This window comes from Galleria mellonella, unplaced genomic scaffold (assembly GCF_026898425.1).
Source record: "Galleria mellonella isolate WM207_F2 unplaced genomic scaffold, CSIRO_AGI_GalMel_v1 utg223, whole genome shotgun sequence".
Taxonomy (NCBI): Eukaryota; Metazoa; Arthropoda; class Insecta; order Lepidoptera; family Pyralidae; genus Galleria; species Galleria mellonella.
This window is the reverse complement of record NW_026442042.1, coordinates 354990-617381: the sequence shown is the minus strand read 5'-3', so window position 1 is coordinate 617381 and position 262392 is coordinate 354990. Positions and strand designations below refer to the sequence as shown.

The 262392-nt window shown below is 32.4% G+C and overlaps 14 protein-coding genes and 2 long non-coding RNA genes across 20 annotated transcripts; 5 read left to right on the top strand and 11 right to left on the bottom strand.

Annotated features, from left to right (window-relative positions):
* Positions 1-42334: 42334 nt before the first annotated feature.
* Positions 42335-66734, bottom strand: LOC113517401 (integrin beta-PS). Of its 3 annotated transcripts, none has more exons than XM_052894687.1 (17): positions 66575-66734; positions 56858-57173; positions 56355-56525; positions 55298-55526; positions 55118-55202; positions 53518-53688; positions 53068-53175; positions 52811-52963; positions 51896-52015; positions 50723-50890; positions 49912-50148; positions 49087-49255; positions 48374-48480; positions 47138-47285; positions 46226-46359; positions 44903-45055; positions 42335-44537 (listed from the first exon to the last, which is right to left on the bottom strand). In XM_052894687.1, the coding sequence occupies exons 2-17, from the start codon at positions 57144-57146 to the stop codon at positions 44472-44474; spliced, it is 2508 nt and encodes an 835-aa protein (XP_052750647.1). In that variant the 5' UTR covers positions 57147-57173; positions 66575-66734; the 3' UTR covers positions 42335-44471. The 3 variants fall into 3 exon arrangements, with proteins under 3 accessions (XP_052750647.1, XP_052750648.1, XP_052750649.1); XM_052894688.1 differs by lacking the exon at positions 66575-66734 and adding an exon at positions 60173-60631; XM_052894689.1 differs by lacking the exon at positions 66575-66734 and adding an exon at positions 60468-60630.
* Positions 66735-67664: 930 nt separating this feature from the next.
* LOC113517607 (kinesin heavy chain) lies at positions 67665-84799 on the top strand. The gene is made up of 19 exons (XM_026902330.3): positions 67665-67996; positions 71667-71838; positions 72445-72588; positions 72665-72808; positions 73139-73263; positions 73435-73688; positions 73770-73878; positions 74181-74315; positions 74393-74565; positions 74764-74953; positions 75048-75338; positions 75682-75843; positions 77086-77252; positions 77818-77919; positions 80269-80386; positions 81068-81295; positions 81600-81714; positions 81936-82049; positions 82487-84799. Exons 1-19 carry the CDS (start codon positions 67850-67852, stop codon positions 82495-82497), a joined length of 2901 nt encoding a protein of 966 aa, XP_026758131.2. The 5' UTR covers positions 67665-67849; the 3' UTR covers positions 82498-84799.
* Positions 84800-86544: 1745 nt separating this feature from the next.
* Positions 86545-99214, bottom strand: LOC113517234 (sorting nexin-29). Its single transcript, XM_026901838.3, has 11 exons — positions 98921-99214; positions 97978-98144; positions 97399-97526; positions 96793-96934; positions 96313-96419; positions 94916-95648; positions 94709-94832; positions 93281-93454; positions 92210-92350; positions 91166-91293; positions 86545-90801 (listed from the first exon to the last, which is right to left on the bottom strand). The coding sequence occupies exons 1-11, from the start codon at positions 98951-98953 to the stop codon at positions 90711-90713; spliced, it is 1968 nt and encodes a 655-aa protein (XP_026757639.1). The 5' UTR covers positions 98954-99214; the 3' UTR covers positions 86545-90710.
* Positions 99215-102074: 2860 nt separating this feature from the next.
* On the top strand, positions 102075-127176 carry LOC113517578 (cyclin-dependent kinase 11B). The gene is made up of 12 exons (XM_026902292.3): positions 102075-102316; positions 106735-106884; positions 108080-108852; positions 109017-109241; positions 109447-109654; positions 109792-109963; positions 110427-110609; positions 123487-123631; positions 124067-124188; positions 124486-124710; positions 125105-125323; positions 126034-127176. Exons 1-12 carry the CDS (start codon positions 102240-102242, stop codon positions 126232-126234), a joined length of 2700 nt encoding a protein of 899 aa, XP_026758093.2. The 5' UTR covers positions 102075-102239; the 3' UTR covers positions 126235-127176.
* LOC113517609 (uncharacterized) lies at positions 127163-132073 on the bottom strand. Of its 2 annotated transcripts, XM_026902331.3 has the most exons (3): positions 131927-132073; positions 129666-129786; positions 127163-127456 (listed from the first exon to the last, which is right to left on the bottom strand). In XM_026902331.3, the coding sequence occupies exons 2-3, from the start codon at positions 129780-129782 to the stop codon at positions 127283-127285; spliced, it is 291 nt and encodes a 96-aa protein (XP_026758132.3). In that variant the 5' UTR covers positions 129783-129786; positions 131927-132073; the 3' UTR covers positions 127163-127282. The 2 variants fall into 2 exon arrangements, with proteins under 2 accessions (XP_026758132.3, XP_052750654.1); XM_052894694.1 differs by lacking the exon at positions 131927-132073 and having other exon boundaries at positions 127170-127456; positions 129666-129898.
* A 2295-nt stretch (positions 132074-134368) lies between these two features.
* LOC113517282 (argininosuccinate lyase) lies at positions 134369-139180 on the bottom strand. The gene is made up of 8 exons (XM_026901917.3): positions 138890-139180; positions 138037-138234; positions 137443-137667; positions 136930-137030; positions 136436-136629; positions 135764-136107; positions 135283-135470; positions 134369-134556 (listed from the first exon to the last, which is right to left on the bottom strand). The coding sequence occupies exons 1-8, from the start codon at positions 138896-138898 to the stop codon at positions 134394-134396; spliced, it is 1422 nt and encodes a 473-aa protein (XP_026757718.2). The 5' UTR covers positions 138899-139180; the 3' UTR covers positions 134369-134393.
* Positions 139181-140470: 1290 nt separating this feature from the next.
* LOC128200630 (uncharacterized) lies at positions 140471-142648 on the bottom strand. Its single transcript, XR_008252818.1, has 2 exons — positions 141135-142648; positions 140471-140698 (listed from the first exon to the last, which is right to left on the bottom strand). It is a non-coding gene; the product is annotated as an uncharacterized LOC128200630 (long non-coding RNA).
* A 3434-nt stretch (positions 142649-146082) lies between these two features.
* LOC113517494 (tRNA methyltransferase 10 homolog A) lies at positions 146083-148430 on the top strand. Its single transcript, XM_026902174.3, has 4 exons — positions 146083-146592; positions 147207-147353; positions 147829-147934; positions 148186-148430. The coding sequence occupies exons 1-4, from the start codon at positions 146083-146085 to the stop codon at positions 148314-148316; spliced, it is 894 nt and encodes a 297-aa protein (XP_026757975.1). The 3' UTR covers positions 148317-148430.
* Positions 147153-152374, bottom strand: LOC113517403 (probable serine hydrolase). The gene is made up of 3 exons (XM_052894693.1): positions 151882-152374; positions 150973-151183; positions 147153-149852 (listed from the first exon to the last, which is right to left on the bottom strand). The coding sequence occupies exons 1-3, from the start codon at positions 151969-151971 to the stop codon at positions 149164-149166; spliced, it is 990 nt and encodes a 329-aa protein (XP_052750653.1). The 5' UTR covers positions 151972-152374; the 3' UTR covers positions 147153-149163.
* An 836-nt stretch (positions 152375-153210) lies between these two features.
* Positions 153211-191196, bottom strand: LOC113517400 (probable chitinase 10). Its single transcript, XM_052894685.1, has 51 exons — positions 191063-191196; positions 190889-190944; positions 184746-184900; positions 184194-184293; positions 183853-183929; positions 183337-183383; positions 183055-183261; positions 182775-182975; positions 182411-182697; positions 182126-182311; positions 181930-182049; positions 181722-181845; positions 181330-181507; positions 181134-181233; positions 180985-181057; positions 180515-180703; positions 179895-180157; positions 179449-179670; positions 178832-179033; positions 178395-178501; positions 177735-177954; positions 176345-176578; positions 175199-175360; positions 174389-174547; positions 173396-173572; positions 172703-172774; positions 171986-172174; positions 171117-171235; positions 170099-170330; positions 169778-169893; positions 169116-169296; positions 168827-169003; positions 168385-168596; positions 168022-168300; positions 167302-167520; positions 166822-167021; positions 166401-166712; positions 166150-166283; positions 165067-165278; positions 164343-164478; positions 163892-164034; positions 163186-163371; positions 161705-161996; positions 160837-160946; positions 159585-159731; positions 159238-159359; positions 158824-158957; positions 158160-158371; positions 157466-157738; positions 156656-156835; positions 153211-155059 (listed from the first exon to the last, which is right to left on the bottom strand). The coding sequence occupies exons 2-51, from the start codon at positions 190907-190909 to the stop codon at positions 154784-154786; spliced, it is 8676 nt and encodes a 2891-aa protein (XP_052750645.1). The 5' UTR covers positions 190910-190944; positions 191063-191196; the 3' UTR covers positions 153211-154783.
* Positions 191197-199885: 8689 nt separating this feature from the next.
* LOC113517473 (allantoinase) lies at positions 199886-205276 on the top strand. Its single transcript, XM_026902142.3, has 10 exons — positions 199886-200111; positions 201025-201176; positions 201518-201632; positions 201873-202019; positions 202454-202511; positions 202781-202874; positions 203385-203598; positions 204067-204196; positions 204438-204643; positions 205026-205276. Exons 1-10 carry the CDS (start codon positions 199953-199955, stop codon positions 205152-205154), a joined length of 1404 nt encoding a protein of 467 aa, XP_026757943.2. The 5' UTR covers positions 199886-199952; the 3' UTR covers positions 205155-205276.
* A 1121-nt stretch (positions 205277-206397) lies between these two features.
* LOC113517398 (nuclear pore complex protein Nup154) lies at positions 206398-223851 on the top strand. Its single transcript, XM_052894667.1, has 25 exons — positions 206398-206559; positions 206693-206830; positions 206917-207073; positions 207700-207933; positions 208656-208837; positions 209300-209571; positions 210416-210547; positions 210881-211008; positions 211580-211777; positions 212506-212648; positions 213333-213555; positions 213868-214229; positions 214598-214736; positions 215071-215185; positions 215715-215871; positions 215948-216034; positions 216491-216678; positions 217137-217290; positions 217686-217779; positions 218200-218380; positions 218855-219101; positions 220001-220235; positions 221649-221769; positions 222147-222327; positions 223326-223851. The coding sequence occupies exons 2-25, from the start codon at positions 206693-206695 to the stop codon at positions 223395-223397; spliced, it is 4140 nt and encodes a 1379-aa protein (XP_052750627.1). The 5' UTR covers positions 206398-206559; the 3' UTR covers positions 223398-223851.
* On the bottom strand, positions 211412-212158 carry LOC128200627 (uncharacterized). Its single transcript, XR_008252815.1, has 2 exons — positions 211840-212158; positions 211412-211761 (listed from the first exon to the last, which is right to left on the bottom strand). It is a non-coding gene; the product is annotated as an uncharacterized LOC128200627 (long non-coding RNA).
* Positions 223808-238264, bottom strand: LOC113514655 (neural cell adhesion molecule 2-like). Its single transcript, XM_052894668.1, has 16 exons — positions 237958-238264; positions 236499-236616; positions 235025-235221; positions 233879-234016; positions 232712-232915; positions 232011-232186; positions 231388-231538; positions 230521-230657; positions 229309-229462; positions 228297-228524; positions 227466-227644; positions 226953-227142; positions 226131-226304; positions 224989-225311; positions 224019-224354; positions 223808-223939 (listed from the first exon to the last, which is right to left on the bottom strand). Exons 1-16 carry the CDS (start codon positions 238037-238039, stop codon positions 223868-223870), a joined length of 2859 nt encoding a protein of 952 aa, XP_052750628.1. The 5' UTR covers positions 238040-238264; the 3' UTR covers positions 223808-223867.
* Positions 238265-240333: 2069 nt separating this feature from the next.
* LOC113514654 (uncharacterized) lies at positions 240334-242256 on the bottom strand. The gene is made up of 4 exons (XM_026898750.3): positions 242001-242256; positions 241651-241791; positions 240800-241043; positions 240334-240646 (listed from the first exon to the last, which is right to left on the bottom strand). The coding sequence occupies exons 1-4, from the start codon at positions 242126-242128 to the stop codon at positions 240527-240529; spliced, it is 633 nt and encodes a 210-aa protein (XP_026754551.2). The 5' UTR covers positions 242129-242256; the 3' UTR covers positions 240334-240526.
* A 1776-nt stretch (positions 242257-244032) lies between these two features.
* On the bottom strand, positions 244033-256818 carry LOC113522208 (carboxypeptidase A2-like). Of its 2 annotated transcripts, none has more exons than XM_052894619.1 (9): positions 255980-256818; positions 252415-252609; positions 251876-252135; positions 251583-251792; positions 250551-250737; positions 249823-249973; positions 248308-248497; positions 244727-244873; positions 244033-244245 (listed from the first exon to the last, which is right to left on the bottom strand). In XM_052894619.1, the coding sequence occupies exons 1-9, from the start codon at positions 256653-256655 to the stop codon at positions 244033-244035; spliced, it is 2229 nt and encodes a 742-aa protein (XP_052750579.1). In that variant the 5' UTR covers positions 256656-256818. The 2 variants fall into 2 exon arrangements, with proteins under 2 accessions (XP_052750579.1, XP_052750578.1); XM_052894618.1 differs by having other exon boundaries at positions 255968-256817.
* Positions 256819-262392: the final 5574 nt, after the last annotated feature.

Genomic DNA, 262392 nt, shown 5'->3' with positions numbered 1-262392 from the left:
TGACAGATTATAGAAGGCCGTGTCTTGTACCATATCGGGTTCTTTCAATATATTACCTAGATCTACACAAGGCTCAAATATAGAAAATACTCGACATTTTCAGCGTTTATTTAAGTAAATTTCGAGCGTGCACACCATCATAAAAAGTGAATAAAACTTAGCCTTGTTATAGTCTATATTTTCGACTAGGCTTTAAATATCACAAAAACGAGAATGATTATAAAGGTTACCACTGTAAATAAACGTTTGCAACAATTACATATTAAGCTTAATATACGTAGTCATATTTGATATAGAAATACCCTCTATATCCTCGTAAAGTACCTTCCTTATCTATGCTTACTAGTTTAGATAGAGAAAGAAGAATGCAGCATTACTCACCACTGCATTTCATACCCAGAATGTTTTGCTAGGCAACAAAAACACAATTAAAAAATGGAAGAAACTTCCAAATAAAATTTTGTACTAAATCGCTAGATCAACGTGCTAATAAGTAGTAGACTAAATTTATATTCGTGCTCGACGTAGATTACATGTCCTAAATATCAAACAGAGGCTGGATTAAGCTAAGCGGAGTTTTCGCGATATAGGGACGTAAAATTAGAAAAAATCTTGACAGTTTTATTTAAGGTAGATAATTAATTAATACCTACAGTATAAAGAAATGAGCACTTAATTGCGACCGAATATGGTCCATAAATAATTTTATAAAAAAGATTAATCCAGATAATGATACTTAATAAAAAAAAAATCTGTTTCAATAGCCAAGCAATTGTTGCTTTTGTAATTTATTAGGCCCAACACGCTTTCCGCGACACGCGAAATAGGGAAGTTATCAAAAGGCCTTTACAACTTTTCGACATTATTTTCGAATACAAGGGAAAGTTCATGTAGAGGTAGGTACTTATAGATACTATAAACGTCGTTGGCACGGTGTTTTGTGAGTGTCGAGCGAGTAGCGAGCGGCGGGCGCGGCGGCGATGGCGGTACGCGACACCCCGCTCGCTTTGTTCACTTTGCTTCGCCATCGCTCAATTGAACTCTGGTCACGTCATTAATCAGCCCTACATCAATATTCTTCGTTTCTTTGCTTCGTTACTATTAAACACGATCACTCCTATTCATTGAACTTCATTTGATGAATCTATACAAGTAAATAATTGTTTTATGAAGCGGATTCATTTCGTGAAATTGTTAAATATATAAAATACAAACTGATTATATAAGTAATTTATTTAAAAGATTAAAATATACGTATACAATCATACATAAAACCACAATGAAATATAATAAATTTCATGATGCGCTGCACCAAACCAAATTGTATCAAAATAGATCTACTATTATTTATAATAAACAAACACAGTCTATGTTACAATTTTATGTTATGAGTTATTTTCAGCAAGTATGTCCAATTTCAATAGACCTTTCAACTTTTAGTCCCCAGAAAAACCAATGCCCCCGAAATACAGAAAGAAACATTTTGTAAAATACTTTCTGAAAACATCATTTTTACCCATGACTGGAAACCAAAAAAGTTCACCAAAATTAGACAGAAATCACACCTTTGTCCCATTCGTGTTTCTGCCGTGAAGCAGTTGTGTTTGCATGGCTGTTTCGGTTTGAAGGGTGTATATGGTAGTGAATTTACAGTTTACAGAGGAATAACACCTGAGTCCTCAGGAATGGCAACGCATGGGGGATATCATGGGCGAAACAGTATACTCTGTTATGTCCATGGTACTGTTCATGTCTATAGGCGACGGTTACCACTTTTCATCAGGTAGGCCGTCAGCTTGTTTGCCATTCTAAGTTGTATAAAAAAAAAGACACAAAAGTATAAGCAAAATTGCGTGGATTTGTTGTGAATATACACATAAGTAATATTATATAGATATGCCTAACGATCTGACCGGGCACGCTCGACCTAATATCAAAAGCATTTCAAACTTTCTCTCATTTAAAAGTTGTACCAAATCCTTTTTATCTCATAATACTTATATGAAACGTAGGTAATTGATTTTGTTTGGTAATCCAATCATATTATATATTAATAATAAGACCCACGTGATCACACCAGTCTGATACTGAAATTAGTATGCACAATTTGAACAGCCAAAATAGAGCCTATTCAAAAAGTTTCAATTCTAAATGGATCCGATCGAGAATCGAATTATAAGAAATTTTTACAATAAGAATCCTTTTTATTAGAAGTGTTATAAATCACCTTTGTTTTTATTGAATATGATATTTAATTAATAAATTCTCATCCATTATTCTGATTACTTAATAAAGAATTTAAATGAAACTATTATATACTTTACTAGATAATATTTAATAATGTAAATATTAATATTATACTTTAAATATAAATGGTTTTGAAGCCTACAATTAATTATAATTGAGCTCAAATATTTAACAAATAAATATAGTATAACGTATTCAGGTTACCTTTATAAATATCATTTAATTACAACATATATTTGTACGTAATAATTACTTCCAATATTAAAACAAAGTATAAGAAGTAATAATTATATAATAATGAAAACCATGTGCGTTATTATATAAGTATACTTTATTACTTCTATTTCGCGTATAACGTTTATCGACCCGATAAATAAATAGGCCTATATATTTCTATTGTCTCGTTTGCAAGCCGGCGTGTATATAAACGATTTGTTGCCCGTAAATAAGATGCTATAAAATAAGTCATGAGAAATAACATTGCAAGTATTCATTAAATGGGTGTTTAAGTGCACTATCAGGTCAAGGGTGGTATTTAGCCGATATTATAGAATGATTAGCGAAAGTCGTAGCAGGAGTAATAGTGCAAGGCACGCGAACTGTTAGCGGACGAAACGCTACAGCGGAAACGCATGTAGCGTGTAGAAGAACTACAATTTATTGCTGGTACAGTACAACTACGGCTCCGGTCACAGTGTAGCAAATGTAGCTGTCATCCTGATGACTCTATCACAGAATACCTAACATACTGTAAAGAATACGTAACTGAATAGTACTTTACGAAAACGCGTATAGTGTGTATAAGAAAATTTATATATTAAAATGTAATACAAGATATAGAAGAAGGCACTTACTCCTGAAATAGGTATTTTCATATCTACTTCGGGAGTTAGGGATTTCATACTATATTGTAATAAAGATTTATTTGTTTATTTATTTAGAATATTATTCCCGATATGCTACAAATACAGCTTAGGGTACGGCATAGTAGATGCTACTAGATGTAGATTTCCTTTTTAAAAGACTGGCAGTACACCTGCAATTCCTCCGGTGTTGCGGGTGCTTATAGGCAGTAGCAGTCAGTTACCATCAGGTGAGCCACATGCTTTTTTCCCCTGTGCTTAAAAACTGTCACAATGATAGCTTTGTCGTTGAATATCTAATAGTATATTGCAAAGGATTTCAATGGAAATACATTTGGTGCGTAAAATAGAAGAACTCGTTTACTGCCAGTACACTAGAACTACGGCTCCGGCTACGATGTAGCAATTAAAACTGTCATAATAGGGTCCTATCACTGATAAATAATAATTACTCTGGAAAAGATTTAATGAATAATAAACATCGTGTTTCACAGAAAACAAACTTACTTCATACATATATACATACATATCTGTCACGCCTGTCTCCCATTAGAGTAGGCAGAAACAAACTTACTTCAATTTTGACAAAACCAGTTATTTTGATCTAAAAACTAAACGATGTGTTATAAGGTAATAATCTTCTCTTCCTTCTTTCCCTCTTTGAAGGCCATTGGAAGTAAATAGAATAATAACTATATTCTCGGTATAGTAAAAGTACCACTTAGGCCACAATGTTACAAATGCAATTGTCACTCTGATGGCTCTGTCAGAAAGTACTTAATAGTCCTCTGTGAGGAATTTCAATGGAATCGTATGTGACATATATTTTTCCCCACTACATACGCTATAACGTATCAAATACGACATTTTCTCTGCGAAAAGTCTATTATTGGCGCAGGACTTTATTGACATATAAAAAATATTACATAATAGTTAAAAATCAATATATTGTTTTCCTAAATAACTAAAATCTAACGTCTATAGGAATATAGAAAGATTTAAGTTTTCGTTTCGTGTCGTCGTGATTTTACATAAATGCTCAAACAACTGAGCTTTTACAACAAGCTAAAATGCAAAGGTACTTAAATATATGTATGTAAATACACATGTAGGTATAGAAGGCAACACGTCGGAAGCAATTTTCTTTTTGCAAGCAATTTAGGCCAATATGCAATACACGGGCCTTTTGATTTACCTAGAATTATATTATTATTATGTCAATGTGTCTATATATGTATAATGAGAAATTTAAAAAATAATGTTATGTTAACGTTAAGATTTATCCATATATATTACTATAAAAAAGATACCTTTTTAATAAATTTTATGCTGATACGAGTGTCATTATCATCATCTCAGCCATTTTGGTCCACTGCTGGACATAGGTCTTCCCTATAGACAGCCATAAGGTAACGTTCCTGAGGCTCCTGCATCCACGATACGATAATACCAGTATGGTAATTACAAAATATTAAAAAAAAAATGAAACACGATAAACAAGTTGCCGGTAGATATAACTGAAAAAGTGGTAATAATCGCATCGCTTACAGACAATCAGCATCAAGAACATTACAGAATATACTCTGATGTGTATGGAAACCCTGAGAACTAAGGTGTAGAGCCTCCGTACACTTTAAGAGGTTAACATTTCGATTATAAACTGAAATCAATCATTGGCAAAGTCGAAATAACTCTTGAACTCAATAGTAAACTAATGACCGTAATAAAACCACAACAATACCGACTATCAGTTAGTTTTTGATATTTTATACCCGCCATATTTATTTTATGATGATGTTGGTTTAGGCCAAAAATATTGTGATAAGTACTAAGATCCTCAAAACCATTACCTCGATAGTCTGGTTAAAAATTATACATACGTTATTTGCTGTTCACTCTTATTATCATCAAGTTAGTGGTCATATCTACTTCTGTATTGCCAAACAAGATACATTCGTCTAGAAAATAACATAAAAAAGTAACAAGAAAAACTCCGAAGGTACATAAATGTTGTTATCGCGTTTCTGTGCCCCGAAATCGTATGAACTAATAAAATTCTATTGAGTTTTATATAATACACAATCAAGCAAAATCGTGTTCCGTTCCCGTGAAATATTCTTCTTTAAGTCGGACAAGTATCAAAAGATATTGCAATTTCTTTGAATTCCTTATTGGTGGTTTAAAAAGGAAAAATATTCCTGAATCCGCACGATTGTGGAGCTTATAATTTTATCGTGGTGCAAAGTAACTTATTTAAAGAGAAGCTAGATTTTAGAACCTAGTAAATGAAGTATAAATTACTATGATTATGTACCTGATGGATACCTATTTACTCTTATAATATTATCGTTTGACTGTCATTGAAAATTATTATTTTTACATTACAATGACAACACTAGTTGAAAGACAGTAAACGATTTGGAAGCCCTCTAGAGGGCACGTAGAGCTGTCAGTCGTTAAGCTACGAACAATAGATACCTCCATGTGTGATAATGTCTAGAAAATTCTTTATATCATTGGGTATAATCCATTTCTATGGTATAAAATAAAAATGTCGTTAAGACAAATAGACTTTTATGTTTAATATTTAAGTTTACGTTATCTAAAATTTATAAGAACTTTTAAGTAAACACATAGTTAAAATTTAAAAATGAACAGAACTTTTACATATTAATACAATATAATACGCTAAATAAATAAGTGTAGTTTAAAATCATGCCTACTAGGCAAACTGAAAAACAACAAATCCAATAAATAGATGACATTGTATTTCACAAAAAAAAAAAAAAACGTCAAACCCAGTTATTTTGATTTAGAACTAAACTACTAAACCGACTTTGATAAAATCTGTATGGGACCAATCTGTAAGTATATTCCTATAGAAAAAAAAAAATTAAATCGGTTTAAAACTGACAGAATTACGAGGTGACAAACATTAAAAAAATACAACCGACTTGAGAACCTCCTTCTTTTGAATTTTGCATTTCTTTCTGTACATAGTATGTACAGGTTAATACTCGTAGCAGGTACGGAGATCTATAACTAATTACTGTATAGATCTGTTACTGTTAACCTTAATAGGATTGTGAACACCTACATTCGTAAGATTGTCCAAAGATAGTTATTTATTATAATCGTATTGAGGTAATTCTGAGGTACCATTCTTTTAACTTTTCTCTAAAATTAATATATTAATTTCATAACTTACGAAAATACTATCTTTAGGATCGTAATATTTTAATTTCGCCATAACTTCAAAACAAAACGTCCAATTTTAATCATTCAAAGACCAAAAATTATCTACATAAACTGTATTTAGTGATGAAATAATTTATTTTGATAAGGATTAATAGCATGAGTAAAATAAATGCGTTTAAATGTAGTCCAAAAAAATTCAAGATTTTTAAATAAAAAAATGGTTGTTGTACCTCACTCGACATAGATAGGTATAGTGTGTCGCGGACTTTTTTGTAGATATTTATAAGATTTATAATTTGTTAGAACATTTTATGGTTCTATCTTTTATAGTTTAGGCAGCGTACGCAAAATAAGTAACTTTTCTGGTTGATTTTTTACACCTTGTGTCGGAGAAACCCAAATATTTTACGAAACCCTATTTTTTTCCAAAATAAAATTTAGCCTATATTCCTCGTGGATAATGTAGCTTTCGAATGGTGAAAGAATTTTTAAAAACGGTTCAGTAGTTTTTAAGCCTATTCATTACAACTAAGCAAACAAAGTTTTCCTCTTTATAAAATATTAACACTAATAAGTGTAGATGAAAGGTTTCCAAATAATAGAATTCTAAAGTTTATATTACAAATATATACGTATGATAATGTAAAATAAACTAGAATACATTGTTTATATATTAAACTAAGTTTGTAATAGTAAGTAAACTCCACAGTTAGGCATAAGTTAATGCTTGGCAGCGAGATAAGGCTGGGCTGTTTAAATACGAGCCAAGCTGTCATGCAACTCTATTTCCTTAGTCTATCTGGCTGCGAGTGCAGTGAACGAGTGTAACTGCTTGTTAACAACTTTTAAAATATGGTAGTTTCGATTGCACAAGTCCGTAAAATCGTAGGTAATTATAAAGTTTTCATTCATACTTTTTACAACTTTTCTGTGTCGAACGGAACTCGCGTGACCTATAAGGTATGCAACTGTAAACAGAAATCTTAATAATCACCGAGACCTGCTATTGTATTATTATACAATATTATTCTTACATATTTGCTTCAACTGCCATATTAACATGCTACCTTTTTTTAGTTTGTATGTAGCATTAATAAGAGGTTAAATCAAAGTTAACAGCCCTACTTAATACTATCTACATATCTACATCTATACTAGTATTGTAAAGAGGAAAGATTTGCTTGTTTGTTTCTTTTAGTGGGTAAACTCAAAAGCTATTGAAATTAAAACGAAGCGAAAGCGACATTATTAGCAAGTAACATAGCTTATATATTAATTTTGAAAAATTTATTGACTTGTCCGAAATCGGGCCTGATCTCCAGTAATAATATAAGGACAGAAATTTCGTAAATCAATATATTATATAATTCAAAAACAACAAAATATTTTGAACCTTAACAGCTGGATGCAACGTAAGAGTAAATGTTTAGTGAAATCACTGTAAGATAAGAATAAGTGACAAGATTTTGGGGAAATCACTCAGTTTCACTAGTAGACTAGTAGACTTCATTAAAAGGGTGTTAATTTTATATATTAATAATAACATTTTCTGTTTGATCATAATCTTTGAAACTTTAATTCATTAATACTCTTAATAATAAGAAAACAGACATAATACCACTTAGATTTCTGACGGTAATTTATATGTATCTAATCGGTATGCTAAGAAATAAATTTTTAATTACGTAAACATTTCAAAGTAACAATAAACAATATTATCTTCACGTTCACCCTCCTCGTGTTACTATAATAATATTAACAGTGAGTTGAGAGAAGCCTGGTTCTGAATTCTCGACAAAAAATAATATTGAAGTCGAGCGGAGACAGATGGCTCGTCGTGGCTAAAGGAAATATGCGAGCACTTATTTGATATGACAAATAAATTGCTAACATTGCATTTTTTCGCCTACTTAGTGCGTGTCTTGTCTGTACGTAGAAAAAGGTAACTTCTACATGAAACAGATAATGCGAAGTAAGATTTGTTTCACAAACAAAATCGACTTTAATCGTGATCAAATCAGTTATTTTAATTTAAAATCCAAATTCTGAACAGATTTTAATAAAATTTCTGTAGAACTAAAATAAAAATCTATACTTTCAAATAAAAAAAGAATTTTCCAAATTGGTTTATAAATGATGGAGTCCTGAACTAACAAATATAAATATATACCCGAATTAAGAACATCCTCTTTTTTGAAAGCCAGTTAAAAATCGTTTCAAGCCACATATATTGATATAAACTAGATTAAACAAAGTATTATGGTTATGATTTACAATTTCATAATCGTATATCTCACGGTACAGTACACAGTTCAAACAGAACAGTTGTACTCTGCAAAAACAAAATAAAAGTCGGATTGATTGGTTTTTTATCTCGTTAATCCCCAATAAAGAATCCAATCCATCTGTTTTTGTATCATCACAAATATAAATAAATGGAAATCTGAAAGAATTGCATTAAAATTGAAAATAGTTACGTTTCTACAATGTTTGACGAAGGTAGATACAGTTGACAACTTTTTATGTGTACTGTCTTTAACAAATCCTAAAACATTTTGTCCACGTTGCACTCTTTATAAATATGTAACAGGACACTTATGAAATCTGAGCGTCCAGTGGAGTTGTGATATGATTGATGAAAGTTATATTCATACTAGTTTTTATTCGCAATTTCGTCCACATGTCGGGGATACATTGTTTGACCGGGGTAAAAAGTAGTAGAATAAAATATATATATATATATTTTTTATGATTCTACTGCTGGGTTTGCAGTGTTATTATTTGCTGAGAAGAACTCGCAATAAACTCAACAGTTATTCTTTTCAATTTACTTAAGTAAATACAAGATAATTTTACATTTGTATAGATACTGTAATTATAACTAGCATTGAGTTTTATTTATATGTATTCATCATCATTATCATGTCAGCCTTTAATTGTTCACTGCTGAACATAAGTCTCCCCCTTAGGAGGTTTTGCCCGTTAGCTACCACGCTTGACAGGCGGATTGGCAACGGCAGTCATGCTTTAGAGATGTTTTAAGAGAAACGCGGCTGCCCAACCTTCGCCCTCTCTTACTCGACTTTTACGACACCAGCGGAAAAGGAAGAGGAAGGAAAGGGAGGCCTATTCTATGCCGGGACCGCACGACAATTATATGTATTATCAATCTGAAATTTTAAAATAAATTATAAATAGTAAACATGAGCAGACCAGTTACCTCGGGCAGCACCCACCCACTAGTGTGACCATGACAATGATAAGCCAGATATCAATGCGCTCAACTATATTTTAGGAAGCTCAACGACTTGGCCTACCACGCCACCACTAACATAGTGAGCATTACATGCTTCAATATTTAACTACATTACGAGTATAATTTACATCAATTCACTATCTATATGATAATCAAAACATTCATTCATTATAAGGCCTGAATTGTCATTTACAGTTAGATTAAAATAATTAATATAATAATATATATAAAGTTCATAATCAAAATGTCAATATTAATTCAAAAGTATATCCTTTCTGAAAAAAAAAAGAATTTTCCAATTTGGTTTATAATTGACCGAGTCACAGATAATATAATACTATGACGTGATAAACAAAAAAATACAACTTAATTGAAAACCTCCTTTTTGAAGTATATTGAAAAGAACGTTATTTATATAAATTGAATAGTGCTTGAAATTAACATTGAAGCAATATAATATATCGATACCTCCTACATACACTTACTAATGAATCAAGAGAATCTTTGAAAGTCTAGAAACTTGAAATTTGATAAGTATGTTGCTAAACTACAATTACGTAGGCGTCTACCGAGAGGCATACTGCACTATGAAATATACAGGAACATATTACATTTATATCGAAAATACGTATCATAATATACATTATTGATACGTAAAAGAATTTTTCTAGACCATTTTTAAGATATATATTTTTAATATTACGTTTACGCCAATTAGTAGATACATTGTAAAAGTTAAAAAATTATATTATGATTTTATACTTTAATATATTTCGAGAAATGTTTTTAAAAATACCAACAGGTTTCACAGGCGAGGAAATCCTTTATCATCATCAACATTATACTGGTCTTTAACTGTTCACTAATGAACATAAGACTCCCCCTTGGGGGAATTTGACAGTAATTGTCACGCTTGCCAAGTAGATTGGCAACCGGAGTCAGGCTTTAGAAATGCTTCAACAGGGACGCTGCTGCCCATCCCTCTCCCTACCTTAGTCGTACTCTTACGACACCCACGGCAAAAGAATATATTACAGCCTATTCTATGCCGAGACCACACGGCCATCCCTTTTTATTTATACTTATTGTAACTGCCTTATATTTCCTGAAATTAATATTTAAATTTTGATACGTGGGTACGAAAATAGCTTTTTAGAAAATCTCTCCATAAACCCATAAACATACATTAATATCCGAAACGTATTACTTTGAAAAGTGAATTCCCGGCAATCATATTTGAAAGATTAATAAAAATTTGTAAAATAAAATGTTATCTTCAACAGCAAACGCAAAAGTCGACTAATACGGTTCTGAAATTTACATAATTGAGATTAACCGCAAAATCATTATTGAATCTGTTTTATTTTTACAGATTAAAAAAATTGTTTCATAATAATAAGTACCTACCTAGTTACAGGAAATTTTAACTCTATTTATTGATGTAGTTACATTAGTTTTCCGCAAAATGTATTCCAATTTATTACTGAAAAACTTTCAAAGAATCGATGAATACAAATAGAGTAAAAGTTAGTCCATTATGAGAGAAGTTTACATTCTGGTCTCGCTAGTCCTATCAACTTGCACTAAAAATTTCATCCCAGTAGACGGTCCCTGTTATAACATAATTGTCTGAAAAGATACTAAACAAAACAAAGCTATATAGTCTTTACTAATAGGTTTTTACTTGAGTACTAATGACTTCGGTATGTAACCTATACTTGAATGCGATCCTATCTCTTTTTTTTTTCTTAGATAACTTTTTATTTTTACAAAGTGTGTATCTGCCCCGTGTAGACGACAGTCAATGTACGATGTCGTAATTGAAAGCTAATAATTTAGATATAAAAAAATGATTAAAAAAATTTTAGGTAGCAACTATTATTCTATATGTTAATATTTATATAAATTGTGTTCAGATAAATTTAAACGTAAAAACTTTCAGTATTGTAGAAGGGAACAAATAAATATTTACAAATGTTGCTATTTCCAGAAACGTTAAAATTAGCGTCACGAAATATACGTAGACACAATTAATATACGAGGTTTGTCCGGAAAGTACGTATATATATTTTACAATTATTCAGGTAAATCAATTTTATCCCCTTCAAAGTACTCCCCCTGTGACATAATGCACTTGTGCCAACGCCGTTTCCACTGTGAGAAGGCTCCTTGAAAGTCCTCTGGTTGTAGGTTTCTCAGCTACCCCGTCGTAGCTTTTTTTATCTCATTTATGTCAAATGCCGCCCCCGAAGTACCAATTTGGTTTTTGGGAACAAGAAAAATCCGGCGAATAGGGGGGTGTTCGGTCACCGTAAAATTTTTAACGGACAACAAGAGAGGTATTTCGTGGTGAAGAATCCAACGCCCCTCTCGCGCCAATTCTGGACGATCTTTTGAGGCGTCTGAGCACATCGACGTAGAATTTTCCATCAACTGTCTGGCCTGGAGGGACGAATTCTTGATGGACAATCCCCCGAACATCGAAAAAAACAATCAACTTGAACGCTTTCTCGGCCCTCTCTGAATCTTTTTAGCCACTTGTGGACGGTTGGTTCCTTCACAGCATCATCCCCATAAACTGTTCTGAGATCGGCAAAAATTTCACGGCCATTCTTGCCGAGTTTCGAGAGAAACTTGATTACGACGCGCTGCTCTTCAACGGAAGCGGGCTCCATGCCGACGGGGTTTCGTTAAGAGGTAACTTCACAGATGGCGTGACAAGCCAGTTCGCACCGCACGGCGGTCAGACAAGAACTGAAGCATTGTTAGGGACATAAGGAAGGGGTCCTGCGCTTACCTGTCCCCACTTGCATTCCAGAACACTTTTATACGAACTTTCCGGACAGACCTCGTATAAAGCTTCCTATTACAAAAGTATGACGGAGAGAATGTCAATTATTTTCAATTAAATTCCAAGTAAAATGTACGTAAAAAATATTTTAGCAATACACATTTTTTTAGAATATTAAAAATGTCTCCTCTACATACTTCTTCCTTAAAATGAAAAGAATAAGGATTCTGTTTGAAGAGGCGAGATAAATTTATTTATTTTAATTAAAACTGTATTAATGTTATGTAATAAAAGACTACACATAAATTAGCTCAGCCATTCTCAGTATTCTACGCAAAGTTCCAAAGCCCCAGGGCTCCGAGGTACTGTTTATATACCCAATTTACATACAAGGTAATGTGAACAATATGTAAATTTCTATGGGATGATGAAGCAACGTGTCATACGACACAGTGTGTTACCGCTTATCATCATCATCACCTTGGCTAATATATATATATATATATATATATATATATATATATATATATATATATATATATATATAATAGTAGATATGAAGAATATGCGGATATAGGACTATTACTATCAGCTGTTACTGACATTCTCGGTTTCCATATTGACGTACGAAATTGAGAAAATAAGCTGTCTTAAACAAACCATATATTCGTAGCACAGAATAACAATATTTTTATCTTTCAAAAACTAAACACCTAGTATTAATGTCACCGCTGTAGACGAGGTGATATTTGCCCTATTTTTCGTTTTTAGAGTTTTAACCGAACATCTTGTTAATAGCTGAAAGATGCTTGATAAAATCAAAGTCAGCCTTCACACCATGAATGTTTCGAATGTATCGCAGGTGATTAGGGACAAATAGCATAAAACCAAAATTTGCGAGAATTCTCAGAAAGAGACTTTGTATATATATTAAAGTTTTTCAAAGTTGGCACGTAACACACCTATTGTTACAGGCATCCATAGGCTACAGTAACCGTTTATTATCAGACGGACTAAAGCATATAGCAAACATTGTTTGCCACCTTCGTGGCATAACCATGCGTTTTTCAAGGCACTTTCTTCCACGCACAACCATTCTTTGAAATCAACTCCAGCAGCAGTATTTCCGAACCGATACGACAACATAACCAAGAAAAGAGTATATCCCTTTTTAAAAGGACGGCAGCACACCATCTATGCCGCTGGTGTTGTGGTTGATCATGGGTGGCGGTAGTCACTTACCATCAGGTGAGCCGCATGCTCGGCTGCCCCCTGCGTTGTATAAAAAAAAATTTCGTCTATATGAGTGCCTCTGTCCTACCCGTGTTTCTGTCGATGAAGTAGCTGTTCTTTCATAATCTTATTTCAATTTAAAGAGTATCAGTGAAATTACAGGGTATGACGACATAACGCATCGTGTGAAAGACATCGTGTGAGAGGTGTCATAGACCTTATTGTATAAGCCAATCACGATGATGACGATGATAGCGAATGTTGTGTATTAGACAACATATTTACTGTTCACGATATAGTACCTAATATATGTACGAGTATGTATATAGGCGACGTTTACCACCTTCGATACGGTGATTCCCACTAACAAAAAATAAACCTCCGTCCACTAAGACCCCCAATCGGAATCTACCCTCATCAACTGTCGTCCGGTCCGGAAATACCGGAAAACTGAGTAAACTACCTAATGTATCGTTTTGTTTATACAATAAGATATAGTTATCACAAATAAGGACAGCAATTACCGTAAGTTCCTACCTACAATAAATTCATAAGTATTATTTTTTAAAAATTCTTTAAGTATATGTATGGCCTGAACAAAAGTCTTTATTTTTTTTTTGTTTATTCAAATTTTTAAAAGTTTTCTTGTATATAACACGATGAAATTAATTCATACCATATTCTAAGTTTAAAGTAATAAACTTTGACCTGTCTATATGTCTGCAATACAATATCAAAATATAAGCGTGTAACATTGCAGTTCAAGTTTAATCATTGTCAGTATTGCTGTTTAATAGAATTGCAGTCTGAATCCTGTTAAAAAAGTATTTTAAATAACATCATAAATAAAATATTAATGTTAAAAGTTTCGTAAGTATAGGTATATGTTATATTTTAATGTTGGATGGTCTCGAAACTAGTCCAGCTTTCTCGACCGAATTCCACGTAAGTACTCGTAAGGCGTAACAAATCAGATTTTTTTATGCAATTTAGAATGGCAAACGACGGACCATTTGATGGAAAGTGGTAACCGTCGCCTATAGACATTTGCAGTGTACCATGGATATAACGGAGTATACTGTTTCGTCCATGATACCCCCATGCGTTGCCGTTTTTGAGGACTCAGGTGTTATTCCTCTGTACCCTGTAAATTAACTGCCATATCCCACCCTTTAAACCGAAACACAGCCTTGCAAACACAACTGCTTCACGGTAGAAACACGAATGGGACAGAGGTGCCCAAGCAAACGACTTTTATACAAAGTCTTCCTGTAGTAATCTGAATTAAATCAAGACAATAGAAATGTAGAAGGTTTAAAACAAAATTCTCTGGTCATTTTATTTATATTATAATTTATATAGATATGAACAACCAATTAAAACTTCAGGACATAGTAACCTGTTAACGCTTGGCTGATATAACTTTGACGGGGTACCATTAAAACCGTATGTTCTTACACAGTTTGCAGTTAGTTGCATGAATTAAGTCGACAAATTGTATTATCCTGCACTAAATAATGAGAGCAATATACACCAATCCAGGCCACGGTGTCAGTCTACGTTCTAGTCGTCAATGAATGCTAACGACTTACTGCAGCGGCTATGATTAGATGCACGAGACTTTATGGCCTCGCTGCATTTCGGACACGTTGTTCTATGTCCGAATTATGTATACTTACAAACTGTTGTTTTTATTATGAAATCTAATCGAATTAAACCTTACATCAAGGACATAAGGTTTGCTTTGGTATCACTTTCCCGTCTTTGAACAAAAGCTACTTTTAGTTTTCTATTCTGGGACACACCGTAATTTGGGTTTGAATCACAGCTAATGACCAAGAGGTCACCTTACGAGTATAATGATCAACACGACCCACAAGGCCCACATTCAAAATAATCCTACCCCAATTTGATATTTTCAAAATAATTTCATATTTTCTGAAACAGTAATAAATTCTAGACACAGTCATATATGAAAATTCAACGAACAGACAGAAAGGGATTGTTAACAATGAAGACAAATAGCCATATTACTAGCAATATGCCCGATCTGATCGACCACTTCCCTCTCTCCTGAAGACCATCGTGGCCAATTCCTTATAAATTCGTCACAATGGGGCATCTTATCTACTTTCATTCTCATCTATAATCACTCACTGGTACCCCGCCAGCGTTAACCAATAGCAGAGGTGGGGTTACTATTCCATTTTCATCCCATTAAAAATCTAACTGAAAACGAGAAAATTATGTAATAATAATAATTTTTTTTAGAAGTCAGTTGTGTCAGTTAAGGCTGACATGATTGCAAGCTAAGCTGACCCCGAAAACGAGCGAGACTGGCGTGCGGACGCCTGACTGCACTAGTTTTTGTAAGTAGATTTATATCTTCCGTTATATGCGAGTTAGAATTCTTTTTCACCAAAATTCCTTCACTGCTACGTATTCCTAATTGCAGTTTCAACTTTGCTGTAAGAGTACGAAGTAAGTATGTACGAAAAAGTAAGAAACTAAGAATATACCTATAGGATAAATTTGATATTTAGTTTATCAGTTACAAACTGAGTTAATTATCCTCTAAGATAATTAAAAGTCTTAACTCTCAATACTAATATCAAAAAGACGAAAGTTTTTTTAATTGATTGTATATTTGTTTGTTAGTAGCGGACAAATTCAAAATCTACTAAACCCATTTTAAAAATTATTTCAATTATAGAAAGCTACATTATCATTGACATAGGCTGTAACGTAGCCTATAATAAATGTTATATTATTGCCGGATTGCTAAATAGATATATAGAGATAATATACTTAGAAATGATCACGCATCTTCAAAATATTAATATAAATACTTAATAAGTAGTATTATAAATATGAAAGTAAGTTTATTTGTTTGTTTGTTACCTCTTATAGTCTTAACAGCTTAACCGATGACTATGAAATTTGCTATAGGTACAGTATAAACTGTATGGAGAAGGACATAAGCTTTTTTTATCCCGTTCAATGAACATATCTCGGTCACGCTGACAAAGACGCAGGTAAAAGCTGGAAAGTAATAACTATAATAAATGACGATGAGCCGTAAGGACACGAAGAGGTATCAAACTCGCTTTCACATTCTACTTTTATCCTACATAATATTATATATATATGAAAATTTGTAAAGATATCTGGATGTTTATTTTATTAAAAAATTCACACTTAGATGGCTGTACGTATTTGAATGTAATTTGCTATTCGGGTAGGTTCTATCACAATTTAACACATATGATATTTCATATTAGTAAGGTTTACCTAAAATATGTCCGTTTTTATCCTAATACAAAAGGGATATGTAATATAGAAATAATTTTTACCAGTGATCAGCGTAGGCGTATCATAACATGTCTGCTCCTGTAATGCTGAGTGACTGCAAAGGGCACGGTGCGTAGGCAAAAGGTGGGTTGATACTAGTATGGAAGGGGGCCCTACATTAGGGAACATTTGAAGGTATTTAACCTTTAACATGATTATTATATTTTAATTAATTTTAGTTCCACGAATATAAGATACAGTAGAAGGTAACATCGCTACCTGTTCAAAATATTTCATATAGCCGCAATTTTTCGTCTTTTATTAACATTCACTCACATTATTTTGCATATTTAGGTAATAGACCACTTATTATAGGTATAATGACATAAAACACTTTTTTTACGACTTAATTTACCAAAAAATGCAATATGTGCCATAGACAGAGGTTAATCAGGATACAAATATTTTTTTTAAGAGCCCTCATTTCTCCGATCATATTAAAATCCAAATTAACGGGAGGCAAGCGCTTTTGTTTCGATTAATTAAGTTTGTAAGCGGCAAAAAAATGAATACTATCTGTTGAACATTTTTAATTTAATTTTAAGAAGATTTATTTATTCCTTATGTTACTATAAAACATGTACAATTGGCGAAATATTTAATTGGAATTAAATGATTTGTTAGTATTTTTTTTTATTTTTTATTTATAAATATTTATGCATTTAAAGAATAACCAGTTTCTCGTATTAATGAAAGATTTTTATACGATTTCCAATGACACTTTTGTACGGAGTTTTTCATAAATACCTACAACGGAAATATCGTGTTAAATTACAAAATCTACATAAATATAAAAAGTTCATATGTTTTTCCTTTTTAATGAAACTTTTTGCTAAATTACTAAATTATAATCTTGGTAAAACCAGAATAATAGTGTATGTAATGTATATTATAAACACATACAATATGTTTGTCTTTCATACATTCTTAAACCATTGATCAGATTGTGATGAAACTTTGCTAATAAAGTGGAATGCGCCGGATTTCTGACCCAAAAAATTTACATAAATATAAACAGTTCATAATTTTTTCCTTTTTAAATGAAACTTTTTACTTTAGCGAGTAAACAATACCTTTGGATTATCATCTTTAATTATAAATGTGAAAGTAAGTTTGTTTCTTTTTTGTTATTACTTAGAGCCTTAACAGTTTAACCAATAACTACGAAAATCGTTATACTCGTACACTTACTATATGGTATGGAGGAGGAGATAGGTCAGTGAATATACCCCGGACGAAGTCGCGGATTAAAGCTAGTTTACTATATGAACCAAAGGTTGGCCCAAAAATAACTGAAAAAGATGTTTTAGCTACACTAAATAAAAAACACTGAAGGACTTCGCAGCCGTCTCTAGAGATAAAATAACTCGTAAATATTAGCGGCTGTCCCATTCAGAGAGTTTCGTACAATATTTAACCATAGGCACTCTAAACATTTATTTTATTGCAAAATATAAAGGGACCTGCCAAAGTTGATATTTTAATAATACTTATGTTTGAATTTATATCACAGTATTTTTTAGTAATATTTCAAAATCAAATAAGCAAAAAATCTCGATTAGTGGTATAAGTTTATGAGGTATTTAATAATAAAATAGTAATTCCGTTTGTACTATAGGTATATGCTAGCGGGGCACCAGGTGAGGATGAAATCAGATCTGATGACCCATTGGGACGAATTCATTAGAAATTAATCACGATGGTTTCCAGGAGGAACCGTGCAGAGGTCAACCTGATAAAGTAGGTAATACTAATAATAAAGCTGCTAAATAAATAATCCCTATAATAACCCCTCTCCCCCGAATGGCTTCATGTCTAATTCCTTCACTGTCTAAACTTCACGACTTTGCAATGCAACTATGCTAAAAAAAATCCATGTTCATGTTATGAATTCATTACAACCTTATATATATATATATATATATATATATATATATATATATATATATATATATATATATATATATATATATATTTCTCTATATTTATTTATGTTTATTACAATCATATACATTAAGTGTTATCATCTTTACCTAATGATGAAGTATCGCATTCGTAATTCACTATTCATCGCATAGATTGGCCGGTAGAGAATGCTACTAGCGTTAAGTCCGCCTTTTTTACCGTATTTTCTTTCGGTCAATAAAGTTATTAAAAAAATTCAAAAAAATTGCATTACACCTATCTAGCACAAAAGCTTCGATCTTGGTCATAATGTTGATATTGCGGGCTTCAACCTATAGGAAAAATATGAAAACACTTCAAAAAGAAAGCGAACGCTATTCTTCATTGCCCGTGCATCCTCTAAAGACTTTTCTATCCTGAGAGGATTTACATGTATGCCCCAATGGTTATGGTCATGGAAGCCCGCTATATATTGGCTACTAATGCTATAAAATGTTATTTATCATACATAATACAAAAAATAAAGACTGTAAAGATCCTTCTCCTTATATCATCATCATCATCATAACAGTCATTAACTGTCCACTGCTAAACATAGTTATCTCCTGTAAAAGGGGTTTTGCCAGTAGTTGCCACGCTTAGACCATTAAGTATACCGATTCTCTACTACTCAATCAGTAAGTATCTCCTTAGATATTGATAGAAAAAAATGGGACATTAAAACACTAACTAGGGGAAAGTGATTGTTAGTATTGGGGTCTAACAGTTCAATTACCAGCAATATACCCTATCAGGTCGACCTCCACGTGATCTCCCTGGAAAACATTGTGATTAATTATTAAATTCTTCACGAAGAGCTAACTAACCTACTTTCATCCTCACTAATCATCTCTCACTGATGCCCCGCCAATGTATACCGATAGCGCAGGAGGGGCTACCACTCCATTTTCGTCTATTAAAAATAATACTAACTAGACGTACGTAGATAGGCACTTCTTATTTGTTTGCTCAGCATAAATACATACTTATTACAACAACGATGCCCGTCTGAAGGTTACAGATAACCTATTGTTTGAAACAGATGCAAACAGAATAAATATTTCACCAAAGGTATTTTTATATTAGATTTCGGGAAGATGCTATTTCTGAAGTAATAACATAAATATTTATTTTAAATTTGAATAACGCTTGTAAGTGTTCAAAACGTCAAATATATCGTAACAGAATAAACAAAGCTCAAATTAAATTGATCAACTTGGTTATCTATCGTTGTTTTGCTGTTCTATTCATAGAAGATACGATCCTATTTGAGTAAAATGAATACAACAGATCATTAATTACTTTGAAACCTGAACAATTAACAGAGAGGTTTCCTGTATTTTATAAATGGTGGACGAGGCGGCGGAGGGTGGGGGGGGGGGGGGGTGGTTACGATATCGGCCCAGTCGAGTGGGATCGCAAAAGCGCACTGTGCTACAATGCACCCGCCGAGGACCGTGGGCCCGTAATAGGGTTGTCAAACATTCAGGAAATCTGGACAAGTCTTGAAATACATGAGGTCGTCGTTATCTTCAGCTTGATACACATACTCCCCTCGACTTTCACAACATATTGACGACCTGGACGTTCGTTATTTATTAAATAACAAAAATATAGTGACTCGTACGACACGCTGTATTATACTTGTTCAGAAACCTTTATTGCCGGTAGATCTCTGTAGAAACGTATTTTACGAAGACTTAAAATTAGAAAAGCCTTAGTTTCAGTGATAATCATACAAAATAACGCTGTATTGATCACGCCCTAATTTAAAATTCTGTTCAGGCAGTTCCCGCTATAATATATCATTTGACATTATGTGACAAATAAAATTTTATGTGTTATATATTTTACGATGTACATTATTGCTGTAGATTTGTTGTAAAAACTATGTAGAGCTTAGTGTTCCGTGAAGTAGCATTTGAGTATGGTATTCATGGCTGTATTTAAGGGGGAGGCGGGTGTTTCGTGTATACCCCAAAATAGTCTGGTGCTCAACCGAGGAATCAAGAAAAGCTTCAATTATTTGCAAAGACATGTCTGTAAGTGTCTTTTTTATGGGATTACGTCCTGGAAAATAATTTTAAATACACCAATAATGGTACCGAAAAATAAATAAGATGCAACACATGATGCTCAAAATGCATAGTTTTAATTCTGCGCAATTGCATATTACAGTTTGCATTTCGTTTTAACTCGGTTAAGGAATGAATTTTAGGATTATTTTTAGGAAAAAAGTACTACTTCACTGGATTTCTTTACTTATTGACTCATCATCATCATCATATCAGCCTTCACCTGTTTCTGAACTGTCCACTGCTAAACGTAAGCCCCTTTCTAGGGCGATTTGCCAGCAGTCACCAGGCTTGACAGATAGATTGGGAACCGCAGTTAGGCTTTGGAGATGTTTTAAGAGGAAAGCTACTGTCCATCCCTCGCCTCCCTTAGTCACCTCTTACGACACCCACGGAAAAGGTGGCCTATTCTATGCCGGGACCACACGGAAATTATTATTGAATTCCAGTCTAAAAAGAACCGGAATATGGCAACCCTAGCCTGTAATGCCCGCTTTTCGCCATTCACTACGCAGATATATGACGCTGGTATTCACTACGGAAACGTTAAAGTAAGAAAGAGGCTCCTAATAGCTACTAAAAACTGACAGACAATAAAAACATTATTTGAGACAAACAAAGATTTTGTTTGAACTTTAACCATCTGTTATCATATAAAATCTATTTGACCGATTTTTAGATCAATCCCCAATAGTGAGTTATAGATAGTAAAAAGAGAGATAATTCGTATATTTTTAGAACTCGTATATTCTTGGAAGGTACCTACTAATTATCAAAGCAAATACTAAGGCCAGATTTTGAACCACAGGCCAAGACCGACCCTAAAGAATTTTTGTTTGGAAGACTGTTGAAAATCATGTAGATACCGAACTGGGGATAAAGGAAACCAAGTTCTAAAGGCTCTATTCTTACAATTATCTCTTGCATCAACTACTTTCATAATTATCATAAAATAAACTTTATTAAAATTTTATTATACAATAAGTATATATCCTTGTAGTAGGATTAAGAAATCATGTCATTCCTTATCCTTGGGACATCTGATATATCGACTGTGAGTAGACAATGTATTGCTGTAAAGGAAAACGTAAAATGAAATCCACTAAGTTGTACAGCTAACTTAGTAATAGCAGGCTCAAAGTCTTTTCATACTGAAAACAAACCTATATCCAGCAATGGGATATAATTAAGTAAATATATCGATGTGGGAAATTAATTTTAGCGTCACTATATTTACAGTGCCTGTATAATATAGATATCTACATAATTAATATAGAACCGTTGACTAGTGGAGTGTGCGGTGGTGCGGACGCTGTGTTGATCTGTCTACCGCGCACTCTTTACCTACACGTCTATAGTAAATGTTGATCACTGAAACTAAATACTCGAGTACTAGATTCTCACTCGCTATTTCATATGCGTGGATTTTAGAACCGAAAAACCAATAAAATAAACTATTTCTAGATAGTATATTTAGGTGAAATATACACTAGATTTTATGTAAGACTTTCAAAAATACAACTGTGAAAATCGCATCCAATTTGAAGTAGTAATTTTTGTGTAATGTCGGAACAAATATACATACAGACAGAAGGACAAATGTTTTAATAATTATTGTTGTTTGCATTTATTGGTCTTATTACCACTAATATTAACTTTTTTTTAAATATCTCCCATGTACAGACATCGTCTAGTTACAATTTTATTATATAAGTAAGATTTTTTATTGATATAAAAGTATCGTGTCCAGTGTCCACAGCTGGAGAAAGTCCGAGCATTGCACAGTGGAAAATCCAGATCGTTTTCTAATATAAAATTAATAATTTTTTCGCTTCTAAAGATAGATTGGTAAAATTTTTTAAAATATAAAGCGGTATCATCATCACCATTAAACCATTGTCCGTCCACTGCTGGACATAAGCCTACTCCATAGACTGCCATAAAGAACGGTCCTGAACCACCTGCATCCACTGACTTCCTGCAATGCATTTCAGGTCGTCACTCCATCTAGTGGGGGTCGTCCTATACTGCGTTTGCCCGAACGCGGTCGCCACTCAAGAAACTTTTTTCCTCATCGGTTGTCGGTTCTTCGAGCTATGTGACCAGCCTATTGCCACTTCAACTTATCCTACGGGCTATGTCGGTTATTTTGTGAAGAATTAAATTAAGAATAAAAACTTTAAAGCATAAATAATTTATTCCGATTATTATTATTTACAATATCAAAAGTAATTTTTATACTAATTAAAATATAAAAATTTGTATAAGTAATAGCAAATTATAAAATATTTCACTTAAAAAAATTATTAGCAATCAGCAACATGAAATTCTGTTGTATTTTCCTTCAGAACGAAAAAAAAAATAGAAGTGAAAACAAGATTTAAAACTGCATTTTTATGATTAAACGGATTATATCATATTCATATATCTCAGCTTTTCCAATGAGCAAAATTGAGATTCAAATAGGTTCTAAAAATCACTTTTTCGCAATTTATAAAAGAGTACACTTTATTATACTTGATAAACTTCAGAATGTGAGATAAGTTCGTTTATTTTCAAGGATCCAGGGTATATTCTCTAAGTTCTTTGACGTTATTACTATATTGTTTTCTAATGCTGGTAATGTATGATCGAAAGTTCTAAAAACATCTTTATTAGTAAGTAGCTGTTCTTGAGCATTTCCTAAGATGACGGAGGAGAATTTTATTTATAATTCTTATTATGGGACTCCTGCGCATCTTCCCAAAGTTGACCAGTAAAAAACACTGCCAAATGTAATACGACACTTTTTTCATGAATCAAGATTTTATGAAATAAAGATGGTACATATATATATATATATATATATATATATATATATATATATATATATGAACCTATATATACATATATATATATATATATATATATATATATATATATATATATATATATATATATATATATATATATATATATATATATATATATATATATATATATATATATATATATATATATATATATATATATATATATATATATATATATATATATATATATATATATATATATATATATATATATATATATATATATATATATATATATATATATATATATATATATATATATATATATATATATATATATATATATATATATATATATATATATATATATATATATATATATATATATATATATATATATATATATATATATATATATATATATATATATTCTATAGAACCATTCATGACTACTCACATATATTTTGGCAGTTTCTATAGCATGATTACCCAGTTTATCAAAATTTATCATTACTCAAATAAATGTATCGTCTCGTTATATACTATTTCAGAAATGAGAATGATGGAATAGTATTAGCATGAGAATATATTTCGTACATTACATTTTTACCACAAAATATGTATATAAAAGATAAAGCGACCCATATCTATGATGAATTGGCATTAAAAATTTTATTGAAAAATATTTATTGATATTATTTACATTTAAATTCGTAATAGTGCTAGCGGTCTACTGCATTCCATATGCGATTTATATCACAATGACTTGGGAAACCGCAGATATCCCCAACATTTTTTTATAAAGGTTTTTTTGTAAATACCAGACATCAAATTAACATTTAATATAAAGCGTGGGGAAGCGTGGGTAACTGTACTAACACTCCATGAATATAAATAATTATTATTTTTCTCATTTTTCTCTTATTAAAGTGTTTCATTATTTACACAAAAACAGAATAACATGAATTAAAAACATGACACGAGCTTCTCAGAAATATTTTTATATAAAATTACATACTTAAAATTTTTCTACAAAATAATATATAAGACATGAACTTCAAAATGAAATCTATATTTCAGAAATTACGTCCGAAGAATAATCAATTTTGTGTCATTAAAAATATATTTAGTAACTAATTATATAAAATATCCATATTAAGGAAAAATATAATTAATAAAATATTAAATAAAAAAATTATCAGAACCTGCTTTAGTAAAACCACTTTTTGGTCGATATATTGCTATTATTTTCCATAGTGCGCTGTGCCCTGTGCCTTAGTAACCACGTAAAAAACACAGTTAGTATGGTGTTTTATTTTACTCTCGATTATTCAAACTATTATTGTTTCCATTCTATGTGCCACATATTGCAAGACCTTGAGTTGTCATTATAAATGCTACGTCACTATTTTAAACATTCATATATATTATTTAAAACTGGACACAAGATGATACAACACTAATATGTATGAAGCGCTGGTGTGTTGAATAATACATCCAATATTGATACTTACTTAATGTATTTGCAAAAACTTCTATTTTCTAAATTATACAAAAAACAGCTATGAGAACAGTCAACGATCAACGATCCCAAACTCATTGGTGGTATCAAGTCCTGAAGTCTAAGGCGAGCCTTTGCCTCCCAATGTGTGTTCTAGGGCTTGTATAATGGACTGTGTTCTGATGATTTGTTTGAAATAATGCTCATAGCTACCTTTTATCATCGCGCCGCTCGCCATCGACAGGAAATTTATCTTCACACGTTTGAACTTAAATGGTCACGTACAAGTGCGGATTCAAAAGATTTTCTTCCCATAAACGCTCAGGCTGTGGAATGAGCTCCCTGCTGAGGTATTCCTTAGAGACTACAGTATGGGGTTTTTCACAAAGGGTATATTAAGGTTTTTTCAGGGTGAGCAACGCGCACGTGACATCTCTAATGTTGTATGCGTCCATAGGTTACAGTAACTGTTTACCATCAGACGAACTGTATGCTTCTTTGCTACCTTCATAGTATAAAAAAAATGTTAGTCATTACATATATTTTTTCCCAAACTTCTTTAATTGAAAAACATAAAGAACGATTTATAAAATTACTTCATCCTGTAACCTCTGACAGATGATTAATGGATTAATATATCCCTTACCCACCCTCTGATTCTTTATAATTCACCACTTTAATAGTGTTTTTATTATAGTAATTACAACGGGCCCCTTGTCGATGACAGAAAAATCAATGTTTTCCACAACATTTACTACAGAGTAGCATTCAAATTACAACTCTTTCTTCGTAAAGTTAAAGACCAAGTGCCTGTGGACGTAGATAGGCATGATTAGGTAGAGGTATTGCTTATGTTTAAAGTAACCATATAACACCAATTATTTAGATATAGCTGTTCTGGAAAAAAGTCTCACTGGAAAGGAAATAAGAAAAACATACTTTTTTTTATAACATAGGAGGGAAACGAGCATGCAACTCACCTGATGGTAAGTGACTACCGTCGCTCATTATCACCCGCAACATCAGTGGCATTGCAGGTGTGCTGCCCGCCTTTTAAAAAAGAATATGATTTTTTCTTGAAAGTTTTTTTACTTATTAAAAAATTTGAGAACTAATTTTTGAAATATTACGAGAAAGACAGTTGTAACTATCTACAAGTACCGATAAGACAGATTTTGAATTACAGGCTGGATCTTATTATATAAATGAATGTATAAGTGGTATGAACCCGGGGAGTTTTGATGAATCTGACAAAACATTATAGTGATCAGAGCAACGAATATTTGATTAGTACGTAAATTTGATTACCAGAGAAAAGTTTGTATAAAACACATCCGTTTGTATATATCTCTCCCATTCATGATTCGACTGCCAAGCAATTGTGTTCGAATGACTGTATTTTGATTTTAAAGATAGGATGATTATAAAGTTACTGCGCACGAAAACATAATATCATCGTCTTACAACGACTATCACCACTGTTAATCAGTTAGGCCATCAGCTTACTTAACACCCTAAGTTATATAAAAAAGTGCGTACTTTTTCCTCGTAATGACTTACAATAACGTAGCTGACAATAACAAAAGCCGGAAAATCATCGAATCTAAAACAGACTAGTAGGCAGGTGGCTGGAGGCAAGTATATGTCAGTCATCACACAGAATTTCAGCGTTGAAATAAACGTGAGGAAAACACTGAAATATCGTCTGTAAACGAGAAATTGTATAGAGACTTAACAACATTGCCTTAAATAGTTGCATAAAATATAAACATATTGTAGAATATTAAATTGGATTGTAAAATAAATGCAATTAGAACTTAACAGTCATTTAAGCATAAGTTTATTCGTATTTAACTATAAATAATGAAAAACTATGGCTTCATAACAGGTGATCTAGTGTACTTTTTATATAAATACCATTTAATAAGGAATGATATGTGTAAATCTACTACTACTAATAGTATTCTATTCTGTTTTATATAAGATATTTAAGATATAGATAACGTTATCTATGTTATAGTTTTAAATAATAAATATAAGTAAATCATTTTTAATATATTTGTTTAAATTCAAATTACTTTGTAATATATAAAAATAATAAAAAATCATATCATAACAACCAGTACTTCTTCAAGGCCAGTTTTCAAATCTTTGAAATCTGCAAAATCGGCTTGAGTCTTCGACTTTTGGTACCAATAATAACAAACAAGCTGATTAGACCATAATAAAAACTCTTCTCTAGTTACGAAAAAATACGATAAGTAGATATTGTGTGTTGCGCTCTCCCCTTCTCTTTGCAACGTTCGCCGGCTGGTTTTTCATTATACTAATTAGAAGATTGGCAAGCTTCGAGATTAACATTGCTTTCCTTAATGTAAAATCCAATCTTTTACATCACACCTTTACAGGTTTATTTTCTTGAGTGATTTAAATATTCTTATGTGTATATTTTATAACTATAACAATAGTTATTTGTATGATATAAGAATGTAACTATTCAATTTTGGAATAGTTACGTTATTTTCCTATAAATGTATGAAAGTACTTTCATATATGTACGTTCGTTCAATTAAAACTTAATTATTATTTGCCTATACAATAACTGTTGATTCGCCATTATTGTAATCAACGATAATGGAACGAAATAGATTTTGTATAATCATACAAAAAGTTATACATATATCGCGTAATATATGTCTTATACATATATAGATATATATAGATGGAAGTATGGTTGTATCCATTGATCCAGCAATTCGAAGAATCGTGTAATAATATGTAATGTTGGGAGATCGATTTGACGTGTAATATTAAAAAAAAAATGTTGTCATATTTCCAGCCATGTTTTTCGGAGGAAGTTTTTCGGTTTTAATAATTAGATATTTATAAAAGTACACAACAATTTTTCGATTTAAAGTTATTCTATACTATAGAGAAAACAAAGTTGGAAGTAATTATTTTTTATTTTAATAGGTCATTTATAACTATACTAACAAAATATCGAGAAAACAAAGTTGGAAGAGATCGCTATTGTTTTCTCATTATTTTTTTGTATTTTTATATTTAAATAGGTCATTACATTTATCTGAAAAAAATAATAATGGATAAGACGTCTCTCGACTCGGCTTTTAATAATAAATGTCGCAAATATCATAAATATAGATACTAAAAATTCCATTAAAAAGAGGAAAAAGCTAACGCAGGACTGTTTCAAGGGCTTCTAATCTATCTTCCTTACTGAAAACAACCTTCTAAAACCACATGTGTTATTTTTTATTCAGACACATATCCAAAAAACATCACTGCGATTAAATAAATCCGCTGAAAACATCAAGGGTCTTTTATTACAAGCTTAATACATACTCACGTGCTTATTCTAAGTATTACACGTATCCATAACAAATAAACATCCTAGTGTAGTTCTATACGTTTTAAAAATATATGGTTTGTATATAATGGTTTGATTCTTATAATATAATATTATTACTTATATACTAAATTAAATCATAACGGTCTCACTACAAAACTAATTTATAAACAGTTTATAGAATATTTATTTGCAATTTTAGGTACCAAATCAATGGATTTATAGTTACATATATAATTATTTGATATAATAATATATCATGTATTCATTTACGTGTATATATTATTTATATTTCGTATTTTGTGTACATTTATATTAGTCTAATTATGTGTTTATAATGTATGAATATGTCAAGTATTATATTTTTCTCAATTCATGAATGCACCGCTTACCTATTTCTCTGTTTGCCTAATGATTCTCGTTTGCCAAATTCGATAATGTTTGCCGAATGATGATGCCTACTCGTAGTAGAGAACACCGTTCAGTATTAAAGCCACCAAATGTTATATACTCCTACAACACTGTGCATTAAAGTATAAATAAATAAATTATATTAAAATTTATAACTTTCAACATTTTTTATTTTTAATACAATAGTTTTTCTTTTGTTTGGTTTTAAATAGACGTCAGACATTCTTTATCAGTAAGTTTTCAAAATATAAATTTACCACCTCAGATTATATAAAGCATCAAGGCTCAAAACCCGGTCAACTTTTTGTCAAATTAACTAACTCATTTTTTATCAGTATTCTATACACTTACGCACATAATCTGCACGCACGTATCTTAACGTATCTATATTTAATTATTTAATAAATAAAATGAGTTTTTACGCATTAATAAGATGTAAAAATTATAAAACAAAACTAATATAGAACTTATAAAGGAAACTCTTATAATCTTAGTCTAAATATTGTATAGATGGGAAATAAGATAAGGTTTAAATTTATTTGTCGTAAGTCCTTGTAAATTTATTATAAAATTCACAGGAATGACAAATCTATCAGATATTTATTCTTATGTTAATAGTAGGCTATCGTCCTTTTAAGAGGGAGACTTGGGCGCTGTAATGGAACGTTAATGGGTTGTTACGACAGCAACTGATCTGTCACAGCTTATAAATAATAACCTTCGTAGTTCCATAACTTAAGGCCAAAAACAATCCTTACTAATATTATAAATGTGAAAATGTATTTTTTGTTTGTGTGTTACCTTATAGCACTTTAACGGCTTAACTAGTCACTAAATTTGGTATACACAAATTGTAAGAGCTGGAGAAGTATATAGGTTACTTTTTATCACGGTTAGTAAATAAGTACGAGTATATCTCAGTCACGCGAGCGAAGTTACGGGTAAAAGTATAAAGGTATATAAATTTTGTTTTTAAAAACAACACTTAAAATATTCTCGTAGTCATTTAAAATTTATGGCTTTCCTTCCCCATATATTGGATCCCATACGCAAAAAGTAAACACTAAATACAACAGAAATGACACGTTGGATGGACCTTTAATGAGATAAAAATATCAAATGTTTTTCTTTCTTGCGGAACATAATAATAATACCTACCCTGAAGTGTCAAAAGTTTGTCCCTCCTTAACTTTTAATGCGTAGATGCTTTTTGTTGATTTATTAATGGCATATAATGGAAAGGGTACGAAATCAACACTGTTAAATTCATATAACTAAACAAATAGCACAATCTGGATACAACAAAATTTTGGAAGAAATTGAAATTATTTTTATGTTACGAATGCTCCTTGAAGAAGGTTGTTTACTTTCGTGAATAGGTGTTTTCGGGTTATTAGTTCGTTTTCGCTATATCTAACTTAGGGGAGCACGGGGGAATCAGAGCCACAGGGTAATGGGAGTTACTCTAGTTTACATGCTTCTTGACAATTTAGACCCTGTTTTGTTTTAACGTATTACAAAAGGACGCGGGAGGGGTGCATATGCCTCGTTGTGTCACCGTTTAGTTGACTTTTAGTACACAAATAAATAGCACGTCAGTTTTTTAAGCTATTCATTTAATTTTTGACAACATTCAAGGACAAATTGTGAGTTTTAAATTTATTTTATTATTAGTATTGCTTCTTTTATCTTATAGATTTATCATTAGAGTATTGTATAAAAAGGTTAATTTATGTAAATAAGCAATTGTATTTTGACAATTATATGAAAACCTAAAAATGAGTATTTGGGGAAATGGGAGTCGAATGGTTCTCATTACCCACTTCATTTCTTGTAGTTTTTTTTTCAGATGCCTTGAAAACGAGATAGGATTACGGATAAATGTCAGTGGAATCTGGATGTTACTACACCGTGCTATCAAGAGAGTCTATGAAGATGGAATATCTCTGCATAAGGCCGCCCAAGAGTTTAATATTCCATATAGTACTTTGCAAAAAAGGTATCGCAGAGCAGTACAAACCAATCCTCGTCTCGGATGGAAACCAATATTTTCTCCAGCTCAAGAACAAATTTTGGCTGATCATCTCATTCACATGTCGAATCTTTTTTACGGTTTAAACTCCATGAAATTTAGAAAATTAACATACGAGTGTGCTGAACAGTTGAAGATATCTTATAATTTTAATAAGGAACTTAAATATGTGCCTCCAATGTTTATATATACGAGACAACGTCATTCTCCTCTTTTAGAGAAAGATGGTCCTCCTAGTACAATTTACGATTGTTCAAAAAATGGATGGACAAATGAAAATCTATTTTTAAATGGTTGCAACATTTCAAAATGTTTGTAAAACCGAGTGAGGAAAACAAAATATTGCTTATTCTAGATAATCATAACAGCCACTCCACTTTAGAAGCATATGAATTTTGCAAAGCTAACTACATCAACATGTTGTCTATACCACCACACTCCTCGCATCGTTTGCAGCCCCTAGATATAACATTTTCTGGTCCTCTAAAAAAGCATACAATCGCGAATGTGACCTACATCTCAAATCAAAAAATATGATTAAAATCACAATGTATGATATGCACATGCCCAATATTCAGGTAGTGATTCTGCCAAAAATTGTTTGTTATTTTTGTATGAGGCGATAATTGTTTTTAATTACATATAATTAACTGTGATTTTGCATGTTCCTAGAGATAATATAATTATATTTTGAATGAGAATAAGTTTAGTTTATAAACACATGAGGAAAATGTATAATTATACAATATTTTGTTACATATTGTTATTGTGGTTACCATTACCCCGGTGGATCTTATTGCCCCTATTTCTGGTTCTAATTACCCCGTACTCTTGGCAATGGGAACCAATGTTACTTTTTTTTTAAGTAAGAATAATTTTCATTATAAGTATGTATTTTTTAATTTCTATATTAACAGGATAAGCCTGATTAGTTACATTATAATTAAAAGAAAGAATTAAAATAAAAAGTGATTTATACAAAAAGTTATTTAAGTTTTAGCTTAAGTGGCGCCAATTCCCCCGTGCTCCCCTATAATATATTATATAACTAATACTTGTACAAAAATATATATATATAGTTTTTATTTGTCAAGCTAAAAAAATATACTAATCTATTACAGTGCATCAATGAGAATTTATTTTCTTTTTAATTTTAAACGATCTTTTTTTTAATTTAAAATAAATATTTTTTGACATTTTGAAAAAATATAGTGACGATTGTGTAAAATAAGAAATTATTGAAACATAAAATCTGAAGAATATTATTTTTACTTAATATTCCGAAGTACGGAGTATAATTCAGAAGCCATATTTCTGGTCGCTGTGCAAATATTTATCTATATTTTAAAATATAAGTACCAACCAAGATAAGTGCCTACTTAGTTATATCTTATAATAAATCCTTAAATATATATAACACTACTAACAGTACGTCTTACTACGTCTAAGCTACTAACGATATACCTTAACAGAGATGTAAATGACAGAATTCAATATGAAAATATTATAGTAGTAGACATTCCCGAGGATGCCAATAAATAAAGTCCTTGATAGAAAAATATTCTTCATATAAATTGTACGTCAAGTACATACGGTTTTAAACTAGAACTCGTCTGGTAGGAAAGGCAATATTGTATTCGCAGGTGGCTTTATATGAATGTTTTTGTTTGTGTTTGATTGTCTGTGTTTTGGTTTGAAGGGTGGGATCTGGCAGTGAATTTACAAAATACACAATTTAGTCGTTAGGAATGGCAACACATGTGGGGTATCGTGGGCGAAAGAGTATACTTTGTTAAGTCAATGGTACTGCTTATGCCTATAGGCGACGGTCATCACTTTCCATCAGATGGGCCGTCAAAAGTTTTCTTTGAATAATAATAAATTGGTGGTGGTGTAATCTGTCTATTTAATACTTCATGGCATTAATATGGTGCCATAAAGTATTAAATAGACAGATCCACTTACACATGCATAATATTATCTTTCTTCCCGAACTAAGTAAAATCTTTGAAAAAATTATGTTAATATAGTTGCTTAATTTAAACTAATTAATTCATAATAATCAATTTGGAATTTCTATAGGTGATCCACTACGGATGCAACTGCGAATTTATTAAGGTTTACATTAATAAATTCGCAGAAAAAAAAACTGGCTTTTTATGGTGTCAAAGACAATGCTTTAAACTTAATAAAATCTTATTTATCAAACAGAATTCAAAAGGATGAAATGATGAATGATGAAGTGTTACATCTAACAGGTCACTTGTGCGAATGTGTGTGCCTAAAGAATAATATTTGAAGAATAAAGATACTGAAGAATATTTCGGATCTACCTTTTAATAAATTTTAACTTGTTATTAAAACAACACTTATTGAACAGAGCTATCACAATCTAAACGATTACTTGAATGGCAAACGTGCAAGGTGTTATTCAATCATGCAAAGCTTTTTTAATGACCACGTAATTTTAGATACTCGTATGTAGTTATCATTCTAATGAATATATTTGTAGTTATAATAGACATATATGTTAACAAAGATTTAAAAGAATAACTGTTGAGTTTCGTGCGGGCTCTTCTCAATAGATAACAACTTTCTGAATCCTGTAGTAGATTTAAAAAAAATGTTGAGATGAAAGAGTTTGTCTATATAGAGTCTATTTGAATTTTATTCAATTTTAATTTTAAATTATATTTTAATTTAAATTTGAATTACCTATAGTTATTAGGACATTTAGGTAAATCGAAGTATATTTTTTTATGAATGAAGATAAAATAAATGGTTTATAACGGCAGCGTATCAATGGAGTATGAAATCATGACGATGAAGTTTGGTCGATTGAGGGCCTATCGTGGCGAATGCACTATGGATTAACCACGGAGGTTAACAAGGGAGACCGCGTGAGATAGCAAATCGCAATTAAGATTAAGATCTTTTTACATGCAAGGTTCCAACCAATTATTATTAAATCCAATCCAATATTCAGTAATAGTATGTCTAAAACTGCTCAAGAAAACAATTAAAATATACTTTGGTTTTTATTTTCATACAAACTGAACTTTATTGAACCGATTTAGTATAAAAGTAAAAACAAAATATGACCATTCATAATCACCCCTTACTGGCCGTCAAATACAAAGGGTATTTGACAGCCACAAAGGACATCAACTGAAGTTATATATACCTAGGTATATAGACATATACATCACGCCCATCTGCCATTAGAGTAGACAGAAACAATGGCACGAAACCTCTCGATTTTCGATTTGATGACCGATTCAAAAAAGCCTCTCGCTTTATTTACATTCGCCAATTTATTCATTCAATCGAAAACTTTAATATTATTGTACGATGAATAATATGTTGTACAACGACTACGACAACAATAAATAAATACGTATATTCACACACAACACACATACACAATTTGCTGATTCATGGCAGTGATGGAGAAGGCGGATGGACTTATACTCATCTACCTCGGCGTGTCATTTGAAACTCAACCTACATTGTACTTAGCTAATTAAATTAGGTAAGGAAATTAAATATGATAATTATTTTATTATTTAATAGCTGTAAGCGTATCTTCGTTCACGTGACTATTTAGTATTATTGACTTACTGACCCGACAAACATCGATCTGTCAAAAAATTAATTAAATTGGCTAGAAACAATTTTTGTGAGAAAAAAGTAAAATGAGATTTTCCGGATATTTTTTTCATTTTTTCCATAACAATGTACTTCGCATTTCAAAAAATATTAAAAAAATAGGCGAATCATGCAACGTTCACGAGTTTTGCACTTAGCAATACATTTATCAATTCATTTATATTGTATGAAAAAATCTTCCATATTTTAACAGAGTTCCATCTGTCGTATTTGGTTATGTAGCAGCGTCCTGCATAATGTGTTCGAAAAAAAACATAAATAGTTAGGACTACATACTGATATATGTTATCTAAAACAAGATATCTACAGTAAAACCATAATTGAGCATATTGGTAATCGACTTTCATCCATCTTATATTAACTACTAATGAAACTTCACTTATAGAAAATATAATTAAATGTCTAAGTTTATACATATATAATAATATCCTGAAAAGTTCATATTTTGTTAAATTTCATGTCTGCAGTACTTTTTAAGCGTTGATAAACTTCTAAAATACTTAAGTAGGATATAAATTAATACCAGAGATTTTACGATATGACAACTGAAACTTATTTCATATAAGAAAGCGGTCGTTACAAAATGACAGTGCAACAGGTTGTCAGCTTTATAAAGTTAAAAAGTTATAATAATATTAATTATTTTGGAAACATTTGTCGGCAAAACTTTTAGTACTTGTTGTAACTTACCTTTCGCTGTAACAGTTTGAACAAATTCAAGTCGCGCCAAAGTGTTTTCCCATATGTGGTCGCGTGGCGCGTGCCGGGGCGCGTGGCGGTGCACGAGGGCGCGACGGCGCGGTGGCGGTGGAGGGGCGTGCGGCGCAGTGTGCCTCCGCGGCTGCACTACCGCGCCCTCACCGCCCCAGCGCGGAGACGTGCCGCCCAGCCGCCCGCCCCACGCCGCCACGAATTCCTTGCTGTGCTGTGATTAATCGCCGAGCCACCTGCGGAGCCTTTATACCGCTAATGTGTTCTGTTTATACAAACATTTTTAATAACAATAAGCACCGTTTAACAAACGGCCTCTCATACGGCAATCACTACGTACTCATTTGCAAAGTCCTATTTTGCCACCTGTGTATTGTGTGCTTTGCTTAGTAAGCGTTTTCAAAAGAGGACGTTATTTTGCCTATATATTCGGGTATATGATTCGCCAATTCTGATTGAATATTCTATCATAATATATGAAAACATTATTAAAAATAATTAAAATAATGTATTGTACATTATTTTATTTATAGTTTCAATTAAATTAAATAAAAACGTAACCAAGTTTTGTTGAAAACAATCAATTCATTGATTTTTACTATTGAACATCAACAGAATGAAATCTTATAGTCGGGTCAATTATCAATTGGTCTTCATTGTTTTAAAAATAAGAATTTCCATTACTACACAAATTATAGTAGAGAATGTGCTTCCATGGCTGTATTTCGGTTTTAATGGTGAGATATTGCAGTGAAATTACATGGCACGGAGGCATAATAACCGTAGTCCTCAGGAATGTCAACGCATGAGGGGAGAAATGGGCATCACAGTGTACTGTGATGTTCATGGTACTTACTGTTCTTATGTACCTATAGATGACGATTACCATTTTCTGTGGACCGTAAGCTTTAGGATTTAGCTTTAAGATTAGCTAAGAATAATATACAAATAAATTACAAAAAAATACGAAATGTAATTGAACTTATTAAGTAATATAATAAATAAAACGAATGTAAAGCTGCATTAAACAGGTAGTCAAAAATAAATACCAAACTTTCAAGCGATCTGGAATATTTGTATTATTAAAATAATATAGGTTATAGAGACATCCAGAATACTTTAAAGTTCAAAGACGAAGGCGTGTTACCCGTGATGACTTTTGGAACCAACACATGGTCCTACACGATTGCCCGTATGCAAAAACTTTAAATTACTCGGCGAGCTATGGATAAGGCTACTCGTATGCTCGGAGTTTCTTTGTATGACAGAATCTGAAATCAGGATATCCGCAAAAGAATCAAAGTTACCGACGAGGCCCGAAGGATAAGCAAGCTGAAGTGGCATTAAACTAGTCATAGAGCTTGAAGAACCGACAACCGATAGGAAAGAAAGGTTCTTGAGTGGTAACCGTGTACGGGAAAAGCAGTGTAAGACGATCACCCACTAGATGGAGTGACGACTTCAAATGCATTACAGGAAGTCAATGGATGCAGGTGGTTCAAGAACGTTCTTTATGGTAGTTTATGGGGAAGGCCTAGGTTCAGTAATAAAGGGATAATCCCTAAGATGATGATGATCGAAACATTTGATAAGTAAGGCATATTTTACACAAATTACGAAACCGCATTCCATCCAAATGCAACAGGTTTGGGTAGGTATCTATTAACAATTCCAATACTCTGGTATATTAATTTATAGTTGTTCTCACAATTTATCGGCAATACAGAGAAACTTTTGGCTTACAAACAACATTTTTATGTTGCGTGATATTAGGTCATATCGGTGTTCACAGCTCTAGCCTTATATTGATACCACAGAATATTTCAAAGGCGACATAGTTTCTTAGATAATACTAGTCAATAGGAGCTAAAAAAAGGTTCACTGTAGCTAAGCGCACCTACTAAGAATAACCAAAGAGAATATTGAATACCTAGATCTGATATTGATACAAGTATCAAGACCAGATATATTTTTTGACCTGCCACATTTGCACCTGGAAATGGACGATTTTTACTGAAGCACATCACGATATTTACGGACGAAGAGGGAAAGATTATTAATAATGGGAATTTATAGCCCTAGTACTAACAATATATTTTCTCAGGTCGAACGCGCTCCTCCTGGAATCGATCGTGGTTAATTTCTTGTGGATTTGTCACGAACTGACCTAAATTTTTTATCATCTATCACGACACACTGGTGCCCCACCAGAGAATACCGACTGGTCAGGTGGGGTTACCATTCCGTTTTAAACATATTCATTTAAATATATAAAAAAAATAAGTTGTTACAAAATTAATAGTGGTTTAATATTGACACTATCCAAGTCACACTTTCCTATTATTCCAATGGATACGTCTAGACTAGAACTGTTATGTAATTGGCACTTTTATAATTTACTATAGGCACAATTTTACCGTCGCATGAGGATGGTTCTTCTAAGATTTCGCAATAATCTCGTGGGCATGTTTTTTAATACCACATGTGTATGTCTATACCGTTAGCATGAACTAAAATTTAATATCGTTTATTGGCTTACTATTCATGGCGAACAAACTGACGGCTTACCTGATGGAAAAAGATATACTGTCTCTTATAGGCCTGAATTGTACTGATGTTTAATCAGTATTTTGCTTCTAAAAACATTATTTAAGTTACCATATTATAGTACTGACATAATTTTAAACGTTCTTTATTACCAGTTGTCTAATGAACACATCTGGATATAATAATGCGTCCTGAATCGTCATATAACTATTCAAGGCATGCATATGCCAATTGTTGTCGTGCAACGAACACATCTAGACAAAGTATGGATTGATTTTTTTTACATTATATTATTGATATTCTAAATATTAAAACGTAATTAAATTCACAGAGTATATATATTCATAAAATATAATTAAGTAAAAATTGAGTTTTTTTAGAACCTCTATTTTGTCATAATAGACATTCCTAATTTGGGGCATAGCTACAAAAATAAATATACCTCATAAAAATATCCTAAGATATTCGTTTGTTTTCTTCACAATATGTATGACCCGAATATAATAAAAACCCTAATTCATGGTGCCGCCTCGATGTGTATATAGACAGATACGCGTAAAATACGTTGACAAGGTAAACAATCCGCCTTATGAGCTGTCGAACTGATAACGTAGATACATCTTCTACTTTTACGAGTCACCGGAAAATTGAATTTCTAACGATATTTAGACGAATGATGGTAATTCTTACACACACATGACAAATCAGTGATACGATAATGTACCTACCTACGAAATATTATTAGTAAGTCGATTCTTTTCTAGGATATTATGTATCTACCAAATTCCATTCCAATGCGTACCTCCGTTCATCGTGATAAGTAACAAAACAAACTTTCAAATAGCTGATCATTAAAACTTTTTACACTTATAATAAATTTGTTTAGTGTCATCTCTCAAGACATTGTGAGAGACAAAGATGAATACAACACACATACATCGGCGAAAGAAAAACTCTATTTAATCCCTATACTTTGCCATCGATGTAGTAATAGTAGGTTAAGAGAAAGCATTATTTCCCCTTTAATGCAAATACTGTGCGCATAAGATAATAATGATTGTTGTAGTGATGATGATATTATTCAAAGTAGAAAAAAGACGGAATTAATCAATACGAAAAGGGATTGTTAGCAATGAGAACTAGTGGGTAAATTGCTAGCAAATTAGTATATATTTTTTGGCGTGAATTTACTGGGTACAGAGGAATAACACCTGAGTCCTCAGGAATGGCAACGCATGGGGGGTATGGCGAAACAGTATACTCTGTTATGTCCATGGTACTGCTCATGTCTATAGGTTACCACTTTCCATCAGGTGGGTCGTCAGCTTGTTTGCCATTCTAAGTTGTATATAAAAAAACATACGTACAAAAATAAGTTATATGTAGATGTTTGTTTTTAACAACCTTATCATTTTACAGAACAACAATGTGCTTATGTATATTTCAATAATCTTCTAAATTAACATGACGTAAAAATTACATAAACAGAAAAAAATAACAAGCTATGTCGAAAAAAATTTCTGTTGTTTCATAAAATTAAGAATATTTCTGAGTCCCCTCAAGGCGTAAGGGAACATCGTTGTTTACTGATATCAGACGTTTTAAAATATATATTGTATTATCATTTAAACATAAACGTTAAATAAATATAGTCTCTAATTAAAGTGTGTTTAGCTATTTTTTGTAAAGATGATATTAAATCTCATAATTAGTCGTTAAATATTTATTTAGGATTGTGACCATATTTCTCAAATACGTTTGGGTCGAAAAAATTTAAACAACAAAAAAATTAAATCTTGACAGTTAGAGGTGCTAGTGCCATGAAATACTAATTTTTTTTCAAGTTTAAAAAATTAAAAAAAAGAACAAAAAAAAATAAAACGTTCAAAAATGTTTTGAATCGTATTATTCTATGTTAATAATTTCATTTTCAGCATATAATATAAGAAAACGTCTAAAATAAGAACATCGATCTTAAAGGGTACACCAGGCCAGGTAAGTAAACCTAGTGCGCGGGAAAGCGGAAAAATCGGCCCTTATAAGTGCCAAAAGGGGCGCATCTTTAACATGATGTTCTATTTTCGTAACATAGTGCATTTTACATTATATTTTGGAATATGAAATAAATATATAAAAAAAAAAATCTGGCAAATCGTTTTAACAAATATTATAGTTACTGATTACAATTACGATCGCGCTTTTTCTTTAGGTTGATATGAATCTCCTTATTAAAATATTTTTAAATTAAAATACCGAAATGAACTAAGTGAATAAATATTGTTTACTCAGTGTAATAATGTTTGTTTATATTTTTACGTTATTTTTTTTTTTCGTATTTATTAAGTTATATATCTTTTACTATTAATAATTTTTTTTAAATAGAAATAGATACCAGGCATACTGTTGCAGTAAGACATGTAAGTACTGAACTATCGCAAGGCTAACTTTTTTGTAGTAAAACTTATTATCAATAATTCGACTAGATTAAGCATAAACATTCACCGTGTCAGTCTCGGTATAGAATGGGCTACTCCCTCTGTCGTAAGAAGCAACTAAAGAGCTTATGGTAAAGGGATATGCAGCAACGTCCCTCTTGAAACATTTGTAAAAGCTTAACTGTGGTTTCCGACCCACCTACCAAACGTGGCAACTACTGGCAAACTCTTATGGGGAAGGCTTATGTTCAGCAGTAGACAGTTAACTGCTGAAATAATAATAATAAAGGTATAAACATGAAGTTACAGAATTGTTTCATTATATTATCTATCATTAAGAGCACATATCGTGATGGAAAGAGAATTATTGAAATATCCATTAGGAAGTCCAATGTAATTTTTTTTTATACAATTTAGAATGGCAAACAAGCTTGAAGGAAAGTGGTAACTGTCGCCTATAAACATGAGCACCGTCTATATGAGTACCGTGGACATAACAGAGTATACTGTTTCGCCCATGATACCCCCCATGCGTTGCCATTCCTGAGGACTCAGGTGTTATTCCTCTGTACCCTGTAAATTCACGCCATATCCCACCCTTCAAAACGAAACATAGCGATGCAAACACAACTGCTTTACGGTTGAAACACGAATGAACCTTTCAATCGGCATATAACTTACCAGAAAGTTTATTTGTATTATTTTCATGAAAATTATATACAGATGCAATAAATAAACAATGAAACTAAGTGAACCATTTTCATGGCACTCGATACAAAATATGGAATCAACACGGATGTAAACCCTGTTACTACATATTATAAAACACAGTCCTCAGCGTCTGTTCGCGATAAACTCAAAAACTACTGCACCGACTTTCATACTGTTTTTCACCAATGTATATTGTGGAGTGATTCTCGAGGAAGGTTTTTTATATAATTTGTTAAGTTTTTGTATACATTGGATAAAATATAACGATATTTGTTGGAGGTGTCGGAAAAAAGCTGTCTGGGAGCTTTCAACGAAAACTTTGACTAACCCTTTGAGATATAACAAAATAATGTACAGTAGAACTGTGTATCTTATATAGGTTTACAGAAAAGTCCGCGATGGCATATGTTTATCTCTTAAAGAAAACATACTGTATCCATTTTAATAGTTAAAAAAATGGGCAATTATAAAGCGGCAATTCGAAGGGTATTTACACAAATACGACATTAATCCTTATCTTTTTAAATACGTTAGTTGGCTTGAGCATTTCATAAAGATTGCGTTTCCCCTTTACACCATGAAAATAAATTAATACCTTAGGAGATATAGCAAAATCTAAATAATGCGTAACGGAATTAATTCCGTGTCGCCATGAATTGATCGGACCGCGCGGGCGTCCCGTGACTTTACGCCTCGCGTCCGAGCCAGGGAGGTGCCCGTGCGAAGCCAGAGCGGGTTGATATTAAATTATAAAAATAATTGTAACAATCACTTCTACATTGGCAACGTTATCGAAATAAACAAAATTCAATCGAATTAAGCACCTCGTTCATAAACAGAGCTAATTATATAACTACGCACTTTTGGGAAACAGGATTGAACTAGCACTACTATAGATATCGATATTAGGTCAACCCCCACGCGTTCCTTTTGCAAATCATTGTGATTATCCTTAGTGAATTCGTCACGATACAGTTACCGTGGTTAATACCCCGCTTTCTTCACCACCTCACATGCTCTCAGGTATCACGCCAGCGTATCCCAGTAACACCTTCGGGATTTTTGTTAGTTGGCGTCTACGTGATGGTCTAGTTTACCTGATAGTCATTCATAAGAATCTTTGCATGTATTGTTTTATATACTTACATTTTTTAAGGTTACTGATAAATGAATAATGGAAATTATGTAAATGACAGACAATTAGAGTTAATTTTTTATTAGCTACATTAGAGACCATTGCTAAAATATTTATGTACATTTAGATGTTTTTCACATCACTTAGTCAATAATACGTCTGGTCTAAAAAGAAAATTATATAAAATTAATTTAATAGCTTAAAACATTATATAAAAAAATTTCGATATTTGTTAATATTTGAAATGACTTAGAATGAGATAAAAAAAAATACTAACAAAACTTCCATTATGGATAATCCTAGAATGTTCCATGTAAACAATCGTAGAGGCAGAGCTATATTTATAGTCAAATAAAATTTAATCATTATTTTCTGGAATTGAAAGCATCCAGAAACATATTAATATCAAAATTAATATAATTATTCATAAAAGCTGATAATCACGCTCACTACTGTCATACACGTTTACAATAAAGTTAAACTTATAAGAATATGTATATATAATATTATCAATAAAATATTGTCAAAACAACATAGTATAAAAAATGCAATGTTTTGCATAATAAAATGTGACAACTATGTATTCGGTTAGAAATAAAAATTACGTACAAAATTATTAATCGTTACAATAAATACAGTAAAACATTTACATACTTAAAATATTATCATTGATGGCACTATACTTTTTTCGTATTATATAAGGCACCGGATACACGAGGAAGCCATTTTTAAACCTTACATTTCTACACTAGTTCGCATTATACCACAAAACACTAACTAGTTGTTGGCAGTGAACACTCAATACACATAAAAATTTACGATTTTCAATCTAACATGTTATACATAAGATTAATATAAACGAAATCAAAATCATGACAATTTAATACTTAAAAAACCGACTTCAGTTTTGAGAAGTTTTAAAGAGGATCATAATGAAATAATCATCATATTCATAATCATGGAAATTGGTGAACAATTGGCTAAGATTCTCCTGAGGTCCTCCTGAGTGTTGAAGTCGGTTGAAAATTGAGTATCCATTGCATTATTGCGAGAAAAACAAATCCGTCTTGGATTGGTAATCGATTTTACCCAAACATGAGTACAAGGTTATTTATCAGTCAAATACATTTTGTTACAAACGATTAGATTAGATTCAGTTCTTATGTTATTAAGCCTTTATTCAAAATTAGACACTTCGCAATTAATTAATTGCAAGTTATTATATAGAGATATTATTGAAATACTAAAATCATTGCGAAGTAATCAAATCTTAGAAGATTCAAGATTTTTTTCAATCATACCATAATTATTAATATCTGATTTACATATTTCAATATTATATCTATTTGATTTCATTATTATTTGAACATAAGATATTCGAGGGATCAAATATATGACCAAGCCACACAAACACATAAGTACATACAACATCCACACACATAAGTACAAAAAGCGTACAATATATTATTGTTGAGATTAACAGGCCTCATTTGCTTTTTAATTATTATATAAATCTTTAAAAATCGTATAGATGAAACACTTAGAAACAATTATATAATTAAACTTTTGACCGCTTGGACTTGTAGCAGTTGCACTGATCAAGTTCACTCAAATCTGCAACTTTATATTGTACTTGATTTATTTTATTATTTTTGTCTATGACAAATAGCTTCAGGATATTGTCAACTTTTGTTCTATATTCTGTCCCTATTTTATTACTGAATTAATGTAGTAAGCATTTGAACATAAGAAACATACAAGCAAAAGTCTCAGTCGGCTAAATAAAACAGAATGGGTACAAATATGAAAATAATTGTATTATAGATCCGACTGAGGCGGTTAAAGGATTACCAATTTTAAGTTATTTTCTAAAATATGATTAATCTGGATTAGTTCAAGATCTAAAAAAATATTTATTAAAATAAATTACGGGTTTGCGAAATATTAATTGGACGATTTTTTAGTTTCCACGGATTTTTAAATATAAAAACTTTAAAAGGCACATGTTAAGGCAACTTTACATATATATCATTCAATTAAAATCTTCACCTGAATTGCATAAACCTTTCTCAAATGTTACTTGAATTCACGTGCTATTCATACACGACTCACAATTTATTAATTGTAATAACATATATCTACGTACTAAGCTCATAACAATCTATATTTCCTACATTTCTGACGATCATATTTAGACGATACTTATTTCCCGGCGTATGTAGGATTTTTAAATGTGGACGTCGCTTGCTTGTAAATAGGATTTTCACCCTGTGAATAAAACAAATGAATATCAGTACGTAAAACATCTAAAACTAAATAGGTGGTGAATGAGTCATTGGCACTATATTCGATTCGAATGTGTCGAATGTCACGTTCACCACAGCAGTAATAGACAAGTAAAGCCTCTTGACAGATAATAACACGCATTCTTTTTTTTTAATTTTAATTGCTTTTAATTGTCATATTAGACAATTCAAACAATTTATGTGAAAATATTCATATAAAAACTCAAAGTAGAAAGTTATTAAACTATCATAGTATGATTAATTTGATATTATTTAAATAATACCAATAGAAAAGTTTGTCATTTAGAAAGCGACCTAAAATTGAATTGTTATATTACAATGACTTACCGTATCCCACTTAGCCATCATTCTCTCCTTCTCGAAGCGCGCAAACTCTCTTCGGTCGTGTATTGTGGTCACCATCTTCCACAGCATAAGCAATGCCAGCCCCACCAGAACAATGGCCGCGATCACGCCCAACACTATGCCTAAAATAAATACCTACGCAAACACACACGTTATTATTATTATTTTATAAAAATATACAAGTATAAATGTGAAAAAAAAAATCAGAAACACTGCAGAATGATTTTTTTTTTAAATTTACAGATTGCCACACTTCAGCAAGCTAAAGTCACGAACGCTCTTAATAAACAATTATATAACTGAAAATAATTTAATAACTATATGATTTACACTTCTAAAGGCGACAAAATGTATCATATATTTTTCGGGCACATTTTTTTTTTATTTATTGAACTTAGAATGGCAAACAAGCTGACGCCCACCTAATGGAAAGTGGTAACCGTCGCCTATAAACATTAGCAGCACCGTGGCCATAACAGAGTATAGTGTTTCGTGTACGTTACAAATGTGGTCATAGTAAATACAAAATAGTAAAGCATTGCGAGCTACGGTGGTATGGCCTACCGAATTTCTAGTCACTTATCATTAGATTTTGTCGCTTTATATTTGACATTACGTTTTTTCTATAATAAATAATAAAACTACTAATAACGACTTCTTCACATCGACAGTGACTAATGTTACTGCCACAGTAATTTCGTACACGCCACTTCCTAGAAATTACGCGGTGTACTTATACGACAATATGAAAGGGTAGCGGCAGAAGGAAAATTATGTTAATTAAATAATATTATCACACTGACATTGCGAATGGAATAGTTACTAATTATATTGAATATTTATTACTCAGTCACGTCCTAGAATGGATTTGAATGTTTTTTCTTTCATAGATAAACCATTAGGTGTATCTAATAAGGTGCTATATATGAATTAATATACAGGACACTTTTTATCGTAATATAATAGGAGCAAAGCAGTGGTATGTAGCTAGTTTAATATATTAACACTTTAGTAACACATTATTTTTATAACATTTTCTGTTGTTTTATATATATCATATCCGTCATTAACTATCCATTGCTAAACATAGGCTTCATTGAGAGATTTTGCCAGTAATTGCCATGCTTGGCAAGCAGGGTTGGAAACCGCTGTTAGGTTCTGACGTTTAAAGAGGGACACTGCTGCCCATCCCTTGACCGTTAAGTTCCCTTAATCGCCTCTTACGTCACCCAAGAGAAAGGAAGGTATGGCCCATTATATGCAGGGGCCACATATATTTATCTATATATAAAATACGAAAAATACCTTCTTGGGGCAATCTCGTTCCTTCTGCGCTCTGATATGCACTTGGTGTGACTCGGGGTATGAATACACATACAAGTAGAGACAGTCTTCGTCGTCGTAGAAACTACATAAATGTTCGCTTTGATTTTCGTTCGCTGCAAAAATATATTAATATATAAGTATATTACATATATATAATAAAAAATATAATAACATAGTATAGGTGAGCAGATCCTAAAGGACCAAAGAACTTGGACCTTCAGCATTTTCTATATGAATATAAAATGTATTTAAAGTATCTTCCACTTATATATGGTACCAATAGAATAAGCTCTACTTAGTTTGGGATTAGATGGAGATATATTTTCAAGACTATTTATTCATGTTAAAAAATCTGTTATAGATAGATTTAAAGAGGATTCAGTATAGGTAGCTATGTTAAAATTGAGTTAAACTTATCTGAAATGGTAACTATCGCCTATAAACATGAATGTACCATAAGGATCACAGAGTATACTGTGACGCCTATGATACTCTTCAAGTGTTGCCATTCCTGAGCACTAAAGTGTTATGTCTCTGTATCCTATATTTTACTGCCATATCCCACTCTTTAAACAGAAGCACAGCCATGCAAACAAAACTGCTTTACGGTAGAAACACGAATGGAATTATGGCACCCAATCAAACGTCTTTTTAACTTTACTACCAAACTGAAACATCAGCTGATATAAAGTGGTATGAATATACACCATGAATAATCACATGAGTCTGTTATTATTGAGGACTAAGATTTAATTCTTCTTTGTACAATATGAGTGGCATATTCAGCCCACTCCTCTAACCAAGACATAACCTATTAGCGTTGAGTGTTTGATGTACAGAAAGATGAGAACGCCTTGTACAACGTCTTCCTATGGTTGTATTGCCACTCACCTACTAATTTCCCCTCCTCTACAACGGGGAAGAGTGCGCAGTTTCCACATTGTTCGCCGACAGGCTTGTCGGGCTGGAACAGAGGCCCACGCTTGTGCACCTCGCAGAGGACACACTCCTTAAACTCGCCACAGCGGCCCGGACATGTCTGAATCGATACAAAACTGTATATATTATGTATGTATATAACTAAATAACCATATTGTTAATTAAGTGATAATTTCTAAAACATCATCTTCATTATGCAATAATGAGATTATGAAAGATGGACAAAAAAATTTAGTTCTTCCAAGCAATTTTACAATTAAAAAGTGGTCCACCTTACCAACTGTCTGGTCTTCAAACCTTGTATTATGAAGAACCAGACAATGAACATTAAGATCTGAGTCAATTCAGAAAAGTTGTTATCCTATATTGCCCCTATTGGGAATTGAACCGTGAACCTTATTTATGCAAAGCTATATGCCCGTCATTGCGCCACTGAAGTCGTTAAAATTAGAATATCAACAGAAAAACCACAATGACCAAACAGTCTGAAAGATTCACAAGCAGAATTAAAATCCGACGGTTACACAATAGCACGACTAATAAACTATGGGAAAGAAAAGTTCTAGAATGGTGGCACCGTACCTACAAAATGTAGTAGGACTGACCCTATTAAGTAAAGCTAAAATCTCAAATATAATAGAGAAATTAATGAATACTTTTGTTCCGACATCCTTTCCTTTATCCATTTGTACTAATATATTCCCATTAACTTATTAACAACTCCAATTCAAATTTTGGCGCCGACTGGCGACCTCTGTGTTTGAATGTTAAACGAAAAATATCATTATGGCCGTCGCTAGTACCTGAGCTTATGTCGCTCATACTCTAAGTGAAAAAAGACTAGAAAATCTGTGGAAATTCGCGTGCCTTTTACTTGCTAATTGTGAACCTAACCAGTGTTGGTGTGTGGAAAAGGAGTCAAAGCCATAAGGTGCACCCAAGGTCTTCAACTACTCAGCAAGTTGACCCGGTCGGTGAGTCCTACTTTCTCCTTTCTATATCCGTCAATGCATGCTCTTCTGCTGGATTCTAAGGATTCCAATTATGTTTTCTAGGCAGGTGAATAAAATCCCATAGCTTTACTCTGAAGTTTGTCATCATAATCCACCAACCTTATTACATTAACATTTAGCAATGAGCAATCAAGGGCTGAAATTATGAAGATATCGAATGACTATCTTTACTTACGGGGCATTTCTCACAATATTTTCCAGAATAGTGACGATTGTCGTTGACATTGCAGACACATTGTCCGCATACACACTTTCCATTTCCACTGCATATCTCGCCATTTTCTAAAATTAAAAAAAATATATCAAATAATATTTATGCTATAACATTGTTACAGTACAAAATATAACAATATTATCCCATTATTTTATACCAATTATATAATTCATCATTATCATCATATCAGGTTTTAACTTTTCACTCACTGGTGAACATAAGCATCCTCTTGAAGGGTTTTGCCAGTAGCCACATTTGACAGGCGGATTGACAACCGTAGATAGGCTTTAGAGATGTTTTAAGAGGGATACTGCCCATCCCTTGCCCTTACAACACCCACGGGAAAGGAAGAAATGTCCTATTCTGTGCCAGAACTAAACAACTATTAACCCATTATTTTATACCAATTATATAATTCACAATTACATCAAAAGGTAATAAAAAAAATATTAAGTTGCTCAGTATTAAAAAATTAAACATAAGCAAATTCCACTTTACGAAACTCGATACGAAATGATTGTCGCAATCACATGAATTTCAATGACATTTATATAATTTATATGGACTGCCTGTTTTTAAATAATTTACCAAGTTATATAAATATTAAATGTTTCGTTGTTATGCTGTCTTTAGTAATGACGTAACAGAATATTACGTGTGATATTGTGACATACCGGGCGAGATGCAAGGCTTCTGGTCGAGCAGGCACTGGCAGGCGGGCCCGGTGTACTCCGGCCGACAGTTGCAGCGGCCGCACACGCACTCGCCTTGGCCCGAACATAATTTTTCGTGATTCATGTCGCAAGTAAAGTTATCGCATTCGCAGAACGGGCCAGATATCACCTGCAACATGAAAATACAAATGTATTATTAATATACTACTCGTAGACTGACTTTAGTGACATTGAAATTGAAATTAAAGGGGTATTAGTTAGGCAGAATCATCATGACAACGAGGAGTCTAATGCTCAAATCGTCCTTAAATCACGTACCCTAATGTATTTATTGAACCGATACACCCCACCTGCGCGACATACGCTGACGGGGCACCAGCTAGAGATGATAGGCGAATGAATACCTTGTTAGGGTTTTTTTTTTCTTTTTGCTACGGAAATATTGGGAGCCAAATACACTTCGCTATTGGAATACCAAGTGAAATGGTGGTTTGACAGTTTATTTATTTGGTTTGATTTTAAGTTTTTCTATTTTCATATGTATGAATAATTTGGGAGGAAAGAGATTGTTAGTAATGGAAACTGAGAATCCCATTGCTAGCAATATACCCAGCCAGGTCGACCTCCTCGCAGTTCCCCCTGGAAACTATCATGGTTAATTCTTGATGAATTCATCATGATGGGCTGTTTTCATTCTCATCGATCACCCTTCACTGGTGCTCCGCCAGCGTATACCGTTAGCGCAGGCGGGGTCAGCATTCCATTTTCACCTATCAAAAAAAAATTATACTTTTATGATATGATATGTGGAGTAAATGATATTACCTTGTTAGGGTCGTCCATCTTCTCGCACTCGCAGACGCCGCAGATGCAGGTGCCGCGGCCGGAACAGAGCGGGCCGGTGGAGGCGTTGGTGGGGCGGCAGCCGCGCTCCTGCTCCAGCGACACGCCGCCGTGCGCCGAGCACTCGCAGCCCTTGCCGAAGCGGCCCGGCTCGCACACGCACACGCCGCATGCCGATATACCGTGCCCGCTGCACACGAGTGGGCTGTCGTTGTATGCCTGCCAACCGGCAACCGCGGGTTAACAACGTTCATACTTTTGTTTATCGAAGTGTGGCAACGTCGCAATTATTTGTCAATTTTCAAAAACAATTTAAGAATTTACAATGATTCCGATTGATCATTAAAAATTTTAGTGAGGCCATTGTATGCAAAATCCCTGACAGGTGTCTTAGAACTCCATCATTTATAAACCGATTCGAAAATTTATTTTGTTATACTTTCAAAGTGGTTTCATAGAAATTTCATCAAAATCAGATTAACAATTTGAATTTTAAATCAACATAAATCTTCAGATTTGACTTGATTGAAATCAGGTGTTTTTATTTGTTATGGACAATTATTTACTTTGTAAAATCCTTACAATGGTATAGGTAATAAAACTGTAAAAATACAATACTTTTATCATTTTTTACAGCATCTAATTTAGTAAAATAGTTTAATGTCATGTCTTAAAAAAAATAAAGTTATACAATGGCGGAGGACCAGTGGAGAATGAAATGATGAGGATAAAATCCAGGTTAGTCAATCTAGTTGTAGTTGGTAGATCTAGTTTATCACAGTCATAAACTTACAAAGTGATTTTTGTGTTCGCAGGGGCAGTCGCAAATCATTTCGACTTCAACTGCCAACATCTCCGATACGCCGACCGGGTAAATATTGAACATCTGTTTCCATTTGCTGGGATCCTTGGGACATTCTTTCAGTGTTATTTCTGCGGTGAACTTAACGACGTCTCCCACCTGTTGAAATAGTAATATGATTATAAAATGCGTGTCTTATTACATAGATAAAATATCTATTAAGTGTTAGTAATTACCCCAGCATGACCAAGCAACTGTCCGACATGAAAATTTAAAAATAATATTATTACTTATTAGTATTTATCTTAGTCTAGCTTATACTTATGCAAAGATAGTATTACAATTGGAATTTACAATTGTGTGGTTATAGACAAAATATTTTTTTTTAAATAAAAAAATAATAATCTGGCAAGGGTAAATCGAACTTTGCTAATGTAACATAAATTCTGTAACTTGTATTTTAAATGATAATAAAAAAAAAAGAAAACTTGCATAACAAGAGCACAGTTACCTAATACAAAATGGTTTTATACCGTATATTTAAGTATGTATAATTTTTAGGTATAAGTTTCCATTAAACAGTATTATTACAATTGAAATCTATTGATTTTCCTTAAATGCATATAAATGACCAAACTTTAAGAAGTAAATTAGTGAGCTCTTTGAAAAATAAAATATATAAATTATTAAATATTAATATATAATTATATATAATATAAATATTTTTATATAACTGTGTATACTATTTTCTGTAATTTCTACTCGTAAAGGGAAAGATTCGTAAATCACAAAAAATACTTAACCGATTTTTGAAAGCAACATTATCAACGAGTAACTAGGACTATTTTTTTAATAAAAACTACAGCTTTACCTATCTACCCGTGCGAAGTGCTATGAACGTGCCGTCAGTAGCGGATAAATTGTTATAATTACAAAACAACCACCAGTTTTGATATTAACACTATATATTAAATATATTTTACAATATATGTATTTAAATTATGGTAATTTTTACACTGTGTATAATTTATATTTAATTCATATTTAATTTTAGTACTTACGAATCTTTATTTATAAGTATGTTAGAATACTAAAATGATAAATTACGTATGTGTCTCGCAAATAATATTAAAAACTAGGCATTGTAGGTCAATACAATCATACCTTGAGGCCATCACACTTGTTTGTCTGCACGACTTCTTTTCCGCCCAGACACGATGAGTAATATGTTATTTGCAAGGCATCACTTGCAGTATCCTTCATCTCCACTGTTGACGTAATTTTCTAAACAATGCAAAATGTAGTTGTATTATAAAATAAAATAATAAATATTAGGCAACTTAATTCAACTGAGGAATAGCAAACTAACGGCCCATCTGATAGACAATGACAAATGTCGCTATAAACATGACACAACGGAAGCCACTCTGACACTTATGATACCTCCTAAATGTTGCCATTCCTAAGGTCTAACGCCTAAGGTTTTACGCCCTCACACCATGTAGTCTCTCTGCCACAATGCTCTTGAAATCGAAAAACAGTCATGCAAACATAGCTGCATAGTAACTCACATACAATATGGTTTCAAAGGAGTTAGTCCCCCTTCCCACAAGCACTCAGGTTATGGGATGAGTTTTAAAGGCATATTTAAGAGGTGGAGAAAATGAGTTGCTCATCATGTAATGATAACATATGTCATGTGATTACACACTGTATCCTACACGGTGTAATTCGGTCACTATGGTATTGTATTTCCTACACACAAATATGTTATATAAAATCTACTTGTCTTTTTACAATACTATATTGTGAAAACTATTAAACAAAACAAAGAAACCGTGTGCAAATTTAAGACACAATTCATTAGCGCTGTCCTAATTTTTATTTTTTTATTTTATTTAATTATCATGCAAATACATATAAAAAACTTAAGAATATTTAGAATCACTTAAACCTCTTAGACCTTGTGTGTGGCACTTTACATTTCATTCTCAAATAATAAGTACTGACATTAATATTCTGCTATATAGATGTTGGATAGATGGTTGAAGAGATGGTTAGGTCGAGACATGTACTAACATTATACTGTTCCCGCACTAAATCGACAACGTTCCCCGAGTCGTCGCTGAGCACGCCGCTACTGGAGCCCTCGATGTGTTTGCTTAACTCTTCATACACACTAATTTGCTCCGCCGTCACGGCAAATATGACGTTGATCGCATGCTCCTTCACCTGGGCAATTATTATAATATTTTGTTTTAGTGTTGTTATTAGTTTATTTAATTTAGTATTATTCTAGTCTTGATCTTATAATAATTATAAAACTATTTCAATACCTTGAGATTGATCTGTGAAATGCTGGGATAGTCTTGCAGAGTGGAATGTGTGTAGGAGTCGTTTTCCATATGGCATTCACCATCGTTTGGTTGCACTATACCGCCGAGCTAAACCAAATACAATGTTTTTTTTTATTATTGCGTATAATTTAATATAATATATATGTAAATAAAATATATCATATGTTTGATATAGCTTATTAATAAATTTGCAAGATATTCTTAAATGTATATATATGTATGCAGGTATATATTTCTCTAAAATTACTCTAACAGGTATATGTCATGATCATGTATATGTCCCCAAGTATACTTTCAGTTCAAATTTTAATTGAAATTATAAAGTATATAGATTTCATTAGAAAGTAGTGTTTATGTTACATATTATTATACTTCAAAATTTGTAATTTATTTTTATTGGTAACAATGGTGAAGAATACAATAACATACCTTTCCGTCACCAGCGTAATGGAAGCCAGCATCAGTGGAGAATACAAGCAGCCGACGAGCTTGGTCCCGCCAGCCGATTTCGCTTTTGCATACGACAGCCTGCATGATAGCATCGAAGCCGCCCTCCGGCGCGTCTAAGTTACCGGACACATCTGCTTTCGCAACTGCTTGCTACGATAAACGAAAAACCAAAATTTATATACATTTTCAACGACTTTAAAAAATGTACGAGTATGATATACGAAATGTATGTATATAAATATCCAGAAATTTATTTCCGACAATCCTATAACACATACAACATAGTTTTTTTTTTTTTACATTTGTTAGCATTTTTGACAATTAAGGAGTTATGGCCCTTGTTTCTCTGATTTAGGTTCACACACGATGGGATTACATGATTTAGTAATTATATTCAACAAAGTACTCGAATTTTAAATTAAATAAACACATACATACTAAAGACAAAATAACTGTCAAAGAAACTATTTTAATGACACATTTATCTATTAATTAATTACACTATACAGTTACTACAACTATATAATAATATAGCTATGTTCACGCTATCTTTTTAATGAGAACGTTTACGAGAAAAATCAGAGAAAGAACTTAACAATTTTATAATTTGTTTTCTTAATAATTCAACTAACTATTACATAGTACACATTATATACAATAGAATTAAACATAGAACATTGAAAATGTGCAATTACAAAAGACTGCCTTTTCAATAAAAGCAATCTTATACAGACGACCTAGTATAAACTATCAATTAATTAACTATTAATGTTATATAAATTATATATTAATAGTAAACATGCAATTACAAATTAATTTAATTAAACTATTTATTTTTAAGTAGACAGCATGATTGTATTTTATGGGAACGATAAATTTATTTGTGAACTGTAATAATTTATTTTCCTGTTTTATTACTCAATGTGTAGGTATATAAAATTTATAACGTTTATCCTTCCGATTTAATATATTTATTGATATCAATGACACATAACCAACAAAGTCAACACTTGAAATGCAAAATAAACATATTATTGTTATATTAATATACATAATTAGGTAGTAATAACCACTATATCATCCGTGACAAGGGTGATTTCAGCTAGAAATCTCAAATAAAAATACAGAAAAATGGAATGAAAAACATAAATTTTTGAGCCTCCCATACAAAACTGAAAACTTGATACACTGTATCAATATGGGAAGATCAAATTGTTTGTAGTTTTTAAACTCGTGTTTTTTTTTTTTTGAGTAAAACATTCCGTTTCACTGGTAAAACACTGCCTTAATAGAATTATTGTTATTCCGATTTCACGGTGTATAACTAGTTTTTACTATCAACTTTGTCCGTGTTATCACGTATATTGACTGATCGGATTAGGTCCTCCTCCATTTATTTTAAGACGATTAATTATGCCATTAAAATGCCAAATAGCAATAAACAAACTTGCTTTCATATTTATAATATTACTACGGTTATTTTACAATTTTTAGATACTTTTTACAATTAAAAATTACTAGTTTTTTTTTTTAAGTAGACCACAAAACATTTATATTATTAATTTTTAAATACACTTACATCAAAAAAGTCCGTGTCCTTGCTAAGTGACATTTGATTTTTGAAGCCGTACGGCGCTGCGCAACCGTCACATGGCGATATCAAACTGCAAAACAAAACAAATTATTCAACATTTTAAATTATAATTCACTACAAATGAATGTGATCTATATAAGAGCTATCTGGATAAGAGTACCTTACCTTTTTGGTACTGTGGACACGTAAGGCATAACAAGTTTGTCTACGAAAGAGCCGAAACCAATTCGGAAATTCGATGTAATATTTCTCATAGTACTAGATAGCAAACTGCCAAGTGTACTAAGCTTCTCTTTGTCGTTTTTCATCGATCTACTGAGGTCCATAAGGTAGTACAGATCTACTGGATAGTCTTGGGCTTGAGAGTACTCGAATGTCAGGACTTGTTTTTGGTCTGTAAAAATATATAAAATACAATAATATATAGTACTAAATGTGTAGCGATTAAAAATAAATTACGGTTATGAAATGCACCTGATATACATAGAAATAAATATATTTTACAATCGTTTATGTCACCAATTCTTTAATGTACAACTTTCTTTTGTTTTATCCTTGTATGATAATTACTTAATTAATAAAAAATCTAAAACTAGTTTTTAAATTGATAGGAAATCTTATCTATATGCAACCCCTATCGAGTTCGAAATTATTTGGGCATCCCTGAATTTAAACAGTGAGTAAATAATTACAATAAAGTATGACTGGGGGGAACAGGATTGTTAGTAATGCAGTCTAATTGGCCCATTGCTAGCAATACACCCTATCAGGTCGACCACCTCACGGTTCCCCCTGGAAACCGTCGTGGTTAATAATTCTCACGATGGGCTAACTGATCCTCACCTGTCATCGTCACGATCGCAGGCTAATCATCCATTAAAAAAATACAGTATGACTCACAATAATTATTATTCGACAATATTCATTTTTGTTTATAAATCGAGCAATTTATATAAATATGTGATGTATTTTTCATTATCCTCTCAGACGATATTAAACTAACATTCTTACATTTTGGTTAGACACATTCAGACAAACGATATGAAAAAAAAATAAGACCATTTCAAAGCGTTTCATCCTATAATCGTTAGCGCAAAATATGGCGGATCAGCGTATATTGCATCACACATTTGTTGGTATTTATTCTTATTGGGCATTTTCACCAACATCAAACTTAACTAACTAGTTAACTACTCTCAGTTTTACAAGTATGAAAACTTACTCATTCTTAACTTCAGTCCGACCTTCTGGGGTTTGATCTGTACCAAATTCTCGCCGTGGCCACCGGCGCCGGCCGCCCCACCAGCAGCGCCGCCTGCTGCTGCGAAACCACCTCCCTTCGCACTCGCCGACTCTTCGTAATACGACGAACCCATACCCATACGACCTTTTGCTTTAAAAAAATAAATACATTAAATTACAGCAAAAACAACCGAGCCGACTATATCGCAACTTTTTATCTATTTATACTTCTTCTAGTAAAAGGCATTTTAAAGCAGCAGCTTTCCCCGCTTAAATTAACATATAAAAGAGTCAATGATTTAATCTAGGACATAGTTTCTGAACCTTAATTTGTCCATCGCCCACTTTGCCAATTATTCTTTTTATAGAGTGCCCCCATCTTAATTTTACTTGTCATCTAATGCGAATTTAAACAACTATTATCTCTAATTTTCTTTGTTTTTTTTCTACTACCTGAAAAATAGCTAGTATTAGATAATTTACCTCTACTAAGCTCTCTGCTCGATGTAGTAGCGAGATCATTATCCGGGTTAAATATGTAAGCTTCATCACATCCTGCGGTGCCACCTTCAATGGCGGGGTTGAAGCAACGCGGCCCGTTGAACTCGGCAGCGAAGCACCAAGCACAAGACGCCGTTCTGATACAGTCGCTGCAAGTGGTCTTGCTGGAGCACGGGTTCTGTGCGAGCATCTGTTCGGCGTACTGCGCCCAGCTGGTGGCCAGTATATATGCCCATATACTTGCACGTAACATATTCGATCGTGTATACATTTTGTTTGTTTGTAATCAGATCAAAATCTGTAACAATTTAGAGAATCTTGTTAATAATAATAATATACAACTAGATAATTAGATGAAGTATTGAAGTGTGAAGTATTTCTACTAACTTAGGGGTTGTACAATATGTTTGTATGGTTTAGTACCACAATTATATTATATCTGAAACTTCTGTCGTGATTTAAGAAACAATTTATGTATGTATTGTTCCGTTACTTCAAAGTATAGATGATATAATTTAAATCAACTAATTACTTGATTAGATATAGAAAATTATAGGACACAATTATATATAACAGATTATATGTATAGTTCTATTGTCGTTATTCTATCAGTTGTTACTGTCCACTCTGCTGAACATAGTCTCTCCAATAAGGGAGATTTTGTCAGTAGTTGCCACGCTTGGCAGACGGGTTGACAACCGCAGTTTGGCTTTTGACGATGTTTTAAGAGGATCGTTACTACCCATCCCTCCACCACTAGCTCCCTTAGTCGCCTATTACGACACCCACGGGAAAGGAATGGGTGGCCTATTCTATGCCAGAACACACACGTAACTATTATGTACCCTGTAATTATACAGATATAATAAAACCTTATACAGACATATTAAAATAAAATCACTTTATACACATATCTACAAAATAAATGTATGTCATTTATGGGCTGATGATCGTATTTTTCAATGGAAAAGATACTTTTAGAGACATACGACAATAACTTACCTACATAAAATATCTAAATCCTAGAGATCAATACATAAATACATAACTAGCGGTAGCGCACAGTGACGTAATATAAGAATCAATGGATTCGAATAGTAAACTAGCGCACGTGGACTACGGATACGGGACAAATAGAGCTCGCACCTGTGGGCGGCCGGCGAGAAAGGGCGTCGCCCACGCGCTCGTATCGAGGCCGACAGCGCCGACTCCAAGCAAGCTTCGTCCGTGGGATATATCGTCTATATTGTGTGCGGATAACAGATTTCAAGTGGGCTCAAACGTTACTAGCATGCAGTAGGCAGGCCCAGACAAAAAACAAGCTACATACAGCCAGTTGGCGAAGTTATGATCATATTTTTTATCGGTAGTTAGAAATACATTGACAACCTGATACATCACACAATTGACTATACCTCACTAGATATCCTTAATTTTAATGACTAGTTACTACTCCGTTACTTTTAGTTACTACTAGCTGTTGCCAGCGACTTCGTCCGCGTTTTCGTCGTTTTTCGTAAAATAAGTAGCCTATGTCCTTCCTCACGGTTTAGGGGTTTTGATGTAACAGACAGATTTCCCTTCACTCTCTACTCCTATTGATCGTAGCGTGATAAAAAGTACACTATAACCTGCCCAGGAGTATGAAGGAAAATTTTACCGAGTTTCGTTAAAATCTGTCAAGTAGTTTTTGTTTCTTTAACGAACATACAGACTGACAGACAGAGAAAAAAATTACTGAATGCATTTTTGGCATCAGTATCGTTCACTAATCACCCGCTGATAGTTATTTTGGAAATATATTTCATGTACAGAATTGACCTCTCTACAGATTTATTATAAGTATAGATTCTTTGTCTTTTCTGTCTCAAATGTTAAGTTTTAGATTTTCACGCTGAATTATGATTTATAAAAAATGAAAATATAGACTTTAATCAATTAGGATCAGAGACGCGCGCGTGACATTTCTGATGTTTACACACGTTTATAGGTCGCGGGAACCCCATTTACAATAAGACGGGTCATATGCTTATTTGGCAAATAAGCATATGACCCGTCTTATGTCATGGTAGTATAAAAAATTACAAGAATTTATTAATAAATTATCTAAATGATCGTGTTAATTCCCGCCTGTTATAATATCCAAAAAAAATGCATTCATGCTGGTTGTAATGATATTGTTACGACTATTCAAAAGTAAAACATGTAGTGCAACTACTACATATTCTCTCTTTCTCTCTCTAACACCATGGTCCCATATATGCTCCAGATTGTTTTTTATCTTCATTGCCACTTTACTGTCAATTCTCAGTTGCATTCTCAGGTATCAGGTATTCTGAGGACGCGTCTGATCAATATAAGAACTTGTCTCGATAAGAATTAATTCTATACTACAAAACAATGTAATTTATAATTTAGATATAATAAAATTAAGCTAGTTTTCGTCCTTGGATATTCTAGAATAAACGGCAGTAAAATGCAAATGGGTTAGCAAAATAGGGATCAGAAAGAAAAATAACAGATACTGAACTAATTGTGGTGTTTGCAAGACTATATAAAACTCTAGAGATGTGTGCGATAACTAAATAAGCTATGAACATATCTTGACGCTACAACAATTAAAGACAAAAGATCAATGAATGGGGATATAATATACTAATACAGAGATAAACTGTTGTGCATTAGCAAAACATACTGTAGAATTATTGAGAGAACTTTTACCAATGAACCCTGTTATTTATAAGATGACGCTGGCTGAAATCTAATATATAGAAGATCAATGAAATCCGAATCTCAATCAATGGAAGAGTTGAGTTGCCTCTGCGATTAATTAGTCTCTTAGTATGACTTGTCCAAAACAAAAAAAGCAATAACTTTTTACAATACCCTAAACTTTAAATAGCACATATATCTTAAAGCTTATTACTAAAATCTATATAATCATAAATAATATATAATAGAATAATATACTTGGTAATATAAAATATCCCATTCGATCATAGTGCTTGAAAGACCATCAAAATTCCATTAGGCTAATAACCTTGTTACTATAACAATTTTGGAATTTGTTTAAATCAATCGGTCATAAATCTTATTATTACACTGATAAGTTCCAAAAGTGTTTATTTAAATAATGCACAAGACCGAACCATAACCCCAAAATTTACTGGACGTAGACCTTACCTTAAATAGAAAAACAGTTCATACTAATCCTGTCTTTTTAGAAATGCTAAAAGTAGCTATATAAGTATTACGTTTAGTGTTTCTTAAACTAATAAATATTCACATAGACCTTACCTCAAAAATTTATTACATATAGTTAACTTTTATACACTTATGAACAGCGACACTGTTGTTATCGCAAGTCAGTGTCATATGTTGACTCACACTTTGCAAACAAACTTTATAAACGAAACGATGCACTTCACATATACTTTAAAACATTTCTACTTTAGGCATATTATTCATATAAAATTTAATGCCACTACTTTTATTTATATTACAACACAATTTTTTAATATTAGATACTTATAATAATCTCGCACTCGCCCTAATTGTTAAACTTGATGGATATTCTTAAAAATTAACATACCTGTTTTTAGAAAACAAATATTGAAACAGTCACGTTTAAAATCTAGCATTCGACATCGAGATGTATGTTTATTTTTTAATTGACGTTACGTTAATTTTTGAACGGAGCGCAAGCAACCGCACGTCGTGCGCCCGCGCCGGATATACGCGTGACTAATTGAACAGAAAATAACTTCGTCAGCGGTGGGTGATACAGCAACCGCCGTCAGCGTTTCTTCTTGGAATAAACACTGAATACAATTATTACGAAGCTATGATTGGAAAATATACTTTTATCATACAAAATAAATTGACCCTAAATACTGAAAAGTAGGTCAAATAATTCCAATTTACACACTGTATGATGTTGGGTGCACATTGCACAGCACATACGTACAGTATAATTCCAAAATCCTTTCATAACCGGTTGTATAAACGTTACACCTTGCCCTCTTTTTATCTTACATTAACTTAATATTTTTGAAGACATATTACTTATTATTGTTATAAATGACCATAAATACAAAAGTGTACTTTGCCCATTTAATAAGGAAAATGTAATTAATTAGCAGTAACAGTGACGAATTAGTAAATATTACCGTTATATTAATTAAAATGTTATTAACAAAATTAATGAATATATAGAAGCAGACATATTGTTCCAGACTGATCCTTTAAACGATGCACAGACGTATATGTAGTATTTTATGAATTTGTACAATTTACATGGAATCATGTTTGTAGAATTTGAAATATTCTCCAAAACTATTAATGAATAATCAATCAATATGATTCAAAACAAACGTAGGTCGCGCGAATGACATCATTAGCAGCCAACCTTCATGATCAACTATTCTATCATGAGCATGACGTTACTTACACATTACGGATGACCAACCATATGCAATATATAATTGATGTTGTATATTTACTGCACGTTCATTGTACTCAATAGATACTCTATCTCTAGACAGACCTAAAATTTCGACTCGTAAATCCGAAGTCGTCTTTTGGGTTACATAGTCATTTCGTAGACTATGTAAAACTACTAATTCAAATATCTTTATTCATGTGAGTCTATTACAGACTTATGATATGCAAATCTATCGTCAGTTTGGAATGTTTTCGAGATGAGAAGAACTGACAAGAAACTCAGCTCGTAATATTACGAGTATTTAATAAAATCAAAATGCAATTTATTCATAACTTTATTACTAGCGTAAATATTGATATTTTCTCCATATAATTTTCGTAACCTGATAGTCTTCGACTCTTTAAACAATTTCTTTATGCCTTTAAATCAACTCGAAACGTCTTCTAAAATTGAACAGTTAATACAGCATTTTAACTTCAAGAAAATATTATAAGTCGGAAGGTGCTTTACTAGAGGGAGACTTTGTACAAAAGTCGATTGCTTGGGTACCTCTGTCCCAATTCGTGTTTCAATCGTGAAGCAGTTGTGTTTGCATGGCTGTGTTTCGGTTTGAAGGGTGGGATATGGCGTGAATTTACTGGGTACAGAGGAATGACACCTAAGTCCTCAAGAATGGCAACGCATGGGGGGTATCATGGGCGAAACAATATACTGTGGTATGTCCATGGTACTGCTCATGTCTATAGGCGACGATTACCACTTTCCATCAGGTGGGCCGTCAGCTTGTTTGCCATTCTAAGTTGTATAAAAAAAATACCTGTTAAATAGTTGATCAACGACATGATAGTCAATTTATTTACTAAAAACCTTTCGCACACAGGTGACGTTGTACAGTCCTTTATCGGGGTGTGAAATCCATGTATTGTTATTCTACAAAGCGAATCCTTTTCGGACATAATTCTCTCGTGAAAATCGCATAACGAAGAAAGGCAATGTACCTTTAGAGTTAGCTCTCTACAACGATTTTCGAGATCAACTTCTTGATGAAAATGACGTTTTTTACTTGATGAACGAGGCAATTCAGCTACCATATATGAACTCCTTTGAATCATATCATCATCATATCAGCCTTTAACTCTTTTTTTAACTTTAACTGCTGAACATAAACCTTTCCTTCGGAGGGTTTGCCAGTAGTTCCTGCGCTTGGCAGGCGGACTGGCAGAAGCAGTCAGGCTTTAAAAATATTTTAAGAGGAACGCTGCTACCCATCCCTCGCCTTTTTTAGTCGGCTCTTACGACATCCACGGGAAAGGAAGGTGGTGGGTAAAGGCTTTTTTGAACCTAGGAAATTCGACCATCAATGATCATTGTAATTACTGTCTTTAAAAAATTATTATCCGAGTGGCATAAAATTATTCAATATGAAAAACGATAAACCATCTTAACAGTGTAAGCCTATATAGGTGAACCTCGATCATTTATTTATATCATTACTAACAGAACTGTATCCTTCGTTCCCGGTATCCAGTTTCCATATATTGACAATAACGGTGATGGGGTGCAGTGGACGAGGTCAATGACATCCCCAGTTTGCAGTAGCGGGCACGGAAATTACTGTACTGTAATTACTGTACAAAGTATCCACTTATAAATGTAAGGATTATTTTATACATAAATATATGTACAATTAAGTAGCATTAGAAACTTAGTTTTCTTTGTGATCACGATAATTTCGACCCTCTTTAGTTGAGAAATTCTATAGTAGGTCACCATCTTTATATATGTATGAAGGCCTATGATGTAACTTACAAAACAACGGTCTTCTTGTGCCCTCCAAAGCCAAACCACAGAAGAAACGCATTTTATTTTTTTTATTATGATTATGAGAACAATAAAACCTTATCGCATAGCGTACCTATACCAAACCGTCCAACCGGGATTGTTAGTAATAGGGTCTAAATTACCCATTGCCAGCAATATACACCATCAAGTCGATCTCCACGTGGTTCCCACTGGAAACTATCGTGATTAATTCTTGTGAAATCCGTCACGATGAGCTGACTGACCTGCTTTCATCCTCACCTATCACCATTCACTGGTGCCCCGCCAGCGTATACCGATAACGCAGGCGAGGTTACCATTCGGTCGGTGATAGGGGGGGGGGGACGGAAAGAATATACCCTGTTAGTTCGACCTCCACGTGGTCCCCCCCTGGAAACTATCGTGCTGAATCCCACATGTATCCATGACGATGTGATAGCTGACCTGCCTTTTCAGGAGGGAAAAGGGATTGTTAGTAATGGGAATTAGCATTCCTATTACTAGCAATATATCCTATCAGGACCTCCTCGCGGTTCTCCCTGGAAACCAATCTAATTGATTCATTGTTGAATTTGTCACATTGGGCTAACTGACCTGCTTCATCTTAACTTATCATACCTCACTGGTGCCCCGCCAGTGTTTATTACAAAAAGTCGTCGGATATGTCGGAGCCATCGCCACCTTTCACCGAAAAATAGTGATTAATAGTAAAAAAAAAATAAGTTTATATTCATAAAAAATAATAGTCAGGACATCTTTTATATTCTTTATAGTTGCTTACTTATTTTAGGTTTTTAATGCCATAAAAATATGTATACACCAACAGTGCACTAGTGGAATGTTGGATGAGGATGAGGGCAAGGCCCATTGTAATTAATATACCAAAAATTATTCATGATGGTTTTCAGGAGGGACAGCATGGAAGTTGACCCCATAAGTTATTATTACCAATTGGGTTATTAATCCCTACTGCTCACAATCTCTCTCCCTTGAGGGTAATACCATTTTTGATGTCGAAATTAAATAGCCTCTGGAGGACTACACGTAACTGTTTCCACCCACTCTCACAAGCTTTTCTCTAATTCCGTCTTTCCCTGATACCTTGTCGTTTTTAAGCTGTTAGAGATCTTATTAATGATAATGAGTATAGCTATCCATAGAACTTCTCAATTGCACTTAAAATCTCAGATATGGTAGAAATTATATCACCAATGTCTATCTTCAACTTTGTCAATTGGCTTCACCCAATAGCAAAATCTCTGACATATACTTCGGAGCCTTGATTCGGTTCTATTACATGTGCTTGTTGTATTGAATTGGTGTATGTCATGGCATTATACACTTGGATTTCTACCTATTAAGCTGTCTATATTTTAACATAGACATTGACAACTGGAACTGTTCCCTCATAAGATCCAGAGTTTGGAGAACTAGGATTTTGCCAAAAAAATATGGCTAAAAATAAGAAAATGTAAATTGTAATAAATCACTCCATAATATAGTTTTTTTGCTACCTTATAGCACCTTAACAGCTTAACAACCAATTACTATATTATTTAGTATATACATACTAAAGTTTATAACTTTACATACTATTATTTTAACTACATAATTTTATTTCTTCAACTACAAACTGAAGAGTAATAACATAATATGTTTCTTGAATTATTAGGTATAAAATTATTTATCGCTTTTGGAATGGAGAAGAATATAGGCTAAATTCATTAATACAAATGTTGGAGTCAGATCAAAGTTATTTTAAACCAAGAACCAATACACATCCCAAGCTAGTACAATTATAATTGACTAGTTAATAGTATAAGCTTAAAGAAAAATTCAATTAGAGCAGAGACACAGGAAACAGCCATCTCTTATGAGTGTCCACAAAATATGGCTGTTTTTTAATGTTGTTAATTTTTATAAAGTGGTTTAAACTTTTAAATTACTAATTAACAAAATGTTTTGCTATTTGAGTTGATATGTTTCATTAGGGCAATTAATTCTGTTTTTTAATTTCATGAAAATTTTACATACATATTATATAATAAATTTTTTTACTGGAAATATTTTCAGAGAAAAGTAAAAATAAAATGTTCCAAATATCAGGTGTAATTCTTTTAGAATATTATAAGAAACAATCAAATTAAAACTAAAAATAATTAGAAAAAGACAAACACACTGAACAATATTTTATTGCACTCTAAACCCCTTTCTCATAAAAACTAAAATCTTCTACAAACCTATTTTAACTACTGTTTTAAATTAGGAATATAATACTAAAAAAAAAAGAGACAAAATAGTGAATAGCAAAAATGAGTTTATGAATGTAATATGTTTTATATGACATAACATTTGCTTGTTTTTTTTTTTTTTATAAGTATAGATTTTTTTTATGTAAATTATATTGGAAATATAATAGAAGGGTAGTAGTAGTAGTAGAGAGTATAATAGAAGAATAGAGTAATCACTGATTGGGGAATGGATGGTGGGAAGGAAGTTGGGCTAGATAGATGTTTAAAGATTGCATTCACACAAATAGAGTGGTCAACAAAGCACTCTGTTTATTTGTTTGTTGTTGGTTTGTTTATGAGATATACATGCACGGAAATGATATCAAGATTACTAAATTGAGTAAAATTTTTTCTGTTTGTGAAATTTTAGAGAAATTTAATTTTTGGAGAGAAGTGAAAAAGGCTTAAACATATTTGTGTACAAAATATCTACTGACCTATTTTTTAACAGTTTTGTGTATTAATATATTGTACATAATTTTATATAAATACAATGAAATATAACATAGATTTTACAAAAAGGGAAGGAGAGAGAAAAAAGAAGAAACATAGCAGCTTTCTTTTTCTTTATCATTATTCAATTTGTGATAAATGATAAAATATACTAAAAATTTATACAAGTTTGTGATTGGGTAAAAGTAAAGGAAATTGTATCTATTTGGAGAAAAAATATTTAGTATTTGGGCAAAGATAAAAAACGCATACAACAACCCTTGATAAGATACACAAATCAGTATTAATTTTAGTGACCTAATTTGAAAGTTACTTATTTAGATACTCTTTATTAAATTTTTATCTTTTCCTCTTGAATTAAAATTGACTTATACACTTAAGGAGAAATCAGAGATTTAATTATAATGAGAATTCCATTAATATCGTAAAAGGTAAATCCGACTGTCTCGATAGGTGCTGTCTATGAAAAACATCAGTCGTGGTTGTATTCTCAATTTCAAGTTCTACATCTTACTACAAATAGTCTTAAATTTTCATCTACTAATAATTATAATTTACATCAATCAATAAGAATTTAAATAAAAATGTATATATTTGAAGATTAAAATAAATCAGATCGCCTGTGGCAGTGGAATGGTAACTTGCACACTCCAAACTTCGGTAATCACAAAATAAAAATATATTACTTACCAGTCTTTAATTTTTCACAAAAATAAATATAGACAACGTTAAAACATGGTTAGTTCATCATTATTTCACAAAATTTTAAGATATTTAATATTCTAATGGTAAAGATATGAAAAGCAAACAGAAAAAACACACCTATAAAAACAGACTGACGGAAGGGACAGAAGTGAGTCACTTCAATAAAATGACAAATAATTGAAATTGACAACACTGCTTTTCTATTAAATTGACATTAATAAATAAAATTCAGCTTATTTAACGCAGATTAAAATAACTTTTTCTAATAAACAATTAGGTACTCAAACATTTCATGTGATTTCTTGTTCCAATCCAACTTAAATTATTTATTAATACGTTTTGCTGATGAACGAGAGGATACTGTATCTAATAGACATCTTATAGCTAACACTGACGAAATTGAGAACTCCGATCGATCTCGAACTGATATAGATACCGAGAGCTACAACACAACGACTAAAACCGATAATTTAAATGCTGATGTCTCTGGGCCTTCAATAATGGTCAATTCGTTTCAGTGGCTTATTCGTGAAAGAAAACCACCAGCTTATTTAGGGGATTATGAATTACAATAACTTAGATTTAAAAAAAAAGGATAGGTGAATGTAGTATACGAAACTCGTTACAAATACTGGTTTGTTTTTCTATTATTTACTTAAGATTGTGACATTCCCTTTCTAACTACTATTATCTATAATAAAACCAATTAATCGTTATTTTTAGTTGAATTAAACCAATATTTCCCTGTGGTCTATATTGTTTTGTATCATTTGGATCCCTAAATATCTGTATTTACTTTGTTAAAGTATTCTAAAATATTAAGGTTTTTATGAAGATGATGCTTTTTGGGTACTTTTAATTGTTTAGTGCTTACTAAAATGAACTCTAAAATAAAATAAATATATAAATTTATACTAAGCTCAACCACTTTACATACCCATTTACGGTTACCTTAACAGTATACGTTACCATTGTAAAATATATATACATTTTTTTTTTATTGATTTACTTTGTGATGTTGGCAACAAATCGATAATCTTTGCCATGTTGGTGACTTGACGATAGAAGAACCAATAGAAAGGCATTACGGCCTTTCTTCTCTGAAGAACATGGCCGACATTTTGATGTTGCTGTCATGAAGATTTTTCAGTGACATAAAATTTTAACTTTGTAGTTCTTCATGCACGGTTTTAAGTTCCCAGAACATTTTATTTTTTAATCGCTTATCGGTGTTTAGTGTAACCCTGTTTTGTTGTTACAATGGCAGCTGATCGGGAGATTGCTGCTGAAGACAGCATTAGAGTCGTATGTCGATTTCGGCCACTCAATGACTCTGAAGAAAAAGCTGGTTCAAAATTTATTGTGAAATTCCCTTCAGGACCTGATGATAATTGCATTTCTATAGGGGTGAGTTTTTATAGAGTTAACACGTAATACTATGTTCCTGTATCATCGCCCTAAATTAGATCATGATGACTAATACATTACGACTTGTTCACCTGCTACGAAATGGCCTTTCTTTTCTATTCCGCTCCGTTGACTTTGATTACAATAGCGTAAATCTAAGAATAATGTTGTATTTGCACTAATTTAATACTTATTTCTTTGTTTTGCTAAAAATCAATACAAATAGCTTCTCGACCTTGACCCAAGCATCCCTAAATATTTTTTTAAAATGCCCTTAATTTGTTTGTTTATATTATATGAATTTTTTACATTGATTTTATATTTATAGGCTGCATTTGTTTTTAAACTATGGACAAATTTATTCATATTAATATTTTATATTTTGGTGGTGCATATTTACATACAGCATGATCTTATTTCTCTCTAAAAAATGACATAAATAAATATTTTCAGCAATATTTAATTTGTGGTTTTGAATAATAGCATCATATTAGTACAACTATTACAAATCTCACTGTACCATTATTACTTAATCAAGTATATAAAAAATTAAAAAGGTCAAAATATTAACTGTTGTTCCTTGGTATGATTTGCAATTCAATGGTTATCTAGTAAGATTGTGTAGTTTTAGGTAAGACTCACATTTTTTTTTTCACTGAATAAAAGATAATTTTTATCACTAGATTAACACTTAATTATCAAGTTTGCAAATTATTTTAATGTTAAAAGTAATTGTATTTTATTCTGAGATAATAAATGTTGCAATAAAGCTGTACTAGTTGTAATGTTACATAGACATATTGACCAACTTACACTGTTGCAACATTTTTATTACCAAATGTATATTTTGGACCTTTTATTTCAATTATACCTATGAATTATTGTAATTACAATGCTCAGGCATTCATTCCTTTCTAATTCATGTAACCTTCTCTTAACAAACTTACAATAAATTTGTACATATATTGTATACCAATAATCTGTCTTGAGAAAATCCATAATAAGAAACATAAATACTTACTTTATATAAGCTATATGTACATCAGAATTTATTGTGACAGCTGTACTAATAATAATAAATCTGTAGGTAATCTATTAAATTTGATAAAATTTCAACATCATATAGAATCTATTTTTTAATACTAAAATCATCTTAGCATATTTTAATTAGATTCCAGTATTTAAACAAAAACATACAAATAATAACATGAACTAATTATATAATTAATTAACACATTTTTTTATTGTGTACTGTTATTTTAATAAAAAGATACACCAATAATACTGATAGTCTAAATTTCAATTATGGAAAAACAGATTGTATAGGTACCTATAAGTATTATTATTAGAGCTGTAAAATGTTTAAGACCACATTTGTTTAAAAATTTACAATTCATACCAAAAGTAAATCTACATATAAATTACTAACTTTTGGATAGGCACTATAGTATCAATTAATTAGTACTTCAGTTAGAATAATTAACAGTGTTTAGGCCTTGAATCTTAACATACATTTACTATTTGGAACTCTATATATTGTGGGCCTCATGTTTGGATTGATTAAATTCAAGTATAAGCAGTAAATAAATGTCTTTATAGACTAAAATTTATTAAAATTTTATTTTATTTATTTATTTAAAAACAAAATATTTGCATTAACAAAATATTATTTATTTTTAAGTTAGTAGCAAAAATGTATTTGTGTGTATTTAATAACAGAAAATTTAAGTATTTCACACAAAAAGTATATTATATTTATAGAATTATATTAACATTTATATTCTTTAACTCATTATGTTGTTATAACAAGTGTTATTACATTGAATTTCAGTATGTATTAACAATAATATAGGTTTTATAATTTGAATTTAAATTATATGCCACATTTTTAATTAAATTTATCATAAAATAAATATAATAAAATTAATTTTAAATGAACAATAAACAAAGAAGTAAACAATAAAGAGTATCTATCTATCTATAAATATTATAATATCCAATTTAGACACGTAGGTATTTAATATTCTACATGATTCTAATTTATGCTTCACTTCACTGCTACTGCATATAAACATATATCTTTTTACTTTACAACTACTCTAAAAATATTTATATATTTTATTTTTTATAATAAGTAAATTACATCAAATTATTAAATAAGTTGAGAATAAGAAATTTGTGACAATTTCCGCTCATATATTTGGTGAATGTGGTCTATTGGTCTCATGTAATAAACTGCACAAAGTTCATAGCTTTTAAATATAAGTTTGACAAACTAAAACAGTTTAGAAGGATTGATAAAACAAAGAGTAGTAGTCATCTAAAACCAGTGTTACAAGTGAATCACATTTTGTTAATATAACCTATGTAACAGGCATGACTGAATATTCTAAAAATATAATGTTAAATGATAGAGTTATTTTCTTAGCACTAAATATTAAAAGGACTGAATGTCAAATAATACATTTAATGTTTTATTTATTAATTGCAGCAGTATTAAGTACATGAATTGTTGATGGATTTTAAATTGGTGGATACAAGAGCTGGTCTTATTGCTAAGAAATTTCATCTAGACAACCTGTTTTTTACATTATTTACTGTAATTATTTTGAATTTAGAAAAATTAATTATAGCTACCATTTCAGTAATTTTATTGCCACAACAAATTAAATTAATAGTCATATATACTTTATACATTAATAGATTTTGCCTGCAACTATATGGATTTTGGAAGTAGGTAGTAACTACTTATAGATAGTATCAAGATATAGTACATCAAATTTTAAGCACACCCTTCAGAAATATGATTAAAAACAGCATCCAATATAGTGCAGTAGTTTTTGTGTACTTACAGACATAAAAATTCTAAATAATATTATTTTGGCTTTTATTTTTCATATTAAGGCACCTTTTATTTTATCTTATATCAATTTTACTTCTTTATATACAGAAATTGTTTAGTTATAATTTAATTATATTAGTACAATTATTACAATATTACTTTTATTGATTTGTAAATTACAACTCCCTTGTGATTTATCATACATATTTTATTATCTCCTGTTTCCATGGGGACTTTCATTAATCTTTAATGGATTCTTAATTGATACATAAGGAACTACTTGCAAAGTTTCAGGCTACTCTGCTAATTTTATTTGTATAGTCAGGGCAATTTTATTAAGATATTAAGATTTTAAGATATTTAGATATTAAGATTAAGATTCTTATTTCTTAAGATATTTAGATATTAAGATTAAGATGCAGCGAGCAAGGTATAGATTTATTTATTTATCTTAGGTAAATTTACAGAGAACAAATACAAACATTAAATTATAGAACAATATGTTAGGTAGGTTTGTTTATAAACTCTCGCTTATAGTAATTTTTTTTATCTATGCGCTTTGTCACACGTACGCATCGCATATACTGCCTAGATCAAAACAAACATAATTATGAATTGAGGTATATAATGACGAAATTTATAAATATAATGGCTATAGGTATAGATTGTTGACATTTTGGGTGTGTAAAAAAAAACAAGCTATCAAAGCTTATTTGAATAATTAATTCTGTCTATAATTTCATCATACGTCATATATATTAATACCTATATGTAAGATAATAACATTGATTTAATCAAGTCCGTTATTAATTTACTGTTTTATTTTAGGGTAAAGTGTACTTGTTTGACAAAGTATTCAAACCAAATGCAACCCAAGAAAAGGTCTACAATGAAGCTGCAAAAAGTATTGTATCAGATGTACTGGCTGGTTACAACGGCACCATATTTGCATATGGTCAGACCAGTTCTGGTAAAACACATACCATGGAAGGTGTCATAGGTCTGTAATATAGTTACATAATATAATAATAGTAAGAATAAAATAGAAATTACTATATACTCAGAAAAAAACAGGGCATTTATCAATAAGAAATGATAACATTATCATTTAGTTGTACAGATATTATAAGCATTATATAATAGCATCAACTGCCTGGTCAAGTTTGACCAATGGTTGATATGATTGTCGGATTAAAACAAGGGATTCATAATTACCTTGATACAAAAACATTAATACTCAATTATACTATTATTGTATTTTTTTTTAGGTTTTTTTTTTATATCATTGTAAACCTCTAAAGCAGGAGTTTGCTGTTATTTTGTGAGAAAACCAATATAAAAAAAAAATTATAATACACTTTTGTAACTAAGAATTTTTTTTTTTTTTTTTATTATGATGTAAATAACACAGTTACCAATGTAATGTTTTCTCCTTGGTGGCTAATGAACTTCTTTTTTCCATATACCTTAACTATTCATCATGTTGGTATGGATATGAATGCATAGAATGAAAATGTTACTTTACATACCAATCTATTCTTCTAATAATGTACTTAGATCTTATTGTTTATAAATTAATCAAAACTTTTTTGTTTTATAAATGCAGGAGATCCAGGAAAACAGGGTATTATTCCAAGGATAGTAAATGATATATTCAATCACATCTATGCAATGGAAGAAAACCTTGAATTTCATATAAAAGTGTCATATTTTGAAATATACATGGACAAAATAAGAGATTTGTTAGATGGTAAATATATCATTCAATGTATATATGTAGTTAATTCAATAAATTCAGAAATTAATACTAAAATTTTTGGTTTCAGTATCAAAAGTCAATCTTAGTGTTCATGAAGACAAAAACAGAGTTCCATTTGTAAAGGGTGCTACTGAACGATTTGTGTCAAGTCCTGAGGAAGTTTTTGAAGTTATAGAAGAAGGAAAATCAAATCGACACATTGCTGTGACAAGTATGTACTTGATTTATTATAAAGATCATCATTTAATAAAACAAATTAACTGTCAAGTAGGTCATCTCTTTCTTTTAAGCTTAATTAAAAAGAAAAAAATGACAGCATACAAACTGTAATAATAGATTACCGGAGGTTTTTAATTTTTTATGAATAGTCATGATGATAGTAATAATTTTTCATACTTATTCATTTTTCATATCAAATAATGACATAGGTACTCTGCTGATGTTAATATCGCAATGTTCTTTAATTAAACATGCATTTCAATCTTTCAACTCATTGTTATTTATAAATTGTTATCTAACACACATTTTTTCATAACCACAGACATGAACGAACATTCATCTAGATCTCATTCTGTCTTCCTCATAAATGTAAAGCAAGAAAACTTGGAAAATCAAAAGAAGCTTTCGGGAAAATTGTATCTTGTGGACTTGGCTGGTTCCGAAAAGGTAACTGTTTCTTATTTTACTTTCATCAGTTTTAAACAAAATAAACTCAACTTAATATAGGTTAAATAATGTGTTTTGATCATTTAATTTTTCTCTATTAACTAAGAAATTTGTAAAATTGTATAATTCCAAGTTGTATAAAAAAATTACAATGAGCACAATATTCGTCAGGTATCCAAAACTGGTGCTGAAGGTACTGTACTAGATGAGGCAAAGAACATCAACAAATCACTGTCGGCCCTTGGTAACGTAATTTCGGCGTTAGCGGACGGAAACAAATCGCACATCCCTTACAGTGATTCAAAATTAACACGAATTCTGCAAGAGTCATTGGGTGGTAACGCTAGAACGACAATTGTTACTTGCTGTTCGCCAGCATCTTTCAACGAGAGCGAAACAAAAAGCACCCTCGACTTTGGTAAAAGGTATATATTATACCCGTGTCTATTATGAAAATTTGAACTAGTAATATCTTTGAGATTCTGATATTTAAACTTCATTTTTAGGGCTAAAACTGTTAAGAATGTTGTATGTGTTAACGAAGAGCTCACGGCTGAAGAATGGAAACGACGCTACGAGAGAGAAAAGGAGAAGGTGGCTAGGCTTAAGGGCAAGGTAAATATTTATTATTATAAATAATTATTACTTTGCGTGTCCCTATTAACAAAGTCAGATACATATATCGGAATTATTTTAAAGAAGTGTTGTAATAGTGATACTGAATATTTTTCGCATAGGAATATAAATGAATAAATAACAATTCTATAACATGGGTATATTCTTAATTTTACATATGAACTACAATTTCATCTTATATATTGTAAAGCCAGTAAGCTTTATTGGTATGGTCTAAATTTATTTCTTTTATATAAATCAATATTTATTTTTATAATTACTAAATGTTTGTTTTTCATTAGGTTGAGAAGTTGGAGGCTGAGCTTAGCCGTTGGCGGTCTGGCGAGACGGTGCGACCAGAAGAACAGGTTAACTTACAAGAAATTGACGCTGTTACTCCAGTTACATCATTCATTGAAGAAAAACCACCAGTACCGGTTAGTAATAAAATTATTAAATAAATTTATATAATTATATCTTAAATATATAATCTTACATCTACATCTTATTGCAGCCTGTCCCAGTGGCAGTTTCAAGTGCAGTGGAAGATGCAGCCATGCAGGGTAAATTGGAAACCCTATACCAACAATTGGATGATAAAGATGAGGAGATCAATCAACAATCACAGCTGGTTGAAAAACTTAAGGAGCAAATGATGGAACAGGAAGAACTTATTGCTTGCACCAGGTAATTGTTTTACATGATGATTTGATACTTGAATATTGTCAAAAGAAATATTATAAGTTCAAGATTTGCCTTTATCTGATAGGATGTTTAAGTTTTTAAGATATAATAAATTATTATTATTAATATTATAATATTAATATTAAATATAATATTATATTATTGAATATAATTCATGCTATAATTTTGTACTCCATTTAGACGCGATTACGAAGCGCTGCAAGGTGACATGAACCGAATCCAACAAGAGAACGAAGCGGCCAAGGAAGAGGTCAAGGAGGTGCTTCAAGCTCTCGAAGAGCTTGCCGTCAACTACGACCAGAAATCACAAGAGGTTGATAGCAAGAGCCGCGAATGTGACCAACTGTCCGAAGAGTTACAGACGAAACAGGTATACTAACATCTTTACTTAATCAATTCCAACATGTTTAATTTCCTTGTGTTAACATTTCATGTCTACGACTGCTTTGAATTTTGTCTAACAGAGCGCATTGACAAGTGCCACCGCCGAGCTACAGCAACTCCGTGACTTGTCGGCTCACCAACGGAAACGTATCGCTGAACTTCTCACGAATCTACTGAGAGATCTCGCGGAAATAGGTGCTGCAGTAGGCGGCTCCGAACTGGACTTCAAACTCAACGTGGACACGGTTGGCAAGCTCGAGGAAGAGTTTACAGTGGCGCGTTTACATATTAGCAAAATGAAGAGTGAGGTCAAGAACATCGTACAACGTTGCCACTCGCTCGAATCGGCTAACATTGACGCTAATCAAAAGGTGAACTACTATTTAAAAAAAAATTATGTATAAAAGTGTATTTTTAATTACCTAGATAGTTTAACACCATTTTACCTATTTCTCGAATGCAGTACTAAAACATTACTTGTTGTTTCCGTGTCTACAATCTTAAACATAGAAGTATAACCCTTTAGTCTTCAGGTACTGCAATACATGGATGGAACAATATAATCTATCATGTCCTTGATATTACTATAGGCAAAAGTTTGCATTTCTCGTCAGATATTTCGTCAGCTTGATTATCGTTTCGTGTAGTATAAAACAGAAAATAATACTTTATAATTAAAAAAAATTGCGTTATTTATAAAATTATAAACTGTAGATCGAAGAATACGAGCGGTCGCTGGGTGAATGCCGCCTGCTGATCTCGCAGCACGAGGCGCGATGTGCCTCGCTCGCGGAGTCCATGCGCGAGGCCGAGAACAAGAAACGACAACTGGAAGAAGCGGCCGATGCGCTGCGCGAGGAATGCGCCCGGCTTCAGGTGAGTGAAGTTGTTTACTCTGTTCGGAATAGTAACTTTTTTTGCCAACATTTGGTAATTGCCGATCATATATATAAATAAATGGGCGTCTGACTAATTGGGTTATTATTGTTTTTCCTGCATATTGATTAAAAAAAAGACGGTATTATGTCATCAGTTGTTGCTTACTCATTCATTACAAAAGCAGGCTTTGTCATTAAAATATTTGATGTGATTTTGTAAATCTAAAATGATATATTTTGAATTTTATTTTAATTTGTTTATATGATGCACTTGTTTATATGAAGTTATAATTTATGTCTGTTCAACACTGATTTTGTGATATCATTTGAATCATTGAAATATTGGGAATGAACATGAATAAATTATTTAAAAAAAAATCGGTCGCTTATGTTTTAACATATTTGTGGGCCATTTATTGCTTTTTCATCCCCCTTCAAAAAGAAGGTTCACAATTTAGTTTTTCTTCTAAGTTTGTAACCTCATAATTCCTTCAGTTCTAAACTGATTTAGAAAATTATTTTATCTAAAAGGATATATTTACAGATTATTCCCATAGAAACTTTATCAAAATCTGTTTAGTAGTTTAATTTTAAAATCAAATTACTAGTTTTTTGACACAATAGAAGTCAGTTTTTTTTGTATAGATTACAATTTTTAATTGTAATCTATACAATTAATTACCGAATTATTGCATTTGGTGCAATCTGTTCTTTTGGAATTTTTTAAAAACAACCACCGTTGTTTTGGAACATGTGAATCCTGTACTATTTAGTATATATAAATTGAATTGTTATGACTGTTTGATCATCATCAAAAGTTAGCTGTTTTATTAGCATGATGGGAATGGTTGTGCTGGGAGGACGCTTTTCTTAAATTTATACCAATCTGCAGTCATAGTTTTCTGGATTTCGATCCGACATATTGTCGGCCATATTTCAAATAAAGAGAAAACTATTCTTTCATATCTATTCAATTTTTTCCCTGTCATGATATCGCCGCTGTCGTTTTCATCTCGTACCCATCGTTCAAGGCTTCTGGGTTCACGTGTAGGTGTACGAATTGTCGCTCCTGCTTGTCTATGGTGGAAAAGTAATTCGTTTCATCAGTGTTACCTTCGACAAATTACCGAGTCGCCGTAGGGTATCCTCCGGCGCAAATGTGTCGGATGGTGTTTCGAACCGCGTACGCGAGAGGGTATGTGATACATGGTGGTGATGGTGGACGCGTGGCACATGGCAGGCGGCGGAGCGCGTGCAGCTGGCGGCGGCCGAGCAGCGCGCCGACTCGCAGGTGCGCGGCGCGCTCGAGGCGCAGCTCGAGCAGCTGCGGGCCGCGCACGCCACGCAGCTGGCCGCGCTGCGGGACGAGCTCGCCGCGCTGCAGCGCCAGCACCAGGAGCTCAAGGAGTTAGTACATGCGCATTTGCAACTACAAATACTAAATAATCAAATAACTAAGCTGGGTTTCGCTGCTTCACCTGTGTGCATCAGGATATACGGTATCCTATGTTAAATTAGGATATAATATCTATATGCCAATTTAATTCAAATCTGTTCAGCTGTTTAAGTATGATTGATTAAAAAACATCATTACAAATTTTCATATGATATCAGTTTTATACTAAATTAAACATGTTATAATAATATTGAGTGTTACATTAAACATTTTGAAATAATAGTTGATAATATATTAATAAACAAAAATAGATTTTCTATACGCCGCCTATAAACATGAAATTGTAAGTAATTTAAATTTTTTCACCACTCGTTGCATAAGTAAAACAGTCTGAACTGAGTTATTTGATTTATTAGACGAAAATAAGGATCCTCATTTTTAATTAAAAATTTTGTATACAATTTTAGACTTTACATGCCTAAATATTAAAAAAAAGGTCAAAGAATATATAATGTTATTTTTTACTGCAAGTAAGTAATTAGAAAGTACACTAACAATGATTGTTTCTGTCAACAGTACGTACCAGGAGCTGACCCTCGCGCGGCAGCAGTTGCAGGATGACTACGAGAAACTGAAGCGAGAGGAGGCCGACAAGTCGGCGAAACTCAAGGAACTTATGTTAGTGTCACGATCGCCCCGCCGTAATCTAGACAAGGCCGAGAAAGAGGTCGTCAATCAACAGATGCTAATGAAAGACGAAGGCGATCATTTCAAAGATTATATAATATCACCTAAGAAAGCCAAGCTAGAATACGAATACAATGTGGAAATCGATAAGATTGCGGCCAAAGAGGAAAAGTCGCTCTCGGCAATTTCCAAGACCCCTCCCACCCGTCACTCCTGTAACATCCACCCCCTGCAGCTACATTTACTTATATCTGTCACTATGATCCTCCTAACCCATCGCTATCCACAGATAGTGGTTTTAGTTTGAGCTATACAAGTATTGTGATATAATATGGATCTCCCTTCACTTTTTTGGACAATAGTTGTTTCAGTGCCTTTTGTATTTAATGGTTTTAGTGCATATGTCGTTTGGAATCCAAATATATTTGTTCAGGTGTGTTAAGGAGATCCATGACTCACGAATGTTGTATCCATTAACGCTTTCGTGGTCAGATGCAGTGAGTTTATGTTGTTTATTGAAACCAGTAAATCTTCTTAATATAACGATAAAAAACATGAACTGACTGTGTGCGTACGTAGTCGTTGTTGTTAATTGTTTAACAATTCTTTAATATTTTTTATGCCTTTTTAACGCTACTACGCTTCAGTTGGTTGACGTTAGTCCACAATGCATTTATACTAGTGAAAATTTTGAATAGTTCAATTATTTTAATATAAATTTTCTATTGCTTATAAGGAAAAAATACCTTCTATGTATCTGTTTGAACGTAGCATGTATCAGTATTGTGGTATGCATTTATGTATAAGCATGTTCCTCCCAAATGTATATGTAATATGTATACATGTAGTTATAGTTGTAAATATAGTAACAAATACCAAAGAAAGAAAAGAGATTATCGCGTTGTTGTTTAATTAAATAACGGGAGAGACGTACTTTACAGGATTTATTTTAGTTATTTAAAAAATTATAAAAATGGTGCATTGCAAGTTGTGTTTAATATTATAACACTGCCATATTACTTTATAATATGTTGAATAAATTACGCGGGTTAATAGGAAAAGTAATTTGTTCATTGTTAATTTAGTATGCAAACCTTAGATATAACATTACAATGTAGTATGTTATGCATTAGTTACAAATATCACAAATGACAATGACATGTTAAGCGCATGTTGTTCAAGCACTATAATCATAATCAACTAATATGAGAGAATGTGTACACGACTTTGCCGAATGGATCAAAACATTTAAATTAAATAAATGAACATCGGTATGTAAATATTCTTGTAAATATACTTCTATGTTTGTATAGAGAGTATGTCGATATTTTTACTTACCTATTTTTCTAAACAATTTAACGACCATGAGTTATTTACTTCTTGGCGATATTATCAGATCTGTTACTAGGCTGAACTTAAATTTTAACCGAATTGAGATAATACTTGTCATAAACACCAACCACAATCTAGGTTAGTCGGACAACGTTATAAAAATGAAAAATAAAACTTAGGAATCGTATGATAAGCGAAAATTTATACTATATTATGCACTCAATTTAGTATTAAAAAAAAAAAAAATGTTGCATTTATATGATGGGAACATTAATATTTATTTTCATTCCATTTTCTGCATTTATTCAAGTAAATATTTTATAATTTCGTTTTATAAAACACGTTCACCGCATGTTTATCAATTATCACTACTGCATCATATATACAATATCATGTTCAGTATTTTATAGCATTTATATGTGTATCGTTTCCTAGTGTCCATCTTCACTTCCTCTAGTCTGTGTGCACTCGAAATGCCGAAGAGTGATTGTTGCCTCGATCTAATCGAAACGCGTGCAAATGGTCAATTACGCCTGTTGCACTCTATTTGCACGTTGTTGTTTACCACTGTGACAGTGTCTTAGTTACAATTAAATCTAGAAACATTATTTCTTTGTCATAACGCTATAAAACATTATTTCTAGATAGAATTGTTATTGACACAAAGTTACATATTGAACAATAAAATGAATTTAACTGTAAACACGTAGTCGATGTAAGTATTAAGTAGACGTAGTGCGAGGTCTTGTAACGCCTTCTGCTTTTTAATTTTGAGTTATCATTTTATTCCGCACGTATCCCATTCATATTCATTCTGCCGAGGGTTGGCATTCTCTTAAACGATCGGCCTAAGAGTACAGAGCGTTGATGTATATGGATGGGTGCGTGCTGACAGATATGATAGCTCTGACACTCCGTTGCCAGGTAAAATACACAAGCTAAATTTGTTGTTGTCATTGGTATACAATCATTAGTAGTTTTATTAAAGTGCATTGTATTTTTCCGCAGTCAAAGCGTGGAGCGGCGTGAGCAGGCCCGCGCCGATCTCAAGGGTTTGGAGGACACCGTCGCCAAGGAGTTGCAAACCCTGCACAACTTACGGAAACTATTCGTGCAGGACTTACAGGTCAGGATCTTAACGTACAAAATGAATCGTAAATTTAAATTTCGATAATGTATGTGTTATAACACATTTAATGTGTATTCAAGAAGTCGCGTGTTACGCTCTGGCCGCTATGAAGATTATGTATCAATTTAAATTACTGATTAAATACATGATAATGATAACAACATGAATAAAATTTAATGACAGAAGGCTTATCACGTATCTCGTTAGATTTAAGTATGGTCGATAGTAACTATTATAATCACCATCTTGGTATCAGTCAACAATGACTCTGACTACCCTCATGGTATTACAGTTATACTCAACTGATGAAGAAAAAGAGCGTTATGTTTTCCAGATATATAATAATAGTTAACGCTTTTTTTCCGGATATTTTATGTAATATGTAGTCTTGATGGGTATTTTAATATGAACTGTCTCTACATTTAATTGTATTAGTATGGGCTACTAAACAGTTGAAAATTTATATTAAAGCCTGGTTTTAAGATTCTTTTTTATTTATTTTAATGCTTGTTTATATATGTATATAACTGCATGTATTTTCTGTTATTGACATGCCTCAGTAATATGAATTAATAAATGTTGTACGCCTCAAGAAGGTAGAATATGATCGAACTTTGATATTTATAATATCTTTTTGTCAATAAAGAGATTTTAATTTGATTTGACATTAAAATCCAGGCGAGGATAAAGAAGTCCACGAATTCGGAAGAAGGTGCCGAAGAGGAGGGCGGCTCGCTCGCGCAGAAACAGAAAATCTCATTCTTGGAGAACAATCTGGAACAGCTGACAAAGGTCCACAAGCAGCTAGTACGCGACAACGCGGATCTGCGCTGCGAACTGCCCAAGCTTGAAAAGCGTCTGCGAGCGACTATGGAGCGTGTCAAGGCACTCGAGACGGCGCTCAAGGTTATATTTTAATTCAATACTAGCTGTAACCCACAGTTAGATTTATGGTGATAGTTATAACGTAATTCGTAAAAACATTATAAATGCATAGAATATTGAGAATGTACTAGGCTGTATCTTCTGTATCTCGTGATACGCTCAACCTATTTTAGTAAAACAAATACCATTTATTATAGTAAATACCTCAATTTTTAATAAAAATTTTATCACTAAAATATAGAAGTGTATACAAGTAAATTACAAAAAAATCCTTCTATATTATAAAAAAATAATATTAAACTCTTTTTTTTTTTTACTTTTTCAGGAAGCTAAAGAGGGCGCTATGCGCGATCGTAAGAGGTATCAATTCGAGGTTGACAGGATCAAGGAGGCGGTTCGTGCCAAGAATCTTGCCCGAAGAGGACCGCAAGCACAAATCGGTGAGAAAAAAATTGTAGAGTTATTTGCACATCATGATGTAATGATAAAATGAATGTAGACACAATTATATAATACAATAATTTTCTCATTATTACATACCACTAAAGCCATGTCATCAATAATAAAATTTTAAATAAGGCTATCATGGTGTAGATTTCATAGGCTGAGCAAGAGTAGTAAACTGAGTAAAGTAATAATAATATTAAAATTATTTTCGCAGCGAAACCGATCCGTGCGGGCGGTGGACACATGGTGGGCGGTGGCGCGGGAGGCGTTGTGCGACCGGCGCCTGCGCAGGATATCAAGCGGAAGTCGATCATAGTCGGCGCGCGAGGTACGTCCAATGGATTTGAAGTATTTATATAAAATAACTAATAAAATAAGGATAGGGTTTTCAGTGACTCTATCTATTACTTTGTCACTTGGAAAATATGAATCCTTACCAGAAGGAGACTTTGTACAAAAGTCATTTGCTTGGGCACCTCTATCCTTTATCCTTTTCGTGTTATGTTTGCATGACTGTTTCGATTTGAAGGGTGGAATATGGCAGTTAATTTACAGGGTACAGAGAAATAACACCTGAGTCCTCAGTAATGGCAACGCATGCCGGGGGGGGGGGGGGGGGGGGGGGGGGGGGGGGGGGGGGGGGGGGGGGGGGGGGGGGGGGGGGGGGGGGGGGTCATGGGCGAAACAGTATACTAGTTACATAAAAAAATTATTTAGTTTTGTCTTCATTACTGCATATACTCAGTTTCCTTTCTATTGTTTCAGATGAGAGTTGAACTGTTAGCCGTTACGTCGTAGAGAATTTAAATGAAACTTCATAGATGTACCTAATATGGGCGGCGGAAATTCTTGAAAATATACCCATTATACTACGTGTTTATGAAAAGCCTAATAATAAACTGCATCAAAAAAAAAAAGAAAAATATCGTAGAATTCTCTAGGCTTAATCTTTCGAGCTATCTAATCTTAATGTCAATAAGTGCACATGGATTTAGAATTATAATAGCTTTTTGCAAATTATAAATAGGTCAGGTTTCATATAAATTCGATATCGGTTATCATTAGGTACCGGTGCAAAAAGTATTACGATATGAGCAGACCCGAAGCTTCGATGGTCTTTGATGTTGCTATTTTTATTATTAAATGAAATAAAAAAATATTTTTATTATATGACAAAAGTATTACGTTTAATTTCACGTCGTAAGTGGCTAATTTGTGATCACTATACCACGGGAGGAAATGCGACGAAACGGTATGTAGAAGTCGTTAAGTACAAAATATACCGAGCCAGTTACCAATATGTTGTCTGGAAACATGGAAATGTAGGCGGTCACATTTCTTTCTTGTTTGGTATAGAATGATAATAACTTCAAAGATGCAATATTTCATTATCTATAAGAATATGCTGTGAGTTATTTGCAGACTAGCATATGCTGCCGCACAAATAAATAAAAAATAAAAAAAAAATACCAAGGCCGTATTGTCCTATTCCGCGTGTGGTGGCAAATGCATACCAGTGTGCATCTTCAGTGTGTAGTTGTAGTTTAAGCTTCTTTAATATATATTTTTATATATTGTGATAAGCGTTGTTATGCCGATATGTGAGCATTTATTTATGTTAACGAACGACTTTTCGGTATATGTTCACAAGGTGTCATGGGTGATAACGAGGGGACTCAACGGTGATACACGTAAAGCTTCAGGTTTAGTCTAACACGGTCAGTTTGGTTGGTATGAGCGTGTGTGCCTGGGCGACTTGCTGCAACTAGCAAGTTCACTGCCACTAGGCACAGTCTGCGCCAGATGGATTCGCAATACAAATTAGTGGGCGATTTTTGTATTCTTATTTAGGAATATGAAAATCTCTTTCAACTAAATACATTTTTTGCTCTGGTAACTAAAAAAAAAAATACAAAATTACAGATACACGTTATTAAAACTAATTGCAAATAGAGTTCATATTAGAATAGGTTATCATTCATATCACCTTCCGCTTGGCTCCCATTCTATCGTCACCGTCACATTTGCTTGCGAGCTGTGATGATTTTTGTTTTCTAGCAAATGTATTGTCATATTTGTATTGCTGTCTCGGTGGTAACTTTAGTAACACTTGGTACATACATAAAGCTTTTGAAATGTATTCGCACGTGTAATACATCGACACTGTAGTCGTTTCGAAGAATATTAACACAACAAATGACCCATTGAAAATATTCAGTTTTGAATTTATTATAAATTATCTATTTGCTTTCAAAATACATCAGCTTCGTAGTAGATCTGTAACTTATGTAAGTACTTATGAATTAATCACTATGGGATATAGTCCAGAATGGGCTTGTTGCAATTAATTGAAGTACTGAAAAGTATGTTCATACACCGTTTCCAACTAGGAGTTATGGAACTATGGCTGAATAAATATTTAGAAAACCAAAGATAAATCACAATTGTTAGATTTATTATTCGAGATTAAAATATTTATCAACAAAAAGAAATAATTCCCGAATCATTCAACGGTTCCAAAACTCCTTTGTGTGTTGCAATACATTTATTATATCGTTTAGGTGTAAAGTTGTAGTAAATTATTTCACATTTAAGTTAGATACTTGATTTTATTATATTTTATTTATTGTATATCATAACTAAATTATCTCATTTTTCACTTAAGAAGTGTAATGCGCTTTTTTTTTACATACCTCTATTTACATTATTTTTAATCATGATCAAATGAATATATTTTTTCACTCAGAATTAGAGATGTTTACAAAGATGCATTCCACAAGGAAATAAAAGTGTGTCTTTGTGTATCTTTATGTTGTTTTGTTAAAATGTAGGTAAATATGAGGCTATCCTCGGTTTCCACTCGCCTGTTGCATATATAGCTCAAACCGGAAGTCTGCGCTGCGACTCTTACTCGGTAGTCGAGTGAACCCCAAACCGGCAGGCTTGCCTTTGCACCAAGTGATTTAGTTTGTATTGACATCTTTTGTATGATGTATTTAATATATGGAAAATCCTCAAAAAGAGTGTTTTCTTCATTTTTATTTATTATAAAAATAAAATTATGAATTTAATTTGCTAGTGGGTCTTTTTATTTTACTTATAACCCTTACGTATAAATTAGTAACACAAGAGAAAATAATGAATATCATTGGACTGACAAGCAAGCACTGGTGTCTTGTTTATTGTTAAATGCGATTATTGTCTTTAATTGTTATTTAACAAAATAGTCTTTCATGTAATATTTACTTTGGCTGAGTAGTTTAGTAATGAAGAAATATGAAATTTTATTTAGCCAGTAGATATGTTTTCGTTACCATAGTTTTTATTAAAGAACGACGCAAAGCGGCGTTGCTATTAAACTCTAGCTAACATATGCTACTATGACAATGAAACGAAAGAACAATCTAATAAAAAAGGGTTTTTAAAAATTATCACACGGATAACTAAATAGCATTGGTAAAACTGCAGAAAATAGCTCTAATCTCTTATCTATCATATGAATATCCTATATCACAATATTCACAAAGGTTTATTAATTAATAAGCCTTATGTATACAATGTGCGTTTTGCAATTCCCACCAGTTTTTTTATACCACAAGTGGCAAACGAGCATACGGCCCACCTGATGGTTGCCATAGCCTATAAACGCCTGCAATACCAGACAGTTACAGCGTTACCGACCCTGAACGAACCTCTATTCCTTTTTTGAAGAACTCCATTCTGTAGTACTAATCTCTTGGAAAAACTTCGACAGAGAGAACTCTTTCCATAACCTGAGTGTTTGTGGAAAGGAACATCTCTAAAACCGCGCTGTACGCGACAGTGTGACCATTTGTGGCAGATTCCTGTCATTTTTACTTTTATTATAAAAGATGTCTATTGAAAATTCAAATCGGGTAAGTAATATAAATTTTCTTGAAATCCTTTAAATCTACCACTTTTGTAAATCATCAGCATAATCCGCCACACAAAATTTAGGAGTGAAATTTGACAAAATAGCAGCAATTTGCCGCAAATGGTCACGCTGGTACGCGACCATCTAGGATCTAAGGTATAGAGGTGAACTTCCCGTATATATAACTACTTAAAACTAATAGACAGTTCAGGGTACTTTAGTTAAAACCACTACCGTAACGGGAGAATAATAGATTAGTGCAAGAGATAAAATATAGGTATTATATGCTTTGAATAATCTAAAATCAATAGATAGATTTCGAGTGGTGACCACGTACAAACGCAATTTAGGACGACTTGAGCGATCTTCCTACTACATACAAATGATGACGTCAAATGTGTTGCAGGGAGTCGGTGAATACAGTGGTACTAATATACTAGTGTTTTGAGATACGAGCCGCCGAGCAACCGATATTTTGCTTTGAGATGAGAGCAAGGTTTGAGATATGAGGAATCGCACACTACACCGCTGCGCACGACCCCAACATGCGAGGTGGATGTTGGTGTCTAACAGTTTCTTCCACTTCAGACTAACACTAAACAAAAACAACGTACGTGGTTTTTTTAGGTATACGGATTAATGGCATTTCAATTAAATTCAATGGGGAAAATTACTTTGAGATACAAGCATGGTTACGGAACGAATTAAGGGTACCACTGTACAGGTATTTCAGGCCCATTCCTAATGGCAATCTATGAGATTAATCTAATGTTCAATGATAGGAAAACTAACAGTGAAACCGATAATACCTTATAAGCAATCATTGGGTGTTATAAGAATATCATTAATGCGCATATACAGTACACCTCCCAAAATTTACTTGCAGGAAACAATCTTAAATTAATTTCGTAAAAAAATACACAAGAGATAATTATATGTTTCATAATTATTTATTTTTGGTATATTATTAGTATTTTCAATAAAATTAAATATCTAAATTAACGACATTTACATAGTTACATAAACAACTTACACATTTTGGTAATGACGGGCATAGTCCGTAAGGTCTGTAAATTTAACACTGACCAAGCAGAGTCGACTTTGCATATGGTTTCTAAGTATAGGTATGTCTTTTACCAGACAGTTAGTATTAGGCGATGCCAAATTATCGCTTATAAATTACTAGCTATATCCTATAAAAAGTATCCTAAATGCTAATCTAGGGTTTGGTTTATCTGTGTATCAAATTTCATCCTAACTTTTGGATTTACTCTTGAAATAAATTCCAATAGATCGATATTGGAATTAAAACATTTCACACTCTCGAATTACAATACAATACGATATAATGGTTCCATACTGTTCTGATAAATGCATATTAGTGTAACTTGCCAATGGAAACTATTGCAAATCAATTCCAATTTTAAATTAATTGGTAGTTGTTATTTCATCAGTGCAGTATAAAATTTATCATTGACATTGGATTGATATCGATATTGTATTTAAGAGTAGGCCTGCTGTAAGCGTGTTTAAGTAACAAACATTTTTACAATTACATAAGTTATACACATTTTGCAAAAAGAAATGAAATTCAAAGCCGCTCAAATAGATTTGTTCAAACTGAATCTAATGATTCTTTTACACAAATTGCGCTCAAACAATGCGGCTTTGTGCGTAATCGACTCTGCTCGGACAGTACTAATTATCTAATTATTAATTATCTGGTATATACTCTTTACAATCCATTTTATTCATGTAGAAGGCCATCTTGATATGACAATCAGTTTTATATTAAAGAGCGTTATATAGGTAGTTTTGCATTCGAATAGTAAATGAAACAGACAGTATTGTTTTCCATAGATTAAGAATATTCTCAATTTTTTTTTCAGCACCAAATTAAGGGAATGTTCTTCTGTCCTTTCTGTTTAAATATTTTTTTAAAAATTAATCTTTTATTTTGATTTTTTAATTTAAATAGAGAACTAGTTGTTTGAATGTACTATAAAAATTATTCACATCTATCATCTTTAATTAAAGTGACTAATAGATATGTATAGGAACATATGCCATAAAATTTGTTCCTGCTCTAACATTGGTGAAACAATATATTTCTATGTTTACAGAGAGTAGACAATAAACTACATAGAAAAATGGACCCACAAATGTACCCGCGTGTTATTATCTATGGCCTCATATCCATTTATGGGCGTCAATATAATCTCTCAAATTGTATATAAAGCGGTTCAACAGGAGCTATGAAAATTAATGGTCATACAGACTGACGACAAAGTCTCTCGCTCTCATGCTGCCACGTTTTCGTGCGACTCCGAGAGGCGCGATTTATTTTGTTGTACCAATTGCAATTTCTAAAGTAGCTAAAGCAATTTTTTAAACGATAACAAATTGGTTTTAATGACTTCAATCCATTAATCTGTGCTAACTCTAAACAAAAAGGCCATCGCGGCCCGACCACTACTCCCCCTCCCCTGCCGCTCCTATGAAACATGATATCCTCGATGGTTTAAATCGATTTTTTGTTGATTTAAAAGACTTCCCAAGCTTTCATTAATCATTACTAATTTGGATAGTAACAAGTAGTTATTTTATAATTTATAAAATAACAACCTTGCAATTCTTAGCAAGAGAGCCTTGAACAATAATAATTTATAATTGTATTTATTGCACTAGTGTTTTATTTTCAATAATTTATCATTATTTTTATAATCTGTTCTCCTAAACTTGGCATATTTAATAATCCAATACATACAATCTAGTATAAAAAATTTTGGTTGGTAATTTATATAATACGTAATGTTATTTTTGTCTGTATTAATTTTATTACTTATTTCGAGAAGGGGCCCGTCAAATTGGTTTATTAAATATGGCAAGTACAAAAAGCAGATTATATAGTTACAATATTTATGTCACTATTGTGTATTATGCGCAATTCAAATAATAATAATTTTCAACTAAACTCATATCACAGTCTATTATGTATACAAAATAATGAAGCAATAAATAAAATTAAAATACATTCATGTGAATAATAACATCAACTTATAGCCTAGATAACAAAATTACAAATATTAGTTTTACATACAAAGACATTATGTATTATATATCTTTTGTACAGATCTATCCTTTAAGAAAACTGTACAATATAATAGTACTGTACAATATTAATTAGTGATTTAAGGAATATGTAAACATAAATCATGTACTTAAATGATTTGTATTTTACAAATTAATCTTTATAAATATAATTTCATTATGATTTGATGATATTTAACTTGATCGAGATGCCTTATCTATAATATATTAATACTATTACTTAATATATAACCACAGCTGATTTAATTTGTAATAATTTATCATATTGCAAAGTTTAAAATTAATTTATAATTGATGTTACAAAAACATGACATTAGATCTGCAAGCCGACAGATGTAAAATAAAAAAAGAAACAATTTCATTACACTGAATATCGAGCGACCACTGTTTTGTATACAACGCGGACATTAAAAAAGGGATCAAAGATTTTGTTCCGCAAAGGAACAGACTACAATCTTACCAAAATCAACCATTTTAGACGAATCTATCGACAGAATGATTTTATCGATAGAGTCCGAGCTAAAGAATAAAACGACAACATACAGTGTTTTACAACAAGTAGGATATTTATGATATTTTTCTAGGGAGAGCCTGGCAAGCCAAGGGTGCCACCTGCGCCCCCCGCGCACCTTCAAATACGTTTATGTTTACGTTAAGGCGCTGTCAAAATTTAACCCTGTGCAATCCGTTGGTGCCGTATTAGCGACATTAAAATGCTAAATAAAATTAGATTGTTTTACTGACTCGGCGCCCTTTATAAAATAGCTAAGAAATAAATGTTTAGTTTTATTGCAACGACTCCATTTTTCTTTTACATCACTGGTATGTACTTATAACTAATATAGTGCTGGAGTTATTGGTATTCTCTATGAGTTACTAGGTTGGAGTGCAAAGCGTTAAACTTTTAAAACTATCCGCTGGATGCGCAACCAAGTTTTCAATATAAATTTTCTACATAAACACAGTCATAACATAAACGTTTGCATTACTCTTGTTAATCAATCAAAAGACTTTTTATAACATATGCAAAGCAACGTGTCGAACTCAACGAGCATCATAACAGTGGCCGTCATAGGCGGAAGCGAAGTGAAACATCATGTTATTATTACATTAAATATACATTTCGTAAAAAAATACTTCACATTTAAATATTGAATGAATAGGTACTTTAACTTCCAATAAAAATACATAATTTTATACATTAACCGAAATTATGTCTTCCTTGAATTATAAGCTGCATTTTATTTGATAACTTACATATCTCAAAATGGTAATAATGACAGTTTGGAACTATACGGTGCTGTATTAGACCAGTAGTATTTAAATATTTATGTATATTTTAAGCCCTTATTTATAAAATCCTCATACGTTACAAATATACTTCTAAGTATAGATTCTATTGTCTTTTTCTTTTGGGGTAAATTCTTAATATATAAGAAAAACTTTTTTACTATTTAGTATTTTGTTTTAATTAGGATTTTTTTTTATGAATAAGGCGGTTAATGATAAAGGTTGAACGTGATCAGCTTCGATCTTACAGTTGAATTATTGTGACAATATATTAGTCCCCTACATTTTATCACATTACATCACAAAACAAGGCTTAGAAAGGGCCTGTGGAATCAAGTTTACAGCCATATTTGCACTGGTACATATAGGATCACTGAACATTAAAAATTCTAAATTTGACTTTACATAACTTACCAGTAGGTCCATATTGTATAATTCCATTCACGTAATATTTATAATTTGATTTCATATCTATAACTTTGCAGTAGATACATTAAACAAAAATTTTATTCATGTAATAATTATAGGCTTATTTAAGGGTGGGGCCAGGTGAGCTGTGCCTGCACCAAAGTGCACAAAGACATGTTTGGAAGTACATATGTATATTCACCATTTTAAGGGGTCAGGCCCACCCTGAAAAATATTCTTAACTACCCCAATGGTAATAGCATTAGAACACTTCAAATGTGGTTATCATACTCCATCGTAGGTTGATACGGATTCACTAGATTGCTGACGATTGAGTGTGTGATTGAATCCATTCTCTTTCGTAGTCGAAGAAGTGCTGGAACCAATTATTTTATTATCAATATAGTGAAAATACATATACAAAACAAAGTAATTGTGTAATGTTTCACATAGTAATTCTAATTCTTTTGATTTTATTCTTTATTATATATATATATATATATATATATATATATATATATATATATATATATATATATATAAGTATTTTGTTACTCTTTCAAATTAAGAATTTAGTACAAAAAAAAGGACAAAATACTTCAATAGTTAAAATATTTAACGTTTTAATGAATAAAAGAATAGAAGAAGAAGAAGAGAAAGAGCTCTAACATATTATATTATTAAGATTTCTCTTTTAGATAACCTAATAATTGATATTTTTATTTAACAAGTAATCATACCCGAAGAAGGGTAGTAAAGTGACGAGGTTGGCGCGCGTTGTGCACTGACGTAACTCGGGCAGCACCAACACTATGTGTCGCAGGTACGCCTGTAACTCAATGCGCCGTTGCTCCACTACCCGGGAATCCTAATCAGAAAAGAAAAAAAAACAACACAATAATTACATAAATAATAAAAAAATATATTATTTTTATTTTTAAAGCTTATGTTCATCTTTATTCAATGTTTTTATGTTATTATAATAAATACGGGAGATTAATGAAGTGACTGTTGTTTTTTTGTCATTTCCGACAATTGTTTCGACTTCATCCGGAAGTCTTCTTTAAGAGGCATTTATCACTTTGCGTTACAGCGTCTCGCCACGTACTTTGGGCCGCAGTAAAAAACACAGTGAGTCTATTAATCCCAATTATTTATATAGATATTGAATAAAAAAAAAAACGTGTTCGTCAATATGAGATTCTAAATGCCTTAATATATGTATAATTATATTATATTATTTTTACTAGCAAACGCATTCGTGTTGCAAATGTTCATGGAAGACGGTAGCCTTTTCCACCAGGTGGACTGTGGGCTTGTTTGTCTTCATACAATTTATAACAGTAGTTTTCTCTCATTACTGTTACATGTCCGATCATAACATTGTAATGACATTTTAGATATATAGATTACTAGTTGATCCAATAAGAGGCAAATGTTATTTTGCTCCCTACCAGATCCATTATATAGAAATTCACTTATTAGAGCAAGTCACACACATTTGAAAAATTACATTAAAATTAAAGTTCAGAGATTAAAGTGAAAAGAACATTATGACATGAGACATTTATGTCTATTATTTTAAAGGGTCCTTCAAAGTTACTATAATAGTTGATTATTCACCATTAACAATATTAATTTCCAGTTCAATAGAAAAAAAATATTATGTCGAATACAGAGACATTAATGCCGCATATTTCTCCTTACTCTCTCTCTCTCGATATTTCTCTATTAATGTTTAATTTTATAAAATCTCAATTCTCGGGAAATTATTTAATACTCACTCGTTTTCGTAGAGTTTTCTTTGGCGGAAATTTGTAGGTTGCGATATCAGGATGGCATTTTTTTAATTGCGTATGCAGTTCATGAAATTTCGCGTATCTGTGATATACATTCCACTCTTCTTGACCGATCTTAAGAAAAATCTAAAATAAAAGGTTTGACATGAATAATAATGTATTATTTATGTATTAAAATATGTATCTCAGTATTTGATGGATATACATAAAATACAACTGTAGACGTCGTCAAGGGATGTTAAAAGTGAAATAGAACACATAATTTTTTCAAATTTTTTGTTTCTCTGTTTGTTTGTATGTTTGTCTGTTTGTACGAGCTAATCTCCAAAACTGTTGGACCGATTGAAATTAAATATTGTATGGTGATACCTTACATCCTCGGTTAACATTTTAGATATTTTTAGTCACAGAAAATTAAAGAGTTCCCGTGGGATAGTTAAAAAACTATAGTAACTTATACAGCTTAGTACACAACCTACTTGAGTAAAGTCATTATGATCTAAGATAAAGAGTGAGAAGAGCACGTCATTTGTTAATTTTGGTCCGGTATTCCCCAGAGAAAATAAATAGGCACATACATCGATATATACTAAACAGTAATAACAAACACCACGCGAATAAAGTCGCGGGCATCAGCTGGTCATACATATAAATTGATATAAAAAGAATTATTGACCAGTTTGCTGTCTAAAATCTGTCATTAAGACACAACACTTTCAACATGCATATTTATTTAACCCTTAAATACCTGAAGATTCAAATTTGATACCGGGGTTTAAATCGCATTGGGCATCTACAATAGATTTTGTTTTAATATTTGGCTGTTTACATGTTACCAAATGTTTTTTTCAAAATAAATATATAAAAATATTGTTTTGATTTTTTTAACTATTTTTCCCCATTAGTAAACACAGTAAAGGGTACACTTATATATTTTTTAATTTGATTTAAAAAAATAGGCTTTATCCTTAAAGGGTAAAAAAAAAATAAAGTTCTCAAACGTCAAATCTCAATAGAAAAATAAAACGAAAGAACTCAATTGCGGAAAACTGTTACCTGATATACATGGTAGGAATGAGTCTTCTTTCCAACAAGGAATGCACTGGGGATGTGCGCCTTCACATTAGATTCTGGGTAGTCTAATATTTCACAAGAGGTACTCTCCAGTTCCTGTACCCTTCGTTGAAGATGTTGATTAAATTCCATGAGTTCAGCGTGCATTTCTGCAACCTGTGACAATATAACAGTAATAATAATGAAAAAGTAGCTTACTAATTTATTTGTTAGACAAGAGAGAGCAACATATTACTATTTATTTCTAATACAAAAGTAAAAATATTTTTACATATAAACTCATTTACTGTTTGTAATTATAATAATACGTTCCCAACGTACAATGTGACAGAATTTCTGTAACTTTAGGTCTTGTTGTGAAAATATACAATCTGTTATTGCTATTTTATTACAGCTTGATGAAAAATAGAGTTGTCTGCAGAGAACATTTATTGACAATTTTTTTTTAATAGATGATAATGGAATAATAACCCCGCCTGCGCTAATGGTATACGCTGATGAGAAACCAGTGAGAAATGATAGGTAAGAATTAAAAGCGGTCCATCGTGACGAATACATCTAAAATTCAGTACGATGGTTTCCAGGGAGGGCCATGTAGAGTTCAACCTGACAGGATATATTGCTAGCTAGCAAAGGGATTAGTAGTCCGCATTACTAACAACCCTCCTCCCCATTGTGTGGGCCATAGACTTGGATGTACTTGTGTGTACAATGCAATATATTTTTTGTGAATTTTCCTAGATAAAAACTATTTGAAAAACAATGTAGTAACAAATATCGAAAAAAGAATGTTGCATTGATTTGATCATTTAGATTTTTTTTTATACAACTTAGAATGGCAAACAAGCTGACGGCCCACCTGATGGAAAGTGGTAACTGTCGCCTATAGACATGAGCAGTACCATGGACATAACAGAGTATACTGTTTCGCCCATGATACCCCTCATGCGTTGCCATTCCTGAGGATTCAGGTGTTATTCCTCTGTACCCAGTAAATTCACGCCATATCCCACCCCTCAAACCGAAACACAGCCATGCAAACACAACTACTTCACGGTTGAAACACGAATGGGACAGATGTACCCAAGCAATCGACTTTTGTACAAAGTCTCCCTCTGGTAAAATAAATCAAATAAAATAAATTAGATAAATCAGATAAAAGAAATATCACACACAAATGAATTGAATGTCGTTAGGGTCCGTCTAAGACGGACGCATGTCAATCAAAAAAAGGCGAGGTGCTGAAGAAGAGCCAAATTAAAAGTACTCGTAACCGGAGAGTGTATATAAAAAGCTAGATGAATGTGGTGAAAGCGAAAGAGGTCTGTTTGAATCTAAGTTTTTAGTGTTCTACTGCTTCGGCCTACGCCAATGGTATGATATGTACATATATAAAAGAAAACTACATACCTGGACCAATTTTCTTTCATATTGACTCACTTCTTCGTTTTCATTATCACCAGATTTTAAAGCTAAGCCAAGTTCCACAGCTGACATGTAATGTCTCAGTTGATCTTTTAACCTGTCATTTTCTCTGCAAAAAAAAAAACCATCGAAAACAATAAGTACTGGCAATTTGCAGCAACATAGAATTTTCTGTAAAAGAACATTACTTACTTGCTCAAGTCCAAAATTACTTTTTCTAGTTTGTTAATTTTTTCTTTACTAGATATCTCTATTTGACTACATCTCAGTTGCATATTCAAATATTCTTTTTCTTTTCGTTCCAATATGGAATTTAGAATTTTATCATCAGGTACACTTTCGTCCTCTGTGAAACAAAGCTCTAAACATGAAGTGCTACCATTAATGCTGCCTGCCACCTCTTCGCTATCACTTTCGGATATTTTCAAATTATTAATACTCAACTCAGACAAATCGTCTTTAATCACATTATTTGTATCAATACTGTTGGAGGATGTGAATATCTCTTTAGCACATTCTGACAATTTAGAAAGTATCTGTGATGGACTCTCGATATTTTTTACACTATCTGGAAAGAAATGCCTTATACTGCTTTTGTATTCTGAACTGGTAGGTTCACTGCTGGAAGTTATTTGTGTTAACACTTTGGGGTCTGGTGAATTTAAACAAGTGGCTGGAGCACTATTCCAAGTTGAGTTAAATTGAGGCGCTGTCGATTCTTGTGGTTCTTGGATTTCCTTTAAATTATCTCTTTGTTCATTTTTATCGAAAGATATTACTTGTCGTAATGGTTTCCTTTTTAAATTACTCGATTTAACAGGCGTCGGCAACGGTATAACAAGTTCTGCTTTTGTTTGGTTCGCTTGCTGTGTGTCATTTAATTCGGCTTTGTCTATGGACAACGCGAACAAAACTGACGACAAACCTATTAACAAAAGTATTCATTAAACTACAGTGAAATTCTTATAGGTACTTTTTAAGTGTAATTAAATATTTTATTTATTTAATTTTTATTAGTAAGTGCCACACAAAATAAGTTTCTGGCTTTTGTATCTATCCTATGTAAAAAATAACTAGACATTTTTTTTTAAAGAAAATAAGTTATGGTCCAAGATTATATATAATCTTTTACACAGCCCTAGACTTACAAATAAGCTGCTTTTTTTACCTACATATTTTTACAAGATTTTATTTAGCATGCCTTAGTATCCAAGTCCGTTCAAAATTTGTAATCTATTTTTAACCACTTGGCAGCGTCCGATTATGTGGAAATTTGGCATATTTATGTAAATTTGGTAATATCATGGTAGTATTAAGCTGATTTGATGATGAAAACGGAAGGTTATATGATTAATCGGAACTTATACACTCCGCATAATAAATCCATTGTGTTAGGGCTCATTAGATTTGTCTTGGCAAAAACTGCCTGTGCCCTGTGTCCTGTTCAGATTCTAATGACGAACTAGAAAAGCTACAAAAGCTTGTTTTTTTTTAATATTTGTTACTTTGATACTTTCTCTTTCATACCACTTTTACTTCTTTTTAACTACATATTGATGTGGACCTATGAAGTAAATAATGGAAATTACCAGCTGCAATATTAGGGAGAAGACTTGAGGACTCTGGATCTCTAACCAATGCCCCATCTTCATAATATTCCATTACAAGCCCATGAGATATCCAGCTCTGAAGGTATCTGTTAACATAAAAAAAAGTATGATTTGATATATATGTGGTCCAAGGCATATTGCTTACTACTTACATTATTTAATTTTCTAAAGCAGCAAACAAATGCTATTATATAAATATATAAATTTATACTATATAAATTTTAAATAAAAATGTCTAGATTGTACAGATTTATCAGGCATTATCAGAATATAAATTATTATACGCGTATGAATTATGATAAACAGTACCCTATGTCATAATCCAGTATATGGTATATTGTTGTACCAAACATTCAAATACAGTTCAGACTTTAAAGCAGGATTGAGTAACATTCAAATATTTTTAGACAATTACACATTTATAAAACTTTAAAAACAAACTCAATAATGATACTTTACCTGTTTAATGATCTCTCATTTAAAGAAGCTCGAAGAAATGCTCTAAAGTATCCGAGTGGAGTGTTAATATTGTTAAGGATTTTAAATCTTTCTTTTTCATGTTTTGTGAGATGGAGACATGTATAACTCCATAATGAATTCCCTTAAAAGAAATACTTATATTTTAATAAAATTACAAAATAAACATAAAACAAAAATAAAAACTTATTAAAGTTTATAGTAATGTTTGATCTTGTTTTATCATACTTATTGATTAGTAATAGAAAGATAGATCTCTTTCTGTTTACTCCAAAAAATTACAATAGCAAAATTATTAATTTATTGTATCAATCCCAAAACAATTAAAAGAAATTATCACAGGGAAAAACAAATGAACAGTCTTATTGTTAAGGGTAATCTCTTCCAGGTAACCTTAGGATGGAAAGGAATAACTGATCAAAGGTAAACAGTTTGACTAAAAGCATAATAAAAATTCTGCCATTTAATCATGTAATAGTGATGCAGTTTTCCTATTGATGAGTAACTATTGTTTTTCATAAAAATAAAGAACATACATATAAAATATAAATAATTTCATTGTTTTCTTATAAATAATGATATTCTTACCAATATTAACAATATTGAAAGTGAAATTCAATCCAGCTGTGACTAAATTATGAAGGGCAGAGTTTGATAAGTTTGTTCTTATACCATGGCTAAGCACTTTTTCCCATTTATCACACAGAAGTGATATCCTGTAAAAATCAATTAAAGAAAAATGAGCTACAGATTATATATTTCTAGTAGTCAAAGTAGCATAGATTTTAATGTTACCTGTAGTCAAAAACAATTTGATATATCAGATGAGCACCACTGGGCATAACTGATTAAATAAACTTATATTTTTTTTGACAAAATTATAAATAAGTTTCGATATTTTTATAGTTCAAATTAATTATTGTTTATGAATTCATCATCATCATCATATCAGCCTTTACCTGTCCATTAGTGGACAAGTCTTCCCCTGAGGGGGGGGGGGGGGGGGGAGAAGGCAACCACAGTTAGGCTTTGAAGATTATTAATTATTAAGAGGTATGCTGCTGCCCGTTCCTTACCCTCTTTTAACCACTTCTTACAATACTCATGGAAAAGGAAGGGGTGGCCTATTCTATGCCAGGACCACACAATGTTATGAATTAATTCTACCTTATATCATCTTCAGTAGCAAGTTCTGATTTTCCTCCAAAGCGACTTTGAGCATTTTGCACACAATTCAACAATTCTTGAAGACACTGTTTTCCATTTTCATGTCTTTTCTTTACATCTTCTTTGTTATCAATAGCATTAGCTATGGTATTCAATATTTTACTATTCTAAAATTGAAGAACAATATAGATTACAAAAAATGAATAAGAAAAACATGTATTTAATTACCTACAGTGCTGTTAATCAGTGATGATTACCACTTTCCATTAGATGGACAGGTAGCTTGTATGTTATTCAAATTAATAGATAAAGGAATTTAATTAATTTGAGTAGTCTAATTACCAGCCCAACATCTTATATGTTATATTTATCTACCAGTTTTAATAATTTAGGAGATCTTTCATAGATTGACACAAGTGTCCTTGTTGATGTGAACATTTTAACTGTCCTGTATAAAGCAACGGCTGTGATGTGGTTAGCCATATTCAGTAAGTCGTGCTCCCTAAAATATGCAGGCAAGTGACGACATAAGTAGCTACATTATTGAGCTTCCTATAATACAGTTAATTCAATGACAGCTGACATGTTTATCATACCTATGAACAAATTAAACTTGTATGAACTAATCTGCCAACTGTAATTTTTATAGATGTTTAATATTACTTGTTTGTTACAAATTTTATAATTTTATTTTTTTTTTGCTCACCTATTCTTCAGAATAGTAATTGATTTCAAGTTTTGCACCAATATTATAATGTCCAAAATTACTTAAAATTAACCATAATCTATATTAAAGGTTTCGATCCTAATTTTATACCGATATATACATTCTAAAGTTGCATGCACCCACCCACCAAAACTTAATATCTAAAAATTTTAAATACATTGATACAGCTAAGCTATAAACGAAATTATATTACCATTTATTAGGCAACATACATACCATTGTTATTTGTTTATTGTGCAACCAACTCATTAGTATTTTATGGATATTATTACAGCATTATAATTGTACTATCCAAATGAGGTACACAGTTCAGAAATATTTTGTTAGAGGTGAAATTTTGTAAACTTTGTGAATAACATATCTGTGTTGAAAAGACAATGCATATAACTTTATTATACAATTTTTTTTTTTAAATCCAACAAATTATAAACAATAGTAATGAATTAAAAGGCAATAGAAAATCACAAAACATTGAGATAGGTAAATGTAAATAGTATTTATCACAGTTACAGAACTAGTGATGCGAATATTCACTACTAATCTTTGACTGAGAATGAATACCACAGATTACAGAGACTATGTGTAGTTGTCTAATGAATCTGAATTAATAGATATATCCGAAAATAATTTAACTACTAATATTATAGTGATTCTACCTAAGGATTCTACTAATCGCTAAATTATTCATTAGTTATTTATTCATATACAATGTAAATTATGTTTCACGTAAAATTTCAAGTGTACTTTCTAATATAAATAATTTATGAAAACTATATTAACGTATAAGTGCAAATCAGTATTTTATTTCATAATGTAGGCATTAACTACGCCTGCGATTCATTCTCTAATAATTAATTTAAATAACATTCATTTAATATTCTTATTGACACAATTTTTTTTTTTACATTCTAATGATATATTTATATTAGTAAATCTTTACAATCGATTCATTAATTGTTTTGATACAATCGATTAATACATACAATTAATTCATTCTTTTCAGTAGATTTATCGATACAATTGATTTGTTTGATAAACATAATGGATTTATTTGTTACAGCCAATTCATTTGATACAAACTCATGCTCATATGATACAATCAATTCATTTAATACAACTGCTTTACTTGATATAATAATTTCATTCGATACGGCCGACTCACTTAAAGCAAGTATGTCAATATATCCAATGCTGCTATTTTAGCTGCTATATATTTTTTATAGAAAAACATGAATTTATTACAAAGGTACATATATAGTTACTTTGTTGTATTAATTAAATAGTTATAGGTATTTAAAACAAATGTTATTATTTCCATTATTATTCATTTAAATCAAATTAGTAATAGTATTTGAATACATAAAGTAGTACATTAGTAATTTAGCAGTTGATTTATTAAAATAGTAATTACTAATTATTCAAATATTTAAATTATTCGTATTCGCGCACCGTTATACAGAAAGAGCTCAAGTAATCAATATACCACATTGTAAGAATTGGCAGTCACATACAATTCATTTTCCACGAAATCTGGAACATGAAATGCTACCTTTTCGAATTTACAACACAATGAAATAATATTCATAGTGTTATCTGACTATTTGTATATGGCTCCATCAAAAAAATCCATATCAGCTGTTGTTGTAAAAGATCTAGCTATTTCATAAAACTTCGGCAGTAAAACAAGTACTCTTGTTTACTTTATTTTCTTCTATTTCTATTTTAAATATAATTTTTTTGATAGGTGAGTAATACAAATTTTCTTTGCTCTGGTTTGTTGCCGTCCTGAATGAATATCTCTCAGGTATATGGTTTATAAAATTATAATATTTTTTACTAACGTAATTTAAAGTGTAGGTACTATCAACGAAATCAATCTTGTTGTCTGGTATTAAATGAATTTAAATTTAAACATATACATATGCTAGACATAGCGCTATTTGTAGATATTACATTATGTATATATGTAACTATAATATAAATAAAATATTGTTTTAATAATAACAGGAAACCGTGTACTATAAATGTAATTAATTAACTATTTATACATAATTTTATATTTTGATAATGCAACACCACCTATATTTTGAACCTATATTTGAGATGTGAACTAAAACATCTACAAAAAGTGTAATAAAAGTAACATATATGGGTTTTGGTTAATTTTACAAGTTTGTCAAAATTGGTAATATAACCTAAAAAATCAACTTTACTATTATATTAACAAGTAATTTAATTATTTAGATAATACATGCAAACTTATTATTTTGTATAAATTGATATATTTATTATTTATATTTTGTATATTTTTTTTATATTTTATTTTAACATTATTATAATACTTTTGTTCTGCTACAAGCGACCGTTTTATTATTTCATAAAAGAATTTCAATTCAAAAATAAATTTAGTTTTTTAACAAACGAGTAATGCAAATTCTCTTTGGTTAATTAAACAATAATTGGAAGCTTTGTGTTGAATTAAACAGCATCAGAAAATAAAACACGTGTTCATATTCAAAGAATATATGAATATATGTAAATAAGAAAAATAGCCCTAATTACAATATTATTACTATCACATATAACTATAATATAGTTTGAATTATTTTTATTTTAAAAGGTGACTTTTGGACAGGATATTCCATTCTAGAAATAAAATTAATAAGTCTTAATTAATTTAGGTACTATTATATTCGTAATTCATAATGATAAGTAATTACTTATAATTTATTTTCATTTCATATCGATATAGGAAGCATGATATGAACACAGTTTCTTAATATTAGTTGGAGACGGTAATGTAGTTTCATATGAACACGTCATATTATGTTGTCAGTTGGCGGTTAGTCGTCGCTGTGCTGTAATGTCCGAGGATGGTTATAACCAAATATTTTGGGCTATAACCGATAGCTGGTTACACCGATGACAGATAGTACAGTCGCGAATATTTTTCGTATTATTGCTGTAAAGCTAGTTATCGATATAGCTACACTAGCGATGCGCGAATCCGAATGATATTATTATTCAAATAATTTGTAATTACTAATTTTACAATTTGACTTCAAAATTAGTAATATACTAATTTTCGTATTCGATAAAAAAATTATTCTCTTATCCATTAAAAAATTAAAACATTCTAATAATTAGGTTGACTCGGTTATGTTTGTGTCGACTCGTACATCAATGACTACTAATGAAAGATATTAGTAGTCGAATAATATTAGTCGTTATTAGTATTCGGCTAACATTAGTAGTCGGATTAATAAAATTAGTAGTTTAATGACTTCCATATTAATCGAATTAATACGAATAATTTTCTCAGTTGATAAATTAGTAATTGCGCATCGCTAAGCTACATCCCTAGGTGGCAGTAAAACAAAATGGCGTATTATATTGTAGTTCGCTGTGCGTGCAGTGTATTGTGAATTTAGTCCTTCCTGTTTAATTTAAACATTCATGACCATTGTGTTAAATTGTTTTCTAGTTATTTTTATTTTAGTTTTGATCTTGTACTTCAACGTACGTAAATATAATCATGAGTAATTACGACGATGATCAAAGTGAGGATGGAGAATTAGCACGCAGCCCTGTCCAGGACGAAATGGATTTCAGGTAAGTACATTTAATACTTTATGCAAAAATATTTGCTTTATTTCTGTTGTTCTTTCTGTATTAATATAATCATTATTGTTTTACTTATCCAGACTTTTGTTTTTTGAATGAATCATCATGAACGATTTCATTTTCCGTATCTATTTTATTGAACTGAAAAGCATGGTAATTTTGGGTAATACGTATTTAATTACACCAAATCGATGGTTTTATCATTTTATTTGTTCTAATATCTCTTTATCATCATCATCGCAACCTTTTTTTTGTGGATGATAATGGAATGGTAACCCCACCTGCGTTAACGGTATACTCTGGCGGGGCACCAGTTAGGGGTGATAGGTTAGGATAAAAATTAATACGTTAGTTTTCAGTGGGAATCACATGGAGGTCAACCTGTTAGGGTATATTATTGGTAATGGGCCAGTTAAATCCTATTACTGATAATCCCTTTTTCCCATTTCAGCCGTTAATTGATGAACATAGGTTTCCCCCATATACTTTCGTAACATACTAACAAACTGCCATAAGAAGCTAACATACTGCCATGCTTCTCGTTAGCGCAGGCAGGGTTACCATACCATTTTTACCCATAAAAAAAAAAACCAGCATATCCCTTTAGCGCAGGCAGGGTTACCATACCATTTTCGCCCATCAAAAAATATATACTACCATGAGGAACTAATTAATTGCCATAAGGAACTAATGGACTGCCGTAAATAACTAACAAACTACCAAAAAGAAGGCACAACTAAAGGAGATTGTCCAAGATAGATGAGAATGAAAAGGTCAGTTAGCCTATAGTGATGAATTCATTTGAATCTGACCATGATGGTTTTCAGGGGGATTCATGCTGACAGGGTATTGTTAGCAATATGGATGCTAATTCCCATTACTAAAAATCTCTTTCTCCTCCCACACTGGTTTGAAGAGTGGAAAATTGCAATAAAATTATAGGGTACTGAGGCATAACATCTTAGTCCAGGGGGAAAGATATTGTTAATAATAGAACTAGAGGCCTCATTGCTAACAATATACTTTATCATGTATACCTCCATGTGAATACTCCTGGAAACCATATTTATTGTTTTTTTTTATGAATATATCACTATGGGCCAACTGACCTGCTTTCATCCTCACTTATCATCTCTCACTGGTGCCCTGCCAGTGTATAGCATTAGCATAGGTGGAATTACTATTCTATTCTCATCCATTAAAAAAAAAAAACATATTAGTCCTCCGGAATAACAATGCATGAAGAGTGACATGTGTGACAAAGTATACTCCGTTATATGGCTGGCCATAAATACTGTTACATAAAAATTTTTCTTTTTTTCAAATATTTAATTATTTTGAATTCGGAACATGTTTATTTATTATTTTAAAAACTTTTTTCAATTTCCTGCCATTTCACATATTTTTCGGGTTCACTATCAAATTACAATATAGAATAGGGTGTTAAAAAATAGGATTGCAGTGATTGTCTTACACAAAGTGGGTATGGAGCCGTCAGTCATATTGTAGACATTTCAAAAGCTTGGTATCAGCAGTATGTTCGTATATCGTACTATCAACAAATACAACGACACTTCTCTGTCCAAGACCAGAAAATATCGGGGCGGCCGCATGCTGTTAGAACTACAAAGGCTGTTTAATGCTGTTAAAGCCAGAATTCGTCAAAGCCATTCCATTAGGAAGCAAAGAATCTTATCACGAGAAATGAAGATTCCGGCTAGGACTATCGCATATTATAAAACAAGACCTGAAGCTCGGTGCTTATTGTTGATATACAGGACATTACTTCATAAAAAAAATATATTTTCAGTTGAAACAACTTATGGCTGGACTAGGTTTAGTTGATAGTTACCACTTTCTATCTTTAGTTCCAGCAGCTAGAGGTAAAAAGGGAGATCCGAAAGTAGGTGTGATAAAGGATGCGAACAGTAGGTAATTAGAGAGCAAATGGAAGGTTTAGATCAGTGTTTCCCAACCTTTTTTGTGCCATGCCCCACTAGAACATTTCTAAAATTTTTATGCTCCATATATAATTTTTCCCGATAAAGTTTACTTGATCTAATCGATATTTTGGTTGATATTTTGGTAACATCAAACAAAATTATACCTAATAAATATTTACAGCATTTTTTTAATTTTGTTAAATTTGGTACCAATATCTACTCTAGCATTGCATTTAAATAGCTCGGAGCAAGATGGATTACCCTCTTAGATCACTTGAAGAGATATTATGAAAGCTTATTTAAACATGAAAGTGTGACAGAAGTTCAAAATAAAATTATTAGGGAGGAAGTTGATAGTATAAATGATATAAATATGAATGATGTAATGAATTTAATGAAGATAATGGAAGTAGGTAAGGCAGTGGCTTTAATAGAATATTTGCTGAAATTCTTATAGAAGGTCTATTTGTGTACCAGGTGACTAGGGAAAAGCTATTATTATGCCACTATATGACAGCAGGTCACAACAAGAGTGCAAAATTGTACATGGCATTCTTAGCACCATAAGTAAATTTTATGCTAGAGTTTTGATTAAAACAGTAATGAATGAAATAGACAGCAAAATTTGGAATGTATAAGCAGGTTTTTGAAAGAGTATAAGATTTACGGATCAAGTTTTTTCCTTAAGGTGCAGAGAAAACTTTAGCTCAACATCAGAAGGTTATTTGCACCTTCATTAACTTTAAAAAAGTTAGTTTAAAACTTAAAAACTTCAAAACTTAGAGTGGAGAGGAATGAACTGTGGCACATACTGGTTATGTATGGAGTGGGCAGCCATTAGATATGAGAGTTCAAATCCTATAAGGATTTCATTTCTTGTGTCAGAATAAATGATGTCTATATGGGTTGGTTTGGCATTGAATGTGGAGTTAGACAGGGCTGTATAACATTTCCTTAGCTGTTTAATCTATTTATGGATAGTTGCTTGACTAATTAAAAAAATCTGATTGTGTATTCCTAATCGATGAGTACATGATAATCGATGAGATGATAAATAGCATTAAGACTCTTATATATGCTGACGAGTAAGTAACTGATACAACAAATGTTGACAGTAATGAATGAAATATATACAACAAAATGTGTGAAAATTAATGTAAAGAAGAGAAAGTATTGGTTATATAAAACATTGAAAGTTTAACATCATGTCCGATAATGACAGAAGATAATAGAGTGGAATCAGTGAGTGAGTTTCTATAATTGGTTTCATTGTTTATGAAGAATGGATAGCGTAAGGGGGATATATTGAGAGGACAGTGAAACCAGGAAACAGTGTTAACGGTGTACTAGTCTCAATTATAGCAAGCAAAAATGTATTGTTCATAGCTTGTTTTGTCATAATTAGGGGAGTAGTGACACTAATACTCATAGGTGGAAGCGAATTATGTCTTCTACCATAGTAAAAGAAGCCTGAAAACAGAATAAATGTGTAGTATGTGTGTGTGTATTAAAATGAATGAGAAATAGTGTATTTTTTTTAATGGAAAATAATGGAATGGCAACCCCGCCTGCGCTAACCACCAGTGAGAGATTATAGGTGTGAACGAAATGGCAGATCAGTTAGCCCATCGTTATGAATACAACTACAATTCAGCACAATGGTTTCTAGGGGAGACCACATGGAGATCGACCTGAAAGGATATATATCTAGCAATGGGACTGGTAGTATTAGTAATACCCCTCCCCCTTCTAGTAGGCTTGAATATTTCACATTTCACAAGTGAAATATCATTGTACTCCAAATAATATTGTTACTACAGCTACGTCGCCTCACAAAGAGTGCTACATATCACTGCAAGTGAAATCACAGATAGTTATTGCTGTTTAGTAATTATTCACTCTGACTCGTTCGTTTGAACTCTCGCTCTCGCCACTCAGCACGTATAACACGTCGTCATTTTATATATAGTTTAAAATAATAAATATTCAATAATACTAAGTGCCTTTGGACTTTACATCCACTACAACCTGCATGCCATAGTAAGGTATATAAATACTATACAATTGCGTTCGGTTTTATTCGTGAGTCAGCTGCGTTTGGTTAGCAGTGAAGTGAAATCGCATCAGATGACAGACAGGGTCTTATAGAGCGAACGAATCGAGACTATCACACTGAATGCAGTGTAAGTCTCGATTGATATGATATTATATTCTATTACTTTTTATTGAAAGAGTAATAGAATATCATATTTCACATTTAATTTTCAATATATAAGTGCAAATAGTAGTGATAGCGACAATATAACATTGTGACCGAAAATCACTTTTTGTGATTTGTCACTGGTAATATCACAATGAATAAAAATAAAAAATTCAATAAATGATAATGAATTAAATATAGCAATAATTTGCATGCGTAACTTCTAGGGAACTTTTACTCTAAAATGAAATGTATGTTCACAGTTTGTCTGATGAAGACCGGGACAATGCTGATTCTCTGGTAATCAAGCCACCTCAAGCAGTTATTCACACTTCACATAAAAGGGGTCATAAGAGGTCCAACAGAGACAGATACAAAGATAGTAGCAGAAAAGAAAAAAAGCACCTTTACAGGTAGTACTATAAATAGGTTTTAACTAAAATATTGTAAGATGGCTGTATCTTTGAAAATAATTTTATATTATCATAATTTTAATATAAAACACTAGTTTATATTATATGATATGCTATTTTCAAAAATATAATTAGAAAGTTTTTACCAGCTCTAGTTTCTGAGTTTCAGCTATTTAGGTATAAAACAGAAAAAACATATATACCAAGAAAAACTTTATTAAATATAATAATTAATCATTGTGTTCTAAAAAACTTTGTTTTAAAGCTCTTTCCTGATGTGTAGGCTTTGGAAAATGACGTATCAGAGACCAATTATAGTCAGAAACCATATTTGTATCTCAGAAACCCTGATAGCGTTTTTCCATGACGCTTAAGTCTTGATGCATACGCTCTACCTGCTCTTCGCTCATATCTCCTAAATTTTCCGGAAACCTGTCCAGGTGGCTATGGAGAAAGTCGAGTTTTATACTCATATTGCACCCCATATTTTTTAATTACAGAAAGTCTTTCATAAGTCCAATGTAATTTTCAAATTTTTTAATACCGAGAAAATTTTATATCACAGAGACGAAAGCTGTCCAAGCCTTTAGTTCTGAGTCATAGAATTTCTAAATTGAGTATTTTTCGTAAGTTGTCTAATTTGGGGGCCATCAAAAATACCAGCTTTAATCTTTTTCATAGTGAGCTGAGGAAATTTCCGTCTTTATCTAGTGATTTAACAAACTGGTAACATAATTGTTTTAAGCCTATTTTTATCAACAAGTTTTTGATATCTGAACAAAAGGTAATACAGTTTTCTTCGGAAAAATAACGCCGTAAGTTTTTATTTCTTTCACGATAAAAAACTTATTTTCGTGTTTGCGGAAAGAAATGTTTTTCTTCCAGTTTGGATACTAACAATTCGATTAATATATACGCTAAAATGACAAAAATCAAAAACAAAGTAACTAGAGCTGTTCAAAAAATTTTAACGGTACATTTGACAAAAACAAGTTATAAGTGAACATTATCAACCACAAAATTCGCGGCAACAGACAAAAAGTTAAATTTTGTAAACTAGTGTAATAGAAGGAATTTTTTTATATTATCTACAGTCTAAATTATTTAATAATGGAATATTTCCTATCAATTCATTTATATGATTAATGGTATTTAACATTTAGAATTTTATATAAAATATAAACCTTTTCAACAGGGAGCGTGAGAAGACAGAAAAATCTAAAAGAGAACTGACTAAAAATCCAGATCGTGAGGAGAATTATTATCGTGAGAAACAGTACTATAGAGAGAAAGAAGCATATAGAGAAAAGGATCTTTACAGGGAAAAGGAAGCATATAGAGAAAAGGATCTTTATAGGGATAAAGAAATGTACAGGGACAAAGAGTCATACCGAGATAAAGACGTGTATAGGGAAAATAAAGATATAAGGGAGAAGGAGTTATATAGAGAAAGGGAAATCAGAGAAAGAGACATTTACAAAGAGAAAGATATGTACAGAGAAAAGGATACTTACAGGGAAAGAGAACATTATAAAGATACTTACAGGGACAATACATCGTTTAGGGAAGCAACTAGACCTCGAGAAGCTTATAGAGAGAAAGAAATATATAAAGATAAAGAAATTCAAAGAGAAAGGGATATGTATTTGAATAGAGATAGACAGTACAAATATACTGATGCTGAAAGAAAACGTGTTGAAACTGATAGAATAGAATCACGATTAAGGTTATTAGCAGAAGAAAGTCACACTAATCAAAGTAATGAGAAAGAAAATAGAGATAGGTCTTCAGGGGATAAAGAGCTGGAAGATTTAAGATCTAGATTACTTAGCAAAAGAATATCTAAAGAGCTGCAGACGCAGGATTCAAAAAAGCACCAAAGTTTTTTGGAAAAAGATGGAAGATCAGATCGCCATAGTTCATTAGATAAACATCAACAGGAAAGAAGGAAAAGATTAATAGAAGCAGGTGAGAACATTATAATATATATATATATATATATATATATATATATATATATATATATATATATATATATATATATATATATATATATTTATTTTTACAATGATAATTATGCATTGAGTATCCAGATCACATTTCAGTTTTTAATGTAGTATTTGGCATTTCAGATCGTGAAATGGAAAAACGGAAATACGAATCGCGTCACGAGTTAGAAGCTAGAAGGGAAGAACGTCGCCGTCGTGGCAAGAAGCGCTCAATGTCGCCCGATGATAGTTCTAGTAAAAAGTCAAAGACCAATCACTCACCTAATTACGGTGATTCGGTTGTAACAGTATCAGATGCTAGTGACGTAGAAATGAAGAGTGACTCAGCACATTCCGAACCGGAAGATGGTTAGTGAACATTGTTCATTGTCACATACTAAATCTCATTATTTTACATAAATTTGTAATTTGTTTAAAAACTAGCAGGTGATAAGTATCACCTGAAATTGCATTTCGAATTGAGTTGTACATTCATAAAAAATTAATAAATAAGTTTACTTCAATAATTTTTTTTCTATATTTACAAATTGTCATATAATTATTTTATTTTTAGGTGAACATTCCAATACTGAAACAGATAGTTCCAGTACAGACTCTGATTCCGATGTAGATTCAAAGTCTGAAGAAGAGGAAGACAATAATAAAGAAGAGGATAATAAAGAAAAAGAAGATGAAAGGGAACAAGTAACAGAAAAATCAAAACCAAAGTCTCCCACTCCTAAGTCTGGACGGGGTACCCCATCATCTCATGAATCAGGAAGGTAAAGTACATAGCACATTTACTATTCATACTAATAATAATAATAATAATAATACTTTGTTCTTTTTATTATAAAAATTCAGAATAACAGAATTCTAAATATATATTATGTCATTTATACGATTTTAATGTTTCCAGATCACATTCTAAATCTAAGAGTAGAAGCAGATCACATTCGTTTTCTCCCCCATCAACTGGCGAGAATGGCAAATCTGCTACTGAAGAGGAAAAATCTAAAGAGGATGACGAGAAATCAAGGATACGGGAGGAAGCTATCAATGCACTACCTCCTTATTTTCCAGCCCTACAGGTAAATAGTTTAAAATTCTTTTAGTAATATATATGAGGTAAATAACATACTTTACATAGTTGAAGAATATTCAACTATTTTAAATAATTGTCACCAACCTGTATTTTTTTGTTCCTTGGTCATCAATTTGTTTTGTTTTGTACTGATATCCTATTAGTGAATACCTGATGATAGGGAGTCAGAAAAATAACAGGTAATAATTGTATTTTCTTTTTAATTTAGTCTCTGTTTATCGATTCGGGACGTTGTCAGTATGAATGAGCCCTGTTTGTCTGGGCTAAGTTTGAGTGTGATAAATGTTAGCTTGTTTCTTTAATTATTGTGTATTTTCCCTGACTGTCATATCCTCACTGCTCTGTTATGATCTTAATATTCTGAATGACTGTACTTAGCTTAAGAGTTATATAAACTCTTAAGACTTTTTGTTTAATTGTACATCTTGTTAATTATTGTAATTTTATAGGGTTGTCGATCGGTTGAGGAGTTTCAATGTCTCAATAGAATAGAGGAAGGCACATATGGAGTTGTTTACAGAGCTCGCGATAAAACCACTGAGGAAATAGTCGCTTTAAAACGACTAAAAATGGAAAAGGAAAAAGAAGGATTCCCAATTACATCGCTGAGAGAAATTAATACATTGCTGAAGGTAGGATCACAATCAAATTTTTATTTCTATAAGCTCACTTGAGCCATCACGTTGCATCACCGCTTTCTAATTTAAGGTACACTCGTTTTTTGTTGTAATGTAAAAAAGACAAGAAACGCAGCTCGAATGAGCCGCGAGCCTGTGAAGCACTCGATGGCTCATGTGTTTAATTCATTTAATTAATGCCATGTATTTTATTCCTACAGGCCCGGCACCTCTTACCTGCAAGAGGGTTGTGCTAGAGGTGTGACCCAATTGCAAGGGTTAACAACTTCGATACACGGGCGGGCCTAAGTATCTTATAAGGAATTTATTCCAGGGGACAATCCCTCCAATGCTTTCCCCTTATCACATGTAGGAATGTGATATTTATTTGAAATATTTTATTTATCAATATTCAAAGTGAGTTTGAGATGGCGGTGCAATATATTTGATCTATCGTTGTGTCCCTAATAAATATACAACTGACGACAAGAACATCATCTACCATCATTAAGAGGTAATGTTTAGAGTCATTTCCACTGTAGTCGTTGGATTGAGAAGCCTTTATGAATACACGATTTCCATGAGATATGAGACTTTCGCATATTTGCATATTTCATTTACTGGTGTATATTAATTTTTTTTTAAATATTCTTTGCCATTATTATTTATAAGAAAATCTATCATTACTTGGTCATATGATATAAAGTTATGAATGTGGATATAAATATTAGTAACAACGCTTTGTGGGAATGGCTCATTCTTATTATATAGTTAATGACAGTAAAAGTATTACTTACATTAATTAATATAATTATATATTTTTAAAGGGCATGACACCAAGGTTTTTAATTATATAAAAGAAATGTACGATATACATTGTTAGTGCACGATAATAATGGTATAATGTTTCTAGGTAATGTTATGTCATTTTGTTAAAGTAAAATTTTAGTGATTGATTTAATGCGTCCTGAATGGATTATGAAATTAACAGTTATTAACATATATTTCAAATTATACATAGATGAATCATTAGGAAATCAAATATTTTTATTAACGTATCTGTCTTAAGTTATTAGTAATAACATGTTATTTTTAAAACTAACAATTACGTAAAAATGAAAAAGGTATTTACGTAATTAAAATGAAAACATATCGTTACACATGTTTGTGGCATACAAGCTATGTGGATAATGGTGTTATCTTTTGTAAGCTCAAATAACGGACAAGATTTTCTACGCATACTTTTTTACCGACTGCTTATGTTCGACGCAGTAGTAAGTGCTCACAACTTGGTCATGTGAATTTAACAATAGGAATTTCCAATATATTTTTTATTTACTCTATTTAAACTGGAAATTATCCATGTAAATGTCGATTGTGGAAAAATGTGATGGTGCATTATTTAATACAGAGTGCACAGTTATTGTCAAGATTATATTACCAATGTACGTTATTATTCCAAAAGTGATACTTGGAGTCTGATTACCAATAATAAAACTAAAATTAATGCTAAAGTAACGCATTTCATGTTTAGTTTCAGACTGCAGCAATGCGTTTTGCAATACTTTGGACTACATTATGTGTATGTCGGTATGTGAGATGAATGTGAAATATTCCAATGCCAATTCGGTTTTGTGTAGAAATGACAGATGCACGTAGCATTTCATTATGTTGTGAATAATAGATATTATTAATAAATCTTTAGAAACTATTTGACATATAAGTTACAGTTTAACATTTGAAATTGTAACTGGTGACCAGCTCTCAAATTTCCTGAAATACCCATGGAATTGGTCATACGTGTTCGTACCGGTGAAGCTGTGGGCGACCGTAAATGTGAGTTATTTACCGCAGTGTTTTTATGAAGTACAATCGTGAAGAATCACGCAAGTTCTGCGAGGGAAAGTGGTTATTTATTTATTTAGATAACTTTGTAAACTAAACGAGAATAGAATATAAATGGTGACGGCTTAATGCTAACGGCGTTTTATGTCAGTCAATAGTAAAAGTGAGTGTTTTCATACTAATCATATGTACTAGATGTAAGCGCCTATGGCCTCTTTAAAGCGGCAATGTCAGTTAAAAGTTTTCTTAGAAGTGGTGGCGTTAATAAGTCTTAGAATGTTTTGTTATTAAACTGTTACTAAAAGAAACAAAAGAAAATTGGTGTAAAAAAATGGTCCTGGATTAATCCTGATGTTTTTACTAAAAATATTAGACTTTATAATGAGAACTAATCTCTAATTGTACTGTAATCAGCAGGTAAAAACTTGAAGTGATAACTGAAGAGTAAAGACATATTGATTATGTACATAGACTCCATGTCAGCTGTCAGCTCGGAAGAAAATGGTTTTTAATGTCTGGTAGACAATAAAGCAAAGTCTCGTGGAAGTTGACTTTGCATTGGGAGATAAGAATTATTGGTCCCATACAAGCTGTAAAGCACAATTTTAAAACGACTGGAGAAAATGAATGGACTGTTGCATAAGACTTAGCAGATCTCCAAAGGGTATATGTACATATCTACACAATAACAATACAGAATGTATTGACAGGTAAAAGAGTAATCAAATTTCTAAGATCTTCGCCAGAAATCTAGTTATTATACGAAGTTAAGCCGAAATAGAGGGTCGATACCAGCAACATATTCTGCTAAATCAAAGATTTGGAATTACATCGAAAAGTTCTTTATGGAAGATTGAAAATATCGTCACTACCACCACATACTAAAGCGAATGACATAACTAAAGATCTCAAATCCGCTTGGATATAAACGGGAGCAGTTTATACGAGATTGATTGGTTATCAAACAGCTTAAAATGGTGAAGCACCTGGGAAGAAGTAATCACATCATAGGTTGTGTAAGTTGATGAGAAAAATGTAGATACTTATTTTTCTCCTCCGAAAGATTACAGTATAATACTTAGCTGAAAAAAAAGAAAGTTAAGAGCTGCCTTATTGTTTCAAGCAATTTCTTCCATATAAACTTGAGATGCAAAAGAGTATAAATAGTTTGATTGGATGTACAATGTAGGAAGCACCTGTACAAAGGATCCACAAGCTATTACTGCTGGTTATTTATGATGACTAATATGAAAAATTTAGAAGGAAAAAACGGAAAGAAGAAATACTATTACAAGTAATGTTCTTGTTAAAAATGCTCTCGATGTTCAGTAGTTCAGAAAGATGGCAACAGCAATTTTTACTGAGTTTGCAGCTGCAACAAGTCTACAACAAACTATCATAAGCAGTTGAGCACGTTGAGTCGCCAATTGTACTTTTTTATTTTGAAAGAAGAGAAAGATATGTCATGCATTTAGCTGATTTAAGAAATCATATGACGCTACATTTACTATTGATTACTTATTATTGAAGAACTTGCGGTGGTCACTAGGAATAACCTAGAGAGGAAGTTCATTTCACCACATGAGCGTTTGTGCAGTACAACTTTTCTAAAAACGCACTGTACATGTACGTGATTATTTATGATCTAAAGTGGAAGGACGTTTAATGGTAGCTATGAGCATCATATCACGCAATTTCTCAGAATTCTATCTCTTATACAAACGGTAGTATACATAATGAGAGCTACGTTTCGTTGACAATATTTATAGGTCTAAACAGAGTTAAAAGGATTAAGTGGTATCTGGTTACTTTTGCCTATCGGGTAGACCATTATGTATTTCATGCGGGGTCAGACTTTTTAATTTGTTTAGTAATTGTCTTTCTCTATATGACTAAGACAAACTCAATGACTTCCAGCCATCCGAAGAAGCTGGCTACCGAAAGGGTTTTAGAACCATAGACCACATGCATACACTACGGCAGATTATACTGAAGACCGAAGTATAATCTGCCACTATGTCTGGTGTTTGTGGACTATAAGATAGCCTTTGATTCGGTTAAGACATGAGCGGTACTTCGGTCCATCCAGTGGTGCCAGATTGACTATAGGTATATCGAAGTGAAATGTATGGACAGTAAGATTATGTCTATTCGAGAACAGAATCAGAGTACGAAACCCATCTCAGTGCAGAAAGTTGTAAGACAGAGTGACATCATATCCTCGAAACTCTTCACAGCTGCATTGGAAGATATTTTCAAACTCTAGGACTGGAAAAGATATGGTATAAACATCAATGGCGAATACATCACTGAACTTCGATTTGCCGATGACATAGTAATCATGGCAGAATCCCTGGAGGATCTGAATTATATGGTCAATGACCTCAATGGTGTTTCTCAACAGGTAGGTCTTATGATGAACATAGATGTTAGACATAGATACCTGTTCTAATTTTGAGGATTCTGCATCTAAAATAATAATACACGTGCAATAAAGATACAATTGGGGGTAATTATGTAGAAAACATCCATGTAACAAAATCTACAAACTAAGTTATAAGTATTTTTCTATTGACTGTTCTGCATCGTTTATTCATTGTGTTGCTTTTTAAATAAAGGTAATTAGATTGTTAGTATATGTATTACTATTATTATTACAGAATTAGCTAATTTTGCATTTTATTCAAAATGTGGTTGCGTTATTTAAAATACGTACTTTTCTGCAGAACTTTTTCCAATTTATATTTCCAATATATATTGGAAATATATTCTTGACAATTACTTTATTATATTTGATTTAGTTGTAATTTAAAAAAAAATCTGTTCAGTAATATATATTATAGTCGTGTTAGGAAGGTATAAATTATTCAATAATTTTCATAATTGTTGATGTGTTATTTGATGGAGTACAGAAAAGAATCAATTAACTAGAAATAAAGTAATTGACGGTCAACGATCCGAAACTAATTTCTTCTTATATAAAAGACGAGTTGTGAATATTTTCTAATGAAACAAGGCTGTTAGTTTCTATTTTAGTTGAAATTTGTATATAATTTCTCTCTAATATGAATTTTAAGGTAATTGTTTTATTAAAAAAAAGGAACTGTCAATTTCCCAAATTCATACTAATGAAAATCGCTGGATTTTATAAATTAATATATTTCCAATATATTATTCAAAATAATTTATTAAAATAGATATTTTTTTAACCGTTATATTTTTAGCAATTTTTTTTATTCGTCTAGCAATTAGAAATTCCACAATCAATTAGAGCGCGGTCATTCACATCTAGTTTCGCGTCATTGTCTTTGTTTTGTTAACCGAATCAGGGCCTCTAATTAGGTACCTGACATTTACTCTCAGGCTTACAGCTTATGGTACAGATACATAATAAGGCTAGATTCCAGTGCTGGATTCACCAAAAGTTAGACACAAAAAAAATTACTATAATTGCAAATGATAAAGTCGTAACTTGCTGCATAATACAATAGAGAGGAATATGAGAGTATAATGCTAGGACTTAATATCAACAAGTCAAAGACGAAAGCCATGCTCGTCGATAGAACCAGCCAACTATCTAGGACTTGTGAACTCTCAGATTTGGAGTTTGTGAGTGAGTTCGTCTACTTAGGATCTCTCCCGACCAACGAGGGAGGAAGCGAGCGAGAGATCAGAAGAAGGACTCAAATAGCAAAGACCATAATGAAGAAATTAACGTGCATTTTGCAGAACAGGAAGATCTCAAAAGTCACAAAGATAAGACTAGTTCGTATTCTAATTTTCTCGATATTTTTGTATGGAGTTGAGTCATGGACAATAAGAGCAAAGGAGCGGAAAAAGATTGATGCTCTCTAGATGTGGTGCTGGCGAAGAATGCTGCGAATTCCCTGGACAGCAAAGCGCACGAACATATCCATTCTGACGCAACTTCGCATAAATGAATAGGGTCTCGACAGTGTGCTATCGGAGAATTCTCGGATACTTCGGTCATATTGCTCCGACAATCTGGACAAAGTAATAGTTGTAGGCAAGATAGAGGGAAAAAGACCACGCGGACGGTCACCTATCGGTGATCGGACCAACTAACCGCCGTTACGGGACTATTAATCGCAGCAGCTCTGCGAGAGGCTGAAGACCGTACGAAATGGAAAAATATCATAAGAGAGGCAACAGACACCTTTCAAGGACACAACCTTCAGTAATGAAGTGGACGAAGAGACATGATTGCGAACTAGAGTACTGAATAGTAGGTGAATAGTAGAGGATGTAAGGAGCGGCAACATTTAAAATTGGCGACAAATATGTAAATCTGCCACTGTGTCGCCCCAACGAACCCTCGTTCTCAGTCCGATCTCGATCTGGTAAGTAGAAACAAGCAACAAGACTAGAGTCATGTCTAATGTCCATGTCACACCTATACCAGTTATGATTGAGAACACTACGCTCGAATTTGTTGACGAGTACATATACTTGGGACAACTTATCCGACTAGGTAAGTCCAACTTCGACCAAGAGGTCAACCGAAGAATCCAACTCGGCTGGGCAGCGTTCGGAAAACTACGCCACATCTTCTCATCCAAAATATCTTACAGTTTGATGACAAAGGTCTTTAACCAGTGCGTGTTGCCAGTGCCAGATGACCTATGGAACCGAAACATGAAATCCAAATAACATGAGTGGGAAATAGTACTTTATTCCAACTATATTTCATTGTATATTACTAAAGTTCTTATGTGTTTATTCACATGATATATATATATATATATAGATAGATAGATAGGAGTGCTTAATATAGTGAGACGGTATTTGGCCGGAACACCTCTTGCAATTGCATAAATCTCAAGACTGGCCGCATATGGAATACTGTTCTCACATATGGCCAGGAGTGCCACAGTACATCGTCTTTCATTAGACCGCATATCAAGTCGGGCGACTCTAACGACTCTACGTTTTAATAAAACTCGATGAACAGTGCCTTACTAAGCGACTCGATCCACTGAAACTGCGTAGAGACGTTGCATCGTTTATCGAATATATCATGGGTAGTGTTCTGAGGAATTGTTCGAATTGATACATGCTGCTCATTTGCACCACCGAACAACCCGCCTCAAACTAAAGTTCCGTCCCAACCATCTGGGTGAGTGGCGGTCCTCCACAATGCGTTTTGCAAGGCCCTTTCTTCCACGCATAACCACTCTTTGGAATCAACTTTTAACAGCAGTATTTCCAAAACGATACGACATCGTAACTTTCAAGTGCATGTTCTTTTTTTAAAAGGCCAGTAGAACTCCACGCCTCTGGTGTTGTGGATACTCATGGGCGGCGGTAGTCGCTTACCGTCAGGTGAGACCCATCCTCGTTTGCCCCTGTGCTGTAAAAAGAAATATACGGTAACGAAACTACAATAAAAAAAAGACAAATTATTGTCGAGAGGATTTTATTTTCTTTGCGGCATTGTCAGTCTACTCAGACGTGCGTTGGACTTAAGCTGTTGATATGGGTCGTTTATAACATGAAGTGGATTACACGCTCCACGTCTACGCAATAAACAGGTTACAAGACAGACATCGTCACAAATACTGTTCGTCACAAACTGTTACGCCGCAAAAGCAAGTCGACACTCATATTTTATTCGTATGGATGTCGGGTCTTAAACTGTCATTTTTACTATACCGTATTTTTTATACGATCCTAAGATGAATTTTAAACTTTAAAAATCCAAAGGTTTACGCAGGGATTCAATATTGATACGATCGTAGTTAAGCGTTGTTTAAATTATTAATTCATACGGATAATTACGCGATTTTTAAATTCTAGGGTTAGATTGAAGAATTGAACTGTTAGGAAAAACTTTTGTGTCATGCACTTAATCATTGAAAAACATTACATTAAGAATATTTTCACGGCATCTATAGAAAATAGTGAACTTTATGGATATATGTTAAGAATTGTTATTATATCATCGTAAACCACATTTACCTTCTTTAACGGAAAAATCATTTTAATGACAGACGATAGTTGATTGTATATGTAATATTTTATATATTATGTAATATAATTTTGTAATAATTGTGGTTATTATTTTTATCAATACCACATGCATAGTTAATTGTAAACTTTCGGGTTGTTTACACATATTTTAAATAAACTATAGAGACCAAACGCGATGAAAATTTTTTTCAGGTACATAGTATCTACAAGAAGGTACCTACCTGTAAAAATGTTTTCGTCGTATTAAATCTCCATGGTGTATTTAAAATACCGCATGCATAAATCTTAAGAACAGGATTTGTGGTAAAATCTGCGTATAATACTGTTCTTTTAAATATTGATGGTCGAATTATTTGTTATATTTTCGTATATATATTACTATTATACTTATAGATTTATATATTATGAACAACGAATATACATTGTATAAATTAGTACTTGTTGCAACAAAATTAATCCACACAGGGCGTCTACATGTTTGAAATTCTTTCACCTATATATTCGTAGTTCATATATCGTTATAACATTAGCTTATTTACTTTTATCGATTTTATATCTAGTATATCTGTGAGAAGTTTATATGTTTAGTTCAGTCACACTTATGCTCTAGTTGTTTTTGAAGATTGATTTATCGGAAAGAAGAATATTTGAGTCTAGAGCTATCCAGGTTTTATTTGTTTCGGCTTACATAGATTACATACATTACGTCGGATTTTCGGCGGGTTTTAAAATATTTTCAAATAAAACGTGTCTTGGCCGTTTCGAAATTTTTAAAAGTCAATAAAAATTACTCATTCTCAGGTTAAAAAAAGCACTTTTGGGTTTGAAATTTAAATATTGTAACTTTATCGATCGGGATATTTCGCTTTTAAGGAGCGTGGTGTAGTATATTTCAATAATCACAATTTTTGTGACTTGTTACTATAGATTTCCACAAAATTTCTTGAACACAAAAGATTTGCTTACTACTTAGTCTAAACGTTCAATATTATCTTACATTACACTAAGAATAGTTGAACAGTACAATAAAAATATTAAGGATTTTGCTATTTTTTCTTTAAATATCTAGCTGTTTCAGAGCACAAAATGAAGTGTGAATATTAATTTTTGCAGGTCGAATAAATAATATAAATGCGAAGATAAATCTCTTTTTAGGATATAACTGTATATTGCACATTATCTCTTGTGATGTAACATTGTCTATTTAAGTTTATTATAATGTAGACAGCTTTATTTTTCTCGAACTATGAAATTTGTGTCGCCATCTCAGAACTGCTATTATAATTAATACATTATATTGGTAAAAATATGACGATGTTGGTAACATTTGTAAGTACTGAATGATATGCTAGAGGAATATTCTGATTTTACTATGGGTTTTGGATGTAACTGTTTTATACCTGTAATTGAGTTAATCTGTTTTTTAATAGTTGTTTATTTGTTGTCATGTTCTCTGTAGTATTTCCGTGATTATAATACATGGAATGAATTTTGATTACAGTTAATTGTTTGATGTTAACGTTACAGTTAAGTAGAAACCATTATCCAGAATTGGATAATTTCATGTTATTCGTGTAAACTCACATCTAGTTTTTATCGTAATAGTCTGACTTTTGTAAGTGTAAGACTTTATTGAAACATGATTGAAATTTATTATTATGAGCTAAAATATAATACATTCATGGTGCCTACTCTAGGTAAGCAACATTAGTTAAGCGTAACCTGGGCTTGCCCGGCAGCTACTTTTACTTGCGGCCATTTTATACAGTCAATCCTATGTTATCGAATAGAAAAGAGGAATAAACTTTATTTTTGTAGGCTGAATAGATTTTATCAAAAAGTCCTCAATTCTTAAACAATACCATCATCTAGAAATTTTTTTAGATGCTTGGTAACTCTTAATTTTGTCCATTTTTTCAATTATAGAAAACAATATGCTTTTAATTGAAGTAAATCTTATCAAAATACATGCAGAATTTACCAAAATTATTATCAATTTTCATCTGAAAAACCCAGGTTACGATTAGCTAAAAGTAGGGAACGTGGGTGCGCTTATATTTCAGCTCGTCTTTTATTTAAACCAAGTTTCATTAAAAATATATCAGCAGAAGTCAGCAGCGGGATCTTGGGTTATAATTATAGTTTCATTCTGGGAATCTTAACGTCACAACCAAATTTCGGTTTATCAACTTACTTTATTATCAACGTTACTGTTATTAATATCTATTAGATATGTAGTTATGGTGTGGTACTATAAATAAGAAATTATAGATTTGCTCTGCATGTCAGAATTGTACCACTAACCATGTATATATGCAGTTCGTCATAAATTCAGTTTGATAATTTATTCGCACAGAGATTTTGCCATAAACGGACACCATTATTTATTTCCTGTATAAATTGCGAACGGATTTTAGGTTCTATATTAATATTTTACTATATAATTTTATTTAACCTTTATTCTCTGTCGAAAATTATTTTAAACTCTACACCAAGTCATCAATATAATAAAATCATCAAACGGCTTAAATGTTGAGTCTTTATTAAAAAAAAAAATACAAAATTGACATTAATTTTGTTTTTTTTTTTTTAATGTAATATTAAAAACGAGAAATAATAAATTTGCTTTCCGTGGTTAAGTGTAACAAATGGTAATAATGAACTGTGCTTATGACGAGCTGCGATTAGCAAGCGAGTATATATATAAAGTGTGACGAGGGGCGTAAAATTGTCATTACAACTGTTTAAATACAAGTGTTTGCAGTAAAAGTGAGGTCATATTACATTTTGCACATAATTTTAACTATCAACTATTGAATGGATTTTGTAATGTCTTATGAAGTTCGTGACATAGTGTTATATTAGTTTTTCTTAATTCACACAAGGATGAAATATTATACTAAATTTGTATTTATATTATACCCAGTGTTAAAGTGATGTGTTTCATGAGAAATGAAATGACTACAGAGAATTTGATCGACGAGAATTTTTTTTTTAAAACATGGAAATGTAATTTTTTTCTTTATAATATAATTTCATCGGTAGGTATTTGTTTAAGATGTAATGGCATGTAGTTATTGAGTGTTTATTTAAAATGACAACATGTTAAATTTTTTATTACCTTTTTTTTAATAATTATTGTTAATACCACTTGCTTTTTATATTTAACACAGATTTAAAATACATTTCTATGTTTATATAAGATGTAAAGAAAAGGGTACAAGTCGAAATCTAACACTAAATCGGTAATGAAACTAAATAGTTTTCCCAAAGGAACATATACGCCAAAGATCAAAATATTTTTTTTGTAATTTTTCTTACTAAAGATCGGTTTATAAGGAAAAGGTTCATGAAACTATTTTGATGTTTAAAAATAGATTTTTATTGAGAGTTGTTTAGTTTTCTAATAGTGAATACTAATTTAATCGATTTCGACTTGTTCTACCCGTACATTACATACTATGTAAGACTTTAAGGGAAACTACTGCCATCCTCTAAAGTGACAGTGAAATCTCACACATATTTTTTTTTATAATATAGTTTGGTACTATAAAGTAGAAAAATCAATATTCCTATATGAATAACACAATGTTAAGTGAATACATTTTTCAAATTATTTCTATTTTGTTTCTACCTCTACTGAAGAGGATAGTAGTGATTTCCCTAATACGTTTGGGTGGACCGCTTTTCTGTTTATGATAATGATCATTACTCAAACAGATTAGGCAATAGTGAATCCTACTCTGTTTGAATCTTTGTTGTAACGGTAATTTTGAAATTAGCTATGAAATGATGGATGTGGATTTACTGTCTATATTTATTGTATTGTCTTGAAATATCAAAAAGGATTATTCATAACGTTAAAATTATGTTTTGTTTATACATAATCTATAAATTTGCCATAATGCCGAACTTTATTTTAGCTATGAAAGTGTTTATTTTGTTTCTTACTTCATTTGACAGAGAAGGATATTTGTTTTAATGATTTTTTTTTTATGTTAGTATTTGTTGGAGATTTTTTGCAATACACACACACACACATACACACTGTCCTAAAATTAGAGTAAAAAACATGTTTATTCACATGAAAGATAGAATTAGGTATACATACATTTACTACATTAATAGCCTTTATTCGCGAATTTGCGTGATCTTTGCCCTTATCCATCTCAAATAGTATGTGTTTTCATAATGATGATTGAGTCATCAAGAGGCAACAAACGTCATAAGTATCGCATTTATTTTACAGTTTAAATAATCTAACACGTAATAGTCCATAACGCTTGGTACGTTTAATCATTCATAATTATGTTATAAATCGGGTTTGAATCCATTGTCACATTAATATTACTTAAAATTGTCAATTTTGTGATTGGACGTAGTATTTAATCGTAGATGTGTAAAATAAATTAACGTAATTTTGCTCCACAAACAAAAATGACTTCTATCTTGACAAAATTAGTATGCAACTAGCACGATAGGAATCATTCGATAAAAGAAATATCAAGAATAAATTAGTAAAGCTGTTGCAAAACATACATACGATATTCTCCTCCTTTTACAAGTAGTCTTCTTCACAAAAACATTTAGACCGAACTAATTGTTTATTTAAAATATAATAGTACAATGTACTAACCATGGCAAGTTTCTTTCATATTAGTGTCTGCAAATGCCAATTTTGTGACTGAAACTACATTTACGTTTGAATATCCTTTTTGAATAAAACAAATCCTCAATGTACTCGTGCAAATACGCGAATTCAAAGTTTACAATGTTTAAACGAGATACAACTAGTTATGGGGAAAAAAATATCTTCTATCTATCCTTCGGTGCTACAGTGTATGCCAACCTAGTCGTATTTTATAAGAACGAAATTACTTTGCGCTGGAATTCGCATATTTATTATATTTTATTTACTTTGTATTGATATTGGATTAATAAGTTGGTTGGAATTTCCAGTACGTTTTTACAAGCAGATGACTTCGAAGCGAATATGGAATTCGTTTCGCTGTATTGTCGCAACTGACAAGTAGAACAATTTATTTCGTTGTTGTAGGGTCAGCATCCGAACATAGTGACTGTGAGAGAGATTGTAGTCGGCTCCAACATGGATAAAATTTTTATCGTTATGGATTATGTAGAACATGACCTTAAGAGTTTAATGGAGACTATGAGAGGGAAAAAGCAGGTGTTTCTTCCAGGTAATATATTTTTTTTTTTCACATAATATACAGTTTGTAATAGCAGCCAAGCTAAGACTAGTTGATAGAAAGTGTTATGACAATAGCATGTTATTTGTGGTTGGTTATATTTAAATATTTATATGAGGTGCAGTTTATTATTAACATTTTCCATTCTCATCATAAATACAAGTTTTATGGAACAATTAGAGACGACAGTATTTGTCTCGAAAGGTTCAACAGTTTTATAGTTTATACTGAGAATACCTTTGAACGGACAAGCATCTTTTTTAATATTAGATTTTGTCTTAGAAGAAACATACAAACAAGTTAAAAAAAAATGTAATCAATGAAAAATTATAAATAAACTAAATATTTATGTATTATTATTATGTTTATTAATTTATAATTTTCTGTAACTATAATCTTTTATACATTGTCATTTTTATGTTGCAGGTGAAGTAAAATGTTTAATGACTCAATTGCTCAGAGCAGTTCATCATCTTCACGACAATTGGATATTACACAGGGATCTCAAGACTAGCAATTTACTCCTTTCGCACAAAGGTGTTTTGAAGGTATTATAAAGTTTATTTTAATTACAATTTTCAACATTTAAAAAAGTAATTGTTGAGTTTCTTGTGGGTTCAACAGTAGATAACAAAATTCCGAATCTAGTAGTAGAATCATAAAAGATGTTTTAAAAGAGTTTGTAAACGAGTCAGTTTAAATAAAGATATTTTTGATATTGAGTATCTAATGCGTTTGTAACGTGGGGCGCATAATTATTTATGTGTAAATTATAGTGATTGTATAATTAAATTTAAAATTGAACTGTGAAAAGATACATAATAGATTGCCTTCTATTTATACAGGTGGGAGATTTCGGTTTGGCCCGTGAGTATGGGTCTCCACTAAGACAATACACACCGATAGTGGTAACTCTGTGGTATCGTGCACCGGAGTTACTTCTTTGCTGCAAGGAGTATTCAACACATATAGATATGTGGAGTGTTGGGTGCATATTCGCAGAATTCGTCTCTATGAACCCTCTGTTTCCAGGAAAATCCGAAATCGATCAATTAAATCGCATTTTTAAGGTAAATATATTGTAAACTAATAGTGTTATTATTTATTATTAATATTATAAAAAGGAAATATTTGATTGTTTGTTTGTAACGGATAAACTCAAAACTATTTAACCGATTTTAAAAAATTCGTTTACCTATATATACAGAAAGCTACTTTATCAGCTAATAACATTGGCTATATTATAGTATCAAAAATTCTATCTGTGACTTCAAAAGTAGAAGGTTTTTAGATCGATTGTATTCTAGTTTTATTTATCAATATTGAATCGATTTTTATGTTTATTTTTATTCGAAAGGTTTTATACCGGTATTGTTACAAATTTTATCAAGATAGAAATCAGTTTCTTTTGTGGAAGAAATCTGTTTTGTGAATAATTATACTAATAAATATTTATTATTGCAGGATTTAGGAACCCCATCGGAGGCTTTATGGCCCGGTTATAGTGAACTACCCGCCGTCCAAAAAATGACATTCGCGGAACACCCTCCTGGTGGTGTACGGAACCGTATTGGGCCAGATCTGCTATCCGAGACCGGAATGTCGTTGCTGCAAAGTTTTCTTACTTATAATCCAAATAAAAGGATAACAGCTGAGGCAGCGCTGGAGCATCCATACTTTATGGTAAATATTCTTAGTAACAAGTAATTTATAACAAAGCTTAGCTAATAGACATGGGTGATATCGATACCACTCTAATATCTGTATATTGGGTTACTCCGGATATTGATAGCGCAAAAAATGATTATCACTCATTCAGATACCGCTCATATCAGTCTGATATCTATATTAATTTAGATTGGGTGCTACATTTCGATGTTATATATTTTATAACCGATATTCAATATATTCTTTATTAGTTGAATATATATACATTGTTACTGCAATATATAGATATTATTATATATTACCATCTTTAATAGCAAAACTAAAACTAAATATATAGATTTAATAGGATTATTTCAATTTTATTATTTTTATTCCATAATTAGGTAAAGTTGGATGGATTTGAAAGATATATTCTAATATTATTTGATTTTATTAATTTATCTACGAATAATTTCATCTAAATGAACTTAATTTTCGGAAGTCAAATTATTCATATTCCATTTAACTCATTGCAATTTTTGTAATTACCATGTTTGAATATTTAAAGGGAAAAATAATTTGATAATTAGTTTTTTTTGTACGAGTTTGAAAGGAAAAAAGCTGAAGCTAGTAACGTCATGGACGACATAGATTATCGAATTATTAAATTAATTGATTATAGTATCATGAAATAATCGTTTGCCTCTATGAATAAATAGTATATATAATTATGGAATTGGTTTCAGGAGCATCCGGTTGCGATTGAGCCCGCCATGTTTCCTACATGGCCTGCCAAATCGGAAGGTAATCGTCGCAGCACACACAGCCCACGGCCGCCAGCAGGTGGTGCCGCCTATGCGCAATACTCACGCGGCGACTCAGACGAGGCGCTTGGGTTCCATGTTCGTTCCCTCAATGTTGCCCCGGGTTTCTCTTTAAAATTCTAGTAGTAACTTATTCGTTTCATGCAAATGTTAACAGTGTGGTTTACATGTTCAATTGTTTGAGAGCAACATTGTCAGTGTTAACCTAATTTATTAAGGCATCATACATTTCTGGCAACAGTAGATATGTTGTTGTATAAACATAATTTACAAAATGTTTCCAGGATATTTAATTTGATTTATTCTTAAATGTACACCATAATAAGAATATATTGTTTTTGTTATTAACAAAATATTTCGAGTCTATTACAGTTCAGACAGTACAGTACCTAAAATTGGTAACGTAAAAGTGTATGTCTTGTAGACAAGTTTAGAAATAGATTCAATAGATTAAATTGTAATATACAATTATGCCTTACTTTCCTCAATACATTTATAAAATTTGCTGTGTCATATTATGGTTCTATACCTATGTATCTTATTTCCGTAGACATAAAATTAATAATTTTCGAATTATGTGCATCTTATGGAAAAACTATAATTATTGAATGTACTTATTCCCTTTAATATACTTATTCACTTATTACTTATTAAAATATACTTTTCATTTTACTAACCTTATTTTTTATACTGTATTATGTAGTATTAAATGATTATGTAAATATGAATTAATATTTTCTTATCTTTGTATATAAATAAATCCATAAACTTGCTATTACAACAATATGCATGGTTGTATACTCAAATTGTCAGTAATTCTCTTTTAAAACGTACTTACCAAATTGTGAATATTACTTCTATTTTGTATAGATATAATGTGTTTTGTCGTGTATTGAAAATAGTTGAGTAACACTTGTATATAAATATCATTTTCGTTTATTTTTAAAATCTGTAAATATAATTACAATATCACCATATTAGCATGCGAATTTACAAGAATTGTAATAAATTAGTCGTAAACTAGGTTTAGTTAAGTCGGGTACAATAAATTATAATACGTTTTGACACATGATTTTTATTTACTGAATCCTATTAATACAAAATTAAAAATGTACGATTATTATGTAGGAATTTTAAAAACTCGTTATATTTTTGGTTAATGCTTGTCATATCAGCGACCTGCGTCATTCATTCCTTTAGGTAACGCTAGTATAGAATTGATAAGGTCTGCATTACGTTTCCATGTGCGGTACTTTGTATCAATGAGTGCATTTGTTTCTATAACTAGCCTCCCTCCGACGTCACCTCGATATGCATCGATCATCGAGTGGACATGATGAATGTACTGAAAAAAATTTAAGATAGGGATTTATGGTTAATTATCTCGAATCTAAGAGCAAAACTTGCACTTCTGTTAGGAGCACGAGTATATGCTATTCTTCGTTCTCCTATCCTCCAGTAGTAACATGAGGAACTATTATTTCAAGTTCTTGTGGTGGTAAGGTCGTAAAATATAGATCCTGGGGAAAGGGCTTATTAGTAATAGGTTCTTGCAATATACTCTTGACAGATCGATCTCGTGTTCCCCTCTGGAAGCCATCGTGACTAATTCCTGACTAATTAGTTATTAATAATAATAAACTCTTTATTGCGCATAAAAGACATAAGTATATTACAAGGAGTATTTATATAGAATGTGCATATACAAAATGCGGCCTTATTGGTAAAAGCAATATCTTACAGACAACCTGGGTTTATTTAATTAAATACAACATTGTTAAATTGAATTTATTCACGTCAAATCTCAAAAGTCGATATACCTATTTAAATATTATAATGGACCTATTATATATATTTGCCTTAGTTTCCCTGCTTGGTAGATATCGCAGTGGATTCCTACGTAATCAAAGGAACCTAATTTAAAATTTAATCTCTGAAACTCATAGTGGTTTGATCATAAACAAATGTCAAAATACTAATTTTTAGTGACAGCATAATAAGAATATTATACGCATTATTGTTTTATGATAGATAGCAGAGAGCACTTGTATATTAATCGATCAGAAACATTCAAAAATGTTCAATTGTTTTTAAAAATTGACATACATAATTGCGACTTTGTCATACTTCGTTATGAAGGAGTCAGTGGATATAGGTGGTTCAGGACCGTACATTATAGTAGTCTACGGGGAAGCCTATGTTCAATAGTGGGTAGATAACGGCTACTATGATGATGATATGATGTTATAAATGCTCGAACTGGCCATGTCTTTTTTATAGTAGGTAATGTACAATTATGACAGATATATAATCAAAAAGAATTCACCTGCCAAATCTTTATGCGAAATAGAAATTACTATCCAGTCTGTAGATAAAAAAAAAATATCCTCCGTGAAATATATCTTTTTTATTCTCCGTTGCTGGGTTTGCCTCTGCTAGTTTTTATAACCATAATATTACAATAATACGGTTGAGAGCTTTTTTTTTAATCCAAAATAAAAAAAACTATTTTGGAATAAGCAAATGGAGTTTTATAATAAAATGGCACTTACTTAGCTACAGAAAACTATAACAAATTTCAAATCTATCTATATATAGTATTTACTTAATTAACTAGGGACTAGTCGTGCTGACGATGACAGGCGAACAGATGGAACGTAATCTTATATAAGGGTTTAGTTTAAACCTTTTTGGTTTGGAACTCTAAAGCAAACATTAAAATCGGTTTACAATTGATACAGATATTATGATGATGATATCATCATAATATCTGTATCAATATAATAAATAAAAATATAATAAATAAAAATAAATGTATATACATACAATCAAGAACTACTTTTATATAATTTTAATATTTTTATATTTGGTAGCTTATACATTTTGGCACAATTTGGAGAACTGGGACACCTGAACAACTTGTTCGAATAAGTAAGTTTAACTTCGACCGAGAGGTCAACCGACGAATCCAACGCGGCTGGGCAGCGTTCGGAAAAATACGCCACATCTTTTTATACAAAATACCTCAAGGTTTGATGACGAAGGTCTTTAGCCAGTGCGAGTGATGACTTATGGAACCGAAACATGGTTCTACACGATTGCCCGTATGCAAAAAATTCAAATTACAACAAGTTATGGAGAAGGCTATGCTCGGAGTTTCTTTGCGTAATAGAATCACAAAAGAACCAAAGTAACCGACAGCCCGAATGACAAGCAAGCTTAAGTGTTAATAAACTGGTTACATAGCTCGATGAACCTACAACCTATGGGGAAGAAAGGCTCTTGAGTGGCGACCTCGTACGCAGTGTAGGATGACTACCAACTACTGCTGAACATAATCCTTCCGCATAAGGGGAGTTTTGCCAGTAGTTGCCACGCTTGGCAGGCGCATTGACAACTGAAGTTAGGCTTTTAAAGATGTTTTAAAAGGGATGCTGCTTCTCATCCCTCGCCCTACCTTAGTCGACTCTTACAACAACTGTTCTATGCCGAGACCACATGGCTATTAAGTAAATATTAATCTATATTAAATTTACAAAAAAATTCAAACTTACCTCTTTATCAGCAATGTCTCCTACATATCCTCCAAGATTATTAGTTTTGAACTCATGAACAGATACTTGACACAGGAACATTAATAACATTAGGAACGTGGTAGCACACCACACCATCGTTCTGTAAAAAATAACTTATTTGTATAAGAATATTTTCAGTGAATCCTAACTATTCACCGCAGAACACATTCATGTAATGTTATGTATTAGTATACTTAATTCGAAAACACGGAAGTATCTATTCTGTTTACCTTTATATAGGTAAGTTATTAGAATATCAAAAAGATATCAGGAGCTTTGCTTATCATAGTACTTTTACGTTCATGGTTTATAGGTACGGGTAGATTATTCGATTTATTTGTCATTTTCTAATTAAATACCTATGTAGATAAATCCTCTTGGATTTCAATACTAGATGTTTAATATTTAGACATCCAAATATAAATGCGAGTACATATTCTATATACAGGTGAAATCGAAACAGTTTGATACATGAACAATGAAGACGTCATAAGTACATTTTACATATAATGTGGCAGCAATCAGGTATTCGGTTTAACTTAAGATAAGCGGCCACTAAAGCTTATAAATCATCACAGTACGTTACAGACTCTTTATAAAATTGTATTTATAGCAATAATTTAGTTTTTCATCGTTACAATTGCAATTATTTTAGATTTTTCACTTTGAAACTTTAGTGATAAGGGGAGGGGGAGATTGGTATTATTTTACATTTTTGACGAAAAAATAATTAAGTGTACAAATTATGCCCTTCCATAATTTACCCCACTGGACTAGTAGGTTTCTTTTTTAAATATAGTTAAGCAAAAGAAAATATTTTATAGTTTTGTTTTGCAATATGCGTGGGCCAGTGATATCAAAAACTGTTTCAAATTTCAAACCTATACTGTATATAGTTGCTGAGATAAAAAGCTATTACAGACGGACGGATGGACAAAGTCGCACCATAAGGTTTCCTTTGTGCTGTTTTGGCACGGAACCCTAAAAATGACATAAGATAGAAATATTTTAATAAGTTAAGATCGAATACAGAGTTATTTCTAAAGATGTATACACGTTTTGCGTAATTCACCAGAGGGAGACTTTGTACAAAAGTCGATTGCTTGGGTACCTCTGTCCCATTCGTGTTTCAACCGTGAAGTAGTTGTGTTTGCATGGCTGCGTTTCAGTTTGAAGGGTGGAATATGGCGTGAATTTGCTGGTTACAGAGGAATAAGACCTTAGTTCTCAGGAGTGGCAACGCATGGGGGGTATCATGGGCGAAACAGTATACTCTGTTATGTCCATGTCTATAGGCGACGGTTACCACTTTCCATCAGGTAGGCTGTCAGCTTGTTTGCCATTCTAAGTTGTATAAAAAAAATTATAAAAATAGTATATTAATATGGATTCCAGATTTAGAGTATAAATTAAAAAAGACAGATGTAGCATTTGTCTAGCAAAATATTTCAATTGATGATATAATGTCTTCTCCCACGCTGCCTGCTTAACAAATTTACATGAAGTTATGCAGTGAGTTTTCGATACGTTTTTTTCTTTTAGGGCGCTTGTCTATATTCGTGACCTCTCAGAAATTTGTCTGTAAACTTCTTGAACAAATTATTCCTTTCAAATTTATCCCTGATGCGGGTAATGATGAGTTTTGTAGTTGGATCTCTCATAAACTCCCTTTTAAACCGTCTTTGCTCTTCCAGTATGTTTTTACACTTATGATAATGTATATTTTAAAATAATGTATATTTTTCAAAATGTAATTTAAAATTAGCTATTATTTTAAGTGAGTAGTATTTACTCAGAAAAGAAAAATATAATATTTTATGATTGTGGAATTCTCTTCTCATGCCTATCCGTGAGAGTCAAACCCTAAGTATTTATTAAAGAGCATCTTCTATCTTCATGAACACATATTTATATGTGTAGGAATATTTAAGTATAGTTCTTTTTTTTTGTTTAAAAATTGTCACATTATTGTACACCGTTTTACCCGTTGACATTGTTGCTCCTTTTCACTTTGGGTTTGCTGGAAGAGAACTCTTTTAAAGTTAAGTTCGCCTTTGTACATTAACATACGTCTGTCAGTTTTTCAATACTATCAGTGTGCACAAGACAGTATAAATAATAATAAATTAGAAAGACGGAGGTGTTAAGTACTAATGTGTGTACCTATTTCTGTTTTAAGGCATTCTGTATAATTAATTACTTTCTAACATAATTATAATAATATAATATGAGTTAGTTACCTTTTTTCAAGATTTATGTGTTCACAAAAAAAATTTGCATCAGAGGAAAAAACACATAACTAGCACTAAAATCTATACGATAATCTTTAATTTTAATTAGTTAACAAATCGACTATCGAATGTGATGCTTGGACCGACGTCTATAGGGAAATGTACACCATGGAGAAATATAGGGCGGTGGGAGAGATAAATAAGGTTCTAGAGGGTTGGGGGGTGATATCATGCCTATTACGACTGTTTTCCTCGATGAGAGTGCAATCGCGCGGAAAACGCGCAGCGGCCCACAGGAACAGCTGCCGATGGCGGGCTAACAGCCCTGTACGAAGATGTCGTAGGTACTTGACAACTTGTAAACTTATATAACGTTTATATTTTTATATTAAACTAGCTTTGGCTGGCTTTGTACGAGTGGATTATGGAAATAAGAAAACCAATGAATTATATCACTTCCACAGGACGTATCGATTATATTTTCAGATACAGTTTCAGAACATAACTCTGAAAACTGCATTATTTTTGTGTGATGTTGCGACATACATATAAACAGATAATATTCTAAAATTTAGTGCTTTGCATTATATTATTTTTATTAAGACGCCATAATAAATTTTCTTAAATATCACCTACGTACAGACATCGTCTAGTTATAATTTACTATAATAATTAGATAGTATCTAAGTATTTTTGTTTTAAGTAAAGTTTAACCTAAGCAGTTACTTAACATCTACATAATTATTAGCTATTAATTAGAATAATTTCCTACCTATTATTTAAAATTTAACAATTATTTTCTTATTTTGAATTATCTATTGCTTTTTATCTCCACTAAATCATTATTTATATTAGGCGTTCAAAGGTTGACTGGAAGAAATACCTTTTATGAGATAAGTCCGCTATAATACTCATCCTTTCCTTAGAATTCTATATGCTATAAGATATTACTGTAAAATAAAGTATTATAAACATAATTTAAGATTGTATTCCATAAAAAAAAAAAAAAAAACTGTCTGAAGTCAGTTTTTAATTTAAAAACTAAACTATTGAACCAATTTTGATAATTTTTATAGGACCAATTTATTTATTTATTTATATGTCATGTATATATAAATAAATAAGTACTGTATAATATATCGTTTCAAATAAAAATTAATTTTGCAAATCAAGAATCTGTGGAGATATGAATTAAAAAAAAATACAACCGAATTGAGAACCTCGTTCTTTTTAAGTCAGTTGACAAACTAGTTAGTAAATAGTACTAGCAAAACATGTTGGATGAAGCTGTCGTAAGGTTGTATTTTTCAATCTAACATTTATGTATCATATTTAAAAATATTTATATTACAAAATCTTTGTTAAAACATCTATTAGGAAATTTATTAATTCAATCTATTATCAGATTCGAACCTGCATCTACTAATTGTTGAATTCTATCGACTGCCGAAAAAGAATTTTTAGTGTCTTTGTATTGTTTATATAATTATTTATAACATGGTCACCTACACAGAGAAAAAAAGTTCCTGTTATAGTCATAAGTAGTAGGAAAGTAGTATAGTCATGGTCTGGATCACCTAGAGTTAAGCAGAATATTACTAATAAAAATAGTTTATATTGGTTTTTAGAATACCTAATCATTTCGGTGTTACAACAAAATGAAATTTTAAAGGTACAGAATAATATTTTCTGTATCGAATCTAATGTACCTACCATTTTTAATATGATGAATATTCTATACAAGTATATTGTCATAAACATCTATGTGCCACGCAGCTCTATTAGGTGGTTTTGAAAAAATTATTTGAGATTATAAGAAACAAGAAATCGAACATCGAAATTTCAGGGTACTATCATGAACTCCTAGATTTGACCTTATTTATAAAAGTTTGTTTCAGAAATCCATTGGTGCGATCGAAAATCGAAGTCAAATTTTAACATTTAATTACATAAAGCATCGAAATCATAATTAGGCAATATTTTATACTTTTATATTTAGTGCTTTTCAGTTTGTAGGTACTATTAATATTATAGGTACCTATATATGTACCCAAGAGTTGTTTGCCTTTAGATACGTGACTCAATTATTAGCTGGGTCTAAGCATCATGAACGTTGAATTTGTTTCAGTGTTCCATTTGTTATAGAAGATAACGTGCGCCCATATGTATGTGATAGATTTAATAACATATCTCCCTATTTACTATTTATTACAATTAGGCACTAGTAAGGTATGCTTAGGTATATATTATAATTGCTCTGTCTGTGACTCCTTGTCCCGCATGAATACTTAGTATGAAATGATTACTTAAAATCTCTTTTGAATAACGTCTTTTCTATGTAAATATGTATGTCGGTACTTAAATGGAATAAGTACTCAGATCTACATGCCTACTTATTAGATAAGTAATTGACGTTTAGAGTCTATATGAAATTTAAATAGAAAAAAAAAGAATTATTAAAAGTTTATTCTTTTCTTTAGGAACGACATGGCCAAGAATGATTTCGTAGCCAAGAGTTCAACAATATCAATTGTTCTTCCACAGCCGATTTTGCTGTTCCGCCAGTGCTGGTATATTGCTCCACGCTCGTTTCCCAAGAGAAGACTGTTTGAAGATCTGCCTCCGTTCCGAAATCTGAACTGAATAAATAAAGACTTTATTGACAATCGAAATTAAAGCTGTAGCTATAGTTATTTGCTAAAACTACCTAAAAGCTGGTAGAGAATGCTAAGTGATGTTTTTTATAATTTTATATTGGTCAAAAGATTTTAAATAAATTATATTTTTCTTCATAAATTAGGAAAGTATATAAGTTTATAAATACTTATGATTAATGTTTATAGAACAAAAACGCTGTAAGAAAGAACTTGTTTCTCAATAGTATCTCAATATATTCTCAATCAATGTTTTCCTTAACGTATTAAAGTTTCCTCGGGTTGGCAATGTGCACGGGACACCCCTAGTATTGTAGGCTACAGTCACCGTTTACCATTAGAGGGGCTATTATAAGCAACATGAAATGGTTTTCATACGCTTTTTTGCCACCTTCGTGGTATAGAAAAACAAGATAAAAAATTATTAATGCGAAGTGATATAAAAGGTAGTCTTATTGTTAAATGCATATGAAAAACATTAATTAAAATAAAAAAAATATTAATTAATTTACATTAAAAACATTAATTCTTTTCTTTTGTATTATATATGTATGTATATACACATAATAAGCATACATACAACAGAAAAGAATAAAGGAAGGTGAAAAGAGAACACAGGAAAACAGTACTTAAAGGGAGACATATGTAATAGTTACAAGTACTTGCCTGATGCTGAAATTTTACTTTTGAATCTATAAATAAAATACCTACCAGATGGCTGAATATTCTTGATGAGGCAACTCTCGTATGTTTACACCCAGGGCGGTAGCACGACGCAAAGCCATCCCAACATAGTGGTGTGCACGTCGAAACGGCACCCCGCGGCGGACTAACAAATGTGCAAGGTCTGTCGCCAGCATTCCGGGCTCTAACGACTGTAGTGCTCTTTCGGAATTTACCTTCATAACGTTAAAATAATTAGTATGATCTGACAAGAAATGTAAGAATTAATGTGTATTTTTTAAGCAATTTGAAATGGTAAACGAGCTGATAAAAACTGCTATGGCAACCGTCGCCTATAGACATGAACAGTAACATGGGTATCACTAATTACACTGATATGCCTATAGTATCTCCTAATAGCACCTCTTCATGTATAGTCTTAAAAATCGAGAGGCATTTTCAGATTATATTAAGTAGATATAATATGACAAAGACATTATGAGACGTTAAAAAAAGCATTAGTACTTACTTGCATTGTAGCGACAGTCCCAGTCATAACCTTGAGACAGTCAGTCAGTTTGTCGTAAGATCTAAACAGCAGCTCCTTATCAGATTGCAAATCTTTATTGTATGTACTTGGTAATCCTTTTAGTACACAACTAAATGCTAAACTGTCTCCTAGCAAGAGACCGGAAGCTCCTCGAACTAGTTCTAAGCCGTCCGGATTTCGTTTTTGAGGCATCAAGCTAGATCCGGTAGAAAATTGATCGGAGAAGGAAATAAATCCGAACTCCCGGGAACCGTAGATAATTAAGTCTTCTGCTAGCCTACTGAGGTGCGACCCGCATAGCGATGACCAGTTAAGAAATTCCACTGTAACAAAAATTATTTAGATCACGTCTAAGCAATTTAGAAAGTCCCTAACACAAATGCTGTAGTCCTGCTGCAGTTGAGTACGTACAATGCCAACGCAATAGTTCCATTAATTCTTTAAGTGCTTAAACATTAAGTAGTATACATGCATTATGTACATAGCAAAAAAATAGTATCTATGCGTATATAGATAGGATACATACAGTAGATGGCTAAGCTTTCCTAGGAAAATTGGATTTTGTCTGAAATTACATCAATTTTACAAAAAGTAAGGTACATATAAGTGGAATTTAAGATTGGGGAGCTCCATATAAAGGTGGTTACAAACCTATATAATCTCTAGACCCAACAGCAAACATGGAATTTGGAGTGATATCATCAAAACCAAGGTGGTGAGCGAGTTTCTTCCTATCAATTGAAAGAGCGCAGCCCGCAATAGCTCCACTGCCGAGTGGACAACGCGATAAACGTGTTCTTTGCTCCTCCAGTCTTATTATATCATCCCGAAACAACCACAAGTAACTAAAAATATAACATGTTTATAAAACGTTTAATGCATCTATGATTAGTAATAAAATAGTAATATAATTTGTCTTCAAAAAAAGAAGTAAAAATACTTTGATAAATAATTATATTGTTTGTTTTTTTAAAGCTTGGAGTGGCAAACAAGTTAACAGTTCATCTCATAGAAAGTGGTAACCGTCGCCAATATATATAGGTATATAAACAGTATTTAATAGAATATGACATCCATTATATCCCTCATACCTACCCCTGTGTATATAGTATTATATAGTGTTATATTTGGTAGCTTTATTTTACCTTAACAGAAATTGACTCCATCGTACAGGTTGAGCTCGCTGAAGATGAGTATATCCAGGAACGATAATGTTAATTTCCTTTTCTGCTCTGTTTACTAATACCTAAAGGTATGTTATTATATCTATAAAAATATTAATAGGGTCCAATATATAATACAAAACGTTATAAACTCTGCACTTTTACTCTATTTTTATAGATCTAAGTATATTTTTTATTATTATCAAGTTAAATACTTGAATAAATTAAATAACTAAAAATTTTGCTTACTGGTAGTTCGATCCGATGAAGGGACGAGCGTATTTATATTTCAATTATATCACGGAAGAAATAATATAGGTTGGTAAAATACTCAACTATTTTTCAAATTTCACATACTGCTCAGAGAGATACACAGTTTGCTAAGAGAGATGGGTTCGTATTTCATTGGATCGAGCAGTCGGAAGGTAATATTTTTTAAAATAATATTTAGAATTCTAAAATGCTTTAGTTACGCATTTAAAAATATTTTCCAACCTGAATAAGTTCTTTTAATGTAGCATAGAGTCTCCCCGTGGAGTTTAACATCCAAAGCCTGACGTCTGACGCCGATTGGTCGTTGCGGCTACGTGCGGTATGTAGGCGTAGGGCAGCGTCACCTGCATGTTTGCACAGTCGCCGCTCCACCACCGAGTGTATATCCTCCTCAGTATCGTTTAATTTACCATTTTTGTATAGTTCTTCTTCTATTTCTTTTTCTACCTGAATATTGACATTAAAAGTTGGATAAGTATTTAGTGATGGACATTTCATAAATGTTATTTGAACCACTTGTATATAAAAGGACTTTCAATATATTCAGAGTTCTACCACAATATTACAATATTGGTACAATAAAAATACTGAGTAAAAGTACACCTTACTTTAATGTTGATATAATTATAATATAATATAATTTATATGATTATAATATAATTTAATTGAATTCGGCAAAGTGCACCTGTCTTATCACCTTTTTGTTGCAGACGTCTAGAGGTTTTAATATTTTTAGGACAGGTAATATAAAAAATATGTAATAAGTTTTACGGGCGTTTGTCTTCAAGTCTTAGAAGTTGTAAACCATTTAATTACTTCGCGTAAACCATTTTCTATGGCGTAGTAGTCATCGTCAGAGAGGTGGCCACTGCGATGTAGCTCGTGGGCCCATGCTTGACTGCCGCGGATATCCTCGTGAAATAATCGGAAGTCCACAGGGAGAGAGTCGTTTAGTCTACGCAGTACTGAGCTCGGCTCTTCTTCGAAACATCCACCCCATAGTTGATACCTTTCCTGGAATATGATTAATAGCACTAACATGTTTTAAGATTTATAAAAAGGATTAGTGAATTCTAGTTTTTCACTAACGGACAGAAATAAAAAAAAAATTGAATAAATTTATTGTCTGAAGTAGGTGTCTATTAAGAAACGATTTCTTGAAATTCCTATGGAAACAGGATAACAGGTTCAGTGCAAACAAAACCACGAGAAGTAGATATTCGTTAGAGTATAATAGTTCATAGGAAATAAATAATAACAAGTCTTTTCGTATTACGAATCAATATATATTATTCCACACATGGAAAATAAATAAAATTGAGTAGAGTAATAAATAAGTACTTAGCCGGTACAGTACCAACAAATTTGAGTACGATGTATAAATCAACTTTGTAGTTGATCCAGCAAACGTTGTTTTGCCCCTAACTTTACCTACTGAATCGAAAATCACTTATCGACGTAAAAATTATCTTATTTCTTAAGTCGGAAGAAACAATACACTTTTATAAAAATTGGTTGAGCAGTTTCGGGGATTAACGTGAACAAATATATTGTTGTTATTATTTTGAACTAGTTAGATAAGCAAAAATGTTATAGGAATATGTATAAAAGTATTTTATATCACTTTATATTTGGTTTCGAATATAATATTATTAATTAAATTACTTACTGAAGACATAAGTATTTTATATCTAAAGTATATGCAAATAAATCACTGAAATTAACACGTACGTCTTGAGATAACGGAATATAAAGACGTAATATTCATCGAGAGGAGTTTCTACTACTATTATTTTATTTTCATATCGAGAGTTAGGTCACCAAAGGTTACCGCATCTTGAGCCGTGGTGGTATGAAAGTACTTATCTATAAATAATTGTTAGGAAAGTTCCATTCCACATTGTTTTCATTTTTGGTATTAGATTTTAATCTATTTTACAGATGATGGACACCATCAACAAATGCACTTCCAAGGTAGGTTGACGTCAGGCAGATGGCGACTGATGGTAATACAAAAAACCAAAACCTTGTGTCGGATAAATAAAATCATTATGCCGACTCCAAATAGCTGGGATAAGGGCAGGAAGGTGACGATGAAAAATATTTTAATCTATTTCACGGCAGGATTGTGACAGGATACTCAGAGACAGAGCTTTATCCTATTCTAACTTCCGTACCTACCCGCCCTAACTTATTGATAGCTCCTAATTCATGTATTCACTAATCAGTTTCGTGTACACGTGTGATGATAAATGCAGATACCGAATATCGTCTCGTCGGTTTATCTTTCTTGTTATATTCGTAATTTTCTGTCAACTTCTTTTTCATTTACATATAAAATAATAATTATATATTAAAGTATTGGAACACTTTTTAGTCGCAATCCAATTTGGTTTCCCGTGCAGAGCTTAGTACTGCACGGAGCGGTATAACAAAGAGTAGATAAAGAAGAAAAAGAATAAAATGGATATAATTCCAGTGTCCTATACATACTAACTTAATAAAATAGCTGGATGCACGATGGTAGTATTATCATCATCACTTCAGCCATTATTTGTTCATTGTTGGACATAGGCTTCCCCTATACCGTATACGGCTCAGGACTTAAGCCACCTGCATGCACTGACTCAATGCATTTTAGGTCGTCATTCTATCTAGTGGGGGGGGGGGGGGGGGGGGTCGTCCTATACTACATTTGCCCGTACGGGGTCGCCACTTGCTACTCGCTAGCAATGTTACTAATCAGGTCGGCCTCCACGTGGTTCCCTCTAGAAACCATCGTGGTTACTTCTCGTGGAATTCTTCACGATGAGTTAACTGACCTGCTTTCACCCTCACCTATCACATCTCACTGGTGCCCCGCCAGTGTATACCGATAGCGCAGGCAGGGTTACCATTCCATTTTCACCCATTAAAAAAACTGCTTCAGCGCCAGCAATATAGGGTATATCGGGTTGGCCTCGAAGCAGTTTCTGACATATAAATATTTGTTTATAATCACATTGCATAAAAAAAAATTATCAGAATTATGATTCCATGAATTTTATTAATTTGAATACATACCTGTCGACTTTTAGTCCCGTAGATAGAGGATGCTCAGTTACTATGTATGATCTATGTTTGTACTATCAATTTGACATTGAAGATTACTGTGATATTAGACTTACACTGACAATGTCATTACATTAGTGACTGAGTCAGCGACAGCCATTGGAAAAAAAGGCGGGAAACTCGAATAAGAACAAGCGGGTTTTTTAAATTTTTTTTATTAATTTATTAAAACTATCTCTATCAATTCTTATTATTGAATAAAATATTATATTTTCACTAAATTCAGCGACAGTAATATAATTAGCATTCATGGGGAAGCGCAGTTGTAGAAAAAGGAAAAAAAAAGATGACGATTCAGGTGATGTAGACCATGAACCTTGTAATGACAAGGATATATATTCGGAAGATACTTCTACTGACTCAGAATCTGAAATTGATAAGGCCGATAAGTATAAACCTTACTACGTCACAGATTATATTAGAAGATATCCCGAGGAATCCCCTGGGACAGAATTTGTTGTCTTTGTAGAATCCTCAGATAGTCAGAAAACCATTGGATCCAGAGACTTGCTCTCACTCTCCTCCTGTTTAAAACGATTTAATAAAGGGGTAACTTATCTTAGATCTATAAATAAATTCAAAATCGGAGTATACTTTCAAAAGCCAGACTTAGCCAATGCTTTTTTAAATAATAAAACTTTTTTAAATGACTACCATTTTAAGGCCAGTATTCCTGCTTCTTCAACAGAAGTTACAGGCGTTATTAGAAATGTACCTACAAATATATCTAATAAAAAAATATATACTATGATATCGAGTTCTAAGAAAATTATTGCTATTAAAAGAATTTTAAGAAAAAATACCTTGACTCATGGATATGTGTTACAGCCAACTCTAACCGTGACAATTACTTTTGCTGCATCTGTATTACCTGAATATCTGGATATTGGAGGTTGGCGCCACAATGTCACTCCATATATACCACCAGTTAAACAATGCTACCGGTGCTTGAGGTATGGACATTTAGCTAAATTCTGTAAGAATTCTGAGCGTTGCAGCATCTGCAAAGGTGAGCATAATTATAAAACTTGTACAACTGGAATGGAAAACGCTATTTGTGTACACTGCAATGGAAATCACACAAGTGTATCACCGCAATGCCCTGTTAAACAAAAGAAAATTGCTGAAAATAGATCTAAATTCAGACCTGCTTCTTTTGGAGATATACTTAGCACTGAAATATTTCCTAAACTGGGTAACAAACCTAAAAAAAATGTAGACCTAATTTCAATTCTAAATTCTGATAACAAGAGTTTATCACTTTTAATAGAAAGCATAATCAAACTTATTTCACTACATAACACAAAGAACACATCTATTAACACTAAAAGTGTTTTGAATGTGTTATATGATACTTTTGGTAATAGACCTATTTCACAAAATTCAATCGAGACCAATTAACTATCATACAGTGGAACGCTCAGAGCCTACTGAGCAATCGACATATTTTTACACAATTTTTAAATGAACATCATATTCACATTGCTCTCATCTCAGAAACTTGGCTAAAACCACATTACAAATTAAAAATTAAAGATTATTGTATAGAACGAAATGATTGTGGTAATAACCACAATGGAGTAGCGATTATTATACATAATAGTATTAGATATAAAAAACTTCACTCTTTTTTCGACAATTCTTTGCAAACTATAGCTATTAGTATTGAAGTTAATAATTCTTGGTATTCAGTTGCCAGTATTTACTGTCCTACCAATAGTACACCTAGTTTTACTAAAGCCAAATTTAAGTTCTTTTTGGAGTCTCTTCCTAAACCCACTATCATATCTGGAGATTTAAATGCACATCATACTATGTGGGGTTGTACCTCCACTAATACAAGAGGTAAAGACATTCTTGATTGTTTAGATGAATGTAATTTGGTATTATTAAATGATAAGCAAGTTACTACTGTTGGCTCTCATATTTGGAGACCCAATGGCCTTGATTTAACTATGGTATCCCCATCCATATCATTAAAATGCGAGTGGTCGGTTCATGATGATCCGTTAGGAAGTTATCACCTGCCGACTTTTACTAAAATAAACACAAAGAACTCTTCATCAACTCCGTCAGGTGAACAACATGCTCCTATAGATGAAGTTAATAAACTTTTGTTAAATCGTATAAACCTACGTCTCGTTAATTGGGATCTTTATTCTGAAACTGTTAATCGATTACTTTTGGATTTCGAGTATGATGTCAATGAACCCTTAAACAATTACAATAGGTTCTGTAAAATTATTTTGACAGCTGTGGAACGTTCCGTTCCACGTAGGAACTTATCAAATAGCGGTGCAAATACTTCAAAGAGGCACAAACATATAGCAGTACCTTGGTGGAATAACAGGTGTGCGACAGCTGTCAATGATAGTAAAGCGGCTTACCTTAGGTTTAAACAAAATCCAACTCTCGATAATTACATAAATTTTAAAAGAGTTCAAGCTGTTAAAAAGTTAGTAATTAAGCAAGTAAGACAACAGGGGTGGCAGGAATTTTGTTCCAAATTTAATAGATTAACACCAATTTCCACTGTTTGGCAAAATATGAGAAAACTAAATTCAAAACATCGTCAAAATCATTTTAAAGATATATCATGGGTCAATGATTTTTTACGCAAATATACTCCTGATTTTGTACACTCACCTTTTGATGACAAACAGTTTAATTCTGTTAATTCATGCCCAAAATTTCTCACTGACCCATTCTCAATTGATGAAATATCCAGTGCAGTAAAATCTAGAAAAGATACAGCTAGTGGCCTTGATCGCTTAACATACAATATGTTTCGATTGCTGAATAAAATAAACCTTACTAAACTCTTACAAATTTTTAACGATTTATGGAAGGACTGTATTATCCCACCAGAATGGAAAATGGATTGTTTGATTCCAGTAATTAAACCCGGTAAAGATCCTACAAATTTCGACTCCTATAGACCTATAACATTGACGTCCTGTGCAGGCAAATTATTCGAACAATTAATTAAACAGCGTTTAGAGTTCTTTATTGAAAGTAATAGTATATTACCATCGAATCAATTTGGTTTTCGCCGTGGATATTCAGCGCGCGAAAGTTTAGCGAACTTCTATGTCGACCTTAGTACTGCTTTGAATAACGATGAATATGTTCTATCTGTTTTTTTAGATGTCGTAGGAGCTTTTAACAATGTAAATTTAACAGTTCTATCTTCGATTTTATCCTCATTTCTTCCAATGAAACTTATCGAATGGATTTATAATTTTCTTAGTAATAGAGAAGTGTATGTTAAAGTAAATAGTAAATTAATAGGACCTAGGTTAAGCTCTAAAGGAGTATGTCAAGGTGGTATTCTAAGCCCGCTACTATATATTTTATATATCTATAAACTTAATTCAATTTTAGGAAACAGTGTGAACAACTTGCAATTTGCCGATGATTTATTAATTTATATAAAAGGAAAGAATATTATTGATATGCAATTAGTGTTAAATGAGTCATTAAAAAGACTTGAGAAATATTTTTCTCTTCTTTCCCTCGATATTAGTTTAACCAAAAGTAAAGTAGTTGTTTTTCATCAAGTTCATAAATATGTTCCATTAATGAATATTATATATAATAATCAAACTCTTCCAACAGACTGTAGCGTTAAATTTCTGGGGGTAATTTTTCATCAAAATTTAAAATGGGATCTATACGTTGATTGCTTAGTAGATCGTGCTTTAAGAGCCACTAATATAATAAGATCTGTAATTGGTCGTAACTGGGGAGCTGATCCTAAAATTATCCTTTTACTTTACAAATCTCTTGTTAGAAGTAATTTTGATTACGCTTTCTTTTGTTATGCCTCAGAACATAAATTAGTAGAAAAACTCGAAAAAATTCAAAATATGAATTTAAGACTTATTTTAGGTGCTATGTATACTTCTCCAATTATCTCAATGCAAGTAGAATGTAATTTGCCTCCTATCCTTCTTCGTTTCGAATACCTAAAACTCAAATTTCTCTTCAAAGTTTTTTCAGTTTCCAATAACCCACTCATACTCAAATTATTAAATTGCCCCATTTCTATGTTTTTGAATAAAACTATTGTCAATGATTTGAATTTACGAGATGAATATAACATCTATAGTAGTAAGATACTTCCTTGTTATAATGGCCTTTATGAGAGTAAGTTCTGTAAGATCAAAATTGTTATACGTAAAGACATAAAAGAAAAGCACGATATGTATGAGACTTTATCAGAATTTATTGACTACAGGCATATATATACAGATGGTTCCAAAAATGCACTTAGCACTTCAGTGGCTTTTTACGATTTGTCAAATAGATTTGGTCACGGTTATAAAATTTCAACTTTGGCTAGTATTTACACAGCAGAAGCAAAAGCTATATTTTTAGCATTAGAATACATAGAAAAACAGGTACTATATTCGAAATGGATTATAATTACAGATAGTATGAGTGTTCTTATGGCATTAAAAAATAACACATTCATTTCATCATCAAACTACTTAATTCAAGAAATTCGTAATAAATATTATCATCTCTGTACTATATATGGAAAAGATATTATCTTCATCTGGACCCCTTCACATATTGGAGTGTTTGGGAATGAACAAGTAGACACTTTGGCTAAAATTATTAATTCAAGTGCTGCTCGTGTTCAAGATTTACCCCTTTGTTATTCAGATTGTAGTATTGGAATACATAAAATCGTTACAACTAAATGGGAGGAGCATTGGACTCAAATATTACAGACTAAAGGCAAATGGTACCGCAAAATTAATTGGCGTATTGGAAAACCGTGGTTCTGCAAAGGAAAGGACACAAACAGAAAATTTTACACCAATATTTGTAGATTACGAATCGGCCACGGACATTTCAACGAACACCTGCACCGAATGGGCATGATCGCTTCCCCATCATGCACATGGTGTAACTCAAATACAGCCCAATCTCTACATCACCTTTTTTTTTTGATTGCTCTGAATTTGTCATTCAAAGACACATTATGTTTGACGAACTTAGGATTATCTTCAAAAAACCCGAAAATATCCCGCACTCAATCCCGCTTCTCTTAAGATTTCCTTCTTGTTTCAAAGCTATTTTCACTTATATTACTACAACATTCAAGGAGCTATAAGAATACTTTTATTGAATTGCAAGACAATGATTTTTTATAATTATTTATTTTTAATTTGATAAATCCACTGGTTTAAGAAAACTCAAGAAAAGATATTTATGAAAATGTACTTACCGGATTTGACAAATGAAATATTGAAGATTATGACAATAATTGAAGCGACATTAGAAAAATAAAATTCCAGACAAATTATCTTTTTGAAGACTAGGCAGCATGGTCTCCGACCTTAGCCTGTTCCAAACGGAACAAACGTACTAAAAAAAAAACATTAGTGACTGTTATTGTGACTTACATTAATAGTTAAGATTCCAGACAAATTATCTTTTTGAAGACTAGGCAGCATGGTCTCCGACCTTAGCCTGTTCCAAACGGAACAAACGTACTAAAAAAAAAAAAAATAATAGTTAAGAGAAACATGCCCAAAAATAATTTCAAAAGATTTTGTTCCCTGTTTTAAATCTAATATTATTGAATTAGACGATGTTTTATAATTAAAATAATTATTTGAGCTCATCTTATATATATAAACTGTTTTGTTAAAAAACACTTGTTATGGTACCTACTTCTGTTATGAATTCAGTTTAAATACTACTCGAGGTTATTTTAGAAATAAATAATATTTGAAAATGATTGACGAAGATAGTACATTAAAGGTAAAAGGAGACTCGAGAGATTCGCCTTTTCAACAATACTCACTTTTTGATATTAGCATCGATCCTGGACTAAAGGATGACGAAGGTAACGAAGTCCCAAGACCTTACACAAAAAATCAGATGAGGAAGTGGTTAAAAAAAGTTAAATGGGAAAATCGTAAAGCGGAAAAACGAGCTAGAGAAAAGGCAAGAGCAAAAGAAAGAAGAAAAGAAGCACGCGATGCAAATTTAGACTCTGGTCCTAGTCGAAAAGCATTAAAAAAAATGAAATTAGAGAAATCAAAGAAAAATATTGGAGTAATCATAGACCTTAGTTTTGATCATTTAATGATAGAGAAAGACAGATATAAAGTCATAAAGCAAATATTGAGATGTTATTCTATAAACAGGAGGTCAAATACTCCATTACATTTTCATATCACTAGTTTTGGAGAGAAATCAAAAAATGATATAGCAAGACATAATGGTTATGAAAATTGGGACGTAAGTGTGATTTGATTGTAGTGTTAAAGTTATTGATGCCCATTTAATACTATTACTTAGAATCTGGTGGTATGTAAATGCCTTAGTAACTTTTTATTTTAAAAAGGACAAATATCCATACAGCTAGATAACTTTTAATTGGTTACTAAACATAAGCAACTCAACGGTGTTTCCAACATAGAATTTGTTTCTAGAAGTTCTAATTATCATATTCCTTTCAAAAATAATATATTCAGCACAGTCAATGAGTAATTTTGCTAAACCTTCTACCATAATGATAATAAGTGACATGATCATTGCTAATGTGTATGTTTTTGCTACCTTGCACATGAAAAATAGAATAGTGTTAGTGACTTATTGAATTTTTTTCACTTGTAAATTAGTATAGATAGGCACTGAAATTTTATTTTATTAAAAAAAAAATAATAATCATTAAAATTCAGCCACAATTAGCAATATATCACAATATACAAAAAACAGTTCTACTAATTTACTATGAAGTCACTGCATAAAATATATTAGGGATTAATTATGGTTGTCACTAAAATGAAAAATTAACACCATATTTATTAGAATTTTAATAAATTATTATTTTTGTTTGTTATTGCTTATAGGTAGAATTTCATGAGGAATCATATCTTGACACATTTCCAAAGAAAAACATAGTTTATTTAACAAGTGAATCAGAGAATGTAATTGAGGTTTTTGAAGAAGATACATTTTATGTTATTGGAGGATTAGTGGATCATAATAAACATAAGGTAATCTGTACTTGCTTACACATAAATAAATACTATGCTTTTCTTAAATTTTATAACTGGTAAAAACATCATTACAGCAAGTCTTTAAAAAATCAATACAACATTTGTATACTATAACAGATTAAAAAATGTAAATTTCTTTACAAATAATTATTTAAAATACTTGTACTTTGTCTCACAGAGTGTATTGAGTGGTATAAAACAGTACATACACTTTTAGATTTACAATGTGTATTCTATTATGTTTGATGTAAAATTATTAAGTATATATATTTATTTTTATTTTCATAACTATACTTAAAACTTAATAATAACTCAGTATCACAAAAGAATTCTGAAGAGGCAGGAAAAGTCTTACTTTTATCCTGTCTGCAATTTGGTACTAACTTATATTGTGAATAATTATTATGTAAGTGTAAAACAGTTTTACAATACTTTGGCATTATGAATATATGTTTATAATTATATGTTTCAGGGTCTTTGTCACAGGATAGCTGTGGAACAAGGTATCAGACATGCGCAACTTCCTTTAGACAAATATGTTAATATGAAGACTAGAAAAGTTTTAACAATAGATCATGGTAAGGATGTTACTTTATTAATATTAACATAATTATAATCCTCTTTATAATTGTTTGAAAAGTTCTCATGGCCCCTATCTGTATAATTAAAGTAAAAATTATTTTTTTCATTTCTGTTACCTTGGACCCTGTCTTAATATAAAAATAAATTTAAATTATCTTAAAAGATACATATTATTTAACAATAAATAATATCTTTCTAGATTACTTTGTGTTAAACAAAATATGATGTTAATTAATTTAATTTACAGTATTCGAGATCATACTCAAAGTGTGTGAGGGTGTTTCTTGGCAAGAAACACTAATGAAGGTTCTACCAGAAAGAAAAGGAGCTCATATTTGTGACAATAATAAAAATTCTATGCCAGAAATGGATTCATGATACATAAAGATTGAAACATGACAATTCTATACAACATAGTTTGCACTATTTGATATATACTTAATATAGTATTGAAAAGACATATTTATTATTAAATTATTATTATTTTTTAAAGATGTTTAAAATGTTTATTCCTTTATATCATATTCAAATATATAGAAGAAAACCTGATCTCTAATAGAACATAAACCCTTATTTTTTGAAATTGCAAAGGAGACATTTCAAAATGTGTTCATACTGAAGTCTAGTAATATCCAAGTCATCTGTCAATTATCAAAAGCAGAAATCACTGTTATACAGAAATCTGTCGCAAATTTCGTTATGTTCTAGAAGATTTCACATACATTTATTGTTTTTTATTTGCTAAAGTACAGCACTTTAGCAAACCAAAAAATAAATGTATGTGAAATTATTGAGAAATGTGTAAATTATTTAAATTTTAACAGCTAATTCAGACATTACTAAACTTGTGGTAATAGGCCCCTAATAATTTGATTACATTTAATATTTAAGAGATCATTTATACTAGGAATCATTTCAAATCAATGTTATGATGTAAAATTTTTCATTGGGTATTGAAAATGTATTCAGTAGAAAAATATTAGATTAATGATTACTATAATTTACTATATATTAGTAGCACTTGCGTGCATAGTAGTTGCTATAAATAAAAAGTAAATTGGTTTCTATTAGCATTAGACTAAAAAAAAAAAAATTGTAGTAATTAACCTTTACATAGAACTGATATTTAACTATATTTATATATAAGGAGTCATTAAATAAATTCAAACGTAATTACTATAAAACTATATAATTAACAATTGTATCTAGTATTAAATACTTATATTCATATAGAATGGAAATTATATTTTTGTAAGAAATTTAAAATAAGTGGGAATACTAATTCTGGGGTATTTAAATGTACGTGATGAGTGCCTGGTACAAAGTGACATTCATATTTTTCATTATTTTTGGCAATGATTTCCCTCATTTCCACAGAAAATTCATCACAAGAGAAAGGTGAATCTATAGCTTTAATATATAATGTGGGACAAATCAACTTTTTTACAAGTGTTTCAACGAAAATTTTTTTTTCAGGAGTAAACAAAGTATATTTTAATCTAGAGTCGCGCGAGAAGTAGTACTTATTGGGATCTTTTTTAGATTGTTTTGCACCGCGCTTCAATAATATATGGGCGCTTTCCATAGTTACCGATTTTCTTGTACCCAAATGCCAAATTTTTGCAATTTCCTCAAGAGTGTAGGATGGAGGTTCCTCATTCAAACGAGTCTGTTGAAGATTAATTTTGCGTAGAACACTGGGATATTTGTCTATGAATATATTCAGATCGTAGTCGTCTGCCACGAGGCTATCGATGGCTATAAAAAAATCGACGTCGTCAGGAAACAGACAAGAGAAACGTAGTGCAGCTATTGCTCCCATTGAGTGGCATAACAGAGAAATTTTTTCCCACTTAAAATATTCTTTTAAATATAGAATAATACGAGGTAGATCCCACGCGTAGTAATGGATACCTGTAATGTAAAAAAAATATTGTTTAAATTGTGACAACAAGTAATTCTTAGAATATAAAAAAATTCTAAGTTAATCAGTACATAAAGTATTCTATGTATTAAGTTAGGATATATCTGTCTACCTAATTTCATTTAATTCCGTTGAGTAGTTTCTGCGTGAAAGAGTAACATCCATTTATCGTTAAAAATTTTCGCATTACAAAATATAGTTTTTATCCATATAAACTCATTTGCTTATTTAAGATCTACATTTTAATTTTAAAAATCTTAAAATATAAATTTGTTATAGAATAAAACTTGGATATATGGTATGCGTTGTAGGTACGAGTATGTTGATTTATAAACACATGCGGCATTTACGATAATACAATATGTATGGTACGTATAGAAATCATAGAAATATAAACAGAAACAAATTAATGTAATGTTTACTAATATTATAAATGTGAAAGTGAGTTTGTTTGCTATGGTTTCTAGGTAGAATCGTGAGAAGATCGACCTGACAGGGTGTATTGCTAGCAATGAGGCTACTAATCCCCATTATTAACAAATCTCCTCTGAGTTTTATTAAATGGTTGATAATGAAATGGTTACCCCGCCTGCACTAACGGTATACGCTGGCGGGGCACCAATGAGAGGTGATAGATGAGGATGAAAGCAGGCAGGCAGGCAGTTAATCGTGAAGAATTCCACGAGAAGTAAGTTTTCCGAAATTTCGGAGTCAAATGAAACAGAAATTTGATGTTAAAATTATATAATACATGCCGTTTGGAAATATTAAAAATGTTAAAATATTGTTCCTTTGGACTTTTATGATAGGATGTATGACGAACGAAATGTTAAACTCCATTTATTGGTCTGATTTTGGTATAAACAAAAACACGAAATTGAGTCCGAAATTTCGGAATTTCATTCAGTGGTAGACCCGCTGAAGTTGAGTTAATATGAGACACTCAACATTTTTTGTAGTTTTTAAATCACAAAATTTATGTTTTAATATGTTTTATTGTATACGTAGATTTTTAGTTTTACATATAATTACGATTTCAATTTCTCTCTGGTTACCAAATAGGTGCATTGTGTAGATATAAAATTTGCAAAACAAGAAATTTAAAATTACCTGGCGGCACCCAAGACGAACATCCATGTCCAGGAAAGTCTATAGCTAATATAGATCTATGTTTACTTATTAGTGGAGCTAAAGGGTCCCAAGTGCCAGCGTTATCTTGCCAACCATGGAGGGCCAGTATTGGTCGTTCGTTTTCGTTGCCCCATAATTTTGCCGCTATATGTCCCCATTGCACTGGTATTTGAATTTCCTTAGTTTGAACCTGTAATCAACAGACAAGCATATCAAATAGGATTTACGTATACAATTAAGTATATTTACGTATTTTAAAAATGAATTTCTTAGGTGTTTCAGAAATTATTTAAAGATTGCAATATTTGAACTTGCGAAAGATATGTTCCCTGTATGTATAATATCCAGGTAGGTATACTGCCTGTATAAATGACGTATTTAATTAACAATGCTCTGAAATTTGTAAAAATCCAATATAAAAAATACTAATACTTACGACTCTAATGTGTATAAGAATAAGATTTTTTATAAAAAATATATATTCTCGATTCTAGTTAGGTACTTAGAGATTTTCGTATATATTATAGATATTCGTATTATATTACACTAGGTAAAACTTAAACATATTGTTAATTACCTCAATTTAAGCCAAAAATATGATAGTTTATAGTCGCTATATTTATTTAATGGCGGCGCCGTATTTTATAGTCTGTAGCAATTATTACCTTTTTTCACAAGTAAGACTGATCTAACGGCAAAGGCTTTTTAGTAAAATACTTCATACTGTTTAGGCTGTTTCAAACGCAAAAGGTACATGTATAATTATCTCTACATATATAGGTACAATCATACATATCTATATAGTAAAAACATTACTCTCCTTTTTGGATGTCGGGTAAAAAGGAAAACTTTATAATATATTTTAAATTAGTAATATAAATCACTTACCTGGTTTGTATTATGGCTAAAACGTCGCGTTGTTATTGGGAATTTTATCTTATTAGAAAATAGTAGTTGATTTAATATACGTTTTGCCATATTCAGTGATTCTTCAGCGGTCTACTGAGTAATGTATAAAATAAAAACATTACCGAGGCCTATTCGTAACTAGGTTAATAGGTCGCCCTGCTTTTTGGCTAGGTCGATACACGCAATGATTTTAAAATGAGAGTCACTTCCATATAATGTTATCACTTGTTACTAATCATTTATCATCACAAAATGTTACGTCAATTTACCACACGGAAATAGTAGTAAAAATGAGGTTATGTCAAGAAATATGCAAAATTGCAAAAAAATATATATGAAACATGTCTTAGAATATGAAAAATGTTGTTTATTCAATGAATTTTAATATGTTTCATAGATTGTTTTAGAATATTATACACTTTTTAAAGATATATCAATGTAAATTGATATAACAGTACAATCGACATGTGTTATGAAATACCTACGTAATACTGTGCATGTTTCAAGGGCACGCCAACTATAAATACTCGTGATCTGCGAATACACGAAGAAGAAAAAAATGGACTTTACACTTTAAAATAGGCATATACCATGTGTGGGTACTTACTCAAAAGTCTAAAGTACAATTAAAAATAATAATAAAAAAAAAGTGAGAAAATGGGTAATAGGTAGGTAAATTTATTTTTAAACATATTTACTTTAACGTTTTTTTTTAATATTTTGTTTTATTAATTCAACTAGGTACTACCTAGTTGAATATTAGTAGCATTAAAAACCCATATAATTTATTCTATCGTAACGTAATGTATCCTTCTTTTGTAGCAGTCGGGTAAAATGCTTCGTCATTCAATTGGTCAATCAATGAGTGTCTCGAGTATTTTTCGTATATTTAAGAGATCAAACGAAAGAATATCGAAGTGAAAAAGTCGATAATGGGTCTAGGTGTTAAATATTCATTTCATCTGTTTACAAAAAAAAGCGTACTTAGTTGAGTATTAAAAATATAAGGAGGCACATATTTAGTTAAACTTTAGCTATGTAGTGCAATTATGCGTTAAATTCCATAAGTTAACTCCAATTGGACTATGATACAGTACAACTAATAAACTCAATAGTTTATTGGTTGACAATTCCTACCGGTGACCTTTTTTACTACGGCTAATGTAATAAAGAAAACAATTATTTTTTCTTTTATCTATGTTTTTAATATTGGATATACCTTTAGGTATATTTTGCTCAGTCGTAGATCGTCATGGTCTGGCTAAGGTTCTTTGTTCTTCCTCAGGGGTTTAAGAAAACGAAAAATAAAAAAAAAAATAGTTTATTTAAGTACTTTTACACAATTTAGAGAAAAGATTTTCATAGTCCAATACCTATATTCAAGTGTCACTTTAATAAGTATATTATTTTTTTTTTAAGAAAATATTATTTATCTAAAAAAATAAGTGTTTTCCGGATATGTGTAGGTACAAAATTACTATATTATTACAAATTTGTTTTCCTAAAATTTTTATTTACGTATAACTTACAAAAATAAAAAATAAAACTTATTAAATTATTAATCACTTCCTTAAGTAGATACATACTACATTATATCAACTTAGTTACCTATCTAGTTATATTATCAAGTTATACAAGTTTTAAGAAACATATAATCTAGCAATAAAACAATATCACAATCAGAATGTTTCTTGTTATTATCAATAAGAATGATTCATGGTGTATTACAAATATGCTGTTTGTTTTAATCACCATACCACCAAGGGTGTCATGTGGACAATTGAATCAAACACACATTTAATGCATTTAGTAACTTAGGCACCTATTAGATGAGTATGTGTAACGATTTTTACAGATTCTACGAGTATAATAAACAATTATTTTCGTTTATAGATACTTATCTATAATCGAAAACAATGCAAATATGTCGTAAGTAGATGCTTATAAGATATTTATAAATTTACTTAGGAACAGATTATGTTGAACTTTGATCATTGGACTCGAAATATGTAATTAAAAGTTATAGCCTTTTAATTCTAATGACCAGAGAATCTGAATATAATTATAATATTCATAGCGTTAAGGTCCTGCGCATTAAAAGGTGATGGATTATGTAAATGCTACCTTAGGCGTCTTTCACAGAGTCCTTAGTGAAATAATAATAGTTTACGAATCGGTTTTATCTTCTATCCATGCACCTAATTTCATGAATAATTTTACACGTAAACCTCTAATTTCGTAATCATACTTTCTTTTTTATTTCAATAGTTTTGTAATTCACACGATTTTTTCATGTAATTAATTTGATCCTGTTAAGACACGCATACACGAATAGCTTTTTGAGAAATAATTACTTAGTAACAAACACTGGAGGTGAAGATTTATTATCTGCTCCATATCACTCGTGGCGGTATCTCTAACAGATAGTTGTAGCATGACATCGTAATATTATTTGATATCATCATATATCGCGACATCATATTATACAAATATTGACAAATTTAAATTGAGTTCGCTGTCTGTAGAATTGTTAAATGAAATGTGTTTTACACAATTGTTTAAAAATACAATACAGTTGAAAAACCCATCTTTCTATACAAAGTTGTGTACGATATCGCCATAAATCATACACGTACGATCTGTCGTTCAATTTTAAAGATCGAACGACGGATCGTTACTACTCGTACAATCGCTCAGTGCATTTAGGGCTTTAGCCGTGTTAGAGCACCATAATAGTCTGCGAGAAATATTTTGTCTACGGACAAATTTCTTTTTAAGTGAGTTGTATATGTACATCAGTATCGGCTTAAGGGGAGGCACCGAGGGTTGAGATTCTCGTAAAGTTTTTTTTTCTCCTGTCTTCAATGCTCCTCGAGGCTGATTAAAGACAGACAGCCGAGGGCATGTCTGGCTCGTAGAGTCCGTGCCGGAGGGCGTGTAATAGGGGGCGCGGGCCGCAGCCGCAGCGGCCGGTCCAGTCGTCCAGGTCGAGAGCCCACAGCGCAGCGCCGCGTGCCCCTGCGTGTGCTGCGGCTGCGCCCGCGCGTTCCATCTCGCTTACATGTAGGTACGAGGCCCACTGTGCACCCAGTGCCGCGTACGTACCGTTCTCCGTTCGTGTCTCCTGCCAATTACGATAGCGGACTTCTTCGCACACCTGTGTTGACAATAAAAAGTAATCAACTAGAATTATGAATTCTTATGGAAAATATAAAATAAATATTAGTTAATTAAAGGTAGTGCCTTCATGGTAATTGATGTTGTTGTGCTTAATAGCCCATAGGCTCTAGGGATAAAAAAAAAACAGACGACAAAATGTTTCTTTGGGAATTTGTTTTTATGGATGACAATGGTATAGTTACCCCACCTACGCTATTGGTATACACAGGCAGGGTACCAGTGAGGGATGATAGATGATGATGAGTCAGTCGGCCCATCGTGACAAATTCAACAACAAATCAATTATGATGCTTTCTAGAGGGAACCACGTGGAAGTCGACCGTATAGGGTATATCGCTAACAATAGGATTACTAATCTCCATCACTAAGTCCCTTCTTCCCGTAGGAAAAATGATAATATCGAAATGGAATATTGAATTCGATGGTATCCAATAGAGGAACATTAGTGAAGTACAAAAAGATGAGAATGACATCAGATCAGTTAGCTAATTATGGCGGATTTACAAGTAATTAACCAGGACCGTTAATAGAGGAAGTCGACCGGACAGGGTACTTATAATACCAGTAATAATAATACCTACATATGCCTTTGAATTTCGGTGCACGGTCACGACGTTTCTGGGTTTTATGATTATTTCCTTCTAATGCAATAGCCAACAATACTACGTCAACTACAAACATATTCAAAATTAGAACACAGCACGGTAGGAATAAAACTGTATGACTTGTCGCAGAAATGAATGCTTTCGTATCGTATCGGCTCCGTACCATTGCTTCGACATCCTGCCGGATGCGATCGACTGTCATCGCATCTTTTCGTATCCATTCCGATCCGATGTGATACGTGCTAAAAGTATCCTGTACAATATAGTGACGTTCTTGCAATGCAAAAAACAACCATCTCTTAAGGACATGTATCTGTTTTCTGTATAACCATCATCATCATCATTTCAGCCATTATCCGTCCACTGCTGGATATAAGCTTTTCCCATAGACTTTTTTTTAATGGGTGGTGATGGAATGGTAACCTCACCCGCACTATCAGTATACATCGGCGGGGCACCAGTGAAGGATGATAGGTGAGGATGAAACAGGTCAGTTAGCCCATCGTGACGAATTCAACAAGAATTGTTCATGATGGTTTCCAGAGAAACCACGTGGGGGTCGACCTAATAGGACATATTGCTAGCAATGTGGTTGTCAAACTTTATTGGTAACATTCCCTTTCCCCCTTCTCCCATAGACTGCCACAAAGAACGGTCCTCAGCCACCTGAATCCACTAACTCCCTGCTATGCATTTCAGGTCGTCACTCCATCTTGTTGGGGATTGTACTACACTGTGATTGCCCGTACTAGGTCGCCACTTAAGAACCTTTCTTCCCCATCGGTTGTCGGTTCTTCAACGCTATGTGACCAGCCCATTGTCACTTCAGTTTGCTTATCCTTTGGGCTATGTCGGTTTCTATGGTTCTTTCAAAATGAAGATATCCTCGTTTCGGAATCTATTACGTAAAGAGATTTCGTGTATAGCTCTCCCCACATGTAATAATAAAAATGTGGTATGTATATGACCTCGTAATAGGCGAGGAAGCCGGGCACGGCGGTGTAGTGCCCGGGCTGGCCGGGCCCGACGGCGGGCGCGCCGGGGCGCGGCGCTGCGCTGCGCAGCGTGTAGGTGCGCGCGTACGCCGGCACGCCCAGCACCAGCAGCCGCGCCGCCACCACGCTCGACCAGTACGACATCGAGTAGTTCTGCAACAATCGGATGACACTCACCACAAACCTTTTTTAAGCGACTTCCAAAAGGAGGAATTTCTCAATTTTGTCTCTATTTTTTGTGATTATATTACGCGATTACGTCGTAAATTTTCGTGAATTAACGTTTTTTTTTATTTATTTTTTATACAACTTAGAATTGCAAACAAGCTGACGGTCCACCTGATGGAAAGTGGTAACCGTCGCCTATAGACACGAGTAGTACCATGGACATAATAGAGTATACCGTTTCGCCCATAATACTCCCATTTATTAGTAGAGTACGTTTTTATTAGAAGAGTGAAAAACTGGTTGTTTTCGCTCTACTAATAAAAACTACAGTGTACGTAGCATTGAAAATATTTTGATAAATTTTGCATATAACACGAAACATTTAGTCGGTTATCGTTTGAAACAAAAGAAAGTACTTTTTTTTTGTGGAGTAAAATATACAAAAGATTTACACACAGTATCCCTTACGCTTTATTTTCAATGAAGACTAAGGTGACTAATAAATACCTTTTGTCTCTGTAATTTCACTTACTTTTTAAAATATATATATATATTTAAAAATATAAAATTTAATTTAAAAATATATTTAAAAAAAATAATTAAGGGAGAACTTACAAAACTGCTTATTCCTGTGATGTCACTAATATCTAAAGAGACAAGATAACTAGTTTTCCCAGTGTTGGAAGCGTAGTAATCGTTAGCTGCTATGGAAATCCAATCAAGTGTCGCTGCCAACACATCTGGGTCGTACGCCAAAGATGCTAGCTCTGGGTTCGGTGACACCATCGCTGATAGTTCCAAGTTGTGTGGGCGCAACGCCTTGGATAACTCTGTGAGTAATGCGCTGTAGTTGTCTTTCTCTGTGATGTCGAAGTCAATACATGGTATCTGGAAAATATCGATAGCTCTTCCTATTATATTCTCTTAGATAAATAACATCTAGATAGTATGCCCCTAAAAATGTTGTGAAAAAACTTTCAGAATGGTGGGTTCTTTTGACAGATATAAAATTATAATTACAGACCTATATCATATATTTTATCAGATAAACTATAATGAAATATTATTTACTATATATAACTTTATTTACATTTTCTACATAAACCATATTATCAAAAATATCCGACGTTAGTATAGTATAAACAACAATAGGCAACAGTTAATCATACTTTGGGACTATTTTTGACACTGCTTCATTTAGATGATTATAGATAGCTATTCTATATAATCCAGTAAGTATTTAATCAATAAAGAGTACCTACATACAACAAAATAGGTAACGAAAATAATAGATATCGGAAATTCATACCTGTTTACAAATAGGATACTGCCAAGCTATCTGGAGGCCGTCAAAGTTCCACTTATGCAAGAATCTCAAGACTGATTTAACAAATGTCTTTCTGTTTTCTGGGCTCACGACCAAACGACTCCATTTCTCAAACTCAGAGTCCTTCACTCCGCCCACACCGAGAATAACCTTTAATCCCTTTGATCGAAGTTCTGTCAGTTTCCCGTAGAAGTCTGCAATAAACGGTTATTCTACTAATTATTTTTTATTTTGTTACCTAGTTTTTTTCATTTTGGAATAACGGCATATCTGACGAAAACGGATGTAGTCGCTTTACTTCGTTACAATCGTTTTTGAACAATTATGGTATGGAAAGAGCTCTCTAGTGAGGTTTTCTATGTCTGTGAGTCTATAAATAAGGACTATAACGTGAGGTTCTTAAAAAAATGTATACAGTGGATTCTTTAATTTGGTTATACAAACGTAACGCCACTAGTATTTCAAGTGTCTTTAAGGTTACGATAACCGTTACTGGCAGGCAGGCCGTATGTTTGTTTTTCATGAAAAACATGAAAATAATTTAATGCGGCCCATCTGGTCGCCCCTAAAATACACCTTATTACGCCAAGCAGAGGACTTTTGTTGAAAATCTAGTGCAGTAAGTTAAAATGTAAATTATATTTACCGTATTGTACATCTAGTTCTGGATTTCCAGGAACTATCTGATATGACGAGCCATCAAGATTTGCCCATGCATAAACAATGTGCGTGCACAGTGATGGGTCTACTTCTTCCGGTCCAAAACTGCCTTCGCCTTTTCTGTAATTTTTTTTATATGATTTAAATAAAATTAAGAAATTATCTTCGTCTTGGCCAGCATAGTAGTAGATTATGTTTTTCAAGAAAGTCAGTAGATTCTTAAAAGGATTATTAAGTTTATTTAAAATTGGCGACGTTAATGTGTAATAATGCCACAAAAAAATAAGACGAATTAAAATATCTTCCTTTCGGAAGTTACTTAAAACTGAAATACGAAGCAGTCATAATGTGACTCCTTGACATTTTGTTGTAAATCTTTTGATGTGACAAATTGTAGTACCTGTAATATGCCCAGTTAGTGAAGTAGCATGCAAGTATAGGTTTCTCCTCTGACTTCTCCCGAGTAAGTCGTAAATGTGTTTTGCTCTTGCATGGTGAGTTCTCTGGTAGGTCACAGTGGTTCTGTAAAAAAAATATTACATTTTTAACCGTCTTAAAAATTATAAAGTTTTTAATTAGGCCGAATTTCTGTGTCTGTTCGTTAAAACACAATAAAAAATTAAATTGAAATAAAGACATCATTATTTACTAAGAAGTTTAAAATGAGGACATTTGATTTATTATGGAGAAGTTGTTTTCTCTTTCGTTACGCTAATAACAATACTAACATCTGATAAAGTGACTTACTTCATTCCAGAGTAACGGTGCGGGACAGGTGAGCTCGGCCCATTGTCCGTTTAGGCATAAGTAGTATTTGCTGCAGTCTACGCTATCAGCTTTAAATATAGTGTTTGAACACGATTTCCCTTCTAATGTAGAAAACTCTGAATTTCCCTGCAAATGAAAACCAAAAGTACTCACTATGATGAGGACATTAGGTACTTCGTAGATATCTCTCTATTAAGGGATCAAAAAACATAAGTCCAACTATAATATAATAAATAATAATAATAATTACTGTGTGGTTCCGGCTTTGAATGGACCACCCTTTCCTTTCCCGTGGGTGTCGTAAGAGACGACTAAGGGAACTTTATGGTTGAGGGATGGATAGTAACGTCCCCCTTTGAATACTATCAAAGCCTTTGAATATCAAAAAATAGTTGCCGTTGCCTACGTGCCTGCCATGTGTGACAATTACAAGTAAAACTCCCCAATAAGAGGAGGCCTATATTCAATAGTTAATAACTGATATAATGATGAAGGGATTAAAAAGATAAAATATACTTAAAAACATTTAAAAAAGAAATTTTAAATGGGAACACCGGTTTGCTCTAATGAAGCGTTTTTATGATGGGCCGTATGCTTGTTTATTACTTTCGTGGTATAAAAAGATTGTTAAACATTGTGTCTGATAGTTACAGAAACAATACAATTATCCTGACATATCGATAGACAGGCCATAAATTATAAAGGTCATAAATTTGAATCAGACTTACACCAAAAGCAAAGTGTGTCAATTTAAAGGTTCTAGCAACTCTCGGGTGAAGAAAGTAAATACTGTTAGCAAATTAATTCAAGCCACGTCGGTAGACTCCTCGTACACTATATTGAGTTCAACAACGGTAATTTTGATGGGAAAGAAATATTCTCTAATAGTGATCCTACATAGGCAAAAGAAGAGTAGAACGACCCCCAATTAGGTAGATGAAGTGACAACCTCTGGCTGCTACTCATAAGTACAACTGAGTTTGAAACTTTTTGTCTATGCTGTGTAAGTAACACAGCATAGACAAAAATTTTGACGTCAACCGATAATAAGGAAAACAAATGTATTTTTTAAAATATGTTGCAGGAAGTCAGCGGATGCAAGTAGATCAAGATTGTTTTTTTATGACTGTTTATAAAGGGTAGTAGGAAAGTCTATGTTTGATGATGATGATTCGTTTTTTCGAAAATGTTTCTAATAAATCACATAATTATTGAACATATCAATACTTACAGTGTTGTCTTCTTGATGATTCATGTCAGGCTGATGTAGAATCCCCGGTACGTTCTCCACATCCGGGGATAAATTATTGTCACTTGTCATATCTGGACGTGGGCCTTGCACTGTACAAATGATTAAATTTATTTAATATAATTTACATGCAATATAATAAACTTCTTATGCGAGTGTTACCATCACCAAATCACCAAAGTTATTTAGCGTTGTTTGCTGTTAACAAGTATCCTCTACGTCAATCTAAGAATTTATAAATTACAAATTTTAATTACGACTTAGTCTACATGACCGGGATAGAAAGTAAGTCCTTTTCGACTACTCTTTTCTTCCTATTCTTATTGCCTGCCGATAAATTAATGTTTAATATGATAAAATTTCAGTTTTTTAATGTTATTAAGAAGCGATTGTAAGAAAGCCATTAAAGTCACCGTTATCAGAATCGCAAGCATGTCGCTAAACTTTTTTTTTATGCAACTTAGAATGGCATCTAAGCTGACGGCCCACCTGTAGGAAAGTGGTAACCGTCGCCTATAGACATGAGCAGTACCATGGACATAACAGAGTTTACTGTTTCGCTCATCATACCCCTCACGCGTTAATATTACTGAGGACTCAGTTGTTATTCCTCTGTACCCTGTAAATTCATTGCTATATCCCACCTTTCAAACCGAAACACAGCCATGCAAACACAACTACTTCACGATAGAAATATAAATGGGACAGGAGTGCCCAAGCAAACGACTTTTGTACAGTCTTCCTCTGTTACCTACATACAAAAAATACAGTCGAACTTTAAGATAAAGATACAGTCGGTCTTCTGAAAAATAAAACTCATTTATAAAAATATAGACTCGTGGGTACTCACTCTCTTCAAGGAAACAAGGCGGTGGCATCTCGTTGTTCCGCAGTACAAAGTTGATGGTGGTCAACAGCGGGGACTTTCCGCAGCCGCAGTGCCGGCCGGTGAAGTCGTCGAGGTCAAGCGCCCAAGCCATAGCGCCGCCAAGACCCATCGCGCGTACGTACTCCGCCTTGTGCCGCGCCATATATTCGTCGTCGAATGATACCCACTGGTCGTCGTATGACGCGTACGGCCCTATACGACCGCCCGGGTCGCGGTACACGCGCCAGCCTTGTACTTTTATACGTTCGCATATCTGCAAATATTTGCAATATTTTTATATTTTTATGGAAATAAGAATATAAACAAATTTGTTTAACATTTTTACAAACAACCTTTTGTCCACACAACAAGCTTAAATCCATCATCTTGGATGACGGTAGGGTTTTTTCAATAGGTGAAAATTAAATAGTGACCCCGCTAGCGCTATCGGAATACATTGATGGGGCACCAGTGAGGGATGACAGGTAAGGGTGAAGCAGGTCGGTCGGTCCATCGTGACAAAATCAACAATTATTAATCACAATTGTTTCTAGGTGAAGGTCGACCTAATAGAGTACATTGCTAGCAATGGGGCAATTAGACTCTATTACTAACAATTACCCTCAACTGCTCCCAATAGTAGATTTGTTAACCTCAAATTTGAAAATCAAGGATTTGAAGTTGGAAAAGTTATGACAATTTAGTTTAAAAACACGACGCAAAAATTAAGTAGCAATGATATGTAATAAAAAAAATTAATAAAAGTATCCGAATTTTTTCGAAAAATATTCAAAAATTATAAAGTGAGCTATTAGTAATGTATTTCAAAATACATGATCTTGTCAGGACGCTTTACACGATCTTGTCCTTAAAAACTATCCAGGACAACCCAGGATATTCCAAAAACCAGAACTAAGCGACAGCTACATAAAATTTTGTGTATTGTCACTAACAATATCGTTTTCTATTGTTTAAATATTGAAAGGTTTTACCTTTCAATGGTTAAGGGGGTTGAAAAAAATACATTATCCGCTATCTTGTAACGGCGGCCATTATGAAACTATTATAATATTGTATTATCACTAGAACTAAAATTGTATGTAATATTGCAGCTCTGCCAGATGTCAAGACGTTGCTCTAATAGCTTGCAAACGTTAACAGAATCAAAACTAATTAGCTAACAAGTTTATAACAAACTGACTGGCCGCCTAAAAAGTGTTAACCGGCATTTATAGTCTCATTTCTATAACAGTATTACCTGATATCACAGATTATACTGTGATATCCAAGGTTCCCCTCATGAATTTTCTTATTAGCTGAAAATTCGTTACTGTATTTTTCTGTATATAAAAATAAGAAATATTTAATTGCACTGTCAGAACATTCCTTTAAAATGATTCCGATTTCACTTGGGTATAATAATAAATTTGTAAAAAATTCACATTGGAAAATTATTACCATACCTCGTAAAATGATAAGAAGCCTCGTGCTCTAGTCTCGTCACCAGGTTCGCCACCTCCGTCGCTAGATGCACCAAGACCGTTTGCACTGTTCTCTATCAAAGAGAACGATTGCCCATAGAACGGTACGCCCAAGATTAGTTTGTCACGAAGTGCTCCTTGGTTGATCCAATAATGGACAGTGTAATTCTGAAACAATAAAATCTGGTACAGTCAACGTAAAAAATAAATGAATAGGTACTTACTGTTTTACAAAAGCAATAAACACAGTTGTGTACACAAAATTAACTGAATGGTATATTCAACGGAGTAATAAGGGTTTTCAAAATTTTAACCTATTTTATCGATTTTTGATATAGACCGTAGTTACCTAATATGGTATTAATATTTAATAATGTGCCAGATTTATCTGATTTTTAAAGATGAGAAAAGAGTCACAGAATATAAAAGGTGTAAAAAAAAAATTTCCTTAAATTGACCACGACGAAAATCCAACCCAAACCTATATTTACGTAAAGTATTGTGCTTTCTATTGACTATGGATATCTATCTTAAGAATAAAAAAAGTTTTAGATGAATATAAAAACAATTATTACATAAAATCAAATTCATTGCGGACGAGGTTAAGGTATTAAGAGACAAAAGAAGAATATGTTACATATTTCTTCTGATGATAAATTAATCAAATAAATTGAAGAAAATAACTTACAACGTTCAATGTATAATCATCATCACGTTCGTGGCCATACATGGGTGCCAAATGACCTGTCTTCTTTTCCCACTGTCCGTGGTAATCATAAGTCATTAGCGAAATCCAATCCAAATTTTTTGACAGAGTTGGCACATCATACGCTGGAACATGATCTTAATGTTATTAATTTTAATTCACATTTGTGTTTAAAATTTCAAAATATTATCGTTTATTTATTTATACTTTATTGTGTACATTAATAATAAAAAAAATATGACATTAAATAAATGTATATAGCTTTTCCCATTATTTGGCCAGACTAGATTGGTCGACTTAGTATGTTTTGTTATATCTTCTTTCTTTGGGTCTTCCTCGGCCTTTCTCTTTCTATCCATTCACTTGAAAGTCATCATTTTTTGGTAACTAAAATAATATATTTGAAAGAAAAACACATTAATATTATATTTACCAACGTCAATAACTCGTTTGCTGGCTGACACCGCAGCAGACAAGAGTAGGCCCCGTGGAGTAAATGCAGCACGTAACTCTTTAACTAAATTGGTGAAACCATCTTTGTCTGAGTATGGACCCTTTTCGCAAGCCGCCTATAATCAAATGTTATTAAATATTAAATTATATACGTGTAACTTTACTTGTGATGTTTTAATGACGCAATTTACTCTATGTCCATTCTAAGTCTTTAAAACTAGGTATTTGACAAACAAATTACTGCAGCAATTTTTCTGTTAAAACATAATTATTACAGGTTTATTTATAATAATTAAAGATTATCTATAGAGTTTATTACAAATGTATACTTAATAGTATCTACTCGATGTATAAAACTTATATACTAATGTATACTATACTATAATAATATTCTAATGAAGTACTATTTATATAAATATTTATGTCAAGATTTTTGGAATTGGTGGAGAAGTAGGTACTCGTATAATAAGTAAGGATAACAGATACCGTTCTCTACAACCATTTTCATTGCTTATCAATTTTTTATTTTTGTTGTCAATTACGTGCATTTTGTGTGTATGTGACATACATAATAATATAGAAAAAATATAATATAAAAATATAAAAGGAAGTCTGTACTAATGTCGGTGACAAACATGTTTAATTCATTACTAGGATTATAACCCTATTAATGAATTAAATTGCTTAATGTTTTAGGACCTTACCTGCCAGCATTTAGGATATTCCCAGTCTAGATCGAGACCGTCGAAATCGTACTGTTCGAGGAAGTCAATGGCATGAACAACAAACTTCCTGCGTGCGGCGAGACTATTCACTAATCGTGAATATTTGTTGCCCGCGGAATCATCCCATCCGCCTAGCCCAAGCAAAACTTTTAGGCCTCGCTTCTTCAAAGATACCACTTTCTCGTAGAATTCTGTAAATTTTTGTTTTGAATAAAGCAAAATAGGTGGATAGACGAGACAAGTTAAAACATATTTTTGTTACCTAGTTAAAATGTTAAATATAGAAATTAAATTTATTAAATTTAATTAAAACAAACTACCGTCACTTTCAAAAACTATTTGATAAAACTAAATTATTTTACAATGACTTCCCTTTGGTTAATTAGGAAATAATGTTTTTAAGAATAATTATATTTTGTGTATAGTTATTTATTAAATCTATGTATGTATTAGAGAATCGCCGTATAGTCCGGGCATAGAATAGGCCACCCCTTTCTTTCCCGTGGGTGTCATAAGAGGCGACTGAGGGAACTTAATAGTCGAGGGATAGACAGCGGTGTCTCTCTTCAAACTTCACCAAAGCTAACAATCCACCTGCCAAGCGTGGCAAATACTGGCAAAACCCACCTTATGGGGTGGTCTATGTTTAGCAATGGACAGGAACGGCTGATATAATAAAAAATTTCATCATCATCATCATATCAGCTTTTAACTGTTTACTGCTGAACATAAGCTTCCCCATTGGGGGGTTTTACCAGTAGTTGCCATGCTTGGCAGGTGGATTGGCAACCGCAGTCAGGCTTTAGAGATATTTTAAGAGGGACGCTGCTGCCTATCTCTGACCCTTTCTTAGTAGGCTTTTACGACACCCACGCGAAAGGAAGAAGTAACCTATTCTATACCAGAACCATACGGCCAAATAATAAATTTATTAAAGAATAAATAAAAATATCCACATGCCCATAGCCACGTTCTCACAGAGCGCTGTTTTGTGTTCTCCAAGAAAATCATTGCCATATATATGTATAGTTCAGTTTCAGAGGAGTTTTAAACAAGACTTACTATTTTCGACATCGAGCCACATGTCGTGCGGTTTGATAACTAGCTTAACAGTATCCAGCGCAGCGAACGCATACACGATGTGGGTACACAGAGATGAGTCTATGTCACTCGGAGTAAACTTTCCAGAACCCTGTCTGCAACACATCATAAAAAATGTTTTAACTATTTATAGGCACTAACTATTAAGAAGTTAAAATTTAATTGCTTATTTAACTTAACTATCGTGGTAATTTAAAATTTAAATAAATTACCTGTACCAAGCCCAGTTAGTATAATAACAAACGACTTTATAACGTTCTTCTGGTAATACTACAGTGTCAATTGCTGTTGTCGGTTTCATAGTTGTTTGTACTACAGGGTTCGTCTGTGTTATAGGTTTAACAGGTGGTGAAGTAGGCTTAGGCTTGTATCCTGGTCTTACTTCAATGTCATCTAAATCTTCTTCTAGTGAATTAGAGGGTTCTGCTATTGGATATTGAATAGTAATAGTCTCTGGTTCCACATTCGGATCCAAGAGACCTTCTTTGATAGCATTCATTAGTGGATGCTTTCCTAGACCGCATCTGAAACAAATGTTGATGGATGCTATGTAATACTATAAAAACGATATAACCTCGGGGATTGTAATTATATTTCATTTTCTGACATAATTTGTAAAGAGATGACATTTACCTATTTCTAAAATCATCAAGATCGAGTGCCCATACCATTCCACCGGCGAGATTAAGAGATTTGATGAAATTAACTTTTTTCTTTAGAATATCAACGTCGTCGAATGATACCCATTGATCGTCTTTGTATGCGTAAGGGCCCATGCGCTGGTAAGGATCTTTTACTAGTTGCCATCCGCTATGTCTAATTCTGTCACAAATCTGCAATAAATAATTAAATATGGTGAAATATCTTAATGAGAAAAAGTAGTAAGTTTATAAATAAGAACTACAAATGTAGGTCTTGCAAGCGGATGATATTTGTTGTTTTTATGTATAAGTAATTTTCTGTTTAGACCGAGGATCTAAGACTATCCTTTAAATTTTTTCTATATATCAAATAAATAGAATAAGAATTAAACTTTAAATTGCTAAACTGAAGTGAATCAATATTCATTATTTGGAAAGAGTTTGATCAGTAAATCGAAGTCCAATGAAATACCTCATAGTAAGCTAAGAAACCCTTAGCTTGTGTATATTCTCCTGGTTCACCCCCAGCTACTGCAGGAACATTTAATCCTGTCGCATTCTTTCTTGCAAGAAGTCTTGGAGGAGTGTCCCATTGAGTTCCGATTGTGAATGTTTGTCCGTATAGTGGCATGCCCATTACTAGTTTCGATCGAGGTGCTCCTTTTTGGATCCAGTAGTGCATGGTGTAGTTCTAAAATAGAGTTACATTCTTTTAAATATGGATTATATTAAACATTTAAAAAAAAAAAAATACCGAATTCGGTTTTAAATAATAAAGATAGTTAATGAATATTACATTTATTATCAAATAGAGTGGTTTATTTACTGTATGTTTATGGTCATTGGATATGGAATTGTTCCTCTTAAAAAGTTCTAAAAAAAGAAAGTCCGCGATATCATATGTCTATCTTTTGACGTTGGATTATTAGCTTATAACCTTTTTAATGGTAAAGAAATTTGTTCTAAAATATTGCATTATTTGCGTAGGTGTTTTTATTAACATGGTATTAAACATTATGCAAATAGTATTTATTTTTATTCATTACAAGTGTTCAATTTTGAACAAACTTTTATAAATAGAGTTTTATAAATAGCAGGTGTATCGTGCGTTCGACTGTTAGATGGTCCATTTTGCTTTATTATTGTACTACATTTATGGTATTGAAAATAGAATATGTATTTATAAACTTACTGCATTGAAATAAGTGTTATCATCATCTGGATGATAATATAAGGGTGCAACATGACCAGTTTTCTTATCCCACTGTCCGTGATAGTCATATGTCATGACAGCAATCCAGTCTAAGTATCTGGCGAGCACAGGAACATCGTAGCCAGCATCTATAACTATTTTATTCGGCGAGACTGCAGATGACAGTAGCAACCCTTTAGGTTTTAATACGGAAGATAATTCTTGAACGAAATCAGCGAAAGCCTCTTTGTCAGAATCAGGACCTTTTGAGCAATCCACCTATAAACAGTATCTCTATAGTTAAATCTTCGGAGGATTAAATCAAATCACAATAATATTTATTGAAGATAAATATCTACAAACCTGCCAACATTTAGGATATTCCCAGTCCAAATCTAAACCATCAAAGCCATATTCTTCAAGGAATTGTACTGCGTGCGTTATGAACCTTTCACGAGCCAAGCGATCGTTGACTAGATTTGAATATTTATCACCGGCTGAATCATTCCACCCACCTAGTGCGAGGGATACTTTGATGCCGTATCTTTTGTATGCAACTACTCGATTGTAGAATTCTGCAGAAAATACTTACATGATAAATAGAGTACCCAGGCAAAGATTTTATTTTCCTTTTATGTTTTAGAAGAATACCTGTCTAGGTATTCTGTTACTATATAGGTAGTCTGCATTTCATATAAAATAAGAAACTTTGATGCATTAATACTGTGCATAATAGCTAAAGGATGCATGCCAGCAATTACACTTTGTGCTGTGTCAACATTTAATGTGTCGTGCATTTTCTTACCGTTATCATAATCTGCCCATGAGTCATGTGCTGACATGAGACCATCTGATCCTAATACAGCGAAACCGTATACAATGTGGGTGCACAGTGTAGGGTCTATGTCTTCAGGCACGTAGCTACCGATGCCTGGTCGATACCAGGACCAATTTGTATAGTAGCACACGAGTTTGTATCGAGCTACGGATGAAAAGGACATCGTAGTAAAATTATGTAGAGGAATTAATGAATAATAAAAAGATAATATATTATAAATTAGATAAGATTTCCTTTATTGAATATCGACACTAACTGTTAAGAAGACTTGGTCTAATTGGGGGATCTACTGATGGATGTTGTTGCATTTGATGTTCAGAGACGACATGTATATCTTCAAGATCTGGTTCAGGTAGTGGTGGCGGTTGTTCTGGTTTTGAGCTCGATGACGTTACTTTACATTTAGCATTTGCTGGCCAGTCGCAAATATTTTTTTCCTGAAAAAGTAAAAAGGTGATAAAATAGCTAGACAATCACTCCAATTGTATGATAATAAAGAGCTTAAACTACTGTTAGATGCGACATAAATAACAACTCCGGTTGATGCAGTTATAATTTTATCTTCTATATTTTCTAAATCTTACAAATTTAGTATATAAGAACGTAATACAGTAGGTAACCGTGTTTCTCTCAAGAAATCACGTAGCAGTGTCGTTTCAACCGCGCAAATAGAATTATAAAAAATTCGTAGTGTAGTATTATGCGAGCTGCTATAATTGTGCCGGTATGTCGCTTAGACTTGTATTGGTATGAACAACTACAATGTGAAACTAGAGAAAGAGGGAGAGAGAGAGAGAGATTTGAAAAATGAATCAAAACTAATTATAATTAATTATTTCTTTTTTTAACAAATATGACTATAAATTCAAACTAGTTTATTATACGTGAGAAAAAAGTTTTGTTGTTTAGAGTATTTACCCGATTCCAATGAAGACCACTGTTGCATGAAAATTCTTCAAATCTGCCGAAGAGACAGTGCCGATATCGGGTACAATCAGAAGGGTATCCGGAGTACTCGCCGTTTGTGCAAAATGCTGTGTAAAATATATGTTAAAATAATTACATACATTTAAGCAATACTACTCGGTATTTAACACATTTGACAGAGGAACGCGTGTTAGGATGAAGTTCAAACTTTTTTGTCCAACTTCTACTCATGTTTCATTGGACAAAATATTTTGTTCGTTGGTAGAGAAGGAAATAATATTGATTTTATCAAGTATTTAAAAAACAACGTACCTGTTTGTTGTATAATCATCTGTGAGGTGGCCGGTTGCTTCGTTGCCATGATACCAGCCGAGATGCCCTCACGGCGGTCGGTGCAGGAGGCGGCGTTGGGGAAGTCGCATTGCGAGCGGTCGGGCCTCCAGACGAGCCCCGGGGCGCAGCTCTGCGCCACCAGCACCCCGTTCACGCACACGTAGAACTTTTCACACTTCGGGTGCGAGTGGTACGTCCCCGTAGTGCAACCCTAGTGAAGTTTTGTTACGGTTAAAATTATTATATAGAATAGGACAGTCACATCTAAATCTTACTTAGATTCATTACATCTAGATAGAGTATTTCAAATACTTCGATGATAACATTCAATTTATATTAATTTTCTAATTTAATACTTATTGTACACACTAATTATACATAAAAGTATGACAGAGGTAATTAAATTTACAAAGGCGAGTTTAACTCAAAAATCTCAATAATCAATAATCAAAAAAAGTTCTCTTCCAGTGATATTCATTCAACATCCTTTTTTTAAAATGGCACTTCTTTAAAATTGTATTAAAATCTTGTAATTAGTGAATTGTGAAAATGTTGGTTAATGTGATATGATACAAATCAATACTTTATTTATTTATTTCATTGTTTATTTATATTTACTGTATTATTATGTATAACATACATACTTTCAGATATGTCTGCACGAAAAAATTACGTTTTTTTATTTATTTTTTAACTTGCATGCTATATTCCTTATTATTAGAATAAATGTGAATGTGTGTAAAGACGTTGGATGTTTGTTATAAACTGATTTTAACGAGATCAACATGATTTTATCATCTGTAAAAAAAGTATTAAATGTAATTACGAATTTAACAAACTATTTGATCACGAGAAACGGTATACCAATTATGATTATTATTTGATTAATTTTACTGTAAAATGTCAACTATCATTCGTATCATGCGACAACTATACTATGTATTTATAGCTGGGTACTATAATGTTTTTGTACGAAGTCTTCGGAATCTGATATTACCGTAACTGGTCTGTAATCCTCTTCCATCACGGTAGTAGGCCTAGCAGTTGTGAATGGTCTTCTGGTGGTTGTTGTGTAAGTCGTCGGACGATACGTCGACTTAGTGGAAACTGGTTTAGCTGAAAAAATAAACATTACATTACCTTCAGTCCTTCGGATACTTCACAAAACGGTTTTTGACTTAGGAGTACAAAATGCTAATATACTAAATTTAGTTTGCACTTTTAAGTATCTCTTATCACATTAGTAATGTTATGTCATGAGAAGTTCTAGAGATTGTTGAGATTGATACCAGCTGCTAAATTTCACTATCGCAATAGTCTCCACAGACTAAAGTACCATTCCGAGCACCTAGATGAGTGGGAATACTCCATCATGCATTTTTCTAAATACTGCAGTGCACGCATAAACACATTATGTCACCAATATTTCCAAACAAATATATTCTTAAATTCTACGACATGAACATTTTTTTTAAATGCCGGTAACATATCTGTAATTCCTCCAGTATTGCGAATATTCTTTTGTATAGAAAAATCCATTTATATTCCTAATTTCAGTGTTATATGTGTCATCATACATACAACATTTCTATTTTAACTTTTTTATGGTAAACAAGCTGACGACCCACCTGATGGAAAGTGGTAACTGTCGCCTATAGACATGAGCAGTACCATGGACATAACAGAATATACTATTTCGCCCATGATACCTCCCATGCGTTGCCATTCCTGACGACTCAAGTGTTATTCCTCTGTACCCTGTAAATACTTTTAGTATAGAACTCGATCCAGAAGTGGCGCGTCACTTGCGTAGTGAAGCCGCACACGCTAACTAAAAGAAGTAATAGACAAACAGATCGGGGTTACCTTCGCACATGGCGAACTCGATCCAGTCGCAGCGGCTTGTGCGCTTGTCCCAGTGCAGGCCGGGCGGGCAGCGCTGCCGCCGCCAGCGGCCGCCCGTGCAGAGCAGGTACGAGTCGCAGGTGGCTGCGGGCGCGTGGTGCTCGTTCGGGCCGCACTCGCCGTCCTCCATCGGCCGACCGCTAGGCGCCACTGTTTCAATGAATATTAAATTACTACGGGTACCTGGCACCCACCAGATGGTCAGTCTTCTCTACCATACCTTAGCTTCATACAGAATCAAGATGAACGCATATAGAGAGGTTTTGAAAAATGATTTTTATCGTAGATACTCAGGTTATGAAATAAGTTCTCAGGCAGCTGATGAAATATGTAAGTAATCGTATATTTTATGATGTTTATTATGCAAAATAGCAAATTTTGTGAAGTAATTTCTCCGTAAATTTTAAGATTAGAACTATCGTATAGTAAGGTATGGCCTTAACGTAACTTTATTGTTTATTCCAAATTTCAAATTGAAACATTTCATTTAATGGAAGAGCAAATCTTTTTAGTTTTATATGAAATAAACACCTGAGGGTGACTTTGGAAGTGTTCTTAGGGGATATCCCTAAGCACAGTTAAGGTACACATCCGATTTCACTGTTCCCGTAATATGGACAATAAGGGCAATTATACTAATAAATAATTATTGTCTTATATAATTTGAAGGCATCTTACTTGTAGGTGGTCTCGTGGGGTTTGGAGGACGTGTAGGTTTAGGCTTTTGAGTAGCGGGTTTTGAAGTTGATTCTGAAAAAACATTATTTCGTTATTGTAAAAAATTACGCATACGAATAAACTATACTCTAATTTTATCATAAGTTTTATTTTTATTTATTTATATCGTAAGTAATAATTGACCAATAGGAAGGTGTCTCGCCTATGTTGATGGTATACAATAACAGGGCACCAGTAGGAATTCGAGTAACAAGGATAAAATTAGGTAGACCATATTGCCCGTCGTAGTAAATTCAAAAGTCGTCCTAAACTGCGTTTGCCTGTACGAGGTCGCCACTCAAGAACCATACTTCCTCGTTGGTTGTCGGTTCTCCGAGCTATGTGACCAGCCCATTGTCACTTCAGATTGCTTATATTTAGCGTATAACCGTCTATCCGTAGCACAGTATAAGTAATAGTAACTACCACTCGTAGACACTGCCGACTGCTACGATCTGACTTCACCCCCTCTTAAATATGTCAGCATCCAAACTCTATTTTCCCGCGCTAATCTTAATTACAGACGCACACATTGTCACGTGTACAGACGTTATATGTTTCTATGTTGTAACAAGATCGGATCACGGATTGGAACAACGGATCGTGGCGTTTTTGTATGGAAGTATCAGGGGTGTGGTAGTAATAAGTGTTTACCTTGGCACTTTGCGTACTTGGGCCAATCGCATTGCTTCTCTGTGGGGCTCCAGTGCAGGCCGGGCGCGCAGCGCTGCAGCCGCCACACGCTGCCGTCGCATTGTAAGTACGAATTGCAGTCTCCCGACACCGGCCGGTAGTCCTGTCCCTGACATGGACCACCCTCTTTTTGTGAATCTATAATAGTACACAGATAATAAACTTTTTAGAATATAACATTTTATTGTATTTTTATAGGTACAATGTGCAATTATAAAAGGCAAAATACTCCTCAATATTGTTATTTGTGCTAATCATACTACTTGAATTATTTAAGTAGTAAATATCGAAGCTATTTTTGGTTTATTAAGATATTGGGTAGGTAGCACAAATTATACAAAAAATGACGGTAGATTTTTTTAATGGGTGTAAGATATACTATGGCGGGCCACCAGCCCTGCCGACATGGTATGGCAGCACAGGCGGTGCAGTTATCACTGGTGTGAAAAATGATAAATAAGGATAAAAACAGGTTAGTTAGCCCATCGTGACAAATTCTAAAAGAATTAACCAAGATGGTTTCCAAACGAGAACCGCATAGAGGTTGATCTGATTGTTAGACCCCATTACTAACAATCCCTTATTCCCAGTTAGCTGATGGCCTTTTAGAATTACCTTTAACACTACGCTGCATATAGAAGAAATTGATATATGTATTCAGTTAAGAGATCTTAGAGAATAATATGACATAATATTTCAACCGTGAAGCAGTTGTGTTTGCATGGCTGTGTTTCGGTTTGAAGGGTGGGATATGGCGTGAATTTACTGGGTACAGAGGAATAACACCTGAGTCCTCAGGAATGGCAACGCATGGGGGTATCACGAGCGAAACAGTATACTCTGTTATGTCCATAATACTGCTCATGTCTATAGGCGACGGTTACCACTTTCCATCAGGTGGGCCGACAGCTTGTTTGCCATTCTTAGTTGTATAAAAAAAAAATATCATAGTACCAGTGTCAGATGACGCGGTGGTAGTAGTCGATGGTCTGCGTGTGGTTGTCGTAGTCGTAGTAGTTGTTGTGGTAGTTCTCGTTGTGGTGGGCCGAGGCGGGCGCGCCGTTATCGGCGCAAGCGTAGTAGTCGCTGTGCTCGCTTCATTACTTGGTTTTTCTAGAAATGCAACGTGAATTTTTATTTTTCTCTAATATTTTGATCGTAAATGATTGAAGTATTCTTATAAATAATTTATTTCATTATGATTTACAAAATACAAATTCTTTAAGCCATTTCTATGTGCCATCTTTATTTGTATTTATTTATACTAATTAAAATGCTGTAGCATGCAGTTTTAGGCGTTGCAATATGATCAAGGCGTATATAAAGGGCAGCACACTTAACATATAAATCTGATTTACTTCTGTCCCATTCGTGTTTCTATCGTAAAGCAGTTGTGTTTGCATGGCTGTGTTTCGTTTTGAAAGGTGGGATATGGCGTGAATTTACAGGGTACAGAGGAATAACACCTGAGTCCTCAAGAATGGCAACGTATGGGGGTATTATGGGCAAAACAGTATACTCTGTTATGTCTATGGCACTGCTTGTCTATAGGCGACGGTTACTACTTTCCATCAAGTGGGCCGTCAGCTTGTTTGCCATTCTGTTGTATAAAAACAAAATCGCTCGTCTGCGCAAGCTAACAAATAAATAATCAGATGGTATGGATGACAATAATTCTATTTACAATACGGTATTGTCATTTAAATTTGACATAAGCTTTCTAACGACGATTTAATAACGTTAAAAATAGAAATAATTTCTTACCGTTGCATTTAGCGAAACTAGGCCAATCACATCTATTGACTGAAGACGCCCAATGAAGGCCCGGCGCACAGCGATGCTTCTGCCAGAGCCCGCTTTCACACTGCAGGTAGCTTTCGCAGTCGTTGGGTGCTGCACTGTACTCGCCCGCTTTGCACGCGCCTCCTTCACCAGTAATTTTAGTCAATAAGGTTACTTTGGAGATAAGTCAAGGAGTGAAATGTCAATATACCATTTCAAAAGAATTCTCAGCACTGTCAGCATAATGATATAAGGTCCGATCTTTTAGTGTCCTATAGGAGTTCAGAAACCTACCTAAGATTTAGTTATGTAGCGTCGAAATATCATTTCTCAAAATAAATAAATTTAATAATATAATATAAGAAACTAGCGGCCCGGTACGTGCTTCGCTACGTATAAAGTGAAATAATAAAATATATATATATATATATATATATATATATATATATATATATATATATATTTTATACATTTGAACAATTCAAGGCTCACCGTTGTATGAATGCACTCAACAATATGTTTAAAAATATAAACATAAAGCAATAATTATCGCTGACAATTTGCTTTTACAAAATGATCTGCCATATATTAAATTAATTTGTTACAAAAAATGTGATAAATGAAGAACCGCTCGACCGATTTTGTGCAAACTTCACATAAACCATCTACTAAATAGTCAGAACAAAGCCTAAACATTTGGTTTGGATAGGTGAGCCCGTACTTGAGTTATAAAATTACAACGAAAAGTGGCATTGATTTTTATATATATAGATAAATGAATGTCCCTAGATGATAGCATTTTTTTTTTCAGTTATTTCATTCTTGCAAATTTTTAGTTGTTCTATAAAATTATATCATCTAATGCTTTTTTAATAAATGATAAGGAAATGGTAAGCCAATATATGGTAAGTAAGTATGTTGTCAGTATACCTACGGTGGCAGGAAATGGTGTTGATGGAGAAGAAAGATTCTCTAGTAGCAATCTCATACACATAAGCCGACCCCCAGTACAATTACAACAGCTCGAATATGTTATAGAGAATCAGTATATACCTACAGATAACTCGGAAAATTATAGCAGTCGATGGGGAACGTTGTATTGGACAGTTAATGATGATGGTAACTGACCTTCGCTGTCTATCGCTGGTGGTTTAGTTACTGCAGTAGTGGGTCGTGTTGTAGTGGTAGTTGTGGTGGTGGTGGCACGTGTCGTTGTAGTGGCCAGGCTTGTGGTGGATGTTACAGGCCACCACGTCTGCGTGGAGCTGGGGGTCGTTGTCGCCTGGGTCCAGCTCGGCCATGTGGTTGACGTGTGATGGTCATGGTTGCCGTGACTGCCACCTCCACCTCCACCTAATGAACCTATATAACATATTAAATTTATTTTTATATTTTTCAATTGATGAAAATGGATAATAACCAAATAGTCAACTCTTACGTACTTTGTGAAACACTTCTTATTGAAAAAGGCGCCAACCGTTTATTATTTTTTTATTTATAAAATTTGGATTTGGAATAAAAAAATTATGAATTAAATATAATTATTAATATTTATTATTACCTACCTATGCTAATTAGGCTATTAGATTTGGCTATATAAGTACAATTCATCTAATAAGAATTCAAAAATAAAAAGTTTAACAGGTTATAATGAATAGCATAGAATAGAAATTTATTTATTTATTCATTAGTACAAATATGTGTACATGGCGGACTTAATGCTAAAAGCATTCTCTCTCAGTCAACCATAGGGAAGTGTCAGAATATTCGAATGCGGTACTTATAGTTATTGATATACATACATACTAAAATTACATATATAAACGAATAAATAACAAATATACTTACACATATATGATATATACTATCTACATATACACGAAATTGAGAATAATATAAAGCACTTACTGCTCGGATAAAGTAAAAAAGTGAGCGTGAACATTTTTTTTTTGAAAGACGGTTTATGGTAGTCGGTAGTCTCTTAATGGCATCAGGAAGTGCGTTCGAAAGTCGTGAAAAACGTAGGAGAAAAGAGTTTGAAGCGAAACGAGTACGGTGAAAGGGGAAAAATAGTTGGAGAGTATTACTGGAACGAAGGATACGATCGTGAGTTTCAAAAAGGTATTGTAAATAATCTTTATTCAAATAGATTTGCTTACAAGCTTTTTAAATCGTAATTTTTTACGATAAATATTATCTTTTTTTTTATTTGAGTAATAACAAAAAGATGACCTGTTTTAAGAAAGAAATAAATCATTCTATGGAGAGGATATGGCTTTAAAGCGAATCGTCGAAAATAAATTATTATTCAATAAGGAAAGAAAGGCATAAATGCCTAGATTTGGGTTTGTGTCTTAGATCAGATTCGGTTCATAGTTGGCTGTTTATGAACTGATTTTAATTATATTTGCAATCGTTAGGTTATTTATGCTCCTTTGTTGATCTCGTTTTATTTTGTTCGGCTTCTATTTTGGAAGGCGTTTCGCTTTTCTTGACGATAATATTAATCATATATTACCATCAGATTCAACGGTGGTGGTAGTAGGCGGTGGTGGGGTGACCGGCTGCGGAGGTCGCTCACAGGCTGCAGATGGTGGTGCGGGTACTGAGCGGCCGAGCGCGCGGCCCGCGGCCCGCAGCAGCGGCGACGGCTCGCTACAGCATCGATTGTTGAAATCGTCTAGATCGATCGCCCATGCCGTCACCCCGCCCAACCCTTGCCTCATTGCCCATTCCACCTATAAAGTAAATATATGGTCACGACTGTAATCCTGTATATTGTGGTATTTAGACCGTGAGGCATAGTAGTTTAAACCACACCTCAAAAAGGAAAACTTGAAATAAAATTCAAAAACCCAGTCTGCTAAGCTAGTTTAGCTGTCTATTCCTTCTTTATAGAGACGTGGGTCCCTTTAGAGTTTCACTTTATGGAAAAATGATAATTATGTCTTGTATTCGACTATAACATCACTGAAAAAAAAATATATAAAAACACCCAAAAAAAAAGTGAGTAAGAATTGAATAGGAACATAATAACTTTCAATGTTTGTGCATAATTCTTTCTCACTTTCTTTTAAGTTTTTGTAATTGAATTCTTTTGAAGTCTTTCATTTATATCAATAAAAATATTGAATTGCCAAAGGACTAGACATATCTTATAAAGTAATCCATACAAAACCTTTTCCGTTATTGATTTGGGATCGTCGTATCCCACCCACTGACTGTCTGAGTAAGCGTAGGGGCCGGCGTTTTCTTGTCTACCAGTTTTCCAGCGTAAACTCTTCACTACAAGAACGACAAAAATATTTTAATTGTCTTGATAGTTATCACTTGGTGAACTTGGAACACATATAAGAAAGAAAGAAGAGTGCAATTGTTTTTCTAATTATGTCCATAGAACAAAAATATTATTACTATTATTTTATGAAATACTACTTTGTTATTAGACGATATTTATTGTGATGATACGCAATGTCTTCGCCAATTTCGAACCGATTTCGATGATTCTAGTTACAACAGATAGGATTTATTCCTGTAGGGTTTCCATAGTAATTATGTAACGATCAAAATCATTTTAATTTTTTGCGGAACAAACTATTAATAACTGTAACTAACCTCTATAACAAATTTCGTAATAGGCCAACATTCCTGGTTGTTTCGTGAACTCTCCTGGTTCTCCGGGGCCTGCCGCCGGCGCCCCAGGTGCTTTTGCTGTTTCGACATCGGCGAGCCTGAACGATTGGCCATAAAAAGACAATCCGAGAAGCAGTTTTTTGGGATCTGCACCACCACTGATCATAGATTTTATGGCGTATTCCTATGAGATAAGAATGTTATTATAATATTACTTTTTATTAAATGTACATGCAGATGTATTTAAAATTAATACTATTTATTTTATACAAGAGTGATGCATTCAGCGATATTGTTGCTAAAAATGATGATGTTAGATTGGGAAAAAAGATAGGCGCCATCTACTTTTAACATTTGTAAAAGTCATTGGTTTTTGAGATATATCTACTACATCACATAAGCTTTGAGGATGTAGTCATCAGTATAAGCTACGTAAAGATTTTATTTAATTTAAATAGTGCATACATAATTATCTTCTTGAAGTTAGAAATATTTATAATTAACTGTGCACTGGTATATAATCTCAAGGTATCTTTCCTCCATGTGTCCCTCAAGGCCATAATGTTCTCGTAAAAATAGATTCAGATAAAAATACTTACTATGGAGTAGTAAGAGACTTGATCATTAGTCCGTGGTACCAATGGTGTATGATGTCCAGTGCTCTGTTCCCAACCGCCGTGGTAATCATATGTCATTGAGCTTAAAAAATCTGCTGCTTTAGATATGGCTGGCAAATCGTAGGCAACATCGATCACTTCTTTGTAACCCGATATTGCAACTCCAAGTTCCATTCCAGCACCATGTAATGCAGTTGATAGTTCCTGTATTTCAATTTATATCGTATTTATTTAAATAATGTGCAGATACCTACTACATTTTATATAACAATATCGTATTATTATTTTTTTGTTACTGTTATTTTGAATGAATTGTTTTGTAATCAACGCTAGAAATGGAATTTAAAATATGGATTGAAAATTATGATATATCAACTGTACTTTTTTGATTTCGAAATTATTAATTTATTGTTATAAAACAAAAGTACCTCAACAAATTTAGCAAAGTTTCTTTTGTCTGATGCTGCACCCTTTTTACAATTACTCTGCCAGCAAACTGGGTAATTCCAGTCCAGATGAAGGCCATTGAAATTGTGCATGCGTATAAAAGTCAGTAATTTTTCTGTAAACTTGGATCGAGCTGAAGCTGATGACACTAATCGGGAGTATTTATCGCCATCAGAATCGGTCCATCCTCCAAGGCCTAGGAGGACTTTCACGTCCTTCAAAGACGTTACGCGCTCGTATAAATCTAAAAACATATAATAATTAAGATAAATAAAAATTATAAAAGTAAAAAGGCTGGAAATTTATTATTGATAATATGTACGTGATAAATATTAGAGCAAGACTTTATGCAATTTCATTTGTCCATGTAGGTACCCATATTTCTGCCGCTAAGCGCTTGCTTGCGTGTCGCGTTCCGGTTTGAGAGACGAGTTATGGCAGTAAAGTTACAGCCCCACAGAAAAAGAAAATAAGATGGTTTTGTAACCAAGATCTTCATCACAATTCGGCAACACATGAATCATGCATCTGATTACCACCAAGACGACAATATACTAAACTCGTACAATAAAAATACTTAACTTAATCTTAAAATACTCACTATTTGTAAGATCTGCCCAAGGGTCAAACTCCTTTGCGACCAAATCAGTCGGAGACAGTGACGCGTAAGCGTAAACAACATGTGTGCAGAGTCTAGTATCAATATACTCCGGAACAAATTTACCATCGCCACGGCGGTAAAATGCCCAGCTCGTCATGTAGCATACCACTCGTTTGTCATTGTCTTTATCTAAATAAAAAACAAAAAAAAAATTTACTCGTTATTACTCTGTGTTAAATTTAATATTTAAAATCAGAAAGCAATAGATATTTACGTTTAATTGTACAGAATAAATTGATATCCGCCTTTATTAGTGAGAATACTTATATTTTATTTTTGATATAATAATATGCAATATACAAAATATTATATTAGCTATTTTTATATTATCTTCAGCATTAATGTAAATTGCATAGTTTGTATGAAAATTTTATATTTTTATTAATATAACAGAAAATTATAACACTTACTTTTTTTAATATCCCATGTAGATGAATACATTTCAGGGTTTATTAATGATTCCTTTTTATGGCTATAACTCCACTAAAAAAAATATTGATAATTACTTTCCTTGACATACAAAGAAAATACAATAGCAAAAAAATAAAAAGTGTCTTACTTTAAAATCGGTTTCGTATTCCCTTGATAAGAAACGTACAGCATCGTTAACGTTAATCCTTAATGTTTGTCCTGGAATACATCTCCTAACATCTTGGTGTCTATAAGAAAAGTAAGTATAAAAGCAGTATTAAAACAGCGAACAAAGGTAACTACTTTTTCTTTGATTTGTACTTGTTTGAATATGCTGCTCTTACCCACAGAACCCTGTAGAAGGATCATAAAGTCGATCTTCTTCGCAGACCATTCTATAATTTATTTTACCGCTACAAAAATGAAAATGTGCACAAGACTCTTCATCAGAAGCCAAATATGGTATATCAGAATCACAAGACCCGATTTTTAATGAAGATTGGCCAGACGGAACAGCCTCACCTGTGACAAAAATGTTTGTCTTAATTACTAATATTGTTATCTCTGATTCTGTACATCGTAATGATTTAGGAGTTTATTAGACACTTTTAAAAACTTGATACGTGTTTTGTCTATTATTTTAGTACAAATTTGCAAGACAATTAAATTTATTAATTTATTTAATTAATTTACAAGTAACAAATAAGGTTATCAAGTGAACAGATTGACTTATTACCATTTAAACTTGTAGCTATAGCGCTTAATATTGGAAACGCTGATCCACATAAACCACGGAAATCGTCCATGTCAAGAGCCCACGCGGCAGCACCAGCTAAACCAGATGTTTTGACGAATCGCATCTACAATAAAAATAATTAATAAAATTTCTGGACTTCATTACAATTTTATACTTGTCTGTTTATTAGTAATAAAAAGGTATTTGCCTTTTCTAAAATAGTATTAGGAGTATCATACGTAATCCATTGATTTTCAAACACAGCATAAGCATTCCCGGCCTCGTCAACATTGCTCATGCCTTTTCCTTCACGTTCAGCCATACATATCTAAAACACAATATTATATTATATATATATAATAGTCACTATTTTAATTTATAACATCTCTTACAAAATTAGTTACCTCGAAATAGGCCAACATTCCTTTAGTCTGTGTGTATTGTCCCTCTTCACCCCATCCACTAACATAGGCCCCAGGCGAAGCTTGTGTCGAATCAACTAATGTGTAGCTTCGACCAAATAAAGGAACACCAAGAACTAGTTTCTCAGCTGCCATAGAATTTTGTATGAGATATCTTACAACGAATTCCTAAAAATATAATAATAATCAATTAATTCCTTTCTACACCCATATCAGGACTGCTTGAACGTTGCTGTGTACGAGTATTTACTAATATCGTTTACGCACAATGTTGTCATATCTTTGGTCTCTAGACGATGCACCGGGGTCACGATGTAATGCGCTATGTTGAAGAGCTGTAGAGGGGGGCTCATCTTTTTTTCCGTAAGTCATATCCCACGCCTGAAGAACAGCATAATCAGTAGCCCCACTAACAGCACTTAAATCATAGCCATCTTCTATTTGGTATCTAAATGGCGGTAAAACGGTCGTTAAGAGAAAACCGTAAGTCGAAAATTTTTCTCTCATTTCGTAAAGTAATGATGTCAGCAAATCTTTTTCTTTGTCATCGTCACCTGTAAGCAAGAATTTACCTAAGTACGTAAAAAAATATTGAAATTTAATTTTTATTACAGAGTTTGAGTAGACATACCAGGATATGTCCAGTGAAGATCGAGTCCATCAAAATCGTGTTCTTGTAAAAAGCTTAAGGCACTGTCAATGAATTTGCTTCTACTTCTTGGGCTTTGTACCATTTCACTGAATAAGCGATCTGTGCCATCACCGCCCACACTTATAATGACTCGGATACCAGGTAAACGTTGTTTCAATCCAGTTGCAATGCGATAACCACCTGAAAAATACTGTTTTTAAAAAGCTGCATCAGCTACGAGTGTGTTAATGTCTACATGATTATAGGTAAACAGAGGTACCTTTTATAATGTCATAGTCTTCATTAGCTGGTATAATGGCATATGTATGAGGATGTATAACCGCAAATGCATAGTGGAGATGTGTGCATGACTTTGGTACGAGGCTCGCAGTAAATGCCAAAGGTGGTGCTCGATAAGCTGCCCATGACTCCAAGTAGCATACTACCAACCGACGAGAACCTGTATCCGTCGCTGTCTGTTGCATTTCTGAGTAAAATAGAATAACCATGGTAAACTAATATTTAAAAAAAATATTATGTTCATTAGTACTGTTGTATTTACCTTGAAGGTTGGCGTTACCATGGTGTAGCCGTTCGTCGTTCGTAGCGCTGTGGATAAACAAATTTTTATGCAATAAATATTATTATAATCTGACTCATATTTAATAAATATATAAAGATAGATATTACGAGATTATAGATTATTATCATCACCATTACAGCAGCTATTATCTGTTTACTGGGGAACATAAAAATCGTCTTGAACTACCTCATTTAATAAATGCCCTAAGCGATTTTCGAGTTTTTTTTTTATGGATGATAATGGAATGGTACCCCTGTCTACGCTGTCGGTATACACAGGTGAGGGATGTTAGGTGAGGATCACGCAGGTTAGCCCACCGTGACAGATCTAACAATAAATTAATCACGATGGTTTCCAGGGGAACCACGAAGAAGGCGACCTGACAGGGTTAATTGCTAGCAATGGGGATTAGTAGCCAATCTCTTCTCCCCCCGCTATTTTTAAGTTAGCTACTAAGAACTTAGTTATTTGAACTGTGTAATAAGTATAGCTTACTTGTTTAAGTAACTGGCGGCGCCGTAGAATTTATCCATGCTTTCTAAATGTTGTACTGTTGGTATATTCTCCACATCCTAAAAAATAATTTTTAAGTTAGTATCCATCCATGAAGAATGTGCGGCGAAATGTGAATATGTCATCATTTTATGTTCATCACAATGCCAATTGTCGGGCATATTAGTTCTCCGGCTATGGCGAACATCGTTAACAAACCAAATTGTGGGAAAATTTTACGTGTCATTTAACGTTTATCACAATAGTAATCGCCAATAAAATGTCTTCGAGTAGGTACTACCCTATCAATATTTACTTTTTAAATAAGATACAATCCATTTTACCTGAATAAATTTATACATGTTGGGATTTATAACAGATATTGGTCGTTTTTCGACTGCATCGCGTAAAGGCAGTCTGCCTTCTCTTTCTTCACGAAGACTCCTGTAGTAGAAATTTGCAGAAAATCAGTATATTTTTGTGATTTTTTTTATACAACTTAGAATGGCAAAAAGCTGACGGCCCAATCACTTTCCATCAGAAAGTGGTAATCGTCGCCTATAAACATGAGCAGTACCATGGACATAATAGATATACTGTTTCGCCCATGATACCCTCCATGCGATGCCATTCCTGAGGACTCAGGTGTTATTCCTTTGTATCCTGTAAATTCACGCCATATCCCACCCTTCAAACCGAAACACAGCCATGCGAACACAACTGTTTTACGGTTGAAACACGAATAGGACAGAGGTACACAAGCAAACGACTTTTGTACAAAGTCTCCTTCTGGTAGCCTTTAAAAATACTTAGAAATTAAAAAAAAATGATATCATTTTTTTTTTAATTTAATATCTTACTGTAACGGACATGCATATTAATAAAAATAATATTACCCTAATGGTACGCTTTCAACAGAGGCTCGGATGGGAGTTGCAATTGGCTCATGTTGAGGTATGGTTTCTACTGCGCTCCGTAGGAATGAATACGCATCAGTATGAGGGGAAGGCGACGAACTGATGCAAAAACAAGACACTATCAAAGCGGCGTGCTGAAACAATGTTTTTTCTTTTTCATTAATTTGCATTTTTAAGCGATTTGAAATGACAAACAAGCTGACAACTCATCTGATAAAAAATGGTAACCTTTATCCACAGACATGAACAAAAAATCACGAAATACTCTATGATATTCATAATTTTTTTATATTATTACTATAATGGTAAACAAACATACGGCCCGTCTAATGGTAAACGGGTTTTACTGTAACCTATTGACGCCTGTGACACCAGCGATGGCGTGCGCGCGTTTTTGATTTTAAGAAACCTTAATATGTCCTTTTTGAAGAATACCATGCTGTGGTCTCTAGAAAAACCTCGGCTGGAAGATTATTCCGCAGCTTAAGTGTTTGCGGGACGAAACTGCTTTAAAACCACACTGTTCGTAACCATTTCAGTTCTAGAGTGTGATGATGGATTCCCTGTCAATGGCGAACAGTGCGATAGTGAAAGGCTATATTTTATATTAGTATGTGATATTACTGAGAACTACGGTGTTATGTCTCCGTACCTACCCTGATAGCTTCTTCACGGTAAAAACTACTACCGAAGGAGATGAATTAATGATTTTGTGCGAAGTTATGAGAATTGTCGATGATCTTAGGCTTGCAAGCGGTATCGAATCCTTAAGTCTTAGGAGAGATTTTGCCTTACTTTGCGTGTTCTACCGCTTGTACAATGGATTGTGCTCACGGCCACTTTCTATCATCTTACAGCTCGCCATCGACAGAGAGTTCACTCTCATACCCTACAGCCTAAATGGTCGCGTACAATGCGGTTTCAGAGATGTTTTCTCCCACGAACACTGAGGTTATGGAATGAGCTGCTTGCCGAGGTTTTTCCAAGAGACTACAGCATAGGGTTTTTCAAAAGGGGAGTAAAGAGGTTTCTTCGGGGTCGACAACGCGCGCGTAATACCTCTGGTATTGTAGGCGTTCATAGGCTACGGTAACCGCTTACCATCAGGTGGGCCGTATGCTTGTTTGCCACTTCAGTGGTATAAAAAAATCGTCTATTAATTTTTTTGTTTGTTACCTCTCATTACTTTAAAATCATTAGTAGTTTTTAATTTTCTCGAACTTCTGGGGTTGATGATATTTATATCTACCGGATACATACTATTTTTATAATCTTATATAAAGTATAATTTACAGATTTGATACATCATACGGTCAGTGTCACTATTCAAAGCCCAATAAAATCCATTACAACATATCTAAGAACCTATAGGTAATACCTATATGTAACTACTTATAAACAAGAAAAATTCAATGCAGTGCGCCATTTGATAGGTACCTATCAAGTTTCAGAAGTATATTGAACAAAGGTTGGAAGGATGTTGACCTATCATTTGTGGAGGTACATTATTGAACAACACGAATAGATCGATTGCTCTGTAGACAATTAGATAATGCATTTATAGGTCCGTTAGGCCAACATAAAAAATCTATGTAAAAAATATCATCTATTATCTGGCCACTTTGTATATAAGGATGCCATTATATGGAGTATAAAAAAAAGATTGAAGATGCTTTTGTAGTTCTTATTTGCGGCGCCCGAATTGGTAGATTCGGATGTGTGGGCAGTTGACAGTTCGATGACCTATTGATCAAGTATCGCACTTCATCTTTGCGTAATTTGCATAACTTGACAGAGTCAAGAATTAAGATCAATACTTGAGTCTGGTTCAATACAGTTTACGTTTATTGTCAGTTTATACCTACATCCAATACTTTTGCATATTCAGTGCCAATGACCACATTCTGAATACTTGACCAAAAGGGTGATAAATTGGAAACTAATTGTATCGATTTCCTTTATTATCTTATGTCTCCTTAATATATATCCTTTATTATAGTATTTATTGCACTTTTAGTTATAGTCGAAATTAATAGGTATAAGTAATTATAATATATAAATTAAACATTATGATACGTATGTATCTATACTAATAATATTATAAAAAGTAAGACTTAATTGCTCGTTTGTTTATTTGTAATACATAAACATAAAATTACTTAACAAACATGAAAAATTCTTTCACCAAAAATAAAAAATAAATATTTTCAGCGAATAACATAGGCTATATTCATATTTTTTTTAATTAGAAAATTACAATAATATTACTCAAGAATTCTAAAATTTGTCTATAAAAGTTATTATCATGATATAAAAAAATAATGTGTAACTTATACATACTTATAGTTTACGAAAAAGATCATGAAGCTATATTCAATTATTATAGTTAAGTCACAATAACCTTTTTGTTTATATCAATCAATCATAATACAGGTTAAAACATTTGACAGAGAGAAGACATCCAACTAAATAGTTTTGTAATCAAGGTTGATTATCTTCTTGTAAATTCTTTAAATTATTCAAATTGAACATCATCATAATTTCTAAACGGAATTTTGTTTAGAAGTTATGGCGGATATGTAAATGCTAAAAATATGAAACATACTGCTCAAGTAAATTAAAAATACTAATTTATCTATCTACCTGTGTGAAACCAGGGCAGGTCGCTTTTCTATTATTATTTTGACTAGTTCTAACCGTTTTAAAAGCAATATTATTAAAGATTGTGTTCCACAAAATAATTGATTTCAATTGTGACAAAACAAATCATTTAATTAAAAAAAAAAACTAAAGTACTACACCTATTTTTATAAAATTTCTATAAGACTAATTAATAGTTTAAAATAAAAAAATAAACTTTCTTTATCTAAGGCTATATTAGATAAAAAAAGAATTTTTCAAATCGGATTAGAACTTAGATAATTTAGAAATTAGGTAACAAACACACAAAAATTCCAAACGAATTGAAGAACTTTCTTCTTTTTGAAGTCGGTTGAAAACATAAAATATGTTGTTGAAAAGTACTAATATTTAAATATCCCCATATAGAGGGGTATTAGTAAGGCCTCATCTCTTTTTTGGAAATTATTACTCCCATACCACCAGCGTAAACCAATATCTCAGGCGGTTTTTTTTTAATGTGTGATGATTGGTTATTGAATGGTAATCCCACCTGCGCTGGTGGGGCACCAGTGAAGGAAGGTGGTGGAGGGAGTAATCAGGTGAGCTCATCGTGACGAATTCAGTAGGAATCAACAAAGATCATTAAAATGAGGTCCTGCGTGGAACTTTACTGAATCAATAAACATCAAATTTGTCTTTTTCTTTTACACATTCTATACATGCAGGAGAAAGGAGATAAGAAATAATTTTTGCAGACCGAACTCTATTATGTAATAAATTTTGGCATTTAAAATAGTAAAAAATCCATGAAGTCATTTTAAGAATTTTGGTCTCTAGTATACTGTTCTAATAAATTATAGTGTTAAATAAGCGTTAGTACGTTGACACGGCTTGTTCGGAAAACAATAATTTGCATACAGGCTTCGAAGCCAGGTAGTTGTGCGCTGGGGTCATCGTCATCACCTCATCCCAACCAGTCCAAGGTATTTTGGTGCGACATTTCGCCAATCGATTAGGACCGCGGACCGAGACTTTAGTTTTTTTTTTCCACTGGACTTGGTAGGTAATCTGTTTTATATTCAATTTCAATATTATTAGTTTCTTTTGGACTTGCAGGATAAGATTTTATCGTTTATTCAACGTTGTTAAAGTATTAATAAGCGTTGAGGTAAAAAATTTTAATGGCTAGTTAAACAATTTTTATAGACTTACCTATTAAATCCATGTTAGGTATTAATATTAAAGTATAGAGTGCATTTGTTTGTATGCAGAGCAATCTCTATAAAATTCAATTGTTTCTGAAAGTAATTTTAATAAGAGAAATGGACACCTCGTAATATAATTTAAGATTTTTCAATAATACGATTCGATTAAAAAGAGATTCAGAAAAAAACAGAATTGTAAAGTAGGAGGTCTTATTTCAGTATATTGATAACCAATTTAAATTTATAATGAAACGGTACATAAAAAGTTTCGCATGTAAGCAATATCAGAGTATCTTCAGATAATTTTAGCGTTTATTTGTATATTGTTGTTTTCCGATTAAATTTACTTTATGAACTTGTGTTAGAGAAGATAGAAATACAATTAATACGTTCTCAAGTTCAAGATGTAGGAAGGCCGTCGTATGGTTGCAGTATCATTTCGTGCGCAACTCGCGTCCGCTTCTTTGCACGTGCATGCCATATATTGTAGACCAAGTATTTTGTATTTACTTGTTTAAATTAAAATCGATTTATAGGACTTGTATATATATAGTATTGGTGGTTATATACAGCTATGTGTACAAATACATCATTGTTAATAAAAAGAGACTAGAGAATTTTAAATAAAAGTCTGGATCTGTCTTCAGTCACAGATAAAGGCTCAAGAATGGCTATGGTCTGACTAAACTATTCATAAGTATTATTTGAGTTACTAATGTAAACAACAACCCAAGCATTTTTCTCCATCATTTTTATACTTAACTGGCAGTATCTCCATCTAGTACTATTGGCGTCCGAAGAAGTCTACCACAGTATGTTACATACTAATCTGTACCTACATAGCTACACGTACTAGAATAGTATTTAAGCACCGTCTTTTGGGTACCTAGCAATAAAATTTGGTGTTGTAATAGCGGTAAATAATGTGCCCGTATAAAAAGTGTTTTATCCAAAGTAGTTTCCGTATTCGGCATACTGATGTCTAGACTTTATCAACAATACTAAAAGGTTCTTACAAGTTGATATGGCATTTTTAGACCTTTAATAAATGCCGCTTGTAAATGCAAGGTGAACAAATGCCAACATACTGACTTCAGTAATCTATCTGTAAGGATTAAATCAACCCTGTCTTATTTGTATTCTATATATTATATATCACGTGGTACCTCATTAACCTGTGGAACTCAGTATTGATTTAGGAATGTGCTGTTACTATTTATAGAAGAAATTTAAAAAAATAGAGCAATTATTATTGCAAATACATTTTTTAATAAATTGTTGAAAGTTTTTAGATAGTAATATGTATGATTCCAAGCAGTCTAATAGTCATTTATTGAATTGTTAGGAACAGTAAGATAAATGGGGTGTATATCATATAATATATAGGGTAGGTCCCATGTAACGGATATATCGCATTTTATTACTTAAAAAATATGTCATGCATAAACAATGAGCCAAATACCAAATACTTAATTCGGTGAAAGAAATTTTGAACGGAGCATACCTACTTTAAATGTGTGGACTGTTCACATTCGCCGAGTTCTAAATATTGTAGGAAAATGCCGATGAACAAGTAGAAACAAATCAATGAGGTCAGTGAACCTTTAATTGATACATAAATTAATTGTTTTAGAACAGATTTTTCTAACAGTGTCTTAGAAAAATCACAACAGTAGGTAAGAATAATATTAAATTAATTTAAACTGCTTAGAAATATAAACCTTAATTAGCATAAGTATGTTACTTATTAGTAATTAGGAATTCTAATATGTACAAATATATAACGAAAATATTTAAATGTAACCAAATATATATTAATTAATATAAATTTATAGGTATATACACTGATACAATTTTTTTAAACAGATTCCAAAGAGGAGGCGGTTCTCAATTCGATTGTTTTATTTATGTTTGTTACCTCTTAACTTCGACATTTATAAATCAATTTAGAAAGGTCTGCAAGTATATTCTTTTGAATAAAAACAGTTATTCAAAAGGATATATTTGCAGAATGGATATATTTTCAAAATCGGGTTAATAGTTTAATTTTTAAAAGAACTGGTTTTGCTAACGATTGAAGCCGGTGTTTTCTTTTTTATTTTTAGAATTAAATCTTAAATAATAATAAAACAGAATTATGTAATAATATATTATTTACAGATTACCAGTATACAGTTTTAAAAGTAACAGAAGGTTTGTAAATGCTATATATAATTTCAAACTTATTAGGTACTTATTTTAAAATTATCGTTAATTATAGTTAATTTTAAAATAATCAGATGTAAAATTACTCACCCAAATAATATTTCGCCCCATAATGGGGAGCTTTTAAAACACAACAGCTTGCTTATCTGTAATACCAAAAACAAAAATATCAATACGTTATATTTGAATATTTTTTTTTTGTGTTAATTGAGAATAAATTTATTTTATTAATGGTCACTAATTGCATGAATTTAGTTTATTTACCTATTAATTATATTATTATCACAGGAAATGAACTAAGATGGTTTAGGACTCCTTATGGCTAGAGATGTCTGTATTTTGGTCGTGTGTGCCGGGCGACTGAGTGGACGGCGCGTTCGTCCCCTAGTGTTAAATATACTTCGGTGTCATCGTGCTGTTCATCTCGGATACATATACGTACAATTAAGTGTATACTGGATTTCGGACACATTATTATGTCCTAATGCAATATTTAAAAGCTATAACTACTATAAATATGGGACATAGAGGTCGATTCTGAAGCGTCATATTTTAAACCTATCTTCAAATTTAAAGCTTTAATTTTATTTCACATAGAAATGTTAATTACGACTATAAGGATCAATATAAACTGAATCTAAATAGATTTAAGTAAAAATTATTATTAAAATAGTTTGTGGCGGTCCATAAAATAGTACTTTTGCAAAAGTATCAAATTAAAATGTTAGTTGATTATTATTATTTGTAAAGTTCGATCAAGAAGTCACAACAAAAATAGTGAATTTAATATTAATTTTAGAGATAAATTTAGAAAATAGCGCCTAAGAATCGACCCATCTAGTGATTTTAGTTTTCTTCTCATATGTATTTGAAAATTCACTGATTGCGATAAAGTATCATGTCCTTCCCCATCCTATATAGATAGTACTTATATAACAAATTTCATAGAGATTGGTTAAGCTGTTAAGACATTAAGAGGTAACAGACAAACAAATTCACTGTCACATTTATAATTTTGGTAAAGGATAATTTCATTACAATTTTGACGAAAATTTTTGTACCCAATAACTATTCTTGATATGATACCGGTTTTCGATGATTTTGTATGATAGGTTTAATGACTCCTATTTCTAGGTATTTCTTTAATATAATTAATATAATATATCAATGTACAAAAAGTTGTAAATATTTACATGTGATTAATTTATTTTATAATAAGTTTTTATTAATGATTTAATATTTTTGGATATCAATGCAAATTTTTAGAATGTAATCTTATATTTGCCTACTAAACATAGGTATACTAGTTTTTACCTGTGACTTTGTCGGGATAAATTGCTTTGCCATATAAAACATAACCAATATTTTTTTTCATTCAAAATAATATATGTATATTATATATGTAACGATTAGTAGAGCCGTTGAGGTGCCAATAAGTAACAAACGAACAAATTTTCAGATTTATGGCATTATAATTTAAGATTGTTTTCTACAAAAAAGATTTCGAATATTCTTTTTTTATCTAAAAGGATATATTTTTGTAAATGGGACCCCATAGAAATTTTATCAAAATCGATCCAGTAGTTTAGTTTTTAAATCAAAATAACTGGGTTTACCACATCAATTACCATTTATTTTTGTGGAACATAATCATAATTAATTGAAGTCGATTGAAAAATAATAAACATTAAAAATTAAAAATAAATTAAAAGATTAAAAATTTTACTCTTTAATATATACACTTGGATTACTTGAAAAAAGTTGTTCAGTTTCATGAGTACTATACGATGGGTTTCCGTTAAATAAAATATATCCGGTAAATCTTATTTTTAATATATCTACGTATATTATTTTTAGAATTATTAAAAGTGTCTAACACTTTTGTATTTACTACTTTCACTTGTTAAACATATAGAACTACAATGCACTTCACTGACTTGGACAAACACTAATTTCAAATTTATATTTGTATCACTACAGGCACTGTTTATGTCCACTTTATAACATTTTGACACTAAACTTGCTATCAGTTGTCAATAGTTCTGTACCATCGTCAACCGACGGTTGCAATAGAAATTGGTAAGTAGATACGTACCTTACTAACGTGTTTATTATGTGAGGTACTTAAGTACTCGTGAGGTGTATTCAACCAGTGTCATTGCTAGAACATAAATTATTGAATTTTAGATTTCAAGCAATTAAATTGAGACAAGCCTAACCTATATATACTGGTACATAATATTTACACCATAATAAAATTAGGGACAAAATGTCTTTAATTTTTTTTCACATATGTGCTAAAGAGAATGGAAATAAATAAAAGAATTCGAATCAGTTATTTTTTTTAGAATGACGAGAAAAACACTGAACTGTTTTCAAGGAAATTTAATTGTATATTATGATTAAGTAGTTTTTACAGCAACTTCAAATTTACTTAATTAAACTTTAAAATTATACTTTAAAGTTTTGTCTGAATAACTCTAACAAATGATACGATAGCTCGATATCTTCTTAGTGTTTAGTCATGTAAAACATAATGGTTAATGATGTAGTCTTTACATCATTATGAAAAAAATCTCATGAGATTATTATACGATACTGTATCATCCGTTAATTGTCCACTGTTAAACAGAAGCCTCCCCCATAAAGGTGGTTTCGCTAGGTAGTTTCCATGCTTGGTGGGTATGTTGGCAACCACTGTGAGATTTTGGTGATGTTTTAAGAGGAACGTTGCTGCTTATCCCTCTATCACTAAGTAACCTTATTTGTCTCTTACAACACCCACGGGAAAGGAAGGGGTGGATCCATTCTATGCCGAGACCACACGGCCAATAAGGTTAATATTAATAAAAATCTAATAGAGACCATTAGTTAACATCATGGATATTGATATAATTTAAATTAAACATTTATTATTACTACGTATGTATATTAAAAAAAAAGGTAGGATAAAAATCACGTGTCTTTTTAAGATTTAAATTAATAAAGAAAAAAGTAATGGGAAGATATGATAGTTTAAATAACATATTTAGGGTTTTTTTTATAACCATGAGCGTGAAATGGTATTCCTGGACAGAAAAACAGTGTTTTTTGTTTATTGTTAGGCAGCTTGTTTGCCATTCTAAGTTACGTAAAAAATAGAGAGAAAAATTAAAACAAGTAAATATATAAACAGTTGGCCACCTCTGTCAGTGTTTTATCATCTGGTGTCGTTGCAGACGTGCGTACGGCACTGTTCCTTGGAGTGCCGATGCGCTGGCGCATTGGGCGCTACAGTAATTATTATGCACGTTGCGTTCCTTCCTTTCTTCCCGCCAATGTCAGCAGCATTGTTTGGCACGACATCGACGCCTAACACTACCTAACTGTATACCCACTAAGTGGACCCTGAAATTGGCATTGCTCTTGTTTTATTCACAAACTTGACCTGGACGCCTGACCTAGCTGACTTTTCTAAGGAAGTTATTCAGTCTAAGTGTATGAATGCGCTTTTATTTAGTGTTTTATTTTATAGGTATAATGTGATCTGCGCTTAATGATTAAAAGTGGTTTTATCATGGGTTCGTACCAGTCTGGCATGTTTGATAAATGACAAGAATTGATAGGTATAAAAAATAGACACATATAAATTTGAAAGTTGTTTGTAGTTTTATTTCTGTATTACATTAGTTTATTCTATGACTTTTGGCTGCAGTGTCCCAGTCTTTCCCGCACTGCAATGTTTCCTTTCCTTTCCCACATAAATTCCTTATTCCTCTCATTTACTAATTTCCTTTGCGCATTTCCAACGATCCCTTCCTTTTTTCCTCAATCCTTTCCTCCGAACCGTAGATGGCGGAAGCCACCAACAAATGCATTTCCAAAGAGGCAGGCGGCGGGTCGTAAAACTATAAGCTAAATCCTTTAGTAATATGAATAAAAACATATTACGCCGACCCCAAATAACAATTGGAATAAGGGTAGGAAGATGATGATTCTATAAAAATAATTACTTAAATTTCACTTTTAAATTTTAATTTTTATTATGTGATCATCATTAATTAAAACTATGGAATGCTTCTGAGCTGCTTGCATCTACGGATTCTTTGCCCCGTAATGAAATTAAGGATCGGCCTTCTATTGGACTATGTTTGTCTGTAAGACGTCGCCACTTGAAAACTTTTGTTTGAGCCATACTGCAAAAAATTGATGGTATAATCATATATTGTGTGTCTACGTTACTTATATACTCATAAGTATGTTTGTGAATGCCTATTCAGTGCATTTTAATAATTAGGATTCATCTTGATTTAGAAGGTGTGGAATTCTCTGTTCAAAACAAATTTAATAGTCGGATTTTTGTGGCCTTTTTATACCACCTTTATCATTGACACGTTTCCTTGTTTTACTGGGAGTGACAAATAAGCTGACAGCCTACCTGACATGAAAATCGTGACCACTACCTGTACATGTGAATAACGTATTGCATAAATACTATAGTATAGGTTGTGTTGTATACTTTGGTTACCACTTTCGTTGAATTAGGTGTCATGTCTCTTGTTTTAGTAATAATATTGGCTACTTTACTTTCAGCCTAAAAATACACGCATAGCTTTTTCGCGACAGAAATTTAAATACCGAAGACGGTGATATTTACAGTCATTGACAAGATTTTATCACCGGCTCACTAACAGACAAGATGCAAACTAAGTGTTAGTAGATAGATACGTTTTCAAAGAAATAGCAATATCCAGCAAGACGTTGGATATTGTTATTTTTAGCAAGCGGTAACTAAAACTTATCTACCAACAGACTCATTGCGTTGAAATAATTTAAGTACTTATATGTTATTAGTGACGACTATCGGCATTTGGTAGAACTTTGACGCATATTGATATTATTAGAATAACTTTACTATAATCATACCATCAACCAGAGGGAGACTTTGTACAAAATTCGTTTGCTTGGACACCTCTGTCCCATTAGTGTTTCTACCGTGAAACAGTTGTGTTTGCATAGTTGTATTTCGGTTTGAAGGATGGTATATGGCAGTGAATTTACAGGGTACAGTGGAATAACACCTGAGTCCTCAGTAATGGCAACGCATGGGGGGTATCAAGGGCGAAACAGTATACTCTGTTATGTCCACGGTACTGCTCATATTTATAGGCGACGGCTACCCCTTTCCATCAGGTGGGCCATCAGCTTGTTTGATATTTTAAGTTGCATAAAAAAATCATAACAAATATAGATGATTTTAGAAGAAATACTGTGAAATTCATCGTTGATCGTAGCACATACACTGGTTTTCAAAGACCTAAAACGTAAAAGAAGTCGCGTATGTATCAATTGCTTGTTTATCAAATGTTTTATGTATTTTTATTATTTATGTATTTACTTTTTCTTATAATTACTTTGTTAATAAATGGTTTCTTGTAACAGTATCTATAATAAAAATATTGTTCAGTTTCTATACATCTCATGTAAATTAGTCTCTAAATAGCCATAACTAAATAATATTTGTACAAAGTCTAAGTGTAAACAATGGATAAGTCATTGTAATTGATGTGAATAGTACCACTTTAAGAAAGATTTAACTCCCGTTAAGTACATACAAAAGAGGAGATGAACTGTGTTTGGGTTAACTTGGTTTACGTAGTTTATTTTCATCACATATACCTACTCATGTTACCTACTGTTCCGGATTATAGTGCCCTTTCAAAGTTGCTCTAAAGTCTAAAGGAACCAGTTTTTGTTTACATTTAAACTAGGTCTTGTGAGGAACAAGTGCTATGTGTATTTACAAGGGTAGAGGCCTCCGGGTGCATCACGAAGATTCACGATCAAGTTCAAGGTGGGCCGTTGGCATTTTGGGTGATTCGTCAATGGGTATGAGTGACAGCAATCGTCGCCCACATATATTATTATAGGCTCTTGTTAATACTAAGGTATCGATATGCAATTAAATACAAAGACTCTATTGTTTCAATTTCACGGAACAAAAATGTATGTAAATACATCCAGCAAAGGTGAATGACTAATTAATTGATTTTACTTATTTATACAACGCAATATGAATCAGGTTTATAATTAAATTCATATCTATCTACTTTTTAAGATTTATTAAGATTAGGTAAATTTAGTAATTTAGTTCAATGTAAAATAGTCAAATTTAAATATGAATCTTAAATATTGAAATCCTAGGTTTAATACTCGTATTTAAAAAGATTATGCTGCTATATTTTTAGTCTGCCATTATTATCATATTATATTCAGATATGTTCTGCAATTATTATATTATGTAAATGAGATATAAAACCGGATTGGGTCACTAATTATTATTCCATTTTTCCATGGAATACTTTCTCAGTTGTATACATAAGGAAATGTGGAACAGAAAAAACCCACAGATAAAATGTAAGTTCTAAACAAAGTAGCTATTATTATGAATTAAAAATAATACATTCGACTTCAACGTAAGTATCCACTTTAACGAATAAATGACAATAAATTACGCTATTAGTTTGTCCTTTATATAAAACTGGATAATGCTTTATTAACATAGTAATATACAGGCCAAAGAGGATATTATATTTTTATGTATAACCATTGGCGTAGGTACTAATTTGATTAATAACTTAATTTTAAAGACGATTATAAAATATTGTTTCAAATAATATGATTTGTTGTAGGCACAGTAATTGGTACTGATTAAGATGTAGAAAAAGTTTGTGTAGGTAAGGATGTGAAATTTTGTGTAATTTCCAGTAGTAAATATTCCTTCTATGGGACTAAATACTTAATATAATTTTATTTCAAGATATCTATTTTAATCTCAATAGTACTCTACTCGTATTTATCTCGATTACATGAAATGGATATCGCGAACATGTTTGTAAATTAATTCCAAATTTCATCAAAGAAAAATTCAGATCAAAACGGTTATACATGCATATGTATATATGTACAGTAAATATATACGATTCCTTGACTTTTTTAAACAAAGAATGGTTGTAAATATGCATTTAGCTATGCTGACGTAAACCTATAATGTCTAAGTTCTAATAAAAATATTATATATAAGATCATGTGCGTTGTATAACAAAATAGACTAATAAGTACGTATTTTGTGGAGAATGAGATAAAAAAGACAGATGAGATGGGCAGAAAAAAATAGCCACGGATACAACTATTAACCGATGATGGGATGTAATTTTTTTATCTTTTCCAAGATGACTGAAGTCCCCTCAAGAGACATAAGTTCGTTTGTGTAGATACTATATTTTTTTCATGTAAACACACTTTATACATGTAATGTTTTTTTTTCGTATAAACTTGTATTCGTTATTGAAATTGTATATGTTTGGTAAGTATAAATCCATAAAAAATAAAAATGTTTAAATCGAATCTTATTAAAATCTGTTATAGTGCCATCTATATTTTTGTAGTTGTACTTGTAAGTTGTGATAGCTTTAACTTAAATCATTTAAGGAAAATCAAATCAGTTTAAATGTTTTTATATTTATTACACAGATGTAGCTAGTGTGATTTCAATGTCATCATCAATACAAAGTATAAAACAAAGTCGTTTCCCGTCTGTCCCTATGTATGCTTAGATCTTTAAAACTACGCAACGGATTTTGATGATAGAGTGATTCATGAGGAAGCTTTATATGTATAATACATGTATAATATAATAGCAATAATTATCAATGTTTCTACTAATAATTTGAGAGGTTTCTAATGTGATGTGATGTAATGTGCCCCCGTGCGAAGCTGGGATGGGTCGCTAGTTAATAATATACTAGGTAGAACTAAAATTGAGTTCACCAATGTTTTTATGATATGAAATTATCTACGTATACTCTACGGCAAAATTATAAAAAGGAATGATTTTGAAACTCTATACAAAGCGATATTATGCATTATTGTTTTTTTGAGGCTTTAAGTTACTTTTAATATATGAATGAATAACAACAATAATATTTCAAATATGTAAGTACTTAATATGTACTTATATAGACTAAAATTAGTATTTAGGTACGTAAGTTAGATAATCGATTTTATATCCTAACAATATTATATGTATAGGTAAATCAAGATTCTGTCATATACCCTCACTTATTATTAATAAACATGGCACAATCAATTTTATATTTTAAATTATGGGGCCCGAATTGTAGTTACACTTTACTCGCTTGATTGGGTTATATTTACTGACAGAAATTAGGTGTAATCTCCTCCAATCCAATATGCTCAACATAACAATTAAAGTCATCTGCAAGAATACTACTGTTTCATTTTTGCTTCTGCCTCCAAATAGTTATAAATAATACTATTAATAACGTTATTTTAAAAAGAGCAATTTTTTAACTTCAATTTCAGTCCTTTCTACTACCAAACAGTTCGCAGGCTGTGTTCTGATCGAAGATAAATTACTGGATACTATGTACGACTCAAAGTTTTCGTGTCATAAAGAATTGGCATTGTCAACGTCTAGTACGTTAGTTAGTACGTCTAGTATAGTAATGTTATTGATGTTGTAAGAGCTTATATGAATTTGGTGGGCATTTACCATCAACCAGACTGTATGGTTACAGTTGTGATAGTAAATGGTAAAAAGTGATAGGTTTGTACAGTTATTTATTCATTTTATAAACATAAACAAAATAAGAAAAGTAATTTAAACAGTAGATTTTACAAAAAAAAAAAAAGACTTCGATCGCGGTAAAACCAGTTTTGTTATTTAAAAATTAAAGTATTTATTTGATTTTAATAAATTTTTTATGGAACTAATCTGCAAGTATATCTGAGTATCCTTCCAGATGAAAAAGAACTTTCCAAATCGGTTTATAAATGATGGAGGTATGCGGTAACAGATATAAAAAATACAACTGAATTGAAAACCTCGTCCATTTTTTTAAATCGGTTGAAAATTCAATATTTTTCTTACCATATAAGAAAACAATATATTGCGACAATTTAACCATTGAGATAAATCTCAATACGTTATTATCGAAGCTGATTCAGTGTTGAGAGTTGAAATTAAACAGTAGATAACATGAAATAGTTCGATTGACAACAGACATCGATAAGTATTTTAGTTGCCGAGTAAAATACATTTATATAAGACGTTTATTTTGCTCTAATTTTTTTTTAATAATATTTATTTAATATGGCGCCGGATAATCGTCAGTTATTTCTAAGTAAGCGTGTAGTTACTGAAAACAAGATTTTTGACGGTGGCATTCTAGTTAAAGATGGTGTGATAGAACAACTTCTTACAAGACAAGAAGCCAATAATTTCGTCACTGAAAACGATGGCAAAGTTGAGGTAGATCATTCTATAGATTATTACTTTGATGAACGAAAGGAGCAAGGTGTGAGCCTAGAAGAATGGTTAAGTGACCTCATAATTATGATGAAGTCACCTTCAGTCACGATAAAGACCCAATTAAATCCATAATACTGTACCTTTAGTGTAAAGTGTTAAATTCAAGTTTAACCAATTTATACAGCTTTATAGTATATGTTGTGAAATCGTTGTGTCCCGCCATGAAAAATAATAGTCGCATAGAAAAGGCCACACCTACCTTTCCTATGGGTGTGGTAAGAGATGACTTAAGGAACCTAATAGTAGAGGGACAGCGTTCCTCTTAAAACATCTCTAAACTACGGTAGCCAAATTGCCTGCCAAGTGCAGCAACTACTGGCAAAACCCCTTTTTGGGTAAGGCTTATGGTCAGCTATGGACAGGTAACGCCTGAAACAAATTTACTGTTGAGGTATAAAATATGTGAGCTATGTTTCTAAATAATAAATAATGCCGAATAAAACGAACTCATGTTCACTCTTTTAAGCGAAAAGCATATAATTATATTAAATATTGCGTAATTGATGCAAATAAATCGCATATAATGTATAAATAATGGTAGAAATAATTTATAAATAAATAAAGCGTTACCTGCGTACACTGGTATAGAAATTAATCTACAGACATATTAAGATGTCACCTATCTGTGTACTATCTCAAATTTCATTCAAATCCGTTCAACTCTTTAAGCATAATTGAATAACAAATATACAAGCACCTTAATATATTTTCACATTTATAATACTGGTAGGTTTACAGTTCAGTATACTTTCTTTAAGGAGATGGATACACTTTTATTAATTTGGTAATTTTATAAGTTATACCATAAGTGAGTACCTAGTATTAAATTCATTTTAGGTAGCATCCATTTCAGGTGATTGACGGCGGTGAATTAGCTTTACTTGCTGGCGTAGTCGACTCACACGTGCACGTGAACGAACCCGGTCGTACAGCATGGGAAGGATTTCGTACCGCAACAAGTGCTGCAGCCGCTGGAGGCATCACCACCATTGTTGACATGCCACTGTATGTGTATTCATAAACAAATTTGTAATCTAAAAACCTACACCAATTAATTAAAAACCGAATTTTCTCCTTTTAGGAATTGTTTTCAAATTATGATTTTTATACAGCTTTTTTGTCATGACAAAGGAAAGATATTATTGTGGTATTTTAAGAATATCAATAAAAAATAAGTAATATAAAACACAGTAAAGAAAGTCTATCGTTTGTTTGATGTTTTTTATGACTAAACTACAGAATCGATTTACTTTGAAAATGGAATAGATCGACATAATACATTGATATGAAAATTGTTATGTGGATGATATAGCAGACTCTCATAATACTAATGTTACAAATTTCAGGAATTCAATACCACCAACTACAACTTTAAAAAATCTGAATACGAAAGCATCATCAGCTGTTGGAAATGTGTTCGTAGATGTCGCTTTCTGGGGAGGAATTATTGTAGGAAATCAGGTAGGTGCCACGCTTTGCATTTTTATAAAATATTTTTTGCATAAAATGATTTTTATTTGTGAAAAAAAATTACAGTAACTTTAAACTTTTGAATATTAATATTATTAACCGTATTGAAAATCTCCTGCTATTTTTAAACTGGTTAAAAAAAATAAAAGAATGAAGAACCTGTTATTTTTATAAGTCGCTTACTAATGTGAAGCAATTGTAAATTTCCATATAAAAAATTTAAATTTTCAGAATTCGCTTCAAGACATGGTAAAGGCTGGAGTGGTTGGATTTAAGTGTTTCCTTTGTCCTAGCGGTGTCGAAGAATTTCCAAATGTGGACGCTCGAGACCTTGAACTTGCTTTTGTGGCACTCGAAGGGACAGGATCAGTGTTAGCAGTAATTATGTTATCTAAATACTTACTGTGCACAATATACTCGTACATATTACATAATATTTACAGAATTTTTTTTTATTTTAAATTTAAAAAAATTACTGGTTAGTTTTTTTTTATACAACTTAGAATGGCAAACAAGCTAACAGCCCACCTGATGGAAAGTGGTAACCGTTGCCTATAGACATGAGCAGTACCATGGACATAACAGAGTATACTGTTTCGTCCATGATTCCATTCCCCATGCGTTGCATTCTTGAGGACTCAGATGTTATTCGTCTGTACCCAGTAAATTCATATAAATAGTGTTGTAATTTTTAAGTTATATATAAGTAGATGTGGGTATAGATAATATTATATATTCTATAAATTCATAATTATTTTGATCGTGTGTCTTTTAAATATTTTTGTAAAAGAGTTTTTTTTATATTTTTACAGTTTCATGCAGAAATTGAAGAAGACAATGCTACTATAAAAAATAAAATTAAAAAGAAAGGTAAGGTACAGAAGAAAAATATAAAAATTCAAAAGCTTTTGTAGTAGGTATAAATAATGAGTAATAAGTATACGTATTATATTTAGTTTTTAACGCTTAAGGTTATTTTTATTTGTTATTGTTAAATACTTTTTACTGTTTAAATTATAGATTAAATTTATCTACGAAAGTGTTTATTATTAATAAAGCTATTCATCTGTTTAATCATGAAGACTGAAAACAAAATACTGTATTTGGCTTGAAATATTTAATGAATTTTGTAATTTTAGATCCAGAGGAATATACAACTTATTTGGAGTCGCGGCCACCGTCTATGGAGTTAAATGCCATATCACTAGTTAAAAGTTTTGTTGAAAAGACCGAGTAAGTGCGTTAATAATTTTATTTATTTGCGGAATTATGTTTCATAGTGAGACGTTACTTAAAAAATCTTCTTTATGTATGTATGTATATGTATTTCTATAAGTCTGTACAAATAAAATTCTGTACATATACATATGAAATAATGAAATACATATACAAATAAGGTAATATTATGGTATTGTGTAGGGTTATGATCCATATTTCCTTATTTCAAACGAAATTGTATCCACAATACCTAATAACACTTTATAGTTTCACTTTTGGGCATAGATCTTTCTTCACAAGAGAAAGCATAAGTCTTCTATTATGCAAGCCAAGCGGTTTCATATAGGGTTTCATTTTAAGTTTTTTTTTCTTGTATTGGTATATTGTGTTTTGTTACCTTTATTCCTCCATACAATATTCTGGAGATGAAAAGCTGTGGTGATCATTGTACTCTTATTTCACCACCTCACACAGGATTCTATCAATGGATAGTAGATAGCACTCATAATTAATTTATTATTGTAGTGTGCGAGTGCACATAGTCCACGTATCTTCAGCGAATGTAGTACCGTTGTTAGAGGAAGCACGGCGGATAAGGTTAGCTGCTGGAAACAAATCCTGGCGAGGAGGCGTCACCGCAGAGACTTGCCATCATTACCTGACGCTTAGTGCCGATCAAGTCCCACGAGGTTGCAGCGAATACAAGTGTGCACCACCTATCAGGGACCGTGACAATAAGGTGAAATTCATTAATCCTCATTATAGCGAAATATCAATGTAGATATCTACGTGTAACATAGGATATATTTTATTTTTGAAAATTCTATCTACCCGTGCGTAGCCAGGCCGGATCGCAGTTAAAATATATAGTCTCTGGTTGAACTGAAATGATCTGAAAAGATTGTAAGTCTCATTCTTAGACGTAAGCCGAATTTTTAAATATATAGTGTTCCTTTTTATTCCAAGATACGGCAGATATTTGTATGTATATAGTGTGTTAATTATATCATATAATATTTAGAAATATATAAAATAGAACAACTTAACAGGAGAATATGAGAATAAATATAAAGATCATTCATTACTGGATACAGTACACGTGATCGTTCTCGTCGTATGACGGCTCTTTTTACTATTGCATTCGGTACATTTACATCAATAGATTATAGAATATTTATTTTGTTTCTGATAAAATATACTTTCACAGGAGAGGTTATGGAAATATTTATTAGAAGACAAACTGGATATGGTGGTGTCTGATCATTCGCCTTGCACTCCCGATCTCAAGTGCAGTAACAATTTGGAAGCGTGGGGTGGAATTTCTTCTGTGCAATTTGGTAAAACTTGTAATGATTATGATTGCAATTTACTAGAATGTATGCATTCATAAATATAAAAATTAAAAATTATTTAATGAAGAAAGGTAGCGATCGATTACCTATCAAAGAATTCGCCATTTGTCATCTGAATTAAAATGAGATCTTAAATTACATGAGATCGCGGTCACAAATTAAAAACTAAGTGTAGTCATCTAGTTTAAAATTAAGTTGTTGAATATTCATACAGTATTTTTCTTAGGTTTATCTTTATTCTGGACAAACGCAAGTGCCCGTGGTTTGGATCTACGAAGTATCAGCAAATATTTGAGTTCTAGTACGGCTCTTCTTTGCGGTATACAGGACCGTAAAGGAGCAATAAAGCCAGGTCTGGATGCTGATCTGGTGTTCTTTGATCCTGATTCTACATTTACAGTGACTTCAGAGATTATAAGACACAAAAATAAGGTAACTACTATGAATTTTCTTATTATAATTTGGACAACTTAATTGGACGCTCTATATAGTTTAGAGGAATCAGAAAATATAACCAAGGTACTTAGAATTTCAGAATACAGATGTGCTTTGTTTAAAGAACCAGCCCCCCCCCCCCCTCCACGCCGGGAAAATTATTTTAAATACGGCAAAATTGAATAATTTAAAAAACAGAAACATAGAACACCATCAAACAATTAAACCACTATTTAAAGTTTTTTCCTCGATTTAAAAACATTAATATTTTATTGGTGACAATTTCTAATTCTGTATTCTATATATATCTTATAGTTCCTTTAGGTTAATTTTATACATAATAATGTTCTTAGTTATTAATGTTTGTTGATATTTTCAGCTAACGCCATATTTGGGCAAAGAACTGCAGGGTGTGGTAAAGCAGACTTACCTCCGCGGGCAGCTAATATACGATGGGTCAGATATACTGGGAGAACCTAAAGGAAACTTATTGTTAAATAGTTATTAATATTTACAATACACTTATCTCCAAATAGCTAATAATGCCCAATGAGGTTATAATAATATATTACCTAAACGTATATAAAAATATTATGATTTTTTAAAAAGGATTACATAATTTTTGTCACATTGCGTTGTTTTTGTTTTACATATATGGTATGTATATGTATGTATATATGTATGTATACCATATATATACCTCAAATATAGAACCGTTGACACAAATAATAAGAAAGCCCGCTATTTATTTTTATTTGACCGATTGCTTTTAAAATCGATATCTGAGGATCCGTATAGACTTCAAATATGGATTCGATGTCTGAATTATCATAATGACCGCTATTTTTATTTATAGTGACAAAAATATTTATTTGATTAAGGATTAATATAATAGCATTAAAAAATTAAACTTAAAATAAATGTTTTCACATTTAGTCAATTAGGTATAATTAATTAACTCATATTTTCCATTGCAATACGTAGGTATTTCCAAAAGCTTGCATAAAATTAAAATGAGTGCCATTTTGATTATTTTTAACATCAATACATGTTTTAAATCTCCAAAGATTCTGAGATATTTGTATTCAAAGAAATCAGTAAAGTATAAAGTATTCAAAATGGCTGTTAATTCTAGTGACATCATCCGTCCATATTTATAGATATATATCCACAAATACCGATTTTCAACCTTTATTTCAAAATTTTACAAAGCAAAATTTTTTTATATTTTTATAATATATATATATATATATATATATATATATATATATATATATATATATATATATATATAAATATTAAGAAATAAATAATATAATTAAAATATAAATAAAGTTACATTTTATAAAGGATTATTTATTCCTAAAAAGATTTTAAATTTCTAGCTTCACATTATTAACTTAATCTAAAGTAACAATTTTTAATCTGGCAACATTGTTGCATACACAATTATAGTAATCCAGGGCCGTAGACCCGTGTTTACGGTAGGGCAAAAAACTTTTTGGTAGGCCATAAGCTATAATTGACTTCAAAAAAGCAAATCTGTCTAATTTTTTTAGGGTCTTTCATTTTAAGGTGTAGTTAGAGGAAGGCATTAAAGGCACTGCCCTTCAATGCCTTCCTCTAACTACAGCCCGGTGTTATCACATTTTTGTCCCATTTTTGTGATTGCATTGCCAGTCTGTTAGTACGAAGTACATTGTACTAAGTCTGTGGCATAATCACTACATTATAAGGGTAACATTATTTTGTTTGTCAAATGTCATTTTTGTAACCGTCGGTATTTCGAATTCTTATAATTTTTTAATTAAAATATTTATTAGTGTTTTAGTGTAATATTAATCGAAAAGTTGAAAAATAAATGAATATCATAGTCGTGGTGTTTAATTTTGTATAAATTTGGACCAAAAGTCGTAAGTTGTTATAATTTCTTCTTGTCACTTAATTTTGACTTTTGTTTGACATTAGGAATTAACCTCAAAGCTTGGAAACTTGTTCAAACATTTGTATAGTATTTTTATATAAAAATATTTGAGATGTTTCTAGATGCCGAGTATAATAAGCAATACTGTTGATACTCATTTAATAGAAAGTGGTAAAATGCAGTTGGAGTGTTTAGAACTAGCTGGCCGTACGCTGGACCGGTATATAACCGCTGATAATTCGCGCCCTTCTTTCTTGGAGGTTCGTAAAATAACAAATTTTATAATTTATGTAGAAGTATTTTAGTCTATAAATATTTTTTCTCATTAATTCTTTTAAAACACTAGATAACTGGAATAGCTGCATTAAGAACACCAACATGCAGTGGCTTGAATGCTGGAGATTACAGAAACCTTGCAGCTATACTAAAACATCCAAATTTATCACAGTTGAAGATTTTAAACAAAGTTCCATTACCACCTGAAATAATGGAACATTTTGCTCGTATCCTTTTCATAAATTTCTTCGATCATTTTTATATATTTATTATTGTTACATAGTACTCTTTATTGTTTCTTTTAAAAGACTACAGTAGTAAATTTATAGATACAAATAATTACAAGAAATTATCACACTGAGCAAACAATAGGCAGCCTTGTCACAAAAATTCTCTTCCAGCCAACTTTTGGATGGAGATGGTTAATTATATAAGTAGTTTGTTCAGAGACATGATTAAATTCTATCATTGTGAATACATATGGAGATATAACAAATGTAATAATGTTAATATATATATTTTTACTTAAAATTAAATATCTAGACACCTAGATAAATATATAAAAAAATATAAATACATATTTATATTAATTATACATAATCTATATAAACCCATTCTGGTCTCACTACTGGGCACAGTTCTCTGTTTACAAGAAAATGACATTAGCTTACTCTTACCACTATGTTCAAGTGGATAGGTATATGATTTAATATGGGATTTTAGAGTTACTTCTTACTCTATTATGTTGTGCTTTGTTCTTTTTATCACCACTAAAAAAAAAATGAGTTATGGTATTATTATGATATATCAATATTTAAATAAACAGAGGTATTTCCTTAATATTAGTTGTCAGATATGCAATGTCACTGTTTAATGGGTGTATTCCCAGAAATAAGCAGAGTTTGGCTCGCAATAGACAGCAATATTTATGTGTGGGCTTTTGAACATGGCAGCGATGTGGCATACTTTGATGGATTAGGAGAAACTATAGTCAGTGTTGGTTTGGTGAAACCTAAGACTGGAGTGTTTCAGAGTTTTGTAAAATATTTACTTGTGTTGACCACAACAGTTGAGATTGTTGTATTAGGTAAAATGTTTGATATCTTCTTTGATACTTATTATTTTTTTCTTTTATTGCAGCAGGTATTTTCTAGTAAATAATGATGATTCACTAAGAATATGTAAGTAATAAATAATAATAATGATGTGGACCACAGTTACAAATACAATTAATCATAATTACAAATATTTATTTAGAAATATATTACTGGGATAAACCATATTTTATTTTGAATATTTTGTTCATGTTTTATATGTGAGAAAACACTTATTCAAACTTTGTTAAGACCTGATTTGCTTCTGTAAATATAATTAAATAAAAATTACTAGATCTCTAACTTCAATAGAATAATATAATTTTATAGTTTTCAGCAACTGTAAAAACGAACAGATTTTCAATTTAATTTTTTGGGTGTTTGTATATTTTACAAGATTTATTTGTGAGTTTTTGAACTAATTTTAATCTTGTAAATAATAACATTTACTTCTTTTCTGGTCCCTTATTAATTTTATTCCAATTGAAGTAACTGTTTATTTTTTGTGGAACAAAATCTGAAAAATAATTATTTCCTTGTTAGTATTAAAATATTATTAACAGTTTGATTTAATGAAATTCAAATACTTCACAACTCAACTGTCTAGGCTGAGATTATTTTTCAATTTTAGAGTTTCTTTAAAAATATTCTGGTTAAATTGTTGCTTATATACTGGTTTATTATATATTAAATTATAGAGCATTTTTATTTACAGGTGTAACATTTTCTTCAAGTAAAAATGATACTTCAAGTGAATTCCAAGAGATACATTTAGTCCCTGAACCAGTGTTTGTGTTACCAACTGATGGTGTGTCTATGATGTGTGTAAAATCTAATGCTAAAGGACGCATTTTTATGGGAGGAAAGGATGGATGTCTTTATGAAATAACATATCAAGTAAGAAACATTACTTGTCAATACATTCAGTCCCTTGAATTCTTTCTTAATTTTTTAAATACTAACTAGAATTTTTTATAGTGTAAAATAGTCTACTTAAGCCATTCTCATGAATTTGTGGCTAATTTTGTAAGTATAAAAGTACAAAAGGCAATATGTTTGCCTTTGTATTTGGAAAAATGCTTATGACTCTATAATTCTAATGAGATAGGCCCCTGGCCTAGTAAGTAGGTGGTCAGCAGTCAAGAGGCATTTGTCAACTGATACTGTTATGACAAATCAATATATTTGTGTTTGCCAAGCATATTATTATAATAATTTCTTAGTTTTTTGTTAGTTCCTTAAACAAGTACATGTTAACAAAGCAAACCTTGAGTTAATATTAAAGAAAATAGTTCTATTAAGTAATTATATTTACTACTAATATAATTGAGTAAACAAGTAAAAACACTTTTTTTTCAGGCTCAATTAGGATGGTTTGGTAAACATTGCAAGAAGGTTAATCATTCTACAAGTGCTTTATCGTTTTTGGTACCTTCTTTCCTGAATGCAGCTTTATATGATGAAGATGCTATAATCAAAATTGAAATTGACAATTCACGTCATATATTATACACACTGAGCGAGAAAGGTTGCATTGAAGTGTTTGATCTAGGAGCAGATGGTGAAAGTCTGAGCAAAGTAGTAAGATTATCACAAGGGAAAATTGTTTCATCAGCCATGGATATAGTCAAGTAAGCATGAGGTTTTTCAAATGGGAGGTAAAGAGGTTTCTTCAGGGTCGGCAACACATGCGTAATACCTCTGGTATTGCAGGTGTTCATAGGCTACGGTAACCACTTACCATCAGGTGGGCCGTATGCTTGTTTGCCACCTCAGTGGTATAAAAATAAATACAGTAAACCTACTGTATTTATTTTTATTTATAATTGTTGTAAAAGAAATTTGTATTATTTTACAATTTTTATATTTTATATAATATCAAATTGATTATCATTTTATGACATTCTCAAAGGTCTGTAATATTTATGTGCCGTGATAATGTATAATCCTCAGATGTAAATAATAAAGATAATCTTAGATCTTTGATATAGCCATAAAGGTGAAACCAGTCATAATTTTAATTTCAAACAACTTTTAATAATACTATCTTTTTCAGTTAGTGGCCTTTTTATAGAATGTATTAAAATTTAGTTCTGGACTCATCATAATAATACTTTCTTAACATCTCACTGCTTGGCACTAGTGCCTAGTCATAAGAGGAGGATATTAGCGTAATTACATGCTTTATATCACATTCATTTGTTACATGTCATTTCAGTAGCAAGAAGATTTACACAATTTCTTTTTCTTATTCTGATGTATTGAGCTTATATAATAGGGGAACTATTAGTCACTTAGAATATTCTGGGAGTGAAAAGAGAGAAATGTTCATATTTTATTAACACATTACACAAAATACCATGTAATACAAATTAATTTTTCAAAAATATACACATTTTTTGTTGTTAGTATTAGCTTATATACATATAATGATGATAAATACTAACTAAACCTATAACTATCATCACTTTTTAGGACATTAGAAGCCAATAATTTCAAACCAGTTGTAGCAATATCTGCTGTGGATGAATCAGAATCTGAACACTTAAATCTGGTGGCAGTTACACAAACTGGTGCAAGATTGTATTTTAGTACTGGAAGTGGGGAGTAAGTATTTGTACACAAAGGCTAGTAAATTTTGTTTTTGTTTTGAAGTGATATACAATGATAGTATTCCTGGTAATAATCGCCTATGAACATTAACAGTACTATGGATATCACAGAATCCATCGTGACACTGATATTAATTATAGTGCATAATATTAATTATAAATTTCTTTTTGTTAAAAAGAAAATTGAATTAAATTTCGAAATCATTTGACAATTTTATTAATTAAAATTATTTTTTATTTCTGTATGCATGACCTAAACTAGTAAGTCTATTAACTTGTAATTTAGTAGTTAGTTCCTTATATAATATGACATTTTGTGAAATTACAGCGCGAGTCAAGGCGCATCTCAGCGGCCGCAATACCTGACACTTCTTCACGTAAGGTTACCGCCTGGATTCACTCCCAACGCTTCAGTACTTAAACCGAAACAAGTTCACAGTGCTGTTTATGAAAATGGTAAAAATAAATTTGATAATTCTTAATTTAGAATAGTTAATTTATGACGTGCGTTTTATACATTCGATCTTTACCTATTGTTAAAAGCGAATGGAACTGTAAATTATTTTATAGTATTTAGAATAGCACAATACTGATTGCGCTATTGACGAAAAGTAGTAATTAACCACTTTTATACACCAGTCTTCTCTTTAGACTTACTATACATACACAACTATTCTGCATTTATTCTTCTCCTTAAATTATTGTTTGTCAATTTATTCATGTAAAAAATTTCATGACATCACACATTGTTACTCTTCAGTAAAGTATTATACCTCTTGCGTCACTGATTAAACAGATTTTTACCTTTTATATAAAAACATCAATGTATTGTTGTTTATGGAAAAAAATAATAGTCACCTACATATAAAATATTATATTGAAGTGGTAAACTTGCCTCCTGCCATGTTGAATTCTAATATAATTTGAAAATAGTGATTTAATTGAGTGCTATGTTTCCTATAATGGTAATAGCTAACAATACTTTTGACTTCCTCGTGAATTACAATGGAGAACATTTTTTTATCAGGTTCATTGGTTATGGTGTGTTCTGCTGGTGGTGGGGGTGAGGCCGAGACACTATGGTGTTTGTCTCGCGCGATACCTGGCGGCGTGGCATTTAGCGAGGCTCACACAGTCCTAGCGTTGGACGGCCCCGCATGGGCGCTGACGGCGCTCCCACCAAAACACGATGCAAATCTTTCCCCAGCTCTATTGTCAAAGAAAGGTACCCAATTAATTGGTTATAACAATTTGTGGATTGAATTAAACTTGTTTCATAATACTCACTATATATTAATATGTACTATATACTAGTCACTGTGTTATAACTTCTTTATGGAACTATATCATACTATTTTAAAGTTGTAAAAATTTTAGTCTAAAATTTTCTGCCCTCATTTAACTGATGTTAAAAAATAAGAGCTTTTATTTTTGTTTGTTTGTTACCTATTACGCAATATCTTTTTATGTAACTAAGAATGATAAAATTTTCCTTGTATAAAACAAACAAGCAATTAACTTTTGTTCAAAGTTTCCTCGGTAAATGCATAATATTACGCTTCCAGTGTAAAAGACTTACTAAACTCAGTGCATTATGTAAAGCAATTACTATTATGATTTGTGTAAGTTGACTTTTTTAATTTGGGGTTAACTCAAGGGAGAAAGTTGTGACTAGAATAACTAGCATCCCCATTATTAGCAATAGAGTATATTGCTAATAATGGGGATGCTAGTTATGTAATGTCAACTTGCTCGTCTCTCCTTCGGAAACCGTCGTGTTTAAACCGTGCGAATTCATCACTATGGACTAACTGCTAACTCTCTCTCTGCCAGTCTGATATTCTGCTAGAATATACCGTTAGCACAGGTTGGATTACCTTTCTATTATTACCCATTTAAAAAATCCTTTGATCGGTATGACATTTCAAATGACGTGTACGCGTGTGTCGTCAGAGGCGTGGTGTGTGTCGCGATGGGCGGTGGTGACGGGCGCGGGCGCGGCGCTGGTGGCAGCGGGCGCGGCGCCCGACCTGCTGCGCGCGTTGCTGCGGGACTGCGGCGGGCCCGACGCCGCGCCCGTGCGGGACTTCTTCCAGGTCGGCATCTACGCATGCTCGTAACCAGCTGGCAACTATGCGCAGGAAGCTCGCGTCACAATTTGTAGTAAAAGGCGATCAATCGAACTGTATATTCAGTACTAGCTTTTACCGGCGATTGGTTGAGATAAATAGTGTTTGTGAAGCACCCTACCTCCTCCTCTCCATTCTAGAGTAATATATACCATATTTCTGTCTTCCACATTTATAATATTAGTTATTAATTAATAAAGTCGTAGGTTATTGTGTTGCGTTACAGTGAATAATAAGTATCCAAAGACTGATATGATGCTTTTTGGTGTAACATTAATATCAAACAATCTGACATGGTCACGTCTTTTTGGAAAACATGTAACCGTTGCCTATAGATATGAATGTCGCTATGGATATCACACTGACAGCTAAAGGCTGATATGATAACGATGATGAAGATTTTACGCCTTTGTGAATACAGATGAGATTATAAAATGTAATTTTATTGCCTACATACTAATACATAGCTTTACAAACATAATTATTTAGTGGCAAAAACACGGTTGAAGGTGCAGTCGACTTTTGTACAAAGGAGGGATTGGATCCCTCACTGGTACGTATACGCTAGCGTATACCATTAGCAAATAACAATTCCGATTTCATCTTTTAAACTTTTAAAAGTTGTATAAAGTGTGTCTGTGGTGGGTATAGATGCAGACAGCGGAGCAGGCGTGTGCGAGCGCGCTGCGGCTGGCGTGCGAGGAGCCGCCGGCCGAGGTGGCGCTGCGCGAGTGGGCGGCGCGCGCGCTGCTGCTGTACGGCAGCCAGCCACAGCTCCACCAGCTCCCGCAGCACCCGCAGCACTCGCAGCACTCACACCTCTACTACCAGCCCTCGCACCCTTCACAGCCTTCCCATGTACCTTCCTCTTTAGGTAATTGCGATTTGCTATAACTAGCTTTATTTTTTTTTATACCTTTGCTTCTCCATGTGGCCACATCTATTAGTGGTCTAATAAACAGTTTAACAAATGATTTTACCTTCTGATGAAACATATTCATGACTGTTTGAATTGGTCTAATTTTTGTGGGAATAGTTTTTAAATTTTTAAAATATAATCTATTAAACAAGTAAAAGACAATGTTGGTGTTTATTATGTGTTGGTTATTTTTCTTACCATTTGTTTTTCCAAATTATTTTTAATCTTATTATAGTATATCTTTATAAACCTTCAAATATGTTCCAGGTTCTCCAAAGTTTTCACCACGTCAAATGTCGACACCCATGACCTTAAGAGGGGCGCAGGGTCAAATACATCAAGGAAAATTGAACCAGTCATACCAGGGTCAGATGAATCAATCATTCCCTGGTTCACCTAATCAGTCATTAATGCCACAGTCGCCATTCCATCAGAATGTTATGAGTCCGACACCTTTTAACCAGTCATCGTTTATGAGCTCACCTCAACAGAGAGACCCTAGTTTCCCTATACAAGTGGAATATAGTGCAAAACACAACGGACTTTACATATATATTGGCAGGATTCTTGCTCCCATTTGGAATCTGAAATGTGTCACAAAATCATCGACACCAGATAATAAAGAATTTGTAAGTAATACCTATTATTTATTATCACCGTTTAGAATATACATTTCTATATTAGTGTATATGTAGCATATATTGTGAGTATACGCACATTTTAGTAATACTGCTTACTAATTATGCTAGTAAGTTATATCTTAACATTGCAAGTATATATGTGTGGTTACTCATTCAACATGTACATAATGTTTACAATTTGTATTTTGAAGATAAAAAATCTCATATAATACCTCAAAGTACAGTCCTAAACCACCTGTTTCTGTTAACTTTTGCAATATTTTTGTGATTGTCTATAAAAATTTATAAACATGAAAATATAGGTGTATCACCAAGATGTATTGAAATACTTTTTAAACTAATATTCTGTATATCAGATGTGCAGCAAAGTGACAGGCGAGGACTGTGCATACATCGCACAGAAGCTGCAGCGCGTATGCGCGTTCATGCAGCGCACACTAGCGCCGCCGCACTCCGATGAACACGCTTCTCTGCATGCGCTAAAACTTTTCATAAGTGAGTTATCTATTTCTCTGCAGAGATTACGGAAGTGAAATGATATGTTATGGAGACATAACATCTTTGCTGTCAGGAATGATTATGCACGAGGAGTGTCATGGGCAGTTACCCTTTTTTACCTTTTTTTTTTTTTAATAATATATATGTATTATCATGTTGTACAGACTGCTCAAACTTAGTTTTCACACAGCCAAAATTTTTCAGAGTATTATTTAATTCTTTTCCATACTTAAATCAAGTTTTTCATTAAAATATGTTTTACAAATCAAAAGTACTTAATATTTGTTGTGAACATTTACAAAATTATAAGAGATCTTCAATGATTTTACAGTGATGGCGATAGAAATGTTGAGTTTGTGGAAAGTGTTATGTGAACACCAATTCCATGTGATTGCTGCAAGTTTGCCGCCCGATCAGCAGAGTGCATTACAAGCGGCTAGTTTTAGGTGAGTTTAAATTCTATATCATTAAAATGATGACTGCTTCTTTACCTATATAGCGCATATTACAGTACGCCTTTTCAAACGGAATTACGTATTTTCACTGTTATATGTTTTTACCCATGTTAAACTGTTTATTGAGATAAATGTTTAATAATTCCATTTAAACAATTATAAATATGAGATTGTATTAACTTATCTAATGATACATCATATTATATATATTTACATTTTGGATTATCAGATTTTTAATACCTATTATCGAATTTTTATATTGTTTTCTTATTGGTAAATTTTAGTTTTGCATTATTTTGATAATAAATACACGTTACCTAGGTGATCTTTGAGTGCCTTACTGCTTGATAAAAGATTGGATTTTTAGGTAGTGACTGAAAGAAACATATCACAAAATTATTTCACAAACATATAGATATAAATATTTTAGTCATTGAGTATGTTATAACTATATGAATATAGAAGCAGATACTGTTGGCACTGGATTAAGTTAATGATCAACATTATTTTGATATTTTAGGGAATTGTTAGTAGGAGGGCAAGAGGTAGCATGTTTACTGCTGAGTTCCCTAGTAGCTGGGTACTTACGCGACAATGCCTCAGTGGACGGCATCTCACAGAAATTGAGACAGCTCTGTCCCACACTGTACAGGCAAGAAGATGCCACCTGCTCCAAAGTAAGTCAAAACATGTATAGTTATTTAATTTTAAATCATTGTTATCTCATATTCATAAAAACAAATCGTATTTCAGGCCAATGAACTGCTAATGTTTGCAAAACAACAAAAGAATCCAGCAGAAAAAGAAGAAATGCTCCAACATGCACTGAAGCTTTGTAAGGTGAATCAATTATATTTTTTTTTAGTTATGCATTTTGCGATTTATTAATTGTGTAACATCATTACAGATAATGATAGTAATAATTATTTTGTACATCTTGATTTTTTTTGAAGATATCTTGTTAAGTGCAATTGGTAAAAACCCGACGTTGCATAAAAGTGTCAAATTAATTCCCAATTGCTTCAGTTTTTTTTTTCAAACCCAATAAATATTAAAATGTAATATTAAGAGTGTTCATAACTTTTGTTTACTGAAAAGTAGCAACGTAGCAATTGTTTGTCAATTTTCAAAAATAATTGAACAATTTTCAGTGTGTCCAATTAATTATTTTAAAAGTGCTCTGGTGAGGAACTTTCGTAACCAACAGTTATGAACGCTTTTATAAATATTTATATTAAACAATTATGTCGTGATATGTGTTTTGTTCAAAAGTAACCTTTTAAATATTTATTTTAGGATGTCGCTCCAATAGTAAACTTGCCATTAGTGTGTTCAAAATTGATATCAGCTGGATTTTACTCTGGTATTGTGGAATTGTGTGTGGCATGCGCCAACAAGTTGGATCCCCAGGATAAGGCGTTGCACTACTACAGGAGTGATCAGCCATCCCAGGATAGGGAGGGGCATATACTTTATTTTAAAAGGTATATACATCGAAACAATATGCATTTTATAACAATATGTATTTATCAATGTATATGTATAACGGGAATTTTATACTTATGTTTGTCGTTTCCGCCAATCGTTTGGACTTCATCTAGAAGTATTCTTGGGGGCATACAGCGCAATAGATATCTTTAAAAATTAACATATTCTTAAAGATATATATTAAGACCAGAGAAAGATTTTGTATAAAAATTTGCATGAGTAGATTGTGGGTATGGGCTGTGTGAAGGGTGGAATATGGAAGTATGCGGGGGTGTAACTCCTTAGTCCTCAGGAATGAGGAGTACTATTGGCGATACAATCTGCTCTGTGATTTATGCGCTATCCATGATTGGCCGTTATCTTGTTTGTCGTTTTCAGTTCAATAAAAAATATCATTAATTGTTACAAAAATAATTGTAATTATATTTCAATTAAAAATTGTTTATTTTTCTAGGATGGAAATATATCGTGAAGTGGGAAACGCACTAGAACGTCTGTACGAACGTAGTTCTGAGACATCAGGTAGCGAATATTCTCCGCGACGGCCCATGTCGCCGTCGGTCAGCGACGCCATGCTTACTTTGTCGCCCGCCGACGCTAACTATCAGGTACTCAAATTTACCTATTAAAATTGCTTAAAATATGTTTTTAATGAGGTTAATTTCGAGGCGATATTTCTCTAAATTTCTTAATCTAGTAATTTGATAGTTTCGTGCAATTTTTGTTTATATATATTTATGGATATAGACCATGATGAACTAAATTTATAATAATTTTGACTCGATGTATTAGAAATTTATTTAATATTGGCCCTTAGTCTAAATCTAATCCTTAATCTAAATTAAAGATTTCACTATTATATTAAATTGGAATACTAATTTTAGAGACAGGTTTAGAGAAATAGCATCTCAGAATTTATTCCATTGTTTCGAAATAAGTATGTAACTTAAATAAATATACTAAGTAGTGTACTTTAATTGTAACTTAATTTCTTTTATTTTAGGGTCGAAAATTAGTTTGGGAGTGTTTGTCGTGTAACGATGAACTCTTACACATAGCTGTTTATGAGTGGCTAGTGTCCAAAAATTTAGGAGCAGGTACGTTAATGTATTTTATATATAAAAGAGTTGACAATTTATTTGCGTCTTGTTGATGGATAAAGGCTATCATCCTTTTTTGTATAAATCCTATTAGGTACTATATTACGATATACATACTACATATTAAGTATGTATATACTTTATAATTCTCTAAATAACATGTTACTTTTTATAGCAATATATCTTCTTTGTATTGATCAATAGATGTTAAATTATGATATAACCTACCGTTATACTACATTTCGATCAAATTCGCTTTATTAACTGTGATTGAGTAACAGACATCTAAACGTTTTTACGTTCAAGTTTATAATATTAGAAGGTTCATAGTCAACTGTAGAGCAATTGTCAAAAAATTAAATATGAATGCGGGGCGTATATTATGCGAGATGATGACTTGTGTGTGGTGTGCGTCAGAACTGCTGTCGCTGGGCGCGGCGCCGCCGCCGTCGCTGCGGTCGTTCTTGGCGGGCGCGGCGCGGGCAGCTTCCGGTTCACGCGCACTGCAGCTGCTCGACCTGCTGTGGAAGGTGCTCGAGAAGTCCGGCGACCACCTCGCTGCCGCTGACGTGCTCGAGGGACTCGCCACACGACCCGGGTAAACTCGCGTTACTAAAGGAAACCTTATTTTATTGGCCTGATGAAGAATCGTTCAAGTCAATCGAATCGATCAGATCAAGTCGAGTCAATTCAAGAAATAAATTGTATAAATAGACTCTAGTTAAAGGACTGGAAGGAAATTAAAAGGGCATTATTACAAGTAATGGACCTTGACCTTGTTTTATGAGTTTTTACGATAACTTGGAAAATTGTTGACACAGTGCATGTTTCTATTAAATAGATTTTTTTTTAAATGGATGATAATGATAAGGTAATCGGTGAATGCTGTCATGGTAGTTGATATCAATGAATAGAATGAAGTCAAATCATTTGATTCATCATGACTAATTAATTCATTAGAAATTAACATGATAGTTTTAGAAGAGGCCACATGGAATGCAATCTGAAAGGGTTATATCGTTGGCAGTGCGTCCCATTTGTAACCATCCGTTTCGTGGGTGTGTGTGTGCAGGTCGGGCGCGACGCTCGCGCAGCGCATGTCGTGGCTGTCGGCGGGCGTGGTGTGCGTGCGCGGCGCGGGCGCGGGCGCGGGCGGCGGCGGCGGCGGCGGCGAGCTGCTGCGGCGGCTGGAGGAGGCGGCCGAGGTGGCGCGCGTGCAGGCCGCCGTGCGCGCCGCCGCCGCCGCGCTGCCGCGCCACCTGCAGCCGCCGCCGCCGCACATGCAGCGCCTCGACGACGAGCTGCTCGAGATCACGCAGGTACTTGCACCCTTATATTACAGTATACGTGCGTCCGTGTGGTACTAGTGTGTGTGTAAGTGGAAATGTGTGACATTTCTAGCTATATTTGCCCAATTTTAGTGACATACAATTTGCTGCTCTCGGTCATATTGCACCAAAGATCAGTCATTACATCAATGTAGCGATATGGTACGTTTACGTCCAGCGTTTGTTTGATCTTTTGGTTGACGGAAAATCATTGCTGTATTGTCGATCTTCGGCCGACAGGAGACCAGCAACGTTTTCTTATGTGATCACACCACAGTTAACGGATGGTTCATATTGACTACTTGATATATATGCTACGTTTGGCCGCTGAACTTTGGTCGCCAAAGACATAGTGAATAAATGTGCGCTATTCTAATAATTTGGAAATTGCTTTGTATCAGTAGCCATGTCTCTAGTGCTGGAATCAAATTGACAGTTTTATATTATTTTTAGTTTTTTTTTTTTTTTTATTATTTCTGGCTATGATAAGCAATTTAAAAAAAAAAGTATGGTTTTATATTGTCTGTATTTTATTTACAGTATTAATGTATAATATAATAAATGAAAAAATGTTAACACCATTTCTTTTATTTGGTATAACGGGTATTTATTAGCCTTTATTACATAAAGCTGACGGAACCTATTAAGTTTTTTTTAATGTGTAAAAATGGAATGGTAATCCCGTCTACGCTATCGGTATATGCTGGCGGGGCACCAGTGATAAATGATAAATAACAATTATGACCGGTCAGTCGGCCTATCATGACGTCATGGGTCAACTGACTTACTTTCATCGTCATCTATCATCTTCTACTGGTGCCCCGCCAGAGTATACTGATAGCACAGGCGGGGTTATCATTTTATCTCATTAAAAAAAAAACTTGCATCAGTTATACGAAGAGTACGCGGACCGGTACAACCTGTGGGAGTGCAAGCTGGCGATTGTGCAGTGCTCGGGCCACAACGACGCCCTTCTCGTGGAGAACATATGGAGCAACATTCTGGCGGAGGCAGAGGCGGCCTCGCGGCCACTGCCCACTGGCGACGAGCGGCTCGCCTCCGTCCTCAGCAAGCTCACCACGCTTGGCAGAGAATATGTTCACACGGGACACTGCTTCCCCCTTTGTAAGTATCAACATTACTGTATTAACACTTTAACATAGTTGTTTCTTTTGGATGGATGGATGGATGGCGATGAATGGTGTAACTCCGCCTTCACTAACGGTAAACGCTGGCGGGGCACCAGTGAGGAACGATAGGTGATGAATACACCAGGAAATTAGCACGATGGTTTCAGAAGGGGGGGGGGGGGGCACGTGGATATCGATCTGGCAGGATATATTCATGTTCAACAAATGTTCAACCTTCTTGAAACGCTCGTGACTAATTCTTAATAATCTCGATGGACCTATATTAATATTCGATGATTCTATAATAATATTCCACTGTTCCATTTAACAGGACAATATTATCCTTCTATGTTATATTATCTTTTTATAATATTGGGTTTAATTTTAAGTTTTTCGTCTCTTTTACTTACTCAACTCTTTCAGTTGACTTAATTAGGAAAAAGATGAAGATTACTTTGTACAAAAGTCATCTACTTGGGGACCTCTGACTCATTCATGTTTTTGCGGTAAAACAGTTGTTTGTAAATATATATATGTGGTATATGGCAGTGAATTTATAGGGTATAGATGAATAACACCTGAGTCCTCAGTAATGAACGCATCACGGGTATCATGAGCTACACAGTATACTCTGTTGTGTCCATAATACTGTTCATGTCTATAGGTGACGGTACTACTTTCCATCAGATAGGCAGTCAGCTTGTTTGTTATAAAATATCCTCGAGATGAAAAGGAATGGTGACACATATTTTAACGTCTTTACTACACATATGTTTAGATGGATACCAACTAGCAAATACCTTGACTATGATTTTAGTATGTGACCTGTGCATGCAGTACCAATTTCCATTAGCTGTTTTGCAGCTAAATAAATCCAAATATAACTAACCTATATACTAATTTATTTATAGATAGTGTAATAGAAGTCATTTAAGCTTTATATTCAGACAATATGAATATTTTTATTCTCCCAAAAATGTAATTTTATACAAATGTGAATTAAAAATTATTTTCTATTACTAACTCACAATATTCGGTCTGTTAGGTCAATTATAATTTTTTTTTATGCAACTTAGAATGGCAAACAAGCTGACGGCCCACCTGATGGAAAGTGGTAACCGTCGCCTATATACATGAGCAGTACCATGGACATAACAGCATACTGTTTCGCCCATGATACCCTCTAAGCGTTGCCATTCCTGAGGACTCAGATGTTATTCCTCCGTACTCAGTAAATTCATGCCCACCCTTCAAACCGAAACACAGCCATGCAAACACAACTGCTTCACGGTTGAAACACGAATGGGACAGAGGTACCCAAGCAATCGACTCTTGTACAAAGTCTTCCTCTGGTATTAAAAAGAATTCTGTTTATTGTATGTTTTAATTTATTATTTTTTCTTTGTAGATTTTATTGTCCGTCAGTTAGAAATAATGTCCTGTAAACTTCAAGCAGACAAAAGTATGGTGTATAGAACAATACTAAACATTGGTGTTTCAATAGAACAAGTACTGGATATATATATTAAGTGAGTATACTTTTATTTTATAACTACATTACGATTATAAAATATGAAAGGAATTTAACTGCTCCTAACAATATTGGTTATAGTATCAAAGTGTACTCCTACTGAAAACACAAAGCCTCTTTACACAGTGACATTATGTGACTTCAAAATTTTGTCTTCGCCAACTGACGTAATAGCACGCTTAAAGTAATTCGTACGGCGTTATTTTTAGCGCTGGTATTTTGCGCAATTGCATGTTGGGATGGGCGCAGGGGATACAGTGAAGGAAATCACTGTGGCCAAAAATAAACGTTTACTTTTTGCTATTGTTTTTGTCAATGTTACAAGTATGCAAATATTTTGATGCCGAAAAATTATCATGTGATGTGTGTACATAGGTTGGTAAGTGTGAACGAGCGCGTGTGGCTCGGGTGCGGCGACGAGACGCACGTGTGCGGCGTGGCGGCGCGCCTGATGCAGGCGGCGCGCGCCGACCTGGCGCCGCTGCCGCCGGCGCCGCGCCGCCGCGCACTCGCGCGCTGCAAGGACCTGCACGAGGCCGCGCTCTCCGCGTTACAGGTACGTGCACGGGCCACACTCTACCTTCTACTCTATAGTAGCCCTACAGTACCTCTACAGTATTTTACATCACTAGTAATTACAACTAGTAATGTGACACGATATTCGTATACATATTTATTTATACTTTTGCAAATATTAAAATATGTCTATAGGGCAGACTTAATGCTTAATGCGTATCTGTATCTGCGTCGCAGATTCTGTAAATAATATCCGAGAGAGAAAAAAAGATCGTGTACCTATCAATTTCTTGTAATGTATATTAGAAGTCGTTTTCTGCACAGGGCCTCTCATTTGTGGCGTGGTGTAAGGCCGTAGCTAACATAGCTTTTTTAGGATGTCTTGAATAGATTTTTTTACATTATTATTTTCATTGTATGGAATTCTAAATATCCATGACCGGTGAGCATGTTTCATACATGAGTAGGTTCATGAATGTGGAGAAATCGAAAGAGGTCTATTTAAGTCAGTGATTTGCTTTCAATTGTTGTCTATCCCAATCATGTGACAGATGTGTATGCATGATAATAAAAAATTGTTGTGTATAACATGCATCGGTAGATCAACATATTACCCTCAATGACGTTCAATGATGCGAGTATCGCACTGTTACTTATTACTGTTAGTTACTGCATTGCACTGAACTCTGTGATCCTAGGAGTATCTATGTATATACATAGTAAAAACCTTCTAATAAATTTCAAATCTCTTTGAATTTGGAATTTATTATATTCATCTAAAGAAAGAAGTTCTATTATAATTTGCCTTTTTGAGCTGTACAATATGTAAGAATTACATAATTAGTTACATTCATAGATACAGGTAGTACAGAGTATATTACTGTACTAGTTGGTACAGCACTTATCGATACTGACATGTAAGCTAGGTTTTAAACCTGTCACTCTGTATTCTCTCGCCAGGTCTTTTGCAGAGTAAGCTAAGAGAATTAAGTACGATCTTATAAACCATAAACCATATAATTCTTTTTTTTTTCACAGGCCCGGCCTAACACACAAGAACTTATCGACAAATTAACGGTAGCGCAGGCACATCTAGATCGTATGGATTGAACTAGTTCATAATAGGTTAGGTATTCAATTCTTTCGCATAAGAAGACATTAATGTTGGTCGTATTCAGTAGTTCTCGACTTATTCCAAATAATCTCATATATAGGTTGACATTTATTTTTGGTATTTCTCATTCAAAAGTAAACACACATCTGAATTTTTTTTTTATTTTACACTTTCATTATTAATACAAAATGTATATTTAATATTTTTTTAACATTATTAATTTACTGTATAAATTATTAATATCTGTTATTTACTTGCATAATTATGGCAGTGACCGATTAATTTCAATATCTGAATATGGAATTGCTACATTATTTAATTTTGAAGCACAAATATTTTTTATCAATCGTGTGCATGTAAAATATAAAAAGAAATCTGCATCTAAAGAACACTGTGTTATAATTGATGATTTCTATTTTTGTAAATAAAAATTATTGAAGTGCAAGCGATTTTCCAGTTATTGTGTTTACAATCCAGATTCCTTAGGACTAGAATAACCTTTGAAAGTGCTTAATATTCCAGTTGTGGTCTGCGAGTCCTTCAAAGTGAATAAGATGAGTGTTAATGAACAATGCTAGGTGTTACGATGAATCTTCGTCGAATGGATTTGTGTTTACCTGTTGATTGTGATGATGATCATCTGGGTAACTATATATGCTGGTGTGACCGCTGATCGTCGGTAAACCAACAGTGTTCATAGGCGATATTATAACGTTATTATACTGCTGTTTGGGCGTCTCTTTCGTAGAGTTTTTTCTTATAGTTGTATAAGTTGGCGTTGTTTTAGTTGGCATGTCCTTGATCTTCGTGCCGGCGCGATATGAGCTGAACTCGTCAGGAGGCGGCGGTAATGAGAAACCATCAGAATTTTGAGTTATTTCTGACGTTTCATCACTAAGTTCTTTAGCTGCTTTATAACGCATTTTTCTGGGCATTGTGTAAAATGTATTCATCTGAAACAGAAATAATTTGTTTAATACTATTGAAAGTGACGTCAAATTTGGCATCAATTCAGTCATTTATTTTCCATATAAAGAGGCTTTTTTTATATACTACTATATTGACTTATATTGATTCCACATATAAATATGCAATAGTTGCCATGATTGCCCCGGCATAGAATGGGCCACCCCTTCCTTTCCCGTGCCCGAGGGATGGTCTGTAGTGTCCCTATTAAAACATCTCTAAAAGCGTAATTGCGGTTGCCAACCCGCCTGCTAAGCATGGCAACTACTGGCAAAACCCCACTTATGGGGTAGGCTTATGACCAGTAGTGGACAGTTAACGGCTGGAATAATAAAAAATAAAAATACACAACAAAACCACAAATAACAAAATCTATACAGACATGAAGAGTATGTGGAGTTAAAATCTAATAATCCTACTGATTTATGAAAATGAATAATTTGTTTAAGAATCTAAAAATAATTACTGAACCCCTCATACTAAATCAACCATGTTAAATTTTATCTAACAGTTTCTTTGAAAAGCCCATAACTGATTTTTTATTGTCACTGTCACCAATACAGTCAATAAATACCGATCTATAAATTTTAGTAACGTATGACTAAAATAATAATAACTTACAGGTTTAGGCGCACTGTAATTCGCGGGTTCAGTCGGCAAATGCATCGCCAAATGGTCACATAGGACATCCATGTTTTTCTTTTTATTGATGTTCTGTAGCGAGTGCATCCTGCAGGTTGCACTATGCCGCAACCCATCATTACACTTATTGAGCCCTTCCTCGACCATGTCGTTCATATAACGTGCAGAATGGAACGAACTGGTTCTCCTAACGTCGTAGTTCCTCGACGGGTATTTAGAGACGGCCCTTCGAAACGAATCCGTCCGTCTAATGTTACACTCGCTGCCATCATCGCTGTCATGATACGTCTCGCAATTGGATTCTGTAAAATCAGTAATGTATGGTTTTTTGTGTTTTGATTTTAGTCCTTAAGAATATAAACCCATGAGCATAAAATAACATATATTCTGTAGCAAGTATCACGTAGTGTATTTGCGCGCAAATACTAACCTTATAGTACTGCGCAATATTTAGATGGTGTTCATTTTTTATAGGCGTCGACACGTACGCCTAGATACATTGGTGTTAAAAACCTCATTTATTAGAGACTAAAGAGGTTTTTATTCCGTTTGTATTTTCCCTTTCTTTGCGACTACGTTTTATAATTACGTCGTTAATATTTTCAATCTATTTACGAAATCGTCGCATTTTAGCATAGCAAAATGTAAGTGAGAACGTGAATCTTTATGAAAATTGATGTCGTAAAAATAATTTAGTAATCTCTATACTTATAATAAATCTGTAGAGAAGTCAATTCTGTACATGAAATATATTTCCAAAATAACTATCAGGGGTGATTAGTGATCGATACTGATGCTAAAAATGCAATCAGTAAAATTTTTGTCTGTCTATCTGTATGTTTGTATAAACAAAAACTACTCGAAGGATTTTAACGAATCTTGGTATAATTATTCTTCATACTCCTGGGCAGGTTATAGTATACTTTTCATCACGCTACGATCAATACGAGCAGAGCAGTGAAGGGAAATATTAAAAATGTCCACCCGTGCGAAGCAGGGACGGGCCGCTAGTAAGTAATGTACAATAAGTTTATGTACGGACACCTTCAACTTTGTAAGCGCAAAGCGGAGGGTCCCCGAAGATAGTGGTTAATGCAATATAGGCTTTATGTACTTAGTACCTTCAGTATTGTACGCGCAGAGTGGCGGATCCCCGAAGACGGGTCCGTCGCGGCGGTCCCGCTCCCTAGCGCACAGCACGAGGCCGCACGCCGCCAGCGCAACCAGCGCCACACCGCCGCACAGCGCCAGCGTCAACGTTGTTATGTTTGCTACCGTGCCCACTTGAATTATCTCTAAAATATCGTTGACATCATTGTGAGTCCAGAGCAAGTGTGCTTTTATAAGAAATCATTCATAATATGAAAATAGAGACGTGCCTTAACCAAACCGCCTCCTAAGCAGAGTGGTTACTGCAATAACAAATGACAAACGAATCTATCGATAGTTTTGTTGAAATAATAGAAACACTGGACTATATTCTGAGGTGACACTTTTCTAAACCTATTTCTAAAGTTCAAATTTCTATTTGATATTACAGCAAGATATTTATTCTAAGGACCAATATGAATTTCTAATAGTTTTAAGTCAAAATTATTATAAATATAGTTTATGGTGGTCCATAAAATAGTAATATTCGCGAAAGTATCAAACTAAAAAATTATGTATTTCTGATTTGTACGTTTGATAATCGGCAATTTTTTTAATATATGTGTCACGTCAGTTATTCTTTTGTTTTCATTTTCATTAATTAATTGGTTACGCGTGCATGAGATAGAATTAAGCAGCTACGCCTGGCATCTTGTTCTTTTTTTTTTTGCATGATTGATTGCTGATCAAGATTCATGTATTCGAAATTCAGTTTAGCAAAAACATTTTGTTATATCCAACATACATGTGTAATTGTTAATTAAGATTTATAACTGTCAAAACTATGTGCTTACCGCTTTTTTCTTTTATTATACTGTCTCTCTCGATCTCAACTGTGGTACTTTCACCCTTTTCGTTGAAAGCCGTTATTAAAAACGTATACTCTTCTGTTTCCGGTTTTTGGATCACAAACTTTGGTTCCAAACTTGTTATCGATAAGTACTGATTTTCAGAGTTTGTCGATTTTACAATCAATTTAAACTTCTGTAAGATAAAATTGTGTTTTTAATACTATAATATAGCGTTGGGTACGTAAAAAAATATTAATATATTTTGGAAAATTTTAAAAGTAAAGAATGATAAAATGCTTTTTTTTTGTTTGTCTAAGATGAGTATGTATACTAATATTAATTTGAAAGTGAGTTCGTTTCTCGTCGCCTCTCGTCGCGTTAACGGCTTGAATAACCGGTAATATTTAGTATACATGTAAAATTTAATATGGCGACAGACATAGACAATTTTTTATCTCAATTACACAGACGGTAGTCGCAGATAAAGCAAATAATTCATAAAAGAATATTGTCTACCTGTGGTAATCCACCATCGTGTCCCTTCTCACATAATATAGTGATATCTTTGTTATTTGATGTGGCTAGACACTGTGTGGGGGGCCGAGGCGCGGTTTCGTCTGTCACTAACGCGATACATGGAGAATGGGGTAATCCTTTATTAGGAACTTCGTTGAGACCCCAACAGAATACTGTGCCTGCAAAAACCGCACAATATTTGCTGTAGATTAAAATATCTCTCTAATTCTATTTTATCTTTTTACATAAAAAAATAATAATAAAGTAGAAAATACTGATAGATTTTGAGCCTTGACCTTGAGCTATATATGTTTTTATATGTAGGTAATATTGTAATTGCGATAGTCGCGTTGTTTTAATTTTACTTGCCTGTATAACATTATATCACAGTCTAAAGAACTTAAACCTTTTTTTATACAACTTAGAATGGCAAACAAGCTGACGGCCCACCTGATGGAAAGTGATAACCGTCGCCTATAGACATGACCAGTGCCATGAACATAACAGAGTATACTGTTTCGCCCATGATACCCCCAATGCACTGCCATTCCTGAGGACTCAGGTGTTATTCCTCTGTACCCAGTAAATTCACGCCATATCCCACCCTTCAAACCGAAACACAGCTATGCAAACAACTGCTTCACGGTTAAAACACGAATGGGAGAGAGGTACCCAAGCAATCGACTTTTGTACAAAGTCTCCTTCCTACCAGTCCTCCAATATGCATGTCTAAACAGAACAAAGAAAAAACGTACCTCCTTGTTAAAAAGTTTTAAGTTAGATTTTTCACAAATAATTTTGTATACCAAAGGTAATAAAAATGCTACTCACTGAAAGGCGTATCATTAGGTCTCTCGTATGACAAGTAAGGTTCTTCTGTTTTTATTGTGATGTGTGGGTGGTGACGCAATTGGTTTATATCGTCCACAGTGTCGTTCACAATTACCCACCGGAACGCAGATGGTTCGGGATTCGATTTCACGCTGCAAGTTATGTTTACAGTCTCGTTTTGCCGAACCCCGTACTGTGCTATGGCCTCCTCTTCGCAATATGCAGGGTCTAGAATTAATACCAATTGTTTTTTAGGACTGGAATGGAATGGTAACCTCTTCTGTGCTATTGATTTACGATAACAGCAGACCAATGATGATTAAGTTAGATTAAAGTCAGATCAGTTGGAATTGTGATTCATGCCTAAATTTTAATTATTTTTATAAAGTCCTACATGAACCACAACCTAAATAAATAAACAGACCACTATATCTGTTCATGTTTTTTTTGTTATGCTTTTATGGAGTTATTGGAATTTCAACGCAAAAAAAAACTTTAACAGTTATATTTAAAAGTTTTAAAGAGGAATAAATGACTATTAGAAAGATGTAAGTGTTTTTATAAAAAATGAGATTAGTAAATAATCTTGGCATATCTTGTTCGAAATTATCCAGTTAAAAATAACAATCCAAAAATAGTAATATGATTAAGAAATCAACTTTACTATATCTTGCTATTTGTTCATCTTATAAAATGTTATTTCAACAAAAAAATCATACTGGAATTGTATATGAAATCATCCATGGTATGAAGACATTTTATCTATACATATAGATAGTAATATTATAAAGAGGAAAGATTTTTTGTTTGTTTGTAATGGATAAATTCCAAAACTATTCGACTGATTTTAAAAATATTTTCATTTATAGAAAAACTACATTATCAGTGAATAACATAGGCTATATATTATTTCCGAATATTTTGTTTACTTGTGCGAAACCGGTCCGGATCTGTAAAGAGTAATGAAGCCGCGGAAAACAGCCATTTATTATTTAAAAAAAAAAAAGCTTACATGTGACATCAACAACAAGTGGTTCACTGTAAGTGGACCCTTCATCGTTGCTGGCTGCACAAACATACTCGCCAGCGTGCTCCTCAGATATATTCGATAATTCCAACGTGGGTCTTATTTGACTTGATTTACCATCATCGAGTACCACGTCTTCCTGCAATCATTTAATCGTACAATCACCTGTATTTTTGTACAATTAGGTACTTACTTGCTCAACAATGCATATCTTACCAGAGGGAGACTTTGTATAAAAGTCGTTTGCTTGGATACCTCTGTCCGATTCGTGTTTCTACTGTGAAGCAGTTGTGTTTGCATGGCTGTGTTACAGTTTAAAGGGTGGGATATGGCAGTAAATTTACAGTGTACAGAGGAATTACATCTGAGTCTTTAGAAATGACAACGCATGGGGGGTATCAAGGTGAAACTCTGTTATGTCCATGGTACTGTTCATGTCTATAGGCGACGGTTACCGCTTTTCATCAGGTAGGCCGACAGCTTATTTGCCATTCTAAGTAGCAGGAAAAAAATCTGCACTGGAGTTTTTTTATTGAAATTTAATGTATCTCCCCCTTTAAATATGTGGCAGATCAATCCATCGATAGACTTCATTTTCATCACATCATTTCTATGACCATACTAATAATAAAAAATGAAACGTAAACCAACACATATATATTCATAGATTCATTTACTACATTGTAAGCAGGTTATGACAGTTCATAATTTAATGTCTGTTATATTAAAATATTTAGTTTTTTGTCATCTTTAGATATATAATATATATCAAAGGAAAATTTAGAAAAAAGTCGTCTGAGTGGGTTCTGTTTTATTTTATTAATACTACTACAAAACTGTACCTACTTATCAAAGTAGGGCTGTGGTTTGGATTGAATGATGGAATTAAGATTAGATATGGAGGCATAACATTAAGGGTGTTATATTTCATATCTAATTAATATCGAAGTTTTTAAGAATGATAAAACACATAAGACATTATATTATAAGCTTTTAAGTGTATTTTGTTAATATCTACGATGTTATTGATGTCTACAGGCGATATTTGCTATTAAACAAAGTGGTATGAAATACTTTTACGTCCTTTTGTTGAAAAAACCTTTATATTTTTTTTTATAAATAAAATAGTAATACATAAAAAAAATATTAACTAAATTCAGCGTTTCTTAGGACTAGTTGAAATCCATAACTCTTTACCTCATGATACCATGTCAGTTGATATATAGATGGGTTGGCCTCGTAACTACAATTCAGTAACAAGTTGGATCCTTTTACAACAGCTATTGTTCTGTTATTTAATTCCTCATCAACGACTATTTCCAAAACAGGTGGATCTGAAATTAACCGAAATATAATATGAAAGTTTTACAAATAAAAATATGCATACCTATGTAATCATTAGAAATAGTCTTGGGTTACTTTAACGGTCCAGATTATCAAAGAAGAAATTAGCAAGAAGATTTATTATTGCCACATATGTATAAATTTCTATACGGTATTTCAGTTGTACGAGTCTTACGAAATACCTACTACTTTACCTTACCAAAGAGAGATTATGCAAAAGTCGTTTGCACCTTTGTTCCATTCGTATTTCTTCCGTAATGCAGCTATGCTTGCATGGTCGTCCTTCAAGGGTGGAATATGGCAGTGAAATTATAGAGTACAGGAGCACACTAACATAGTGTTCAGGAATGCCAATACATGAAGGGTACAATGAGCTTCACAATGTATGACTATTATTTATAATTTACTTTTTATAATTTTATAATTTGCACAAAACATAAATATATTTTGAAAGGCATTTGAAGTTGCCTCAGTCCTAAAAAAAAGTTTTTGCACGTTAATGTTAGCAAAACCTGTTAGATCTATATAAATCCATCAACGAATAACCAGTGTCTTTGTATTTATTATACACATGATTGCAAATAAATTTATCTTTATTTATGTTAATCTAATGTTCCTGGTTCTGTTAATGTCTAGGTATAAGCGATATTACCATTTTCTATTATGTAGGCCGTCAGCTTTAATGCAACTTTAAGTATCATAAAATTAATAAGTACCTACATAGAACTGTAAGTGGCAGGTCCTGTGCGCACAGAATTTTCTGATCTTCGTGTCCATATACGGGTGCACAACAAGTGATTTTAGACTCATCATGTCGCTGGTCTATAGTCAACTGGATGTCACTAACCACAAGTCGTTGAGTGGCCTCTGTCTGCAAACCCATTGTTGCTTAATAAAACTCGTTTTTTTTACATATATAACTGAGATGGTAAGTATAGAGCATCTGACCGTAAGCGTCTGATAAAGTAAAATAAAAGATAAATCATCAATTATAATGCCTGTCATTTCAATGCTCTCCTAATAGCATAGAGTAAGTAAATGAAATATATATTATCCATATCATAATAAAGTGAGGAAAACTCGAAATTAAAATCTTATACAAAGTCACCTGGACAACGTTCATGAGTTATTAAGGTAAATAGACACAGAATAGACATAGTATTTCTATGATTTATAATTCCACAGAAACGGGAAATAACGTTTCACGTGGATTTACGGTGTTTATTTTCATTATACATAGATTAAACTTAGTATCTGTGGTATTTCCATTTAACGCCTATCACAGTTTACCTTGAAGTGTAGATAGATACAAAATTATAAAACAAGAAAAAAAGTAAAATTACAGTAATGTTTTGCTCCAAATTGACAAGCTGCGTGTTATTGAGCCGCCACAGAATCGGCGGGGCTGGCCGAGCGCCCAGCACCCGACACTGTAGCGCAAGAGACTCGCCGGCTCGCACGCGGCCACCCACGATCTCCTTCTCAAACGGAACCCGTAGCACGACCAGCTCTGGTGGCACTGAGTGAAAATAGGTTCTAATATAAATACAATTTCATCCTCAGTAATTGTAAATTATATATATATATCATTCATAACTAAATATAATATATATAGTTAAATACTTAAATTAAAAATATAAATAGGTACTGTATCGACTAACTTTTCGGTGATGGAAAACACTGGTAACAAACCAAATTAATACGAGTGATGGCGTTAAGCTTACCTCCTATTATTGAATTGCTCAACAAATATGAGAATATTCATTTATTTTAATAATTTTGACTGGGAATAATTCTAAGTATCTATATAACAGAATATATCTAAGTATCTATATAACAAATAAAATACCATGCGTTTTAACCCACATGCTTTCGGCTATAAAATAGAGTATCTAAAACTTTTGGTTTTAAGCATAAAATAAAAAAAAAAAACTGCTAATATTACAAAGCGCGTTAGTATTTGCCTTTACATCACTAATGTTGTCTAAACTATAGAAAACACCTTATGGTAAGTCGCTTTTAGGAGACAACTGTGAAAACTTACGGTGCATATTGATGATAACATCTATGAAAAGCGGTGGCGTAACTTGATTGTTGTTGGCGGTGCACGTGAGCACAAGCCCGTGGTCCTCACGCACCAGCGGGCCGTAGCGTACGTCGCTGCGTACGCGTTGCTCGGACAGCGGCACCCACGTGTTTTTTAGTAACCGCTGCGTTGCCCACCATGACAAGGAGGCTTGTGGTTTTCCTGCAAAAAAATTTAAATCGTCACATGTTCATCATATGATTTTTTTTTATACAAATTAGAATGGCAAACAAGCTGACGGCCCACCTGATGGAAAGTGGTAACCGTTGCCTATAGACATGAGCAGTACCATGGATATAACAGAGTATACTGTTTCGCCCATGATACCCCCCATGCGTTGCCATTTCTGAGGACTTAGATGTTATTCCTCTGTACCCTGTAAATTCACGCCAATTTTTTATAGAAATTTGCAAAAAAATTGACAGGTCATTTGATGATAAATACATAAACATATGCATATGCATATGACGTAAGAGGGTCAAATTCGAAAGCCGAATAGAAATACGAACGAGATTCGAATATCTTACTTTATTTTACTTAATCATATCCGCATTCGTGATGCGGTTGGCGTAGCGATATTTTGAATAAATCCCATAAAAATAAGAAAATTACCGCATAATCTTAAAAGTTGATTTGCCATTTTACGAAACGCTTGCACATTCACAAACATGGATCAAACAATTTTTACATTAAATATTTATATTTATATTAAAATATGTAAGCTTTCAACATTATGGGTTAGTCGCACGTTATTGATGCTTGTTCTTGCAAAACCCACATGAAACCAAAGCAGAAGTAAACTTTACTAATTGTATATGCCAATATTCGGTTCAGTTGGCAAACTGGCAATGTAATCATGTATCGAATTTTTATCAGTTCGTCTGTATTCGATTTTACAGTTTAGGATCACAAAAAATATAAAAGGCATAACATCTTAGTCCTCAGGAATGATAACGCATGGGTGAAACAGTATACTCTGTTATGTCCATGATACTGCTCATGTCTACAGGCGACGGTTACCACTTTCCATCAGGTTGGTCGACAGCTTGTTTGCCATTTTAAGTTGCATAAAAAGAAATAGACAAACTGAGGACCTTTTCCTTTTGAAGCTTAAAAAATACTAACCTCCGTATGCGATACAGAAAAGATTAACAGTATCGCCGATATAGTAAGGCCCAATGTTTCTGCTCACGTTGGCTGCGTCACTGGTTGTCTCTACTCGTGTGCCATTCTCGGACACTACGTACAGCCGCTGGGGAGGCTCTGTAAATTATGTTATTTATGAATTCAAATTCAAATCATCCTTATTCGAATAAAAGTCTACACAACAACGTGCTTGTAAACAGGTAATAAAACCTTACAATATAATATAGGGCATTTCATAAACATGCCTACAAACATTTACAAGGTCGACAACGCATAAGCCAATCCTCTTATGTTGCTGGTGTTTATGAGCGACGGTAACCACTTTCCATCAGATGGATCGGCTGCATCTTTGCCTTCCTAACTATAAAAAAAAGTGTTTACAAGCATTTTAAATCGCCATTTTTTATGAAAGTACTGAATTATTACAGTAATTTTTTTTTGCTAGAATAAAGGGTCCAAGAGTTGTTTGTAACTTAAAGAGTCATGGTTTCAGGCAAGAGATATTGCGGGATCGCCATATTTATTTAATACTACTTAAAGTACCTACCAATAATAAAGTGTTATAAAAAAAAGGTGTTAGACACAAAATAATGTGCAATGTAATATTTACGTTGTGTTGTTTAATAAATAGAGGGAATTGTTCCGGTCGTACTTCCTCATTAATACGCGGTCCAATTAAGCGAAGCGCCGCGCCGTTCTGTTATGTCAGCAATTATTCGACAAACACAATAGATACCTATGCACAATCCTTTGTCTATTTAAATTTTGAATGTTTTATTTATTATAATTAATACCTAAATATTATAAAACTAATGAGTCGTGCCCTAATGGTGTATAACCCAAATATATAAATCTTAAAAGTCGAATTGAATCTGCTCGACACCACAAAAATCTGTTAATTTAAAATGTCAACTAATTTCAATTAAAAATCAATGGTGACTGAAACGTCGTTATTAAGCCAAATTAATTACTACACGAATGTATTTTTTTTATGCAATTTGGAATAGTAAACAGACTAATGGCCCATCTGTTATGGAATAAACTAATAATCCCGCAGTAAGTACATGTATGGTTTAGTGTGGCATAATACATGCGTTATTAAAAAAAAAACATTAAGAAATTTACCGATGACAACAACTTTTACGTATGTCTTGAGTGTTGGACTAGACGCAAAGTCCGCAGAACAAATGTATATTCCTTCATCGGCCGGTCGCACCGTCAATATCTGCAGTTTGCCCAGACCTTCGCTCTCTGCTTTCACCAGCCTGAAGCGGGAGCTTGACGACGATACAATGCCCTTACCGCTACGTTGGTCGTGACTGCTGATACAGAAAAAATGTATGGATGCATTTTTAGAAATTTTATTTAAATATAAATATCATATTCTAAGAATTATATTGTGATTGAAAAATGTCGAAGCGAGCGAGATTTATACTTGCTTAATATTATTGATTGGTAATAGACGTCTATCTATCTGTCATCGTTTAGGTGTAGATATGGGTCGAACATTATCTAATATCTTTACGAAGTTTCATATCTATAAAACTTAAATAGAATTTTCATTGAGAAGTGCATCACTTGTCTACGGGTGGACTGATTTCGCATTTTTTAAATTTTTCTTTAATCCCATTAAACCTTTTAGGGAAAGTAAAATATTTGAAATTTATTTATTTAACACTATACTGTACTAATATTACATGAATTTAGTATATAATATTAGGTAATTTTCAAACACATCTATATGTAATAAATTGTGAACATGTAGCGTCGACTAGACACAAGAGATTTTTTCTTAATGGTTGAAAATAAAATGGTAATCCCGACTGCGCTATCCGTACACGCTGGCGGAGCACTAGTGAGAGGTCACATACGTGAGGATGAAAGCAGGCCTATTAGATCGCCGTGACGAATTTTACAAAAATTTATCACGATGATTAAACTGGCCGTATGGTCCCGGTATAGCCACCCCTTCTGTTCTCGTAGGTGTCGTAAGAACCGACTAAGAGAACTAAATGGTCGATGGATAGGCAGCAGCGTCTCTCTTAAAACATCTCCAACGCCTAACTGCTGTTGCCAACCCGCCTGCCAACTACTGGCCTATTTTCAGCAGCAGACAATTAATGGCTGATATGGTATTGTATGATAATAACGATGGTTTCCAGGAAGAATCGTGTGGAGGTTGACCTGATAGAGTATTGCTGTTATTGTATTGTATTATCTGGGCTGTAAGACCCGATCACTAACAATCGCTCCCCCCCCCCCCCCCCCGCAAATGTAGTGGAGTGATAGTCAAAAATGTTAGGACTGACAGTATAATATAGTTTAAATAGGGGGAAAGGGATTGTTAGTAATGGAGACTGAGAATCCCATTGCTAGCAATATACCCAACCAGGTCGACCTCCTCGCGGTTCTCCCTGGAAACTATCATGGTTAATTCCTGATGAATTCATCATGATGGGCTAACTGGCCTGTTTTCATTCTCATCTATCACCCTTCACTGGTGCTCCACAAGCGTATACCGTTAGCGCAGGCGGGGTTACCATACCATTTTCACCCATAAAAAAAAATATAGTTTAAATATAATAAAAATTAAATTCACCTGTAAATAGCTTTAGATGATTCATTTTTGTACCACGCGAGGACAGTAAGTTTATCATTTTCATTTTCAGCGCTTATGTTGCACGGCAACTCTGCAGTGTGTCCTACCACTGCATCAACTGAAAAAAAAAATAGTGTTAACCTAGCTCCATTAAATACATTTTAAAATATTATAAATATAAAAGATTTGTTATATTATGAAATTACTACTTTATTAACTAAATACTATTACATATGTATATTCGCCGTGTGGTCCCGGTATAGACTAGGCCACCCCTTTCTTTTCAGCAGGTGTCGTAAGAGACGACTAAGAAAGGGCGAGGGATGTGCAGCAGCGTCCCTCTTAAAACATCTTCAAATCCTAACTGTGGTTGCCAATCCGCCTGCCAAGTGTGGCAACTACTGGAAATAGGGACAACTCCCAACGGGGAGGCTTATATTCAACAATGGACAGTTAACAGTTGATATAATATCTAATAGTATTTAGTACCTATATCCTCATATGTAGTATATTTAGGCAACTAGCGTTATAATACTTAAGGTAGTGAATATTTCGGTTCTTGTTTTAGTTAAAAAATATTATTTACTCACTGACCATATTCCACATAAAATATATAAGATTGTGTTAAAAAAAACCGACTTCAATTGTGGCAAAACCAGTTATTTTGATTTAAAAACTACTGGACCGATTTTGATAAAATTTCTATGGGACTAATCTGTAAGTATATCCTTTCGTAATTGACGGAGTTGTGAGGTAACAAATATAAAAAGTACAACCGAACTGAGAACCTTCTTGAACCTTTTTGAAGTCTGTTGAAAATGCAGATTTAATGCTTCATAGCATTTTCTTCCACCTGATCTTTATGATCTATACCTAAAGAAAATAATATACAAATATATTCCTACAGGTGTCTCGTACAAGATTTTTTAAACCACCTCCAAAAAAAGGAGTTCCTCAATTCGTCCGATTTTTACGTCGTAATCATTATAAAAAAGTTCTGTTTTATCACAATTGCAGCTGGCGTTTTTCTTTACGTATTTTAACAAAAAAATTGCTGTTTGCAAAGCAAAATCTATATATAAATTTAGAATATAGGGTATATACGAAATATCTCGTTGGTCACCGATAAGTCCACGACTGAAGTTGCTTAGTTTGCGGAGCAATAAGAAATTTATAATTTTATTCCTATTTTCAAAATTACTTGCTTCTATCTTTTATATAATATAAGAATCTATCAAGCTATATATCTTTAAAAATTTTCCTTATTTGTTTTTGCGTATAAATTTTTTTACAAATGCATCATTCAATATGAACAACTTTTTAAATAACAAACTGATTGAGACTGAATCAAAAGACGTTGCACTTCCTCTATTACGATTCTAAATTACCTCCAGATATGTCGGCGCATACTAATTTTATTTAAATATTTAATTAAAAATGTATAAGCGACATTACTCACCTACTTCATCAACTTCCTGTGCACTTAGTCTTTCTAATGATAACACAATAAACACTATTATATATACAAAACATTTCTTCATTTTTTTAACATTAATCCGTAATAAGATTATTTTAAATTTTGCTTCCAAAATATCGCATCGAAGAGGACATGGCGCGATCGGGAGCAAGAAACGGACACGCGTTTCAATTGACGCGGCTGGCAGCAATAAGCATTGTTGTCGGTCCAGGGAGCGCGGGACTTCGCTACCGGCCGCCCGGTCCCACTTCCGGAGCGCCCGTCTGCTCCCGCGCGCGACGTCACTCCCGTCCCGCCGAACAAACAGGCGCTCGACGGTTCATCATTTACCTTACACTTTTTAATTGGGGAGGTCGAAACAATTGGGTCATTTCAACTGGATTTACTTATTGTGTATTGTGCAAAAAGGGAAACGGTTTTATTTTCGCCCAATTTGATATCCGGTTTGCTTTTCAACAAGTTCAATTTTATAACAGATACTCTATTTTTGTTGGTACAGATGTGGTTGCATTCTAATATTTTTATTAAATCCTGGAATATTTACTATTTTCAGCTCTTACTAGGAATAGAACGAATGATCAGAGTCAATAGGTAACAAAATTTAAAACTTACCTATGCATAGATGAAACAGGCCGATTTTAGCTCAGTCTCTTAATTTCTTTTTTTTTATGTGTTTTACGCTAATACCGTAATACATCTACTATCAGGTCGATCTCCACGCGGTTTCCCATGGAAAACATTGTGGTTAGATCTAGTGGGATTTGTCACGATGGGTTAACGAACCTTCTTTCATCCTTACCTATCATGTCTCACGTTTTTCCTTAATAAAAGAAATATCGCAACGTATAGACAAGAAAGTACCTGTATGTGCCGTTTTATTTGATATGGCCAGGGCTTTTTTACTATGTCTGTCATAAAACATTTAAATAAACTGCAATATTATGGAATTAGTGGACTAGCTCACGAACGGATCAAAAGTTATCTTAGTGAAAGACCTCAATGTGTAGAAATAAACAAATTAAATAAATCCCTTTGAAAACATCAAACACTCATCATAATTTAAATAAACACATTCTGGTCTTCCTCAGGGTAACATGTTAGGATCATTACTTTTTTTGTTCTATATTATGATATCCCAGAAACAATGACATATCTTTCTAGATTATACGTTGACAACATATCACTTATTATACACATAAAACCTGGCTTTATCAATAAAAAAATAATAATAAACAAGGTGCCCATTGGATGAAAAATAATTATCTCTGTATAAATGTTAATCAAACAAAATTAATACATTTTTTATAATAAAAATGGTAAACCTATTCATTAGTACATCAACTACAGCTAATTTTTGATCAGTTTTTTATAGTTTTAGTACATGAAAAAAATGTTTTCGCTTTATATATAAGTTATGTTTTTTATATATTTATATTTATGTTATTTATATATATCATTTAAGTAATAAAAAAACTGCCTTAATGGCATATCATGGTTTTGTATGCTCTAACTAAAGGTACAGGATCATTATATGGAGAAAATCAGTTAACATAGCATTTATCATTTGGAAAAAAATGTATAACAACAATGTGTGGTGTGAGACCACTAAAATGCAGGTCTTATTAAAAAACTTAATTTATTAACTCTTCCAAAATGTATATAGCATATACATTTTGAAAATGTGCATGATTGCAAAAAAATCTAAACTTATATAAAAGGAAGCAAGGTTTTACTTTCTCTACTAGATTTCTTACCCCCTCGACTCCTTCATCAGTGCCACCATAGTAGTATGTCTAAAATTTTACAATTTATTGCCTAATTCTATTAAAAACTTTTCAGTAATGAAAATTAAAAGGATGTTAACCAAAATATTATGTAAAAACTGTATGTATAATATTGATGAATTTTAAGACTATGTTTAATATCAACATCTTAGCCACTATCTGTTCACTGCTGAACATAGGCCTTGCCTATAGATGCCATAAGAAACAGTCCTGAGCCACCTGAATCTACCGATTCCCTGCAATACATTTGAGGTCATCACTCCATCTAGTGGGTTCTTTGAGCTATGTGACCAGCCCATTGCTATTACTATGTCAATATTTGATATTTTTAAACTGCAATGCTTTTACAAAATTATGTGTATGTAATATACACTAAATAAAGGCTCTATATATTGTCATGCCCTTACAGAGTGTCACAGAATAACTGGAAGATCTTATACACTCTTTAAGTGTATGCATTGTATTATATTTTATGATATTGCAATAAACATTAAAAATTACCTCTAAAATATTTGTTCTAAACATATATTTAAAATAAATTTATAATTTTTTTTATGAAATAAGACAAAAATAATTATCAATAAATGATTTATTTCAGGTTTTTTAAATATTTTCAAATTATTTACTAGGTCAATATTTAGCATAAGAGAATTAAAAATTCTCTTGTTTTGATATGTAAACATTTAAACAATCAGAGGTAATTTAAACCACAACTCTTTGTCAATATTGTACAATAAGGAATTATTACATAGCACTGAACCATATTTCTATTTCAAATCTTTCAAGGACCGCACAAACAGTACTGCCAATATAGCTATGACTGCACTGCCAACAGTACCAACAAACATTTTTTTAGTCTTCATGTTAGTTGATTCTCTAGTCAATTCCTGAAAAACACAACAACATTACTGTCTCCTAACTTGGTCTACAACATTTTATAAGTTTATCAAACAATATATGTCATTTCATAAAGGTGTTCAATTTTATCGTATTAAAAGACATACAATAATAATTATAAATATTTATGATTAAATATTAACCTTTAACTGTGTATGTAATGTTATATCCATAGAATTCAAAATATTTGTAATTTCACTCAAAGTGGTTAATGCAATATCTGAAGCATATTTATCTTTATAAATTAAACAGTCTTGAATTTTCTTTGACTTCTTTAAAGTTAGTGTATTTGCCAACATACTCAAGTATATTCTATATAAATGCTGTGAACTTTCCTCTAGAATTTCAGTTATTTCTGTAGGGCTTAAATTTAAACTGATGTTATACCTGTAAAAATAATATGTATAAACCTAATTGGGAGCATTTGATTTTAAATTAGGAACAATAATGATAAGACAGAAATTGAGATTTTAATATAGATATGTATTTATATATTTCATTAGATCACCTATATCACTTCACCCAAGTTATTTATACTATAAAATAAATAACTCTTTTTTTATTATCAGCAGCTTTTATTTTTCAATTATTTTAATACAATTTTCTAATCCTGAAATATCACTATTAATAAATATAATATTTGGAAATAAATAGCATGATAAATAATAAAAATTTTGCAAATAAAAAATTATATAATTTTCTTATTTCTCATAGATATATCTCCAGAAGTAGTTGTCAAAAATCAGTATATTTATATCAAGACTGAATTTCATATATACAGATATTTTTCACGTAATTGTTCTAAGTTTAGATAATTTTTGCATAGATTTATTCTACTGTGCATAAATCTCCATCTACCTTCTCCTACCTTCAAAAAGTGATAAAAGTTTAGTGTAGATATAAACTTAAGAGTTATGTAATAGGCTTTAAAACTTTCTGCTTATATTCTTATTATTATATTAAACATATTCTTAATTAGACTACATTAACTTACAATAGTCTATTTTCTTCATATATTGGCAAGTTTTGAACTTCTTCAAGTAATTTATTCCTAATTTCAGGGTTGTCTACTCCTAGTTTAATAAGATCTTCATCTGTCAGCTGTGTTAACGTTAATTGGCCAATATTTTGTTTCCTTTAAAAAAAAAAATTAATGTTTATTAAAACTGATAGGTCTACACAAGTTAAACTAATAACTTCATAAAAGTAAAGTGTAACCAAAATATAATGTATATTTAATAAAACATAATTTGTATTACTAATTCTTTAATAATATTACAGATACTGGATACATGTTTTTTTTTTTCAAAATATTCCTTATAATTATAAACAAGGGATACTTACCTAAAAATATTAATATATTTTTCAGCTCCAACACTTATTAACAAGGCGCCTACAGTAATGTCAAATTGTAACGGATCGATTTTATCAACTAGAGCTAATTCAGAAATAGAACCTATTTCAGTATCCATAATATAATTAAATATTTTAAACTTATACTGTTTGAAAATTAAAAAAACGCTAGTTTTTTATAAACCTGATTTGACACAACTAGCGACAGAATCTGACAGATAAAGGTGATTTTGACAAACAAATGTGTCAAAATAAATGACATTCAACCTTTACACCAAGGCTAGTTTACACTGTAAATAGTGCAGATAACAAGAGCAGTATTAAGTAGAATATATAAACTATCACGCTATTAAGAGACAAGTATAAAGTGATATTAAGAAACTATGAAGTACTACGTAGCACACAGATGTATTTTTGCTGTTAAGTAACCTCCAGGTGCATTGCCTGCGATGTAATGTAGATATGATTTGTAGAACACTTTTAACAATAATTAAATTTAACAAATAAAAAGTTTTCTTTACCACAAACGTATAATGTATTCACATACTAACAGACTGGAAGGACTGTAGGACAAAAAATAGTTACAGTTTAAAAGGAAGCTGGGTGGACCTTGCGCATATTATTATTGGACACTAAGCCCATCCCAGGATGTAAGCGAAACTTTTTATTGGATTTAATCGAATCTGTACATAAAGTTCCTTCTTAGGGGGCCAAGGCTCTCCTACAATATAATGTTCAAAACACTAGTGTACATACAGTATAAATATTATGTATTTATGTAAAATTTAAGCTGAAAAAATATAAAAAAAAAATTGCACGGGTATGTAACGTATATATATATAAAATAATAAATATAAATATATGGTACATTATTATGTTTCTTTCCTCTTTTACATATTACAAATCTATATTATAATCCGGGATTGTAATTTATACTTTATAATCTAGTTTTTTACTTAATACTTGACAGCCTTAGATTATATAGATAGAGTGTCTGCTTGCAAATTCTTCAAGAAAAGCGGGTTAACTTTTTCATACTATTTTGCGTAATAAATAGTTATGAGTGAATTCTTTATAACTTCTTTATTAACTTTGTATTATAAATTCTGCACCTTTTTAATGCGCAAAAATTCATTTTATTTATTAAATAATTAAATGTAGATACATTGTGTGCGTAAGTATATAGAACGTAATTAAAAAAAACGAGTCAGCTAATTTGACAATTAGCTGATATAAATTGACCCGTTTTAAGGCTCGATGCTCTATCTATATAATTTAAGTTGACAGCTTATAAACTAGACAACTGTTTCGCTCCTGCGTTTATTACTTAATAAGTAATAAACTCTACAAGTTCGTGATTTCCGTTTGAATCCATGAATAAAAAATCCAATACCAGGTTTCTATAAGTAAAAAGTTTCAAATAAGTAGTTACCTATTGTTGAGTACCTTAAGTACCTTGAGTCGCTTAAGTACCTCAGTACTAGGTATTGAGGTACTTAAGCGACAATTGGTAGGTACTGTACCAGTACCTACTAAATGTCGCTTATTTTTTTTTAAACAAATTCGTTTATTTTTCTTATTTTATGCAGGTAGGTATATTGAAAACAGGCTAAATGTAGAATTCTTTTTTATATGTAATTATACCTACAAGTAAATACAAGAAACATCTTTTATATAAAAAAATGGGCTTTTATCATTTTCAGTAGGTGAATAATAAATAAACACAAAAGTTGTACAAAAAAACGACTTCAATTGTGGCAAAACCAGTTATTTAGATTTAAAAGTTAAACAATTGAACCGATTTTGATAAAATTTCTAAGGGATCAATCTGTAAATATTATTTTCAGATAAAAAAGAATTTTCCAAATCGATTTATACGAAGTAAAAAGATAGATATAGGTACCTACATCAAATACCTAAGTAATAAATGAACTAAATAAATACCTACACCCGACCAAAATCCTTCACTTTCCGTTCATAAATTTTGCTATTATAAATATAAATAAATATTAAAAACAAAATATTAAGAAGAACTTAAATTATCTATAATAACTTTAACAGCTTCCCAAGTTTCACGAGCAGTCGAAACTATTTGGGCTGCAGGTAGTATGTAGCCGTAGGGTCCGATAGAGTCTCCAAGATCCACGTGGTAGGAGAATTTAATGCCCGCACGTGCTTTAGCCCAATCATGTGACATTCCTGAAGCTTGTTGGTGCATTTCAGTGGCAGTTCCGACCTGTTATTAAATAATATAGTTAAAAACCAATTTAAGTATCTACTTAATAACTATGATACTTATATCTAAGTAGCTCTTATGCATTGCCATTTCCAGGGGCTTAATATTATGCCACTGTAGTCTATAATTTTATCCGCCGTCATTCCCCGCCTTTGGAACAGAAACAAGTACAGCAGCAGGTGAAATATAACTATGATATTATAAAAAGAGATGGTCGCTTATGATTAGATGGGCCGTCTCCATGGTTTCTATTCTCGTTTTACAAAAATTGTCAAAAATAGTTTATTTGCTTCATATGATCTATAATTAATTTAAAATTAAAATTAATTATATTCCCAAAGAGGGTTGACGTCAGTCAGGCAGGTGGCCGGTCGTAAAACTAAAAACCAAATCTTTTTGTATTATCGATAAAATCTTATTACGCCGACCCCAAATGATTGGGATAAGGGTAGGAAGATGATGATGATCTATAATTAATTACCTGGTACTTAGTGCCGTACACATCTGCAAGCGCTGCTGTAGCCAGTTTGCCCATCTCCATGAGGACACTGTCATCGTCAGTAGCTACCGTCGTGGGCGCGCTCGGCACCAACCACGTTTGAGAATATGCGTGTAGAGAGATGTACGCCTGGTAAATAAAATTATTATAGCATGTACGTGACTATATATATTTTTTTAATTTTATATTATAATTAGCTGACCCCGTAAACGTTGTTTTACCATTTATTGCGAAATTTAAAAATCGCGATTAAAATACAGGGGTTGATCATAAAATGATGAAAATTTAAAGTTGTATGTATTTTTCAATGCTAAATTATAATAAAATAAAAATAAAAAACATTGTCAAAAAAATAAAAAAAAATATTTTGGGGTGGGTCACCCTTATGATTGACGGGTATGAAAAATGATGTTGGCCGATTCTCAGACCTATCCAATATGCACACAAAATTTCATAAATTTAGAAAATAAAGAAAGGCTTTACCGATGTAAAGCCGTTTCGGAGGAGTTTGGTAACAAACACCGTGACACGAGAATTTTATATATTAGATTAAATAGGAATAGGATGCATTTGCAATTAGGACGTTTTGTCTATTTCACTTCTTGGGAAATAGGTCATCATTGTCATATCAGCCATTAACTGACCACTGCTAAACGTAGGCCTCCCCCATAAGAGAGACTTTGCCTGTAGTTGCTACGCTTGACAGGCGAGTTGGCCATCGCAGTTACACTCTGGTAATGTTTTAATAGGGACGCTGCTGTTGGGAAATAGTTAATTGATCTTAAATGTATTTACAAATTTGAACGAATTATTATCTAGTGTAGTTTCCATTTACAAATAGCGGTAGATAAAAATTATTGAGACAATAGTAGGGTCGAAAAAGCACCGTTCTTTATCTCTAAAAAAAAAAAAAATTCAGAATTTATTCACCAAATTAAATATATAATAGATTTGATTTTGATCTACGTTAAATTAATTAGTATGAAATTAAAACAAATTTTAGAGATAAGTTTAAAGAATGGTACATCAGATGGTGTTTCAGTTCTTTGAAAGTTCTTCACGTCTGATATTTATTCCTAACGAGGTATGGGGAAAGTATATAGGCTCATCATAGATCGTTAAAATTATAAAGTCTACACCTCAAGTAGCACTACTACAAGTATAACAGCAATATGAGTTTTTATTAATTACTAGTGAGAATGAAAAATAAGCGGACCACTTGACGGGAAAAAATATCCGTCGTCCATAGATTTTACAAATTAATCAAAACTATGATTTTCATGTCATAGATGATGTTTATGGTAAAAACCATGAACTCCTAAGTATATACAAATATATGTTACGAGGACTTTCATGCCAGAGATTGAAAACGATTACTCTTTTAAATTGAACATATCAAAGACTATTTTTAGCAGTAAATGAATAAGAGTAAGGTAGATAAAATACTGCGATGAAGAACTTGCTGTATTAGTGTTAATACAAAGACCAATTTCGTTTTCACAATGTCAATTTCTTCATGCGACAAATATAAGGGTATGTTTCGGTTCCATAGTCATAACCGGCAAACATGCATATTGAGGTAAGCTGAAGTGGCAATGAGCTGGTCAGGATCATAAGCAACAACCGACAAGAACCGAAGAAATGGTCTCAAGTGGTAATTGTGTGCTGTTAAATCTAATATAAAGTTAAGTATGTTACAGGAAGTCAGTGAATGCAGATGTCTTAGGGTTGTCGTTACAAAATTTTGCTATAAGGATGTGCTACAACGGCTGAATTGATGATGATATTGACTTACTAATCATTAATATTTGTCGAGGGTAGATACAACCCTAAATTTACTAGATAGATAGGTAGTAGATACAACACTTAATAAAAAAATATTACGAAGTATCAAATATGAGATCAATACTAGTGCAGGGTAGGCTTCATTTGAAAGTATAGAAAATGTTTTGAAAGTAACGATCTGTTCCCAATAATAGTTATTCCGCCACAATTTCTCACTATCAACATGCGGTCTGACTTTAGTGTACCATGAGAATGATAAATTGCAACACTGTTGCCAACAGAATAGAAACTGGGTAGGTACTTCTGATTTCTAACTGGTACAGTTGATAGTATGCCTACATAGGTAGGCACATAATAGCACAACCCATAGTTGTATTGCCATTACTTAAACGAATAAGTCAATACACAATTATGCTATTTGTTTCTTACCACTTTATTATAGGTAAACCGCTATTTATATCTTTGCGACAGGTACATAGAATAATTCCTTAAGAATGTCTATTACCTTTAAACACTGTTAGTCATCGTATAATTATAATCTTTATTATTACAGGTAATTAGACAAAATTATTATTAACAGATATGGATCTCTAGTTTCAACTTCAATAAAGAAACGCTTGCTTTGTTTTGTTCAGAAACAACACTTAGTTCGTAACGCTAGGACTCGATTTGTGTCAAACGATGTAACACAGTAAACAAGCAATTACGATCGTAAATAACTGCATAGCTATCATAAATAATGTTATTAGATAAAAACTGTTGGCACATGGTGAAATTAGAAATTCGTATTATGTGAAAACATTTCACTTTGTTTGATGTTATTAATGGAAGTGGTATAATATTGCTTTTTTTTTCATTTTATGAAGTTCAACTCTTTTGAAAATATAAATTTCGATAAGGATATAAACATGAATGAATTATTATATATCATTACGTTACGTAAGTACGTGTGCCACGTGGTCCCGGCATAGAATAGGCCACCCTTTCCATTCCCGTGGGTGTTGTAAGAGGCGACTAGAGGGAGGGCGAGGGATGGGCAGCAGCGTCCCTCTAAAAACATCTCTAAAGCCTAATATAATGCTGTTGCCAATGCGCTTGCCAAGCGTTGCAATCCCCCCAAGGGGAGGCTTATGTTCAGTAGTGGTCAGTTAAAGGCTGATATTATGATGATGATTATATCATACGTTGCTAATACTGGGCCGATTTGGATACTTATTTTTATAATCAAAAGTTTTTACTTCAGTTTTAGCTTCATATTGATTTTGTGTTTTCTTTACTTTTTATTTAATCATTATATAAATATTAAATATAAATAATTAATATTTTGACTGAATCTCGAGGACAAATAAACTGATGTCAATGGAATATTCATGTAATAAGATATAAAATAACAATGCGTTGTTGTTCTCGAAAGAAATAAACCTACACATTTACAATAGAACTTTCAAAAGATCCAATAATAGACACGTACCTTTTATTGGACCTCTTGAAAGTTTTAGTATGTAATAAAATTTAATAGAATAGATACCCAGGTAAAAGTAGGTTTTAGTACATAAAACGGCCCTATAAATAGATAGATAGATACTCTTTATTGTTTCTCTATAAGATTACAATAGTAAACTTATTATAAATACAAACAATTACAAGAAAATATTACACTAAGGAACTGATGGGTGGCCTTATCGCGATCTCTTACAGACAACCTTTGGATGGAGAAAAATAATTAATATATATTTAATTTATATTTCTTATGTGGATATATATACCTATGAAATTACCTTAATGTGTCCTTTACGTTCAGTTAAAAATTCCGAGACTGCTTTAGTTTCTGGCTCGCTGAAAGGGTGTGGGCCGGCGTAATTGTCTGCACACCGGTCTCGGGATGAGTCCTGCTCCCCCCAGTGGTAATCCCAATTACGGTCCACGTCCACACCCACGCACTCCCCTCGACCCCAATTCCATGGTAACCTACGGAAATTTGGTATGTAAAAAGAGCAATAGCAATGGGGAAAAAATCAGTGTTAGACATATCTTTATTGCAACTCCACACGGAGTGTTCATTGGTTGGATATGAAAAAAAAATACCTGAAATTAATTATGATTGGATTGGATTAGTTATGATTTTCAATCTATGAATTTGAATTTCCATAAAATCCATTCCATAAATCAAATATCCACTAAAAAGTACAAAAGTCGACTTCTCACGTGACTCATCTGTTATTTCGTAAGTCTACATAGGCATTTACATTCTTATACCGATATAGACATTTTTGAAGTGGCGTTTTTATTATTCACGTTACTACACCTTGACTAAAGCAAGTTCAATTGCTGCTATTCATCCTGAGGTGGCCTGGAAGGGACCGCTACTTGGTCGTTAGGTTCTCTATTATTATTAAAACACCGTTCGAACTTTCACAGAAAACAACGTTGTTTTTGTAAATAGAAGTACTTACACACTTGGTTAAATGAAATATAAGACGAAAACTCGTTCAGTACCATAAAAATGGTCAAAATGTCAACAAGAAATTATTAACTTAACTTGTTTTGCAAAAGTGTTGCTTTCTAAATCTATACCTACACATAATAAAATTTTAACTAGTCGGAGTCTAGTACTTATCCAATATGTAGGTAGTTCTAATTTAAATTTATTCTTATACATTACCAGGGGGAAACTTCGTACCAATGTTATCTGCAGGGGAGCACGTACAGAACACTAGAACTATCTTAGTTCTCAGGAATAGTATCGATTACTACTTTCCATCAAATGGTCTGTCAGATTATTTGCTTTTACAAATTGTATAATAATAATAATTGTATTTGCTCTATCCGCTGACATTGGTGCCCCTCTTCACTTTAGATTTGATGGTAGAGTACTCTTGTAGACTTAGGTTTACCTTTGTACATTTGCTTTTCACTGTCATGTTTCTTTATGTATTATTAGTGTTTTTTTTACGCAACTTATAATTTCACACAGGGTGACGGCCCACCTGGTGGAAAGTGGTAACCGTCACCTATAGACATGAGCAGTACCATGGATATAACATAGTATACTGTTTTACCCCATGAGTTGCAATTCCTGAGAACTCAGGTGTTATTCCTCTGTACCCTGTAAATTCACTGCCACACCCCACCATTCAAACCTTCAAATATGTATACATAAGGTATGAATAAATAAATCTTTTACAAATCTGGACCACTCTGATGTTTTAAATAATGAATACGCTTACCGTGTAATTAAAAGTTTAGTCTTTGTAATAAAATATTTTGCGTCTTAATCGACTCCAATAACTCACCATCCAACAAAAAAATCATCACTTTGATCATCATATAACGAGCGGGTTTTCTTCCAAAGTCGATCATGTGTATGGGAATGCTCGTAGCCATCCGGATTTAATACTGGCATTATGTAAAAATCTGCCTGTTTTAGCATTTCGTAATCAGCTCCTATGAACAATAAAATATTTTGCAAATATTAAAAAAAAAAATATCAGAACCTAACTGTAGTATAAAGAAATTTTCAAATCGACTAGTTACTTTCAGAGATAAGGTGGCCTATTCTATGCTGACACACACACATTATTATTAAAGAAAAATCATTTTATATAGGAAAGCACGTGACTGAATATGACGAATTATGAAAAACTACGAAATAAGAGACGAATGAAGAGTCCTTTAATACATACTTGATTTGTTCTGCTTACTATGACGTAAAGAGATGTATACATTTATGTTCAAACTCATTTTCCAAGTATTGCCTATTCGAATATCATTTATATTAAACATATTATACATAGTTGGTACTATTCATGGAAAATTTATTTATAATTATTACTAACAGAATAAGAAAAAAAATGTTATGTGTGTTGTGACACGAGCTGTATGGAGACATGGCAGGACATACTTGCTGGCACAATTAGTTTACCATAGCTAGTATATTTTACTAACAGTTGAGCATTGATAGTTTATAAGTATTATTGTACATAATCTTATTTTAAAAGAGTATTAATATGTAAATTCATACCCTGTCCTTTTTCACCTTCAATGAGAGCTTGCATTATCCAAGTCGCAACTGCAGGCGAGATCCACTCCCTAGCGTGAGAACCACCGTCTAGCCATATTGCAGGTTTTGAACGAAATCCGAGTTTCCACTTTTTTTTGTCTTTGCCTTTCCTATCTTTTATTCGTGTCTCATTTGTAGGCATAGATATCTGGAAAACGAGGAGATTATTTGCAATTATAATGTACTATTTTCGACAGACCATATATTTTTTAATACTTTTTTCCTAAAATGAGGCAGTTTACATTATTTTACGTTGTATCGGGGCGCTTTTCAATAATATTCAAAGTATCCTACTCTGAAGGATGGAAAATGGAACACAGCACCGTAAGAGTATTCAGTTAATTATAGGACTAGTGCCACTTCTTTACCTAATAGGGATTTAGACATTTTTTTATTATTTGTTATACTGATAAGAATAGCAAAGAAATTTTATATTAATCTGACAAAAAAATGATAATTGTAATATTTGAATCATAGATTACAATATGAATATTAATACTCCTACGTAATGAATACAGCATCAGAGATTACACTGGTTATCGTACCTTTAACAACAATTGATTGCAGATTCACAACAAAAATAACATTTTGTAAAATATATACGAAAATTACTACGGAGCAAAAGACTAATAATTTTGAAGTTTAAAAAAGTAGCAAAAGACTATTATATTTTAAAGTTTATTCATTGACAGCAAGTTCTTTCCATTTTTTCTATAATACGAGTACAATATAAAATTTCTTTACATAAATTTCGTATAGTTACGAGCTTCGATTTTTCCTTGACTGAAGCAAATTTTTATAGGCATGCAAGATACATGCAATTTGAAAATCTGCTTGTATTAAAATCCATATCTGTATTAATACCTTATGCTAATATCTAGGTAAACGTGTTGTACAAAATTATATATATTATTACATTTTTAATTTTCGTTGAAATAAGTAGATACAAGAATATTATATAGGTAAGTATTTACATGAATAAATTATAAGTACCTTAACAGCTACTAAAGGGAGTCCCTCTGATGAATTGCCCAGCATTATTAGTTCCACTAACTCTCCATATGCGTGTTGTAAGTAGTCTAAATAACGTAAGATATCCGCATATCGATGATATCGTCGCCAACTCATCGGGTGACCGAACACTTTGTTGGCTTCAAGTCTTTCTTTTTTGGAAAATTTTGGATTCTCGAGTACTATAGCTTTCTGTTAAATTAAGAAAAAAAAGTTTATATAGTTTGCTATTATTATTTACAATGTAAAGGTAATTTTGTAAGAATGTCTATTACCTGCAAGTCTCGAATCAGGATGTCAAAATCTATATTATAATAACTAAGGTGATGTTTAACATCCTCTAAAAGATCCGGTGGTGTAAGGAGATCTGTATACCCGTTGACAGTAGGATTGGACCACCACATTAGACCAGAGCCATCCCCTTCTTCTTGCAATTCGACTATCGCTGTTACTTTTTCTTTGGTTTTTGGATATATTCGTAATAACTGATAACCTTTGTAAGATATTCTCGGTGACTTTTTTTTCATTCTTTTATCTATAACATGATTATAATTAAAATTATATTCTGGCCTTAAATTAAGTTCTATTACTAGTTAAATAAAAATAACATCGAAGAAATATTAAAAAAAAAACCTCTATATAATTTTACAGTTTCTTAATAATTAAACAATTTAGTAAGTTAAGACGGTGAGTAAAATACTCTGCTATTTTAATTTTATTGTAATAATTTGTTTAAGTAAAGTAATAATAAATTGCAGTTATAAACTCGTACATAAAGCATTTACATAATTTATTAACATTTTGATTTCATTACCTGTATTTATAGCTTCGAAATAAACTCCATCATTGATTTCAGAATTGAGTAAAGCGGAGTACCAATCAGAATTAGGCATAGTCCATGGCGATACTGTCGTGGAAGACTGATTAGGTTTTGGTTGTTTTTCGAACCAACTAGCCCCTCCAAACCAGGTTGATTTTGATATCCAATTATAAATTCGCATAAAGATACCTGTCAAAATGTTTACAGATTGTTAAATTATAAACTCATTATGTAGTAAATGTAAAATGTGGCAAAATCAGAGAAGTAACTGTATTTACATGTATTTGTAACCTTAGATTTAAAACTCTATTTTTTTTAAATCTCTTTGCCAAATTTAATCTAAATTGACATAATACCTAATGTATCTATAAAAACGCAACAAACAAGAGTATTCTCACATTGAAAATATTAGAGAGTTTAAGTTTCGTCACTACTCGTATTATTTGCTTTGTCTTGTCCATAATCAGTTATTTGCTCGTACGTCCGGACATTCCTGGTATGGTCTTCATTTTTAACTGATTACGAAACTACATACACATATTAACCGTTATTTGTCCACTTTTAAACATAGGTTTCCCCCATAGATGGTCATTAGGAAGGGGCCGTTTCTTGTAGCAGTTTACTACTGTAGTCATTTTGCCAATAGTTGCCACACTTGGCAGACGGAGTTTGACTTTTGGTGATGTTTTAAGAGGGACGCTACAACCCATTTTTCGACCATTAAGTTTTGTTAGTCGTCTCTTACGACATCCACGGGAAAGGAACAGGTGGCCCATTCTATGTCCGAACCATAGGGCACGTTTACAGAATTGTTTTTCGCATATTCGAGCACTGACTACGTCATAATCTAGGCCATTTGTCTAATTTGGGGGACGTGTGTTCAAACTCTCCCCCAATCAAAAGCCTTTCAATTTGCACAATACTAATAAAAATAAAATATTCAAATTTGTATAACATTTCAATCACTACAAAATTCCGTTTTTTTTTTTTCTATGACAAGATACTATTTTAGGGTTTTTAATATTACTTTAAATTTGACAACGCTGTTTCAAATAAGATTTTGTATTGGGTAACTATAATTTTGTCATCAGGCAGTTTAGTTACTAGTTACTTATGATAGTGAAATCATAGGGTATGCGAAAGCATAATTTCTTTGTTGTCAGGAATAGCAACGCAGGGATGTTATTTATGATTTTTATGTAAATAACTTTATTGACCAAAAGAAAATATAGTACAAAAGTCGTACTTAATGCTAGTAGCATTCTCTACTCGTCAACCTTTGTATCTTTTTGGGATATCATTTGGGTTATAATGTATTCTATTATCTATGATACTATTTGTGCCAATTATTCTTCTCCTGTAGGCGTCATCTCTTGGCGAAGGTGATTATTATGGCGATTTTAATTCCATCCATCCACCACCGTCCTGAAGAGATCTAGCGCAAGAGTTTATATCTAGAGTTTACATCGTGCCTCCGATCAAACTGTTTATAATTACTTCTTTCTATCCAAAGGTTGCCTGGAAGAGATCGCTTTTAGCGATAAGGCCGCCCATTGTTTCCTCATTGTGATTATTTCTTGTAATTGTTTATATTTATAATAAGTTTATTATTGTAAACTTTTGGAGGAAACAATATATGGAGTATCTATCTATCTATAGGCGACGTTTACACTTTTCCGTCGTTAGGTTCTAATGGCATGAAAAAGTTACAAGTTCAATCTGGTGGCAGGTGAGTTCCGGGCATTATAAATGTTACATTGATGTAATCTGGGCCAACAACCTAGGCGTGAACGTAACTTTTCTGCTTTTCTTCATAACTAAAACCACGTGTGATAGTCGGTAACTAGTTATAATCATACTGGTTTTTCCGCAAATGCGAAGGTTTCCTTTATTACTAATTTTATTATTTTTAGTAAATATAATCTTACATAGTAGTATAGAGTCGTCAATGTTAATCGACGTTTAGCTGCTTATGTCTCCTGACTAACAAAGACAAAATTTTACAGGATAAAATATTCTAATTTTAAATTCATTCTATAGATAGTATTTATATAATTTTATATATAATTTTTTGTTTCATCGTAGACGATGAAACAAAAAATTTGAATAGTTGATTTTAAGATAAAGTCTCAATATTTTGAAGTAAAAATCAGTGGCAGACTAAGCCTATCCGAAGCCCAGGGCGGCAAAGTTGAATGACGGTAGTTTTAAAAGTTGACGTAATTTACAGAGCGTTTTGTTCAGTTCATATTTGTATGTATAAGTGATTATAATTTAGTTAAAATCTTGGAAATTAAATTTAAATTATACTAAATAAACATACATAAAATATGCTTCCGGTATAGAATGGCCACCCATTCCTTTCCCATGGGAATCGTAAGAAGCAACCAAGGGAACTAATAAGAGAATAATAACAATACCAACCGGCTTGTCCAGTGGCAACTACATATATATATATATATATATATATATATATATATATATATATATATATATATATATATGACAACTACATATGTATATAAATATATGATTATTATATGTATATTATTTTTGAATTACTGACTTAATTTAATATATATATATATATATATATATGACAACTACATATGTATATAAATATATGATTATTATATGTATATTATTTTTGAATTACTGACTTAATTTAATAATGCGCATCACGTTGCACCGTCAATTATATTTTCTGTTACACAGTCGACTGCTAGCTAACGGCTATATGGTATTAAGTCCGCCATTTACACTTTCTAGGTATAATAAATAAGTTTAATAAATAAAATATTGCTGTAATTTTATAATATTATATAGTATATACTCGTTTTAAAAATTAATTTCTTTTTAAATGCAAAATTAGCATCGCTATAATTCACGATTGATTGTCAAATGACGGTGATATCTGTTTTAATGTATTACGTTATTAAATAAAATTAAAATGTAACATCAGTTTAATCCCTTTGACACTTATAAAATATAGTCTCTAATAATATAAATAGTACTTTTACACACTATGTGCGTGAACTTTTAAACTGTTTTACGTGACTATTAAACATTCGCAGGCGTAGACCCGTTTTATATTATTTGACGAGGTTATTAAAAAAGGCGACCATCGTTCGCTTATAACACAATGAACTCACCCTAATATATTTAAATATGTATACCTATACTACATAAAACTGTACATCAATTATCAAGGCTCACTTATTCGTAAATAAACAGGTACCTAATTAAATAAAGGACAACAGCATTCCATAAAATAATACGTTTTATTCGCTTAATACGTAGGTACTTATTTAATTTTAAATTGAATACTTAATTTCAGATACATTGTATTTTAATAAATATTATAATTTATTTCCCATGCTACTTACTCATAAGTACAGACAACTAACGATAAAGATAAAATCTACCAAAACAGAAATAAAATTGATACGCTGGTACATGTGATGCATCTATATATCTATACCTATCGGACAAGATAACTGCGTTATGTAGAGTTATCCAACCTTATCAAATAAATAATTCAACCTACCTGAAAACCAACCTGGTTTTGTAGGCTTCTTAGAGGGCTTTTTCTTTAATTTATTATCGCCTTGAAAAAGTGTAGAAAACCATGCAGTTTTCTTTGGTGGGCAAGTGGTTTTCTGTTGTGTCTTGGTTGTTTTAGGAGTAGTACTTATAGATTGCCGATTGTGCGTGATGGTGGTCGGTCGGCGGGTAGTGGTCACCCGTTTTGGTTTTGTTGGTGGCCTCATTGTGCTCAAAGTTGGACGCCGTGATGCCGTCGGCCTTCTAGTTGTCCAACTAGCTATCTGCTCCATATTTTCATCAAACCAAAATTGCTCATTTTCGCCATAAACAATGGGCTGATACGGAATTCTGTTACCTATATTTGGTGTCACAAAAGGTCTTTTTGTCACTATAAAGTTTGTATGACTTTCAATTTTAATATTAGTTCTTTTAATTATATTTTTCTTATTATCATCTTTTGTTTTTTTAACAGTCACATTCACCTTGGGACCTTTATTTCTTAGTATAACTTTAGCACTGGGTCTCTTTGTAGTAGACAGTGGCGAAACGGGTTCGAAAGATTCGGAGTCTTCCCATAACTCGAAAGGATCAAAAGATGCCGAGTCGGAAGTTTCTAGGGACCGCGGCGGCGAAGTGAGCGCGACGGCCGCGCACGCCAGCAACGCTAGCAGCGCCAGGCGACGCGCCATAAGGCGAGCGTGTGCGCATGGCGAGGTGCGCGTGCACTGTAAGTCCTACCTCAAGCTGCTTGAATTGCACCGAGTCGACCACCTTCCCTGCCACTATCATTATGCGACGATGTCGCTTTCAACTTGGACGTGCCAACAGCCACTAGGTCAGCCCGCCTATTCCGCATCTACCACTGTTACAGTAGCCCACTCTCTATAAAACTATTACTTATTATGGTTTTCGCCGTGCCCTTAATTTTACTCTTTTATATTATAAAATTAAAAATTTATAAGTCACAATTTATTTTTATTCTGATTACACGAACCCTCTTCACAACATTATGGAAAACGATTTGTGAGTGTAATGAAAAATGCAAGGAAAATGTCATTGCAACTCTATTAATTTACTTCTCAACTTTAATATTAAACCTATTATAAAATTTATTTTTAACAAAAGGAAACTTGGTACAAAATAAACTTTGTATGTATAACTCTCACTATTTTTATTTTAATGATGATGATGGGAATGATAACTCCGCCTGTGCTGACAGTATACACTGGCGGGGCACCAGTGAGGGATGATAGGTGAGAATGATAAAGCAGGTCAGTTAGCCCATCATGATGATTACACCTGGAATTCAGCACGATGGTTTCTAGAAGGGCCACTTCCGATACCTGGGGTCGTGGGGTGATACCTAGAGGTCGATCTGATTGGGTATATTGCTAGCGATGTGACTGGTAGTCCGCATTACTTATCACTTCCTAGCTACACTAGCTATCCTCGTTTGGTTGTATCTCTGTTTGAAGAGCTCATCCTATCCTAAGAGGTAGGCAATTCATAAGGGATATCATTACAGTACTTGTCACGATATCCATGGTGTTGTTAATGTTTTTATGCGACGAATAATTATTACCTTCTAGTACCCGTCACTTGAGTGGCCATCGACTGGTTTCTGATTCCAAAACCTGTGCTAATTGTTAAATGTTTAATTAAAGAGATGTGATCCAGTGTTCAGATTGTAATTTCAAATGTTTCGTTTACGTTAATTTAAATTTCTCATGAATTTTCCATTGATCATGAACACCATTAACAAACTAACAATATTCGGAGAGCGGACTATAGGCCTTACGAGTACTATGTAGAATTCAAATAGGCTTAACAAAATCTGTACCAGTGAAAAGTAAAGTTCACCACTCGGCTAACAATGCCTTCGCTCTATTTTTATTTTACTCTATCTATCATGACTATATTTATTTATTACTAGTGTTCACCCGCGACTTTAGACGTGTGAATAGGAGAAACATGTCCCATGTAGGAATGTACTTTATCCGTCTTAAATAGTTCATATGACAAATTGTATAATAATTATTTAAGCTCTATAGGTACCAAGAGTTAATAAATAATTTGATTTTAACAAATAAAAGGATTTAAAAAATATAAATCTTTCCAACACTTAATGTTCTTTGCGAACATACAATGCGTAGTTTTTTATTTTAAATCCGCATTACTTCGCACTATTTTATAGGCTATGTAGTATATATAATACTAAATAATATATATTTAGACATGTAACCAGTTACAATTACATATTTTCGTATCTAATGAAAATTGTCCGGTGATATTAGTTACATTTGATAATATTGCGTGAAATTTAGACCAAGCTGCATGGTCGGCGCACATCCAGTGTCGCGTGTTCCACACGTCATGGGGGCGTTATTTGTTGAATTATACTCGTTTATTTACCAACGCACCACTGAACGACATGACAGATCATAGTATTTATAATATCAACTAGTTTTCTATCCCATTGAAGTGTCGCCACATAATAAATAACAATTAAGTTTCCACACAAGCCATAATATAAGAAATCTTAAAACTGACTAAAAATTATTATTTTTTGTTTGTTTAATGTACATATTAATAATATGAATAATTCAATATTTTCAATTTCCGAAATAAAAAGAAGAAAGAAAACGCTCTAACTTTTGCCCGAAACTCTGAATTAGTCATTTTGTAGTAAACATGTCATTAGACTAGAATTTTGCCCACTACTACGTTCGCGTAGTTTTTAGAAGTAGGAGAACTAATTAAATAGGTCAATTCTTGATAGCGTATTATTATTATAGTGTATTTGAAGTTAGATCTTCAAATACCTTCAAGAACACAGCAATTAACTACAATCAATCAACTCATTTGGTGCAGTAGTTTTTGCGTAATGCCGGAACAAACATATAGATAGACAGAAAGAATTCTAAAAATTGTTGTTTTGGTTTCTATTACTCCTACAAAAACCTTGTACATATTTTTTATTTACATCTTTTATGGACGTCGCGTCGTCCAGTTATAACTTTTGACCGACTTTAAAATTGAGTTTCTCAATGCCGTTCTATTTTTTTATTTGTTACCTCATAACTTCATCAGTTATAAACCGATTTGTAAAATTATTTTTTATCCGAAGGGATATATAGATTAGTTCCATAGAATTTTTATTAAAATCGGTTGAGTAGTTTAAAAATTAAAATATTGGGGTTGCCACAATTTAAGATAGTTTTTTTTTATGGAATTTTAACTTATATAAGTAATATTAACTAGACAGAATAAATTCTGAATTAGTTTATAATATAGTAATTTATATACCAACAGCTGTGTTCAGTTTTGTTCAAGTAGATTGGAATAAGAATTACCGTTATTTATAGGACAAAATTATAGGATTAGGATACCTATCAGTATAGTCGTTTAAACATGATTGAATGAAAACAAATTTTTAAACAGCTTTAATAAACTTTAACACTTATAATATTAGGTAAGTAGGAAGTGGGATTCAAATAGATATTTTAGTGCCAAATAATATTTTATTTAGGTTAGGTTGATTAACATTAATATTATTTTATCAGAACAAACTCGAATAAATTGAACATCTGTTCTTTATCGAATCATTGGACATTCATTGCATATCTACATATGAAATAATACCTACTTACTACTACTATTAATTATTAGATACTCAAGACTCAATGTCATTCTAACAAATCTGTTTAAATGTCCGTTCAAATTCATTCAATTATTTATGATTGAGTAACAAATATTCAAATACTAGTTGTAACCCACGGCTTCCCTCGCGTAAATCAGTACATAAAGTGTCGTATGTGCTAAATTGTCGAAGCTACTCGTGTACCATATTTCATTCAAATCCGTTTAGTAACTTTTACGCGAAAGAGTAACAAACAAAACCATCTATGCATTGTAATAAACATTCGCATTTATAAATTAATAGGATTTTTATAAATTTTCACATTTATAATTATTACTATTATTACGAATGTAAAGGTTTGTTTATTTCGTCTTGTCAAACTTAATAGCTCATAAATTTTATAAAAAATAATAATACTATAACAAGATTATCGAGAAAAAATATTACATATAAGTAGTTGGTACCATATTTAAATATAATTATTTTATAATATAGGTAACATAGCCACGATTGAAAATTCTTTTAATATGTTGACCGGAAGTTATTCAATTTACAAATAATTCCAAATGTCCTACTGTTCAATCCTGGTAGGAATGTTTTCTTCTACTGGCCTACTTCCTGTTCTGGAAAAAGAACATACAGGAACACGACCGCGGCCACCCGAATAACTGCAGTTCCTACCAATATCCCCTCCACTTCCTCATATTTGTTCCTTAAAATCATTATTGCTACGTTCCTTGCCTCTTTCTCCATTTTTATTCTTGCATAACGTAAATGGTAGATAAAGCACCAATTTCGGGGAGGAAACCAATTTTGGGGAGGGTTAACGTTAAGCAAATGGCTAGTCGTAAAATTATAAAGCTGAAAGTAACTCTCGGAATATGAGTCAAATTTAAAGAAATAATAATGTGGTTTTAAGCTTATACCAAGGATTCGCCCTAAACCCTTATCTCTTCCTGCTGATAATTGATTATCTGAGATGGCATATACAGAAAGACTCGTTAGTGTATGTTGTTTGTCGACCACATCGCCCTTGTCGGTAAAGATGGAGCTAAATAAATTGGTAAATTGACAAAAAAGCTAGAAAACGTTCTCCTGAAAATCAGCAGAACTAAGACGATTTCGGCGATCTTTCTAACTCTAAGTGTATGAGAATTGACAACATAACTATACCAATCTGCTCTGACTTTCAGTAGCTCTGTCCATTCCTCCAAAGCGGTGGTGAATTAGATCGAACTGTAAAGCACAGAATTAACGTAGTATGAATGAATGGTGGCAGATTACGATAACTACATGTGACGCGCATGTTTTCCTTTATTTCAAGGGGAAGATTTACAAAAACATGATATGGCCAAAAGGCCAATAGACAATAGTCTTATATAGATCTGAACACTGGTTAGTAAAAGTGATGGATGAAAGACAACCTCACTCACATGAAATGCGAATGTTGAGATGGTTATGTGCTGCGACAAAAATGGATAAGATGAAGAATGAGTATATAAGAGGAAATTTGAATGTGACGCCAGTAATAGAGAAGTTGAAAAGTAATCGTTTGTTATGGTATGGGCATGTGATTCGCAGGGAAAAAGAGAATGTGGTGAGAAAAGTATTACGAATGAATGTGAATGGTTATAAGGGTAAAGGAAAATCCAGAAGGAGATGGATAGACTAACAACTTGGCCAGAAAACGACCAGTGAGACGACTATAAATAGAGACGAATGGAAAAAGAAAATATACCCCAAATAAATATGAGAAAAGGCTAGAAGAAAAAATATTTCGACTACTACTGTTCAATATTTCTACTTTTTCGTTATTAATTTGTTTACATGAAGATTTTTAAACAAACATATTTTTTAGATAATGATTCTAGCATAAAATGCATATTAATTACCAAAAATGTAAACTAATAACGTAAATAACAATAAACATCTATAAAAAAAAATATCTTTCAAACTTGTATATTATTAAAAATACATAAGCAGGTAGGTCATATCATAATATTTGATATATTTGAGAGGTAGAACAATGTTTTATCAGTATCAGTATTTAATCATAGCAGTAGGTATTAGTTGTATGTAAACAAATTTACTGATTACTAAGTGATAAGAATTTTCTTTCAAGTGGTCCAGAAAAGTCGCCTAATCTTGACTTTTGTTGACATGATCCAGATTAGGTATATGTTTACCATGCATATTTACTGTATTTTTTTTTGTATGACACTTATTTTTTTGGGTCTGAGAATGGTTACTATACAAATAATTGCTAATTTTAGTATCTGCTTATTATACACATACACTATTGTTAACTTAAAAATTACAGGAAGTTTATACTTCCTATATACTCGTATATAGTTTCTAATTGTGCTTCTAAGTAATTCGACAACTAGGGTTAAATTTAAGAAACGAACTTATATGATTTGAATCGGGTTATTTACGCTTTATAAAGTTGGTTCGAATTCTAAGTATGTATGATAAACAAACGCCTAGGAGGAACTTTTTCTTGGCCTTAAAAAATAAATATAATAAACTCATTATTTGGTTTCACATAATAACACATAATTTATTTGTTACCTCTAAACGTCTAAACGACTCATCATGAAATTCTGTACGTACCTGGTATTAGGGATAGAGAAAGATATAGGATATTTTTGTCCTGGCCAGTCAATACTAGAGATTATTGGCAAATAAAAATTTTGTAACGTAAATCAAAAGTCTTCTATAATTTTTTTAAGAACAATAAAATGTCTTTATTGAAAAAGGAGAATGTTATCTTGTTTTTTTTTTCT

Coding starts and splice junctions, on each gene's coding strand:
- LOC113517282 (XM_026901917.3), bottom strand. Junction 137,668..138,036: donor TAGAAAATGGTTTACGCGAA/GTAATTAAATGG, acceptor GTCAATATTCAG/GTAGAAAAAGAAATAGAAGA. Junction 134,557..135,282: donor CAAGAATATTCAGCCATCTG/GTAGGTATTTTA, acceptor TTATTTATTCAG/TTCAGATTTCGGAACGGAGG.
- LOC113514654 (XM_026898750.3), bottom strand. CDS start 242,128: ATGGATACTGAAATAGGTTCTATTTCTGAATTAGCTCTAGTTGATAAA. Junction 241,044..241,650: donor TATGAAGAAAATAGACTATT/GTAAGTTAATGT, acceptor TTATTTTTACAG/GTATAACATCAGTTTAAATT. Junction 240,647..240,799: donor CATTACATACACAGTTAAAG/GTTAATATTTAA, acceptor TGTGTTTTTCAG/GAATTGACTAGAGAATCAAC.
- LOC113517578 (XM_026902292.3), top strand. CDS start 102,240: ATGAGTAATTACGACGATGATCAAAGTGAGGATGGAGAATTAGCACGC. Junction 109,242..109,446: donor ACATTCCGAACCGGAAGATG/GTTAGTGAACAT, acceptor TTTTATTTTTAG/GTGAACATTCCAATACTGAA. Junction 109,655..109,791: donor TCATCTCATGAATCAGGAAG/GTAAAGTACATA, acceptor TAATGTTTCCAG/ATCACATTCTAAATCTAAGA.
- LOC113517400 (XM_052894685.1), bottom strand. CDS start 190,909: ATGGGGCGAAATATTATTTGG. Junction 158,958..159,237: donor ACTAACTGGGCATATTACAG/GTACTACAATTT, acceptor AAAAAATTACAG/AAAAGGCGAAGGCAGTTTTG. Junction 158,372..158,823: donor AGAACTAGATGTACAATACG/GTAAATATAATT, acceptor CGTTTATTGCAG/ACTTCTACGGGAAACTGACA.
- LOC113517494 (XM_026902174.3), top strand. CDS start 146,083: ATGATTGACGAAGATAGTACATTAAAGGTAAAAGGAGACTCGAGAGAT. Junction 146,593..147,206: donor ATGGTTATGAAAATTGGGAC/GTAAGTGTGATT, acceptor TATTGCTTATAG/GTAGAATTTCATGAGGAATC. Junction 147,935..148,185: donor AGTTTTAACAATAGATCATG/GTAAGGATGTTA, acceptor TTTAATTTACAG/TATTCGAGATCATACTCAAA.
- LOC113517398 (XM_052894667.1), top strand. CDS start 206,693: ATGCCGAGTATAATAAGCAATACTGTTGATACTCATTTAATAGAAAGT. Junction 208,838..209,299: donor TTTATGAAATAACATATCAA/GTAAGAAACATT, acceptor CTTTTTTTTCAG/GCTCAATTAGGATGGTTTGG. Junction 215,872..215,947: donor AAGATGCCACCTGCTCCAAA/GTAAGTCAAAAC, acceptor ATCGTATTTCAG/GCCAATGAACTGCTAATGTT.
- LOC113514655 (XM_052894668.1), bottom strand. CDS start 238,039: ATGAAGAAATGTTTTGTATATATAATAGTGTTTATTGTGTTATCATTA. Junction 236,617..237,957: donor ACAGGAAGTTGATGAAGTAG/GTGAGTAATGTC, acceptor TTTTTTTTTCAG/TTGATGCAGTGGTAGGACAC. Junction 232,187..232,711: donor TGTTATCATCAATATGCACC/GTAAGTTTTCAC, acceptor ATTTTCACTCAG/TGCCACCAGAGCTGGTCGTG.
- LOC113517609 (XM_026902331.3), bottom strand. CDS start 129,782: ATGGTGTGGTGTGCTACCACGTTCCTAATGTTATTAATGTTCCTGTGT. Junction 127,457..129,665: donor GAGACATTGCTGATAAAGAG/GTAAGTTTGAAT, acceptor AATTTTTTTCAG/TACATTCATCATGTCCACTC.
- LOC113517234 (XM_026901838.3), bottom strand. CDS start 98,953: ATGAGTTGGTTGCACAATAAACAAATAACAATG. Junction 94,833..94,915: donor GTAATTTTGGACTTGAGCAA/GTAAGTAATGTT, acceptor TTTTTTTTGCAG/AGAAAATGACAGGTTAAAAG. Junction 92,351..93,280: donor ATTCCTACCATGTATATCAG/GTAACAGTTTTC, acceptor CTTTTATTTTAG/ATTTTTCTTAAGATCGGTCA.
- LOC113517607 (XM_026902330.3), top strand. CDS start 67,850: ATGGCAGCTGATCGGGAGATTGCTGCTGAAGACAGCATTAGAGTCGTA. Junction 73,879..74,180: donor TGGCTAGGCTTAAGGGCAAG/GTAAATATTTAT, acceptor GTTTTTCATTAG/GTTGAGAAGTTGGAGGCTGA. Junction 77,920..80,268: donor GCGAAACTCAAGGAACTTAT/GTTAGTGTCACG, acceptor ATTTTTCCGCAG/TCAAAGCGTGGAGCGGCGTG.
- LOC113517473 (XM_026902142.3), top strand. CDS start 199,953: ATGGCGCCGGATAATCGTCAGTTATTTCTAAGTAAGCGTGTAGTTACT. Junction 202,875..203,384: donor AGTTTTGTTGAAAAGACCGA/GTAAGTGCGTTA, acceptor TTATTATTGTAG/TGTGCGAGTGCACATAGTCC. Junction 204,644..205,025: donor TTATAAGACACAAAAATAAG/GTAACTACTATG, acceptor TGATATTTTCAG/CTAACGCCATATTTGGGCAA.
- LOC113517403 (XM_052894693.1), bottom strand. CDS start 151,971: ATGGCAAAACGTATATTAAATCAACTACTATTTTCTAATAAGATAAAA. Junction 151,184..151,881: donor TTAGCCATAATACAAACCAG/GTAAGTGATTTA, acceptor TGTTGATTACAG/GTTCAAACTAAGGAAATTCA. Junction 149,853..150,972: donor TTCGTCTTGGGTGCCGCCAG/GTAATTTTAAAT, acceptor TTTACATTACAG/GTATCCATTACTACGCGTGG.
- LOC113522208 (XM_052894618.1), bottom strand. CDS start 256,655: ATGGCGCGTCGCCTGGCGCTGCTAGCGTTGCTGGCGTGCGCGGCCGTC. Junction 251,793..251,875: donor TCCTGATTCGAGACTTGCAG/GTAATAGACATT, acceptor TTAATTTAACAG/AAAGCTATAGTACTCGAGAA. Junction 244,246..244,726: donor TGTACGGCACTAAGTACCAG/GTAATTAATTAT, acceptor ATTTAATAACAG/GTCGGAACTGCCACTGAAAT.
- LOC113517401 (XM_052894687.1), bottom strand. CDS start 57,146: ATGTATACACGATCGAATATGTTACGTGCAAGTATATGGGCATATATA. Junction 53,689..55,117: donor AGGACACGGACTTTTTTGAT/GTAAGTGTATTT, acceptor CGTTTATCGTAG/CAAGCAGTTGCGAAAGCAGA. Junction 52,964..53,067: donor TTTCACAGATCAATCTCAAG/GTATTGAAATAG, acceptor ATAATTGCCCAG/GTGAAGGAGCATGCGATCAA.